Raw genomic sequence first — 288358 nt, 5'->3', positions numbered from 1 at the left:
TTCAAAAGAAAAACAAATAAGTGTGTATTGCTACATCATGTTATCACCGACAAAATCAAATAAAAGTTGGATGACATTTTCATGTGCTGAATGTTTTGGACTACATTTATTTGGTTTCTTTTGAAATGGAAGCCAAGTTATTCGTGAAATAAACTATAACTTTATAAGCCTTAATATTGGCCCCCTACGAAAAACAGCATGTGCTGATAGGGTGTTCCATCCCACAAGTGATAAATAAATAAATAAATAAATGAATAAATAGATAAATACAAAAATAGATAAAAATTGGCAATCATCACGACACTAACCAGAACTCGTCCAGTCCACTCCCCTCCCCCTTAAAAAACACACACACAAGGGGGGGGGGGGCGAACAGATTAGTATATTTCACCCTTGCACAAAAAAATCATTTGTTTGTCATCACAATCATCTCGAAGGAAACATAATTCTCATTCGGACTTCTTTATGGCCAGCTCCGATGACAGTTACATGTAGCTCACAAAACCAAGAAGATTAATGTCAACATGACAATCGGGGCCCTCGATCAAGCAAGTGCTTGAAACCATTCCTGACCAGGTGATTAATCACATGATTCCATATACACACATTCAACATGCACTGGGCACTACTAGTATATTATGGACACACAATACACACACATTTTACAGTGCAGCCGCACAGCCACACATGTACACAGAATAGACGCAGGGCGGGCAGTGCAGGGGCACGTGGCTCGCAAAGATTGATTTTCGCTGGATTATCTCGGGCTGAAGAAAACACAGCTACATAGAAGTACAAGGGCCAATCGTCATGCATGGACGGACCGGACGACCTATTTAAAGTTATGAATGAGCGGTAAGGCTTGGCTTGAGTCTGCCTCTAAATTTGAAAGGCGTTGAAGGTGAATAGATGGCTTTTTAGTTTAATCACGATGACGGAAACAAGTTGTATAGCATTCGGGTTAATTTTCCGGGTTGAGAGAGCTTGGCAATGAAGCCCGGTTCGTATTTTCCGAACCGAACCAGCTCAACCCGGCGGGATTAAGTTCGGAAGGTGATCCGAGCTACAGCACTATCCTGATGCCTGTTGAAAGTTGTTTGAATGTAATATGTCAACATCCAACACAAGCCCTTAATCCATGTGCATGTATCTGATTAAGTTGCTTTCCATTTTCATGAGTTTGCGTTCACACACGGATTTGTATGAAAACATGCCCCAGGTGTAGTGTGAACAGATGTAAAACAAGCCGTAGTGATGTCACTTGGTTTATGGGTTTGTCTAATGTTTTGGGGGTTGCTGTGTGAAGGGGAAGGGGTATATCCAGGAGGAAACTCTGAAAAGGAAACAAAGTTTGATTGATGATGCATTGTGCTTCATATATCTCCTGTTGAAAGAGATCATACCTGGGCTCCATCTTACAAAGTTACGATTGAGTTAGGATTGATTGGATGATGATTGATCCAATCAATCGCAACCATGGAAAGCCAGCAAAGTAAAAAAAACATGTTTGAAAAAAAAAATCTAGATGTCTATCCATAAAGTCCATTGATTTTTTGACAATTTGGTGTAGAAAAAATAATGATGACATGGATGGATTTCCATAGAGTTACAATTGATTGGATCAATCATAACTCTTTGTAAGACGGGGCCCAGATAAAAAAGGTGCTTCATAATAATGCAATCTGAATTTCTGATTTGACACTCAAGATGCATCCAGACTGACTGAACCCGACTACCAGAATACCTGTAAATTTACAAGAAAGTGTCAAGGGGAGCCTTTCGAAAGGTCTTTTGTCGCCGTCGTTGGACTTTTTATCCAACAAAATCTGTTTTATCTGACAGTTATCATAGTGACAATGCTTCTTAGCTAATCAAAGTCACGAAAAGTTTTCAAATTTGATAAGTTTGTCCAACTAAAATGTTGTTGAAACCCTCCCCTGGACTCAGAATACCTAATGATTATTTTCTGCATTCATACCAACCTGAAGGAAACTCTTTCGGGCAACGTTCTCGAAGTTAAGAGCATATGCAAAATGGTCTGATTAGTGGGTGAGGCACATGATTTCGAAATCATTAGCTCAGCAACCCATCTTGCACATTCCAAGAATCCAAACTACCCACTGGGTTGAGAAAATTCTTGTTTGCTTTCACATTGCAAGGATAGGTCTGCGACCTTGGAAATTCCCTTTGAAAGTTCTCTAAATCTTGCCAAGTACCTACAGTGGGTATTTTCTTTGGGGGATGTTTCAAGTAATTTCCTTTCACATTGGCAAAAATATGTGGTATTTTATGTTCAGGGGGTTTATTTCCAATTTGTCTAATGCCAATTTGTCCAATTGCCAACTTGAATACTACCAATCGGTCTATCATCAGTTTGTCTACTCACCACATGGTCTACTTTCATTTAGTCGAATGCCATACCATCTAGTTGGTCCAATAGCCATTTAGTCCATATACCATTTGGTCTAATTAAGATAAATGAAAAGAAAATGTGTATTAGACCAAATGAAGTGGTAATAGACGAAATGGCGATTAGATGAAGTGATGATTAGACCTAATGGTTATTGGACCGAATGGTTGTTAGACGAAATGTTGATGGACGGAATGGCATTAGACTGTGGTGAGTGGACGAGTTGACAGTGAACGAATTGACAATTTACCGATCAGGATAGATTTGCAATCAGAGAATACATGGAATTCTCAATACTCCATGAGAATAGTACAGGGGCCGTATTCTGAAAATTGTCTTAAGAGAAATATTCTTGTATATTTTAGAGTTACAATAAAATCCGTATTCCGAAAATTGTCTTAACTTTTCTTGTAACTTTCACTGAGCGCGTATGATGTATAATTGGTGCATATAATGTCTGTGCGCAAGATAAAATATCGAGTTACAAGCTATTCCAAAAATTCTCTTATCTTTACGTTTTCTTAACTTCCTTGGAAAATACAATAAAATTTACAAGAGGTGGGGGGCTATTGTAACTTATTGTTGCATGCGATATTTGCCCGTCTGCAATAATTATTTCTTGCTGCATCCCGCAAGAACATCATGTTTTACAAAAGGAGACATTCAAAAGACATTATAATGACGGATTGGTAGACTTTTCAGCAATTACAAATTGGTATTCGAGATGATGAATCTTTTCAGAGAAAATATATCTTTGAGAAGTGCCACGTGTATTTTTAGCACAGAAAATTTAGCGGGGACGCAAGGAAATTACGCCTCATATCAACAATGCGCTTCATTATTTTTAAGAAGAGATGCTTCTATTGGTTGGCCTAAGCATATAACAAGCTTAATAATTGGTTGATGACAGAATATTGGGCGTGTCAGAGATAAAATAGGGGACGTCCTTACAGAGATAAGACAATTTTCAGAATACCAATTTAAGAGAATTTTAGCGCGCTGTTATCTTGCTGACTTACAAGAAAAGTTAAGAGAAAAATTAAGACGATTTTCAGAATACCACCCCAGGTGTATATTTCTGAAAAATGTAGGGTAATCATTTATTACTCATGAATTGCCTAGTTGCTTCAAAGGCCTTCTTTCCAGCGAAGGGAGAATCAATGGCCGGAGGGCAGTGTCCAGTATAAAGGCTGTTATTAATTAGGATAACCCCAATTGCTCATTATTGCTAATAGCTCGGAAGGTTTCCTGACCATTCAACAAGTATTAGGATCAAATATGAAACAAAGACTGCCAGGATCGTTCACACTGCTCCATGGAAAGACGTTCTGCTTCTACCTTTGATGACATTGTTGGGTTCAACTGGATGAGGGGCTTATACTTCTTCCATTGTAGAGGGCAAGAGGAAACTGCAGCCTGCCGTCATTGCCAGAGAGTTCCAAAATTCAATTCCGAAGTCAGAAAAATGTGTGTTTTATTTGACAAGGATGAAATAGGTCTTCATTATTCAGTTCATGAATATGCATGTAATTCAAACAGATTTAAGACACCCAATAAAGAGACTTGATGTTGCAGTCTTCATAGGTAGTGAAAGTGTTTGTGATTATATATTTTCTTTTTTTTTCAATGGAGCCTCCGTTGTTACAACCTCACCCCTTGTATGAAATTGAGATCTATGCACGAATCAAGGTATCATACATGTATGAATTCAACCAGCTCTCCTTTTAACTGCTCTCAAAATCCTCAAACCACATTTTCATTGTCTAGATTCTTTCAAAAGTAAACCAAAGAATTTCAACAGTATGCATTTACATGAGACCCCTTTTTATAACACCTTTTTTTTATTCTACCTGTGATGGCCCCAACATGGTCAAAAACTTACAAGCGTGACGATAAGCACTCATCATTGGACTGCAATATATATGATTTTCCATGGAAATCTTTTCAGTGATAATTTCAGTCACATTTCTATCCCGCAAAGATATATGACGTCCATGAAAACAATGTACACTGCCATGGTGAGACACCGGATTGAGTGTTCATTCGTAGTCCCTTGGGATCCTATAGTGCAGGTGACTAAAGGAATTGACATTAACCTAGTTTCTTCTTTGTTCATCATCACTGCCGTCATCAGAATGAATTTGGTGATCTAGCCTGCTATTGGTGATCAGGGCCCAGTCTCACAAAAAGTTATGATTGATCCAATCAATCTCAACTGAAAAGAAATCCATGGATACCATAATTTTTTTTTACAGGAAATTAGCTCAATTTCCTTATGTAAACAAAGGGAATCACGCTGAATCTTCAAGAGAATGATGAATGTATGAATAAACATATCTAGTAACATTTTGACCAAATTTGCATTTTAGATGTTGACGCTGCTGGCCATCCATGGTTGATCAGATCGATCGCAACTCTTTGTAACACGGGGCCCTGGTGAACTAGCCCAATCAAAGAATATCTGGACTTTACTTTCTGCTTTAGCCCGCCATTTTGCTAAATATTTCAGCCGGAATGTACTATCTTGGACAGAATAGCCCGTTAACCTGCGGATTAGCCTGCAATTTGCTGGGTGTCTTCACCAGAAAAAAGTTATGCCTGATCCCGTGATGTCCTGTGGAGAATGCCTCGCATGGAATTACATGGATATGAAGCCTCCACGCAAGGGAGCCAACTTCCGGCTTGAGCTAGAAGTTCAGACTCAAGTCTGACTTTGATCTGGCTTCATACTGATGAAGAGCTGATGCAAACTGAAGAGTTCATGAGCTGATCCACCTTGAACTCAGGCAAGACCAACCACTATGTTCAGATGAAGATTTGATGTAAACTGGAGCTTGCTTCAGCTGTTCTACCTTGAATGCTCGAGAAGGCAAAGAGCAACCACTATGTTCAAATGAAGGTGTGATGCAAACTGAGGCTTGCTTCAGCCGATTCACCTTAAAGCAGTCAAGAATAGCAAATTCTTTGTCCTGACGAAGATCCACATACTAAATAGGTTCATTATTGCGGATTGAAATAATCGCTAGAGGGTATTCATTTTTCTCGCAATCTACTATGGTCAACAAGGAAATTTGTGATCCACATAGTAAGACAAAAATTTGCTCCTAGTGAGTTTGTTGAGCTAATTGAATGTCAGGCAATGGTTTTCGTTGACCTTCCTTGATGCTCTAGAGGCGACCCAAGGGCTCCTCTACATGTACAGTACATGCAGGACCTTTGAGTAGTATTCTAAGACTTGCTTCCATTGACATTGGCAGAGTGACTCCACTGACTCAACGCGACTTGACACCTGGGGCCCATTGCATAAAAGTTGGTATTATGGTAACTTTCCATCCAATGGTAACTTCCATGGAATCCTTGACTCTGATCGGCTTTTGACCATTGTTTCCGTGGTTTGGATGATAAAGTTACCATGATAGAGAGATTTCGATTGTCTGCGACTGCAACGTATTCCTAGTTCACCGGAAGTGGTGACACCGCTCGTTGAGTATCACATTCGTACATTGATGAAAACAGTTTCGACTTAATCGACATACCCGTACCAGACCACAGCATATACCAGCGTGATAGCGAGCGGGCCGTGGGCTGATGCTCGGCCGGAGAGTCAGGCGCAGCATCACCCTACGAACCAGTGGGGCGACTGAGGGTGCAACACTTGCACTCTTGCGCAAAAACACAGTTGTTTGGAAATAGAACATCAATTACCTATCGGATATGTAGTGTCTAAAAACAGGAGATATTAAATGTAATGGAAAAGCCGGTAACAAGCAGTAATTTGCAGTTTACTAGCACTGCTGAATCAACGAAACTCAAGTGTTGATGCGGCTTCATTCATTTTTGCTAAGCTTAGATGACGTCATCATGCACGAACAAGCGCTCGTTCGAGCACTGTGACAGCGAACGTCAAAACCTTCAAATACGAGTCACAGATTTGGGCAGTGAACGAGAAGACTCGTCACAGAATACTTCGCGCCTGCGCAGTGCTCCCAAAATCCCTTAATCTCGTACGCCCACTTGGCTCGTCTCAGAAAACGAAAAGTCTGAAATAGTAACTTTTATGCAACAGGCCCCCGAAGTGATTCCTCGACCCAAAATTTAGTGAGCTGTCACACCCCTTCTACATATTGACCACTGGTTTTCTGCAGTGGTTGGTGACTCTAGTGTTTAAGTCAGTAGTTCATCAGTGGATCTTAATGTACACGTCTTTATATTCCTAACCTTTATGATTGAATTGTGTAGATCATGAGAGAAATCTTTGAAGGACATAGGCCAGCTTTTTTATTTGTTTCAAATTGTCCCCGCTTACTTATACTTCACATGTAGTTTCATTAGTAAATAGTAATACATGATAACTATTTATGTCAAAATTTTGTTATTAAAGAACAGTGGAGCTTTTCATGAAAGGACTTGTCAGACGATTAATCCGACAACTCCAATGTTTTCCAACAGTAACCATGCATCTCAACCAATCATAATCAAGAAAAGATGTCAGATCTGACAACTTGTCGGACAAAAAAGTTGATGAAACGCTTCCCAGGTTCACCAAGCCGAAGTTGCGTTCATACCTCTAGAACATGTCACTTAATACCAGATGACATTCTCTTGCCAGAATTTGGTGGTTAACCGCTATTGGCATGGGAACATTGTGTAAAGAAAGTCGTATGCTCTCAACTCAGCGCCAGAAAGTCCTAATGCCTCTGTCACACCTCCTACCTTTATGCACCAACAAAACAAACATCATTTAAAGACAAATACCGATTCTGGTAACGATCTCAAAATGAGTTTGAACAGATTCCAATGAAATGACCACCCAAGTGTTTGTATGTACATGTATGGATGAAAAATATGTGCCAAATTGCTCTGGAAAAAAAAATGTGTAATTGCTGAGAAATGAGCAAAATATGCACGGGATTCCATCAAATGTCGGGTAATTTTCTAAACGATATCAATACACTGTCCCACACATGCCTCTTTGTGGTAGTGATCAGCAGAATTATCGGGTTATCAGCAACAATTTCATGATTTCACAAAGATAAGTTTATTTCAATGTACCGGATCTAGATCTATCAATATATGGTGGCATTTACACGTAACCTTGATTTTAAAGACTTTGTCATGAAATCATTTTTTGCTGTAACTGCTTTCCTTTACCTTTAAAATGGCATGACATTGGTTGGTTCCTGGGTTAGGTGTAGGTTTCGTTGGTGTGACCGCATTATTGCAGTGACTTTAAAAAGTATTCAACGCCCTTCTTGCTTTGATAGCATGCCACGGTATACTTGATGCATCATTCATAGCCTAGCTCTCCCACTCAGTATCAATTACAATTAGAATGAAAATGGTGGTTCGAACTCTCTAATAATAAGAGCTAAGTAACTGCATTCTATCTGCACCTCATCTCAAGGATGAAAAATGGAGCAGATTCGGATGAAAGTGATTCCACACTACTGCCACATTTCAGGCACTCTGAATGTGATCTTTACCACTAATAAATGGCACTGAAGATGTCATTGATGAAGCTTGTCACGATGTAGGTAGGCCTACCTGCTTGAGGACTTTGTACATTCAGAGGATTTTAATTTTGAGTCTTCTTATACCTCCAGTATATTAAGCTTAAGATGAACTCCATTTATATTTTGTATTAAATTTAGAGGTAGGCCTATATTTAACATACATGTAATGTATAGAAAATTTGATCCTTTTTGATCAAAAAACAAGTGATAACCCCCCCCCCCCTCCCTTTCCTCCGAAAATGAAGCTGTCCAACATAATACAGTACAATTAAAGAGCAATTCCTCACTAAGATGCTGAGACTGTAAAATGGAGTGCAGTTCTGGACCAAGTCCAGTGGATCAGTCCACCCTGGATTTGTCCCTGGGAGGGCAAGTGCGAATCGGGTCTTAGTTCCAAGCTCAATGCTGTATCCACCAACTTGAAATTTGAGAAATGATCATTACCTTGACATTTAGTTCATTCCAAGGTTTCCAGTTCCACTGGTTTAATCTCAGAAATGCAATATTCCAGCTATTTTTTCAATAAAGTTTTTAAATCCGACAAACTATGATTCTTTGAGCAAGTGAGAACGTGGCCTTGTATTTACCTCAACATCGGCCTCCCCTGTTAGGCGCTCAGGGCCAGGACTCTATTCTGCCAACAACCTGGTTCTTTGCCCGCTTTTACGTTGTCAAAACCAATGCAATCAGAGCAGATCGGGGTTGAGAGGTAAAATGTCTCTTGAGGCTGTGTTGGGAAGAAATGATTGATTGCAAGTTGGGCCTTAAAGTGAAAGCCATCTTGTACAGCACCTGTAAACTTGCTTTTGAATCCTTAATAATAATGATAATATGCCACATTTATATAGCGCTTAATACGAATGTTTTAAAGCGCTGCATACTATTACCCCAGCTTTAGCACGGCTATCGGGATCAGACTCTTGAGCATTCAAGGAATTCCTTCCTACCGGGTACCCATTTACTACACCTGTGTGGAGAGTGGCAAATGTAGATAAAATCCTTGCCAAAGGACACGAGTGCTGCGGGGGATTAGAACCTCAGACCTTGTGGTTCAAAGTCCGGATCCTTACCCAGAATGCGCACTGAAATGATTAATCTTTTCTGTTACTCCTTATGCAGCACTCATAACACAATATTTGCCAAGAAAGCTAAATTTTCACAATACAGTATGATACGAGTGATATGCTACATGTTATTACTTCAATGTTTCTAAGCACCCCATCCCATGAAGCGAGCGCCCTACTAGTCGCATGCTAGTTACTAGAAAGCGGCACGCTTAAATTTCTGTAGGGGTGACCTGGCTTTGTAATAGCATGAACCCATTTACTACACCTGGGGGCTGTTTCATAAAGCTGTTCGTAAGGTAAGAACAACTTTAAGAGTGACTGGTGATCCTTTCTTACGTGCTAAACCATCGCCAATGACTTGTACCATTTACCACAAGAAAGGATCACCAGTCGTTCTTATAGTCACTCTTAACATTCTTAAAGTCGCTCTTAACTTAACAAACAGCTTTATGAAACACCCACCTGGTGGGTGTTTCATAAAGTTGTTCGTAAGTTAAGAGCGACTATAAGAACGACTGGTGATCCTTTCTGGCGGCAAATGCTATATTCATTGGTGATGTTTTAGCGCATAAGAAAGGTTCTGTTCACCAGTCGTTTTTAAAGTCGCTCTTAACTTACGAACAGCTTTATGAAACAGTCCCCTGGTGGGTGGTTCATAAAGCTGTTGTCTTCGGACTTTTATATGTGGGTTCAAATCCCAGCCATGGCGTAAATTCCTTCGGCAAGAAGTTCATCCACATTGTGCTGCACTTGACCCAGGTGAGGTAAATGGGTACCTGGCAGGAATTTATTCCTTGAAATGCCATCGCGCTGTAAAAGGCTGCGAGGCTAAAGCCAGGGTAATAATATCCAATTAAGCGCATAGGGCCGCATTTGGCAGTGATATGCGCTATATAAGCATGTTGGTATTATTATTCAGAGCAACTTTAAGAACGACTGGTGAACCTTTCTTACGTGCTTAATAACCACCAGTGAATATTTCAATGGTGAGTATCATTTACCACAAGAAAGGATCATCATTAGTCATTCTTAAAGTCATGATCAGCTCTATGAAACGGTCCCCTGGGTGGAGAGTGGAAAATAAAGGGCCTTGCCAAGGGACAAGAGTATTGCGGTGGGATTTGAACCCCAATCCTTGGGGTTCAAGTTTTCCTATTAATCAATCGCTATAAAGCTTTGTGTTACAGGCCTCTAGTGTCTGTTTAAATTAATAAAGGATTAATAATCACTTTTGGGGATATTAAGTGGGTAAATCCTATTGGAAAGCAATAAAGAGATTATAGCCCTGCTTCAGGCACTGTTGTTTTAATTTAGGCCTACATGTATGTGTCAAAATTTCATTGGGAATATGATGAGTGCCTTTGACTCTGAGTATATTTAGATTTGTGCTGAGAAGGGAAGAACAATTAGGGCATTTGAGTGAAGGTCATTTGGGGGAAATAGATGTATGATTATGAAAATAACTAGGAAGTTGAAATTAGTAGATAATCGTAGGAAAAGACAAAAGAACAATGGATTTTTCATTTAGCTTTTTGGAAAAAAGGGGGGAATTTTTTTTTTTTAATCAGAACAGTACAAAAAGGTGAATGACCTTTACAATGTTGAGGTTTAATGCATATGTGACTCGTCATACCGAAATGAGAGACAAGTCGGAATTTTTCAAATCCAACTTTTTTAGTGATTATTATTCCCCGTTTCTTTACCTTTAATTTGATATATCACTCGACCCTTAGGAGTAAATATTAGTGGAGATATTAGCTTTAGAATGGAGGAAGAATTGGGCTCTTGAAAATAAAAATCAAGAGAAAAACGCCTTCGAAGTTTGACTTCCGTTTTGACCCTGCTCCATGAAAAAATATTTTTTGCCACCGCCGAGCTAACCGAAAGGCCCTAGTAACCGCGTGCCAAAAAAGGCGAAACGATTAACCAATGAGGAGGCTGCATTGAGAACAATAGTCAACTTGCTTTCACGCGCGACTGCAAGACGAAACAACGTTCCACGTCAATCAATTATCGTCTACGTACACATCATTGGTTAAACCGGGGTTTTATAATAATCTTCGTGAAAGAAAAAAAGAATGCCATGATCTCCCTTATTAATGAAATAAAAGGCGGGGTTAAAAAGTTGGACCTAAAACCATGGAGGAGGGATTGTGTCATCGGCTTGTTTGAATGTCGATGGCGTTTACTCTTACCCGGACTCGTGGCATGTAGTCTATCATGCGTGTCATTATGACCTGAACTTTAACCGCATGTTCTAAAAAAATATCCCTTGTAAAATGGTAAGATGGGCCTTCAAAATAATTCGTACCTCATGTTTTATTAATATTTAAGTTAGATTGAGACAGTGTGAGTAAAAATGCGAATAATTTGTTCAATAAATGGGTTCTATCGTACCGATCATGGGGGGTATACAGCATTGAAATGATTCAAAATTAGAACAAAATACAGAAAGGTATAATGAAAAAAAGGTTAAAGTGATTCTAAAAGTGATGCAGAGAAAAAAACCTTGACATAAACGTCTTAATTCTACAACAAAAAGAGCCAGGAGGTACCATGAGTAATTAAGTCCCATCATAATTTCCAACAGAGGATGGATTAGGGAAGATACGCTTTTACTTTTTGAACAAACAAGTGCACACCAAGTTACAAATAATGCGTAAAGGATTTCCATGTATCTGAATGCAGGATATAAGAGCAAAATTGTCGTAGCCGCGGGGATCGGCGCCTGACCGCGCTTTCCATGTATAGCCAGACACAGCTCGGCCATGGCACCTCCAACATGAATGCCGATTCGTATCAAATCAAGCACAACCAATATTTTATTCTAACACAGTAACAGATAAAGAATGAGACCATGCAAAAGCCTTTGTAAGATTGAATGATTTATTTTGGAGGAGAGAGACCCCCTAAAAGAGAGAGAGAAAAACGTAATAATAATAATAATAATAAATAGATTTAAAATAAATAATAAAATCACCAAGTTCCATTTTAAACCTTAAAACTAGCCGCCATTTTAAATCTAATTGCAAGTATGATTCAAACATTTAAACAAGACAACCCGGTTGTGTTTATAGTTCTCTGTTTTCTTTGTTCGTTTTGTTAATTTTCCAATCGAACTTTTGACTCATTCCATTCTACCTTGATTTCCCGCCGTTAATTGTTTGCTATTTTGTACATCTTTGTCATTTATTTCCCTTTCTGACTAATCACGCTTGCATAATGGAATGATTTGTTCTTTCTCACATGTTCTTTCCTTCCTTTCCCGCTTTGTATGTTTTTCTTACTTTTTCATAGGCGGATCCAGCTTTTGGCGAAGGGGGAGGGGCGTAATGCCGAGCGGCATACATATTTTTGTACTTCACCGGCGCCATAAAAGTACAAATTGAAAAAGGGGTAAAGACTGACCCTGTCAAAATGTTCTTTTCTTTCCTTCATTTTTTTAAGCGGTGCCTTTTCGTTCATTCATTTTTTCAAATATTAGGCCCCCCTCCCTCTATCCTCCATTGTTTTTTTTTCACTTTTCGGTTTCCATTTCTCCTTTCCCCTATCCTCGCTTTCTTTCCCTTTCCTCTTTTTGCTCCCTTTCTCAATTCCGCCCCCCACCGTTTTTAAATATATTATGGCGATGAAATCAGCAAGGGCAGCTTGCCCCCTGCCTGTTACACCACTGATATTATTTTACAAGAAGAAAATTGAAATTTTAGAGAAAGGACAACAGAATCAATAAAAGCTGTGTCATATTTTTTTTCTCATGTTATCACTGTATAATACCGATCCCCTTGCTCTTGTCTTTGTTTTCGCTAATTCCTTCCTATCCCCCTCTCCATTGTTTTCGCTAATTCCTTCCCATCCCCCTCTCCCTTGTTTGGGTTAATTCCTTCCCACCCCCCCCCCCCCCCCCCCGTTTTCGCTAATTCCCTCCCATGCCTCTCTCTTTCTGCCCTGTTTTTACTTATTCCTTCCCACCCCCCCCCCCTTTTCGCTAATTCCTTTCCCATGCCTCTCTCTTTCTGCCCTGTTTTTGCTTATTCCTTCCCACCCCCCCCCCCTTTTTTCGCTTATTCCTTCCCATCCCTCTCTTCCTCCCCTGTTTTCGCTAATTCCTATCACCCCTCTCTCTTTCTGCCCTGTTTTTGCTTATTCCTTCCCACCCCCCCCCCCCCTGTTTTTGCTTATTCTTCCCATCACTCTCTTCCTCCCCTGTTTTCGCTGATTCCTTCCCATCCCCCTCTCCCTTGTTTGCGTTAATTCCTTCCCACCCCCCCCCACGTTTTCGCTAATTCCTTCCCATGCCTCTCTCTTTCTGCCCTCTTTTTGTTTATTCCTTCCCACCCCCCCCCCCTGTTTTCGCTTATTCCTTCCCATCCCTCTCTTCCCTGTTTTCGCTAATTCCTATCATCCCTCTCTCTTTCTGCACTGTTTTTGCTTATTTCTTCCCATCCCCCCCCCCCCCCCCCCCCCGTTTTCGCTTATTCGAAAACAGAAATAATATTATAAATTATTAAGGAGGAACGAAGATAAAAGGAAGAGGAATGAGGCGGTGGGTGAGGGAGGGAGAAAAGACGACAGGAAAGAAGAAAGAAAAACCGGCAAAAAGAGAGAACGAAAAAAAAAAATTGTGAATAGAAACGAAAAAGAAGAAAAGGTGAAAATAGGGGGGAAAGGTGGAGGGTGAAGAAAGGGCAGAGAGAAGAAAAAAAAGAGGAGAAAATAATCGACATAGAAAAAAAGAGAAGATCGAAAGGGGAAAAGAACGGAAAACAGAAGAGGAATTAACGAATTAGATTAAAGAAGAGAAAGGGGTTGAGGAAGAATAAGGGGGGAGATTTAGAAAGAAGAGACCGAATGATCTGAATGAGAAGTGTGAACGAAAAGGGGGAGGAGTAGAAAGGAAAAAATAAAACACAAGAAAGACGAAAGAAGAAGAATAGATCTGGGCAAAGTCGAATGGGACAACATGACAATGACTTTTAGGAAATGATAATTTCAATAGGTGTATTTTAAATGACTAATATTTTCAATCAATATCGTAAGACCCGTATACCATTATCCAAAAATTAAAAATGCAGGCCTACTGCATGTTCCCATATTTCATTGGTCAAAGTCAGGGGCGGATCCAGGATTTTCCAAAAAAGGATTTCAACCATTAATTTTAGATACTTCGTACCCGCCAAAAAACTGACAAGCAAAAAAAAAAAAGAATAGAAGTCTTCGATTTCAAAAAGGGGTACATCCCGGGGTACATCTCGGCTTCAATGGCATTTTTACATTACAAATTTTGTTTTTTTCTTCTCGGGGGGGGGGGGGGGGGGGGGGGGGGGGGGGCGTGCCATCCCCTGGATCCGTGCCTCAGTTGTCGAAGTTAATATTCCACTGTCTCTGACTTCCTGTCATTTCTGACAATTATTTCTTTCTCTATCGTTCATTCAAACATGATAAAAAAAATTGAAGGCAAAAATAGTTGGAAATAATAAAGCCCACAAAGCTTTCATGATGAACTTTTTTTTCTTTTGTTAATGATATACTGCAGATCAATTAACCCACATTCGCGAACATACAACACTTTTATGTATTTTAAACCCTTTATTTTGAAATTAAAGTTTTCTCTTCGAAACATCCCGATCACTTGCAAATAATAAAGAGAATCTTCAACATGTCCATGTTATGTTTTATGAAATTAATCCTCGCCAACAAACCGTGTTATATAAACACTTTGCGTTTACGCATGACCTTTTTCGCGAGACAAGCTAGCTATACACTCTAAATCAGGTAGGCCTATCAATCTATCGCTAACGCCCCCGCCTAGTACTAACTACCATTATTACAAAAAAATAGCCCTTTAGAAGTTGAATCCCGTTTGTTAACTTTCAGAAGCCCCCTTTTCATTTCAGAATACCTATTGAAAGCGATGCTTTTGATCTTTCTTTTGAGGCTCATTGAACCGATCGATCGAGCGGACGGTCGGCGGACGCCGCCAGCTGTACTTGAGTTTAAATGAATAGCCAATCAACAATGGCGTTACGTTGCTAGGGGCGGAGCTTAGTATGAAGCGAAATTCGATGAAATCGAGCGTGCCAAGTATCAAAAAATTTCGAACTGACCGAAAAAAAACACTCGCAGAAAAACTGTTTTTTTATCACTTTCCCGTCATCAAATTCACTCATTTTTTTCACACAGTAATTATGAAACATGGGAAAATCTAAAAATGAAAAAAAAAAAATCTTCAAAATTTTGACTTTTTTATTAGTTTGTCGAATTTCTAGGAATTTTCATTTGCGACTTCTCTCTCATTTCGGTATGCCGAGTCACATATTTCCTTTGAGATCTGTTCCCTCTGTTTGATTTTTTTATAAATTGTAATGACTGTGTAAATATCCCCAATTATTTTGAATAGAGTCCATTTATTGTGAGATTTAGAGGCCCTTAGTCTGAACTTGGGTTAAATCTATGTAAACTCTGATGTGAAGTTGTGGTTTAACTATGGATAGCCAATGGTGACGTAAATCTCTTTAACAGTAGAAGTTCAATGTACATGTATTGGCTCGTTTAATTCTCAAATCATTCTTAAATGGCTGGGAAGAATAAATAAGATGTTTGTTTTCACCATTTAAGAATCGTGAAATCTGAGCACAATAAACATAAGCATACATTGTAAACAAAACTGATATTGTCTGCCTCCTATAGTTCTAGCATATAGTTTTTTTTAATATCTAAAAATAGAAATACGCAAAAAATCTGTTATGTCCATTTGATCGTGGCCCTGCACTGCAGCCACTGTGCAGCGCCAGATCAATGTTGCTCTATTCCTAAATCGTTGAACGCCAAACGGGGTTGCAGCAACTCTCATCTTGACTTTATTGTTGATTTTGGTCTGATGGGGCGGGGGTTTGAACTCCTGACCTCCCGGTTGTGAGACAGATGATCTATCAGCTGAGCCAGCACATCAGTCAGTTAGAACATTGTCTAAAGGCGACCGCACACCTTGCAATTGGTCTGCAACCCGATATCAGAATAAAATGTAGTAGAATTTGATGATAATACTGAGACTAGGAATATCTTACTGTGTAATTGTCCAAATCATTGGTTCAAATCTGTGACGATGCTATCATCCTTGATTCCTTCTAAGAATAAAAGCGAATTTAATATCTATTCGTGATGACGTCAAAGCAGTCGTACCATTGGCTACGATTTGAAACTTATTTGGCCTCCACAATAAAGGCTTGCGATCTTTCAAAATGGTTATATTAGTATTTTTTAATTAATTTCAACCTTTAATAAAACGTTATGTTCCATTCACATTTTCTGAAAATGAGCAAAATGCGATTTGTTCCAGAAATCGGATAGCGAACAGTCATAAGGTGTGCGGTGGCCTTAAGATTAAGTCAATTTCTGAATACGGGCCAGAGTGGAGAACGCATAACTTGTTCCACTGACTGGTCAAGACGATGAGGCTGCAATCCTGTCAGAGCTCAGAAAGTGGATGTTATCTTTCTTGATCCAGACGGTTATTGATGTAGAAGCGAGGCCTGGGAGTCGTTCTGCTCTGACTCATACCATAACATGTGTCTACTAAAAAGAGTCTTGCGATCAAGTCCACTAGCGTTAATGTACGGGGAAGTGAGGTCTGATAATCATCTTATTGAAGACCAGTCATTCAACACCCTAACTTAACAGTGATGTATTTTTTTATTCTTGAGTATAAATCTAAGCATTCAGATTGCATTGTGAAAAATACATTGAAATTTCAATATGCTATCAATTCTATGATGATATTGATGGTGATGATGATGATGATGATGATGATGATAATGATGATGATTATATTGAAGGTCATGAAAATGATAATGTAAATTTTCCAGCATCTTGTTTCATAATACTTTGTTATATTGACAAAAAATGAATAACTGTTAAAAGCTACTGAAATCCATCAATCTGATTGGCTGATAGTAAATGTGCTTTAGAAATTGTGCATTTCTTAATATAACAAGTCTTTCTGAAACAGAACCCTGTTTAAGAGGTTTTGAGTAACATGAAGGGGAGACCCATGTCTGCGCACCCAATTTGTTTTCATTTCACACCAAAATCAGTTCATATTTATAATGTTCCTTATTATTCTTATGAGTAAGGGTGCCAAAAATCTCATAAAAATTTGAAAGCAATATATGATTTTCTTGGAAAAAACCTCGGCTAGTCATTTTCCGATTGAACAAAAAAAAGGTGTCCCATGTCTGCGCGCCCATTCATTTTACATACGATACAGGGATTTTGATGGAAAAGGCTGATTTTCAAAGACGTCACATGAAGTGCCCAAAATTCATTATTTTTCCATCATTTTGAGTCAGATTTTTAATGAATATCTTTCTTGGTATTGCAGGTGTAAAGTTGGCGGTCCTTTGCATATATCTTATTTTATTAGAATCGCGCAGATAGGCGTGTGCGCAGACAAGGCGGAACTTATAGGAAAGAGGGTAAAATTGTAATTGGCTTGGGTTTAATATTATCCAAATGAAAGAAAAGCCCCAGAAAATCCACATACAATGCAATGTGTAAAAGCTTCTTCTACATGTACGTTGCAGATGTAGGGGGTAAATTGTGAAAAGTAGCCCTCGTAAAATTGCAAAAAAAAAATTTTTTTGCCTGATATGAAACCTTGAAAATTTGTGTGGATAAAGAGATTATTTTGTGATATAGGCCCCATTGATGGTGAGGAGATAAACTAATCAGATGAGTTTCACTTCGAAGATTTACTGATAGAGCTTTCTATGAAACCTTTCTTGATACTTTAGCTGGTGCAGATAATCATCTTTTCAACTCCCATTGAGACTTGATGTGTAACTCGGGGGTTTTCAAGCCCACACAAATCTCTATGTCTGGGACTGATGTATGTGAATTTGTCCAAGGGACTCCCGTGTAGGTGTCTCCCTTAATAACTGATTTCATTTAAGCGAAGTGTGCATCTTGATTACTAAGTCTAAAGAATTAAGAGGTTCAAGTTAATTTATGATAATGCCATCTATCTTTAGAAGCAGCAAGTCAGCTTCAAGTTTTAATCTAGTTTAATAGTCCAACTTTTCTCAGCTGGAATGTTTTTAATAACAGATCCTGACTTGAAAGTGTCATTCATATTAAGTAGGTGTAAAAACTGTTCAGTGGAACAAAATATTTTACTACTAGAGTTCATGTACATGAATGCGTGAAGAAGATGAAAATGAATGCCATTGTTCATATCAATGAATAAAAGAAAGGAAGAAACAAATGAATAAACAAACAAGCAAACAAACTAAAAAGAAGAAAAGATAAGCAAAATAAAATAAATAGGAAGGGGAAAAAGGACAGATAATGAAAGAAACAAAAAGAAAAGGGTTAACAGGAAAAGTATAACAAAAGAAAAAGAGCGGCTGGGGGACATCAAATACAATGAATGGGATGAACCCCCCCCTCCCGGGGAAAATAGAAAATCATAATTGAGATGGGTATAATCATTAACTAACATATTTGATTGAAAATAAAGTGACAATGCAATGTGAATCAAAACCTCAATTTGTTTGAGATGCAAGGTGGCCCTGTTGCATAAGAGTTACCATTATGGTAACTTTGTCATCCAGTGGTAACTACCATGGTAACGGTGCCCATCAGCCAATCAAAATCAAGGATTCCATGCAAGTGACCATTGAATGGCAAAGTTACCATAATCAGTAACTTATATGCAACAGGGCCAAGTGTGTAGTACATCACAGTGAATGACTGTACTCGACTCGGGCACGTTCCACTTGTAATTAAAGGATTAAGTATTAAGTCGGAATGATGTAGTGATGAATGCTGAATGGATGATTTTGATTTACTCATATTTTCATTGACTGGTGAAGGGTGATACGAGGGCCCCATCTTACAAAGAGGTGCGATTGATCTGATCAACCACAACTATGGACGGCCAGCAACGTCAAACTCTAAAAATGCTAATTTATTCAAAATATTTTCTAGATCTGTATGATGCATATTCATATTACATTCATTGTTCTCTTGAAGATTCAGTGTGATTCTCTTTGTTTACTAAGGAGATTTCTATAGAAAAAAAGTATGGTATGGATGGATTTCCATACAGTTGAGATTGATTGGATCAATCGTAATGCTTTGTAAAATGGGGCCCTGGAAGTATGTCACTCTACATGGTTCACCACTTACAAGTATGAAGAAATGCAGGTGTAAGTTTGAGATTTAGAATATGGTGGCCGAAACAACAACCAGGGGCCTGTAACACAAAGGTTAGCAATTGATCGTACACTTGATTTATACGATTGATTGTACATTGTAGTCAAAAGAATCAATCGTAGAAAAATGTTCTACGATCATTGCTAAGTTTTGTGTTACGGGCCCCAGAACATTGGGAGAGGTGTCAGGACAAATGCCCTGACACTAGCACCTCTTTATCAGGCCGCTGTACACTGCAAATACACAAGTGTTGATTTAACACCAGCCCAGTATCTATATCGGAAAACACCATAGAAGTGTTAACACATACACACATACAAATGGTATCAAATTAAGTGGGAGAAGAAACTCTTTTGGGCCATAACAAGCAGGTACATACATGTATTTTCTTTCAGAAAGTAAATTGCTTTCACACCGGCAAAACTACCAGGTATTTTTGTTTTTCAAATTAGTGTGAATATGCATAGTGATGCAGCATGTTTCATTTACAGTTAAGAGAAAAGGTCTTTGGGGGCAATATACTGGTATGACTTTGGTCAAGAAATGGGGGAAGTGCCCATGTTAAAAAAAAAAGTTGACATTTTGGAATCGTTGTCTAGACCCCTCGCTCCACAAGTCTTATTAATGGAAAAATCTCAATGAAGCTGTTGGATGACATCAAAACATTTCCTCTTGTAATGAGCTCGGTGATGTATGAATCAAAGTTTAATTGAATAGATGGGAATTGGTGGGGTCCCTGGCCACGCAGACACAGCTAGCCCAGTCTAGACAAGACCATGGAGAATTATTGCCAAGTCACGTTGGTTGGGGGTGACTTTTGTCCTACGTTATCCACTTTTGGAGAAAGAAATGGTCAGAGATGTAATTTTGTTCCCGAGCTGGCAGAAGGATGTTAGGTTTCATGCTTACATGTCAATTCCCGTTCCTGTTGTCAGGCAGAAGGGTGTTACCTCTCTTACGGGCTGTATGTTTCCCATAGCTTACACCAGAGCTAATCTGCCAGTTGCGCAGGAATTTGACAATCGCCGGCACGAAAACCCTATCAAATTTTGAAGAAAAAACAAGCTTCTGAGACAAAATCTTCTTCAGCTTTCTACATCTCAATTCATTTGGAAGCTGCAAAATGACAACATCTTTTTGGACACGTCCTGTGAATTCTGAAAGTTCCCTGTTGCTGCGGTTGGCACCCAAGGAAATATGAGAATGACTATTGTCTGTAGATATTAATTTGTTTCTGTTCCTCTCGACTTTCTGGGGAAGTTTGAAATCAAAGGAAGTAGGTCGGAAGTTAGGAATGCTATTCGTCCCAGGATGACAATTGTCTGACTGATAATTGACATGTTACTGGGGCTATGTGTTTTTGGAATGTTGAAGATTCTGAGTATGTTACACATTCCCAGTTGTTGAGGTGGGACTGTGTTTATTTTAAGGGTTTTTCTATTGCATATATATATTCTATTCTCAACCAAACTAAAGTTGAAGATGATGGTAGTTTTGGTGGTGGTTGTGGTGATGATGATGGTAATGAAGGTGATGATGATGAATGATGATGATGATGAAGAAGAAGATGATGGTGATGATGACGATGATGACGATGATTCCGATGATGATGATGGTGATGATAATGATTATGATGATGATTTTGATCATGATAATGTTTATGATGATCACAAACATCGTCACAATGTGCATAATGACCATAATATTGAAGGGAAAAAAGATAAAGGAAAATGGTGGGGTGGCAGGAATATATGGAGAGAGGATGAAGAAGGATGAACAACCTCAAGGAATGGAACAAGAGGAAAAGAAGAAGAAGGAATAAGGAGAGAGAAAAGAGACTTTGGATAGGAAGCAGACATGAATGAATTGAAAATATCACATTTGAATGGAATAGGAGTTAATCATGATGACTGGGCTAATTCATTTTCTATTCATTATTCATTTGCTTTTAAATGTAGGTCAATTGCATGTATTCCCTTGTAAGTGACTCTTTTCTGCACTGTCAGGATTGACCCTAATATTCATTGGCAATTGTTATTCAAAATTGCACACTTGGTAAAGACGAATAATCCTTGATGATTTGAGATGAATAACCCATCCGCAAGTGTAAAATTTCTTCTATTGCTAATTTATGAAAAAATGAATTTGTGGCTGATATGATAATTTTCCGGGAGCCTAATACAAAATTAGTTTAGTGATCACATCCAGACGAAGACCAGACAGAAATGAAAATTATATTATTTCAGCAGAAATAGGTTTCACCTGCCCTTTAGGTGACAAGTCACTGGTAATCTGACAGATGGCTTGGCAGCTTTCTACTGTTTATCTTCAGTTGTTCTAAGACTCTAATGCCAATTCATCAAATTGCCAACTTGTCTACTATCATCTGGTCTACCATCAGTTCGTCGACTCTCCGCTTGGCTCAATTGCCATTTTGTCAGCTCACCATTTCGTCCTGTAATCAGTTGGTCCAATAGCTATTTATAGTCCATGTACCATTTGGTCTAATTGAACTAAATAATTGGGCAAAATGAATGAAAATAAAATGGATATCGGACCAACTGATTATGAGATGAAATGGTCATAGATGAACTGGTGATTAGACAAAGTGATGATTGGACCAAATGGTTATTGGACCAAATGATTGTTAGACGAAGTGTTGATGGACGGAATGGCATTAGACTAAATGAAGGTAGACCATGTGGAGAGGGGACGAATTAGCAGTATACAATTTAGTAATTTACCCTTTCTACTTACCTTGATAAGATGAAATTTATTTTATTCATGCTTTGCTATTTTCACAGCATTTTTTTTTCTTTTCACAAAGTACTTAAATTCTCAGTTGTAGTTGTGTTGACATTAATGGGAAATGAAAGAAACAAGATCCCGTAAAGCATATAATCTGTTGCTTCTTTATATTAAGAACACTAGGGTACCTGACGAGTCACAACCCATGCAAGGGACCTATCCCTGCCCCCCCCCCCCCCCGATGAGAAGTTGACTTTTTTTTCTTTTTTTTCTGCTGCAAAATGTCCTTTATCTTTTTTGTTTTGAGGGACGATTTTGCCCCCCCCCCCCGTGGAAAATCCAAGGTACCCTACTGATTTAGAACAATCATAATTGGTGGAAAGAAGAGAGAGAGAGAGTAACTGCTCAAATTTCTGCTTCTATCATTGTGTCTAACTCTATACCTTTTAAATGTGCACCATCAAATTTTCCTTGTTGTAAGAATAAAATCGATTATTTCTTATGTTGATTTCTGTATCTGGCAGGTATGGAAATGAAAAAGTTGGAATGAAGTAGCTTGACCTCTCAAAGTACTTTTCTAATCATATTCCTGTTCTCTTAAGCACTCATTCATTGTCTATCATTAGAATATTTTTTTTTTGTAATGTCAGCATGAACGACATATATTCATAGACAATATAATCATTCAAAATTGCAACAAAACATGTGGAATACACAGTTATTGTATACATACAATAGATGCTTACGATATACATGTAAGATAGCAAGCCATCAGTAGTGCATGAATTCTCACATTGTTATGTATATTGCTTTTGTGCTTCTGACCACTTCATATGTAGCTGGTAGAATGAATTTTTATTCACATCCTTCCTTTCTGTTTTCTTTTTTCTCTATCCAGGGAGGGGGCGCTCGTTTTATCCGTTATAACTGCAGCGTGATCGGTCTACCCGTTGGTCACTCCATCATGCATCCAGGCCGTCTAACCCATTATCACGAAGGTCTACCTACTACCAATGGAACTAGATACATCATGGTGTCGTTCATTGATCCGTAATCCTGCCAAACTATTAACCTAAGTTATTACAAACAATTCTCGCTATCGACAATAACTAGGTGTTCCCGGATGTTGGGTAGTGTGCAGTGATATGTGACCAAACTCGATCTACTCGAACCGTAGCACACTGCAAAAATTACCTTGTTGATTTAACACCAGCCTGGAATCTATATATACATGTATATCCACATCAGAGAAGTATTGAAACAACACCAGTTTGGAATCAAACCGATGCTGTTTTAATACTAATTGGAGTTCTATAAAAACAAATCTGGTGTTGTTTAACACTTCTATGGTGTGGACATTCCGGGCTGGTGTTAAATCAACACCAAAGTTTTTGCAGTTTGCAGTTTTTGCAGTGCAAGGGCTAGTCCAGTCACATCATAAAAAAAAACCTTGGTACTCATGTTCTTGCTATACTACTATTCTTGCCTTCAAGCTACTGGGAGTTACTGGGTGACACAATAAAATGGCCTGAGCTACATATGGGAGTTTTTGTTATTGTCGATAGCAAAAATTGTTTAATGCCATTTACCCAAGGAGCCATTTGTCTTGCATTGCCCTCATGAGAGTTTATGTTTTTCATTTTCCCGGTTCACATACAGGGTCGTTCCTACGCAGAGAGGTATCTAAGATTTGTTATTCATGCACTGCAAAAACTCCGGTGTTGATTTAACACCAGCCCCGAATTTATATCTGTCCACACCAGAGAATTGTTCAACAACACCAGTTTGGTTTTGGTCTAACACCAGATATGTGTTTATACAACACCAATTAGTATTAAAACAGCATCGGTTTGATTGCAAACTTATGTTATTTCAATACTTCTCTGGTGTGGACAGATATAGATTCCGGGCTGGTGTTAAATAAGCACCGGAGATTTTGCAGTGTGGCATGCCGTGCTTTGAATTTTGCCTTTGTTACTAGATTCTCAACTAATCCAAACCAAGTATTTCAATCAAAGTTGTCATTGATTAGCCCATGATCTGCCACAAACAATATTCTTCAAGAATATGAAAAAAATTGACATTCTGCTTAACAGCATTTGTATTAAGTGCAAAATTGCTTTTTTGTGCAAAATGTAGCCAATGACACAAATAAAATCGCCTCCAAATTTCACTAATCATCCCAATTTGAAAGAAAAAAATAGCCCCTATAAATACAATTTATATCCTTTCCTGAAAAAGACCTATATGTTGATCGTATGTTCACATTCTTCTCTTTCCACCAATTTTGGTTAAAATAATAGATTAATAAAAATAATTATAGAATTTGCATAGCGCACGTATCCACCTTCCTAGCTGCTCAAGGCACTCCTATATTACCCCATATTTCACTCCTATATTGGACAGAGTGAGATTAACTGAAGCGATATGAATTTCAAATTCAGCAGGCTTGATTGTAATATGTAATTAAAATATCTTGAATGTACATGTAGTAGAGAGAATGAACAGATCAGACTCAAAAGAATAAGACAAATTGGATTCTTACCTAATAATGGCATTAGACGAAATGAAAAGTCACCCAAAGATAAGACCATTGACGTATTTATGAAATAGTAAATCTAGAGCTGCTGTAGATGTGGTAGTATTATGGGATAGTATGTGAAAGTATTATCATGGTAGTGCCAAGAACATGTGAGTAATGGCCGTTGAAGGAGGATAAGGAATGATCTTGTTTGGAGAAATTAAAGCGAAGTTTAGTTTCCTCCAGCATGAAGTGGCCCTTGATAGACAGGTTTGGCTTCGAATGTTTGATTCACGATCAGAATCAACTACCCTTTTTGTTACGGATCTAATTTTTATATCGTAGTATGCCCAACACAGTATTATAGATGAGCACTTGCTAACTTGCCACAGAAATTATTCTTTAAATGCAACGAGTGTAACAAAAAACAATTGTAAGAATTTCACCGATACCACTTTTTATATATACGCAGGAATTTCTACTTTTTATTAAAAAACATTTCAGGAAAAAAATATTCTTATTATGATAGTCTCTATACAACTCATAATGATCTTGTATTAAAATCTAAACATATTATCAGCAGGAATTTATTACAAAGGATCAAATGTGACAAATCATGAAAATATCATTGCCAAAATTTTCTATCATAAATAATATGTGGTAACTTAATATAAAAAAATCATATGTTGTATAGCTGTGTGTTGTAAAAAAAGAAGTAAATTATGCCATTTTTATACAAAGAGATTATACAAATTCTCTCCTATCTATGCAAATTTGATTGTATGCATGCTAAGTATTTTTAAGTAAAATGAAAAAGGTTGAAATGATAGAGTTCTGCTTTCCATGTTAATTTGCATGCCTAGAATATTATGTTTAGATTTGAGTTGAGTAGTTATTATTAAGTAATCAGTTATATGAATTGCCGTATCACACAGATTCAACTCATCGATTAACGACTTTGATAAAAAGATGAATGGAGAAATATTTGTGACAATCCATCATATGCTTTGATCTCAAAATAAACATTGTCAGGTATTATTAGTTTATTAATTATTCATCAATGAGTAACAATTTCCTTCTTTTTGTCCTAATCGGATTTCTTCCCCACTTTTAGATATTTTGTTCCAAATTAAAGCATTTTGTGAAATGATTGTGGTGACAAATGAATATATTTTGTTAGTAAATGATTCAAACTGCCAATTATGGGTATATTTTTGAAGTACTGACATTTTCTACTCCAGTAGCAACCCTATGTAGTAATGTATTTTGTTTTTTTGTTTTTCAGAGGCTCCAAATCTAGCAATTATCAACTCCAGCAATCGCTAACTCTAATATACCTTCTGTATGTCTTGCCCTTTTGTTATTTATTGATTTTAACATGTTGTTTTTGCATTACATTATGTTTATATTCAGTTTCTCGTTTTACATAGAAAGGTTCGTGTCTGAAGTAGGTGCTCTCGTCATCATCATCAATATCATTACCGTCATCATCATTGTCATCATCATCAACATAGTCATTGCCATCATCACCGTCATCATCACCACCATCCTCCTCATCATCATGATCATCATGATTACCATCACCGTCATCATCACCATCATCACCATCATCGTCATCACCGTCATCCTCATCGCAATCTTTACTGGCATTGTCCTCATCATCATCATGAATGCCATCACTACACGGTCATAATAATATCATCAATTCCCTTTCACGATTTGCAAGTTACATTTATATAAAGAGAGATCGATTTATTTCTCAATTTTATGCTACCATCAGTGTGCTTCACATTATTTAAATTCATTGTTTTTCATTTTCTTTCTATCTCTTCTTAGTTGTTTTTATTTTCATCATGCTTTGAAATATTTTTATGACAGCGAAGTTGATATAAAAAAGGTGCTATCCCCCCTTCCCTTTACATTTAGTGTACTTGTATATTGATTATGCATAGATTTTGTTGGCTGTTACCCATTTCTACGTCCAAATGAAGTAAGATATTGATAACGAAGTACAAAGTCCAGTCTTTAGAACTATATAACATTTTCTGAGTATTACCAAATTGTTATCACGTGTCTATTTGGTATTACTATCTTGTTCTATTTTTCTATTTTCTTAAGCAGTTCATTGATATTATTAGTACATCAAATAAAATCATGCAGTTTTGATTAGTTTTGTACATTTATATTTTGCCCTCTTTTATGATGAATAAATTGGATGCAGTACTTTATTATTGATGTGGAGATCTGTTTTGTACTGTGCTTTGTTGTTGATGTTGATTGTGATGATGATAATGATGATGATGACGATGATGACGATGATGGTGATGATGGTACTGGTAGTGTGATGGTGGTGGTGGTGGCGGTGGCGGTGATGATGATGGTGATGATGATGATGATGATGATGATGATGACGATGATGATGACGATGGTACTGGTAGTGTGATGGTGGTGGTGGTGGTGGCGGTGATGATGATGATGATGACGATGATGATGATGACGATGATGGTACTGGTGTGATGGTGGTGGTTGTGGTGATGATGAGGAGGAGGAGGATGAAGGTAATGATGATGATGATGATTAAGGTGGTGAGGATGGAGAGGATGATGGTAATGATGATGATGATGATTAAGGTGGTGAGGATGGCGAAGATGATGGTTATGATGAAGCCAACTAAAGATGTGAAACTATACAGAGGTTCATATTGGTGATAATGATGACATAGATCCCTTACGTCCAATCCATCATCTCAACACACATACTACAAACACACCCTTCCACTTCCCAATAATAATGCTAATGAATAATAGCGGCGGTAGTAGACCTCCTTGCTGTACAAACTTAATACGCGTGCTTAATGCTCACATGCGATGTGTTAACATTTTCCTATCCATATCAATCGTGCATATAGCATACATCCATGCAGAAATCGCTAATAGCATCGAATTCTCATAGATGGCATGGAAAATCAGAACATCCCAATGTCTTCATAAATTGTCATTTGCATTGAGATAAACTAAAACATGACCAATATCGCACAACACGCCTGGACAAAATCTTGAAGAAAAAAATGCACCGTCACCCAAATTTACCTGTCCGCGGTGTATGTCATCGATATCATGTTATGTTAAACCTCTATTTAGGATTTTCGGGTGACCCAATTAGGATTAAATTTCCAGAAATGTCACTTCGCGGCTGACCCAATTTATTCCCTTGCTAAAGACTACGGGGTAGCAGAAGGCTTATATTGTCACTTAAAGTTAATATAAAATGACTCGATGAGAATCAATTACTTGATTTAGCAACTCTGATGGATTTACCGTAATGATAAAGAACTTCTAGATATTCCGGGCATGTCTGTATATCATTAATAAGTGCCGAGTATTTGTATCTGACCTTTTAGATATTTATTTTTCCTTTATATTAAAAGCAAGTCGATAGTTATTATATTGAACATAACTTTTTGGGCGAATGAAAAAAAAATCAACGCTTGTGAGATCGAAAGTAAGCATATGTGCTCTGTTTATTTCAAATATTCATTGAACTTGCAATGAAATGTGATATTCAAGAATATTTTTCTAAATTTTATCAAATCAATATATTTTTAATAATTGATTCATTTCAAATGCTATTTCGTGTTTACCATTGTTGTATTTGCTATCCGACATCCTTTCTTAAACTATTATTCTGATTTACACGTGTAGGCCTATCAACTATTTTTTATTGGCTCTCAAGAGATATATCATATGGGACGACTACAAGAACTAGAAAATTTTAAAGGGGCTCTAAATGACAGTACTACTCTTTAGAAATAAACATCTTATGATTCTTACTTTGGATCCCTCCAAAACGAAAATAAAATATGGAATTCCTGTGATAACCCCCCCCCAAAAAAAAAAAAGACGATTGATTTATAATTATATCAATACCATGCTCAATGGAAGTGGCGTAATGAGCTATAAAATATTGAGGGGGCACAAGTCTTCGTGCGGAGACAAAATCTATTAACAGTCCCGAGCGAGCGAAGCGAGCAAGGAAAAATTACCTCTTAAAGTATATTCTAAGTTTAGGATAAATATTGATAGTATTCAGCAAATAGTACATCTTACCTCTCTTCTTTCATATATTTTTTCTCTTTTTATGTTTACTTATCCCTCTGTTCTCATTTTCCACTTTATTTATTGGTCTTGGAACTTTATTTATTTGTCTTTCTTTTTTTTGGGGGGGGAGGGTGGGGCTCTACTAGCATGCCTAGAAACTCGCTCTCCCATGCAAAATGGATCAGAGCCAAGTTATCCTTTAAATTACCCAAGATCCAGTTCCTTGACACACTTTCCCCACTTCTTCTTCTTCTCTCGCCTGGGGCGAGATAATCTTCAAACAGCGTGCTATCCACCCCAGACAGAGCACAGACGCCACGACAAACACACCAAGTAGTCCCATGTTATTTGACATTGTTATTCGATAAAAACCTTTCTATTGCTGTCCAACTTTGTCGCTCCAGTATTCAATCTTTAAAGGGATGCCCGGGTTGAAGATATTTATATCTAAATAAATAGAGTAGAAGTTCACAGAGCAAAATGCTGAAAATTTGACCAAAGTCGGATAACAAGTAGCGAAGTTATTGAAATTCAAATATTTATTTAGTAATTCTGGTGTCACGGTTCTGGGCATGTCTCATGAATATTCAATAGATGGGCTGATGATATCACATCCCCACTTCCCTTTGTTCTTATGTTTTATATGAAATCATATTGTTTCATTAACTTATAAATGGTGTGTCTCCATTATGATGAAATGAGTTGCGGCAAGAAACAACTGATGCATTCAATCACTTGTCAATCCAATTGTTAGTTTTGGCATTTAAAAATGAATAAACCTAATTTCGTATAATAAAATACATAAGAACAAGTGGGGATATGACATCATAAGCCCACCTAATAAATATTCATAAAGACATGCCTAGAACTGTTTCACCGAAATAATACAAACCTTTAAATTCAATAATTTCGATATTTGCTAACCGATTTTGATCAAATTTGCAGCATTTTGCTCTGTAAATTTTACTCTTTTTATATCATCAGCCCGGAGCATCCCTTATTTCTTTATATTTTCAGTTGCTTCGTGTATGTCGAAAGAAACATTGGACAAACTAGACAAAATACAGCGCGTATCAATCAAAAAAAGTTTACACTTAGAGAAAATCCTGTAAAATTATATTTTTGTAATATCCTGACGATTTTTCCACATTTTAGCATTGTTACAGATCCATTTAAGCAAATGACGATATAACTGTCGACAAATATTTCCGCTTGAGTGAGCACCACTTACTTTTGAAAAGTTGGTGAAAAATGATTTGCGCAGAACTTTGAAATAGTTATGCGAATAAAAGTAGACCTTAATCATGAAGTCAAAGTAAAATTTATATGAAGATATCTTTTACCTTTTTAAAATTGTTTCCTTGCCCAAAACACTTCGAAGAGTGCATTGCGCCCCATTAGGCTTGATTTTCGTTTTGTTAATCATTGCCAAGCTTGGGAAAAGTGTGGAGAAACAAGTATTAAATGAAAATGAAATGTAAACCAACTTTAAATGATAAAAACTTAGAGAAAATGCTGGAGATGTCTGATATAAACTTTTGTTCAGATTCAGTTATGTCCTCAGATCCAGCTGGCACAAAAAGGGTAAAGGTTGTGCTTACTAAGTGTTGAAATTTCAAATTTGGGCGGAAAAATTGTTACAAAATGCTTGAATGTATCCGTTTTATTTCAATTGGCTAAAAGTGCTAGGGAAATTTATGAGAAATGCTTCGCAGGGTAAGTTTGATTTCGCCCTTTCCCCTTGACACAGCATGAAAACAAGCATTTCTGCGCAAACAGATTTCTGCGAGCTTTACAAAAATGGGCAGTGCTCACTCAAGTGTAACATTCTGTCAAAACTTTTACCTTCATTGGATAGATGAGACCCAAACCCATAATTATATGTGAAAAATTACCCACATGTTGTATATTTTTTTATTCCCAGGGCTTTTTCAAAGTGTAAACTTTTTTTTGATACGCACTGTATATACAATATTTCATTGTCTTTCCTTTTTTTTATACTTCCCCTCTTTCCTTTCATTCACGCAATTAAAAAATATTTTTATTCAGAATGAATTGCAATCTAATTTCTGCTTTGTAACATTTCACAGGGGCCGTGGAACGGTTTTAAAAGGGGGGGGGGGGCTGACCATGCATGCAAAAAAATATCACAATGAGATGGTATTTTTTACATTTTTGTACATGCTTTTTGAAAAAAATTGGGGAAGAAGCCCACCGAGGCCCCCCCCCCCTTTCCGCGGCCCCTGTTTCATTACAATGTAGTTACAAATTTATTGTTATACAAACATATATTCAATTTGTTAGAATAGGAGAAACACATCTGAAGTGAAAGTGATACACAGACAAGTCTTGCATAACTTCACGCACAAAAATGAAACTCGGACATTTCCATTATACATGTGTACAGAAATCATGGAAATGTTTTCTTGTTCTCTCTGTACAGTTTATTTTTGCTCACTTTCGTCAAACTCATGATAACGGAAGACCCTGTTTAATTGGAGGTCTGTTCTTTATCGAAAACTTTAACATCTCCAAAAAATGGGCTCTCCCGGAAACATACAGCAGTATATAGATATAAATGATAGAGCGTTTGTGTGGGGTATATACCGTTACGAGCTATTTATGGATCAGAATATTTGATATTGCTTTGGGCTCATCATGCTCAGGTTTTTTTTTTTATTTATTCATTTATTTTTTTTGATTTCACATGTGAGTCGTCAAATGTACTTTTTAAAAATTTATTCATTAGGTGTAAATTTTGAGTACCAATGGCTTTGCAATGGTAAGGGGATGTGTACCCCCCCTATAAAAGGAAAACAAATAAATGACATTAATAAATGAAATATAAGATTGATAATAAATAAATGAATTCAAAAATAAAAGGAAAACTAAAACAGGTAATGAATGAATAAGTGACTGATGAAAATAAATCACAAAAATTACCAAAAGTAATGACATGAAAAAATAATATCAACTGAAATTTGATGCTAGCACTGCAATACATAATTCTCTTTCAATTAAATTTCACCCCCTTACATAACTGCCATATTTGTATAGGTCAATAATGTTAAACGTGCGTTTGGTATTATTCAATAAAAACATTTCTCTCAAAACCGTAATTTTTTTTAGATTGTGAGTCTGCTCAAATGGATAAAAAAATGAGCTAAATAGAAAAACACTGGGCTTGAATGTGTGGGTGAAAACTCGAGCAAACATCTTTTCCGCAAACTAACAGAATCACTCAATTTCCAACTCAAATTCGTGTTTCGGGGCAAAATTACCACCACAAGTGCGAAATCTCTCTCCTAACCCCGAAACTGTACACCTCTGGAATACAACAAAAAAAAATTGTTAAAAGGTAGTTTTTGATCTCTACAATTTTAAATTAGTTGGTGTGAATCATATCCACAGCAGCCAAGTGAGAGTGAACTAGCCCAAAGGTTTCCGTGCAGTGACATTATCACCTTTCGCTCTCACTTTTTTTTTTAAGTGGAAGAATAATGACAAGATAATTAAGTTACCTAATAAACCACGAGCAAAGCTTTGTAATATCGTGTTGGAGCAAGGTTTCCGCTTGGAGATATAAATAATCTCCAAGGTTTCGGGAAACTTCACGTGCATGCCTGAAAAATATCATTCATGTATTCCGTTTATGATTATGTAAGAATGAATACTTTTAATTGGATGTGGATGTGGATCATTTGTGCGTGTGCAGTTATTAGTAAAATAGTGATTCCTATAATGTCATGGTTCATGGTTGGTTCATTTATTCCTTCTTTCACAACATTTGTACATAACATTAGTTAACAACATCATACAAAATACTTGTTACATCTTAAAGGTCAAGTCCACCTCAGAAAAATGTTGATTTGAATCAGTAGAGAAAAATCAGACAAGCACAATGCTGAAAATTTCATCAAAATCGGATGTAAAATAAGAAAGTTATGACATTTCAAAGTTTCGCTTATTTTCAACAAAATAGTTATATGAACGAGCCAGTTACATCCAAATGAGAGAGATGATGATGTCACTCACTCACTATTTCTTTTGTTTTTTATTGTTTGAATTATACAATATTTCAATTTTTACGAATTTGACGATTAGGACCTCCTTGCCTGAAGCACAAAATGTTAAAATAATGGAATTCCCCCAGGGGAATTCCACGTGTTTAGGGAGGAATGAAACTTCATTTTACATGACAATGACAAGAAAATCAAAATATTTCATATTTCAAACAATAAAAAACAAAAGAAATAGTGAGTGAGTGACATCACCAACTCTCTCATTTGGATGTAACTGGCTCGTTCATATAACTATTTTGTTGAAAATAAGCGAAACTTTAAAATGCCATAACTTTCTTATTTTACAACCGATTTTGATGAAATTTTCAGTGTTATGCTTGTTGAATTTTTCTCCTTTTATTCAAATCAAGTTTTTGTTGGGGTGGACTTGTCCTTTAAGTACTTTGATTGTCACGCACACTAAAAATCTACAAAGATCATATTAAAAATAAAAAGCACATGTATGTCATGAAAGAGGAGGAGACCTTCAAGAAGCTGAGCTTGTCAAAGCAAGGTCCCCCAAAAGAGAATACATGGCATGACATTTTAACTAGTTTAAAAGAGATTAGAGGTAAAATTTACGCAGAAAAAACAAAACAAAACTGCATAAAATCATGTGAGGTGAGGGAGTATTCATGGGCGGAAATCCCAGGGGGGGACAGGGGGGGTCGTGTCCCCCCTACTCAAAATAGTAGGGGGGATACAATATCAAATGTCCCCCCTACTATTTTGGGTCTTTGGTGATGCTAAGAAATATATCACTGAAAATGGGAATAAAACGTGCGTTTTGGGACGAGATGACCTTCTTTTTTTTTTTTTGCTTGTCAAATATATTTTCGTGGTTTGCTTGTCAAATTTTCCAGACCCATGTCCCCCCTACCTTTTGGGAGAGATTTCCGCCCCTGGGAGTATTTACAAAGGAGATTTTGATGTCCACAAAGGGAAAAGGTAAACAGGGGGGGGGGGTGAAGGATGGAGAGGGAGAGAAAAGTGGACGCAAAACAAAACAAAGGAACAAGAAAAGTCGCAGTTACCATGGTCACCAACTCAAACCGACCGAACTTTCATTGAAAATAACGTACGAGTTTTGATAGGGACTATAATGTGACAAGTGGCGTAAGGAGCCAAATATTTTGAGGGGGCTAGATATGGCGTATTGCGTAAAATTTATGAAAAGTTGCGAGCGAGCAAATAATCGACATTCTTATTACAAAAATTAAATTTTGTGATAGATTTTGACATAACATAAACAAAAATCATGTGATATTTTACCATTCTCTCTTTCCTTTTTATTCCTTTTTCTTACTTTCTTATTTTTGCTTTGTCGTGTGATTTTTTTTGGGGGGAGGGGAGGGATAAGAGCTCCTAAGGACCTCATCTTTACGCCAGTGGATATGAAAAAGGCATGATAGATGTGCAAGTTGGTAAATCTTTGAGGCACGAAAAGCAAAAGAGAGATTTTTCCAATTTAATGTTTGTTTTTACATCAGTACTATTTCACAGTTTAATCTTAAAACGCTCGCCTGTCTTCAACAGATTTTCGTATCTCATCCGTAGATCTTCCCAGGTACCTTTACAGTTACAATTATTCGTCAATCACTCACATGCCACAAAAACCTCAATATATATATTTTTTTCTCTCAAAAGTCGATCTTATTCATGAACATTGTATCCCAGATTTGAATCATGGTCTATTTAAGTTTTATTACCTTCCTAATTTGGTTTCATTCCATGTCTACCATGGAGAGCGTTAATGATAGCTGACATGTACGTGTATCATCATGGGCCTACGACACAGCTCCATGGAATATCACCAAGCGGAAGTTGTGGAAATCTTTGATTGTCTGAAAACAAAAAAAAATCCCTGTAACGCGTGTACTATCAATTTTAGGATGTTTCTGGGGTGCGTTTATTCGACACTTTTTTACCCTAGAATCATGATTAGAATCATGATTCAAATCACGATTCTGCAGAATCACGAACTCGGGTCTCCGTCTTTTGACAGCTGTACATGGTCCAAAAGAACACAAAAACAGAATAAAAGACCAGTAAGGTCCTGGAAGCAAAATCGACATCCCAAACATGTTAAGGGTACAGGCGGAGGGGCAGGGGGGGGGCTCTGCCTCCAAAAACGTTTCGCAATCACGAACCAAAAAAAGTTAAAGAAAGACATTAAAAAAGGAAAAGGAAAAAGGGTGACATAAGACATTTTGGGGTGAATATTATGTAAAAGTCTATCATAAAATTAGATTTTCATTTAAAGCCAACATTTTCCCGTATACGCCCTTTATTACCCCCCTCCCCTCAATTTTAGGGACATTACGCCACTGACAATCAGCCTATTATATGTTTGCGTCATGCTTTCCTTTCTCTCAATGTCGCATAGTAGGGCATTTTAGCACCCACCTTGCAGACACTTAAAAAAACCGCAGAGAATCTTTTGTCAAAAGCCATTCATAATACAGCTAAAACTGTGGTGTTAACCGGTGTACATAGAGGACCATACCATTTATTTTACACCGGTGTTAAATTGGTGGTGTTAGTTTTACACCTATAGGTGTTATTACAACACCTACAGGGGCGGATCCAGCCTTCGCCAATAGGGGGGGGGGCCGGAATTTTTTTTTCAGCCATATTTTCCCCGATCGGCCACTCGAATACGATATTTGCCGGGATTTTTGGTTTCTTTAAAGGGGTATAGTCCTATAAGTCACTACTTGGCTTTATTCTCATGAATAAACATAAATATGTAATACCATAATCATTATTAATGCGAGCGCGAAGCGCGAGCTATTTTTTGGGGGGGAATCTTATGTACTTTTTTTCTAAAAGTTTTGAACATTCTGGGCAATCCTGAAAAAAGATGTGTATGCAAGTGAATAATTATTACGAACGTGAAGCGCGAGCAGAAATGAACTGATGGAAAATGTACTGTTAAGGACTTGCTCGCAGTTAGCCATGAAGACGTTACATATTTTAAAAAATCAAATAATGCGAGCGCGAAGCGCGAGCTGAAATTTTTTGACATTTTTACTTAAGGAATGGAAATTCTAAGCTCTTTTTGTTACTTAACAGAATAGGTATATAACTAAACGATTGGTGAGAGCGCGAAGCAAAAAATTTCGTGATTTAGACCTACTGAACGAGACACTTTATTCAAGTTTTGTAAATCATGAAAAGGATGAGGAAGTGGGGATCTTCCTTACATTAATAATGCGAGCGCAGAGCGCGAGCGGAAAATTTTTATATACGTTTTGAGCTGATAGAAAATGTATTTGTTATGGACTGCTTGAACTTAGCCATGAAGACGTTACATATTTCAACATTCAAATATTGCGAGCGCGAAGCGTGAGCTGAAAATTTTTGACATTTCTACCTGAATAATGGAAAATTTAAGCACTTTTGTAATCGTGGAAAGGATAAGACAAAAACTGAACATTATTGATGCGAGCGCGAAGCGCGAGCGGAAAAATTCTGGACACTCTATTCATGTTTTGTAAATCATGAAAAGGTTAAGCTATTGGAAATTTTCATACATTAATAATGCGAGCACAAAGCGCGAGCAGACAAATTTTGTATATTGTTATCTGAAACTGGATAATTATTTAAATGGAGAACAAGCTGCGTATCTGAATAAACGTGTGTTAAGGCCCTAAACCGCAAATTGCACCTAAACCGCAAATCGCCGCCTAAGCTTGTAGAAAAAAAGTATTTTTGAAACGAAGGACCTTGGATGAGTGGTTTCACTCCCCTGGTAACATTTAGTATTAAAGTTTGAAAATTTTTGAAAATAAGCTACTATTACTACTACTACTACTCCTACTCCTATACTACTACTACTACTACTACTACTACTACTACTACTACTACTACTACTACTCCTACTACTACTTCTACTCCTACTATAAAACTACTACTACTACTACTATTACTTCTACTACTACTACCCTTACTGCTACTACTACTTCTACTATACTGCTACTCCTACTACTACTACTACTACTACTACTACTACTCCTACTCCTACTACTACTCCTACTATACTACTACTAAAACTACTACTACTACTACTACTACTACTACTACTACTCCTACTCCTACTCCTACTACTACTACTACTACTACTACTACTACTACTACTACTACTAAAACTACTACTACTCTTACTACTACTACTACTACTACTACTACTACTACTACTACTCTTACTGCTGCTACTACTACTACTACTACTACTACTAAAACTACTACTACTACTCTTACTGCTACTACTACTTCTACTATACTGCTACTCCTACTACTACTACTACTACTACTACTACTACTACTCCTACTCCTACTACTACTCCTACTATACTACTACTAAAACTACTACTACTACTACTACTACTACTTCTACTCCTACTCCTACTCCTACTACTACTACTACTACTACTACTACTACTACTACTACTAAAACTACTACTACTCTTACTGCTACTACTACTTCTACTACTGCTACTCCTACTACTACTACTACTACTACTACTCCTACTCCTACTACTACTCCTACTACTACTAAAACTACTACTACTACTACTCTTACTGCTACTACTACTTCTACTACTGCTACTCCTACTACTACTACTACTATTTCGTACTGATTATGACTATAATAATATGAGTACATGGCTTCATTACCCTCGTAACATTTTGTATTAAAGTTTTAAAAAGATTATAATAAATATTTAAAAAATTATAGCGATTCTTTCTTTATTTTCCGCCTTTCATTTCTTCCCTTTTCCTTTGCTTAAACCTACAGGCGTTAGATTATACTAGGGGAGAATTAGGGATACACAAAAAAAACACCATCCCTTTGTTGATACACGTATTTATTTATTTGTTTATTTATTTAAATATTTTACCAGGGTGCTCATTCAACATAAAGTTGGTCTCCCATGGGGCCCTAAAAGGCTATCATTATTGTTCTTCTTGTTTGTTGGTTTTGGACTCGTGGTTATGGTGGGAGTTGGGCAACTTGGGCTGTACATAGTGCCGTTTTTTTGTTTTTTTTTGTGTTTTTTTTTGTGTATCCCTAATTCTCCCCTAGTATAATCTAACGCCTGTAGGTTTAAGCAAAGGAAAAGGGAAGAAATGAAAGGCGGAAAATAAAGAAAGAATCGCTATAAATAATTTTTTAAATATTTATTATAATCTTTTTAAAACTTTAATACAAAATGTTACGAGGGTAATGAAGCCATGTACTCATATTATTATAGTCATAATCAGTACGAAATGGTAGTAGTAGTAGTAGTAGGAGTAGCAGTAGTAGAAGTAGTAGTAGCAGTAAGAGTAGTAGTAGTAGTAGTAGTAGTAGTAGTTTTAGTAGTAGTAGTAGTAGGAGTAGTAGTAGGAGTAGTAGTAGTAGTAGTAGTAGTAGTAGTTTGAGTAGTAGTAGTAGTAGGAGTAGGAGTAGGAGTAGGAGTAGTAGTAGTAGTAGTAGTAGTAGTAGTAGTAGTTGTAGTAGTAGCATAGTAGGAGTAGTAGTAGGAGTAGTAGTAGTAGTAGGAGTAGCAGTATAGTAGAAGTAGTAGTAGCAGTAAGAGTAGTAGTAGTAGTTTTAGTAGTAGTAGCAGTAAGAGTAGTAGTAGTAGTAGTTTTAGTAGTAGTAGTAGTAGTAGTAGTAGTAGTAGTAGTAGTAGTAGTAGTAGTAGTAGTAGTAGTAGGGTAGTAGTAGTAGTAGTAGTAGTAGTAGTAGTAGTAGTAGGAGTAGCAGTAGTAGAAGTAGTAGTAGCAGTAAGAGTAGTAGTAGTAGTAGTAGTAGTAGTAGTAGTAGTAGTAGTAGTAGTAGTAGTAGTAGTAGTAGTAGTAGTAGTAGTAGTAATAGTAGTAGTAGTAGTAGTAGTAGTTACTACTACTACTACTACTACTACTACTACTACTACTCTTACTGCTACTACTACTTCTACTACTGCTACTCCTACTACTACTACTACTACTACTACTACTCCTACTCCTACTACTACTCCTACTGTAGGAGTAGTAGTAGGAGTAGGAGTAGTAGTAGTAGTAGTAGTAGTAGTAGTAGGAGTAGCAGTAGTAGAAGTAGTAGTAGCAGTAAGAGTAGTAGTAGTAGTAGTTTTAGTAGTAGTAGTAGTAGTAGTAGTAGTAGTAGTAGTAGTAGTAGTAGTAGTAGTAGTAGTAGTAGTAGGAGTAGTAGTAGGAGTAGGAGTAGTAGTAGTAGTAGTAGTAGTAGTAGTAGTAGTAGTAGTAGTAGTAGTAGTAGTAGTAGTAGGAGTAGCAGTAGTAGTAGTAGTAGCTGTAAGAGTAGTAGTAGTAGCAGTAAGATTAGTAGTAGTAGTAGTTTTAGTAGTAGTAGTAGGAGTAGGAGTAGTAGTAGTAGTAGTAGTAGTAGTAGTAGTAGTAGTAGTAGTAGTAGTAGTAGTAGTAGTAGTAGTAGTAGTAGTGGTAGTAGTAGTAGTAATAGTAACTTATTTTCAAAAATTTTCAAACTTTAATACTAAATGTTACCAGGGGAGTAAAACCACTCATCGAAGGTCCTTCGTTTCAAAAATACTTTTTTCTACAAGCTTAGGCGGCGATTTGCGGTTTAGGTGCAATTTGCGGTTTAGGGCCTTAACAGCCGTGTGTTTGAGATATCGACCTAGAATTTGGGTATTCTAAATACCTTTTTTTACCATGAAAATCAATAAAGCGAGCGCAAAGCGCGAGCTAAAAATATATGATATTCAGATCTGAAAAGGGGTCACTTTAAGCTCTGTATTGCAAGCACTTTGTGGAAAAATTGTGAGGTGAAAAAGGATCACAGTTAAAACAGAGCTGATATTTTCAATTATTGTTACTTTGAGTTTTGACGTAGGACCGGGAAGGACATTATGTCATCATAAGAAAATGATGAATATCTTCCTATTTCTCTTCCTAAGCATGAGAGCGTAAAATCTATTAATATTATGGCCTGAAAACTGGACATTTAAAGCACTTTTGTAATTATGCATAAGATGCATGACTTTAAAATCTATCAATGCGAGCGCAAATCGCGAGCAGAAATTTATGATTAATTGTCATCAAATGGTGATTTTAAGTAGTTTGTTTTAGAATTAATATTGAGATATACATAACTCACTAATCAAAATGCAAGCGTGCAGCGCTAGCTGATACGTTTTGACAATCTGACCTAAATAGGGATATTTTGAGAACTTCATGGAATACAAGAAAATAATAGGTACCTGACAAATCAAATTTTGCGAGCGCGCAGCGCAAGCAGAAATTGTTAATATTCAGACCATAAAACAGAATTTTTTACACTTTTCAAAAATCAATTTGTAAATAAAACAAAATAATGAAAGTTCAATTTCCCAGCTGAAATATGTTTTGTATATTGACTTCAGAATTTGATATTTTAAGGTCCATATTGAGCAAGATATCACCTAAAAGGCAATGCGAGCGCAAAGTGCGAGCGAAAATTTTATATCCCGACATGAAAGATTTAAAAAAAAATCAATTTCAAAGTCTTCCCCTTATCTTATTTTATTCACTCATCTTCCTCCTCTTATGCTTGCCTTCCTTCTTTTCTCCTCTCTTTTCCCTTTTTCTTTTTCCCCCCTTTCTTTCTTTTTTTTACTCCGCCAATAGGGGGGGCCCGGGCCCCTCGGGCCCCCCCTGGATCCGCCTATGACCTATGGTTGTTACATTAACACTCGTTGGTGTTATGTTCAATCTCTAGGGTGTTATTTTAACACCTCAGGGTGTGGTCCTCTATTAACACCATATGATGTCAGTTTTAACACCACAGTTTTTGTTTTTACAGTGAAAAATTAAGTAGCCTTTGTCGAAAATCGGTGAAACAAAACAGTAGTGTCGTAAGTAACTGGACTCTAGCCAAACGATTATGTAGTCCGGTCTGAATCTTAAGACGATGTGCTGTCCACCCAGTCCACCAACTTTCGACAATGACCTCTACTAGTAATCTATCCATCGTGATTTGACGGACATTTTCAATAGATTCTCAATGTTCCCAAAAGCGTCTGTGAAGTGGATGCTGCACTGTAAAAACTGCGATGTTAAAATTGACACCATTTGGTGTTAATAGAGGACCACATCCTGAGGTGTTAAAACTACACCATAGACATTAAACATAACACCACAGAGTGTAAATGTAACAACAAAAGGTGTTGTAATAACACCTATAGGTGTGAAACTAACACCACCAATTTAACACCGGTGTAAAATAACTGGTGTGGTCCTCTATGTACACCGGTTAACACCACATTTATCATGAATAGTCCACAGTTATTAGTTCGTTGTAAATATCATTATGAATATGGTTATATTGTTTAGTGTCAATTGCAAATATTGATGTCATATTGTCATACTGTATATACTTTTTATTCATTTATATATTTGTAATTGCTTTTACTGTTAAAATGAAAATAAACCAAACTGAAACATCTATTTTAGTATAATTTCTTTGGTATTGCTCATGAAAAGACATCTACATGGAGGCTATTTAAGTTGAAATTTTATTTTTGTATTATAACACCCATTTTTTTTTTACATTGTTTAATAAAGATAGATGAATAACAGAGGTGATACGCATTAAAAAATTTGTTCTAACAATTTGTTTCATTATATTTTTGTAATTGTTTAAAAAGTTTAAACAATAGTTGTTTAGAGTGATGGGCTTAAAATTGATTATAATTTCAAACAGCAATTTTACAGTGTATCACAATCGTTATACCTCCAGCTTCTTAATGAAAATATTCCAGTGTATGGTTCAATTAAATGTATAAAAAGATGAGTAGACCTGCCTCACACCCGATCCAGCTATTGATTAGACCAAAATGTAACATTCGTTACCATGGTTACTGTTTATTGGAAACAAAATATTCACGTACATACCATCAAGGTTACCATCGGGTCAAACAACAATGTTTAAATACAGCCCATGATCAATCTGATAATTATCTTTATCAGCGCGTGTATATGGTTTTATATTGTAAAGAAAGTTGAGTCATTTTCTCACTTCCCGTCAATCCTAACACAATCCTGAATGAACTGATATACAGTGCGTCCCAGAAAAAACGAAACCGAGATTTAGCGATGATTTATCATAACTTAATCATAAATAAAATAGACAAATGACCTACCAATGGAAAGCTTAGAATCTCCTCTCTCATCTGGTATTACTTAGATTATTCGTCATTCACGCATGAGTGAGTAAAAACAATTCGAAGAAAGGATACCAAAAACTCATTTGGCGGGGGGTATCTGAATGTCAAAAAGAAAATCACATGACTAAAAAGTTCAATATCTGCTCTTTTCTTTGATACCTTAATCACAGAAAATGGTCAAGAAATTAAAAAGTTATGATCCCTCGAAACAATGCTTGTATTTCCATAATTCCATTAAATAAACGTGTTTTCACCGGTTTCCCACAGAAGCTATCGCACGGTAACAAAAGACTTAATGCATGGCTGATCGTCAACAAAACGGAGTGTCGAGTGAGTTTGAACGCTAGCCTGTAAAACCTCTTCATTTTATGAAATTATTGAAATTCAAGCCTTATTTCAAATAACCAGAACTTTCTTATTTCTTGACCATTTTCTGTAATTGAGGTATCAAATTAAAGAGCAGATATTGAACTTTTTAAAAATAAGGTTTTCTGTTTAAAACCCAGATACGGCCCGCCAAGTGACTTTTTGGTATCCCCTTTTCAAATTGTTTTTGCTCACTCATGCGTGAATGATAAATGATTTTAGTAATTGCAGATGAAAGAGGAGATTCTAAGCTTTCCATTGGTAGGTCATTTGTCTATTTCATTTATGACTAAGTTATGATAAATCATCGCTAAATCTCGGTTTCGTTTTTTCTGGGACGCACTGTATATACGCGGCGCTGGCATATAGATGAGGGGGTGGGGGTATTTGGCCCCGTATTTGGCACCATAGCATCCCCTTTTTTTCTTCTGTCTTGCGCAACATATCCTTTACAACGAAGACCTCTTTGTGTGAAAAGCTTTGCATTTGTTCAGTAATTATGTTTCCGTCAATATGATTTCCTTTTCTCTTTTTCTTTCCTGTAATACATGCATGTACGCATATAGTAAGTCGACTATAATTTCTTCTTTTCCAAGGGGGATCCACAATTTTACAAGCTTTGCTTTTTAGTGGATCCCCCTCATTTCCATTTCCATTTATGCTCTATATTATACTGTTGTTGTTTTTTACGAAGTAAGAATGCCCTTCTGTAAAATTGTATTTGATTTGTGTTGTTTTATATTACTTTGTATTATGTTTTGAATGGAAATGAAATAAAAGAATTGAATATTAAAAAAACTTTCAGGACCAAGAAAAACAAGGCGAAAGAAAACAATAGAAAAAGGGATGAAACATGTAATATTTTCTAAATCTTATTACAAATAATTATATCAGAAAATTCGATTTTTGCATTGAAAGGTCATTTTTTTCTCGCTCGCTTTGCTTCTCACGGCCCTTGTTCCAAAGAGCTACGATTGATCCAAACAATCGTACCTCTATTGAAATCCATCAGTGCCATAATTGTTTCTACAGGAAATTTGCAAAATGTCTTTTGTAAACAAAGGTGAGCACACAAATTTGCCCCCCCCCCCCAAAAAAAAAAAATATGAATGTACATCATATCCAGAAAACATTTTGCACTATAACATGCATTTTAGATGTTGATGTTGCTTGCCGTATGTTGCCGTACATGGTTTGGTTGATCGCATCAATCGCAACTCTTTGTAAGACGGGGCGCACGAGTTCTTTAAAAGCAATCACATAAAAACAAATGTTATCGAATAGCACGTGCACGCATTGAGATAGCTTTTGTTAATATGACTTTTCAAAGGTCTGTTTATTTGGAATTATTACCAGGATTTACCAAAAACAGACATGTTTTGAGGGAGCAAAAAAAAACCAAAAACAGATAACATCGTAAATGCCAACCCCCCCCCCTCCTCCATTCTAGTTGACCTGCCCTAGACAGATTTTTTTATTTGATATCCCGTCATCATTATTTCAAGAAAGAAGGAAAATGTGGCAATCCTTGAGAAAACTCAGCTTAGGAAGACGAAGCGGATAACGCGACCTTGTGCCCGATTATGAGTCGACGTGACGTGATCATACGTTATTGTGACGTCATTTTACAATTTCAACAGACCTGGAGAAATAAAAACAACATTATAGGTTGTTGTGAGTCGCAGCTGATATTGGTCGTTTGTTTGTTCCCGAGAACAACCCGGGTATAATTAATTGATTAATAATTAATAACTTATTGAATTGAATTTATTGACAAGTGTATATATAAAAACATGTCTCGGGGAGACAACAAAGGTTAGATAACCCGTACAAGGTTGCTCCCCGGAAAACCATACAACTGAAATGAATATAACATAGATATTTACATAAGCAAAATACGTAATATAATAAAACATGAAAAGCATTGAATGAATGAATGAATGAATGAATGAATAAATGAATGAAAAAAAAAGTCCCACACCAATCATTGTTCATGTCTTAACCCTTAACAGAGACGAGAGAAATAAAGAGGAAGAGAGAAAACGCTTGGTTCGTCACCCCAATTAAGTTTGGTTGATGAGGTGTTTCATTAGGGCATTTTTAAAAGATTCGAGACTTTTTATGTTACTATGGCACTGGGGAGTTTAATTTAATTAATCAATAATTTAAATGATCAATAGCTAATTAATTAATTTAATAATCAATTATCAGAATGTTACTCTCCTAATGCTGCCCTGAATCGAACATTTATTTTTTAATGTAGTCATGTATGAATGATCATCAACATTTTGACATAGTAAATCATTAAAGTTGAATAGATATGCATTCCAAAATATTTCAACTCACCTATCATTCAATTTTCTCCTTTTTCTCAGTCATGAAAAAAAGTCGTTAAAGGCAAAAAAAAGAAAGAAAAACTCTCAGGAGGGCATATTTTGACTCTGAAAATGCGAAGAGGCCTCTACCTCTAAAGAACCCCTCAAAAAAAGTTCTGCAACTCAAGTTTGAGTGCTAATAAATTTCTTAGTGAGCCATCATTATATGTAAAAGTTATACCATTGGAAAGTATGATTATTCCTCTTTACAATCATGTGTCATTTGTAATGCTAGTGTAATCATGGAATACACAGACATGATAATACGCAGCAATGTTAGAAATGAAATGTTGCAAAATGCGTCGCTTCCAATAGCGAATTTCCAATTGTTTTGAGGATGGACCGAGTGCATTCACTGTCGCCGGCCGGCCAGCATGGTGGAAATTCTATAGAAATGGAGACTCTTGTTCTTGTTAGAAATCAATGCACTTTGCAACATTTCACTTCTGACTTTTCTCAATGTTCATGGTGACTGCATATTCCATGATTACATAATCACAGCAAATGGCATGTCATTGTAAAGAGGAATAATTCAGCTTTCCAATGAAACCAGTTTCATCTTTTATACTTCATTAGCCAAAGAGATATCATCCCCCAAAACTGAGTTGCAAAACTTTTTCTGAGGGGTTTATAAGAACAAGATATGTGATGGCTGATAATCCATTCCGCCAACTTACAAAATCGTCTTTATTCAACAATCTTAAAAACAAATCTGACTTTTAGGATCTGCCCTCTTTTAACACTCACACAGATGAACGACAGAAGGAGATTTTATCAGAAGGTAAAGTCTGGTCTCTAATGTACCATCGAACCCCATAATAATTCGAGCAATGTGAGATATACAGATAATATGCCCGTCAGGCGTTTGGATGAGAAATGCGATAATGATAAATAGAGACGTCTGAAGGTATTACTCATTCGGACTCGAAGTTATGTTTGTATTCATTCCAACAGGCTGACACAGAAAATAAAAATACGAAAAAATAAGCATACTAGTATTGCAATGATTACTTTAAACTCTTTGATTCAGAAATGGCACATATATTGAATCTCATTATGCATGTAATGTGGACTTGAGCGCCTAGGCTTGAGCTTGAGCACCTAGGCAGCCCAGCTAAAGCCGGGGTAATAATAATAGCAGGGCCCGCTGGGAGAACAATATTTTCAGAACTGAAGTGGTTTCCCTTGGTAAATATACCTATATTTATTATTATTATTATTATTATAATTGTTGTTATTATTATTGTTATTATCATTATTATTATTATCATTATTATTATTATCATTATTATTATCATTATTATTATTGAATGATACTTTGATAATCGGGATTCTTATAAATACATTGTTAGTTTATACAATTTTTCACACAATAAATAAATAAAATAAATCATTATCTTATCGATCTATGAATTTATTATTACGTCATTCATGTTTTCTTTGGGGAGAACATGATTCTTTTCGATATGACATAAATCCTATCGTACGTGCGTTCAGCCACAGAAAGGAAATAAGAGAAATTGGATTAAAATTAAACACCTGACAAGTCATGAGCAGTTTTAATGTTAAACAAAGGAGGTGATGGGGGGGGGGCAAAAGAGAGAAGAAGAAAATATAAATATTAAGGTGTAGCCCGGTACAATAATAATCTAAAGAAATCACGAATACAATTGATAATCCTTATCTCCATAATTTTTATATGAACTTTTGTCGAACTCTAATGATGACAGTGAAGCTTTGAACGGTAAATATTTGCTCCACGGAGGGGGGGGGGGGGGGTTCAACAAGTCATTATTATGGTGTGTTTTTGATGATGATCCTTATATGTCAAGATTTTATATCAATAGACTTTTGAATTTGATTTTGTGTGTGAGTGGGGGGGGGAGAAAGGAGACGTCACCTTTTTCTCACTTGGAATGTAGTTACATGACACAGACCTCTGTTTTTGGTATATACAGTAGAAAGAAATTATCCTTCATGTTTTCCCATTATTTCTCTCTTATTTGTACCTTTTTTTCACTACTTGAAAAGTAATCAAAGGGGCGACCCCCGCTCTCTGTACTGCTGCCCCTACTTTGCAACAATTCACCCCCCGCCCCCTCTCTGTTTTCTCTTTCATTTATTTACTTAATCCACCTCCAATTATCCCCCTCCCTCCCCTTCACTTCCCTCTCACATTCTTTATTATTATTGTGGGTGGGGGTGTATAGTTCATATTCATATCTGACAATAAACCCAATTTAAAGGTTAATTTGAACAGGGTATATTCTAACCCCCCCCCCCCTCCTTAGAAGGGGACATGGTTTGAAAAGTAATGGTTTTGCGCAACGAAAAAGTAGTGTGTTGACATATCTAAAAGTAATTACCTAATGAGTTATGTATTACAATTATTCTCGCAAATTTCCCAATATTTGTCACATTTTTTTTATAGACAAACACAAATTTCTTACACGACTCAAATTGCTGTGAGCGTATACATTGCTGCTTGCCCCTCTACCCCCCCCCCCCTCTCCTTCGTCTATTTCGCTAATCCCTATGGGTGTGGTCGTTTAGAGCACCCTCCTCATTGGGTCTGGTGTTATTTCTGATGACAGTTTCCCCCCATGACTCAATGGATAGGGCTTTAAACCTGTCTAATTGGACCGTGTTGGGCTAACCGTTACCCTTAATAAGCTTTAGTCATCTGCCTAGGACCAACTGTTTTAATGGAGGTTTAATCCCAGGTGAGTCGATCAACTCATTTAAATCTGTACATTGCATGCGTATTGGTATAGTCCATCATAAACTCCATATCTTGGCACTGTCCTTAAAACCATTAATGACCTAAAAAGTAGATAATAGTCGATGTTAACGTTTTTTCTGCACGACTGTTGAACTTCAGATCGACTAGATGATTCATTTTAGTTATCATTATTATTATTTAATTTTTTATTTATTTATTCATTTATTTAATTTATCTATTTTTTTTTGGGGGGGGGGGTGTAGGGTTAATTTGAAGGTTGTTTGTTTTGGCATGTTTTTTAATCACTTACTTGCAAATCCTATAGTCATAACAATATGATATTTCTGATTTTTTATCGGTCACTGTAAATCTAAATTTGTGTATAGCATGTTGAAAAAATATCATATATAGTTCTTCTAAATCAAGAGGCATTATGCAAGCAATGATTGATTTAATGATAAATTATTAATAAGAAAGATAATAAAACAATAACTATTGATTTTAATTGCTGTGTTTTTATGTGAGTTGTACAAATGGACAATACTAAGGTAATTTACGTTTATACCCAGCATCTACTGAAGGTTGAACATGTGAGTGCAGTGTCCAGTGAACATATTGTAGGAAATTAAAGGTCAAGTCCACATCAGAAAAATGTTGATTTGAATCAATAGAGAAAAATCAGACAAGCAAAATGCTGAAAATTTCATCAAAATCGGATGTAAAATAAGAAAGTTATGACATTTCAAAGTTTCGCTTATCTTTAATAAAATAGTTATATGAACGAGCCAGTTACATCCAAATGAGGGAGTTGATGACGTCATTCACTCACTATTTCTTTTGTTTTTTTGTTTGAATTATACAATATTTCAATTTGTACGAATTTGACGATTAGGACCTCCTTGCCTGAAGCACAAAATGTTAAAATAATGGAATTCCATGAATGCGTTCAACAGTTCAGGGAGGAATGAATCTTCATTTTAGATTACAATGACGAGAAAATGAAAATATTTCATATTTCATATAATAAAATACACAAAAAAAATGAGTGAGTGATGTCATCAGTTCCTCATTTGCATACCGACCGAGATGTGCATATAACTGTTTTGTGAAATGAAGTAAAACTTTAAAATGCCATAACTTTCTTATTTTACATCCGATTTTGATGAAATTTTCAGTGTTATGCTTGTTGAATTTTTCTCTTTTTATTCAAATCAAGTTTTTGTTGGGGTGGACTTGTCCTTTAAAACTGAAGGGTAATTTTGAATTAATTTGGTGATCCTGATAAAAACAAAGCAACCAATGGAATCACGACAAAGGAGGCTAATTCGTCCTGTCGCCGGCCATCCTGCTTTCCTATTTTCCATCACCTATTTTCGTTCGTGGCACGGATCGGATTCGGTTTAATCCAAGACCACAATACCGGTCCTTAATTTCCTTTTCTCGGGATGTAATAGCTTAAGTCTTAAACCGCCATCTCTCTCTCTCGGCATGCTAGAGAGAGGAGTAGATGGGGGAAGTGATTAAAAGAGATAAGTCGGAGTTTCCTCTAACGGTGAGTATAGCCGAATACATCTTCCTGAATTAACCAGGTATGTCAACCAGGGGCAGATCCAGGATTTTCCAAAGGGGGGGGGGGCACATTTTCCAGAGAAATATTTGACAGCAAAAAAAGGTTTTCGTGCTCGTAAAATTTGAAAAGCAAAAGAAAAAAAGGGTCATTACTTGTGTTTTAGTGACATATTCCACTTAAAAATATATGCTGTGACTTTCAAAGGGCAGGGCACACTTGTGTAAAAAGCGGTATATTTACATTAAAAAAATGATTATGGTTCTCAAAAGGGGGTAGGGGGCACGGGCTGGATGTCCCCCCTCCCCTGTATCCGCCATCTGATGCTGACCGAACTTGAATCGAATTCCGACACTTTTATCATGAATTATCATCATGAATTCCGTTTCATAATAAGTTACATCTTTGGCAGTAATAATAAAAAAATATAATTGTAGTCCAGGGAAATAACCGATTTTGGGGGTCAACCGCAAAAAATTTGCAATATAACTTTTTTTGAAACTACAATGCGTTTCCCCGAAGTCCCAATAATGACATACTAAAAGTCCAGAAAATTTTCAGTAGTGGAAAGACGTCTAGTTTGCATAAATCTAAAATGGCTGCCATCATAAGAATTTTATATGTTTGCTGGCAGTAATACAAAGACTGATCTGACCATAGTATTTTAAAAAATGATGAATTTCACCACTGTCATATCTTACCATAGGTTCATTTTAAATTTAGGACGTAAGTCTGATTTTGTTTAACAAGTGCACACCTAGTTACCAATGATGCGTAAAGCATTTCCATTTATTGAATGCAAGAGCATAGGTGCCGTGGCCTGGGAACAAACCCCTGACTTTCTATGTATAGCCAGACACCTTAGACCACTCGGCCACGGCACCTCTACCTAGAACTACTATAAGTCTGATTTGACCTCCAGAAATTAATGACCTAAAGATCAACGACCTCGAAATATCAGAAAATTGATGTTTTGCATCAATAGTTCATGATAAATATGGGGATAATGCAAACAAAATTGTTTGATTATGACTCTCAAGGTATTCTGATATTCTAGAAAGAAATTTGTGTGTTATAAGTTTTGACCCTTGACCCTGGATAACTGGCAAATTTAGTAACCTTTTATGATATTGCCAATTAAACTATAACTAAAAAGTCTCTAAGCCACCGCTTTACAATAATGAGGTATATACACTGGTTTCAGCGGAGCAGCTGTTACGCTCACTAAACGTCTGCCTACAATCAATTCCTGCCCGATACCATTCAACTCACCTGGGTTGAGTGCAGCAACATGTGGATCGCTAAGGATATTACGCCATGGCTGGAGTTTGAACCAACGATCCTTTATTTCAAAGTCAGGAGACTAATTGCGGTAATGGAAAACTTGTGCCAAATACCTTAAATCTTTGTGAAACATACCCCGACTGATAAAATATAATACGTTATTTTGAATTATTTATTTATTTATGTTTATTTATTTATATCTATTTATTTATATTTATTTATTTATATTTATTTACGTTTATCTATATTTCTTCATATTCATTTATATTTTTATTTAAATTCACTTACATTTATTCCATTTATGTTTATTTACATTGATTAATATAGTTACATTTATATATATTCATTTATATTTATTTATATTTATTCATATCTATTTATATCTATTTATATTTATTTAAATCTATTTATATTAATTTATATCCATTTATGTTTATTCATATCCATTTATATTTATTCATATTTATCTATATTTATTCATATTCATTCATATTTACTCATACTTATTCATATTTAATTAATTTATTTAATATCTTTTTTTACATCATGTTTAATCTCATCAGCCAAGTTAGTAACGACCTATGAAGATCGATTTCTCTGTCTTTAAAAAAAACCACATTAATGCTAAGTTTATACATTCGTTTATACATTATTCGTCGAAATTTGGAAATTCACTGCCACTTTGATGGAACTTTATGAAAACTCGTCTTAATCCTTAGCCACGAGAGAATGGTGCAGTGTACAAATGGCAGAGGCAAAATGGCAGAAGCAAGGCAGAGGTGAAAACGGAGTACCTCTGTCGCTAGTTTTTTTATTATTATTATTTAAACCGAACCATTCATTACTTTACAAACCACTATAAGACACAATCCTTGGCCCCGTCTTACAAAGAGTTGCGATTGATCCGATTAACCACAACTATTGAAAGCCATCAACGTCAACCTCCAAACTGCAAGTTTGTTCAAAATATTTTCTTGATGTAATATGATGTACTTTCATACATTTGGGCGATTCCACACTAGAACTTCAAAAATATCATAAATTTCAACATGCTTTCAATAAGTCATAAGTAGTGTAATATTTTACTGTGATACCTAAATTTTATGAAAATTATGAGTTTTAACCAAAAGTGAAGACAGATATAGTTTTTTGGGGGGAGAACAATGGAATTTTCAATTTTCAATAATTTTGCTCATTGAATAGTCAAGTACAAATTCCACCTGAAACAATTATTTGCAAAGCAAGAGAAGATTGAAAATATTGCAGGTCAGTAGAATAATATATCATTGATGGTTCCAAATAATATCTACAACATTTTCATGATCCATAATAGGGGCAGCCCTGATTTTTCCGAACCTATTTTTGGCAATGTCCCGTACGACACATGACAATGCAAAAGTTTTTCCTACAATTTTATTTTTGATGATGCAATTTCATAAAATGAGTTTCTCTTTGTTTGACCCATGGGTGATCGATTTATCCCATAAGGATCTAATTACTGCCCTTCATTTTTCAATTATTGTCCTATTAAAAAATGTCCCGTACGACACACGCTGTGTCTTACGGGACATGTCCCGTACGACACACAATATAATAATACATTTAATTGCAGGATTTGGATTCAGAAACCATAAATAGTAGGCATATTTGAATTCATTTAATTGATTTAACATAAAGTGAACTGAAAAAGTACTTTGTTTATCTCCACAGAACATGAAATAGGTGATTCTAAACATTTTAATTGATTTCATGTAGGCTTATACTTTTGTGAATCCCTTCAGCTAAACTGGTGATTTTCACTGATCAGAGCAGGTTAATTTCTTTTCATTGAGCATGAAAAGAAAACTTTTATAATTATTTCAACCTAGCCTGGAAGATGACTCCCTTTGCATGCTAATGTGGAATTATTATAAGATGTAAAAAAAAAATACATATCAATCATCATGATCATCTATTTGGACCTCCCTTGATGATCACTATTTTTATTATTGCTTTCTTGAAAATTTAGTGTGCTTCTCTTTGTTTTCAAAGGACAGTGAGCAAATTTCCAAAAGAAAAAAAAGTACGACATCGATGGATTTCTATTTTCTTGAGATTGTTCGGATCAATCTTAACTATTTGCAAGACGGGGCCCTGGGCTCTCAGGAGTGACACAGGGTGAAATGTACTCCCCAATTTTATTCTTATGTTTGTCGTGTCACAGTAGTGCCGAATAACAATATAGACCTTCCGATTTGCGCGTTCAGTAGTGGACTACTGCCGAAGTACGTTATAGTCACTAGCGTTCCTACGGGGGGGGGCAGAGGGGGCAGTCTGCCCCCCTGACGAGTCACAACCCATACAAAAGACATATCCCTGCCTCCTGACAACTTGAATACCTATTTTGCCCCCCTTGACGAGCTTGAAGACCTTCTTTTTTTTTTTTTGTCAATTTTTTTCGGATACGATTAAAGAGCATTTTGATTGAAGACCTTTTTTTATTTATTATTTTTTTGCTTGTCAAACTTTTCGACCGGTTTTGCCCCCCCCCCCTGTGGAAAATCCCAGGTACGCCACTGGTTATAGTCTATTGCTTTGCGTTGAAAATTTGGTGGAGTGATGGAACCGGAGACACCGAACTCGCTCAAACTCGAATAACGTTACCTCACATAGCAACTGGTCGTGACGATGGAGTTGATGTTGCCCAAATACCCCCCCTCCCTCCGGAAAGTGCGATAGTGTTCTTTCGGGGGCTTGCGTAAAACATCTGTGTTATGCGACGCATCACTTTGTATGCTGTAAAGACAAATAAGACTGCTATTACGTAATTACGTCGCAGTCCACTAGTGAACGTGAAATTCGAAAAGTCCATGATGTCACCCTGATTGTTTTAAAATAATTGTATTCTTATTTATACAAAAATGGAAAAACCATAGGGAACGGTCGCACTACACCCCCCGGCCTCTTCCGATGGTGCCGCCCCTGATAAATGTAGATTGTTGATACACACCAAAATATTTACGTGTAGGCCTATTCGCTCTCCATCTACTTCCCGCTCGGTCTCTCCCTCTCACCACTACCCCCCTCTCTCTCTTTAACTCTATCGTTCGCCCCCTCTCTTCCTCTGTCTCTCCCATCCCTCCATATCTCTATGTCATTCTCCCTCCCTACCACTGTCTCTCCCTCTCTTCCTCCATTTCCCTCCCCTCTCTGTTTTCCTATGCCCCCCTCTTTCCTCCTTTCTCTCTTCCAAAAAAGGCTCCACGACCACATTTAATTGCAAAAAAATCTAGACAGCAATTTCGTAATAAAAATCATTCTCGTTTATTGCTCATAGAGTTTTATTTTACATATTATCATGACGTAAAAATAGTATTTACATAGTCAACAATTTATAATACATTATATAAGCATATTTCACCAATGAAAACAATTCACAAACAAAACACTTTTATCATCCGCGACATTCCATCCTAAATTGGTCGCTAAGAGTATTTAATGAAAATACATACATCGATTGGTTAAAAGCATGAGTAATTGCTTTCCTCAATATCAATGAAAAAATGGAATATAGCTGAATCATTATATTATTCTGCTAAATATCCAAATAATATTTTGCACATCAAAAATATCAGCAAAGAAACGTAACCTTTTAAATGAACGAATGTCAAATGAAAAAAAATATCACAGATGAAATGAATATTGATATCCAATTTCACCTTTCACTGTAAAAACTGCGGTGTTAAAACTGACACCAATTGGTGTTAAAATGAGGTGTTAAAATTACACCCTAGAGATTAAACATAACACTATAGAGTGTAAATGTAACAACAAAAGGTGTTGTAATAACATCTATAGGTGTAAAACTAACACCACCAATTTAACACCGGTGTAAAATAACTGGTGTGGTCCTCTATGTACACCGGTTAACACCACAGTTTTTGCTGTGTTCAGTAACAACATCCACCCCGCTGAATCGTGCCATTATCGTGCACGAATTTCGAAGGACGCTGATATACAATTAAGATATATCTCACACACAATTTCTGTACAAGTTTTGGTTATATAGGTTGACATAAAGCTTGTATAACCAACCGACTTGCGACTCGGCAAATGACAAAACAATATTAACTGTTTCAGGGCTTGCATTGATTTGTCAAATTCATTTTATAAAAGAAAATTAGAAATTGATTCTTTTTCAAATTCATAAGAAGAAACGCATATTTGGTAAATACCGATTACAAACTATATTCATAGCCATAAATTGCAACTGAAACTCATCACTGCCACTCACAGTGAATTGCAGTTCCCCAAAATCTTGGATAATATTTCAAACTTCCCTACCCACTCTCCATCTTACGATTCGATTGATCAAGAGTTTTTTTTTCAGCCATAATCAAGCTACACCACAACAAAGTGTTTTGACGATGATTTGTATGGAAAAGGATACTTTAACTATGACCTTGAACAGCGATCATCGGATCTATCGGGACATCTTGATCAAGGCCCAACAGAATGTCTTGAGCAGTTTATAACAAGAGCACTTGGGAACATAAATTATTTTAATCCCCGGGGGGCCACTTACATTGACGAGTGGATACCATGCGCGACCAAAAAAACACGTAAAAAGGATGTCCTTTTCACGATAGGGCACGTTACGTACGTAACGTGAAAAGGGTGTCAAAAACACAAAAATAATGAAAAAAGGGTATCTATTTCGCTAGTAAAATTACGTGTTTAGGGTCGAATTAGCGTGGATGATTAAAATTAAAATGTTTTATAAAGGATGTCCTTTTTGCCCCAATACTACGTGTTTAGAGTCCGATTTGCGCGAGGTCTAGAAGTGGGGTCGTACTAAACCAAATAAGGTAAAGCCGACAACCAAAGGACCCGTAACAATAAAACATTCCTGTACTTGTTTAGGGGTTCATTTCAGGGAATATTTGCCAAGAGTATCGTTTTGTTTCCAATACTTGTTAAGGGTAGGGTTTCACACGCCAATACTTGTTAAGGGGTGCATTTTCAGAATATGGAAATTACGTGTTTAGGGTGCTTTTCGAGACCCCATGGTCGCGCATGGTATCCACTCGTGAATGGAACTGGCCCCCCGGGCTTTAATCAATATAAAAGTGGTCGGGATTGTTCTACATTCGTATGTGATATTCATTCTCGGACCTATCAAGACTAACTCATATCTACTGCTATGTATTTGCTGGTGTACATCAAACCGCTCTCAAGCATGGACATAAATAGAGGGTCCGGATGCTTTTAACCGAGGTATTACGTCCCTACCAAGAGAGCATGCTACTCCCTCCATTCACCCAGGCATGTTTGGTTACGGCTGGATGAGGACCAACCCAAGAGCGGATATAGAGGACCGGAATTCATTCATTTGCCAGCTTTGCATGAGGCTCATGATTCTAAAAGCATGGTCTGAAGCCATAGAGGGGTTGTTAACCTTAAAATAAAAATCTGGTGATTAAAGAAAGAAGAGGAAGAGGATGAAGAAATGAAGAAGGAGAGACGGGGTGAGGACACTTTACCATGCGATATTTTGCAGAGTGACCAGGAACCTTTGACAAAAAGCTAAGTGATTGATTGTAGGGCTGTGTTTTACAATCAATCATACACAATGAACAATGCAATCAATCTTAGAAGTTAACCCCATGGTCAATCACTAAGCTTTAGGTTATAGGTCCAGGTGGTTCATGCTGGAACTCATTAGAGAAATGAAGGTGATAATAAAAGTTTTACACCTGTCGTGATTGGGTTCTTAGGAAGAGATGATATCCTCCCTGGGGCCCATAACACGAAGCCTGGCAATCATTGTAGAAGAATATCTTTATGATATGATTGCATCGACCACAATGCACACTCAATCATGAAAAGCAAGCCTACGATCAATCGCTATCCTTTGTTATGGATCCCGGACGTTTTAGCAGGGATCGAAGTGTGAGGTACCTGGATTAAATAGCGTATGTTGCTTCACTGTTGCAAACCGTTTTCCCTTAATTCCATTTCATAATTTCAAGGATTCCATTCTTTACATCAATGGGTGCATTTTGTTAACAACACATAACATCAAAGAGAATCGTTTGAATTGTTAATATAAACCGATGCTTGATAGCTTGATATCAAGAAATGGGGTTAAGAAAAACGACTCGCCATAGCCTCAGTATGTCGGCATTTGCTTCATAAGACGCCCTGGTGAACGAGGCAACCTCTATATGAAGGTACCCTTCCCTAAACACCAAATTCATAAAGCCATTAACATCCCAATGTCCCGTGCAAATACAAGCTTGTTTTTATATATCATGCACCATCCATGCTGTTAAGAGCCTTTAGTTGATCCAACCATGGACCTACAGATCCATGATCCAACGAACCCTCAGAAGACCTGGGGAGCGTTTCATGAAAGGACTTGTCAGACGTTTTATCCGAAAAGTCCCATTTTATCCGACATTTGCCATAGTAACAGTGCTTCTCAGCCAATCAACTTCAAGGAAAGTTATCATATCTGACAACTTTTCGGACAAAAATGTTGATGGAAAACTCCCCAGGTTCGCCTCTCATCTCTGTCCTTGTTTTTACCCAAGGAGCTCATCGTGTTTAGACATTTGTATTACATGCTTTTGTATACACTCGCTTATATTCTGTATTGTGGTAAACAATTTATTTGTTGGAAAACAATGTCTCTCCCTTCCACTGTCACAGAGTAGCTTCCTCACATTCAAGTTACAAATCTCTGATCAGTTCTCCGAGTCATATTCCGTAATTGCTCGCGACGAACGATTCAAACTCTGTCGCTGTTGTCACAACGTCTCTTTCTCAAAAACTAGTTTTTAGACCTCAAAATATCTGGGCACATGCCATTTTTCGTCAGTTGTCAAAATGACTTAGTTTTGTTCTATTTTCTTTAAATCGTGACAGTTTAAGACGCGGCCTTTCGCGATCTTAATAACCAGTTACTTTGTTCTTCATAAATAAAAGTTTTTCATACTTCTTTTTTTTACTTATCTAGGACACATATGTGTCGTTGATTATACATCTTGTCATGGGATCAAGCGCTGTGTAATTCGGATCGTCATTTAAAGCGGTTGCGTTCTCGTATAGGTGTGAAGATCGAGATATCGTGGCGCTGTTTCGGAGCAGTTCTCTCGGGACACTTAACCTCTTCTGATCGGTTTGCTTCGGGTGTGACCGGTTCATTCCGGTCATAGGCGGTGGCGTGGGCGCATCCATTTCGGGCATGCCTTGACTGAGGATGGATGGCTTTTCTGTCAGCGGAGCTATAATGTGTCTGCTCGCGTCGTCCACTTTGTTACTGGCTTTGTGAAAGCTGAATCCGCCCGGGCGCTGGTTTTTGGCTGGCTTGGGCTTGGCGTACAGGTGCGCGGGGTTGGAGATGGCGTTGATAAAACGTTGAAGTGTCGGTTTCATCGATGACTGATTCCTCGGAGCTTTCTGCGTGTTCGGGAGTGGCGCCGAAGCAAAGTGGATTTTGGCTGTTTGCTTTCGATACCAGAGGTAAAAGACTACCACGCACGTGATCAGGGTCGTGAGAAATGTCACGATGGCCGTTACGACAACACCTGTTGCAGAATCGCACGCGCGGGATCTTTCAGGTATACACGCGATAGGTGGACGCTCCTGGTTTGGCCAACCTCCTTCCGGTTCATTGCCGCCTGTCGGTTTCCTCGGCCACATGTCAGGGGTCGTCTTCCCTGGCGCACTAACAGTTGGCTTCGGGATTTCATTGACGACGGTCACCCGGATCTCGGCCATGGCTTGACCGCCGGGGTTCTGCGCCAAGCAGGTGTAGTTTCCAGCGTCCTTGTGTTGGGCGTGTCGGATGTTGAGGGATCCGTCGCTGCGGACACTGATGCGGGGTGCGTGGGCGTAGTTCATGTTGGCTGTACCCACTGTGATCGAGGGGATGGGTTCACCCCTAGGGCTTACCCACGACAAGGCTGGGGAAGGGATGCCCGAGGCGTCGCATGTCATCGAGACATCCTGTCCTCTCGCAATAAGATACTCGAACTTTTCCTGGAGAAGAGGAGAAAGATGGGACAAAAAGGGGGTATGAGTCAAGAAACCACAACAAACTCCCTGTATCGTCAGATATACACAGTTTTAATTGCTCCTCAACGAATATATAAGGTAGGGATTATCAACTCTAAAAACAAATCAGTAAAAAATGACTAGTTAATAGGGTCAGCTGGGTGCAAATGTTATTCTAGTCATATTTGACTATTTTCTAGTCATATTCTACTAGAACTGAGATATTTCTGACTATAGTATATGTCAGAACTGTGAATATCAGTGATTGCCATATCAGTTCAATTTTTCGATTTCAATTTCAATTTCAATTTTATTTATTTCACTTCCATCAAACAAAAACAAATTGTATACCATATATATAAAAATAAGTACTTCTATCCATTGCAAAGAAACAAAAATAATAATACATATGTTGTGAAAAAAAAACTTACACGATTTGGGCAACACTTTTGAGGTTTGGTAAAAGATGTTTGGACATGTATCTGTGTGAACATGACGAAATTCACTTAATGCTCTGCTCTTTGAAAAAAATAATGTCATTTGGAAACATGATCACTAAACATAAGCATGGATAAAGCAGACGGATTCAGTGAAAATAAACCTTCATCAAAATACGAGTAGAGGTAAATTCATCAAAGATAGGCAAACGAACAGCGTGACTTCCTCTTAACGTCCCAGATGCTCTTCTTATGTCGATCACGTCCCAACTTTGTCTTCATTAGCGCGCTTTATTTAGCTCGTCCTCACCGTGAGAATGTTAATTATAACTCTGGCGTCCTGCCCCCCATTTTATTGGTTGCCATGGAAATAGACTGTTTAAGGTTTTCCAAGGCAATACGTGTCAGATTTGTTATTAATTACTGGAGATATGTGAAAGACACGTGTGTTGATTTTTAGTCGAATACTCTGGGAAATGTTAGACATTGGAATACGGGTTACTGTATATGTATTTTGCCATCGGTTTTCACGGTTTTACAAAACACACTCTAATTAAAGAAAAAAAATCACCAACTTAGCACCCGTAGCAATTCAACACTGTGTAGGAGCCGTTGTGTGAAAAGTGCAAAGTTGCACTTATGTATTATGTTAAGGGTTCACTAAGATGAAAGTCATGCTAAGTAGACGCACAGAGACAAAGTTGCAAAGTTGCACCCTTAAAAGTACACTGAGACAATAATGGTGCACTTAGGTTAAGTAGTAGATGAGATAAGATTTATTATCACATTATCTCAATATGTTCATAACTGTAATGCTTTTATTAATTTCTTGCAACGAAAGACATATATTTTCTTCAAGTTAATTTTTTTCTTTATCAAAACTAATGATATAATCTATCAAGTTTAACGCATGTCAATTTGGTAAAATATTAAAATATATATTGTTCATCTATAAACGAGCATTTTTTTCATTATCACTTCGTTATTTTGTATCCATTGTCAGCCCAAGTAAGGCCTATTTTTCATCTCCTTTACTTACACATGGACTATCTCAATATTATGTTGATTATCGGGTATTAAGTTCACCAAGATTTGCCCCTTTAATGGGGCTAAGTGCTAGCTGTTCTGGAGTGATTAGCAGGTTTAGAGGGGTGTAGCCCAAGAAGCCCTGTATTTTAATCGCGCCCCTCTCTGGAAATTCGAGCTGATGCCTGTCAGGTCGCGTGCTTAAAGAAGATCAACGAAAAGCTGGGATGGAAATCATTCTTTAAGCGCGATGAAAAAAAGGAGGATATACCGTCCACTGGAATTTTCCCGCCCAAATCTGAGGGACTTATCGCATGTCTGTTTACAAACTTTCAGATCCATAACTTGTCGGATAAGCCGAAAGTGGCTTTCACTATTGAACTTGTTATTGTTGCATGAATATTTGATATCATAAACCGCATCATGCTAATTGTTATTAATAACAATAAAACCCGTTCAAGTGCACCCCATAACGCAACAGTGGCGGGAATCCTCAAGATGTCATCTTGCACCTTAAATGAGGTGCAAAATACCCTTTGTTCGAGTTTGTACACTGAAGTGCCCGTTTCCAACCATAAAAATACAACTTTTCACATTTTAGGATTCATCGATTCTTGCGTTCGAAAGGTACACATTTCTACCATTCTTATAAAAGGTACATTCCCCCAAATGGGTACAATATGCAGCTAATTGCTGCATAAAGGGCAGCATCCCTTTTATAAAGTTAAATAAGGTTTGACAGAGGGCCTATAATCATGAAAATGAATATTGCATTGGATTTTTAAATTTCAAGTTTTCAGTTTATGTAGTTTGTTTATCTATTTATATTTTTTTAATTTCGAGCGTACTTCTCACAACCGGTAGGTCGGGGGTTCAAACCTCGGCTGCGTCAGACCAAAAGACATTAAAAGATGGAAGTCCTACCCCGTTTGGCGTTCAACGATTATAGGGATAGAGCCTCGTCGGTCTGGCGCTGCACAGCGGTGCTGGGCCCACGAACAAATGGGTAATTAAAAGCAAATTTTAGGAGTATTTAATTTCATATCTATTTCGAACAATAAAAATATGGATTGTTTTTATTTCAACCGCGGTAACCACATCAGTAATTGACTTTTATGTTTTACACCTTTACATTACAGCTGGAATATTTAAACATCTCAATGCATGGTCATCTGCAGTGATCTCATTATATTCTTGATTCCATCATGGACCTATTTGATTCCATGAGAACATTAATTCGAGTAATTAAGTAGTTAGTTTGGTATTTTATCATTTGCTATATCACTTTGGCATGAATTAGATTATTTTCAAATGCTTATCGAATTTGGCTACGATACTAGTCTTCCGGTTCCTGATGTGATATAAAGGTTAGATGAAGAGATATTCAAATATCAAATTAATAAACTTTAAATTTAAACATTCAGACTTTTTTTAATGAAAAGTCTCTATATTCAGATATACATGTATCACTGCGAGAGTCTTAAAATTCGAGTAAGAAAATATTGTGATTACCAAAATGAAATAGAGAGAAATTTGTTTCGGAAAGGGGCAATTAACTGTGAAATTGACCACGCAGCGGTGCCCAAGTCAAACGAGCAAAATAAACATCCTGTGTTTCAATATCCTGCAAGTTCAGGTGCGCAAATTTAGGTCAGATATCTTACAGATCCTAAGATATGGGGCAAAGTTCTTGGAAATTTGTTTGGAAATACTTTGGTCAGTTAGGAATCCATTTCATTCATTCATTCGTCAAAGTATTTGGAAATATTATCATCCCGTCTTGTTGAATGAAATGGACGATCCCCAGGCTCTAACCGGAAACAGTACCTGACCCCGGAAGTACTGATAACCCCGTTCGGCGGCCATGTCTGTTTACAAATCTCCCGCGCATACGATCTCAGCTAGCTAGCTCGCGGAGAGGGAAGATTGATAACTCAATTTTGAATTCATCAACTTGAATTTTGGGTTTTCCCGACAAGATCACTGCCACCGGGCAATAGCCGTTAGCCAACAACGAGCAGTAGGTGTTAATTGTCAGAGAAGTTGGTAATTGGCTGAGGCGTTGTGGTTAATTGGTGATGATGTCGGATTTAAATTTTGCTCTTGCCCTCCAATCATTTTAAGGAGACACATATGTCAATTCATCAAGGATTAATTAGATCATAAACTTTCCCTCAAAAAGTAGGCCGCAATGCGGTATAATCAAAATTAGAACGAAACATCCCACAAATAAACCGTAAAGTGAATATCTTTACTTGTTTTGATATGTTCAAGTTCTATTTAGAAATTCCATGCACATGGATTTCATTTCAAAGCTAGTTCGTTGCCTGAGGCATATACGATGTACATGTATGAGAATCTCTGAAGTCATGTAGTAACAAAAGGGCGTGCAGTGTTCAGGGAGGAATTAGTTGTTGTTATTATTTACATCCGATTTTGATGAAATTTTCAGTGATATGCTTGTTGATTTTTTTATTATTTAAATCAACTTTTTGTTGGGGTGAACTCGTACTTTAATTTCCCCTCCACATTTATCAGACCAAAACACAGTTGTGCACATGCGCAAGACGGGGAGTAGCTTCTTGATCGTCGCAAGCAATAATTATATTCTTTACCGAATATAACCTTGTCACAAAAGCTGCGTTGCAAATCTAAAGCTCTTTTCAATCTTGAAAATTTGGCTAACTGCCTTTGGTAATCGACGTTCGACCCCGGAGGGCAAGTAGCTACACTCAGCATTAAGTTGGCTCATGGGTGTGAATGTTTAATCGTCGCTACATTAATCCAGAGTAATCATCAAGTACTTTTTTGTTTAGAATATATATATACAGGCATATCATTTTCATTTATATCATCTCATATTGGATGAATTAGAAATGAGTTGCGTTAAATTTCCCCAACGCGCAATGAATAACGAAGTGAAAATGACACACAGCTCCTAAGAATAATGTAATAGACTTACCCTTTTGAAAATTGGTCTGGTACATTGAAGAGGGTCGTTGACGTATCTCATATCAAGTCCCCTCATGAGACTAGGACCTGTGCAGATCACAGGGTGTCGTACATCCAGGACACCAGCAGCACCGGCGTGCCTGGGCACCAACAGCCTCCTGAGGAACTCCATTCGACAGTCACACTCCCATGGGTTTTCACCAATCCACAGCGTTGACAGTGATGGCAAGGAGTTGAAGACATTGTCCATCGTGGCGATGTTATTGTTGTTTAGTTGAAGAGCACGAAGGTGCGTAAGTCCTCGGAAGGCAGCTGCATCAATTGTACGCATACCATTGCTGTGGAAGGATAGAAGGGCAAGTCTAGGAAGACCTTGGAGCATACCAGGTCTTAGCCAATCTAACTGGTTCTCGTTCAAATAGAGCGTCCTGAGTTGGCTCAGGCCGTTAAAAGCTCCAACAGTGATCGTGGATATGTTATTCCTGGACAGATCAAGGGTCTCCAACTTGGTTGCACCCGAGAAAGTACTGGCGCTGAGGCTCTGGATCCTGTTCCCTTTCAGGATCAAGCTAGTGAGGTTGTGCAGTCCGGAGAATGCCCCAGGAGTGATGGAGGCAATCTCGTTGGAGCTCAGGTCGAGTCTCTCAAGGTTGTAGAACTGTCGGAAGGCATCTTGAAGCAGGTTGGTTAACCTATTGCCATGCATGTCCAGGAAGCGTGCATGGTGCTGTTCCTGAGGAATACAGTTCAGACGTCTTTGACCGCAGAGCATACTGGCAAAGCCTGCTTCCTCGTCTGTATCGCAGGACGGTGGTCGGATACAACCGATGGCAGCGGTGGGATCAAGTACTTGGCATAGGATAAGAAAGACACTCAGGAGCACAGGGCTCATTGATGACGTCATGTACTGCATGATGATAGAGGATCTGCAATGAAATAAATTCACAAAAAAGAATAATGATTGAGTATTAACTAATAATAATTAGAAATAATCGTAGGAGTTAGGGGATAAGAAGGAGTAGGGTGAGTAGGGGAACAAGGAGAGGAGGAGGTTGGAGGAGAAGGTGGAGGGGGAAGATTACAGTAGTATAGAGCAGCAGCAGTAAAGTAGTAGATGTAGTAATAGCAGTTGTAGGAGTATTTGGTAGTAGAATTTGGAATCATCAATCTCTTAATGTTTATACTTTTGATAGAAATTAAGAACAAGAGTGATAACACTAATTATTTTTTTAATTTATAATAACTGATGACATGAATCAGGAAATATCTCAAAAGACATTGCAATTCCTTATACACTGTTATCATGGTTATAGGTTTTCATAAGAAAACATTAAGCAAACTTCATTGTACACTGTGCAGTATGACTTCTTTAGATTCGTATCCAGTATATACCCCTTTCTATGTTAATGTATTTGAGTCATCCGTTAATCGGACCTTCCAAAGTCAAGCACCGTTCTTAAGCAGAGACACGGGAGACTACGCCACTTCCGAACCCAACCATGATATAGTGGTTTTTCAACCTGACATTCGAACATACTGCTTAGAGACGATAATTCCTCTTTCTGACATCACTGATAATCAGATCTAAGAGCAATGACTGGCAAAATAGAAAGAAATTAATGACTTTCGAAGAAAGGGGGTTGGAAATTTTGGGAAGGGATAATGTTCCATTTGTTCATTTAGTGATTGATTGGATGGCTTTGTGGCTACATTCACACCGACGAAACCGATTCCTAACCGATCGGAGGTGTCTCATAGGAAATAACGTGATACATTTGGTGGGTCTTGAATCGGTTTAGTCAATGTGACTGCGGCTCGAGTATTGGGTTCGACGTCCTGTGCCTCGACTTACATTCAAGTTCGACAGTCTGGGAAGAGTTTCATGAAGTGATTGTCTATGACAGATGAACTATCAGCCAATCAGAATGAAGGATTTCAGTAGCTTTTATCTGTTATTGTACATATGTTTTCAGAACAAGTTTTATGAAACGGACCAAGGGTATTGCAATCTTTGCATCTGAATGGCTAAGAGTATTCTGGAGGTGGAAATCACTGACACAACACTTGGTGAAACGCTCCGAGGACACGTAGATGAGATTTTGAAACATGGTGATGACTTGGTTACATTTAAATGATTTACATGTTTAGATGAATGAGAGTTCAAAAATAAAGAGAGGGTTGACTGAAATCAATAGAAATATAGAAAGACAAATGCATAGCAATATTTACCACCTGGGAAGGATTGGGAAGAATTTTTCAAATGGTTTAAGTGATTGATTTTTATATAATATAATGCATTAACAAAATATTTTAAAGTATTCACAAAATAAAAACTTTCATTATAATGTGGCTTGTGGATATCAATCAAACACATTTCGACTTTGTGCAATGTTTAAGCCTATTCATGCTAGTGCAAGACATCTAAAACTTTTTTTCTCGGGATCAGCGAGACAATCAATGCATTTATCAAAACAAACACACCAGTAACATACATCATAGAAATGAATAAATTACGTCAAACGCTAGGCGCATGTTTTACTCAAAATAACATAAACGGGAGTAAATGACGACTCCTTTTTTTCAGAACGGTTAGATGCCGATGTATGGCCATTCCCCCCTGACAGTCGAGGAAACCTTAGGGACAAAAACCGGTGGAAATGGTTCTCGTATGTCGGATATCTTTCCTTGACATTTTCCTCAGTCTTTCGACACATTTTCCTCAGAGAATTCCTTTCAAAAGAACCTCTACCAGCAACTGCGCACTCTTCATGGATTAGCCTACCGTGCAAACTGCCCCATACATAATGTTCTGGGCAATGTTCTGTTTCATTTTTGCCACAGATATAGGTTTGAAATTACGAGGTATAATTAAGAATGCCGACAGAAAAGTTGTGGAAAGAGATTGTTGAAGTATATATATGAATCACCCTAATACATTTATAAAATTACTTAAACTGCATCGATTCTGTTCGGATTAACCACATTAGCTGAAAAATACGTACCTTGTAATTGTCAGAAGAAATGCATTTATCCTAAATAAAACAATAGAGTAGAAATGCATTTTCCTCAAAATCTTTTAGAATGTCAAAGTTTCACATAAACGAATAAATGCTTCAATTCATTTTTCGTTTTACTATTACCTTCCCCTTTACTTTTTTAATTTTGATTTAATTTATTTATTTATTTATTTTAATGTATTATAATTATCTTTTTTTTTTTCATTTTTATTTTATTATTATCATTGTTTTTTTTTTTTTTTGGGGGGGTAATCGGCAGAAACTAGCTATGTTGTGACATCAATGATCATTTTCGATTACCTCTTAAAAGTTTAACCAATATTGGGTAAAGGGAACATGCATGTTTGCTGAGTAAATTATACCACATATTGTGTAAACGTTACCCAATGCTCATGTCTACCTATTAAACATACATTTGGCCTCATATGGGACAGATTATATGCGCACGTTCCCTTCTTACCCCTTTTGGGCAAACTTTAAAAAAATCTTTTTTTTTAAGATGCTAACTTGTGTATAGAATGTATCGTTGCATTAGCCTCGCACACATTATATCACGTATCAAGAGAACAAGAAAAAAAGGTGAGATTTGACTCTAGAAATGCCCGAGGCTGAAATGTTCATGTTTGTCGGAAATTATGAAAAGTCAAGCGGTAACGTCACCCTCATTATCGCCATATTGAATAGCGATTAGGAACGCGTTCACATTGCTCACTGTTAGCCAGAGTTTACACGGGTCTTTTGTGGGTGATGCTAGGACAGGCAATCCAAGAGTGATCTCACAAAACGGCTGGTATCTTTACAAAAAAGCAATAAAATTTATATCATACCTTATATAGGATTGACCCCCCCCCCCCTGTAAAGCCCGTTCTTTGAGAGAGTGGTAATTCATTCATCAAGTATTTGAACATCGCGGGTTGGCGGAATAGGTCCTCGCGTTCAACAAACATTCATGCATATGGAGTAGAGAGAACGATTAGTAGATATTTCAGGTTCTATTTATGAAAAAAAATAATAGATCATAAACCGGAATAAATATCTACTTGCATGTTCTAACAAAGACATTTCTTGAGGGAAATAGTCAAATAGACTTTAGACAATAAACTTACAAAAAGGGTTTGATCCGGGACTATCTACAACGCGTGTACTCCATGAAAAATACAAGGGGGGGGGTGCCTATCAAATAAGGGAATTATAGTTTTATATACATATTGTTAACAAGACAGACCACTGTCCGACATAAATCATCGTTTTAAATTCATTATTGGTGTATTATTGTGCAACGATAACAAAATATTTGCCCTACGTGGACTTGGGTTGTATTTTCAAATGAGCGAAACCGCCCCCAGCACTCGACAAGCAATGCGAACAATCTATCATATGCATCATGTTTCGGGATATAGTTACATGTTAGGCAGGTTCAACGAGAGGCTGTGTTTTACCTAGCTACTTGGCTTACTTACTTCAGTTTTTACATCCATCATTTTTAATTTTTTAATCCCTATTCAAACATAATTAAGGTATAGGGTTAGGGTTAGTTTGAATTCATTTGATTTGACATGATTTGATTAATTGTTTTCTTCTGCACTCATAACATTACGTTTATCACTACATAACAAACATAATGTATTGGAATTTGGGGGCTCTGTTTGCATGAATCATAAAGAAAAAGATTTAATGAAATAAATGTAATTCTTAACAAATATCTACTACCAACTAATTTCAACATTTACAATTCGCAGGAAAAGGATTTTCGTTATAAGCAGATTACTAGAAGAAAAATGACAGCCCTGGATTAAAAACTCATTAAATTCATTAATACATTATTAATACAAGCAGAATGGTAATATTAATTTTGTTAATATGTTTAAAGATGAAGATGTAGATGATAAGGACGGTAGTGACAATGGTGAAGATGAAGGCTATGGCCATGAATTTCACGTTGACCAATGATTTTCATATTGATATTCAATTTCATTCTGTTTAATTTCATTAGTTGCAGAGTTTGTGTTATACATCTTTTGTATTTAGCAAATAAGAAAAGTGCGTATTACGTTAGGCGCCGTATATATATTCACGTCAATCTATGGATCAATAGAAATATGAATACTGGCTTACAATCATAAGAGCATGTCGAATTTAGCTATCACCACACTCGAAATCATATGAAAATGAACCTACAATTAAAAAGAGGCATGTTTAAATCAATAGATAATACCACAATGCATATATGGTTCGTGCACTTTTTAAAATTTAAGTTCAATTTCAATTCAGTTTATTTTATTTCCAAATAATAAACACAACAGCAAACATATAGATATATAATATACAAAGCAGAATAAACGTCATAATATATAATTCAGTTACAAATAATATACAAAAGTGATTGGTAAATAATTCAGTTGCAGTTTTGTAAACACATTTTGATAACTAAATAATTGAGATTTAGAGGTCATAGTTAACGTATGAAAATGAAAATGATGGACTTATCTAAAAGCAAATTAAGCTAGTATTGGTAAGCCCCTCTGGAAATAAGTTGTGATTTTAACCATGGGTAATTAACTGTACAGTAGGGTAAAAAATTATAAAATATAACGAAGAACATTATGGGGTTTTTTTAAAAAAAAAGAGAAGAATAAACTAGGTCAAGATGAAAACAGTGACATCACAAATTAAAAAGAAAGGAAGGAAGCAGTAAAACAAAGAAATAAGGGAAACGAGTATCGTGTTCATTTGATTAATTTATCTGCTTTTAAATAAATGGAAATGCTACTTGCATTATTGGTAACTAGGTGTGCACTTGTTTTTTTTTATTATTTACCAACAATAATCACATGTTTACAGGTGATGAAACAAATTGCATAACACTATTATAAAAATACGATGGTAAATGGGACAAGAAAATAGCACAAGTGCTAATCGAAAGGGAAATAGAAAAATGATCAAGAGTCAAATGATCGTGCCAAATGGAGAATTCCGCATGTATATTATGAAAGGTATTCTTGAATAAATGAAAGTTTTATGTTTTCTAATCATAATTGTGATGTGGTAGCAAATTTCTATGTACCAATATTAATAAATAGTTATATACAACGAAACAATTCGATGTGTAAACAAGAATCGAAATTACCAATGCAACGGAGAGGGTTTTATGAATAGGTATTTAATCGTGAAATAAAGCATTTCTATCGATTTTGACAAATCACATTTTACATTTAATATATACCTGCGTGATTTTCCAAAAAAAGAGAGTTTATAAAGACAATTTGAAACGGTGGTTATACAATTTAGAGCACAGCACACAAAAACAAAATATTTACTTAACCATTATTTATATGACGACATGTTTTATATTGAATTAAGCAACACATGATACATGCACTATAGCGCTATCACTGCGTAATTTATGAAAGTGAGACGTTTCCATTAATAATAACTATTTATAAACCGAATCATTAATTTCGATAAATCAACACGAGGGTTAATGGCACGAGGTCTTGCCCTATCAAACATACTTTATGGGCAAGTAATAAGGTTTCACCCACTCCAAGACCGTGAAGACAGGAAATGTACGAATATCAAAAATATAAATAACGTTTTAATGCGTTTTATTCGTAGGGCTAAAAAAGAGGAAGGAAAAGTGCGGGGCTAAAAAGAAAGGTTTACATTTTGCCTTACAAATGACGAGGGAGTGAATATTGTACCTTTCTTTTAAAAATGAATGTTATAATGATAATTAATTATAATCCTTTAGATTGATGCAGGGAAGGCAAACAGAGCTGAAAACATTCCAAGATGTCCTCGCTCGAAAAGATTATGGCTCGTCTAATCAGCATCAAAGCATTGCGAACTCGGTTACTTTTAGAAACCACATTAAACTTTTCTGCCCTTCTCTGTCACTTTCTCTCTTTCTATAGTATATTTACACTGCAAAAACTCCGGTGTTGATTCAACACCAGCTCGGAATATATATATAATTATGTCCACACCAGAGAAGTATTGAAACAACGCCAGTTAGGAATCAAACCAATGCTGTTTTGATACTTGTTGGTGTTGTTTAATCTGGTGTTAGACCAAAACAAAACTGGTGTTGTTTAACACTTCTCTGGAGTGGACATACATAGATTCCAGGCTGGTGTTAAATCCACACCAGAGTTACTGAAGTGTAGGGAAACGCCTTCAGAGTGACCAGGATCACTCATTAATTCAGCAAAAGAAAATCAAATCATTATTTTTTTTTCTTATTTGACCGCAATACGATTCCAGGACCTTCAAGTTAAGAGAAATTCCAGTAGTTGCAGTTAACACTGATTTCATGAGAAAGTCTGTAAAACAAGGCTTAATTGCCAGTATATCATCGAGGATCTAGATCTGGTACAGTTACATTAACTGGACTTTGTGAAATCTTGAAATCTACGCTGAAAAATGTTCACACCGAAAATCCCCAACACAGATAAGCGCACGTGGGACAACGTATAATTATTGCTTAGGGCGTCGGGCCCGACGCCCTACCCGAATCCCGTGCTTATTTGCTGATTTCTCAGCAATTACACAATTTCTTCCAGAATCCTTTGGCACATGCGTTTTATTTATACAAACAGACACTTTAGTGGTCATTTCATTGGATTCTGTACGAACTCATTTTGATATCGTTACCAAAACTAGCATTTACCTTTAAGAAACGCATGACGGTGCTTTGCATCTGCTGTTCTTACACTGTAAAAAAATATTGGGTAACTTGTTTACCACCACAGGGTTATTACGTGTCCAATCATTTTGGGGCAGTATTTTACCCAATGCGGGAAGTATATTGTCCAGTAAGGTTAGAAAATAAGCAGCAATTTCTTTAAAATGAGCAAAGAATTTAATCACAATGGATGAATACAAATGCCCGGCTGAAAAGCACAATGTTGATTGGACACATAATTACCCTCATGGAGCACTTTTACCCAATATTTTTTAGAGTGTATACATACAGTCTAGACCATATTCCTATTTAAGATGGCTTTATTCGAATAATAATGAAATACACGTCTCGCGGTCGTTCTTTGCACACGAGTCAAATGGTCAGATAAGTGCCCACTGGGTCCTGCATATTACATGATATGATATTGTCACATTATCCATTCCATTACCTTTATATGGAGCGCCTGACAAGAAGGCAGAAGTTCCGGTTTGTAATAATTCAGCTCCCAAAATGATCGATCCCAATAGATCTCCCATTCATGAGGCGAAAGCTTTACCATGGAGCCACTATGCACATGATGCATGGTCATATTTGTTCTGGTAATGCGCTCATATCATTGCCTACATTTTAAATACATATAATAATATGTGGGTTGGTCTCAACTATATGTCATTAACACTTTTCATTTTTCATTTTCATTTAATGGTTTCTGCAACACCTTTTTCATAAAAACATTAACAAAGAAAATACAATGATAATATACGTATAACTGACAAGCAAAACATTGAACAAAATTGCATTTTCGATTGTTAGAAGGTTGCAGGGGTTGCCACTATAAGCTAAGCATGACTGCGTGGTAACCCCAACAATAACAATATATATACAAACTTTCATCCATGGTCTGCTGTTACATTAACAATTGGAAATCGCATTGCCCCATCGTAAATTGCAGATTTTATCTTCCAGACAAGGCGAAACAGTTGACGTAGATCTCTGACAGCCCCCCCCCCCCCCCCCCGACAATCATCATCCCGGTTGAACAAAAATGCGCACCTCTTTAGAAAATGAATATTTGGTTATCCAATCCAAACCAATAATACTGATTTGTTCCAAGATGTTGAGTCACTTGCCTCTCAAACCGGAGTTGAGAGGGGACAAAGTTTTGGGGTCGGGTAAGATCTTACTTGTGATAAGAAACAACGATCCATATCATCTCACATCGATGAGAAGCTTTGCCTGATATCTGAGATGCTGCGCATGAATCTTCGGGGTTTCCCCCATGAAAAAAAATGTGGTTTTGATAACGCTTGGTGAACTTCTTCACTTTCGCTGCAATATAGGTCCATAGCCTGAAGGACAAGACACAGCAAGAACTGTGGTGCTAGCCGGTGTCATCAGTCATTTTACTCCGGTGTAAAATTGGCAGTGTAAGTTCAACACGATGAGTGTTATTATTGTAACACCTTTCGTTGTTACTTTAATATGGTTTGGTGTTGTTATGTTTACTGTAGAGGGTGTAATTGTAACACCACGGCGTATTTTACGCATTAGAGCATGCTCTAGGGACACCATCTGGTCACGGTGTCGGTTTTAACACCTCATTTTTGTTCAGTGTAGACGCTTGATTACTTGCTTTCAAATGGAATACCGCATTCACATCAGAGAAACTACTTCCAAACCGATAGAAACGATTGCGATATTTTCCTTTATATGCAGTATCGATAGGTGTGGGATGTTGGTGTGACATCTACCATGTCTACACAAATGATACCGATTGCAATTAAGGTTTCATGACATTTGCTCTGGCAACAATTACTACACGTAAAGCCAAAAATAAAGTCTAGCCTGAAATACAAATTAAAATCTTTTCATTATTCTGAACCAGAAACTCTATTACAATCCTGCTATAACTCAACGGAGCAAATGCCATTTCATCGGTTGGGAAACTTGGAAAGAATGTGTTTCGTTGTAGAATCGGGAATTCTTTATGAGATTCTTTGGTAGAAACATGGAGGTACTATGGTAGAATTATCGTCTATACGGCATACACGTGGTAAAATAAAGTCTGCGTTTCAAGAAAATCGGTTTGACCTAGAAAGCAGTCTGCTCTTCTTTCTTTCTTTCTCTATTTTTTAATATTATTGATTGATTTCAAGAATTTGTTATCTTTAATATGAAAATAATTCAAAAGATTTAAGACGAGAAAAACATTTTGACTGGCATATGCAAATAGACAACCATGACCATATAAGCCTTAGTAACCTTAAAAAATGAACGAAATACAGTTCGCATACATTAGCTGTTACTGTTTTGGCAATTGAAGGTTATATCATAAATAGCACAGCACTTCTAAAATAAAACTCATCCAAAGCAAAGGTGAAAACACATCATCTGATTTCAGTTAAGAGAAGAAGGGAGAGTTATCTCCTAAATTTATCATTGAAATTGAATGTCTATTTCTGCTCCGTAGTCTCCCCCGCAATCATCCCTGATATTCAATGTCGATTCTATACGTGAACTGATAATACCGGACAGGTGTTCCATCGATATAGGTTGGGTTTAAGGAGATGTGTCGTGTGAATTGACAAAATAAATTTGCATATTAGGAGTTAGTGGATGAATAAGAATAGTCTTGGGACTTGGCAAAAGGACAAAATAATGTAATATTATTTTTGTCATTTGGCTATTTAGTCACTTTAAACAATGAATATTTTATTCATTTATTTATTCAGAATACGAAAGAAGCACTCGAATCAGCAAAGCTGTTTTTCAACATCTCCTGCAAACATGTATATACAAACAAAAATTAATTGTAACACTATAGATCTCCAAAATAAAAGTATAATAATAAAATTATATATATATATATACCCACTTTTGTATCCTCTATCTAGTGTTATAAAAGTGCTTTTAAAAAGAGGCACAAGTGCTTCCATTTATATTTTCATCAATTTACTAAAAACGCTTTGAAAATAAAATCACAAGGAGTTAACTGTTCGGTTACAGCTTTTATACGAGTAATAACGACAGAGATTATAAAATAAATTGTTGATACTTACATGACAGTGTAATCTAGTTTGTTTCAAAGGATAAGGGTAATGTATTAGCTCCAAGAAATAAGTTCCAAGCGGAAGGCTGCAATCATTATTTCCACAATCCTGGATTTGCTATTTTCCTTTAAAAAAATCACAGTTAACTACAGCCGGACACTATCGACTGTTCCATGCAAGCTTCGAATCACGACTGCGTTCTTTCTCCCTCGTTCACTCTTGAGCACTCGCCCGATGGATGAACTCGTATAACAAACCCGAGTAATGAACGGAGCAAACACACAGACAACTTCGCGCATGCGCGTTGGGTTACGCTTTCAGGTGCAAAAGTGGTGCAGACGATATCTCGCCTTCTCCGGTGTGTGTGTCTGTTAGCAGATTGGTGGAAAGTTAAAAGCGTAAGCTTTGCATTGGTCTCTGCCAAAGACCGATCTGTGCAGCTGTGTCCGCTTTTGTTGACTGTCAGGCGCGCTCTCCCGTTGTACTGCAATAAAATGATGGCATATCGAAGTGGTAGCAGTCGCGCGCCTAGGGAAAATCGCAAAACGTAGGAGGGGGAGAGAGAGCTAAGAGTTAGCGGATATTAATATTATTACCGAAAGCTGTCACAGCTTTATTTTTAAACCCTCTTCCATGTCCTAATGATCACATTCTGACACTTGGTTTTGCCTGGCTGCTGCGAAGCGGACGAGCAGCGCCTCGGTTATTAGAGTGTAATGAAAAACGACTGAGCGGTGCAGGAGGAATAAAAGATCTTAGATGGGTGATTGATAAAACACAATGATAAGGGCGGGAATAGGGTTAGAAAGGGAAAAAGGTGTGAGGAGAATCTAAAGTTCAAATAAAAGTGATCGCAAGTTGGTAACTATAAGATAGAGAAAGAGAGACAGGGAGTAAGCAGGTGGACCCTAAACCATTGTGAAAAATAAATCATGTTGATAATATCATTATCAGTCAAGCTGTCCACCTGATAAAATGAGATCTACGATTCTCATTGATGTTGCGATCTATATACACCCTAAATACGACATCGATTAAATAAATATTCTTTTCTTTCTTCCCAAGCATAAATGAATATTTTACCTGGAAATTAAAATCTTCTATAAAAATACTTTAATATAAAAAGATGATAAAGATGCTAATAATTTACACCTGTTCTCAGAAAAAATAAGGAATAAAAAGAAGTTTTATATTCTTCCAGATCCTTCATGTCTTAAATCTGCCTTGTGTGGATTAAGGTTGATCCCAAGGGGCGTGTCAAAGGGAACAGATAGTGCCTTTTGCAACCACCTGACTGGAAGTATAAGTCGTTGTTAAGTAGCCGTATCCTATGTAGAAAAAAATTAAGTAGCTCATCAATATCACGTTCCATCTAAAAATGATACATATTCAAATAAAAAGGAAAGTAGATCATATATTATTGGGCAGTAAGTTAAGTTATTTAAGATCAAAATAATTTTCAAGAGTAATATTTTGTTTGATTAAGACATACAAATTGTGATCGCAAAATGCATTTCAGAAGTACTAGTCTTCTTAAATGACATTGACGCGGCCCTTGGAATCGGGGGGGGGGGATGCTGGGGGTTTTCCAAGATTTTCTGCGGGGCTGTTTGTGTTATTCTCCGTATGCAGCACCCCCGGAATCTCTGGTAGATGTGGCAAAATGGAGAAATGTAATGAAAATAACCTACACTTTATGGTGAAACCCTTTCTAGTTGTTTTTGGTGTTGTTGTTTGTCGAATTAGTGGAACCCTTTTTTTTCTCGTCAAATATTTAAATGACTTACAGTTTGTAGTAAAACCCTTTTTATTTTTGCTTGTCAAATCTACATCAGCACCCCCTGCACACTTAAAATGTTGGGCAACATACAGTCCACTGTTGTATACTAGTAAAAATATATATATTCTTGGCAATTATATTACCCAAGTGAGCAAAGTTTGTACCCAATTGATAGTTGTTGCTACCTAATTTGGGCAGATTTTAGCAAAGAGCTGTGTGGACAGTACGTTTCCCAGGGTTGGTTAAAAGTTGGGCATATTTTGCCCAACTATTTTATAAGTGTGTAAAAATCGTTCCCATGGCCATGGACTTTGAGTGTCCTTCCCCTCTTAAAACATGTAAAAGTACTTCAGTAGCAAAACATCGTTTTTTAGATTGGAAAAAGGACAAATTTTCGTAGGAAATTGAATGGGTTTATCATGGATTAGCTGTTATGCAAATAGATTGCAATATAAATCAACAATAACAGAACAGTAAAAGGTAAGCGACGTCAGGCCTTATAACCCTTACATCACATGACCCATGTCATGCTAATTAATCTCCAAAGCCAATATCATTTAACACCCTCATTGAAAGACGGTTAGGTGAAAATGTAATTACCCTCAATGTAGACTTTGTATTTAGCAGTGGATTTTATAAAATGACAACATGAACAAGAATGAGTCAATGACTTGATTTTTTCATGATTCATCATTTCTTGTAATCAAAGGAGAAGTAGAAGCAGACAGAAGTAGAAGGAGGAGAATAATGATAATAACAAGAAGAAGAAGGAGAAGAAAAAGAAGAAGAAGAAGAAGAAGAAGAAGAAGGAGGAGGAGGAGGAGGTGGAAGAATAAGAACACTTCACCATTGCGGAATTTTATGAATACCTCATGCCAAAGACACACCGGCGAATCCGAATCCAGACCGTTCAAAGCTACTACCTTATTACCAAGGACATATCATCGGTCGGTTTGGAGTCGGGCTAGCCGGTTATACTTAACCATGACCGAGTTTTCAGGCCACGTACGACGCAAAACGAATTCAAGAACACAGTAAATGTATTGAAAATACCTGTCAAATGACAATGAACAGCTGGGAGGTCTTTGTCGAAAATTGGTGAACCGGAAGAGCAGTTAGTCCTAAGTTTCGGAGCTGGCGAAATATTGAATATATGTTTTTTTTTCCAGAGTCCACGACGAAACTGCTGATTTTGATTCACCAATTTTGGGAAAAAAAGTCTTCTTGAGCATTATGAGTAGTCATTGTCTTGATGGGAACTTGACAATGCATTTTCTATGTTCTTGAAAGCGTCCTGCATCGTGGTGCATAACTCCCTAATGGCGCAGTCACATCTACGAAATCGATTCCAAACCGATCAAAGCTATTGTGTTATTACCAATTACATACGATCGGTCGGTTTGGAGCCGGGTTCGTTGGTAGGACTGTCGCATGTCTTTACCTTCATCGACAAGAAGAAAATGACAATTATGTGTCTTCTACGAGACAAATGCTGTTGTCGATGACAAGAAGGTAAATTTATTATAAGGAAATTAACTGTACTAAACAAGACTCCTAACTGTCACATCAAACCAGTGTCTCGTCGGTGGTCACATATGCAGTATAATAATTACCAAGAGGTCCCAAGATGACACAAAATGCTCTCTACTAGACAAAGACGAACACGACAATGACGTAAGATGTGACGTAGTTGTGGTCATCAGGTCATATTCATGAATTAGCTTATTTGCTCATTTTCAACCCACTTAAGTCGACTCATGATCTCACGTGTAATATATAAGGATTGCACACCTATGTTAACAATATAGTTGTGCCAAAGAGATTTAACTTGAATTGAATTAAACGAACCTGGATTTATTTGAAGCTTTTTGCTTGAAAGAAACAAAGTAGGAGCCGTGGAGGAGAAGGGGTGGGGCGTTCCCAAAAGTAAAATGCATATGGAGATCACCAGTGTTTGATTACCCGCTTAGCCTTGTTTCCACATTAGTACCACAGTGGCAAAAATATACAATGAAATAGGCCTAAATGAAAATTAAATGAAATGACAATGAAATAATTATGAGTCTTTATGAAAATTGGCGCAGTACTTTATAATCGCAATTGCTTTTTTAATGGTCAAGATACTTGATACTTCTAAGTGACTCAACTTGTAACGGGCATCGGTGTTCTTCCAGCGTCATTAATAAGGTTAATTAATCCGACAGCCTTCTTGTCTTCAACAGCAAAACATTAGTACGATCTTGCTCTTTACAGGTTTCGGGACAGACGACATCCTTAAATTTTGCTGACATGTTGTCTCCCAGACTAGCGCGCTTGTTTGATGCGTCAGTGGTGTTCGAGTTTGTTTAGGTGAATCAGAAATAAAACATTGCTTACCATGATCTAATAAACACTTGGGCTAATTATCGTTCTTGCCTTGTTTTTAAGCACCAACAGAATTGACATGACACATAACATAACGGGCATCGCCGATCTTGACGCCTTCATTAAAATGAGGTTAACAACATGACAGCCTACCCGTCTTTGACAGATACAAGCAAATATTTGGGTATGTGTTCGTCAACAATTTCGGCGCAGACGACATCCTGAAATTTAACTTCCGATAATAAGATTATCATCTAGGAGCTATCGTTTAGATCTTCAAAAACTTGTGAGACCTAAGTCCTGCCAACATAGACCACGTCTTTGTGTGGATCTTGAATCAGAGAAACTCGACAGTCACAGCCATGAAACCGACCCTCATGCAGGCGATCAATAGTATATATCATTGGACATAACGTGATAGATTTGGTCGGGCTGGGGCAGGTTTCACCATTATGACTGTACCATAAAGAATGATGTTCTCGTTAATAAAGCTGTCCCCATTGACAGGATACTGCGAAGGAAAGAAAGGAAATGATGAATAAATTAAAATTTCCTGCTAGGAATTCTGAAGTATTTAACATTGGCGTGAAAACGAAACTGGCCTAAGGATTTTCTCAAAACTTATGATGTGAAAGACTGCTTTACATTTTTGAAAATATTGCAGGTGGATGCAATAGAAAATCGATGCATTAAGATATATAATTTCTTAATGTTATAAATAGTTAAGATTATACAATATGACAAGAAAATTAACATGAATGATACACAATATAGTGATTTCGAAGATGATTCGTATAGACTTTCGTATAAATAACTGTCCCCATGGCCTATCTAAATCGAATACCTGTCATGATAATTCATGCGGTGTTCATTTTTTCTTTCTACGGTTTTATTACGTATTTCGTTTGTTTGTCTTTGTTCATTTGTAATTATTGTAAGGGATCCCTAATCTCATCTGCCATTATGTATGTCTTCATGTATCATGCACTTATGATACAAACAAAGGCATTTGCCTCAAAGTGGATAACGGAATCAAATTCACAACATTTAGATCCTAAATTGTCACTTCGGTAGAAACAGACACCCTTATCGCGCCTCCCCCATTTTCGTATACATCTCTACACAGTGTGGGCGGGAGACGTCATTGCCCCACTCAAATTGATAATGGATTATAAGGAAAACCCACCTCAATGATCTGTTTTATTTCAGCTATGACGAACTTCGATCACACAAAGAAGGGGGCAGAATTGACAGCCTTCAAGCTGATATTTTATGCTGAGAAAAACAATGAATGCGTACAGCAAATATGATCCGTGAAACTTACTGTGGCGACGCAACGCGACACGACTCGCATAATTCAGGACTTTCTTAATACTCCGAACTGCGGAAGTGGTTTTGTTTTATCAATTCACTTCTCTTGTTCTGTAAGAGCTCTATGAGGCCATATATGTCCTTGTATCTATTATTCATATGTATCTATTATAGAATGTTAATCTGATTGTCTCATAATTTGGGTTTCGTCGTTCATTCAGAGCAATTTTATGTTCATAAATTATTATCATAGTATTTGTATTCGCATCAAAAGAATTAGTGATCCTCGTTGACTGACGCACTTCTGCTTCTAGATTGAGTAATAGGCCTACTCATCAAAGCATATCAAATGAAATGATTTTTCTTTACCAGATTGAATATAAATGACAGTAAATTATACATCTCGGTGAGGTCGATTGGTTTCAGCCTCCTGTCTGCTGTTTATTTAAATATATGTATATACAATCATACAAAAAATGATTACTATACCAAATAATGACGATTTTTTTAAAGGATTGTCGCTTTTAATTAACCATATAACTATTCACAAAGCGGCATTGAATACTATGAAGATTTAAAAAAAATACTGTAGACAGAATAACTTTATAAACATGATAAATGAATTAACAAACCTCCCAAACGACATCGTTAAAATCTGTTGTTTGAAAGTCGTTATACAAAACAGAACAGTGGCCCACTGAACACATTTAAGTTTGTGCAAGTTAAATAATTTGCAATCAATTTTTAAATGCAAAACACTTCAGCCATCAAACTCCAACCTACCAACTTGCCGTTTCCATTATAATTCGTCAAATCATGAGGTCGCTAAATTTGTAAGTGTTTGAAATGACTCGGCCGGGATTCGTACCCATGACCTACCGTTCACTAAGCGGCATTCTACCACTGTGCCATCATGCACTGCATTATCACAATTACGAGGGGATGAATGATGTCCGAAAGGGGATCTACATACAGAATGGAATGAATAACAATGCAGGGTCATGTTATACACAGCAAAAACTGTGGTGTTAACCGGTGTACATAGAGGACCACACCAGTTCTTTTACACCAGTGTTAAATTGATGTGTTAGTTTTACACCTATAAGTGTTATTACAACACCTTTAGTTGTTACATTTACACTCTTTGGTGTTATGTTTAATCTCGAGGGTGTAATTTTAACACCTCAGGGTGTGGTCCTCTATTAACACCAATCGGTGTCAGTTTTAACATCACAGTTTTTACAGTGTAAGTAGCTACACCTATTTGGTGACCTATACGGACCGGTCTCGTTCAATCTATATCACAATACAGGAAGGACGAAATGGCCTTATTATATTGTGATCTTATTTCATTTTATATCGCCTTATCTCACACCTGTTAAAGATCTACCTACCAAAGGTGTAATACTCACCCCTACGACCATCAAGATTTCCTATATTTAATACCTCATATTGCCCCCCCCCCCCCTCCTCCCTTTCTCGGCGAATCCACCTACCAATACACATGAAACACGTGAGAGATTAAACGCGGTAAATATTTTAAAGCCACCTTAATGTAACGCATCCGATTGTTGTTGCCTATTTTCTGGCTACTTTGATCCACCCAGTTGAACATTTGACCCTGGCTAAGCATACGTTAGCCAGTGGTAATCGGAAGCAAGTAGAAAAAAATATATCATTTCCCAGAATCCCAAAATGTAGGCCTAAATGAGTACATTTATTATGAATATTTTAAAGTACTTAAATAAATTAAGTAAAAAATATTCAAATTGATAGATAGTGAATGCCTAATAAATTAATGAATATACTTACAAATGAATATATTAACGATAAATATGAATAAATTTATACATAATACATAACAAAATTGTTCAATAAATCATTCAATCAATAAAAACGAAAATAGATAATAGGCAAAAAGGCTTTTAAAAAAATTGTGACCAATAAACCTAAAAATAATTAATTAAATAATTCAATAGGTAAATATTGAGGTAAATGTAAAGTAAATAAATAGATAAAATGAACTAATGAATAAATACAAGGGCATAGGCTGGTTTGATCATGAGGAGATGAACATCCTTGGGAGGTTGAACTAAAGTTTATGGTGGTGCACATCTTGGGGAGCTGGAACTAAAGTTTGGACAATCAGCTGTTGAAAGCAAAAAAAGCGGGAAAATTTTCGTTTGCTTGCCAGTGTCGGAACTCCTTTGCCTCAGGGGGAGGGTGCATGCACCCGCTGAAACCCCCAGTTTACGCCCTTGACATGTAAAATAATAGATGCGAACTAACGCTGTTGGTCGGAAGAGTACGCACGTCAAGTATCCTTGTGTAAATGGAGCGACTTGCTCGGAGGTATTACCAACAACAGTCTGTAAATGCGGCTTTCAAATATTAATTTATGATCATGAAATAAAAATCATTAATGTTTTAACATCGCTGCTGTTTACTTACGCAATTCCAGGTTACAATGTAAGAAAATATTCAGGCATATTGAGTAAAGTGGCCATAAAATGTAAAAATTGAGTTATCCTGTGGAGCGTTGTGGCCCAGTGGATTAGTCTTCTGAATTTAAAACAGAGGGTCGTGGATTCGAATCCCAGCCATGGCGTAATTTCCTTCATCAAAAAAATCATCCACATTGTGTCGCACACAACCCAGGTGAGATGAATGGGTACCTGACAGGGATTTATTCCTTGAAATGCCACCGCGCTGTAAAAGGCTGCGGGGCTAAAGCCAGGATATCCTAGTCCTTTGGAGGCGCATTAGGACATTATGACATAGTATAATATACATGATATACGCTATACAAGAATTGTGTCATTATTACTATCCTACATGTGCAAAATTAAGAATTAATGCAAATGCAGAAATAAAAGAATTTATGAATGAATGAATTAATTAATCAATCAAAATGAAGTACAAAATGAATAAACAAATATGAGAATGAATTGTTTTAATTTGTTTTTTTCTTTCATATCTCAATTTGTATTTATTTCGTCCCATTATTTGCATTGATTTTTTTATACGAGTTAATAATTATGTTCGTTTCTCAACGCTATAATGAATAAATCCACAAACGTTTGCTAAAAATATTCTAAAATGACATGAAAAATTTCGTTATAACATAGCAGAATATGAATCATTATTTAAAGTTGATCCTCTATTAGAATGCAGGTTAAATTGCTTAGTCCCATTTCAAGCTATTGATGTTGGTTTCCCGCTGGTCACCTTAATTTAAACAACAAAGTACAATGAAAGATCAATTACACCACCCTATAATAGCAGTATCCTGTTCGCGATATCCAAAATTAGATTCAACTATTTACATTGCTCATCTTGACATTCAGTTGATGTACAAAGTACATTAGTATTTATGTTGTGACAATAATAGCCTATAAATTTAGTCCCTTGTAATTTAATTTATATTTCATAGAGTTCAAGTTCAAGTTTATTTTTCCATTTCCATTATCAACATTATAAACAAATACAAATCAAACATTCATCATAAATATAAACAAATACAATTGAAATTTGATAACAGTAATTACAAATCAATTACGAGTTTCAAAACGTTCGTTAAATAGATTTAACAAAATCTTATATGGAAATGAGGGGATCCACTAAAAAGCATTGCTTGTAGAGCGTGGATCCCCTAAGATAATATATCAAACATTTGAAAATTTGAAAATCGCAAGTGTAGGCGTACGACATAGAGCATTGATTTCGTTATAGACACGTTGCTATGATTGATTAATAGAATAAATAATATTTCATAAAGCGTTTACATTATCGATAAATTACAATAAATGCTGGACATGATACAGGTATCCTGTGATTTTACTTCAGCTGAGACCCCCGGCAAGTTTTGGAACTGCACCGGTTTGGTTTTGGGCTAACACCAGATAGGAGCTTAAACAACGTTTATCGGTGTTAAAACAACACTGATTATAAACTGGTGCTGTTTTAACAAATATCTGGAGATATAGATATCAGGGTTTTGTTAAATTCAGTTTCCTTAATGTTGAGCAATGAATTTTCTGCATAACTATTAAAGCATGATTTTGTGAATTTATACTGGTTTATTAATGGCTCATATGTAATTTTTTTGTTACTAAAATTAATCGCCTGTATGAATAAGTTAAAAACTATTTTGTGCAATTTTCTGAATTATGGATAATTATTTGTCTTTTGTGAACAGTGTTTTGTTGACATTGTAACATTTTGCAATGTACCATTACTTTGATTCTGAAATGAATGATTCTTAATAAATACTTTCACAAAAGAAAAAAAATAACGCCTATTTTTTTCCAATGAACACTTCAAAAGACGCGAGGCCCTCCTCCATCTCATGCAATTCCTTTATCCCGTCCTTAGCTAAACTTCTTCATCTTCTTTGACAACATATCACTTTGGTGATACTCTAACATTTCCTTTTGCAATCCCCCACTGATTCAAATATGACTTTTCATATTTATGAGCCTGGAGGCCTCCCCCCAGAGATTGTCAAAGACAAAAAGATAAAAGAAAAAACAGGAAACAAGTCCCGACCTTGGCAAACAGCGGGCAAAGACAACTAAACGGATGAGAGATCTTTTGTTTTCAAATCAATTCATTTTTGACGAAGGCCTCTACATTGTTTTTATATTGTTTCTTGATAGAGCCAATCGTGAAAGGGAAATGACTTGTACTCTTTGAAATTGATAGAATCTGATTGAAAACTTGGTCTGAATTCGACTGTTTACAAGGATTAAAAACACAGAGAAATTCATGGTACTTGTGTTTCCTCAGGTACATGTACTTGACGTAATAAAAGAGGCTCGTATACGTATCCTGGCAATATACAATTATTTGCATACAAACATTGTATAATTATAAGCATTTATTTTCGCACCATCTATTTAGATAATCTATTCGGAGGTGCATATTACAATGGCTATAGCTCAATTTGCCGTTTCCAGCGCTGTGCATTCAAAAAATATAATCTTGCTGGCTATCTATTTATTTCACCTTATTTTCAGCACAATATGAATGAATTTATTGTTTCGATTCCAGCCTACAACTTTCTGATTAAAAGAAAAGTCAGAACCACTAGACCACCATGCCCCTCACTCAGTGAGGTTTGTGCTGATGATGTTGTCTTAAAGTTCCCGTTTCACTGCTTGTATTCTTCTGAGTGACGTCAATGAGGCAACGCAATATAGCTTTTTATTCTTCCGGCCCCCTCTAAAAATTACATGTTTACTTCAGTTACAACCTCTTTCAAAATATATGCATTTTAAATGAAAAGTAATAGGATGTACTTATACCCTCAAATAAATTGACCCTATTAGGTGACAAGGCAAGCGTATTCCAAGAAATATTGCAATAAAATGTCAAACGAAACAAAGCTTAGATGCTATACACGTATATTTGTAAAGAGATGGTAAACCAACCTTTTCTCATAATCTTTTTTTAATTATTGCTCCGAGCTAGAGATATCCTCTTAAAATGAGAGGCATATTTTGCAAATCTTTCAGGAAGAGAGAATATAGGCTTGCCTTCTTCGGTATAGCGATGATTCATACCTTTCACAAAAGTTTGTGAAGGAAATGTCATCGTATAGCCCTAGCCTATCACAATGCCGTCTCGAGTGATAGGTCATTTTTGTTGGATTTCTTTTGTTTTTACCAAGGTAGAAAGAAAGCCTTGACTGTCAAAAGAAATTTAGTAATTGTCTTTTCTGATGAGGCTATATGATATTGACAGAACTAAACTCATTCAGAGACATCCTTCTTGCTCCCTCCTCTTGTCGTATTAGATGATTTAAGCGTATGCACGTTTAATATACACATTGGTCACAATGTGAAATTATCTTTGATCTTTATACAACTCACGTTAAATGATCGCCATTGTCTTTTGATCAAACCATATTAATTATTCAATGCTAATCCAACTAAAGAACGGAAAGGTAGTCATGATGATTTTAGCCTTAATTATTTTTTTCTTATTTCAAGTTCTCGATCAGAAGTGGTGGTATTACATTTCGTTTGTTATTTAACACAATAAGCACATTTTTCTTTTACTAAGTAATTCAGAAAAGATAAATTGCGCTTCATCATTTATCAGAAGAGGCGCTTCTATTGGTTGACTTAAGCATATAACAAGCTTAATGATTGGTTGATGATTAAATATTGGGCGTGTCAGAGATAAAATAAGGGACGTCCTAAGAGAGATAAGACAATTTTCAGAATACCGATTTAAGAGAATTTTGGCGAGCTGTTATCTTGCTGACTTTAAAAAAAAGTTACAAGTAAATTATAGACGATTTTCAGAATACTACCCCAGATTTGTAAAAAAACTAGACGACCATTGATTGAAAGGTATCAATGTTCTTGGTGACGTTTGCTACAGGCTTCAGAGATTAAAAAAAGTAGTATGCATTGTTTATTTTTGCGTGACAATGCTTGCAATTTTGTTCGCATGAATTAGCTGCAAGAAATGATAAATCGGCAATTCGTCCACTCACCACATGGTCTACCTTCTTTTAGTCTAATGCCATTCCGTCCATCAACATTTCATCTAACAACACTTTGGTCCAATAACCACTTGGTCCAATCATTACTTCGTCTAATCCCCAGTCCATCTATAACCATTTCATCTCATAACCAGTTGGTCTAATATTTGTTTTTGTTCATTAATTTTGTCCATTTAACACTTAGTCTAATTAGACCAAATTAGACTAAATGGCTATTGGATCAACTGGTTATTAGAAGAAATAGTGAGTGGATGAAATGGCAATTATATCATTATTAATATTATTATTTTATTTAGCATTTCAAAAAAAAACAAAGAATACAAACAGATCAGAGACAAGATCAATCAAACTTGTACATGATAGAGAAAATAAGACCTGGATGAGAGTTGGAGAGGCTGCCTGCGTATGGAAAAAGCTAACTTAATAGCCACAACCCACAGGTCTTCCTCCCCAAACCTCCCAACCCCATACAGGTCAGAACACTAATGGTAAAAAATAAATGAAGATATTTAGAATCGCAAAATACGATGGTCATACGCGTGACTTGGTCACTTTAAGCCAACCCCACAATACCTCCCCCAATCACATCATTATTTATCTACAACCATTAAAATGATAAGCATCAAACATTAGAGCAATCTTAAATATAAAAATATAAATACATAATACTGCGTCTATCATAAGTAATGGGATATAAGACAATAAGAATATAAAAAACATATAAGAGTGATCAAATGACATAATATTGAGGTTGAAATAGGCCGGATTAGATTTAGTGTATAGACCATTGTGGATATTTGACGAACTGATGCTAAACCAAATGATAGTAGACGAATTGGCATTGGACCAAATGAAAATAAACCCAAGAATTTACCCCCCCCCCATGAAATAAATCCTGATGATTTTAACAATAGACAGATATCACACCCTAAACCAAGGATAAGAGTACGAATGGCATTGCATCGGGCATTGTTTACAGGGTATGGTCATCCGAAGATTTGGGCGGGAACCAAACTAGTTAATCTTTAAACTGAAGGTGGTAAGCCTATCAAATAAGTCCTCTTGGCATTGCAATTGCAATGACCCTTACTTACTTGGGAAACTCCCAACGAATTATATACATATGTATCTGTAGGTCATTGTAGGTCTTTAGGGGGTAATACTTTAGAAGATCGGAACAACTTCTTTAACAGAGTTGCGACGTCTGTTAGAAAGTTCATGTCCATTGACATTGTTCTCTAATAACCAGCAATCGCGCATGCCCATTATTAATGCTGATTACTGATGATTACTTTTCACTTCTTTCTCTCTCTCTCTTTCTCTTTGCTATCTATTATGCTTTTAGTCTTTTTCTAAGATATTTTTAGATTTTTTTTAATTCTGAGACATATAAATACATCACTTAAATTCTTGAAAGCATGAATCAAACTTCCAGTTATTAGTCGATTATATTCTACCATGCAGTGTTAAGATAAAGAGTTCCCGTGATAGCGCTTGATCGAGACAACGTGGGATGCATCCCCTCAATACGCGTGCGCATAACATCATGACGAAAGAGCACCGGACATTCATGTGATGTGAGTCGAATTATGCCGAAAGGGGTAACGCCATTCCGAATAGCCCACGAGCGGTTAAAGACCGCAGAAGCTACCATTGGTTCGCCAATCGAGCATTCACTCAAGCTCGGAGAGTTATTTTTTTATGACAGTTGACGCTGCATGGCAACAGGTAAATTGTCAAAGAAATACATTTGACAGTTGCCTATCAGCAGTCACTAACGATATTATTCATTTACTTAATATTAACGAGCTAGTGAGCATATGATTGATGCTCTCCCCATCCTCTTGGAAGAGTCTGCCATGGGATCCGCTCCTTTGTGTATCTTTCTCTTAGCCACTTCTACCGTCAATGACACATCCAATCCATTCGACCTGCCAAAGCTATGGCAACAGTTCAAAACATTCTTGAAATGGAGACGTCAACTTTTATGTGGTTAAAGAGATGTAATAAAGTCATCAAAATTTGCAGAATGGAAAGGGCATTCTGGTCGTCGTTTACCTTCAGTAACATATCCCAACCAGTCGGTAATATATCGGTTCAAGGGAGTCTGCTCAACGTAGTTTGGTTAACCAGAACGTGTTAATGAAGGTTTTTGCGGGTTCGATTACATCAGTATGTTTAGCTATTAGACGAGGTTTAGTCTCACGGATAGATGTCTTGATCAGATAGGTGACTGGGATCGTCTTCACACATCTTATCTCGCGTCAGTCACTCATACAGAGACAGTAAACAAAATACAGGACTGATTGTCAAGACAATCGAAATAATGCCAATCATAAAATGGCAGTAAATTTCTGGTGATTTAATTCGCCTTCAATGAAATTTCACATTGCATGTCATGTGATTATTGTTATTATTATTTAGCCATCATGTTTGGTTAATGGATTAATTTTGATACCAACTCTCACAAGTGATGTCACGGGGCGAAAGAACAAATCATATGATTAAATCATAATAACTGCGTTAGTTTATTGAATGACGAAAGAGCACAATGAACATTAGAAACATTCAATATCAACATATTTTTGACATTTTCGGCCTCCCTTAATTTCAGCACAGAGTTAGACCATGGCCTAAGCTAAATAAAACCGGACAACAGAATAAGGGTCTATGTGTACTACTATTGTGTCAATGATACTTGCAGAATTTTGTATTTGGGAAGGGGAATTGCGTAAATAATCATCTGAGATGATGAATTATCAAGGCTTTTGATTACTTGCCCAGAAAGTTGGTATTTAAGGGCAACGTTTATACATTTGTGTCGGTATACCTCCGCGCAGGTTACTTCATTTGCGCAAGGGTACTTGCATGGCATGCGTACTCTTGCCATCAAGCATCATTCGGATCTGCAAACACACGAATACTTTTCGTGTTAATGGGTCATGCCCTCTCCGCAAACCACACATTAATTAGGTATAATGACGCATGAATCATCGATCCACAAAAGTGAAATTCAATTCCGACGATTAAGAAAAAGTGGGGCAACTGGAAACCTTTCCAAGTCCGTCTACCCAGTAATAATTGGTTTTTGTCTATTTTCGGTGCATAGAGTTGATTTTAAATCTGTGGTTTCTTTTGATCAGCAATTTTTCATCTGAGAGTTTTAAGAAGGTTATAATCACAGCCTCGTATATTCTAGTGTATCGTTGAACTTGGTACTTGGGGCGGAAGGAGGAGGAGGACAAAATAAGAAGAGATGAGAGATAGAAAACCCTGGGTACACTTAACATTATCGCACCTATTTCATCAAATCATGCAGTTTGAATCAAGAGATAAAGAGACACGGGGCCTATGGAAACGTTTGGGGACTATTGGGGAAAAAATAGGAAGAATTTCAAGAATCTGACGAAGACGATGGAAGGAAGAGTACAAAAGATAAAAAAGAGAATTTAAAATTATTAGGGTCTGAAGTTGATTATCTGGAGAATGAAGGGAAACTGTGTACTATAAAGAGAGAGTATGCCTATATAGAAGAGTGGAGGGGTGGGGGTTAAGAAAGGGAAAAAGTGAAATGGGAGTTGTATGAGAGAGGGAAGGGGAGACAAACTGAAACCCCATCACATACACGCCCATACCCACACGAAACCACACACACAGACACACACACAGAAAACGCGCACCCACACTGTAGAAAATGAAGTGCTAATTTAGCACTTACAGTGCTTATATAGTGACTGCACTACGAGTGCTGATTTTCTAGTTTAAATTCAAACTAGAAAATCAGCTGTCGTAGTGCAGTCACTATACAAGCACTGTAAGTGCTAAATTAGCACTTCATTTTTTACAGTGTAGGAAATCACGAGAGAGGTGTTGAAACTGCACCACTTCCGATTTAGGCTAACACTAGATAGGTAATTAAACAACACTAAACAGTGTTAAAACAACATCAGTTTGATTTAAAACTGGTGTTGTTTCAATACTTCCCTAATGTTTTTCGATATCGGGCTGGTGTTAGATCAACACCTTTTATTTTTTGCAGTGCAACCAGTACTGCACCCAACCACCTTAACATGCCAAGGGGTTTTGAAGGGAGGAAAGGAAAAAACTAAAAAATGCTTCAGCCGGCCTCCACTCCTCAAATCATTTATAACCGGATTAGTCATGTTAGTAGTCCCCTGTAAAAAAAATCAAAAGAAACGGAGTTTTATCTGTTCAATTAAACATTATCTCATCAACTTTCATATTGAATTCATTCGTCCTATTATAAGCAATCAGTGATTCTGTTACATATCTTGTCTGATCGAGGATTGCATTGGTCATCACGAGGTTAGGAGCTAATCGACAGATTTTTCTGACACTCTCCGGATATTCCTATATCATATTAATATAGTACCATGACTTATTGAAGTGGAAATTAATCCTGGCACCAAGCTACTTCTAATATAAGCAGAACAAAGTAGATAAAAGTAAATGATAATGAAGTTCTGGAAAAATCAATTACAGAATAAATAGCAACTGTTTTCTGATAGGTATAATAATTGATCTACTACTGTGGTAGGTCATGTCACGTGCAATCGGCTCCTTCATTTGTCGTGCATAAAAATTCCATAAATTATCCATTATTACTAAATGAAATAACGTGTCTGACTTTGCATGGAACGTACAAGCTGAATATTTGTCAAATTTCATTAAAAAATGTCAATTCATGGAATTGATTGAGGTGGTTCGCTCGTATAGAGATAACCCAATATCAAAATTGGCAAAACTTCATAACTTCTTTATTCGATTTCTGCAAATTATTCACTAATATGTTTCTCATATAATTTCACTTTATTTTCTTTTTTTTTTATAGCAAATGCATCTTTATGTCGGGATAACATTTTCTGTCTAACAGGTTATTTTGTGTAAAAAGGGTAGATTAAACGATATGTAATCAATCTGAATAATTATACGTCAGGCAAGTTTAGATTAGTAGTGCTTGCTGTAATGTTCCGCGTGGTCGTGGGGATTGCAAAAACAAGGCAAGCGAGAAACAGATGACCTGCATGGTTAAAAAAATAAAGGAAAAAAAGTACTTCTAAACTCGGATAGAATTACGAATTATTTCTCATGATGTGTTTGCCAACTTTCCCTCTCTTATTTTTTTCTCATCTCCTCCAATTACTCTGTTTATCCTTTCCATTTACTTTTGATCCCCACAGTCGAGGAACAGCGGAATGTCAGTATAGCTGAATATTGAGATTCAACTTCCACTTACTCATTTCCATGTAAATTATGCGCAGGCTATTCACAGGCTACAAATTAATTTACAGTTTGAAACATATAAAAGTATATTAATTTAAGTAATGATACAATGACCACACACCTATATATGCTACAGAAAACCACGTGATAAAAATGAGTGATCTTTCCATTATCTGGCCGACTCCCTTGAGCTATAGCCTTTGAAACATATCTATTGCCCCCTATTGGGACCAACAGTCTAATTACAGGACGGAATTAACGATATTCACACAATATCCAGTGACTATGGCCCTTGTCCAATATCTATAAATATTGAAAATATTATGAGGGAAAATTGGCTCTGATTCGCCAGGTGAGATGAAACAATCCCCTTCATAAGGACAAATAGTCCTTAATAGAAAAATGACTCAGCCATGGTCATTTTTTATTTTATAAGGAGGCACTCTTTTGTAAATTGGAAACTTTAACTAATAAAAAAATCAAAATATCAATAAAACAATAAAACATCCATAAGATTTTGATTCAATATATGAGTGATTTAACTGTGAAAATTTTAGTGTTGCTTGAGACTTTTCTTACATCAATAACATTTCAATGGAATAAATGGGTGGATTAACTGTGGAAATTTAATTATTGCGTGTAATTTTTCTTAAATTCATGAGATTTCGACTCAAGAGAGTAGTTATATGAACTTTAGCTAAAATATTATGTGTTTGTGTTGCTTCAACAGATATTTTCGTTTCTGTAGTGTTTGCTTAATGATTTATTTTATGTTGGATATTGTATCTGCCAAATGATAATGATGATGATTAGAATAATAATAATAATACTATCAATAATTGGCTCAGAGCTTGATATCTTTATATGTTAAAGATTTTTTTTTAATAATAGCAATTTTGTTGCACCTTTCACGGATTTCGAATTTATCAGATATGTATTTTTATAAATCTTGAAGGAAATCTATAATTATCAATTGAATTAAATATGTTTATGAATTTATAAAAAGAAACCATTTACTTTATTACAAAATATTCATCGAAAATAAAAGTAAGCTAACTATGTCAAATACATCAGATTCATCCAAGAAATTGAAAGTACATTTGGATCATTCTGCAGTGTTCATGAAGTACAAGGACATTAGTATCATCATCCTTACATTAGTTTCCGCTCAGGAATCTGAATCAGTAAGAAAGTGATGAAAACTTTATATTGTGGAATTCATTTCTGATAACCACCCCACCCCCTCCCAAAATATGCCTCCATTTAGTCAATGTGCAGTCCATTGGTATGTTTCATGGTAACAATGCTTAAAGGGATACTCCGGGCTAAACTATATAGCTAAATAAATAGAGTAAAATTCACAGAGAAAAATGCTGTAAATTTCATTTAAATCGGATGACAAATAAAGAAGTTATTGTATTTTTAAAGATTTGCATTATTCCGGTGAAACAGTTCTAGGCATGTCTTCATGAATATTTATTAGTCGTGCTGATGATGAATGTCACATTCCCACTTTTCTCATGTTATTATATGAAATCATAATTGTTTCATTTTTTCCATAAATGTGTAAATGACGTGTCTCCATTATAATGAAATAAGTTGCAACAAGTGCATTAAATCAGTTGTCAATCCAATAGTTTTCGTTCTTGGTAGAAAAAATTTGAATAAACCTAATTTCATATAATAAAATACAAAAGAACTAGTGGGCATATGATATCATCAGCCCATCTAATGAATATTCGTGAAGACATGCCTAGAACTGTTTCACCGGAATAATGCAAATCTTCGAAATTCAATAATTTCGTTATTTGTTATCCGATTTTGGTGAAATGTTCAGCATTCTGCTTTGTGAAGTTTACTATATTTATTAAGATATAGATATATTCAGCCCGGAGCATCCCTTTAACAACCAATCAAAATTAAGAATATCTTGGAAGTCGTCATTTTGTGGCGAAGTTACAATAAAAAAAATATCTTGTAATCATCCGACTGGGGGCTGTAGTCGGGATTTCTGTCCAAGCATGGGAGGGGGGGTAATAATATGTTTAAATGTTCAAACAACGTATGCTTTACAGGCATCGAAGTGATCGACTTTATCGAAAGGTCGATATTTCCGAGGCAAACGTGAAAATTTAGGCTCTTTGGACGACAGTGTTCCAATGATGGTGCTGGTGATGGTTAATAAAGTTATGATATTCAGTATACAATAACAATATAATGATAAATTTGTCCAGCGCAGCCATAGTGTAAATATACTCTACTGCGCTTTGGTTACTCCAATTGCTTATACTACTTACTAAAAACGACGCTTGCCTAAACAGATGTGTAGCAGTTACTAATTAAAAAATATTCATTCAATTACAATAGTAATCCGCTTCTTGCAAAAAAGGAGAGTTAACTGATTTGCTACCGATAAAATTGATCTATCAATTTTATTGTAAAATTGCCACAATGATTCATCTCAAATCTTGCAACTCCCTAAAGTTGGTTTAAAGGGATTCACGGAATGCCACCTATATCGATGCACATCAACTTGATATCAATAAATTTAAAGGGTAATGCCCTCAACTCATCAGAAGAATCTCTAAATTTGGCTTAGAGTCGTCACCCAGGCCTCTTGAGTCGCCATCAGCTAACATTCGCCGCCCCTTGAACTTTACCATGCGAATTGGATGATGATAATGTGATTTAGCGACCAACTATTTCCGTATCTTCCTCAGATCGTCCAGGGATATCTGTCTTGTCAAGCGTCCCCATCTGATGCAACCCTATAGCCTTCTGACATAGATCTACGAACATGAATTAGATATCAGGGCCCTTGAAACAATTTTTTATGAGGGTGCTAAAGTAAATTTTAAGTAAATTAAGTTAAATTTAAAGTAAACTTTATGTGAGTAGCTTTGCATTTGGTCGGTATAATAATATGATTCCGACCTTGACGTCCATTCTCTTTTCCCCCTATGTACGCATATATGAATAATTTGACAATATTTTCTTCATTTCCAAGAGAGATCCATACTTTACAAGCTTTGCTTTTAGTGGGGGGGTATGTTAGTGGACCCCCTCATTTCCATTCATGCTCATCATTATACAGTTTGTTTTTTGTTTTACGAAGTAAGAATGCCCTATAAAATTGTACTTGATTTATATTACTTTGCATTATGTTTTGAATGGAAATGGAATAAAGAATTGAAAAAATAAAGTAAATCTATATGAGCTAAGGTATAAGCCAAATGCAAGGAAGACCTGTGCAATTTCTTGTTTCGATGTACACGTCGGTGCGCCATCGGCAGGGAAGTTGACATGTACTGATAGTACTCTCGATGGGTAGATAACTCACTAGCTAAAGCTTGGTAGTTAGCTAGATAAGATAGATAGACGTAAGATTTGGCAGATAGATAGGTTAGATGGATAGATTGATAAATATCAGGATTTATAGACAGACAGATAGATAGATAGATAGATAAATAGATAGACAGACAGACAGACAGACAGACAGATAGATAGATAGATAGATAGATGGAAAGAAAGAAAGAAGGAAAGAGAAAGAAAGAAAAACAAATAAGGAAGATAAATAGAAAGAAAGAAAAAAGGGAATGATAGATAGAAAGATAGATTTACAGGTGCATACTTTTCAAGATAGAAGTAACCATGCAAAGGAAAGGAAAAGAAAAAATAAAGAAAAGGAGGAAATGGACTTAGCAAAGAGAAGGACTTTCCTAAAAAATAAAGAAGAAAAAATAAGTGTTCAAGGGAATGGGTGGGTTAAGCAAAGAGAAGGACTGTCCTAGCTACAACCGAAGGAAGAACAAAGTTTGTGTTTTAATGGAAAGGGGGAATGGGTTTGGTAAGGAGAAGGGTTGTCCTAAAACTTAACGAAAGTGTTTTAAGGGGTCACTGCGCCAGAGGCGAGGAAGGTTGACACATACTGACACATTTCTAAATCAAAGGTTACAATTGCCACTATTTCTGGCTCCTTGATTTGGCAAAATAACCCAGCGGAGCCCTTGCCACAAACCATGAAATTGGAAAATTGGTCGGAGGGAAACTGGGAAGGGGGTTGACTATGCCCCCCTGGGTGTTAACATGTTACGCACGTAGGCAAAGCAAACAGGTAAATGCACGGCTGGTGAAGCAGGTTGCGGCTGATATAGGTCGGGATGTTAGATTCAAATGGCATGAAGCAGAAAGAAATGAAACAGAAGGTGTTCAACTGATAACAAAATAAACTTAATGGTATAGCCTCCACTTGCCATAATTTCCCAGTTATAACGAATAATAGATTTTTGGTAAATCAACTTTTCTGTTGTGGCCTTTAACATGGAGGAAGAAACTGTCTACTTTTTCAAATCATGTACCGTAAATTCGATAAAACGCACTTTTTCATAATTATGTCCTAAAATGTGTTTGGGACAATTCAAATTGCAAGGGACGATATATATATGGGAGATATGAAGAAAGTATACAGAATATTACAATAATATCATAAGAAATACCTTAACTACATAGCTCCTTATTAATTGCATTTAGAGTAGGATTGATATTTCATTTTTATCATTTGTTGTTCCAGGGTATATAGCAACAAATATTTGTCCCCCCAAATAATCGCTAATCATCATCAATCGATATATTTAAGTCGCGGGGGGGGGGGCAAATTCATTGTCTGCCCCGGGTACCAACCCCTACATAATACGTCACTGGACGCAATGCAGCACCCCGAAACTCATTTCATGCCGTGTGATAATAATTTGATTATTTTACTATGATTAATAGTTCCCAGAATGGTTGACATAATACGGTACTTGAGTCTTACTACAATGCATTTTTATCTACCCAAAACTTACCAAAATCAAAGCTATTAGACTATACTTAAACAACCCCAAACAAATTTTAAAAGATCTTTTTGGATAAAAAAGGAGAATACTAATAATATTAAAATGCATTTTGGTATATTGGAATATATTCTTGACATGAAATAAACAAATATCTAAAAAAACACCAAAGAGTCTGTTTTAAAAAATGGAGTGGAAAACACAAAATGATGTCATTCAAGAAAATACCATTCTCCTTTATCCCCTTGCCTTTTTTCTTATTAATCAAAACCATTTACAGCTGTGTAATGAAAGTTGTTTTGATCATAACATTCTCGACTTCTATCATCACCTTCTTAAAAAGGGGGCTTTAAATGTGCCTGGACAAGATGAGATAATTAATCTGTAACCTCAAATTCACCTCACTTAAAATGGCCTCCAGGGCCGAAATGAAAGGCCCGATTGACATTGTCTAGACGTTAAAATGCTTCACACGAGCATGTACTTAATGAACACATGTGACATCATGTGACCCCTAATTACCGCCCCCCCCGCTCCTCAACCCACCCTCCACACACACACACTACACACACACATCAAGGGTCGTGTGGTCCAGTGGTTAGAGCATTGGACTCAAAATCGCAAGGTTGTGAGTTCGAATCCCAACTCTGCCATTGTCTCCACTTTGATAAAAAGGCCCAAGAGTGATATCTGTCGTCTATTACGTCAGCCACTATGACTGATTAACCTAGACGGAAAATGTTTCCAAGGTAATTGGTTATATACCAGCTTGGTGTTTACCAGCAAAAAAAATGCTGTCCTGCCGAGTTCCTACGGGAGTTACCACAAACAGAAACAGAAAAACAGAAAGTACGTACAAATTTGATTTATATGGTTTCCACTTTTTTCAAAAATTATTTCTCGTTAACATTTTCTTCCCAAAAATCTGACAAGTTAACCTAAAAAAAAATGGTTGCCACCCCTACCCCCCAAGAGAAGAAAATGGGTCATCTATCGCAAGGGGGTGATCACCCCCCCATACACAGAAAAACTTTTATTTTGGCGTCATTCCCTTCCCTTTCCACTGCAAAAACTTTGGTGTTGATTTAACACCCTTCTAGAATCTACATATGTCCACACCAGAGAAGTATTGTAACAACAACAGTTTGGAATCAAACCGACGCTGTTTTCAAACTAATTGGTCTTGTATAACCACCTATCTGGTGTTAGACCAAAACCAAACTGGTGTTGTTTAACACTTCTCTGGTGTGGACATAATGGATTCCGGGCTGGTGTTAAATCAACACCAGAGTTTTCGCAGTGTGTGCTTGTGTAGCTTTTTGGGCTGATATTTTCAATGAGCAAGGGGTCATCAAAAGAGCGTATTTATATCATAAATACAACAAGAACAAACCTGTTATCATACAATAACAACACCCAAATTATCCCGTAACCGTTCATTTCCAAGAGAAAGTGAGAATTAATGGATATATTGGTTTATTCTGCTGAAAATGCTTTCATCGATTATGGTAACTTCAATGAAATCATTGTGAATGGCTATAGAGCATTTGTTACCGTGGCAGTTAGCATTGCGAGAATAAGGATTTTTATGCAACGGGGCCCATAAATCGAGCTGAGCTGGTTGAAAATGAACAGGATTTGTGTTTTTGGATGAAAAAACAAATACAAAAACAAATGGATCTAATAACATTATAACAACTTTATGTTATAAATACATGTTTATATTCTTTTAAAACTTCCATAGAGCTTCAGGATGTTCATGATCTATGGGGATCGAGACAAACTACTCCATATAAATCTAATCGACAATTTTCCCATTTAGGGGGCAGACATCTTTTGGTTTATACTCATACAATACAATTTCAAACGCTGACAATGTTTTTAGTACACATTAAAAGTCAGGTCCACCCAGGAAAATGCTGACTTAAATTAATAGAGAAAAATCAAACTGGCATAGTGCTGAATTTTCACCAAAATCTGATGTAAAATAAGAAAGTTATGACATTTTCAAATTTTGCTTAATTTTCACAAAACAGTGATATGCACAACTAGGTGAGTCAGCCGATGATGTCCATCACTCACTATTTCTTTTATTTTTATTGTTTGAATTATACAATATTTCATATTTCATAGATTTGAAAATAAGGACCAACTTGACAGGACAATATAGTATTAAAGAATGCTCATTCCACATGTTCAGGGAGGAATTAATCGTTGCATCACTTGATAATTAGGAGAAAATTTGAATATTTCATATTTCCTATAATAAAATACAAAAGAAATAGTGAGTGGATGACGTCATAGTCTCCTCATTTGCATCCCAGCCAGGATGTGCATAACTGTTTTGTGAACTTAAGCGAAAGTTAAAAATGTCATAACTTTCTTATTTTACATCCAATTTTGATGAAATTTTCAGTGTTATGCTTGTTGGATTTTTCTCCTTTTATTCACATCAACCTTTTCTGGGGTAGACTTGTCCTTTAAGTTGCATTGATTACTGATAGGAGTGTGAAATAACGGCTTGACGCATACATCGGTAATTCTGAAGCTTTGTTATTCCGAAGGTTCAGATATTCCGAAGGTTTGTTATTCCGAAGGTTCGTTAGTTCGAAGGTTCGTATTTCCGAAGGTTCGTTAGTCCGAAAACAAAATGATTAACGCATCTTATTTTGTTTTCGGACTAACGAACCTTCGGAACATCGAACCTTATTTCGTTTTCGGATTATCGAGCCTTCGGAATAACGAACCTTCGGAATAACGCCACAAATGTTCGGATTAACGAACCCTTTTACGTTTTCGGATTAACTAACATCGAGGTAAAGGCAATTTACGTGTTTCGGAATTACGAACCTTCGGAATTCGAAGTGTAACCTGGCTTGAAGGATATTCCTGCGGCTTAGCGCCAATTACTAATAATGTATTTCGAGATAACATTATATTGGAGTCTACCCACCTGTTCCTATTAAAACGCAATGTCACGATAAGTGTCTGGGTGTCCCCTTGTTTTTGTAGACATCCCTTTCAATAATAGACATGCTTGATGATAGATTAACTTGATAAATCAATGTTTTCATTACAATTAATCAACGTCGAATCGTCTTCATTAAACGCTAAGTGAAAGACATGAAGTAATGATGCGATTTATATTAAGTGTCAACTCATAGTTGAGTAATCATTTTCAAGGTATTGGTTAACATTCATTTGACTATTAAAAATCGGAGGTGCAAGGTCCCATTTGTAACCTGTGTCTGCCTTTCGTTGTGAAAAGAGGACATGAAAAATGCATCCGAAAATCATTATTACACTGCAAAAACTCCGGTGTTGCTTAAACACCAGCCTAGAATCTTTGTCCACACCAGAGAAGTGTTAAACAACACCAGTTTCGTTTTGGTCAAACACCAGATAGGTGTTTATACAACACAAATTAGTATTAAAACAGCATCGGTTTGATTCCAAACTGGTATTGTTTCAATACTTCTCTGGTGTGGACATAGATTCCGGACTGGTGTTAAATCAACACCGGAGTTTTTGCAGTCAGTACACAGCATGCTGTGTACTGACCAGATGGGTGTCTATAAAACGGAGAACTAAGACCGACCAGAGGATGATTGCGAGATCGAAGAATGACAAGACATTTTGCTTAGACGTTTCCAATCTTTATGAGTGTCCAATTATTTCCTGTTGAGATTATATAGGACTAATTTGACAGACATGACTGTATTGAATTTATCAGAAGACAAAGTAGAATGAAATTAAATATTGCTGAATTGAATATAATAACAAGTAATACCCGCGATCCCAACTCTAGGATTCCGTTTTATAGAGACTTGGATATAAAATAACAAAATCAAAATTTCTATAACAAGTTAATTATCAGCCAAGTGGCGTTTGCCCCTCAAAAGTTTCACGACCGAGAAAAAATGAGAAAAGGAAAGAGAGAAGGATTAAATATGATTTCTGAATATCATGTCAAAATTTATCGCAGAATTGACTTTTCGTGTAAAAATTTGAAAATTTTGGCCCGCTCTCTCCGCTCGTTCGCAATTTTAGAACATATTTCGCCCGATACGCTCTATCTCGACCCCTCAATTTTTTTTGGCTCATTATTAGCCAATCAAATTGAAAGATTTCAGTAGCTTTAAACTGTTCTGGCATATTTGTTATTATAACGAGTCTTGTGAAAACGGGGCCCCAGACAGACCAACGCTACTATGTTGTTTCCAATGACATATCATCGGTCGGTTTAGAGTTGGTTTCTTTTGTGTGACTATAGCGCAACTCTCAAACTCAATAAAAATGCCCACCCCCCCTCTCTAAAAAAAAAAGAAACGAAAAGAAACTGACATTTCTAAAATATATTCCAATTATTGTTATGAAGCACTTGCTATATATCGGTTTTTTTGTTCAATAATTCTCTGGTGTGGACATAATCATAGATCCTGGGCTTGTTGTTAATCAACACCGGGGTTTTTGCAGTACATGGCCCTGTGAACCATTTTTAAAGGGATGCTGGTTTAAATTTGACGAGCAAAAAAATTAATAAAAATAAAAATTCGCTACGAAATGGTGATTTTGGTCGAAGAAAATTTTTACAAGCCCCCCTCCCCCCCCCAAAAAAAAAGATTTCGCTACAAAATGAAAGTGATATTGGTGCTGGAAACAAGCCCCCCCCAAAAAAAAAAAAAATTAAATTAAAAAATAAAATAATAATAATAATGATAATAAATGAATATAAAAAGTTTCACTACAAAATGAAGGTAATTTTGGTTAAACCCATGTTATTTAACATACCTGTAAGGTTTTCAAGGGGTGCTGCCTATACACGCAGCACTTCCAGGTAGATCGGGGGGGGGTGATAGAGCACCCCCAGCATCCCGTCTTCCGGGGCCATGTGTTCAGTCAACACCGGAGTTTTTGCAGTACAGCGACATGAGAAAGATTATTTTTAAATGGGTGCTGGTTTGAATTTGACAAACACACACAAAAAAATGATTCGCTACAAAATGAAGGTGATTTTGGTCAAGGAATTTTTTAAAAGCCCCCTCCCCCTAGAAAAAGGCCATGTGTTCATCGCCACCCCCCCCCCCCCGATGCAATTTTCAAAATTTATTGATCAAAATCCACACATATTGGGTCATTCTCATTTTACAAACACTTTTATGGACAATTACTGTGAAGCACAAAGTTACAAATTAATAAGATAAACAAATAAAAAATATAGTGGGCCCTTTACAGATAATACTAGTAGTTAAGAAACATTGAAAATACTTAGGTCAGATACTTGACAAATTATGGTTAACAATTTTCCATATTCAACAACCCTAAAGCATATTCAGTACATATTCAAATCAACTGGCCTCTTATAACATAGTTAAAATGAGATGTTTTCTTTTTTTCTTTTGAACGTTTCTTTGTGCATAATACACACACTTTAAAAACCGTTCTGCGGCCCCTGCCAAATCGCTTTCTGGCGCCTGCGGTGGTGGCTTGTTAAATTCGGATAATTTGAAGGTACAAAACAATTAAAATGAACAATTTGGCAGCTCATTGATTTTTTCCTATAACAAAGTGGACAGTTATTATTTCCCTCACCGCATACTAATGAATCAATTAGCTAAGACACGGTAAACTGGATGGAATCTGCTTATGGGTCGGGTCAAATTGGCCCGGATACCCGGTGGTTGGATATCTGCGGTTTGGAAATGGAAAATTTGACATTTAAATCTTCCATTTGTGGTTTAGCTATCCAGGGATTTGGGGGATCACGCAAAGAAGCTATTTCAGGTTAAATGGATGATCCGGGCTGAAAGTATTTATAGTTCAATAAATAGGGTAGAATTCACTGAGCAAAATGCCGAAAATTTCATCAAAATCGGATAACAGATATAAAGTTATTGAATTTGAAATTTAGCAATATTTTGTGAAAACATTCGTCATGAATATTCATTAGGTGGGCTGATGATGTCACATCCCCACTTGTTGTTTTCTATTTTATTTTATAAAAGTAGGTTTATTCAAAATTTTTCCTCCAAGAACTAGAAAAATTGTATTGACAACTGATTTAGTGCATTAGATATTTATTGCTGCAACTTATTTCAATATAAGGGAAACATATCATTCACACAAGTATGAAATAATGAAAAAAATATAATTTTTTTGTAATAACATAAGAAAACGGAAAGTGGAGATATGACATCATCTGCTCACCTAATAAATATTCATGACGACTGTTTTCACAAAATATTGTAGCATATCTTTAATATATTGTGGCGACATCCCATGAATGGCTCGATGGACAAGTAACATGAGCTTAAAATGAACTCTTTTGTTAACAGGCAACCAGTGAAAAGAACGTAAAATTGGTGTGATTGAAGACATTCTAGGTGTGTAGGTAAGATATTTTGTATTGTGGCGTATTTTATTAGAAAATAATCACTTTCGTCTTTTGCTGGAGGAACAAGATTAACCATTAGATTTTCCCCTTAGCACCCCCCCCCCACCTTTATGTCATCATTCGGTTTTATGGTCCAGCCGTTTGAGTAATCTATTTAAATCTTTATAAATTAAGTATAAGGTATCGCAGTCAATTGCGTATCTTGCAATTGATTGCAATTACACCCCCCCGCCCGAGATGTAAAACAACAATCGTATTCATTTGGTTCGATCTAAAAGGCCATCTATCATGTCTATAGTATGAATAGAGAGAGAGACGTGTTTTTTTACCTGCAAGTGCGAACGTGGAATAATATTCAATCCTCACCTTCATTCAGTCTCTCTCATGTTGACTTTAAAAGTGTAAAACGCGCTGGTATATTTAGAACATGATTATTATATCCATGTTTAGAACAGGGACCTATTATCTCCATGTTTAGAACATTATTTTCAGAAATAAATCAGGTGTTTCATAAAGCTGTTCGTAAAGTAATGCACAAATTTACGCTCGACTGGAACATGATCTTGATTTGATTTCAATTTTTTTCAATTCAATTCTTTTATTTCATTTCCATTCAAAACATGATACAAAGTATTTATATATATATATATATATATATATATATATATATATATATATATATATATATAAAGCAATACAAATCAAGTACAACTTTAAAGAAGGGCATTCTTACTTCGTAAAACAGACAAACAGTATAATATAGAGCATAAATGGAAATGAGGGGATCCACTAAAAAGCAAAGCTTGTAAAGTGTGGATCCCCCTTGGAAATGAAGAAATTATAGTTGACTTATTCTTATATGCGTACATGCATGTATTACAGGAAAGAAAAAGAGAACAAAAGAAATCATATTGATGCAAACATAATTACTGAACAGATGCAAAGCTTTTCACACAAAGAGGTCTTCGTTGTAAAGGATTTGATTTGATTTATTCATTTCCACATTTCAAAACAAGAACAAAGTATATACAGGTAAAATATTTTTTTTTCAATATTACATAATAGGCAAATGTTTTTTTTAACATATTGGATAATGTACATAAATCACTATAAAATATCAACTGTACTGTGAAAATTATATCTATATATACATTTTTCTTTAATTACTGAACATATAAAGAATCTTCGGAATTACGAAGCGTAACCGAGCTACGTAGGGATAGCGTGGTACAAGAAAAGGTCACCAGTCGTGCGTAAAGTCTTGCGTAACTTACGAACAGCTTTATGAAACACCAACCAGGTGGGTGTTTCATAAAACTGTTCGTAAGTTAAGAGCGACTTTAAGAACGACTGGTGATAATTTCTTGTGGAAATCGTATATTCATTGACAATGGTTAAGTGCATGATAAAGGTTCACCACTCGTTCTCAAAGTCGCTCTTAATAACTTACGAACAGCTTTATGAAACGGCCCCCAGGTATATGTCTTCGGTGTGTCATATATAGTTCCTAGAAATGAAGCGAAACCTCAGAGCCAGAGAAAATTGTCAGCTGTCAAGAGTTAACCATTATCTCGCCATTGATTCTAAATATTGATCGCATTTATCACTCTTTAAATTGTCACATGAACATGTTCAAGTCACCTGTACGTTGGTATCTGATCTTTGTCATAAAAAAACATCTCCTGTTGAAATACGGCCAAAAGATGATTCCCAAACAGGATGATTTTAATCTTATAATAAATGTTCATATCATGCGTCATTATCAACGTCATCAGTGATGATTATTTGTCAGTTTTCGTACTGCCACGCAGAACAATTCTATAACACTGTACATGTATTGAAAATACACTGTAAAAACCGTGGTGTTAAAACTGACACCAATTGGTGTTAATAGAGGACCACACCCTGAGGTGTTAAAATAACACCCTAGACAGTAGCGGACCGTGACCCGGCGGAGACAAAGCATTTTTGGGGGGGGGGCACTGCATTGTTTGTGAACAATGCTCCCCCATGCTTTGTCTCCACCGGGTCACGGTCCGCTACTGACCCTAGAGATTGAACATAACACCAAAGAGTGTAAATGTAACAACCATAGATGTTGTAATAACACCTATAGGTGTAAAACTAACACCACCAATTTAACACCGTTGTAAAATAACTGGTGTGGTCCTCTATGTACACCGGTTAACACCACAGTTTTTTTTGTGTACCCGTCAAATGACAATGGACAGCGGGTAGGTCTTTGTCGAAAATTGTTCGTCTTAAGTTCGTAGTTACTTCATGGACAATTTTGGTCAAATAACCTTTCATTTCTTTCATTGAGATAGGCAGATTTCAAAGCAAGATATTACCTGAGCTTGCCTTACATAGCAGGATGAAGAAATTGAATAGACCAGGTGACTAGAATAGCACACCAATGAACACTTTATGAAGGTATTTGTTGCATTCCTACTTTGAATGCATTATCATAGCATGTTGCACAATGTACTTGGCAAACTATGAAATACCAGTCGTTCTTGGACACATTGTTGTTTTTTGTGGATGTAAATGAAGACCTCAATTCAGAAGAATATATGGATAATCAAGACATCAAAGACGGTGCTTATCTCATTAGATTTTAAACCACCATGTCACTTTAGTACAAATGACCTACCTCTGTTCATGCGTAGAATCTTTTGATCATGCGCAGGAAGAGCTGACGAAAACTTGCAAAACTTGTTGTTTGTCCAGAATCCAGGACGAAACTGCTTTTTTTGATTCACCAACTTTCGACAAAGACTGTTGGGTTGCTCATTGTCATAAAGGGCATTTGACGATAGGTTTTCTATGTCCTTGAATGCGTTCTGCGTCGTTTTGCGAAGCCCCCTCATGTCTTGAAATATCACCCCGCTATCACAGAAATCCATTATCACTATAATTTCAAGATAAGTTATAAGATAAAACTGCGTTTGTTAAAGGTCAAGTCCACCTCGGAAAAATGTTGATTTGAATAAATAGAGGAAAATCAGGCAAGCACAATGCTGAAAATTTCATCAAAATCGGATGTAAAATAAGAAAGTTATGACATTTCAGACTTTCGCTTATTTTCAACAAAATGGTTATATGAACGAGCCAGTTATATCCAAATGAGAGAGTCGATGATGTCACTCACTCACTATTTCTTTTGTGTTTTATTGTTTGAATTATACAATATTTCAATTTTTACGAATTTGACGATTAGGACCTCCTTGCCTGAAGCACAGAATGTTAAAATAATGGAATTCCACGTGTTCAGGGAGGAATGAAACTTCATTTTACATGACAATGACGAGAAAATAAAAATATTTCATATAATAAAATACAAAAGAAATAGTGAGTGATGTCATCAGCTCTCTCATTTGGATGTAACTGGCTCGCTCATATAACTATTTTGTTGAAAATAAGCGAAAATTTAAAATGCCATAACTTTCTTATTTTACATCCGATTTTAATGAAATTTTCAGTGTTATGCTTGTTGAATTTTTCTCTTTTTATTCAAATCAAGTTTTTGTTGGGGTGGACTTGTCCTTTAAAATTATAGTGACAACAGGTCGTGGCATTGTTTAATGGCAGGATACCAGGGTCCCATTTTACAAAGAATTACGATTGATCTGATCAATCACAACTATGGAAAGCCAGCCATGTCAACGTAAAATGTACGTTTGTTTAAAATATTTTCTAGATATGCTATGTTATGTTCACACAATCACTTTTTTTTTTTCAATCATTGTTTTCTTGAACTGTCAATGTGCTTCTCTTTGTTTAGAAAGGACATCGCGCAAACTTCCTTTTTTTTAATTATGACATTGACGGATTTCCATAGAGTTGAGGTTGATCGGATCATGGACCTATTACAAATGATCGGATCAATCGTAACTCTTTGTAAGACGGGGCCTGCTCGTTAGGTGTTTCTATTGTATGTCGGAGACGAGGCATACAATGCTATACGCATATTTAAAGGACAAGTCCACCCCAAAAAAGTTGATTTGAATAAAAAGATAAAAATACTGATCGGATGATTCGCAACTCTTTGTAAGACAGGGCCCAGGTGGGTGTTTCATCAAGCTGTTCGTATGTTAAGAGCGACTTTAAGAACGACTGGTGATCCTTTCTTGTGGTAAATGGCGTAATTATTAGCGATTTCTTTGCGAGTAAGAAAGGATCACCAGTCGTTCTTAAAGTCACACTTAACTTACGAACAGCTTTATGAAACGGCCCCAGGTTTGCAAACTGATGAAGAAGGTGCAGGATAACTTTTTTGAGTGAGTCTCGAGGCGGTAAAAAAAAAACGAACTCTTGACAAATAACCTCTTTTTGAAATGTATTACGAGAGAACAAAAATCAACTGCGTCTCGGAAGTCAAATTCTTTCTCTTTTTTGCAGCTACCATTAATGCTATGAATATGTTCTGCTACAATGGATGCAGATGAAAATAGGTTACCATTCGTGATTGTACATTTCTATATTTTTATGTACTTGTTACTTTCGTGGATCTGTATTTTTCTATGATTTTTAATTTGATGAAAAAAATGTAAATAAAAAGGAGATCTGTATCGAAATCACGCAAGACAAGAATAACTTAATGATTAAATCTATATTAAAAGCAGAAACAGTGGGGATGATGCTTTAGTAGCATACTTCTCATCTGAATGATTTTGGCTCATCTCAGAAAATGAGCACATAATGATAGAAATAGCCTTTATTTTCGTTTTTCGTGAAGATACCCCCCCCCCCCCCCGACACACACACCTAAAAATATCTTTATGGCAACAATATTGAATCTCGTGACAATGTTTTTGATCGATGTTACCAAAATAGAATTATTGACATGTTTGTTGCAGACAGGAGTACCAAGTATCAAAGTACTATTTTATGAGTAATCACAACTGAGATAAAGAACAAAAAGATAAAAAGAAAGAAATTATGACATTTTAGGCAGGGCAACGATAGTGCAACAATAGTTCAAATGTCTTTATTGCTCCACAACGATATCAAAATCGGCACCTGATATTTAGCCGAAGTGAAAATATAGAAAATCCGTGAAGGCATGGCGAATAATCAGAGGATGTCTTTTGTTAAGCGGTATAATTAAAATCCTTGTAAATTTTGGAGATAACAAAGAAAAAGGTGCAAAGATAGAAGAATAAAAGGGCGTGTTTAAAAAAATGGCAGCTGCGAGGCATTTTCTTGTCCGGTATACGATGGCCGAATTTCCAAAAATGTGCCCACCTTTTGCTGCGAGTCGTCATGCGCAAGCACGTCAGACGCTTAGCCGATGCTTAGGTGGGTTTAGGTGACGGGGATTTGGGTAATACTTTTGAGCTGCTGTGTTAATATCACGTTAATATTTTATCATATTTGAGAGGATCTAATCATAATTCCAGTTACAATTAGAGCGATCAAGTGGGATAAGAAAGTGCGCTTTGACTTTATCTGAAACAGTGGTGGTGTATTTTGGTCCATCATTATTTTGGGACGGTCGTGATACTATAAGATTGATTATATGAATTTACAACACATGAAAGTTATCAAGCTATGATATGAAATTGGTACAGTTAAACACCCCTTGATTAGAAAGAGATAAAAATAATCTGTTTGTAAACACAGTGTATTAACCATTGTGTCATTTATTTATTTATTTTTTCAACATCTTCTATGGGCTGCTATCGAATATACAGGAAATCTAGGTCACTGTGTGATTTTTAGCAAAAATATGATAAATAAAATATTGAAGTAAAGTTATTTATTTGTTGGTTGAATTGAATATGTATTTGCACTGTTACGTCGATTATATCATTTTTAATGGAAATAAATAAATCTAAATCTAAATATTCTTAAAACGTCTGTTAGTATATAATTTTCCCATCTTGTACCCTCCATTTTGAAGGGGATAATAAACGATGACAATTAGGCCCCCCCCCCTTATGGCCATTCAAAATCCACTGTTGGAACCCCCTCCCCCACCCGGTCACACACACACACGCACGCACTCGTACTCGGGGCCGGGCACGCTCTAACTAAATTAGAAAATAAGAGAAAAAAATAGGAATTATATCATCTTCAAGTAATACCTACAGGCTCCCTCAATTTGTTTTCTTTGTTTTGTTCACCCTCATCCATTTTGTCTTCACCTGTGCGTTTAAATCCAGCCAACGCCCTTCTACGAGACACTTTCATGGCAGTTTTAACCTCAATATAGATAGAGTCTTCGACACAAGGTAGCTTCTGAAGACCGCGTGGCGCCGTCGACTCGGCAGACGTTTCTTAACCCACGCGCTGCCGGGGGCGTGTTTCCTCCAATGCGTTTTGACAGTCGCAGACCGATGCGTAAAAAGCAGCTTGGGGTTTTCTGTTTACGGAAGTCTTAACAGCTGGTCTTATTACGTTCTAATCACGCTGTATCTATCCAACTTGATCTTAAAGTGTCTTATTATTAGCTAAGGTCTAAATTTAAGTGTAGGATAATTTCATTCTTCACCACTACATCTTCGGTGACCTCCATCGCGTTCCCGTTTTGGTTTGAAAAACCGGAAGGTGTATGATTAAACCACATTCCTTCATGGTTTCTCTGTTGCACTGCGCATGAACAGTGGCAGTTAATCCAAAGGAACAACAGTTAAAAACACGTAATCAATTGGTCACGTGATTCGTAGTCATGGTTTGAAGCTTGAAGCAGATGCTATAGGTCCCATGCATGTCCTTATCTCCATACCCCCCCCCCCCCCACTCTCCATTCTCTTGATAATTATGCAGATATTTACTGAAATCATGTATATGAATTCTCGGTAGAAATGATTTATATATTTACATGTCATAATAGATTCTCATCGATCGCCCTTCGTATCGCACACAAACAATCACAACACAGAATAGAAAATCCTTTCGAATTAAGCATTCTGATAGTCTTATACCCCGGAAAATATATTCTCTTTTAGAAAAGTTTGGAAGGATAAGGACAATTTTAGATTTTAGATAAAGACAATTTTAGAGTGGAAACTGCATTATACGGACATATTGGCACGAAATGTTCGGTTTTCATTCGCTCTATTTACTATCCAAGATGTGTTTACAGCGTGACATTTGCATTCCACTCTGTCTCTAAATTTCACTCACAAAAATAACTCCTCGGAATGGTAACATTTCCTATGATCATCCTAAGAGTGAGCAAACGCAATAGAACCCCTGTCCCTGTCAAAATAGACGTGACATTATTCAATGACGTCCTAAAAATGACGAGCTTGACGTCACGAAAGCTTGCAACTCACGAGAGAAAGGGGATCGGGTGGTGGTACGATGAAGAAGTAGGAGGAGGAGAAGAAGAAGAAGAAGAAGAAGAAAAAGAAGAAGGAAGAAGAACAAGAAGAAGAACAAGAAGAAGGAAGAAGAAGAAGAAGAAGAAAGAAGAAGGAGTAGGAGCAGGAGGAGGATATTGAGAGAAATGGAGACCTTTCTTTGCTTTAAATTATTAGATCTCCATGGAGATCTGGAAAAATTGCTACAGCCGACGGTATTTCACGTCGTCAGAGCGGGGTATTGGGATAAGTTTTCAACTAGCAATAATCGCGCCTCGGATAAACCTCATTGGCTACGATACTGCCTCTGCGCAAAGATAATCTCAATCAGTTTCCTGACGAATACAATGATTCCAAACAAAGTATGTTGTTACAGTGAGATCGATGTTGAAAATAAAAGCAATTTGATCTAGAAGTTTTCCGAGTCCCAACATTCAAATCAAAATATTTGTTTCTTCAGTAGAATGACATTGTATCACCAACTACATAGTATAAAAAAAAACATTACTTCGATAATTTACAACAAATATTCAGATCAAAATGGTTCAATGGTGTGCACGTTTCCTACCGTATTAAAAAAAGTTTACCCGTTCAGGATTTGCATATTCAGTAGGTCCTAATTTGAATCACAATTATGAATCAACTTTACAGCTCAGTGGCTTGGAGTAGAATGGAACAGAGTAGAATGGAACAGAATAGAATGGATTCACGAGCTTTTCGTTGGTCGTAGTCCTTCCGTAACCATAGTCAACGGCTATATGCTGGAGACGCCCCAGCGACCTCTCCACAACATTTCCTAAAAAACAGCATGTCTCCGAGGAGTCCCAAGAACATTAAACTTGTTCGATTTTTTTAAAAGACTGTTTGCAGTCTTTTTGTTGTCTTTGCGATGTCTCCACGACGTCTCCGAGACATTGATCTCCATCAGTTGAAAGAGACTAATTATTTCCACAACTGCTGAGACGTCTCTACGATGTCTCCGCGAGTTCCAAGAGACCTCTCAGGGATATCACGGAGACATGCGGGAGAACAGAAAAAAAAACGATGATACCTACATAAAAGGTCCAATCTCACCAGTCACGGAGATGTCTCCATCATAGAAGTATATTAAAATATAAGGAAAAGTCTATTCGACGTCTTTAGACAAGCTGTCAAACACTTTGTATGATAGTCGCGAGGATGTTGCTGCGAAGTCTCACCTAGTCGCTGCGATTAAGAAGTGTAGGCCTACTTTCCTTGAAGAAAAAGAGGAAGAGGAGGAAGAAGAAGAGGAATAAGAAGAAGGGCTATTCTTTCTTTGATTTTGATTATTAGATCTCCTTAGAGATCTGGAAAAATTGCTACAGCCGACCGTATTTCACGTCGTCAGAGCGGGGTATTGGGATAAGTTTTCAACTAGCAATAATCGCGCCTCGGATAAACCTCATTGGCTACGATACTGCCTCTGCGCAAAGATAATCTCAATCAGCTTTCTAACGAATACAATGATTCCAAACATAGTATTTTGTTACAGTGAGAGCAAACTTGAAAATAAATGCAATTTGTTCTAGAGGTTTTCCAAATGAAAATAATCAAATAGCAATTTAAATGTTTTATTGAATAGATTAGTGAATTTGTGTATTGGCAACCTCGTATTTAAATACTGCAATTATAATAATGAGACCAAAATGTCTAAATATTATGCATCTTCCCCAACGTACCAAAGTTATTCCGTTTGCGATTTGCATATTCATTTTGTCCTTATTTGAATCACAATAGATATGAATCGGCTTTACAGCTCAGTGACTTGTAAAAGAATGTATGCATTCACTGGATTTTCGATTCTTTTCCTTTCCGTGAACAAAGCTAGAGGGGGGCTAGAGGCTATTTGCCTAAAGAGGGTATCTCACTTGTTTGTGACTCTAGATGTCTCTAGTTGCAGAGATGCCTCCGCGACGTCTCCGAAATATTTCCTAGGAATTAAGGAGTCTTCGAGGACGGAGCCGCAAGAAAATCGAACATGCTCGATGTTTCAGAGACTCTTTCCAGAATTTGCGATGTCTCCTCGATGTCTCTGCGTAGTTCGCCGGAGAGGTGCCCATGTGTACCTTTCATACTGGACACTTTTCCCTTCGCTGACGAACTTCCCCGGCGAAGGTCACCGGGGAAAAGCGCACTATGGACGGGGTATCACAGATGTCGCGGAGACCAGGGGCCCGTTTCATAAAAGACTTGCAACTGTTGTAAATTTGGCATAATGACAACTACCATGGTAACAGAACTCAGTAACCAATCAGAATCAAGGTTTCCATGGTTGTTGCCATAATGGCAAAGTTACAACAGTTGCAAGTCCTTTATGAAACGGGGTCCTGGACCCCGTCTCACAAAGAGTTGCCATTGATCTGATCATCCACGACCTTCGAAAGCAAGAAATTTAAACATTGCAAAATGCATGTTCCTTCTAAATATTTTGTACATATGTTATAATTCATACATTCAATAATTTCTAAAATATTCTATCAGCTCTCTTTGTTACAAGGGACATTGTGTCAATTTACTGTATTTTTTGTTTGACATGGATAGATTTCCATATACAGTTGCGATTGATCTTATCATCCACAACATTGAAAGCCAGCAATGTCAACATTACAGAATGCATGTTCCTTCAAAATATTTTGTACATACGTCATAATTCATACATTCATCAATTTCCAAAATATTATTAGCTTCTCTTTGTTTGCAAGGGACATTGTGCCAATTTCCTGTAGAAAGATTTTTGACATGGATGGATTTCCATACAGTTGAGGTTGATCGGATCAAACGTAACTCTTTGTAAGAAGGGGTCCTGCAGTACACCAGCAAGATCAATGTGACGTACCTTAAGGCCCTATAAAGGAGACGTCTTTGCGACGTTGCAGAGACTACAGTCGCGGAGACGTTTCCAGCAAAGCGTCATTCGGTCTGACCATGCAGCTATCTGCGTTAATAGCTCCATGGTCTAACTATGCAGATGTCTCTGCAACGTCTCCAGACAAGTTGACAATTACTTTGCCCTACACAGTCCTTGGGATATTGCTGCAAAGTCTCAAACCAGTTATCACGTCGCGACGTTCACGTCTCTGGGACGTCGATGCAACTAAGAAAAGTAATGTCAAAGAAGAAGAAGAAGAAGAAGGAGAAGAAAAGGAAGAAGAAGAAAAAGGCGAAGAAGAAGATAGAGAATGAAGAAGAAAAGGAAGCAGAAGAAGAATGAAGAAGAAGAAAAAAGAAGGAGAAAGAGAAAAGAAAATGAAGCAGAAGAAGAAAGAGGAGGAGAAGAAATGGGGGATCTTTCTTTGCTTTATATTATTAGATCTCCATGGAGATCTGGAAAAATTGCTACAGCCGACGGTATTTCACGTCGTCAGAGCGGGGTATTGGGATAAGTTTTCAACTAGCAATAATCGCGCCTCGGATAAACCTCATTGGCTACGATACTGCCTCTGCGCAAAGATAATCTCAATCAGCTTTCTAACGAATACAATGATTTCAAACATAGTATTTTGTTACAGTGAGAGAAAACATGCAAATAAATGCAATTTGTTCTAGAGGTTTTCCAATGAAAATAGTCAGATAGCAATTTAAATGTTTTATTAAATAGGTTAATGAATTTCTTAATTGGCTACCATGTATTTAAAATATTATTACACCAATTATACACTGTAATTCAGACCAAATTTCTAATAGCTGTGCACCTTCCCGAACGTAACAAAATTATTCCGTTCTGGATTTGCATATTCATTTTCCTTATTTGAATCACAAAAAATATTCATGAATCGGCTTTACAGCTCCGTGACTAATTGTAAAAGAATGTATGCATTCACTGAATTTTCGATTCTTTTCCTTTCCGTGGACAAAGCTATAGGCTGTTTGCCTGAAGAGGTTATCTCACTTGCTTGCGACTCTAGATGTGTCTAAAATTGCAGAAGTGCCTCCGCGACGTCTCCGAGATATCTCCTAGGAATTAAGGGAACTTCGATGAGCCGCAAGAAAATCGAACATGCTCGATGTTTCAGAGACTCTTTCCAGAATTTGCGATGTCTCCTCGACGTCTCTGCGAAGATCGCCGGAGAGGTGCCCATGTGTACCTTTCATACTGGACACGTTCCCCTTCGCTGACGAACTTCCCGGGCGAAGGTCACCGGGGACAAGCGCAGTCAGGGTATCACAGATATCGCGGAGACCTGGGGAGCGTTTCATGAAAGGACTTGTCTTACGTTTCATCCGACAAGTTCCATTTTTTCCGACAGTTACTATAACAGTGCCTCTCAGCCAATCAGAATCAAGCAAAGATGTCAAATCTTGTCAGACAAAAATGTTGATGAAACGGTCCCCTGGACCCCGTCTCACAAAGGGTTGCCATTGATCTGATCATCCACGACCTTCGAAAGCAAGAAATTTAAACATTGCAAAATGCATGTTCCTTCTAAATATTTTGTACATATGTTATAATTCATACATTCAATAATTTCTAAAATATTCTATCAGCTCTCTTTGTTACAAGGGACATTGTGTCAATTTACTGTATTTTTTGTTTGACATGGATAGATTTCCATATACAGTTGCGATTGATCTTATCATCCACAACATTGAAAGCCAGCAATGTCAACATTACAGAATGCATGTTCCTTCTAAATATTTTGTACATAGGTCATAATTCATACATTCATTGATTTCTAAAATATGCTATTGGCTTCTCTTTGTTACAAGAGCCATTGTGTCAATTTGCTGTAGATATTTTGTTTGACATGGATGGATTTCCATACAGTTGAGGTTGATCGGATCAAACGTAACTCTTTGTAAGAAGGGGTCCTGCAGTACACCAGCAAGATCAATGTGACGTACCTTAAGGCCCTATAAAGGAGACGTCTTTGCGACGTTGCAGAGACTACAGTCGCGGAGACGTTTCCAGCAAAGCGTCATTCGGTCTGACCATGCAGCTATCTGCGTTAATAGCTCCATGGTCTAACTATGCAGATGTCTCTGCAACGTCTCCAGACAAGTTGACAATTACTTTGCCCTACACAGTCCTTGGGATATTGCTGCAAAGTCTCAAACCAGTTATCACGTCGCGACGTTCACGTCTCTGGGACGTCGATGCAACTAAGAAAAGTAATTTCAAAGAAGAAAATGGAGAAGAAAAACAATGGAGAAGAAAAAGAATGAAGAAGAAGAAGAATGAAGAAGAAGAAGAAGAATGAAGAAGAATGAAGAAGAATGAAGAAAGAATAAAAATTTAGAAAATGAAGCAGAAGAAGAAAGAGGAGGAGAAGAAATGGGGCATTTCCTTTGTTTTGAATTATTAGATCTCCATGGAGATCTGGAAAAATTGCTACAGCCGACGGTATTTCACGTCGTCAGAGCGGGGTATTGGGATAAGTTTTCAACTAGCAATAATCGCGCCTCGGATAAACCTCATTGGCTACGATACTGCCTCTGCGCAAAGATAATCTCTATTAGTTTTCTAACGAATACAATGATTCCAAACATAGTATGTTGTTACAGTGAGAGAAAACATGCAAATAAATGCAATTTGTTCTAGAGGTTTTTCAATGAAAATAGTCAGATAGCAATTTAAATGTTTTATTAAATAGGTTAATGAATTTCTGCACTTGGCTATCATGTATTTAAAATATTATTGCACTAATTATGATGCAGACCAAATGTCTAAAAGCTGTGCACCTTCCTCAACGTAACAAAATTATTCCGTTCGGGATTTGCATATTCATTTTCCTTATTTGAATCACAAAAAATATTCATGAATCGGCTTTACAGCTCCGTGACTAATTGTAAAAGAATGTATGCATTCACTGAATTTTCGATTCTTTTCCTTTCCGTGGACAAAGCTATAGGCTGTTTGCCTGAAGAGGTTATCTCAATAAGCCAGTTCGTAGTTCCTTTCTGCGCATGATCAAAAGATTCTACGCATGATCAGAAGAAGGTCATTTGTGCTATGTGACATGGTGCTTTAAAATCTAATGAGATAAGCACCAACTTTGATGTCTTGATTATTCATATATTCTTTTGAATTGTCGTTTTCATTTATATCCACAAAAAACAACAATGCTTCCACGAACGACTCGTATTTCACAGTTTGTCAAGTACATTGTGCAACATGCTAAGATATGCATTCAAAGTAGGAATGCAACAAATACCTTCATTAAGTGTTCATTGGTGTGCTATTCTAGTCACCTGGTCTATTCAATTTCTTCATCCTGCTATGTAAGGCAAGCTTACGTAATATCTTGCTTTGAAATCTGCCTATCATGATGAAAGAAATGAAAGGTCATTTGACCAAAATTGCCCATGCAGTAACTACGAACTGGTCTATTGCTTGCTACTCCAGATGTATCTAAAGTTGCCTCCGCCTCCGCGGCGTCTCCGAGATACATCCTAGGAATAAAGGAGACTTCGATGAGCCGCAAGAAAATCGAACATGCTCGATGGTTCAGAGACTCTTTCCAGAATTTGCGATGTCTCCTCGATGTCTCTGCGAAGTTCACCGGAGAGGTGCCCATGTGTACCTTTCATAATGGACACTTTCCCCATCGCTGACGAACTTCCCCGGTGAAGGTCACCGGGGAAAAGCACAGTATGAACGGGGTATCACAGATATCTCGGACTCCCTGTACCCCGTCTCATAAAGGGATACGATTGATCTGATCATCCACAACCTTCAAAAGCAAGAAATTTATACGTTGCAAAATGCATGCTCCTTCTAAATATTTTGTACATATGTCATAATTCATACATTCGTTGATTTCTAAAATATGCTATTAGCTTCTCTCCTTAACAAGGGACATTGTGTCAATTTACTATAGATATTTTGTTTGACATGGATGGATTTCCATATACAGTTGCGATTGATCTTATCATCCACAACATTTGAAAGCCAGCAATGTCAACATTACAGAATGTATGTTCCTTCTAAATATTTTGTACATATGTCATAATTCATACATTCGTTGATTTCTAAAATATGCATTAGCTTCTCTTCGTTACAAGGGACATTGTGTCAATTTATTATAGATATTTTGTTTGACATGGATTGATTTCCATATACAGTTGCGATTGATCTGATCATCCACAACTATTTGGTAGCCAGTAATGTCAACATTACAAAATGCACGTTCCATCAAAATATTTTGTACATATGTTTTAATTCATACATTCATTAATTTCTAAAATATTCTATCAGCTTCTCTTTGTTTGCAAGGGACATTGTGCCAATTCCTTGTAGAAAGATTTTTGACATGGATGGATTTCCATACAGTTGAGGTTGATCGGATCAAACGTAACTCTTTGTAAGAAGGGGTCCTGCAGTACACCAGTAAGACCAATGTGACGTACTTTAAGCCTCTACCTCACCAAAGGAGACGTCTCTGCGACGTTGCTGAGAATATACAGTCGCGGAGACGTCTCCAACATAAAGCTCTATTCGGTCTGACCATGCAGCTATCTGCGTTAATAGCTCCATGGTCTAACTATGCAGATGTCTCTGCAACGTCTCCAGACAAGTTGACAATTACTTTGCCCTACACAGTCCTTGGGATATTGCTGCAAAGTCTCAAACCAGTTATCACGTCGCGACGTTCACGTCTCTGGGACGTCGATGCAACTAAGAAAAGTAATTTCAAAGAAGAAGAAGAAGAAGAAGAAGAAGGAGAAGAAAAGGAAGAAGAAGAAAAAGGCGAAGAAGAAGATAGAGAATGAAGAAGAAAAGGAAGCAGAAGAAGAATGAAGAAGAAGAAAAAAGAAGGAGAAAGAGAAAAGAAAATGAGCAGAAGAAGAAGAGAAGAAATGGGGGATCTTTCTTTGCTTTATATTATTAGATCTCCATGGAGATCTGGAAAAATTGCTACAGCCGACGGTATTTCACGTCGTCAGAGCGGGGTATTGGGATAAGTTTTCAACTAGCAATAATCGCGCCTCGGATAAACCTCATTGGCTACGATACTGCCTCTGCGCAAAGATAATCTCAATCAGCTTTCTAACGAATACGATGATTAAAACATAGTATTTTGTTACAGTGAGAGAAAACATGCTAATAAATGCAATTTGTTCTAGAGGTTTTCCAATGAAAATAGTCAGATAGCAATTTAAATGTTTTATTAAATAGGTTAATGAATTTCTGCATTGGCTACCATGTATTTAAAATATTATTACACCAATTATACACTGTAATTCAGACCAAATTTCTAATAGCTGTGCACCTTCCCGAACGTAACAAAATTATTCCGTTCTGGATTTGCATATTCATTTTCCTTATTTGAATCACAAAAAATATTCATGAATCGGCTTTACAGCTCCGTGACTAATTGTAAAAGAATGTATGCATTCACTGAATTTTCGATTCTTTTCCTTTCCGTGGACAAAGCTATAGGCTGTTTGCCTGAAGAGGTTATCTCACTTGCTTGCGACTCTAGATGTGTCTAAAATTGCAGAAGTGCCTCCGCGACGTCTCCGAGATATCTCCTAGGAATTAAGGGAACTTCGATGAGCCGCAAGAAAATCGAACATGCTCGATGTTTCAGAGACTCTTTCCAGAATTTGCGATGTCTCCTCGACGTCTCTGCGAAGATCGCCGGAGAGGTGCCCATGTGTACCTTTCATACTGGACACGTTCCCCTTCACTGACGAACTTCCCCGGCGAGGGTCACCGGGGACAAGCGCAGTATGAACGGGGTATCACAAATATCGCGGAGAACTGTACCCCGTCTCACACAGGGATACGATTGATCTGATCATCCACAACCTTCGAAAGCAAGAAATTTATGCATTGCAAAATGCATGCTCCTTCTAAATATTTTGTACATATGTCATAATTCATACATTCGTTGATTTCTAAAATATGCATTAGCTTCTCTTCGTTACAAGGGACATTGTGTCAATTTATTATAGATTTTTTGTTTGACATGGATTGATTTCCATATACAGTTGTGATTGATCTGATCATCCACAACTTTTTGGAAGCCAGTAATGTCAACATTACAAAATGCACGTTCCATCAAAATATTTTGTACATATGTTATAATTCATACATTCATTAATTTCTAAAATATTCTATCAGCTTCTCTTTGTTTGCAAGGGACATTGTACCAATTCCTTGTAGAAAGATTTTTGACATGGATGGATTTCCATACAGTTGAGGTTGATCGGATCAAACGTAACTCTTTGTAAGAAGGGGACCTGCAGTATACCAGTAAAGGGGGTATCTCACTGGGCTTGAAACTAGTTCGCGACAAGTTCGCGACTACAAATTTCGCTAGTTGCAGAGACGTCTCATGAAAATTACAGAGTCTCCGAGGAGTCGCAAGAAGATTAAACATGTTTAATATTTTTGGAGACTGTTTTTAGTCTCCGCGACGTCTCCGAGAAGTCTCCATCAGTTGCTGCGACGTCTCGGAGACTAATGATATCCGCGACTGCTGAGACGTCGCCGCGATGTCTCCGGGATGTCTCAGCGACGTCTCAGAGACATCGCGAAGACCTGCTGGAGATCAAAAAAAAATTATAATACATTGCGGAGACGTCTCCGCGACACTTCTTCACATTGTTTGACCCACGTCAGAAACCACGTGACTGAACGCGTGCTGATATCCCTCCTCCTGCTCCATGTCAGGTGTATGATCTTTCAAACGTTCCATCGATCCTATTTTGTAATTGTTGCTGCCACCACTCCTTCCAGCATGCCACCCAAGGCAAGTGGAAGTCGCAAGAAAAAGGAACAAGTTTTTGAAGCAGCTGTTGCTGTCGAGGAAACTCTCGATGCCAACATCGCATCGTCACCCACCAAAAAGTACGGGACATCTTGATCTCCACCAGGAAAGGGTTCTGCAGGTGGCAGGTTGGCTTGATCTTCATCGAGTGCCTTGAACAAATTGCAGTCCCTGAAGATGCCAGAGTCTGAGTCAGCTGCAGGAGTCTCCACGTTGAGATACATGAACTTATAGTCAGCATCTACCAACGCAAGCATGATTATGGAAAAGAAGCCTTTGTAATTGTAATACACACTGCCTGAGCCAGGAGGAGCGAGAATTCTGACATGTTTTCCGTCCAGCGCACCACACACGTGATGAAAGTTCCACTTCTCTGAAAAACCCTTCGCCACTTCCTTCCACTCTTCAGGTGAAGATGGACACTTGATGGCTTCCTCGTGAAACTCGGCATAGATTGCTTGGCACACCTCTGGTACGATGCTAACAATTGTGTTTGGAGCCACGCGGAAGCCATACGAAAGGCTCTTGTAGGAGTTTCCTGTAGCAAGGAACCTCAGAGTGATGGCAACTTTCAAACCAGGGGGCAGGGCCAACCTGAAGTTAGTGTCTTGTCTTTTGATCTTGGGCGTAAGTCGAGCCACCAACTTCCTGAACATATCTGGATCCACTCGCAGGAAATTCCTAAAGGACCTCAAATCCCCTTCTTCCAGATGTGTCATCAGCTTCTCATACCAGCCATGGTGTTGCCGTTGTAGGAGCCACTCACGTACCCACTCTGTCTTTGCCTTCCTCTTTCTGGCACGATACCTACCCTTGGCTTTAGCCTTATTCACGGCCAGAGCTATCAGCACGAGGGCCAATGCTTCCTTCTTCTCATCATCCAGGTAGGGATCCTGTTCTAACAGCTTATCAACATCATTGCAGATGTCCATGGTGAGAGTTCTTGACTGTCTGGTGTCAGAAATACGAATGATATATATAGCTGTAGACCTAAGTGTATATAGGCAGGAGGAAGTCTCGGATACGTCTCAGCGACGTCTCAGCAACCTTTCGGAGACCCTGGCAAACTACCAGCCAAGTCACCGCGACTGCCCGGAAACATCTCGGAGACGTCGCCGAGACTGCCTGAAACGTCTCGGAGATTCGCTTGCAATTAAGAAATGTCTCAAGGACGTCGCAGCGACTACTTGGAGACTTTCCCGCAACATCGCCGCGACTGTCGGGCTAGTGCTTGTCACCTGCTCTGGAGACGTCTCTGAGACATCGCGGAGACGTCTCTGTGACAACGCAGAGACGTCTCCTTGGTGAGAGCGCAAGCCATTTTTGTCTCCGAGACGTCTCCGCGACTGCAGCGACTGATAAGTTGGAGACTGTCGCGGCGACGTCTCCGTTGGTGAGATAAGGCCTTAAGACCAATATGACGTACTTTAAGCCTCTACCTCACTCACCAACGGAGACGTCGCAGCGACAGTCTCCAACTTATCATTCGCTGCAGTCGCGGAGACGTCTCGGAGACAAAAATGGCTTGCGCTCTCACCAAGGAGACGTATCGATGGAACATTTGAAAGATCATACACCTGACTTGGAGCAGGAGGAGGGATATCAGCACGCGTTCAGTCACGTGGTTTCTGAAGTGGGTCAAACAGTGTGAAGAAGTGTCGCGGAGACGTCTCCGCAATGTATTATAATTTTTTTTTGGTCTCCAGCAGGTCTTCGCGATGTCTTTGAGACGTCTCTGAGACATCGCGGAGACATCGCGGCGACGTCTCAGCAGTCGCGGATATCATTAGTCTCCGAGACGTCGCAGCAACTGATGGAGACTTCTCGGAGACGTCGCGGAGACTTCGCGGAGACTAGAAACAGTCTCCAAAAATATTAAACATGTTTAATCTTCTTGCGACTCCTCGGAGACTCTGTAATTTTCATGAGACGTCTCAGAGATGTCGCGGAGACGTCTCTGCAACTAGCAAAATTTGTAGTCGCGAACTAGTTTCAAGCCATGTGAGATAGGGCCTTTAAAGGAGACGGCTCTGCGACGTTGCTGAGAATATACAGTCGCGGAGACGTCTCCAACATAAAGCTTCATTCGGTCTGACCATGAAGCTATTAACGCAGATAGCTTCATGGTCAGACCGAATGAAGCTATCTGCGTTGTTCTAACTATGCAGGTGTCTCTGCAACGTCTCCAGGGTGACAATCACTTTGCCCTTCATAATTACAGTCCTTGGGATATTGCTGCAAAGTCTCAAACCAGTTATCGCGTCGCGACTTTCACGTCTATGGGACGTCGATGCAACTAAGAAAAGTAATTTCAAAGAAGAAAATGGAGAAGAAAAAGAAGAAAAAGAATGAAGAAGAAGAATGAAGAAGAAGAATGAATGAAGAAGAAGAAGAATGAAGAATAATGAAGAAAGAATAAAAATATAGAAAATGAAGCAGAAGAAGCAAGAGGAGGAGAAGAAATGGGGCATCTTTCTTTGCTTTGAATTATTAGATCTCCATGGAGATCTGGAAAAATTGCTACAGCCGACGGTATTTCACGTCGTCAGAGCGGGGTATTGGGATAAGTTTTCAACTAGCAATAATCGCGCCTCGGATAAACCTCATTGGCTACGATACTGCCTCTGCGCAAAGATAATCTCAATCAGTTTTCTGACGAATACAATGATTCCAAACATAGTATTTTGTTACAGTGAGAGAAAACTTGAAAATAAATGCAATTTGATCTAGATGTTTTCCGAATCCTAACATTTGAATAAAAATGTTTTTGTTTTGCTTGAGTAGAATGAGTTTGTTTATCAGCAACGTAGTATTTAATGAATCAATTTACTTCGATAATTACAATCATGACAATATTCAGAGCAAATGTTTCAATGGTGTGCACGTTCCTAACGTAACGAAAATAATTATGTCCATTAAGGTTTTGCATATTCAGAATGTCCTGATTTGAATTACAATAGATATGGATCGGCTTTACAGTTCGGTGTCTTGACAAAGAATTTCTGCATTCACTCGGCCCTCCTTCGACCAGACTCGCTTTCGGAGGGTTCATCATGTTCATGTAGGTAGCAATGATCAGTTTGATGAGTCCCGGACCGCTGCACCTACGCGTTTTTTGTTAGTTTGTTTGTTTGCTTTATTTGTTTGCGACATCGAACCCCTGGTGCAAGTTTAAAACTGTTGGCATTTTCAAACAATTATTACATTGTGTGTGCCTGTTTACGCAGCCTAGCTCTTCATTAATTATATTAATTTTGTACGTTTCCGTAAAATCTGTTCATTCATTTATTCACTCAGTATCCAAGGGATGCTCCGGGCTGAAGATATTTCTATATCAATAATAAAAAAAAATAACAGATCAAAAATGCTGACAATTCGATCAAAATCGGGAATAAATAACGAAGTTATTGAATTTTAAAGATTGAAACAGTTCTAGGCATGTCTTCATGAATAGTCATTAGGTGGGCTGATGCCATATCCCCACTTGTTCGTTTGTATTTTATTATATGAAATTAGGATATTCAAAATTGTATACCAAGAATTTAAAAAAATGGATTGACAAGTGATTAAGTGCATTAGTTGTGTCTTGCTTCAACTTATTTCATCATAATGGAGACACCTCATTTACACATTTCTGAAACAATTATGTTTTGATGTAATAACATAAGAAAAAGGAAAGTGTGAATGTGACATCATCAGCCCACTTAATGAATATTCATGAAGACATGCCTAGAATGATTTCACCAGAACAATGAAAATATTTAAAATTCAATAACTTCGTTATTTGTTATCCGAATTTGATCAAATTTTCAGCATTCTGCTCAGTGAATTTTACTCTATTTATTAAGATATAAATATCTTTAGCCCAGAGCATCCCTTTAATAAAAAAAAGAAGAAGAAAAGTTAAGAATTACGAATCAATGTAGGGCATTGGCGGTCAATGACCTGAAACAATGTGAATCAGAATAGCATCATCACTAGTCAGACCAGACCATTCATCTCGTCCAGTGCGCATCCGGCTGAACGATCGGAAGTGTCTCGACTCATCTCGTTTCATCCCCAATCATCATCACAATATATCATTATAAACTATTAACAAGTGAGTAATCTTGACCCTTCGTCATCTTCACCATAGCATACGATGGAGGGTCAATGCCGATTGGTCATCGAGTACCTTGGAATATAGCTGTCCGCTAGGGAGTCGTAAATCGTGACTGCGACAAGACCGCGAGACACGGATCGACAAAGGTGACGAAGTTTGTCGGACAAGACGTTCGTGTACCAAGGACAATCGATGAGTATATAAGTGATAAAACAACCATAAGAGAGATAAACTGAATTAAATTTTCGTACTTACATGACTTAGGGCTTCATTGGGAAATGATAGATTTATTAAATCAACAGCATCATAGTAATTATGCAGTGTGCAAAGCGTAAAATGCAACGCGATAAAAGTTAAAGCGCGAAGCGCAGTACTACGTGCAAAGAAGAAAAAAGAGGCTAGAAGACTCACCGGTCGGAGAGAGACGAGATAGTGGATGAGGTGTTCCTACTTCTCCTTCTTGGTCACATCTAAGCGAAAGAAAATCAGAAGGACACTAGTTCTTTCTCTTATAAGAAATCCTTTTTAAAGGAAAGGGGAAGACATAAGCAAGCATTGGGTACTTTTTACTGTATTCAAGACTTTCCTTTGTTTCAAGTCTGACGTATATTGTGGTTGAAACATTCGTTTTTTTATTGTGAACTGAGGTACAGTGATCTACCACAATAAAAGCAAAATAAAGTGCACTTAGTAGGTGAAATTCTTAATGCAGCATCTTAATCTTCTCTTTTTCCTCCTCCTCTTCCTCACCCTTCTTCTTCTTAAGTTCTGCTTTTTCTTCTTCTTCTCTTCAGGTCATCACTATACAAGTCCTGTCCAGTGGAGCATACAAGACTTGGCTTTCGGATTAAAAGACTACAGATCTTTGGCAGTGCACGGCTATAGCAATGCAGGGTTATTGGCACCATTCTCATTATTTTACTCATACAAGCCATACGGCCAGTACTCTGAACTCAGTTTGAGCTTAAAAAGAAAAAAAATGCTTAGTCGAAGTGGTAACAAAAAGGGTTCTGATGTAATGAGAAGTATAATGCACTACATCTTTTTTATGAACTTTACAGATTTAAACGAAATATGGAAGTTAAAAAAGGAGAAAAATCTCACAAGAACTCAAAGGCAGGCAGTGACTTTGTCACCATTGGAAACCTTCGATAACAAGCTTTGCTTTCCAGAAGGTTCCTATTTCATTTCAAAATATATTATATTTTGCTTTACTTTGTAATTTTGTCAAAATTTTGGAATGAATAAATTCGTTATCAATCAATAAAATCAAACCAAGAATTCAAAATCAGATCACCAATTCCGATGTAAACTCAACCAGGTGGGTGTTTCATAAAGCTGTTCGTAAGTTAAGAGCGACTTTAAGAACGACTGGTGATCCTTCCTTGTGGAAAATGGCATATTCATTGGCGATGGATATGCGCACAAGAAAGGCTCACCAGTAGCTCTTAAAGTCGCTCTTAACTTACGAACAGCTTTATGAAACGGTCCCTGAACTCAGAATATGGGCCTATGTAAATGACAGGAATAAATTATCACGTCCAAAATGAAAGAGTGCATGATAAACGTCAAGCGATTGCATTTTAAAGACAACCGTTGGACTATCGAAACTGTTCGGCACATCTTATCGTATTCTTTTAGAAAACGCGGGAAAATCATAATGTTATCGCGAAAGACATGCACATGATCTGTTTAGTTGTATGTTCCGGGATTTCGAAGACATTGCTCGCTCGTGGTTTCTGTCTGTTGTAGATTTCTGTCTAGATAAAGTCAATTTTATGACGTGAGTTTGAACATTTGCCAGTGAGAATGTAGTCATTGATATATATATATGTTTCACTGCGATATGATCGCGCGGGGTCCTGGAGAGGGGAAAGAATGAATACATACATTATAGACGACATAGGTCCATGAAAACAGACTTATAAGGAATGTTTTACCAATAACTTTTGATACTGGGAATAATATAAACCTATAGGACATTGAAAGTAATTCACGTTCAATTGCAAATCAAGCGTATGGGGTCCCAAATTAGGCGTAATAGGTGCTGCAAAACAATTGAGTTGCAAATCAAAGCAGATGGACTACAAATCTGTGTTTGATGAAAAATGACTCGCACTTGATTTTGGGGACTTATGATTGATTTAGTTTCTTGCAAGTTTAGTTTCCATTAGAAAAATCAAATTGGCGGAGGGCTCCGTCGTAAAGCAGTTTTTTTATAACTGACCCGGACTACTCTCCACCTTAATAAGACTTGAATAGTTAACGTGAGTATATAATGTAGATCGTTATTAGCACGTCATTATAAAAGGTACAGAGGAAAAAAATAAAGGCCCATTACTCGTTAAGCAAGTAGTGGTAACGCAAGAGAAATTCAATCTGCGTCAATCAATCAATATTTTCGACCATGAAGGATTATATATATATCACACTCTTAAAACAAATCAGTCAAATTAGTCAGCAGGGTGCAACTCACCAGTCACGCGGATACTCACATTTCTGACATATTCTAGTCAGAAATAACTCTGTTCTGGTAAAATACGACTAGAAGATAGTCAAATATGATTTTAAAGTGCATGCCCTGTCAATTTTCACACAAGTCAATCCCACATTATTACAGTTAATTTATGAAAATTCGAATTGAAATTTGTTTGAAATTAAGAAGGGCGATTCCTTCAGTTTGTTATTCAGTTTAATTTTTAAACAGGGTAGTCGTTCCAGCGTCAAAACGCCCGCTTTGAAAAAAAAACAAAAGAAGAAGAAGAAGAAGGAGAAGAAGAAAAAGAAGAAAAAGAAAAAGAAGGGGAAAAAAGGAGAAGAAGAAGAAAAAGAAGAAGAATAAGAATAAGAAGAGAATGAAACTTAAAATATTCGCATGATTAGTCTTACTTCTTTTTAACAAATTGTATTTCTGGATCTCTGCACAAAATTTAAACCAATATTGATCATTCGCGTTCATTATTATGACGTCACAATCAGGCAACGATTGGCGTGTGACAAGAGTCCTTCCAAACGTGGATGCGATCGCCAGTCTTTGATAAGACGAAGGATGAAAATATTATGGGTCACCTGGCCATGGGGTCATGCTGGTCAAAGGAAGAAGGACTTCCCCCGGTCCTGCCAGCAGGCCAATCCTCCTGGACATGCTGGAAGAGCTCCAGTTTTCTGTCCACAAATCTGATCTTGAAACTTCGCCATATCCATCGGAAATAAAATTACTCAGTGTAAATATAGCAGGGTATAGGGATAGCCTCCCCCTCCTGTCCCCTCTTCACTCCTCATCAAACACTGGAGGAAAAAAAAAGCGAATTCATTTCAGGAAAATGTTTGAAAATAGTGCTATACAGACGCTGGAATATTTAGTGCAAAGAAAAATGAGCCTATTGCATTCTTACTTAGTCGTCTTACATTTCGCTTCTTTTTTTAATTTGTCTGTTCAAGGAGTTATCACTTAATCTTGGTCTGTAATTTTTGTTACTGTTGTGCGTGTGTGTGGGGGGTGGGTGGGTCGGTGGCATTGGCGGCAGAAGCCAAAAATTTTAGGAGGGACCACCAAAATTTTTTTGACAAGCAAAAAAAAAGGTCATCAGCAACAAATTTAGGGGGACCGTCCCCCTTCAAATTTAGGGGGTCATGGGACACGTCCCACCCCCCCCCCGCTTCCACCGCCTATGGTCGGTGGCGGGGGGGGGGGGTATCGCAGGCCGCCTCTCATTCTGATGCGCGCTTTAAGACCTCGCTTTCCTTCTTCTTGCTCCTACTCCTCCTTATCCACCTCCTCCTCCTTCTTTTTCTTCTTCTACTACTTCTTCTACTACTTCTTCTTCCTTCTTCGTCTTCTTCTTCTACTACTTCTTCTTCATTCTTCTTTCTTCTTCTTGTTGTTATTTATATGTTTCTTTTTGTTTAATATTATTATAAGTATCAATATGATTAGGATTATGATTATTATTGTCATTACTATGAGGCCGCCATCAATTCAAGCCTCACTGCTCACGATGGCGGTCTCCTGCGTTCATTCATTACATTATATATATATATATATATATATATATATATATATATATATATATATATATATATATATATATATATATATATATATGTTTACATTTATAAAAGATTTATACTCACGTCCTTATTTGTATTTATTATGTAATATGACCACATTGTTTATATTGTGAATTATTTTGTATATTGTAATTATAAATAATTTTGTATTGTGTTTTTTGAACGTAGAAATAAATGCAAACAAACTATAATTGCCACTATATTTCTAATTATTATTGTTTTATTGTAATTATTATTTTCAGTATAATTGTTATGATGATCATCATCATTATCGTTTTGTTATTGTTAACCTTTCCCCTGTCATTTGTTAATTGCCCAAAATAACCTTCCCGTCGTATATCATTCCTGTATGAGATATCATCGCTGGCGCGCGACCAAACCACAATTGACTGGTCAATTCAACATCCGGGACACATCTCATCATTCATTCGATGTCATGTCGTCTCCGACCGTAATAATAATACCTAATATTTATAATGCGCATTCCCGCTGATGGCCCAAGTGGCTTAGAATATCAGTTTACCTAATTCATATAAAAACAAATACGGAAAGACATACATAAAGCAAAGGCAGTTGTCTTGAACAAAAATGATTCAACAGTTGGGGATTATCTTCATGTGAGAGGGAGTTTGTTCCATTCCATTGAGGATGCAACAGTATCTATCTCCGGTCTGCTTTCGTTTAGTTGGATTACTTGGATATGTTAATTTAAGTGGGTATTCAGCTAGGATCTAGTTCTCCTATCTGAGACATAAATTTCTAAACAATCAGACAAATATTTTGGGGCTAGGTTATTGAGTGATTTGTATACCAAAAAGAAATAGCTTGAAAATGATCCGTTGTCTAATAAGTGTAAATTATGTAAGAGGGGTTCAGGAGGTGCGCCACGGCGGACTTCAAAAACAAGACGGGCAGACGAATGATGTGAGCCACTGATAGTGAAGAAAGAAGACCATTACAGAAATCAGTTGAAGACGAGAAAGTATAAGCATGGACCTATCACAAATAGGTCCATGGTATAAGAGAGCGTATGGCATGGTTAGCAATAGCCTCTTGTCGAGACCCTGTCGGCTGCTTACCGAGCGAAGCGAGGGACATCCTAATTCATGAATAAGGATATCCCTCGCTTCGCTCGGAAAGCAGCCGCCAGGGCCTCGACAAAAGGTAGGTTAGCAGTTAGTTGACCGATCAATAAACCTACGATTTCTAATAATGTTCCGAAAATGATATGTGAAAGTTAACAGTAGAAATATGATCTTTCATACTCATAATGTTTATAAAAAAAAATACACCATTCACCATTATCATTACACATGAGACCATGTAAATTAATTTGTCTGCAGCTGTTTTGCCACATACCACATTTGCCTTTATAAACAAAGGATTGAAGATATGACCAACCATGATATGACCAACGAGCAATTGGAAATATCGTGACGTCACAAAAATATAAAGTCAGTATTTACCCATCGTGCTATTTTACGCAGGCTTTGAATTTGTTTTGGACAGACGCTCCGCCCACAATTTCCGTTTTGAATTACTCTCCGCCAGCCCTCAATAATAATTCGGATGCTATGACAATTTTATTTTTACGCTGTTAGATTAGGCTGCCTTCCTTATATCAGGCGTTAAAAAAAGGAATCCTACATTTTGTTATGATCTTTTTGGTTCCTCTATGTTCCATTGTTTCTCATAACATTGAAAAAGAAAGCTCTGACTCATAGTTCTTCTCGCGTAAATATTGCATATTGTTTTGTTATTCTTTTCCTCCATGCACGATTTGAAACTGGCTGATTTGTAATTATATTCGATTTGTATTTGTGTTTGTTTATGTATATGATGAAAATGAAGATAAAAACAACAACTTGAGCTTGATAATTCCGAATCACAATCTCCTTGTAAAACAAACGATCAAATGAATGATTAATTAATTAATTTACTTTATTTGTTGTTGCTGCGCATTTTTCTGAATAATTCAAATATGGCCATAGTTTTGGTAAAATAAGGAGTCGGATACTGTCCATGATACTACCCACCATCACGCACCATAAAGTCAATAAAAAAGTCACTTCTTCAGTAAATGGGATAATGTGGCGAGTTGGTGTGTATAATACATATACAAAAATCGTTGACCTAAATCACAATATTGTTATTGTTAATTTGATATGTATGCTTTTGAATTTCACTTCTTTTATATTACATGAAGTTTTTCTTTTTAATTATTTCTGTAATTGTTCACAATTGTATTACGATTGTTATATGTATTTGTATGTGTACAGGGCTCTCTCGAAAAGCAGTTTTTATGTACTGAACAGACTCCCCTGTATAAATAAAACAGAAATAAATAGATAAAAAATAAATAAATGAATGAATGAATAAATAAATAAAAATGAAATTTGTATTGCACGTGTGGAGGCTGTGGTCCAAGAAAGCACGATACTTGTATTAATAATTGGTCCCTAAATAATTATCTAATATTCGATGAACATTATGTTGAAGTTATTATAAAGAGTCTAATCCTTTGTGCTCGAGGGGCTTAGACACTTTTCATGTCATCGATAGGCATTATTAATTAACTCATCCATTAGTACATCCTTCCTGATAGCTTTTTTGTTTTAACTGGGGACAATAATGACCTTTGGAAAAGCATGACGAAAGTACATCCCTATTTGCGGTGTAGGAAGGGCGCATCCGGTCCTATTTCTTCCACTCCCTACCCCCTGAAATATTACGCAATAGTTTGTTGATGCACATGGCAGTACGCAGCGGGGGCGAAAGGGCAGTTGCCCCCCCCCCCCTCCCGAAATTTTGGAAGTTTCCCCGAAATTTTGGAAACTTACATTTTTTCCTGATAACTTTCACAAATTCCCCCAAAGGGTGAGAACGAAACTTTTCAATTTTACTGTAGAAAATACAAGGTGGCCCCATGACAAGTTTGGTTGCTTCGCTCCCTCGCTTTCGAAAACAGGTATGCTTCTTCCGAGGGGGGGGGGGGGGGGGGTCTGCGTATATACGCTATGTTGTTGTATGTAACCTCCTCGCCAATTCCGTTCTATCTCTGCACAAGAAATAAAGGTTCAAAATGGAACCCCGAAAGTTTGATGCAAAATCAGCACCCTAATGGTTCAAAAATTGAACCCCTGATTTGGGGTTCAAAAATTGAACCTTGCGGTTGGGGTTCATTTTTGCACCCTGCGGGTTCAAAACTGCACCCCTAAATTTTAAAATGAACCCCTAGGGGTGCAAAAATGAACCCCAACCTCAGGGTTCGGGGTTCAATGTTTGAACCCATAGGGTGCTGATTTTGCATCAACCTTTCGGGGTTCAATTTTGAACCTTTATTTCTTAATGTGTGTGTAATTTCTATCTCAAAGGATTATATCAACTACAAATCAAAACAATGCAAGAAAAATATTGTTAAAACATCTTAGATACAGTAAACAAGACGACAAGAAACAAATTTATTCTTTAATGTTTTCTGAATACGTTTCTAATAAGCTGATTTTGATGACAGAAGCTAATCTAAATATTATCATAATTATTATTGATTTAGACAGGTGCCTGTCATGATATTATCACTACTTTTGCAGCATATCATTTGACCTTGTCGGATGGCCATGGTGCGTAAATCTAATCGGGGAAAGTGATTTTTATCCAATCTTGATTGATACATTTCCCACGCTAAATATCTCCCTATTACGTCATTTTTCAAGACCAGTTTTAAATGTCAAAACATCAATTACACTCTAAAAAATGTTTTTACCCAATAGAGGGTACAATGGGAACATGCATGTTGGTTGGTTAAAAATATTTAGTTTGCACAATGTTGCGGTGAAATGTGACGTCATCTTTATCTAGATATAATCCAGGGGCGGATCCGGGTTTTTCCAGGGGGGGGGGGGGATTTTTTACGAGGATAAATTTGATAAGCAAAAAAAAAATTAAAAAAAAATTAATGATATTTCGTCACTGAAAAAATGTAACAAGCAAAAAAGGGGGCACAATTCTGCTGTTTTAGTGGCATTTTTACATTACAAATTTTAATTTTGCTTCTCAAGGGGGGCACGAGACGACTGTGCCCCCCCCCCCCCCCGATCCGAGAGTGAAATCATTTATTCCGAGACGCACTGTTGTTGTTACACAAGAGCATTGAAGTGCCTCGCTCAAGGGCCGAGAATCGAACCCCGGACCTGCATGTTATCAGTCAGGTGCCTTGTGGTTCTGCCACGGCACCTCCATTCATTGTTTTGACAGTGATAATCATTTAAGATTTAGTCACATAACAATAATTCATTATGAGGTGCTACACTTATTTTTTGCATTATTTTGGGTGGAAAATATAACATCAGAATTGATATAAAGATTTTTAGACATAGTATTCTATGGAAGCTTAAAAGTGCCACCGAGATGTTGAGATAATTATCTCATCATGTTGACATCTTGTAGAAGAGATGATGAGATGACAAGATCCCGGATCTCATCATGTTGACATCTTGTAGAAGAGATGATGAGATGACAAGATCCCGGATCTCATCATGTTGACATCTTGTAGAAGAGATGATGAGATGACAAGATCCCGGATCTCATCATGTTGACATCTTGTAGAAGAGATGATGAGATGACAAGATCCCGGATCTCATCATGTCAACATCTTTTAGAAGAGATGATGAGATGACAAGATCCCGGATCTCATCATGTCAACATCTTTTAGAAGAGATGATGAGATGACAAGATCCCGGATCTCATCATGTCAACATCTTTTAGAAGAGATGATGAGATGACAAGATCCCGGAACTCATCATGTCAACATCTTTTAGAAGAGATGATGAGATGACAAGATCTTGGATCTCGTCATGTCTACATCTTTAAGAAGAGATGTTGAGATGACAAGATCCCGGGATCTCGTCATGTCGTCATCTTTTAGTAGAGATGATGAGATGACAAGATCTCGGATCTCGTCATGTCGACATCTTGTAGAAGAGATGATTAGATGACATGATCATGGATCGAAGATCTTGTCATCTGACCATTTCTTCTAAAAGATGTCGACATGACGAGATCCGAGATCTTGTCATCTCATCATCTCTACTAAAAGATGACGACATGACGAGATCCCGGGATCTTGTCATCTCAACATCTCTTCTAAAAGATGTCAACATGATGAGATCCGAGATCTTGTCATCTCAACATCTCTTCTAAAAGATGTCAACATGATGAGATCCGGGATCTTGTCATCTCAACATCTCTTCTAAAAGATGTCAACATGATGAGATCCGGGATCTTGTCATCTCAACATCTCTTCCAAAAGATGTCAACATGATGAGATCCGGGATCCCGGTCCGGGATCTTGTCATCTCATCATCTCTTCTTAAAGATGTTGACATGATGAGATCCAGGATCTTGTCATCTCATCATCTCTTCTTAAAGATGTCGACATGATGAGATCTGGGATCTCGTCATCTTATCCTTTGCTATCAAGATGTCGACTTCCCGAGATAATTATCTCAACATCTCGGTGGCACTTTTAAGCTTCCATAGTATTCCGGTACTTTCCCATGCACAACCGTATTTTATTTACAAATTAACTTAAAAGATTTTTCTGGTATAAAAGACCACCTTCGGTTCCTCCGGTCGTCGACCTTCTATCAATTTCCGAACGGAATATCCCGTTTATATTTCTAAAGCAACCGAGGTAGTATGTTTTAAACTAAGCGCGATTATATCAGCCCCTAACATGGGACACCCCCAGGAAATGGGGGCGGCCTTGATCTAAATTTTAGCTGGAAAATCCAGGGATAGCTGTACTACCCCTGTTGGCCAAAGTTTTGACGAAGCTTTTCGGTGATTGAAATTCTTATTCTCCTGAACTAGTTGTGGGAGTGTAACATCTGCTAGGATTCACACAATTCGAACAGAATACTGCAATACGAAAATAAAAAAATAGCATATTTAGCCACATGCTATACTGGTGGCTTCTTTTATACATTAGCAATTTTTGCACAGTGGTGCCCAAAAATGGTCATGAAAACTTGCACTTTTAATGGTGTTCCAATATCAATTTGGAAAAAAATGAATTGTTTATATTTGAGATACTGATGTCAATTTTTGTAATTTCTTAATCTAATGTAATTTTGTCATTGTTTTTGATATCGATATCATTTCCAGTTAACCATGCGACTCTATCATAATCATCCTCAATTGACGTCATAATCACGATACTGGAGAAATAATAATAATAATCAATAAAAGTGTCCCCCTGCCCTGGACACAACTTGGAACTCGTTAATGTCACTCTTCGCAATCATGGTCATGTAGTATCCCGTGATCTACTCGTTTCCCGTTACCCCCCCCCCCATATTAGCTGAAAGGCTCCCCCATCACGGTGTCCACCCCACCCCCTTCATTCACCCTTCGAACCAGGCATGCACCCATCCCATGGAGGCGAAGGGCGTGACGCCCCCCCCCCCCTATCGTCCATCTAATCATGATTTTTCCCCAACATGCATCTTTTTTTTTTAGATAAAGCTTTCCATCTACAAGCAAATGAGGGATGATGATAGTCAGAGAATAACCAAATATGTTGATTTAATTCCGAGGAATGTGTACTGGGTAAAAACGAGGGGCAATATCCTTGGCGGTATTATGTCACATTCAATTTATTTGCTTATTATTTTAATAATCAACTGTTTTTCTGTCATCAACTCATGATTTATTCTATTTGCTTTATGTATCTTTATCGTATAGCTTCACTTGGGCCTATTTGTTCAGCAGCATGTAATAGGTTTGGAAGACATAAATTTTTCATCATTTGTAATTTACCCTTTCTTTTACTTTTCTAAGTTCTCTTTTATTTTCATATTTTGCTCTCTTCTAAGCGCCTAGAGCATTTAATCGAAATTGAAAACACGCTATATAAATCGTATGTATTATTGTTATTATTATTTAACAAAATAAGAGAACAGCAGACTCAGCTAATACATTATTTTATATGCTCAAAGCAGGACATATTTTTATCCCCCTCCCCCAGCCGCCCCTAAAATACTTACAACATTCTCAGGCAAATCCGCTGGCTTTGATACTTTACTTCATGTGATGTCCTCTTGAAGGTCTGATAGAAGGTGATTATACTGTGTGGAAGGATTTGATTAATGAATGCCATTGGAATGTCATTATTTTGATTGGCATTTTACCGAGTATGTTGTCTGCATAGAATATTTGCCATGTCGGAAATCATGAAGAGAAAACGGGGATTGATCTCCGAAAATGAAAATTCCTTTTTTTTGCACTTATACATTTTTTACATGTAAAATATATCGTCCTTTTAAAATCCAAACACTAAGGGGTGTTGTTAGAAAATATTTGCAAAAATATAAAGATCCCATTGGCGGCGGAAGCCAGAAAATTTAGGGGGTGTCCACCTGAAATTTTGGGATGGACACAGGTAAAAAGTTTGACAAGCGCCACCCAAAAAAGGTTTTGAACCTAAATTTCATGAGTTGCTAACGAAAATTTTTTTTGACAAGCAAAAAAAAAAAAAAAGGTTATCGAAACAAAATTTAGGAGGGGGGGACCGTCCCCCCAACTTCCGCCGCCTATGAAGATCCCTCCCCTTCCTCGATCCGTCCCCCCCCCCCTCTCCCCCTCTCTTTCTGTCCACTCCATCTTCCTCCACATTTTCCTTCTTCATCTCGTATGAGCTATCTTCAGTTTTAGAAATAGGTATCGAGTACATGAAGAAGATATATGAGATCATAACTTGTGTATCTGCTTCATGTACAAGGGCGCCGGAAGCGGGGGGGCAGGGGGGGCACTTGCCCCCCCAAATAAAATTTTGGGGGGGCAAAACGAGATTTTGCCCCCCCCCCCAATGTTCCCCCCTGAAAGTAGAAAAATGATAAATTATCTAAGGACAAAAGTAAACGATGAAGGCACTCTTTTCTGCCTAAAAATTGTCATTTCCATTGTCAAAAATGAAAAATTTTTGCCCCTGACGGGGCAATTACATTATCATAGTAAGCCTCGCGTCTTTTGACGAACAGTTCCTCTGTGAAACATACCTTTGATAAGCCCCTTTTCCATCTTATTACAGTGTGATAACGTTTAACCTTTTAATAAATACATTTCAGACTAAAACCGAATGGCAAGCTATTTTTTTAATATCTGAACCTACAAATAATGAAAAAGATGGGTATCTTCTTAAATAAATGATGTGATTTTATATATTTCGATCTAAAAAGTGAAAAAAAAATCAAGCACGTTTTGAAATAAAGAGATGGTTGTGAATTTATGCAAAAGCGCGAGCGATTTTTTTATTTTTATACTATGACCTGAAAGTTTTTTTTCCAATTATTCCCCTCCCTTCCATCATTCATCTTTCTTCCCGGTCCTATCCTTCTTATCTTTCTCCTCACCTTCCGCCGCTTCGCCCCCTTGATCTACCTATGATGACCCCTCCAACGGCAGGAATTTGGTGTAAAAATGGAATATAAAAGTCTCGTTAATAGAGTGTTTAAAAACAATTTTTTGGGGATTAAACATAGTTAAAGTTCACTGTGAAGGATTAATCATAACTCATGAAAACTATTCTTTATACTGAGTACGCGAACAATGAAAATATTCTAATATTCCAAGTAAATTTGGAATAAAGGGAAAGTGAATTGGCTTAACAAAGGTATGATTTTACTGGGTATGGAACATTCTCGTCTAATCTATGATAAGTATCCAGAGGCGATTTTTTTTTCGTCATTTTTATTAGATATGAAATTGACAATGGCCATCGATGTCATCAATGTCATCTCTCATTGGCTGGCATATAGGGCTAGATGTGAGTTCGAGAATAGTTGGGCCGGTATGTCTTTTCTTTTCCAAACCAAGTTCTTAACAAAAACTATCTGTTAATATATTTCGAAATTCGAGGATACACGTGTATAATTTCGATTTTGAATTATGTATTTTTCCATAACAAAAGAGCACAAATAGTAGGGGGACATTTGATATTATGTCCCCCCCCCCTTTCCAAAATGGTAGGGGGACGCTTCCCCCTGTCCCCCTGGGATTTCCGCCCATGGTGATGGGGGAGCTTCTGCATTTTTTAGAATAAAATTGACGGATTTCGTGCACACTTTTGGTGAATTTTGTGAATTCTGCCCTCTCGATCGGCGGCCCCCGGCTGCGTACGGTCATGTTTGTCATCTAAGAGTCTTTAAAAGGCCTATAATTACATTACATTGGTTTGAAACAATTTCGTTTGCAATAAGGCTCGTAATTTGCTGGAACTGCGACCCTGATCACGAAGAAACACCAGTCTGGGTCAGAAGGGGGAAATAGAAGGAGCAAAAAGAACTCCAAGACTGTTTAATTCTCAAGAAATTTATTTTTGAATGCTCTTAGAAACGCAACTTTTATACTCCATTTTTACACAAAGTCCTTACCGTGGGGGGTCCCACACCCTCTCCCGCTCGATCGCTTCGGTATCTCACGCTTTCAAAAATATTGTGCCCCCTTCGGGATTTTGCCCCCCCCAAAACTGAAAGTGTTCCGGCGCGCCTGTTCATGTATTCGATACCTATTTCTAAAATTGAAGATAGCTAATACGTGAAGAAGATAAATGAGATCATAACTTGTGTATCTGCTAACGTAAAAGTATGTCATCGCATAGCGCCCTAGGATGATTCTGGAAGTGGGTTATTACAGTCACCAGAACTGTCATTTTCGACACAATTTAGACAAGGCAGGTTCCTAATCGGAGTAATGTTCCCACAATGCCTTGGGCGCCGGAAAGGCAATGAGAGGACGAACTCGGATTTATAGCTCCAATTTCTGTTCGCTATGTGTGTTGTTTACCATAGGTATCACCCCCTTGAAATTATGTAGTTATGCTAAAAAAAATGAAATTTAATCCAGAGTACCCTCATTTCGTAGTGACCCCCTTTTTTGCTTGACATTTTTTTTTTGCTTGTCAATTTTTTCCTGACCAAAATCACCATCATTTTGAAGTGGAAACTTTTCTTTTAAATAGCACCCCCTTCAAAAAATTGGTTCCCATTGGCCCTGGCTCATTGTAAATACAGCAGACCCGTTGCACAAAATTGCCGGTGTTAATTTTAAACCGGGTATATCGGTCCACACCAGAGAAGCGTTAAAACAACATCAGTTAAGAATAAAATCGATATCAATCGGTGTTGCTTGAATGCCAAATCGGTGTTAGCCTATCGCCAAACCGGTGTTGTTTCGACACCTCTCTGGTGTAGACCGATATAGATACCAGGCTGGTGCTAAATTAACACCCTATAGTCCGACGTTTTGCAGTGTGTCTGATCGTCACACAAAGGAGCTGAAAATCGGGTGCTTAACTCCCAACTATTGTGATTTAAATTAGGGCATAGATAATGGCGGACTCTGGTTGTGAGGTAGGGTGCTACAAACTGATATTTTTTTTTCTTAATTCGGGGATTGTAGTTATGTCATTTAGTTATGATAGTTGGTTTTTTATGATATTTTATCAAAATAACCGAAGAAATTTGAAAATTGATTTGACTGTTGCCCGTTTAAAAGCTTCTCGGAAAAATTATAGATCAAATTGCATTTATTTCTAAGTTTGCTCTCACTGTAACAACATACTGTGTTTGGAATCATTGTATTCGTTAGAAAGCTGATTGAGATTATCTTTGCGCAGAGGCAGTATCGTAGCCAATGAGGTTTATCCGAGGCGCGATTATTGCTAGTTGAAAACTTATCCCAATACCCCGCTCTGACGACGTGAAATACCGTCGGCTGTAGCAATTTTTCCAGATCTCCATGGAGATCTAATAATTCAAAACAAAGAAAATGCCCCATTTATCCAGTTTTTCTTTCTTTCTTTCTTTCTTTCTTTCTTTCTTTTCTTTGTTTCTTTCTTTCTTTCCTTCTTTTTTCATTTCCTTCTTTATTTCTTTCTTTCCTTTCCTTTCTTTCTTTCTTTCTTTCGTTCTTTCGTTCTTTCTTTCTTTCGTTCGTTCTTTTACTTCCTCCCGACCTCTTTTTTCCTCTCCTCCTCCTTCTTTTTCTTCTTCTTCACCCTTCTGCTTCACCTCCTTCTTTTTCCTTTCTCTATTGATTTAAATATTTTTGCCACGAGAGGAGAAATGTTTCGACTTCATTACGTCGTCGTCTCTTATCAAGGTGGCGCTGTTTTATATTCGTGATCGAGCCTTGTTTGGTCACAGCTACCAATAAACTATCGAAACTACAAGCCGCAAACTGATCGTCTTCTCTATTTTTGAGCTATTCTTACCGACTTCAAGAAATTCGGGAAATTTCTTTCTTATAGGTTCAATGCCATCCATTGCGTCTTTCATTTTATTTTTGGGCTTTTATTCCCGACTTCAGGAATTTTATCTCTGATAGGTTCCACGCCTTTCATTTCATCAAGCTGGCATAAAAGCGTCACTATTTAAAAATGAACTCGTCAGACTGCAGACTTAAGGCCCACTCCTCAAATTATGAAAAGTAATTCTCTCCTGGATTATGAATAATGATCCTCTTCTTCTTTATCATCATCATGACCACCAACATCACCATCATCATCCCCATCATCATCATCATCATCATCATCATCCTCACCATCACCGTAAAGATATAATCATCATCATCACCATCACAAGCATCATCACTCTCGTTCATCATCACCATTATCATCTCCGTCATCATCATCGACATCATCTTCATCACATCAGAATCATTATCATCAGCATTTTCATCATATAGGTGACCAGTACAGGCTGGTGTTAAATTAACACCGGTGTTTTGCGGTGTGTCTGACTCATCGTCACACAAAAGAGCTGAGAAGCGGACGCTTAACTCCCAACTATTGTGATTTAAATCATAGCATAGCTATACACAAATCTAGAATGGACGGACTCTAGTTGTGAGAAAGGGTGCTCAAAACTGATATATTTTTTCTAAATTTGGGGATTGTAGCAATCTCATTTTCTTATGATAGTTTATATAATATTTTATCAGCTAACAGAAGAAATTTGAATTTTGATTTGACCGTACCGCGTAAAGGCTTATTATAGATCAAATTGCATTCATTTTCAAGTTTTCTCTCACTGTAACAACATGCTATGTTTAAAATCATTGTATTCGTTGGAAAGCTGATTGAAATTATCTTTGCGCAGAGGCAGTATCGTAGCCAATGAGGTTTATCCGAGGCGCGATTATTGCTAGTTGAAAACTTATCCCAATACCCCGCTCTGACGACGTGAAATACCGTCGGCTGTAGCAATTTTTCCAGATCTCTAAGGAGTTCTACTAATTCAAATCAAGAAAGATGCCCCATTTCTTCTTCTCCTCCTTCTTTTTCTGCTTCATTTTCTTCTTTCCTTCTTCTTCTTCGAAATGACTTTTCTTAGTTGCATCGACGTCTCAGAGACGTGAACGTCGCGACGTAGTGACTGGTTTGAGACTTTTCCTCCTTTCTGTCTTTCTTTCCTTTATTCTTTCCTTCCTTTCTTTCTTTTTTTCTTTCTTTCTCCCTCTCTTTCTACCCACTCCCCCTCCACATTTTCCTTCATCTTGTCTTAGCTATTTATCTTCAGTTTTAAAACTGGTATCGAATACACGAATCAGATCATGACTTGTGTGTCTGCTAACGTAAACGCATCTCATCGCCTAGCGCCCTGGGATGAATCTGGAAGTGGGTTATTACAGTCACCAGAACTGTCATTTTCGACACGATTTAGACAAGGCAGGTTCCTAATCGGAATAATGTCCCCCCAAATGCCTTGGGCGCCGGAAAGGCCAATGAGACGACGAGGTCGGATTTAGCTCCACCTTCTGTTTGGTATGTGTGTTATTTACCACAGGTAGCACCCCCTGGAAATCACTCTCATCATCACCGTTATCACCTCCATCATCATCATCGACATCATCTTCATCACATCAGAATCATTATCATCAGCATTTTCATCATCATCATCATCATCATCACCATCATAATCATCACTTTCATCGTTCTCATCATTATCACCATTATCATCATCATCATATACATAATTTTCATCATTATCATTATCATCATCATCATCATCTATGAACCTAAAGAATCACTCCCGCTAGGTTCAAGTGAGGAACGCCCATAGATTTTGTCTGCCCCCTCCTATCAGAGCCATGTACTACCAAAGATCCGGGGCTCATCTGACAAAGAGTTGCGATTGATCCAATCAATCGCAACTATGGACGTCCAGCAACGTCAACGTCTATTATGCACGTTTGTTCATAATATTTGCTAGCTTTGATGTATATTCATATACATTGTTTTCTTGAAAATTCACTGCGCTTCTCTTTGATTACAAAGGACATTGTGGAAATTTCCTGTAGAAAAAATTGTGACACTGTTGGATTTCCATAAGTTACGATTGATTGTATCAATCGTAACTCTTTGTAAGACGGGACCCTGGAGTCCTTTGACCCCAAAGCCAGATCAGGGGCCCATTTCATAAACTGTTGTAACTTTGTCATTATGGCAACTACCATGGTACCCTTGATTTTGATTGGATGCTGAGCCATGTTGCCATGGTAGTAGCCATAATGGCAAAGTTATAATAATGATAATCCGCTTTTATATAGCGCTTAATCCATCAGAACGACGTGTCCAAGCGCTTTACAGATATATTATTACCCCGGTCATCGGATTCAATCAGTCATTCCCGCACACAATGTGTGCACATCCTCCACTCCCTGGGGAGTATTCCAGTCAGTCGCCTGTGAGATGCACAAATCTGTAACTCTTTATGAAATGAGCCCCTGGTACCCTCCACTGGACAGGACTCGTGTAGTGTTCCGAGAAAAAGAATAAGACCATCATCAATAACATCACTATGATCTTCACCATCCACATCACAAACATTGCTTTCATCACCATCAGCATCGTCATATCATCATCGCCATCACCATCTTCATTGCTATTACCCTCTACCAAGTAACATTCACACATTTAATTAGAAAAAAACATAAAGAATGATAGATTGATGTCATCTTATATTTACTATACAACAATATGAAATTTCAAAATTGCGAATAAACAAATTATATGTGTTTATCATCCAAATGAGGAATAATTGCACCACTATGTACCAGCAAACCCCTGCCACATATGGACTACGAATCAATTTTAGAATGATTTATATCAGCTTCTTTTGAAAATAAGAATAATTAAAAATGTTCAAAATTCATATACTCAATGTGCAAAATTAATATTTATACTGTTTAAAAGTGAAGGCGAGTACATTGGATTTTAGTCATCGTGTCTCTTCTATTGCATCTAATTGATACACTGTAAGTCTGTTAAGAAGCCCAATTATTCCCCCAGTCACATTTATGCTACAGTGTCCGAATGGTGAGTCGAAAACAGCCGTTTTATTCATTCTTATTCAAACCACCTATATGTAACTATTTTTTAAAATGTTAAAACAGCCGTTTTCAACTCGCCGTAGAGCAAATGTGACTGGCATATTACACACACAGTTCGGGCATATTAAATCAGTATCAAGAGAATAAATTTAACAAAATAGGACTGCGCTGGTACAGGATATGTACACAAAAATGATAAATTATCAATAATTGAATTCTTGATCAAAATTCACAATTCATCACCATAGGGTATCTACACTATACAATAAATAACATCATAATCAATTTTTGATGCATAGAATACACAAAGTTCAGGAAAAAGAATGAAATCAAGGAGTATTGAATTAAAAAAAACTCATTTTCATAGATTTAATCCAAATAAAGGTACCCTGTTTTTATATTTTTCTTTCTTCTGAAAATATTTGCATTATAAAACTTACATCCTTATTCCTAAGTTTATTTTGATATTTTTCTTTAAAAAATTGAAGTATAAAACATTGTAGTTACAGAGGTAAAACACAAAATGTATCTTGATACTATATAGATTACAAGAAGTAGTGTAAATCTAACAAATACATACATGTAAGTCCAATCTACATGCTCCAACACTGATCTAGAAGAAAGTAACGATATTGATAAAACCTGGCCCCAAAATGTAAGAAATAACCTTAAAATTAAAAACAATGTGCTATGTATGAGTAGTTCCATAAATAATTAACATATTTATGGTGGAGAAAAAAGGTATTTTCATTGGAAGATGATAAAATGGGTTTGATATTTCATTTGCAACAACATGAGAATCCCAAATGCATTTTTGATGATTGCAAGGAAAATCTAGTCCACGAAATAAGATGAATTAAGTGAAAATAGGAAAACTAACTTAGCAAAATAATGAAAACTTCACTGAAAAGAATTAATTAATTAATTTTTTGTAACGTTTCCCCAAAACAAGAATGTGTCGTAACGGGTGGTGCGATTTCACAAGCTAATTTTCTACTTCATATGCTATTACATAAATATGGCATTACCATCATTTCAATTTTCTACTTAAAAAATGTATGATTTCCTCAACGAATATATAAAATTTACATTATTTTGATACAGGCATATTCCTTAATGCAAACTAGGACAAAATATACACTATCCAAATATTCATAAAAATACAAATCAAAAGTTGGATAATGTCAATATCTATCTATCCATTTACATTCAAATTTACAGGTCCTAGGCCTTTTGTGTTGTTGTTGATATTAAATTTATGATTATGCCAATGTTTCATTTTATTCTGTTTAAATTAACTCAAACTCACAGTATTAATATTATACCGAGTTTGTAAATGTTTTGAAATATACATACAGAATATACATATTTCAGTAAAGACTACAGCCAGAAAATGCAACCTTGAGAACACTAGCCAAGCTTCGAAAATGAAATGTATTTCATAGTAGAATAACACTTGCCCTGGGGTATTTTCCAAAGCCAACATGTGAACATATCAGTATTTCGTCTTGTGACTTATATACATGTATATGAAAGGTCCACCGTGCCCAGATTCATTTGAACAGTTCCAGTTGCCCCCATTTTCATTATGAAAATTGACGTACTTTTCATGCAGCTGTCCATCATCAGCCAGTTGCGCAGCACATGCACACATATGCTACGCTACGCTGCTTTTGGCGACATCAGCATTGGCCTAAACATCTTCTGACGTCACTTCACACGGCAAAAGGAGGCGGAGCCAACTTGTCAAGATCTTCGAAGAGCGGCCGAAGCACAGGCGAACTGAGAATCGCCAGAGCTCGGGCATTCGGAACATGGCATTTGCATACACAACGTACATACAACCGTTTTAACATTGGCGTCAATGGGCAGCTGGGGACGTCCGCAGTGCGTACGTATGTTAAGCAGCACCCTCTGAAAACGGGGATGGTGGACCTTTAACATGAACATTACCCCTTGTTGTCTAAGTCACTTTAAGTAGATATTTATTAAGTTTACAGATATTCAATTTATACAATACATGCAGTAGATGTATTGAAATGCAGTGGGAACTTTTCATAGAAAATGAAAGGGGAATGAATCAAAGAAAACAAAATGTGGTTAATAAAGATACAATAGGAAATGAAAGTGACATATGAAGGAAAAAACAAGAGAATGGGGAAAACACATGAAAATAAAATGTTGGAAAAGGTAAAAAAAATTCTTGCACTGATGCAATAAAATAAAAAATTAATATAATGCTAATACAAGCAGTTTTCATCTTGCATCAACAAGTGAGTATCAATTATATATACTAACATCAGTGATCTCATTTATAATATGCTAACAACAAATTCTTTATCCAAGAGGCTAAGTGAATAAATAACAAAACTTAAATTCCAGTTTTGGTAATGATCTCAAAAGGACTTTTTACAGAATCTGATATAATGACCACCCAAGTGTCTGTTTGTATGAATAAAAAATATGTGCCAAAGGATTCTGGGAGAAATTGTGTAATTGCTGAGAAATAAGCAAAATAAGTGCGATTCGATCAATTCCGTCGGGTCCTTATTCCAGCAATACATGTAATAATACACTGTCCCACGTGTGCCTATCTGTGCTGGTGATCTTCAGTGCGAACGTTTTTTAGCGTAGATTTCAAGATTTCACAAAGTTCAGTTTATAAAATACTGTACAAGATCTAGATCCTCGATGATATAGTGACAATTAAAGCCTGGTTTTACAGATTTCCTCATGAAATCAGTGTTTACTGCAACTTCTGGCATTTCTTTTTAAGCAGGATTTATAAAGTGCCTTTCACAGAGGCTATTCTATATTCCCCATAGCATTTTATATGATGAATTTGAGGATAAAAGAAAGACAATTACAGGATTGTGAAAAGTGCAGCTTTGACTTTTAGTATGAAGGTGACAAGGGGCCTATAACACAAACTACATTAAGCAGTGGTCGCAGAACATTTTTCTATGATTGATTGCATTAATTACACTGTACAATCAATCGTGAAAATCAAGCGTATGATTGATCGCTAACCTTTGTGTTATACGGGACCCAGGATTTTCCAAAGGGGGGTGGGGGGCCACCTATTTTCCCGATGAAAATTTGACAAGTCAAAAAACAACTAGCACATCAATGATATGGAGCTCATCCGGCATCTCGCAACGAAATTTAACACAAAAATTAAAAATAGGTCAACAAATAAAAAGAAGCATTTTTTTGTGAATTTTGAAAAATGCACATAAATTAGCATATTTAATGAATTTTAAAAGTCTGTGTAGAAGTTTTGAATCCCCCCCCCTAGTGCTATCATATAAAGCAAACAGAATTAAAATCGGACTTGAAATGGTGAAGTAGTAGCATTTTGAAATTGTGGACAGACGATGGACGCCACACAATGGCATAAGCTCATCTTGCCCTTCGGGCCGGATGAGCTAAATACAAAAACAAACCTTACTTTCAAGGGGGGGGGGGACACTTAGGTAAAAATGGCATATTTACATTACAGATTATTGATTATGGCTCTCAAAGAGAGGGGGGGGGCATGGGCCAGATGTGCCCCCCCCCCCTTGATCCACCACTGAAGGTGACTTATGGGGATGCATAATGCATTTACTATGAATGCTATAACTATTTCAGAATGGTGATACTATTGTGAATTTCCTGATTTTATAACTGGGAAAACATTCACTTCCTACCAGAGAGACATTACAGTAAACATGTTGGAACTTCTTAATCTTGTAGTGTACCATGAATTTACATAGCCTACAGTTGTATTAATGAAAATACAAGTAAATATAACTAGTGTATGTGAGAAAAAATACAGAGTTGCAGATGTGAGGATTTTGAAAGAGTCAGAGTCATATGTGCAAAGATCAGCTTTTAAGGGGAGTAAATTTTTTTTTGCTGATCCCACCAAATCTGAAAATGAAAAGAAAAAATAGGCATTGGAAAGGCCTGCAATAGAGATTTTGGGGGGCAAAGCAAACTTGGTGAACCCGTGAGAAATTCTTTGGCCAAGCCTGCTAAGCCTGCATTAACTGCCAGGCCAGGGAAAGTGAGGTTTTGAATTTACCAAAAGGCAATTTCCAGTGGCATTACACAATATCTACTGGTTATAAATCTGCATGATTGATATCAGTTTTTACAGATTAAGCATCCAAAGGGGGCAAATTCCTGTGAAAACTAACGACAATGTGCTTTTAAGGATCTAAATAAAGACAAGAACAAGGGTGATTATGGTCCCATACAGGATAACTGCAGGCAGCCACGTCTTTAAAAATCCACCAAATCTGAAAATGAAAAGAAATAAAAGGGAGATATGATTTATTATGTCCACAGTGGTCAGTGGATATCATCATTATCTGAACAAGATATATGAGCAGGAAAATTCTAGATAATATTGAATCAATTAAGGAAGAAGTCAAGATCAATTCGTAATACCCAAGTCCTATAACTTCAAAGGTCAAGTCCACCCCAACAAAAATTTGATTTGAATAAAAAGAGAAAAATCCAACGAGCATAACACTGAAAATTTGATCAAAATCAGATGTAAAATAAGAAAGTTATGACAGCTTTGCTTAATTTCACAAAATAGTTATATGCATATGCTGGTTGGTAAGCAAATGAGGAGACTGATGACATCATCCACTCAGTGACTCACCATTTCTTTTGTATTTTATTATATGAAATATGAAATATTCTAATTTTCTCCTCATTTTCAAGTGAAACAACAATAATTCCTCCCTGAACATGTGGAAATAACATTGTTTAATGGCAGGTATTGTCAATTCTGTAAAAAATGAAATAATGTATAATTCAAACAATAAAAAAAACAAAAGAAATAGTGAGTGAGGGACATCATAGACTGTCTCATTTACATGTCACTGAGTTGTGCATATGACTGTTTTGAGAAAAATAAACGAAACTTTAAAATGTCATAATTTTCTTCCTTTACATCCGATTTTGTTTTTTCTATATTTATTTAAATCCTCATTTTTCTTGGGTGGACTTGACCTTTAAGGAAAAATATTGTGTTTCATGCAGAGAAACAAACCTGGAAAGAGAGTGTAGAGAGAGAAGGGGGGGGGTGACCTCTGTCATGACAGGGTGAAGACCATGCTTGAACACAGATTTAAAATGGGCCCTCAACAAGCAACCATCCTTTTGTTTTAGAAACAAGTTCATTTTGTCACATTTGGCTAGGACTCCTCTAAGCCCCACCTATTTCCCTGAATGAAGGAAGTTTGTTGTAAGACTGAAAGGCACAGAATTGTCATGCAAATTTATGCCCACTTCGTCTACTGGTTAATGTGCTCTCGGACAAATGACAATTTGTTTCATCCAACCACATGCACCAATTTGGTTAATAAATAGATTATCTAACCATACATTGTACAGACCATGTGGTTTTTAGATTGGTGTAGCCTAGCTTGCAATGAATCTAAATAGGAAATGGGCTAAAAAGTAAATGGTAATTAGATCAAATGTTTATTACACAACCTGGTTGTAGACGAACTTGGATTAGGCCACGTGGGATGACGACCAAATGGAAAGTAGACAAAGTGAAAGTAGACCCAGTGGCCCGTATTTTGAAGTCAGGTTTAACTTAGACCATGGTCTAACTCTGTGCTAAAGTTATGGGGAGCCAAAAATTCATAAATTCTGTTGTTGTATTTTTTTTACTGTTTTGTTTCACTTTGCTTTCATGAGGAAAAATGCTTCAATTTTCATTCCAAGACAATTATGAACAATATGGGTGACATATGAGTAAATAAACTGGATGTGTACTGTTAGGGATTCGTGCCCCAACTGGCTCTCCATAGTTAAAGCACAACTTCAAACCAGGGTTTTATTTAATTCCAAGTTCAAAATATGGGCCAGTGGAACTATACCCAAATAGAGAGTATCTACTTGAGACAAAAGACTACTTACCCAACATATTTTCCATAAATGAGCATCAAGAAGCAAAGTTTAATCATGTTCCATGATGTACTGCCTTTATACTTCATAAGATTCAGAGCCATCGCAACGTGTGAGTGACAGTTGTCGCAAAAGAGATTATGCTGCAGATAAAATGAAAAAACAGAAAGAAGAATGTTTGGAAACATATAGCTCATAAATAATACACGACGTTATAGATTAGCAGTGCTTTGTCCAATTTCTTGACTGGGGATCCTGAATGTTTCACTACAAAGTGAAGGCCATTTTGGTGCCAACAAATTTGACAAGCAAAAAAAAAAAAGGTTTCACTACAAAATGTTGGTCATTTTCCTGATAATTCCCCATTTGCCACACCTATAAGAATTCCTGAGGGTGCTGCCTATGGAGAATAATACACGTAGCACCCCCTGGAAAAATCTTGGGGGTGCTTACCCAGCAACCCCAATTCCCAGGGCCATGGCTGTGTCCAAGACTGGGTGTTAACACACAAGTCCGAGTTATACAAAATACCAGTCCTTGTCTGAGACTGTGATTAGACAAAGAAACCGGAGACCTACATGTACATTGTAGAGCAATTTAAAGCATAACAACTAGGATCAAAGATAGCCTTATCGTCCCCATTCTTCTTTCTCTTATCTTTCATCCGTTCTATTTCTAGTTCTCCATCTCGACTTTATTGCTTTTGATCTTTTTCAATTTCCTTTATTCTCCTCTCCCACCCATCCTCATTTTTCTCTTTCTTCTCCTCCTCCATCTCCATTTCCTCTTCTTTCCTTTTGCTTTTCTCTTCCATCTCCTCCTCTTCTTCCATCTTTTCCTCCTCTTCTTCTTCTTCTCCCATCTTTTCCTCCTCTTCTTCCACCTCCTCCTTCAGCTTTTTCTTTCTTCTTCTTTGTATTCTTCATCTCCTTCCTCAACATACATCTCCATTTCCTCTTCTTTTCTTTTGCTTTTCTCTTCCAACTCCTCCTCTTCTTCTTCCATCTTTTCCTCCTCTTCTTCCACCTCCTCCTTCAGCTTTTTCTTTCTTCTTCTTTGTATTCTTCATCTTCTTCCTCAACCTACATCTCCCTTTCCTCTTCTTTTCTTTTGTTTTTCTCTTCCATCTCCCCTTTCTCCTCTTCTTCCACCTCCTCCTTCAGCTTCTTCTCTCTTCTTCTTTGTATTCTTCATCTTCTTCCTCAACCTACATCTCCCTTTCCTCTTCTTTTCTTTTGTTTTTCTCTTCCATCTCCTCTTTCTCCTCTTCTTCCACCTCCTCCTTCAGCTTCTTCTCTCTTCTTCCTTGTATTCTTCATCTTCTTCCTCAACCTACATCTCCCTTTCCTCTTCTTTTCCTTTGTTTTTCTCTTCAATCTCATCTTCTTCCACCTCCTCCTTCAGCTTCTTCTTCTTTGTATTCTTCATCTTCTTCCACCTCCTCCTTCAGCTTCTTCTTCTTTGTATTCTTCATCTTCTTCCACCTCCTCCCTCAGCTTCTTCTCTCTTCTTCCTTGTATTCTTTATCTTGTTCTTCTTCTGCTCAACCTACATCTCCCTTTCCTCTTCTTTTCCTTTGTTTTTCTCTTCCATCTCATCTTCTTCCACCTCCTCCTTCAGATTCTTCTTCTTTGTATTCTTCATCTTCTTCCACCTCCTCCTTCAGCTTCTTCTCCTTCAGCTTCTTCTTTGTATTCTTTGGCCTGTATTCTGAAGTCGGGTTTAACTTAGACCATGGTCTAACTCTGTGCTAAAATTATGGGAAGCCAAACGTTTCAAAATTTTGTTTTCAGTGAATGCTTCTCATGTTAACTGTGCTCTTCACCAATCATTTAATGGTGAAGACAACTGTCATACTTATCCTTCCCAGGCAGATAATAATGTTTTGGGAGTCGATTGAGCTGGTACATTGAACCTCTACTGTTTGAGATACTGGTAGTTAAACCACAACTTAAAACCAGAATTTAAATTAAACCAGACTTCAGAATACAGGCCTCTATCTTCTTCTCCTCAACCTACTCCCCCCCCCCCCCCCCCCGTCTTCTTATTCTTTTATGATTCAGCCTACCATTGATGAGACTTACCATTCTATTTTTATATTCCTCTGAGGCTTCATGTACAGACGTATCCCATGTTCCTGGTTTAGCTTGTGACGATTCCAGAATCCAGTATTTGGTAGGTCTGCCAAAAGCCATGTCATTCTCCTAAAATGACGAAAATATAGTGAAATTGAGTAAATTCTAGAAAACAAACGTCATTTAGCATGACACATCTTGTAGAAATATCTACAATTCCATTTTACTGCAAAAAATACAGAATAGAACTTCATTTGGCTGGATTTTTTTTATGTTGCAAATTTAAATGCTAGATTAAAATTTACAAATAATTTTGTTGTAAAATTTGCTTTGACCCAATTAACAACTATGCATCCTTCACAACATTAAACCATTTTAGGGCACAAAATTTCATATAATCTTAATGATTTGTAATAATGGCATGTGATTCAAACAGTGAATGAAAAAATGTTATCAAGATAATTCTTAAATTCACCACAATATAAAGCAGGCTTCAGGCAACACTTTATTCCTTTATAGAAAACTATAATGAAATATCCAATCAAATTTTTGCAGTACATGTATGTGTGACAAATGGAAGCAGCGAAATGTCTATAGCTGTATGGATGGTTATGATTTGCTTCACTTACCGATACATAATATGGAGCAGCAAAATCCCTGATGATTCCCTGTGACGTTGCAATACCCATGTGACCAATAAATGGGAATAACCACCTATAGATTGAAATGAAGTACAAATCAGTCTCTTTTATAAACACTACACTTACATGTATTTGGTCTCTTTTTACACCATGAAGAGATTTCAGGCAAACTTTCATGTACATGTAGATGATAGATTAAGAAAGATATGACGAATAAAATAATGACAATTATCTATATAGAGCGATTTAGCAATTCATTATAAATGCGTATTTTGGTCTGAATCAATGTGCCTGTGCAGTATCAGAGCCTTTTCCGAAAAAGGCCCGAAATCGGACAAATATCCAATAGCCATCTAGGATCTTGTACAAAATTTGCTGTTGAGTATGAGAGCATATTTGACAGCAGAGCTACCAAGTCTCATGCATAATGCGTGAGACTCAAGCATTTTGGACTCTTGTTCATCCCCTCAAATCTCATCCCCTCAAACTATCACAGCCTATCCCCATATACATTGTACACAATGTCTGTGATCTCAGATTCACGAAAATCTCACGCATAGCTGGTCTTTGAACTTGGCATCTCTGTGACAGTATACATTGTAGTGCGCATGCGCAAATGCGGGAAATATACATGTAAACATGTACAATGGAAGCACTCATCCTACGAACGAGGTTATAATATAACCTTGTTCTCGTCTGTATGCCTTCCAATTGTAAAAATTTTCATCACTTATTTTACCTAAATCCATTGCCCAAATCATCGCGAATCAGTTGCATCAAAATGTTATTCCGACGAAATGACATTAAAGTCATCAATACAATATAAAAAATGAATAAAAACTCACCGATTTCTCTACGTGAACCTCATCCAGATGCCTCCATTACGTCTATGGTGTTCGACAGTGACAAATCGAAAAAGAAAAAAGATCTCACAAACCATCGAGACTCATTAACCCGTTTGGACCGCTGACCAATTGAGGTTTCGACAAAACTTTGCTCGTAATGCAAATTGGTAAGGAAGTCTTGATAGCCTCAATCAAGACAAATTTGCAATTTTGTTTCGTATCGATACAAATTGATTTAAAAGCCACACCTATAGGATTTTCATTAAAAAATAAACGGAATAAAAGATATCTTACAATAAATAAAAGAAACTCAATAAAAAAGACATGAAACGTAATTATGTTCTGTTTTATCACTTGAGCTCTTTGCCCCTTCATTCTTTTCATATTTCATATAAACCCTTCACCCATATTAATTCCAGGGCGGTAAACTGGGGGCTAGTACATTGATGAAAACTAATATTCAACAACACCAACAACAATGTGAAATATAATAGAACAAGTGGAATGCCTCTGGCCGTCTCACCTGCATCACGCGGTTCAATATAGCAACAGTGCTGACTTTGAATACTACTCTAACTCGCACAAGATGTTCAGCGATACATGGTTACTCTTATGTCCACTTTTTATGAACTAGACCAATAAACTTACAGAGATATGATGGTTATTCAACAAAAAACCCCGACATGGCCAAAGTTCATTGACCTTACATGACCTGTGACCTTGATCATGTGACCTGAAACTCAAACAGGATGTTCAGTGATACTTGATTACTCTTCTGTACAAGTTTCATGAATCAGATCCATAAACTTTCAAAGTTATGATGGTAATTCAACAGATACACCCAGTTCGGTCAAAGTTCATTGACCTTTGACCTTGGTCATGTGACCTGAAACGCGCACAGGATGTTCAGAGATACTTGATCACTATAATGTCCAAGTTTAATGAACTAGACCAATAAACTTTCAAAGTTATGATGGTAATTCAACAGATACCCCCAATTCGGCCAAAGTTCATTGACCCTAAATGACCTTTGACCTTAATCATGAGACCTGAAACTTGCACAAAATGTTCAGTGATGCTTGATTACTATTATGTCCAAGTTTCATGAATCAGATCCATAAACTTTCAAAGTTATGATGGGAATTCAACAGATATCCGCAATTCGGCCAAAGTTCATTGACCCTAAATGACCTTTGACCTTGGTCATGTGACGTGAAACTCGTGCAGGATGTTCAGTGATACTTGATTAACCTTATGTCCAAGTTTCATGAACTAGGTCCATATATTTTCTAAGTTATGACATTTCAAAAACTTAACCTCAGGTTAAGATTTCGATGTTGATCCCTCCAACATGGTCTAAGTTCATTGACCCTAAATGACCTTTGACCTTGGTCATGTGACATGAAACTCAAATAGGATGTTCAGTAATACTTGATTAACCTTATGGCCAAGTTTTATTAACTAGGTCCATATACTTTCTAAGTTATGATGTCATTTCAAAAACTTAACCTCAGGTTAAGATTTGATGTTGACGCCGCCGCCGCTGCCGTCGGAAAAGCGGCGCCTATAATAGTCTCACTCTGCTTCGCAGGTGAGACAAAAACCCAAATAACCGTTACAATGATAGTACTCAACAAAAAGAGAGGGATCAAGAGAAGAAGCAATAACCCCCCCCCCAAAAAAAGGCATCATATTTCCTTTCACCATACGACAAGATACAGTTCATTATAGAATAAACTAAGCTGATGGCGCTACAACAACTATAATTAAAAAAATATTGTGTGTCAGGGGAGAAAGAGACTACTATCGCTGAATCCCGAAGATCCGAAATAGAAGCATCACCGGCATGACCGGAAACAGGTATCTGTGGAGAGAAGCAGTTTTATACAGCTCTGTAGATGTCCGTGGTGTGGTCGCTTCCGTTAGCTTTCTTTAATTGAGCACAAGAGGGCGTGTTACATCCTTTACGTAGAAGTCTATGCGCTGCTGAAGACCATGACAAATTTCCTCATACATTCCAACGATTTCTCGAAGAGCCTTCAAATAAATGACAATATAACATTGATTCCAAAATAAATCAAAGCAACAACGGAAGGAAGATCAACGTTTCGTTCGGGGGGAAAGACTGGTAAGTCGATCTCTCTTACTTTTAATTTTTCAAAGAGAATTGTTAGTAGATCTACGCCTCACGTACCACTAGCCCCATCCCCACTCACACATTGTACGAGGTTAGTATGTACTAACCTCGTACAATAGACCGTGTTTGACCCTGGATTTCGAAGTAGTCGGCAAACATCGCTTCATTGCTGAAGTAATATTTGACGAAACTCCTTCTCGCTACGCACCGGGGCTCTTGCCGGTAAGTAGCAATGGGGGCAACAAATAGGAAATTATTTTAAAATCATAATCATTAAAAAAAAGCAAATTTCGCTTACCTCGGCCTCGAAAGTGACTTCGCTTGTCTCTTCCACGGAAATACAAGGAAGCCCGTTGGTGGCGCTAATAATTTCACAACCTTGATTCAGCTCCTCAGTAATTTTATAACTGTACATGTATCTAAATTCTTTGAATGCGCAATCCTTATAATTAATTTACTAATTATGGGCATCAATGAATTAAATACCTTCAAAAACATAATTAAAGATTATTATTGGTGATGATATCACTTGTTGCAATGAATTTAAAAAGATGACTAATAAAAAAAAAATAAATAATATACGTGCCTGGAAAGAAACCAGCAGTACAAGCTTTAACGAACGTCAATAATACGTATACGGTATCCCAAAGTCTATACAATGAAAAGATTGGACACTTCACGGACTTCGCGTAATGCCTTGCGTCGATTTGCATGTAGAAATAGTGTAGGTGCCTAGTCTTTCCCTTGTCGTGTCTTTGATCTGAATATAAACCGCGCGCCCTCTTTAGGCGAAAATTGATATCCAAGCTGAGCAGATTTTATCTCCGTAAAATCTTCACTAAAGATCAAGAAAATATACATGTTTTTTAAAAGAATCTTCAAGGAGAAGTCACGGAAGGATCTAAATGATTCGGTGTCATAGCAGAATGTGATATATGAAATTTTAAGTCATATTTTATGTGGGCAAAAGCCCAGCAAACTTTAACTGTGTCGTGTGTGTCCCGTGCATACGACTGATATTCCTTCGCACGCGAGATGCTTTGAACCCATGGTCCCATCCCCTAGGCCCTACCTTTTGCTGTATGGCAAATGGTCGGGGATGACGAGTGAATGGAAGCAATGCTGAACGCAGCCAGTGCGCAGCATAAGAGCACAACACTCAATGATGTCATAATGAACTACATGCAAGTCGCATGTCAATGTCATTTGTCAACAACCAAATTTGATCTTACGAAGTGATGATGCCATTTAATGTGATATGACTTGTTTAATCAAATATCTCCATCTATCATAACTTTGTTCATTGAATGAGTGCTTCTAGGGGTGGGATAGATGATCATAATTATATTGGATGGCTTTCTTTCATGGAATACCAGAAATATTATACTCATCAGTGATATGACGTTAATCTCCACGAGCCTCCTGTCTAGGATTGCCATATGATTGCACTTTTTTTTGCAGTGTTTTTTTAAAAATTTATTCTGACTTGACTCTAAAAATATCTTCTTTTTCTTCTCCCCTTCCTCCTGTCACAGCCCCACCACACTTTCGCTCTCAGATTTTACTCCCTCAACCCCAAATCCCCACGTCTACCGGCAAATCAATTTCATTTGCTTCTTTATTATTATTTTACGAATAATTTAAAATATCCACGATCGCGATCGCTCGGCGACAGCGTACAATAACAAATATCTCAGCGTATGGGACTAAAATAAAGTGAAGTGTACTTACGTTAGAAAGGGGATTGGCGTCCAAACAACGCAAAATGGGTATCTCATTCTTTTGGGTTCGATTCCATTTCCATTCGTCATCTTGCAATGATTCTCTGTCGATTCGATGTCTCTCCGATTGACACTAAATGCAACCTCGGGGTCGTTTTCCATTCCGTTTGCTAAAGGAGTGTACGAGTGTTTCATCCTCCAAATTAATTGTTCATGTTTACAATTCTTGCGCGCATGCGCAATTAATAATCGTGAGATGCTCCAGTTGCCAATTATATCTTCCACCCCCTCTCTCACTCACGTTCTTTCTCTCGAATCCCAATCTATTCTCATTCCTCTTGTTGACTCCTGGGATCCCACCTGGCCCTTAAGGTAGGGTTCATCGAGTGTAACCCCCCCCTGGGAACCCTCCCACCTTCCCCCGCGCCCCCGGGCGGGCACCTTCCCTAGCCCCCCCCCCCCCGCCTCTCTCTCTTTAATTCGCACACATCACCCCTCTTTCTCGATCATTGACAATCCATATTATGCTCCACCACCCCCTCTCTCTAATCTATAGTGTATATTTCACTGTCCACCATTAACCAAAATGTTCTGTTTCATTGGCCTCGTCTGCTCCATTAATTGGCCTCTTTGATCGCTACCCCCCCCCCCCCATTATCTCACGCACACTCCACACCCTCGTGTTTGTCTCTCCACGATTTCTCTATTCGATTCTGTCTACCAATTCTCTCTCCCCCTCTCGCCCCATACATTCTTCCCTTCTTATTCAATGCCCGGTATGCTCTTGTCTCTCAATACACTTCTCAAAGTCCATCAATGCTCCAATTCTGTCTCCCTAGCTTCTCTCTCTCGCCCCATCCACCCCTCCCTTCTTATTCAATTAAAAAAAAAAAAAAAAAACTATCACCAACTTATGAATACACAGACACTGTCAACAATCAGCATGATTCCTTGCCCGTGATATGAGGGTACGCTGCAGTGGTTTAGTTTCAATTCCTCCAATTGCCAACTCGTCTACTATCATTTGGTCTAATGCTATTCTGTCTAATAACCAACTGGTCCAATAGCCATTTAGTCCATATACCATGTGGTCTAAACAAACCCAAGTATTAATTGTGCAAAATGAATGAAAAGAAAATAGGTTAGACCAACTGGTTACAAGACGAAATGGTTATATATGAACTGGTGATTAGACAAAGTGATGATTGGACCAAATGGTTGTTAGACAAAATGTTGGACGGAATGGCATTAGACTTAATGAAGATAGACCATGTGGTGAGTGGACGAGTTGGCAGTGGAAGAATAGGCAATTTACCGCTGCGGCTATATTGCTGTTACACTCAACGCTGTGTCTGATGCTGCAAGACTACAATGTGCCTCTAAAATCTCTTTGTGCATCAGTTGTTCCTTTTTAACAACTATGAATCAGAGCTGGTTTTTCATACGGAAAACTGCCACCAGATAATCATCAAAAATAAGAAAACTCCTAGTGAGAAGAGAGGGTACAGAGAGGGGGCATCACCTATTGTTTGTAGTCTTGCCATATCAGACACGTCGCTTGCATTTAGCAAGACAGCAAAGATGTCGCCTACACCAGTACAGGGATGGCAGTCAGTTTTATTCACTGCGCCTCAAAAGCCAGAACATCTTAAAGTCCTATCCAGAGATGAGAAGCTTTCAGATCCTCAAATCAGGCAAAAACCTGAAAATTGGTATCTCTGCTACTAGTACCAGTACATACTAGATAAAAGTATGTAAGTGATAAATAAGAACTGTGTTCAATCAAAAATTATGAATAATAACATACCAATTTTTCATCACAATCATGTTTATTAACATGTAACACAAATACAATATACATTTAATTTTTTTGTTACTTATACGAATGGTGACTTTTCTAGAACAAATAATTTTTCACTGCAAATGTGGAAGCTACCCATTAAACATCTGTTGTTTTTATAATAGTTATATCATCTTTTACTTTTATTGTACATCAAGATATAAAGATACAACAATACTAAATTGAATACCAGGGAAACAACTCAATACAAGCTTAATATTTCAATTAGATGTCACTTTCCAAGCATAGTATCTTTTACAAGGAAGATAAGATATCAAGGGCAGTTTCAGCATTCATCAGTGAAATATTAATTATATAATGGGAGGGGGATACAAATTTTTATTAGATTTTAGACTTTGGAACTTCCTACATGTACACTCATTGAAAAGAGCTATGTTTTCATCTTAAGCACAAAAGAAGATATTTTGTGTCACTTATTTTCGGTATTTTCAAGATTCATCAAATAATTTTTGTGAAATCTTTTCTATTTATTAGGCATAAAGCATACAATGAGAGTAAAAGTTGGATGTTCAATTTTTGAGAAAAAGCCCCAAAAATAGTATCTGAATGTACAAGGAATATGTGACATTGTTTTTATTTATGCTATCAATTAATTATTTCAATAACTTGGCCAGAATTCACAAAACATATGGTAACACTCATCATTTATGTGGATTTATAGAGTGCATGGACTTTATAATTAAGTTCCAATTAATGTACTGTATGCCATAGCAACTAAATTTCAAACAGTTATTTGTTAGTTTGCTGATATATTTAATGGGTAATCTTTAACCTTATGTAGGCTTTTATCTTTTAATAGTAAGCTGCATGTCTGCTACACACAAAACATTATAAAGCGAAACCATTACCTGACCTATAAATTGATGAAATTACAATATCCAAGGGTCACACGGAAAACAAAACAACCAAACCTCTTTGAAATATCAAATCAAAATTCCTAGCATCGAGCAACAAAATTAAACAATGAAAAACTCAAAATCAAACCAAGGACAGAACTTGACACAATTTCCACCAATTCAAACTTATATTTACCTCTAGAATATTATCATTCTTTTATGTTCAATATATATGTATACATGTTTATTACTTACCTTTATACATGAGTGAAAACAAAATAAAGCAATGCTAAATTTTCTATCACACAAAGCAACAGTTTGAGATGGAATGTTAGTATGAACTTTTTTACATCTACCGCTAATTAAATTTTACATAAATTTTATTTGGGTATTCTTTCAGTCAGTTATCACTTGTGTCTATAATGATTTGCTCATTACATGCATACCATATATTGAGATGTGATGAAGGCTAACTTTAATTCTGAAGGTTTTGCGAACCAGTGCCAATGACTACCTATCTCCACTACAATGAAAATAGTGGTTCATTCATACCAGATGGAAAGTACAACAGTACTGCCATTTTGTGAATGGGTGGCCCATGACAATATGACTCTGTATTCCACTAACTGCCATAATTATGGTTCATTCAGACCAGATGGACAATACGGCAAATTCCTGTATGAATGTTTATAATCAACAAAAATAGAGGGCAGCAACACCAGCAGTGTAGACTACAAGTTCTGACGCCCTCTACGCTCGTTACTTGTTATTTGAACAAAAATTAATAATGTGTTCTTTTATCATATTCCAGTCACATTCAGCTGGTTTTATTTTAGATGACATCACATCTCATTAAATACCTTAAATTTTCAACAGTACATCTCCCTACATACAGGCAGCAACGTGAGAAGTTGTTAATTAAATGTTCGATTATCCATACTTGACACATGTACTTTCTAATAAATACTTCCTCAGATATGATGTGGGAGTAATTAAATGAATGTGAATAAAAAAAATCATGACAAGTATTTTCTAATAAATACTCCCTCAGATTTGATGTGGTAGTAATTAAATTAATGAAATTCAAAATTTCACAACATTAACTCCATGGTTTCCTTTAAGGTGTGTTGTTCCCTAGATGTTTGTTGCATGCAATATTATCTTTATGGATTTTACAAGGAAATGGAATGTCGACTGAACCACTAGAGCGAACAACACTTGTTCCAAATGAATTTCTTCAAAACACAAAGTGCAGGTAAAATCGTATTTTGTAAACTTTGCATGGTCATTTTGGTGTAAAAATCAATTTACATAATCAAAACTCACCACTTATATATATATATATATATATATATATATATATGCACAGCCTAAAGCTTATCAGTGTGCTGACTGCATCGACAGATGTGAATACAAATTCCATTCTATATCAAAAATGATTGTGCAACAATGTAGTCTGAATTGACAGAAATTGTGTGAAAATAATTTGAGGGCAAAGAGAAGTCATTTTGCTTAGCAATGTTAGAACAAATATTCTAAGAAAAAAAAGGATATTGGGGCCATTTTCAATGCAATCAGATTTTATAAAAGTTTTAACAAATGGGAGGGGGGAATAAAGACCATATATTGTACATATTTGGTATCAAAGCTTATTTGCAAATTGTGCTCTTCTTACATTTACCAATAGAATATTGGCCAAAGCAGAAATGCACATGCCTTATTCATCCTAATGAGTGCCTTTAAAATACCTTGGTTTTTGTTTCAATATTCATTCATTCCATTCTGCATCTATTGCACTTACGCATTACATAAAGGAAAGAAACAGCCGGCGTACAAACCGTTTCTCATTGATCATAGAAAGTGAAAGAAAATCCATGAATGTATAATGATTTTGTGTAAGTGTGAAGTCTTTTAAACAAAACAATCCTTGAAAGAGTCAACTTATATGGTAATAATCTATCTACAATACACGATACTAAATAATTTGCATACTTGCTACATACAGCAACACATACTATATAATTATGCAATAAAAATTACTCAAACATATTTTTTTCACCAATATATAATAGGGGTGGCGTTGAGAATTCAACACTTATTATACAATATTCTTTTCCTTGAAGATACAAATCTAACATTGAATATACTAAAACAAAAGACACTTTACATATAGTTATTTGGATTGCAGATTTATAGGAGAATATATACATACATTTCACATACATGCTTAAATTTCTCTTCTCTTATTTAAATAACATGTACATGTATTTTCTAAATAACAAGTTGTAACCGCTATACACCGAATAACGTAGCTAAAAATTTTCTCTTTTTCGCTGTAATATAACCACAAATTTGTTTCATTTTCTTTTTTTATTGATTTATTTATTACAAATATATGCGCTACAATCTACAAATTACAATAAATTTCATTTAAAAAGGGCTCAGAAAATAAAGAATTGATGTAAATGCTTTGAATATGGAAGGGCAGAAGGTTATGTAAAATAAAAATAAAAACCTACCTTAAATGTCAACGTGTGAAAAATATGTACTTTCAGCTAGTTAAAAATGATACCCCAAAATTTCTTATATAAACTAGACTCATAGCAGAGGACATCACTTTGCTATCAATGCTACATGTATATAAAAAAATTCAGTAATATCATTGTTTAACTTATGGTGTGATATTGAGTTGTTCTCTGCATATTAATAGATGATTTGATCTTCATATTTTGTTATTTTAGGACACCATTCATTCCTCTTGTCCGAAAGAGTTGCCACATTTAACACCCATGAGGGTTCAAAATGTTGTTTGCTGATTTTTCATTGCAGTGTATGTGCGCATACAGTCAATGAATGGGATACTAATCATATGCATAAAATAGCCCAGGGAACTGTTTCATGGAGCTGTTTGGAAGTAAAGAGTGACTTTACCAATGACTGGCGATCATTTCTTGTGGTACATGTAAATGATATTCACCATTTAATGTTCTTTGGTGAATAATTAAGCGTGTAGCCGTGTAAGAAAGGATCACCAGTCCTTCTTAAAGTCGCTCTCAACTTACGAAAAGCTTTATGAAGCACCCACCAGGACTTCATTTTAGCCCAAATAACCGCAAGATCTTCGATTGAGAATCGAAAAGACGTTTAATACACCCATGTGATTTAATCCTTTCTGACACTCAGCAGAGGGCCTGAATGTGTACATGTATCTAGGAGTTGATTTCAGCTTTGATGGTTAACAGTATGCTAATGAATTCTACAATTCATACTCACTTTTGGCAACGTCCAGCACATCACTGGTTTATTACAAAAAGGTCCTTACTGTATTAAAGTCAGATGAGCTGAAAAAGTGTCCACGACCGAATATTTAGCGCTCAGAAGTTGATCGCAAGTCCAATTGCCAATATGTGGGACTTACATGTACTTGAAAGTCAAGATGTAATTTGTAATGTTGGCTTGGATTGCATGAGTAAAAATGTAAGTTTGTCCTAATTTGTCCCAGTTTGAATGAAATGGAAATAATTTTGTGATTTCAGTCCAAATGTGAACTGCTTCAAATAGGAAGCATAAATTTATGATTTAAGAGGTTTCAAAAGGAGACTGCTTTTTCTCTATTTTCTGAGCCCTTTTTTAAATGAATATGTACTGTTCTCAACAATAGTATTATCAATTATAATGAATAGTAATCACTTACAATAATTATATGAATGATTAATAACAACAATAATAATGACATTTAAAACCATATTCATTATGGTTGGCCTGATTTATTTTGATTTGTTAAGTTTGTCTCTTTGTGTACTGCACTGGAACATAACATGTTTCAGAAAAGTGATTTGAACAAAAGATAACTGAGAGGTAAACATTAGTTTTCCCTAAACATTTTGAGCTTTTTTTACATATAAATGTAATTCCTGTGGAAATACACTGGCTACCATTTCATAATAGATTACCCAAAAGAAGCTTAATGAAAAGTAGAGGCAGTCCTCTCACGGGACTCCTGTCTGCATTTGCCTTCCAGGGTTCAGTGAAAGATCTTTCACCTTTGACAAATGATCTGGATGACCTTTGACCCTGCAATGATGAGTCCAAGTTGGCCTGGGGAAGATGACTTGAGATTTTTCCTTAATTTTGTTTTCTTTGATGGTGCATTGCTGGCTCCCCACTGGTTGGTGTTTTACTTATTTTTTGGTGCTTTGCACGATAGCAACTGTAAAGAAGATTAAAATATAAATCAAAGTAGAGAAAGAGAGAATAATTAAAAACATGTACATGTATGCATGACTTGATTTTAAAAAGAGATAAAAGATCAGAGATGGAACAAAAGGGTATTTAAGAATGGTTCATGGTGGCATAAACCAAGGCCCGTATTCTGAAGTTGGGTTTAACTTAGACCATGGTCCAGCTCCGCGCTAATATTATGGGGAGCCAAAAGTTCAAAAATGATGTTTCTATTGTACATATTTCTTATGTTTACTATTTTATTTCCTTTTGCTTTCATAATGAGGAAAATTGATTCAACATACTCCAGTTATCATTGCCAGACAATTATGAACAATTTGGGTGTCATATGAGTTACTAGTAATCGATTGGATGAGTACTGTTAGGGATTTGTGCCCCAATTGGCTCTCCATAGTTAAATCCCAACTTTAAACCATGGTTTTAATTTAAACCCAAGTTTAGAATACGGGCCCAAGAATTTTCAAAAAAATATACGCATATACATGGAAGTACCATGAGGCAGAACTTTAATCCTTGCCAGTAATCTGGGATACTGGTTACAAGCGATAGTACTCCCCACTGCTCACAACTAGGTTTTTTGGAACCAGTTACCAGGCGGAGCATGGCACATAAACCACTTCTACATCCCACATTCTGCTCATGATTGACACCGTAGAAGCCATCTCACACCATTGAAATGTTGTGAAATTTTCCAACTTGTGTGAAGACAAATCAATAAAATCTTAATCTGAAATGAATAGATGACAAGTAGGAGCTCTTTTTTCAAAAAACATTTTTTATATTGTTTTCGCTTGTCAGAAAATTGTTCAGGAAATCTAGTGAACTTTTTTACCCCCCCCCTTCATTAATGACATCATGGGTTAGCCCAGCCAGTAATCATGATAACATGACTCTAAAACATCACACTTTGGTACGTAATAAGAGAACAAACAGAGAAAGTGTAAGTCTTCAATCTCATTTACGCCAATGTTTAGTGAAAAAGAAAAAAAAGAAAAACAGAAAGATTTAACACATACATACAACAACATGCAGATACTGTCAGTCATTCAATGTGCATTGGCAATACTACACTGCACAAAGTACAGTATACATGTTGAATCCATGACTATGAATTATTTAATTTATCAAATGTACAATAATGTCATGCAGAGTTGCATGTGTATAACAGATATTGTCTGTCATGGTGAAAACTACATAATATTGGGTCATGAGTATTTCTCAGATGAACATGGTTAGAGTTATTCAAACTTAAAACAACATCACCATGCATAATATTTACAAGATACATGTACATGTACATTTATACATAAAAAGATATACATTTATACATTTCAGAACAAAATCTACACAGAATATATTGGAAGCGCCGCGAATCGGTTCGACACGTTTCATACATGTAGTCATACGGTCATGCATTTGAAACCCACCGCGACCTTGCGATAATTCTAGGTTATATATTTCTTGGACAACTGTATATCACATAACATGGGGGAAGCTGCAGACATGCGACATCACAAAATTAAATTCTGAAAATGTGATGCATGTATTCCATCAGACCATATTTTAACAATTTTTTTTTTATATTGTATTCACCTTCAATTAGGGGTGAAGTTCCCCTTTAAAATTTGAAAATGACATTAGTGACAAATGAATCATTGCAATAATCTGCAATTAATTTTGGTGGGGAAGGCAGAGGGAAAAAGTGAGAGAGTGGGAGGGAGGGAGAGAAAGAAAGAAAGAGGGAGAGAAATAATTCTTATTTTAAGGGTGAGCTTTTGCTTAAAAGTTTGAAACTGTCATTAGTGACAAATGAATCATGGCAATAATTGGCAATTAATTTTGGAGAGGAAGTGGTAGAGGGAAATAAGAGTGAGTGGGGGAAAAAGGAGAGAGGGGAGAGAAAGGGAGGGAGAGGGATCGAGTCGAAAATCCTAAAATTCTTGTACCTTAACCGAGTGTTTCCTGTATGTGTATCCCTTACAGTGGAATGTCTCATGAATTTGATTTGACTGATTTCCTGAGATTCCCAAAATAGCATTGATTAATCCCAGAAATATATAATCTTTCTAATAATATAATGTTCACAGGATTAAACAAGCAAGTACCATACGAGAGAGAATTCTGCAAATAACTTCAACTGTCAGTTGAATCTTTGATGTGTGCTCAATCAATCGACTCTTGTGTTTTCTAAACACATTGGCCAGTATTCTGAAATCGGGTTTAACTTTAATTAATAAACTCAGGTTTAAAGTTGTGGTTTAAGTATGGGAAGCCAAAAGTTGTACGTTTCTTATGTTTACTTTGCTCTTTCCTGATTTATTGATGATGAAGACAATCATCTATTTATACTTTCTACATAATTATGAATCATTTAAGAGCCAAATGAGCTGAAATATGATATCTGTACTGTTAGTGATTTATGTAACAATTGGCTATCCATACTTAAACCACAACTTTAAACCCGAGTTTAACTTAAACCCGACTTCAGAATACGGGCCGTAGTTCTGAACTTTTTAAATGTTTTACTGCCAAAAAGTCTTCGGCCTGATACAAACACATTTTTTAAAGTATTCATGCCATGCAGCTCGAGCTAAATCTGGGTAATAATCAAAGCATGCCTCAGAAAAGATTATTTCAATAAATACGCGATGTATAAAAATGCCTATTTCTATCATTATTATTTCACTTTGCATGATTATTCAAAGGCAGAAATCACTTTGTGGGAGTTTTTAACTGTATCATTTTGGTTCTTATAAATGGTATCTACATGTAGCTCTAAGAGTTATTACAGCTCACAAATACTGAAATGAAAGTTCCATAATGAGAGGAGACACAGAAATATGCTTTCCTCTTCAAAACAAACCCATTTGTCTTTAAATAGAGTTTTCTGTGGAGTATAGGTATTTAAATAGCATACAGTATGATATGTATCAACTTGTGCTGGTAGTACATGTAGGTAAATGACAAGACATATTAAAATAAAACAATGAAAGCAAATAGCATAGAACCAGCAAGTAAACAAGATACAGTATCACTTTCGCGATTAATGACATACGGATACAAGATACATATTTGGAACATCACACAAATCTTTTACTTTTATACTGTGCATATAGAGTATGCAAATGTGCAATGTAAATTTTTTTTGGGGGGTGTATGTTAACATCTATGAAAAGCCTAAAGACACTAAATTCAACATGAATGGGTTTATGGTGTTCTATGTATGTTCACACAAGTACGTCATACAGTACGTTCCGCTGAAATCAGAATGAGCCTGATTCATGTTCAAAACCAAGTAAGGACTTATTTCAATGGAACTATTGTAGTACATGTAGGTAAAAGCAACAAGAGACCAAATTAGAAAAAATATATACCCCGTTTTTTTTTTATTTGGCACCAACATACATGTAATCAAAATAGATTTCAATGAAAATCACAAAATTTATCAAATAGAACGAATTCTTATTTCATATCCCTCTCATCATAACTGTTTCAGGGCTCACACATTCATATAATCTGAAATAACTGGAAAAAGATATTCACATACATTCACGTATGGGGGATTTACATGTATCATAACTTTAAATAATGTTTTTATAATACTGACACAAAAGATGCAAAAACATATCACATTCACATGCACTATTTTCCAAGACAACATCCCGTACAAACCTTCTAAGCCTGTGTGGCCCACACTGCAAATTTATTAGGAAACAAGTCACCAGAAAAAAAAGAAAATGATGGAAATATTAATGTGGTTACTGGTGAAATATGGTATGTTGAGAACACCAACAGTGCAGCTGGAAAAAATGCTGTTAGTACTCAAGCAAACAATGTCAATGATAAATATTTTGGATAAAAAAAAGAGGAACTTAAAACTCACTGGTATGAAATAGTTGTAATATTATTAGAAACTATTTCTTAAGAGTGAAGAATGGAAGACGTATTTGAAAAACAATGTGATTCAAGTGCGACTTCCAGTTCTTGGCACAGCCATTTAATTTTTGTTTGAGATTTTAATCATGTTAATCATATCTTTTTAGTACCACACTTTCTTTTTACATATTGGCGTGAGGGCCGACTTTTTGGTAATTGGTATTTGATTCACCAATGTAAAAAAAATGAAAGAACTATTGTCCATATGTATAACACAGATTCACAAATTGAATTTTTACATTTCAAGCAATGCACTGGAAAATTAGACATTTTGACTCATGTGTTGAAGCTTGATCAGGCTGCCATGACGAAAATATTAAAAATATTTGAAATGAGCACCCTTGACAAGAAAAGCCAAAATGAAGTACATGTTAGGTGAAATGGTATTGACTTGGGGCACATTTCATTAAAGGTAACAACTATTGCAACTTTGGCATGATTGTACCTTCCATGGAAACCTTGATTGTGATTGGCTGCTGAGTCCTGTTACCATGGTAGTTGTCACAATGGCAAATTTACCATAGTTGTAACTCTTCATTCAATGGGCTTGCAATGCACTGGCACCCCACCCCCCCCCCACCTCCTTTTGAGAGGCACAATTAAAATTTGTAATATAAAAATGCTGTTAAAACAGAAGTGTGCCCCCCCCCCCTTGAAAGTGAAAACCTTTTTTTTTTGCTTGTCAAATGTTTTTGTGGGCAAAATACCCTTAATATTCCAATAAAACCCCCTCTTTTTTGCTTGCCGAATTTTTCCTGGGGAAAATGTGCCCCCCCTTTGGAAAATCCTGGATCTGCCCCTGCAGCAGTGTAACCTCACACATGCATACATACATACATATACACACATGTTCCCATTTAATAGATGAAAATACAATAATCTTTGTTAATCTGCATTTTGTACAATGAATGAATGAAACTATAGGTTATGGTTATGAAATAAATGGTAAAAGCAACAGTGCTTTAAAAAAAAATTACAGGCATCATTTATTGGTTAATTTGATTTGATACAGTCATTCTACAGGTGACTTAAATTGGTTAGAAATCTCAACAGAATAATCCCTTGAGAAATATTCTCAACAAAAACATTCAAAATTAGTTAAAATGAAGAGAGAACACCAAAGCAATATTGCTCTCATTCCTATTGATGAAATAAATAAGAATGTTAACAAAGATGTGCAAGAATGAAACATTATTTCTTCTTCATGAAATATAAATTAAACAAGAAGAAAAATGTCTACTTTGCAATCAACTACTTACCGATAATAATTATTAAAATGACAATAATAATAACTGCTAGAATGATCATCATCTTGCAGTTTTTCCACCAGTACTTTCGTTTGAGTTTACCAGCATTCGTCTCAAACTGTGATGCTCCATGCTGGAGGGCATCTACAAGAAAAAAAAATAGCAAAAATACTTCAATTTCATATTTCTTTTTGCTAAAGGTAAAGGAAAGTAGTTGCAGCAAACAATTATTTCATGAGAAAGTCTTTAAAATCAAGGTTAATTGCCACAATCACAGCTCTAGATCTGGTACATTGAAATAAATTATCTTTGTGAAATCATAAATCATAAAAATTTCATCAAAATCGGATATAAAATAAGAAAGTTATGGCATTTTAAACTTTCGCCTATTTACAACAAAATAGTTATATGAACGAGCCAGTTACATCCAAATGAGAGAGTTGATGACATCACTCACCTACAATTTCTTTTGTACTTTATTATATGAAATATGAAATATTTTTATTTTCTCGTCACTGCCATGAACAAAGTCTTTAAAATCAAGGTTAATTGCCACAATCACAGCTCTAGATCTGGTACATTGAAATAAATTATCTTTGTGAAATCATAAAAATTTAGCTGAAAACCGATAATTCTGATGATCACTGACACAAAAAGGCATATGTGGGACAGTGTATATTACTTGGAAAAATACCCGACATTTTTCAGAATTCTGTGCTTATTTTGCTCATTTCTCAGCAATTACATATTTTTCATTCATACATACAAACACTTGGGTGGCCGTTTTATTGGATTCTGTTTGAATTCATTCTTAGATCGTAACCACAAATGGCATTCATCTTTAAATGTAATATCTAATAGCACTGCTCAAGTTTTCTCACTTTTTTTCTATCAAAGAGTTACCTCACGCAACGTTGACCTCATGATAGTCACTGCAAAGTACGTGTTAACCATAATCTCATAGACAAGATTTTCATCATCAATTGACCGGAAAGAAGGGAACGCCCTGGCGCCTAAATCCCTCCCTTCGAGGTCTACCCAAAAAAGTTCAGGCCCACTCACCTGCACGGTCATCCAAGACTGATAGTGCCTGATCTCTCTCAAGAACTTTGTCAACATTTACTCTCATAATATCCACCACCTGTAAAAGAATATGACAACATGAAATACATGAAAATAAAAATGATGAAAAAATTGAAAATCCATATTTCATTGTTCGAAATAGACATGAAATGAAATACTCCGGAAATTTGCCCAATTGATCGTGGGCCTTGCAGCCGCTATGCAGCGCCATATCGACGAGGCTCTATCCCTTTAATCGTTGAATGCCAAACAGGGTAGCAGCAACTCCGGCCGGGGTTTGAACCCCCGACCTCCCGGTTGTGAGACGGACGCTCCCTATGAATGAAGTACAACTTTTTGAGTGCCACGGTCTATAAAGCAGGGCTCAATATTTTCTGCACGGGATACAGAGGCACTCACATGCACCACCTGCAGACGTAGCAAAGCATCAAGCATACCACTACAGGATTATCATAGCTCAGTGTAAAGGCAGTAGCTGCTTCGCAGCCATGAAGTACAGTATCTCGCATCATAATGCTGATGTTTCGCATTAGACTCAAAAAGGCAGAGACAAATCAGCAGCCTCCATACAGATGAAAGGCTACATCACAAAGAGAGAGTCCTGAGCAATATGCTAAGAGCCTTGTGCACGGAATTCAATCAAGGGAGAATTTCCACCACCGTAACTTGTCAGCACCAGTCCATATCATCATCATCACCACCATCACCATCATCACCATCATCATCACCACCATCATCAGCGTATTCATCATCATCATCCTCCCCCTTCCACTCCTCCTCATCAAAATCATCAGCAATATCAACCTCACCAACAGCATCTAACATCATCATCACAACCATCATCATCACCACCAAGGCACCAACACCATAATCATCATCAACATCACCACCATCGTCATCATCATCATCACCACCATCACTATCACCACCACCATTGTTGTAGTCATCACGCTAAGGCTTTCAAAATCAATATCAATAAGACTATCATCATACATGTATGTATATATACTGTACACTACCTCATCAACTTGTGCTTGAGTCTGTTGTAACCTCTTGTTGGTTGGTGCTGGGGTGGGTTGTGTTGGTTGTGCAGCCCTGCATAAGAAAAACCAAACAAATAAAGAAATAAACATCAACACACTTTGGATAATACAAATCCCTTTAATTTGGATTTAGCATCTCTTCTCTCCCTTCTATCCATCTCGTACTCTGTCTCGTCTCGGTCTTCTTTCATCTTTTCTACACACTTCTTCATTTGTATACCGGTAGATTATTCAAAACATTTCCATTAAGCAAGATGTTCATGCTGTATTGACACAATGTCAAGCTATTTAATTTGCTCAACATAATTAAACCCACCCTTAATATTAAGGCTTTTTGATATCTGTGTCTATATGTAATATATGCACCATCTCCACTCCCTGCTGAGTATTCAGACCTGCAGTACCAATTTGCTATTAAGCCTACATCATCATTGCTTGCAAATCTTTCTGCATTGTACCTTATACAGTCTTACATGCATACTTGTACACGGTTTCACTGTATTAACATTTAAACTAGCACATCAATGATGTGGAGCTTATCCAGCATCTCGCAAAGAAATTTAACACAATTTTCATTTCAGCCCAGTTGACACTGTAGTGAATTATATTGGTGACATTAATTGAGGATATAGAATTGAAATTGATGAAGAAATGACATAGAAGCATTTTTTTGTAATCTAGAATAAATTTCATATAAATTAAGCAGAAATAACTTTCTAGTCAAAATTTCCTAACTCTGTGTAGAACATTGGTGAACCTCATGTAGCTCTCAGATGGAACAAAAATAATCAAAATCAATTAACAAACAAATAAGTAATTTTTTGGGAGTTTTGAAAATATATGAATAAATTAGCATATTTCATGAATTTCAAAATTCTGTGTTGAAATTTTCTATCAACACCTCAAGCTATCATATTAAGCAAACAAAATTGAAATTGATCAACAAATGAAGAAAAAACATTTTTTGTGATTTACGAATAAATTTTGCATAAATTAGCATAAATGATTTTCCAGACAAAATTTCAAAATTTTGTGTACAAGTTTGGTGAACCTCGTGCAGCTCTACCAGATAGAAGAAAAAAAATCAAGATCTGTCAACAAATAAAGAAGAGGCATTTTCTGTGATTTATGAATAAATTTTGCATAAATTAGCATGAATAATTTTCTACTGAAACTTTCAAAATTCTGTGTAGAATTTTGGTGAACCTCGTGAAGTTCTACCAGATGGAAGAAAAAAATCAAAATCGGTCAACAAATAAAGAAGAAGCATTTTATGTGAATTTTAGAAATTTGCATAAATTAATTTTGCATAAATTAGCAAAAATTCTGTGTAGAAATTTGGTGAACCTCATGAAACTCTACCAGATGGAAGCAAAAAAATTCGAAATTGGTCAACAAATAAAGAAGCATTTTTTGTGAATTTTGAAAAATGTGCATACATGTAAATTAGCATATTTAATAAATTTCAAAATTCTGAGTAAAAGTTTTGAATACCCCAGCTAGTGCTATCATATAAAGCAACAGAATTGAAATCGGACTTAAAATGGCAAAGAAGTACATGTATCATTTTGAAACTGTGGACGGACGACAGACGCATAAGCTCATCTTGCCCTTCGGGTCGGATGAGCTAAAAACTGTACATGCATGTACATACATGTACACTTCTTTTATTTAATTTTGGTCTAATGCCAATTCGTCCAATTGCCAACTCGTGTACTATCATTTGGACTACCATCAGTTCGTCCAGTGTCCACAGGGTCTTATTGCCATTTCGTTACTCACTATTTCGTCCAATAACCAGTTGGTCCAATATCCATTTTTGCTTTTGGTCTAATAAAACAGATATTAGACAACTTGTTATTAGACGAAATGGTCATAGACGAACTGGTAATTAGACAAAGTGATGATTGGAGCAAATGGCTGCTAGACAAGATGTTGGATGGAATGGTATTAGATTAAATTAGACCGCATGGTGAGTGAACGTATCACGTTCCCAGTATACAAATTGGCAATTTACTGTAAACTTGTACACATTGCAGTAATCAAGTCATTATTTTGGATTTAATATATCACATATTTCATTCAGCAGCTGTGGATGTTTTGTGGACAGATTTGGGGACATTGTGCATAATACATGTACATGTACTTGACATACATGTACATGTACATGAAAAACACCTCATACATTTACATTAAGATCTACATACATGTATGAAATAGTTCCCTTCCTTTAACCCCCTTTCACACGGTAAAAAAAATTGAATGATTCGAATGAAAAAATAAGAGCCCTATGAAGAATATTTAGCATAAAGAAACCAAACTAGAACATGGTTAGAATCATGAACGTTAAATTCTAATCAGTCACGATTACAATAGCAATCATTATTACGATGATGATTCAAGATTCACGTGTGAAAAGGCCCTAAACAGATATTACACAAAATCAACAGAGTATTTCAGAAGTGTGTGAATTTTAAGTGCTCTTTGTTCTCTCCATGATTAGCTTTAATGCTTTATACATGAAGAGGATGTCAGATCTGCTTTGTCACCTATTCAATAATACATGGGTTGTGGGCCCAAACAAAGACCAAATCTGGAGAAGAAATCAATAATGGCATTTTCTTTGCCATGAGCCTTGGCTATGAATCGTGTCACTTCTGTTAAAATAGAAAGGACCATATTTGAACATGTGCACTCCCAGACTAATGATAACACGTTTAACTTGTATCGTATTATGGGTGCGTTTATTCGACACTTTTTTACCCTAGAATCATGATTAGAATCATGATTCAAATCACGATTCTGCAGAATCACGATTGCGTTTAGTCGAAATTGAATATAATCATGATTAGAATCACAAACATGAAACACGAAAAAAGGGGCGTTTGGAAAGACGTTTCTGTAGAATCACGAACGAAAATGGTCGTATAAACGATATCGTGATTTGAATCATGATTCTATGACGTCATTGTGTCGTGCTTCTTCCGGGTTCGACTCAAAGGCGCGCGCTGTGTTTCGTGCAGGTTAATTTTCGTGTAGCAGTATTGCCAGCGTTTAGGAATTATCATCTGTGTATTGTACCCCTGGGGTTGTACTGTAGCGTCATTTCTATATTTCATTGTTTTCATCAATCATTTCTTCAAGTTCCAAAGGCACAAATTGGACTGACGATGAACTCAGGGCTCTGCTTGTGCTTTGGGCTCAGCCTGAAGCACAAGCATCCCTTACCGGGTTTCACAGAAATAAGACGATCCCTTTCAGCGGCGCTTGCGAGGGAGGGATTTCAACGGAGATGTGGCACCGCCTGTCGAGACAAAATTAACAGAATTCGTGCCCAGTACAGGACCATCATAGACAAGAAAAATCGATCGGAAGGTGGGAGGGAGGATGATGACCCCTTCTGGTTCCCGATCAAAAACAATACGAGGTACAATACACGGAATTCTGGAAGTAAAAGATTTATTTTTCGGAAGCCGACTTAGCGTTGCACTTGCACAAACGATCGCGCGTTAGCTCCGGCGGCAGCAAAAATCTAGCAGCCGACGTGAAGTTAGAAACACGTGCGAAAATGTTGACCTATACTTCCTGGGTCAAACTGCGCACTGTGATGCGCACTGGATCGGCCCGAATTCAGGGAGAAACAGCTTTAGAAAGATGGTCGTATAAACGCTGATTCTGTCGGATCGTGATTCATGCTGCTGTTTTGAATCATGATTCAAATCATGATTCAAATCATGATTCTGGGTCGAGGTCGCATAAACGCAGCCTATGTCAAGTTATGATTACAGTTTTAGATCATCACAATAACATGTACCTACAGGTTCAAATAATGTACCGGTATGTACATTTTTACACTTTCAGATGAATCATTCTGGGTGGGTACATGGTGTAACAACAGTTTACATTCAAAAATTTTCTAAAATGCATGAACAGGTACTGTAAAAATAGTAGCCATTTATTAGAAGTAGTATTGTCATCATCACCATATTTGCAATGTCACTGAAAATAAGATTATTGTATGCCATGGACAAAAGGTACATAATATAATCCCACCATAGATGCAATTTATAAAAGGATGCTTGAAACATCTGTCTGACAGTGCATACATTCGTAATTCCGACTACCGAGGCTTCGTTATTCCGAAGGCTTCGATATTCCGAAGGTTCGATAGTCCGAAAACAAAATGAGGTTCGTGATTCCGAAGGTTTGTTAGTCTGAAAACGAAGTGAGGTTCGTAATTCCAAATGTTCGTTAATCCGAAAAACAAAATGAGGTTCATAATTCCGAAGATTCGTTAGTCCGATAACAAAATGATTAACAAACCTTATTTCGTTTTCGGACCAACGAATCTTATTTCGTTTTCAGATAAACGTACCTTTGGAACTTCAAGCCTTATCTCGTTCTCGGATTATCGAACCTTCGGAATACGCCACAAATGTTCGGATTAACGAACCCTTTTACGTACATCAAGGTATAGGCAATTTACGTAATTACAAACCTTCGGAATTACAAAGTGTAACCGCCTGACAGTACATGTACGTCAATTTTAGTAAAGTCAATGTTCATTTTGAAATCTAGATAATAGAATTCTGCTTTGAGGAACAACCTGACATACATGTACATATGCCTACATGAATTTTTACTCGAAATCATAGAACGAGTATGCCTTCAATTCAAAATAAAAAATGCCCAGGATTTATAAAGCTTTTATTAATTTCATCAATTTCAATAAATACTTTTTTCTATTTATATTAATTCTCCAACCATCCAACGTCCATCCATCCATCCTTTCATCATTCATTCAATTTACTTACTTTTTAATTTGTTCATTCTTTAATTTAGTTTTATATATCTTCAGTCATTCATTTTTGTAGAAAGCTCTTCAGATATTTTCTTATATTTGTCCCAATTAGTAGTGTATAAAATGATATATTTTTACTTTTCATTTCAACAAATTTCCACGAACCCACGATGGATAATTTACCTGTGCAATTATAAAGTAGGGCAATCACCCCTTTCTTTAATGACCTCATTATGATAAGATACCCCCTAACCCCAACATCTGCAAAACTGCTACATGTACATTGTACAACGCACACTGCTCACACACAATGCAAAAGACCCTTTTGCAATCGTGCGCTTGTAACTGCTCATACACAATGCAAAAGACCCTTTTGCAATCATTCGCTTGTAAATGTATGTACAGTGTACATGTATGAGCATGCATGCATCGTACATGTAATTCACTTCATGCATATTGCTAATCACAGCTGTCGAATGCAATGTAAAATGTAGGACTGGGACGACTCATTCTGTGGTATAGTGCCACGAGCTGATATAATTAAGAACAGATATAAATGTAGACCCAACAAAAATTAAGGTTCATTACATGACATGATCATGCATACAGTACCGGTACGCAGTATGTCCATTGCACCTACATGTAGACCATGTTGCCTCGTGTCAGAGGTTTGTATACTGTATGCAGGCAAGTAGCATACTCGATGTAGCATATGTACAGGTATACTTGTATTCTACAACATGTACATGTAGTATTTACATGCAAAGGCTATTAAAATCAAAGTCTGTTCAGACCACTTAATTAATACATTTTTTTTAATAGAGGCTGAATATTATCTAATTAGATTCAGCAAATCAAGTTCAGATATAAATTTTGAAACATTATGACCCGAATTCACAAAGGCGGCTTTGAAAAGTAAAACCCACGGTTGAATCCATGGTTCATGAAGATTTCCTGTATACGGTAAAATCAAGCTTTCCGGTAATTTTGCACGTATCAGGCACATGTATAACAAATGTCCAATGCTGATGCGCGCTTTTGTCAGTCGGCCAAATTGACGCCTGTTACCACGATTAGGTACGCTAAATATATTCATGAGTCCACTGTTTGAAGAGTGGACTCAATGCAAAACAGTGGATTCATGTGGATAACCACTGCAACAGGCGTCAATTTGGAGCACTGTGACAAAAGCGCGCATTAGCATTGGACAATTTTTTATCTACAGGCTAAAATTAAGCGTAATTTATACAGGAAATCTGCATAAACCATGGACTCAACCGTGGGTTTTCAAAACCACCTTTGTGAATTTGGGCCTATGACAGCTCTCTTTCACTCCACTATGGGCATGTTCATTACATGTACATAAAATGTACATGAACAGAGCAGTAAATATTCATGCACCAGTATGAATTAAAACTGGGTCAAAATGTGTTCTGTTCAAACAAACAATACAAGCATAAAACCATTTTGCCATAATTTGTCAACCATTTGACCATATGCATAAATAAACAAATCCCCCAAAGTTGCTGAATTTTCACATCTTACATGTACATGCATGAAATGCCATTGTATTGCCAATATATGTATATCCTTGAATGTATTTTTATGTTATCTGGGAACTACAAAAGAAAATATGAAATGTGGAATATTCGTTCTTTATTGACTCAGAAATATCACAACAACTACATGTACCATCAATACTTATCATACTTCCTTCAAATTACATGTATATGATGAAAATAACTTGAAGAATATTTCCTGTCTTTCCTCACTTTGAAAGGGCGAAATTAATCAATGCCATATAGTCATTGGTATAGATCTACTAACATCAATGTCCACAAGTGGGACTTACTCTGGAGAAGCAAACATAAAATTCTTTAAAGGCTTCAAAAAAATTATGCCATTGCCAATGGGACAATCCAGGAAGAATATACAGAGTACAGAAGTGTGACGTCATAAATTTTTCAATATTTGCATATCAGTGTTCTTGATACTGTATTTTGGTAGAGCATGATAAAAAAAAACACCACAAAACCTGAATTTGGTGGGAATCAGTCCATGGGGCCCAAAGATATGACCTCATGAATACATAATTATCCCCACTTAGTATCCCTAAATTAGACCTCAAAATAGCCAATCTGGAATAAAATTATTGGAAATGGTTTTTCAACTGATTTGAGTAGGTATGGGTGTCAACATTTACCAAAAAAAAGTTAGGAGGAATACGGGTTGGGGAAAGTGTTTTTTTTCAAGGTCAAAGTTCAATGACCTTTTCATATATACCGTATAATGATATCTCTGAGATGGAAAGGCGCAGGTTGGTGATAATGGTGTCAAAATGCACAAATTTTTACCAGAATATCAAATAAAATAAAATTAAGTACCTAGCATGCACATTCACCGATGAAATTCAAGGTCAAAGCCTTTCAAAGGTCAATGACCTTTTTTACATTATATACCATACTGTATAATGGTATCTCTGAGATGATAAGGTACAGGCTAGTGATCATGGTGTCAAAATGTACAGATTCTTACAAGAAGGTAAAATAGAATGAATGTGAGTACCTAGAATGGATATTCACCAATAAAATTCAAGGTCAAAGCTTTCAAAAGGTCAATGACCTTTTTACATTATATATATCATACTGTATAATGGTATCTCTGAGATGAAAAGGCACAGGTTGGTGATCATGGTGTCAAAATGCACAGATTCTGATCAGAAGATCAAATAAAATAAAATTAAGGACATAGAATGCATATTCACCCATAAAATTTAAGGCCAAAGGTCAATGACCTTTTATACATTATATACCATATTATATACTGGTATCTCGAAGATAAAACGGCGCAGGTTGGTGTTCTTGGTGTCAGAATACACAGATTCTTACAGGAAGATCAAATAAAATGAAATTAAGTATCGACAATGCACATTCACCCTTAAAATTCAAAGACAAAGGTCAATGTCCTTTTTGACATTAGATAATAATAATAGTATCTCTGAGATAAAACACCGCAGGTTAGTGATCTTGGTGCCAAAATGCAAAGATTTGTACAAGAATCTTCTGAAAATGGGTAGGATAGGTCTAACTCTCATGTCATCGCTAGCATCATCTGAGAGCATTTCCAAACAGCAGAGGGATGATGATGAAGTGAAGGCCATCATTAGAGCTGCATGTATATCAACTTCAACAAAGATGAATTCCCGTATTATTATTAATTACCTCTCATTGCGAGCTGCCAGAATCTCTTGAGATGCTAATGTTGCAGGACAAAACTTCATATCTGCTCTCTGCCGAACATGATGCTATTTCTACTAGGTATCAGTTTGTACAAGGATCATTATTTGGTCCAGAATAACTGAGTGTCATCATGCACAAATTAGGCATATGATATGATAATGAAATTCAAAAGGAGATAATAGCTTAAAAGTACACATCCATTGACCTAACAAAACTCCTACAGCACCACGTCCAGTTCTTGAGAATCAAGCTATGCAACATATCAGCAATAATATAGACCCTGGTCTGATATCCCTTGACAGAACGTTATTAGGCTTTCATTGAATGGGCCAGATCAAAGTCCTGAAAATGTCAGAAGGTTTTCAAAAGTTTAATTACTCTTTGCTGAAGTTGAGACACTTAACTTCATTTACTATGACAAAAGCTGCAGCTCTAATGATTGCCTTATTTCAATTCTTCATCATTGCCCCTGGCTATATGAAAATGTTCTTAGATGATGCATGCCATGGCATTAGGGTTAGGCCTATCGCTATCCTTTCCATTTACAGATTAAGTTATAGTTTATAGTATTGATTGTAGCAATTGAGGTTAGTGACATATTGCTACAGAAAAATTAGTACCTTGATTTAGATTTATAAAATGCATATGTAAATGCTGCTACTTTAGACAACTTCACCATTTTAGATCATATCATACATTTATTTTTTTTTACACTTTTGCAATGCATTACTACAATATATATTAAAAAGTGCTATTTGATATTGATTTGACCTCAAACTTGCATTTTGACGTCATCATTGGTCAAGGAATCAACTATTAAATTTGTGTTCATTTTCCATGCAGGTCAGTCTTTTTCCCATCAGAATCACTATATACAATGAAGTTATCAAGTTATCGACCTATTTACTTAAATTCCCAGACGTTATTGATATAGTTGATTGACTTCTAACCCTTTTATTTTCCATGGCCGCCATTATTTATCCTTATTTCAGAGTGAAATTATTAAACATCCAAGTTTTCATTACAAATAGGTACCTTTCTTTCTATAATTCACAAATAAAATGTGAATATAATAATTATGAATTACTATCTTTTTTTGGGGGGGGGGATCATGCATGGATGTATGAATATTTATTAACTTTTGACCTTTGACTCTGGATATCAAAGGTGAAGGTTAATTCTTTATGATTATTTTGTGCCTTTTCATCTTCTTGCAAAAATTGCTTTTTGACACCAAATCACCAACCTGCGACTTTTCATCTCAGAGATACCATTATACCGTATATAATGTAAAAAGGTCATTGACATTTGAAAGGCTTTGACATTGAATTTCATTGGTAAATTAGCATTGTAGGTACCTAATTTGATTTTATTTGATCTTCTTGTAAGAATCTGTGAATTTTTGACACCAAGATCACCAATTTGCGCCTTTTTATCTCAGAGATACCATTGTACTGTATATGGTATATAATGTAAAAGGGTCATTGACCTTTGAAAGGCTTTGGTCTTGGATTTCATTGGTGAATAAGCATTGTGGGTACTTGATTTGATCTTCGTGTAAAAATCTGTGCATTTTGACACCAAGATCACCAACCTGTGCCTTTTCATCTCAGATATACCATTATACCGTATATGGTATATATTTTTAAAAAGGTTGATGACCTTTAAAAGGTTTTTTACCTTGAATGTTTTTGGTTAATGTGCATTCTGGGGACTTAATTTTATTTTATTTTATCTTCTGCATTTTGACACCAAGATCACCAACCTGTGCCTTTTCATCTCAGAGATACCACTATACCGTATATGGTATATAGTGTAAAAAAGGTCATTGACCTTTGAAAGGCTTTGACCTTGAATTTCATCGGTGAATGAGCATTGTAGGTACTTGATTTGATTTTATTTGATCTTCTTGTAAGAATCTGTGCATTTTGACACCATGATCACCAACTTGTAGTATTTTATCTGGGAGATACCATGATACAGTATATTTAAAAAGGTCATTGACCTTTGACCTTAAAAATAAGCACTTTACCCAACCCGTATTCTTCCTAACTTTTTTGGTAAATGTTGACACCCATACCTACTCAAATCAGTCAAAAAACCATTTCCAATCATTTTATTCCAGATGGTTACTAATTATGGGATACTAACTGAAGTCAATGTATTATTGGCCTGGTTTCTAACATTTAGAAACAGGCATATATATTGAGGTTATATCTAATGCCCCGATTCATATCAAATTTTGGTAGTGGAGGTTTTCCATCATGCTCTAGCAAAATAAGGTATCAACTATCAAAAGAACTTCATGCAAAAAAAAAAAATGTGACGGCATCATTTCGGTACTCTATAGAATCATAGATTTTGAACTTATCATGCCTTTGGGTTCTTTTACTCAACTTGGTACCTGCCAACAATTAGAAATGCAAAATCTAGTAGAACCAATGGCCAGGGGTCCAGGGGGCAGACTATGCCCCCAATAGCCCCATGATCGATTTTAGCAACTTTAACTCTCATCGGACTTCGCTATGTGAGATGGGTTTATTTCCAATTAGTCTACATGTATGTATTAATGCCAATTCATCCAATTGCCAACTCGTCTACTATCATTTGGTCTACCATCAGTTCGTCCACTCACCACATGGTCTATAGTCATTCCCTCTAATAACAATAGTCCAATAGCTATAATGTCTAATTGGACTAAGTGTTAAATTGTGCAAAATGAATGAAAATGAACTGGATATTAGACCAACTGGTAATGAGACAAAATGGTCATGGACAAAACGGTGATTAGACCAAATGGTTAATGGACCAAATGGTTGTTAGACGAAACGTTTGACGGAATGGCTTTAGACTATATGAAAGTAGACAGTAGATGACCCTTTATTCTGTAATTTCTGTAGACAATCTAGGTTCTGAGAGGTGACACCATTATACAGAGAATTGCAATAACCTAATCTACATGTACATGTAGGTATGGTAGAGCTTGCTCATTGAGACATTTGAATGTGATAGACACTCATGCTCAATTCGACTTTTACTTTCAGCTAGTGTAATTCTATTATCGGGGGGGGGGGGGGGGTTGCCTATGTAAATGAATATGATGGTTGACAGTAAATGACCCTTGCTGCTTTATTCTGCGATTTCTGTAGACGATCTACGTTCTATATTATAGAGGTGACACCATTATAAAGAGAATTCAAATAATCTACTGTAATCTAGATGTAACCAGGGACCCAACAGTAGTATAACATGTATCATTATCAATAAACTTCCTGATTTTATTAACATTTCGAAGGTGGTAGTTAACTCACTTAGGCCATGTTTATGCTTCCACTTTTCAGGCCAGAATCAGGGTTTCCAAACGTGATTAGTCCAAAACACGGTTGCGTCCATGCTTACATGTACTTTCATTTAAACGCTGTTTCAAAACGCCGATCGTAAACTCACAAAAAGGTGCGTTTGTAAACGTCGTTTGACCAGAATCAGGCTTTCTGGGGAAGCATAAACAGAACCACGATCGTAAACGTGTTTAAATGACGTCATTTGGTACATGCTTCCGGTGAGATGAAAGTCCGCGGGCATGTACAGTCGTATTGCTCCATGTTATCTCTACGTAATAACAACAATCGGAAAAAAACTTTCGAAAAAATGCGCGCCCAATTGACCTCGCTTTACGATGCGAAGCCAGCTGGAGATCATGATTTGCTCTGAAAAGTGAAGCATAAACAGCAATCCCAGAACCACGTTTACGATCGGCGTTTTGAATCGACGTTTGAAATCGCTGATTCTGTCCTCACAATGGAAGCATAAACACACCCTTAGTACACTAGTTTAATCTGACACACTGTTTGATCTGAACACAACCAAGAGTACGGAAAAGAGTCTGATGGAGATAAGGTACGTATGTTCATCAATACTCAAAGAGACGTTTTGAAGAGTACAATAATGTATTGTATTGGTGATGAAAAAATTATGAAGTCCGTTTTCTCAATATCAAGGCAAGGCTCGACATTAGCGGTGGCCCGGGCCCACAGAAATTCACCTCAGACAACCATTATTGAAAAAATGTTAAGTTTTGGTGGCCCGAATCGGGCATCCAATAATTTCAAAGGTAGCGCAATTTTTCTCCCGATTTTGCACGCATTTATCAACTTTCTACAGTTCAGATTACATCATGCGCCCTTTCTGTTAATCTACACACATACAAAGTTTGCATCTGTAGGGTATACAGGCCTACCGCTACAGCATACAGTAACTATCATCCAGACGGCTGCGCCGGCCATCTGGCATGAGCTTTGCATGAAACCAATGCAGCTAGCTAGTTGTGCGCTAGCAGACTATTCAGATTCATGGAGCTGCGATACAAGATGTTGCTGCTAAGAAATCTTCCACAGAACTTTGAAAATCTAAGTCAAAGTCACATTTTACACCAATGAAATGCCCTTCTACAGTCTACCAAAAGAGGAATAATGACCTCTTTTTTACTCAAAAAGACCGATTTCCTAATGAATTGATACACATTTAACAAGGGGAATGCCTCTGGCCGTCTCACCTGCATCACGCGGTTCAATATAGCAGCAGTACTGACTTTGAACACTACTCTAACTCGCACAAGATGTTCAGTGATACATGGTTACTCTTATGTCCACTTTTTATGAACTAGACCAATAAACTTACAGAGATATGATGGTTATTCAACAAAAAAACCCAACATGGCCAAAGTTCATTGACCTTACATGACCTTTGACCTTGATAATGTGACCTGAAACTCGAACAGGATGTTCAGTGATACTTGATTACTCTTATGTACAAGTTTCATGAATCAGATCCATAAACTTTCAAAGTTATGATGGTAATTCAACAGATATACCCTATTCGGCCAAAGTTCATTGACCTTTGACCTTGGTCATGTGACCTGAAACGCGCACAGGATGTTCGGTGATACTTGATTACTCTAATGTCCAAGTTTAATGAACTAGACCAATAAACTTTCAAAGTTATGATGGTAATTCAACAGAAACCCCCGATTCGGCCAAAGTTCATTGACCCTAAATGACCTTTGACCTTAATCATGAGACCTGAAACTTGCACAAAATTTTCAGTGATGCATGATTACTATTATGTCCAAGTTTCATGAATCAGATCCATAAACTTTCAAAGTTATAATGGGAATTCAACAGATATCCCAATTCGGCCAAAGTTCATTGACCCTAAATGACCTTTGACCTTGGTCATGTGACGTGAAACTCATGCAGGATGTTTAGTGATACTTGATTAAGCTTATGTCCAAGTTTCATGAACTAGGTCCATATATTTTCTAAGTTATGATGACATTTCAAAAACTTAACCTCAGGTTAAGATTTCGATGTTGATTCCTCCAACATGGTCTAAGTTCATTGACCCTAAATGACCTTTGACCTTGGTCATGTGACATGAAACTCTAATAGGATGTTCAGTAATACTTGATTAACCTTATGGCCAAGTTTTATTAACTAGGTCCATATACTTTCTAAGTTATGACGTCATTTCAAAAACTTAACCTCAGGTTAAGATTTGATGTTGAAGCCGCCGCCGCCGCCGTCGGAAAAGCGGCGCCTATAGTCTCACTTTGCTTCGCAGGTGAGACAAAAACACTTAGGTGAGCACATCAAAGTCCCACATGTGCATTTGTATGTATGTTGATACTTGTTTCTTTCGAAGCTGTGTCTTTTCTAGCCAAAAACAGTTTCTTTCTTTCTTTCTTGTTTATAAATGACTGCTTAAACCACTCTTGAGAAAGTAAATACTTTGGGAATGCATTTCATTGATATGAAATGTGAATTTGTCCAACACTTTGGCAAATATAGGGAAGGACTTTTCTCACACTTTTTGTCCAGATATACATATACATGTAACATTCGCCGTTTTCTTATTTTTTTTCCTTTCAATTCTTTTTTATAGTGGTTGAAGTACCCTTTATACCCCTTCCCATTGAATATGCTTGATTAAAGAATATGTTTCTACTGAAAAAAAATAACAATACAAACTAAAGGAAAAAAATAGAAATGTGCCATTCCCAAAAGGTAAGTGAAAATTATTTGCTTGGGCTTGGCTTTTAATCGTGTTCCAGTCAGAATAGACTGTTGCCACAGCTGTTACAAATATGGCTTCTTAATTTTTTCCCCTTTTCCCAATTTTTTTCATTAATTTTGTTTTATTCACTTTTCTTTCATTTTCTTGTTTCTTTTTTTTTCTAAATTTTTTTTCTGTTTTTTGTTTTTTCCTTTTGAACTTTATTTTCTTTCTTTTGTTTTAATATTTCACTTATTTTCTTATATTATTTTTGTGTTTTTTTTTAAATATACTATCCTAAAAATTATTTTTGTTTCCCCTTTTATGCTTTGTTCAAATTTGCAGCATATTTTTCTATGATTTTCTCCTGCTATAATATGCTGCAAACGATAAAATAACCTGGATTTGTGGACTGCATAATCTAGGTTTTAGGATTCAAAGAGGAAGAAAAGAAAAAAAGTCATTGTTTTGTACATGAGTTTGCTATGCACTATTTATTTACTTTACCATTGTGAGTGTGTGTCTATAAGGAGATTATAAAAAAAAGGTCCACACAACCTGGAAACAATACAATTCTTTTATTCTCTTTCAATCATTCCGTAGAACAATTTATATACAGTCAGACTGCAGGTCCCAAGAAAGTGGCTTCTTTCATCCAAGTGATATTCATGACTTGAGATGTTTTGCATATTAAATGAGCTTGATGCGGACCAAAACACCTCTTTTCATTCGGTCATTGCTGCTTTAATTGTGCATCGAATTTCATGAATTTGGTACCATTGTAAAGAAGAGTCATTCTTTCAGGTCATGTGTTTGGATTTATTCAAAGATTTTGTAATATCGGTTAAAATTTTGATCTAAAATATGCTACAAAATAAATATTTTCATCTGACAAAAGCTGCTATTTTCACACTTTATTTATGTTTGAGCCTATTTTTATATCATGATAAAGCTGAATATGTACATACTTTGAAATGATATAGGTTTCAAAATAAGAATTGGTTTAATCGGGTCAAGATCACACTTTTCATTTGCCAAGTACATAGCAGTTTGAAAACAAGAATACTGCACTCTGATTGGTTAAAGAGACCACCCACCGACAAATTCCAACGGTTCCAGTGCCTGGGTTCATGGGAAGGTCACACTTCCCATGTGGTAATCTCCTCAAATACACCACGCCTGTTGTTCTGTGAACCTTATCCAGCCAATCAGGACTCTGGATTTCATGCAAGTACAAAATTTCAGAAATCTCGTCTTGTACCTTGGTGGGAAAAGTGTGATCTAGTCACTAATCTTGACCCAATTAAAAGGTGCCGCATATCAAGAGAGGCATTGTGAGAAAGTACAGAAGTTCAGCGGTATGGTGATATAGATATCATTGAGGCTCAAAATAAAAAGTTTTGCACAATTTGCAAAAGAAAACAGAGGAAGAAAATTCAGTTTTGAGGCACATTTTCAGGCCAGAAATTTACTTATTTAACAAAATATTGTATACAGAATAAATGACCAATATGAAACAGTAACTTTTACTCTATCTGATGGTGCAAAAATATTTCATTTAACTTGAGGTTAAAACAGGTTAATTCTTAGAGAAAGAAAATCTCAAGAATCACAAGATTTTGCAAGGAGGAGGATTCAACCACGAGATGATTTTTTTGATGAATCTGGCCTTTTTGCTCATTAGCATAGGGACCTGCGGTCTGATTGTATATATTTATATACACATATACAATTTATATGGAGCGTTGTGGTCCAGTGGATTAGTCTCCGGACTTTGAAACAGAGGATCGTGGATTCAAATCCCAGCAATGGTGTAGTTTCCTTCAGCAAAAATCTATCCACATTGTGCTGCACTCAACCCTAGTGAGGTGAATGGGTACCTGGCAGGAATTTATTTTTATTTGAAATGCCGAGCGTGTAAAAGCTGCTTGAGCTACAGCCAGGGTAATAATATCCAAGTCCCTTGGAAGCGCATAGAGACGTTATTCATAATGTGTTATGCGCTATACAAAACCTGACTATTATTATTATTATTATATTACCACAAATCAATTAGCAAAGTAAAATAACAGCAAACAAGATTTACAGAGGTATGTACAAAGTGAAAGTAACTTAGTGGTAGTGGCTGCAGAATTAATATTTCACAAAGTTTGTTTTATTCATTTTTAATCAATATTTTTCTTTATATTTTTGGGGCCACCAAACTTTAATACTGGGCCACCCAAAAAAGTTAATGTGGAGCCTTGATTAAGATGTACTGATGTAGTTTATTGATTTCTGACCAATTCTGGATACCAAAGGTCACATGTACAGTGATCTTCAAAGGGATGCTCTGGGCTGAAGATATTTATATCTAAATACTGTTCAAGGCAACTCGAGGGCACCCCTTCAAACTCTTCCAGAAAGGAAGCAGATTGGATGTTAGAACAAATGCCTTCGGAGCTAGAGTATATGTAGTTCATGAATTTAACTCAACTGCAGACCTCTGCATTTTTCTAATACATCTATAAGGTAATAAGGTATAGAGTAAAATGCGACAGAGCAATATTGGATAACAAATTGAATTTTAAAGATTTGCATTATTTTGGTGAAACAGTTCTAGACATGTCTTCATGAATATTCATTAGGTGGGCTGATGTCACATCCCTACTTTCCTTTTTGTTAATGTTATTGTGACATCATCATTTTTTCATTTTTTCATATTAATTAATGTGTCTCCACTTTGATGAAATAAGTTGCAACAATAAATGACTAACGCACATAATCAGTTGTCAATCCAATTGTTTTTTTAGTTCTTGATAGAATTTTTTTTAATAAACTTAATTTCATATAATAAAATACAAAAAACGAGTGGGATATTGCATCATACATGCCTAGAACTGTTTCACTGGAATAATGCAAATCTTTACAATTCAATAACGTTGTGTCTCTTTTATTTGTTATCCTATTTTGATGAAATTTTCAGAATTTTGCTCTCTGTATTTTTCTCTTATTTATTGAGATATAAAAAATATCTTCAAACCTGGAGCATCCCTTGAAGTTAATTTATTCAAAACTTTCATCATCATCATTATCTGTACAGGAGTGTAGGAAGTCCCGAGTCTCCCAGTCGTAAACGCTTGTTACAATAAAATTTTACATTTCTACTTACAAGTGCGGACATGGGGTCAGACAAAAATCCTCAAGATACTGTATGGGTAAGATTTGGGTTTTAGAAGAAGATCCAAGTTCGATTTTGCAAAAGTAGCAGCCATCAGCCACCGATGATGACATAATGAGTATGCATTAATTTATAGATCATGGGTATTTCATGGGAATTTGGAGCATTTACATGTAGATAAATTTCCTTTTCCTTCATATGGTCACACTAACAGTTGATAAAATTACAACAGTTTAAATTCTTTTGATGGTCATTTAAAAGGCAGTTGAACAGTACGGTACTTAAACATGTATGCTATTGACTCTGCCCTAAAAACTTCAATAACTTTTCGTTTGCAACATAATTTTTGATGGTTTACAAGGTTGAACATGAAAGGATGATAGTATCATTGGCCAGCAGGAAAGTGATTTTCCAGGCACTGACTTAGATGACTTACTATATGCACATTTCGGTCTGTATGCTAATGACGGAACTGATGACAGCATTCACTCACTATTCCTTTTGTATTCAACTATATGAAATATTTTGATTTTCTTGTCATTGTCATGTGAAATGAAGTTTCATTCCTCCCTGAACATGTGGAATTCACTTATTTAAACATTTTGTGCTTCAGGCAAGGAGGTCCTAATCATCAAATTCGTAAAAATTGAAATATTGTATAATTCAAACAATAAAAAACAAAAGAAATAGTGAGTGACATCATCGACTCTCTCATTTCGATAAAACTGGCTTGTTCATATAACTATTTTGTTAAAAATAAGCGAAACTTTGAAATTTCATAACTTTCTTATTTTACATCCAATTTTGATGAAATTTTCAGCAATGTGCTTGTCTGATTTTTCTATATTGATTCAAATCAAAATTTTTCTGAGGTGGACTTGACCTTTAAGCAAAACCCCTCATGTTTCATGACAAGTGTTTGACTTGGAAGAGATCTGGAAAGGGTTTCATGAAAGCAAATATCAGATGCTTTATCCACAGTGAACAATTGTGTACAACGGATAGCGGAGCATGAACGTATCGGTCGTGTATATTTTTGCTTATTACATGACGTCATCCAGCCACTGCCGAGAACCAATTTATGAATGATAATATAGTAAGCATGCGCAGTGCAAGCCTTTTATTTCCCCACACAGAATTCCACCAAAACAAGTGTACAATTCCCTATCACCTCGTACCAAAATCGACTTAGAATTTCACTTTCCTATATTTTATATGAATTATGAAAGGTATTCTCGGAGGATCTATTTTCTCACCGATACCGCACAGGTAAGCGAATTTCGATTACTTCTTGCTTTTCCTTCAAAATCTTACGAATTAGCGTCTATGTCATCGTGTTCGTTGGAATTTGTAGAGTCTATCGCAACGTGCACAAAGTCAATTGGCTTCCGGGTTTCGGAGCGTAACGTGAATATGCATGAAATTGCAGAGTTTCGATAATTTTCGATCGATACCGGAGCGATCCGATCACGAACCAAGACCATTTACCGCGTACACAACGTGACCGGATATCGTTATCGCTATCGATACTTCCGCACGCAGTCCGAAGGAATTATTTTTGGGACAGAGGGGTCATGACGTGATCTGCGCGACTGACCAATCAGCGGTCTTCAAATCGCTGTGCGGAGACGATCTATCCGTTGTACACAGTCTATGGACAATTGTTCGTTGCACATGTTATCCAACAGTTACCAGTGGCTTATCAACCAATCAGAATCAAAGAAAGATTAACAGATCTGACAAATTAAAAAAAAACTGTTGATGAAATGGGGCGCTGATGTAGTTTTACACCGGCCAATAGCTGTATTTCGGCTTCGATGTGGACTGAAGTTAATGTAGCTCACCTACGGCAGTTCATCTACTGACCTAGGTTCGTTTGCAGCATATTCGCATGATTTTGGTTCTCAATCACGATATTAAAAGCAGTGAGCCTATTGACCTTGAAATGTGATTTAAGAGACTTGCTACATGAGTATAACATTTGCGAATAATTACTCTACTGCCTGGACGCTGTCTCTGGTGGTGAAATTCTTGCAAAGTCGGCGGGTGGAACACTGCATTACATTCGTTAGCGTCCTGAAATAGTCCCAGATACCTCACTGCCCCCATCCTCCCTCCAACTCTACCAACCAATCCTTCTTTTCCCCTTTTCGTGTGTAGTAGAGTTGGCTAAGTTATAGATCTAGGCCTAAATTGTCTCTCTGACTCTGTTTAAAATAAATCTCTCAATTTCTTTCTGTAAGTGTAATTCACTTGATTCTGTCTTTGTTATGTCTTTTTAATACAGATCAAATTCTGAAATGACTTTAGCAATGCAACTGCATAAGATTGCTGGCATTTGCTGCACTGACTACAGAGCTCTTCGTTATTCGCCTTGGCCTTGCTCTCATTTTGGCACAGTCACTCACAGATTTCACCAGTCCCATAGCCGTACACACAATCTCCCATTCCCCGTCTCTGCAGCTGCATCTCTTCGGCAGTTGAGTTAACACAATCTTTGAATGGGATGCACCGGAGACATCGCTATTCCACTTGATCGCACCCATAAAACGCCAAATTAAGGACATTCACAGTCACACAACATTCAAATAATTCATAAAATAAGAAAAAATATGTGTAAAACTTATCAAATACTTACATTTTGATGAATTTATTGGGGGTGTTTTCACACACCTTCGGATTATATACAGATGAAACTCAAAAGATGGCGAGTTATACGAATGACGTCACTCATCCGGGTTTGCCCTCGTAGTTTGACCTTTGACTGAATAAGCAAAGGGAGCGATCGGTACGGTGTGCAGTTAACACTCGTGATTAGATGGACCATAATAATAATGAGATCAGAGAAATGGAATTTCAAGAATATCTCTCCGAACTCCGATGATAATGAGATCATTAATATTACACAATAAATACACTCATTCTCAACACTGTGTGATTCATTCACGAGAAAATAATAATAAAAACAACAATGTCAATAAGATTATTAGTGGGGTGGGGGCCGGGGGAGGGGGTGGTCACAATTAAAGTGAATTCAAGGTGACTGAGACTTTTTTTTAAACATTTTTTTCAAAATTTCTTTCTCTCTCTCAAATAAGAGTAATTCGGGAAATACACAAATCATGAAACTTTGTTAAATAATCTACCTTTTCAAAGTTTTTCCACTTTTAATTATTTTCTCTTAATTGCATGGGGCCACTTTAATTGTCAAGCAGACCCCCCCCCCCCCTTTACCCCACACATCGCTCTGGATATGCGGGTGTGATCATAGGCGGTGGAAGCGGGTGGGGACGGAGGGACTAAATTTGAGGAGGGGGACAGTCCCTCCCCCCCCTAAATTTTTAGTTGATGACCTTTTTTTTTCTTGCTTGTCAATTTTTTTTACCTGTGTCCATCACTCAAATTCAGGTGCCCCCCCCCCTCGCGAGTTGCTGATGATGGCCGAACGGCCTAATAACCCAGAGCCTATACGGATGTTGTTGTTATTATTATCTTGGGTTAATCTGATGGGATACAGAAATTTTATTTGACATATAAAAATTAGTCGTACACATTATTGAAAAATAAGCAAAGCTAATCATGTTTTTGTTTTCCATTGCTCATAAGCTGGAGCGGATCCAGGGGGGCACACGGGGCACGTGGCACGCCCCCCCCCCCCCTTGAAAAGAAAAAAAATGTAATATAAAAGCCATTGAACCCGAGGTGTGCCCCCTCTTTTGAAATTGAAGACCTTTTTTTTTTGCTTGTCAATATTTTTTTGGGGTACGAAATATCCTTAATTTGTGGTTTAAAACCCTTTTGGGGGTTGTCTAAATTTTTCTCCGAAAAATTTGCCCCCGGACCCCCTTTAGAAAATCCTGGATCCGCCCGGCCCTGCTTATAAGAAAATTTTTAAAAAGAGAGAAAATATACGTAGCGCAAGAGGCCTTGGCCTATAGCTGAAATAGGTAATAAAAACCCATGGCCAATTGCATGAAACATATAATGTGGGCCTATCTTAGACCAAAGCCTTTCTTTCCCGTACATTATAACCTTATAGGTTATTTAAAGAAGTAGAAAATGGATCCGTTTTGGTTCTACAAGAAACTAACCTATATGACGTTCGATATTGATAATGTGAAGAAACTATCTCCAACCTATCCTGGAGTGAACATCTTTTGGGGGACGGCTATGGACATTAAGCCGCACCCCAGGCCGGACCCCAGGCCTACACAGAATCGTTCCCAGGCCCCCTGCAAAATATGATTACCAGAAAGCTATATTTGTATTGAAGACGATACGATTAATACAAAATGTACTTTTTGTCCCAAAATTGTCATTTTTTGTGGCCAGTTTTACATGGTTCTAAACGTCTCTCATGACTCTTCGTTCGTTTTTTTTTACCCGGGAAAAAAAATCAAGTACAAAATTTGTATCTCAGAGTAAAATATACAATTTAAATATTCTATTGGACTTTGTTTTATTATTCATTTCTTTCATCATGTTTATCATGATCTTTTGATAATTTTTTTGGGGGGGAGGTCTGAAATCCGAAGTTCTTTTTATTCCCCCCCCCCCTCTCGATCTCCCTCTCTCTTGTATTCCACGTTAATTAAGTTCGAAGATCGTTTATTTTTTCAGCTGAAGATACTGAAGACAAATATGTACTGACTTCATGATTAACTGATACAATATACTTTCACAAAATAATTCATTTTATTATTTCCATGCTTTTCAATCTAGCAAATTGTTCATGATATGGTTTTATATATTTGAGAGATTGAATTTTAATTCATTGATAAACTTCAGACATTGTACTTGACATGAACATTTTGTTTTATAATAAAAACAATGGTAACAGCATAGTGCAATTAATGAAACATAAAATATGTTTATAAGACCAGAAATTAACTGAGAATGATGTCGATTCTTAATATAAATACAAATCTAAGTGCACTGATTTTTTTTAGAAAGTGGGAGAAAATTTCAGTCACCGCGAAAAGACTTTTGTCAAGAAAGCTTAAGACCCTCTTGCTAACGAGAGCTTAATAATAGGTCATGCCTTATTTGTATTTGAAAATGCCCAATTTATTTTCGGTATATATATTTTTTATATGATGTGGAGTCCGCCCCATTCCCCATAAATACATAATTTCCGACATGAGCAAAAGAAGGTTTCTTTATATACCTCGATCGAAAAGGTTGTTTCCAGTGTTATGTTTGGGTGGGATCTAATGCTCTTTAACTTTCAACCAAGCGGACTTAAATGAGACTAATGGATGCAGGGTATACAGTTATACATTTATTGATTAACGATGATTACTTGATGATAATGACAACTACATGAGTAAGTCTGATGGTGACTATACTCTGGAGACGAAGATAATATAAACTCTGCAAACTGATGTAGCTCTATAAACTCCAATCTCTATTCTATAACTCTTTATTCTCTAAAACTGCAATCTGATTTGGGTTCAGAAGTGAACCCATTATATTGGTCTGTTACAGCCAAACAGGTTTTGGTCAACCTTGGACGTTTCACCAAAACTCTGTAATCATTACTTTACTCTGAAATTGGGAGAGTTGACCTGTTATGGAGAACATTAATGTAGTGAATAAGGTAAACCATGAAATGCTGTGCGTCGTCAGAAGTAAAGCTGGAAGAATGAGTATATACTTTCTTAAGAAAGTTGTAATTGGTAAACATATGATTTCCTATTACTTACTGTAGAAGTATTGATTGAATATTGGTTATGTACTGATATATTATTGAATATGTGAGATATGTCTTATCATCACATAACACAGGGAAAGGGGGAGGGGGGGGGGTATATATCCCAGCTATATATACTGCTTAATTTGTCTAAATATCCGATAGGAATATTTTTGAAAATATTGGTCAGATCATGTTCCTCGGTCACGACCAATAAAAATTAATATCATTTGCAGTTGTATCCCGAAGTCAAAGCCCAAGTCCACCTCAGAAAAATGTTTATTTGAATCAATAGAGAAAAATCAGACAAGCATAATGCTGCTGAAAATTTCATAAAAATCTCGGATGTAAAATAAGAAAGTTATGACATATCAAAGTTTCGCTTAATTTTTCGCAAAAATAGTTATATGCACAATTTAGTCACATGCAAATGAGAGAATGCACGATGCCGGGCACGATGTCCCTCACTCACTTTTTCTTTGTTTTTTATTGTTGAATTATACAACATACATGATGTTCAGGGAGAAATGAAACTTTGTTTCACAGGCCAATGAGGAGAAAATCAATATTTCATACAACAAAATACAAAATAAATTGTGAGTGATGTCATCTGTTCCCTCATTTGAATACCGACCGGGACAAGAACTGCTTTATGAAAAGCGAAACTTAAAAATGTCATAAATCTCTTATTTTATATCCGATTTTGATGAATTTCCAGTGTTGTGCTTGTTGAATTTTTCTCTTATTCAATTCAACTATGGGTGGAATGCATGTCGCCCTCTCTTGGTCACACACATAACAGTGTATGTCTGCAAAGTCGGAATGAAACTCATCTATACATCCCTTTTAGGGGTATGAATTATTGCAATGTTCATCTTCACCATTGCCTTCATTTGCAAAAGTTAAAGACCACCTTAAAATTGTTGTGTATACCACATGTATATAACTGTAATACATATAGGCCGAATCTCATTTTAAAAATATGCCTAACTTTTTTGTTGATTCCGTGCTCAAGTGAAGGGTTAAAGGGAAATTTGTTTAAATAAATTACCCACAATAGCTTTGAAGTAAAACATAGTTATGATAACAAATGGATTACAAGTAGTCAAGCTATTGCTGCCCAAATTTATTGCCTTTTAACCATTCAAATCAAACACAAATTCAACAGCAACTAATAATATAGGCCAGTTTTAATGAAATTTACTCTACTATACAAACTTTCAGGTGGTCTTATACCACCATGACCACCACCATCATCAGCATCATTCTTTACCATCATCACTTTCATTATCATTATACTACTAATCTTCATTATCATCACTACCATGTTCATTATTACCATCATTATCACTATCACCGTCATCATCATCCCTATCATCATCATCCTTATCATCATCATCCCTGTCATCATCATACTGCTCATGATCATCATCATACTTATCATAATCATCATCCCTATCATAATTATCGTCCCTATCATCATTCCTATAATCATCATCATCATCCTTATCATCATCCCTATCATCATCCCCCTCCTCATCATCATCCCTATCACTTACGTCACCATCATCATCATCATCCCTATCATCACCATCATCCTTATCATCCCTATCACCATCATCATCATCCCTTTCATCATCACCATCATCATCCTCCTCGTCATCATTATCCCCATCACTTTCGTCATCATTATCACCAACATCATCATCCCTATCATCATCATCATAATCCCTATCACCATTATCATCATCCCTATCATCATCATCATCATCATCATCCTTTTCATCATCACCATCATCGTCATCATTACCATCATCATCAAAGCATCATTACCAACACCACCATCATCATCGTCATCACCACCACAGTCACCATCATGAATGACAAATGAAACAAATGCAAACAGACCATGATAATTCAGTCTTCTTGAAATAAATTTTAATGAAGATAATTTGGTTAGAAAATCAGACTATACAATTTTCATCATCTAAAATGTACAACCAGCAGAACAAGACAAGGATGATTGAATACAGATTTACAATCTAATTCTTTCATTGAATTGCACATAAGACACAACCACACATAAGTTAAACAAATTATCATTTGTGAAATCCAAAGCACACAGTTAAAACAATTCATCCACAGCATAATGATGATACATAATTACATATAATAACGAAGCGGTTGGGTTCTGGAAATTGGTAGCCTGCCTGTCTGTATTTTTCTAATTGATGAGCTACAAAGGGTAAATTGCCAATTTGTCTTCTGCCAACTCATCCACTCCCCACATGGTCTACTTTCATTTAATCTAATTCACGAGTGGATACCATGAGCGACCATGGGGTCTCGAAAAGCACCATAAATACGTAATTTCCATATTCTGAAACTGCACCCCTGCAATATCCCCTGAAATGAACCCCTGAACCGCTCTGTGTTGGCGATCAGGGGCTCATGCACAGTGGCTGCAGAGCCCAGGGGCCACTTCCATTGACGAATGGATACCACGCGCGACCATGGGGTCTCAAAAAAGCACCCTAAACACGTATTTTCCACATTTAGAAAATGCACCCCTTAACAAGTATTGGCGTGTGAAACCCTACCCTTAACAAGTATTGGAAACAAAACGATACTCTTGGCAAATATCCCCTGAAATGAACCCCGGAACAAGTACAGGAATGTTTTATTGTTACGAGTCCTTCAGTTGTCGGCTTTACCTTATGGTTTAGTACGGCGACCCCACCTTCTACACCTCGCACAAATCGGACACTAAACACGAAGTGTTGGGGCAAAAAGGACATCCTTTATAAAACATTTTAATTTTGTGTTATCATCCCCGCAAATTAGACCCTAAACACGTAATTTTCCTAGCGAAATAGATACCTTTTTTTTCTTATTTTTGTGTTTTTGACACCCTTATCATGTTACGTACGTAACGTGCCCTATCGTTAAAAGGACATGCTTTTTACATGTTTTTTTGGTCGCGCATGGTATCCACTCGTCAATGTATGTGGCCCCCCCCGGGCTAATGCCATTCCATCCATCAACATTTCATCTAACAACCATTTGGTCCAATCATCACTTCGTCTAATCACCAGTTCGTACGTCTATTACCATTTTGTCTCATAACCAGTTAGTCTAATATCTGTTTCATTTCCATTCATTTTGCACAATGAACACTTGGTCCAATTAAACCAAGTGGTATATGGACTAAATAGCTATTGGACCAACTGGTTATTAGACGAAATGGTGAGTGAACATATTGGCAATTAGACCATGTGGATAGTGGATAGTGGTATGCCAAATGATAGTGGACGAGTTGGTATTTGGACGAATTGGCATTAGACGAATCGGAAATAAACCCTACAAAGGAATGTATATTCATATAAATGTAATATTATAATCATCATATCACCATGGCATATCAATTCGAGGTAAAAATCCAAACATTCAACATTTTCTCTCCAATTAATGTGCTATCCCAAAGCATGCATATTCATAGTATAAATATATTTATCATACCACTCTTGTATGAAAGATACCAAATAAATTGGCCAGAGGTAACCGGTCAGAGGTAATATTTTGGAAGTGACGTGTTAGACAAAAGAATATATATATTCAATATATCATGATCATTACAACATTCTTGCATATCAATGGCAATTGTGATACTCTCCAACATCAAAATGGATGTAATGTGCTATACAAAACATTGTACATTCATCACGATCATTTTTTATTATCATTATTATTATCAGAACTCAGTCAAACATTCCTAAAATATATTGAAGTGTACCAATTTTTATTTGATATTTTTACTCTTCACTTTTAGACACAAAATTTGATCAGTAAGAAGGTACCTTACATCTCAAATGTTAATAAAAAGAATTGGTGCTGGTCCTATTTCAGATAGAGTTGCTTTAATCTCCATCTTTTCTCCCAGCTATTTTTTTCCCTTTTAATCCAACCATACAATGATTTTTTTTGGGTGATTTGTTATTTTATTAGCTCCCCCTTCACTTGCGCACATTGAGCATCTCTTACAAGATGGATATGACACTTAATAAATTGCATTTATTCATTTTATTTTACAATAAGGTTCCATATTCCAAACGTTTGTAAGTACAAAGAGCAAAATAAGGTTTATTATTCCAAAGGTACGATAGCCCAAAATGACTTTTTACAGAATCCAATATAATGACCACCCAAGTGTCTGTTTATATGAATAAACAATATGCGCCGAAGGATTCTGGAAGAAATTGTGTAAATGCTGAGAAATAAGCAAAATAAGCGCGGATTCAGGCACTTCCGTGAGCTTTTTATTCCAGCAATATAATATACACTGTCCCATGTGTGCCTATCTGTGTTGGCTATCTTCAGTGTGATTGTTTTTCAGCGTAGATTTAATGATTTCACAAAGTTCAGTTTATGGACTGTACCATGACATAGTTATACTTAACCTTGGTTCTACATACTTTCTCACAAAATCAGTGTTTTACTTCAACTACTGTAATTTAGCTTTAATTTGCAAAATAAACTACTTGGAATATATAGACCTTCAGACCACTGAATCTTCAAAATAATGAAAATTCAATTTAATTTTTATTTAATATTCGAATTAAACAAACAAACTTGTGTTATGTCTCATTTGGTAGAGCATCTGTCTCACAACTAGGAGAGAACAGGAGTTCAAACCCCGGCCGTGTCAGACCAAAAGACATTAAAAGATGGGATTTGCCGCTACCCTGTTAGGCGTTCCACACTTAAAGGGATGGAGCCTCGCTGATCTTGTGCTGCACTGTGGCTGCCGGGCCCACGATCAATTGGGCAAAATGAATTTGCAAAATATTTCTATTCTCAGATTTCTATTTCGAACTATGAAATATGGATTTTCATTTTCAGAATTTCAGTTTGACCAACCTTTAGAATATCGAACCTTATGTCATTTTATAATAAAAAAACTTTTTACTCATGAACCATCAGAATACTGAACCTTCATAAAGGTGAATAATCGGAATTAAAAATCTTTACTCAAAGTAACTGGCAATCATAAACTTCTAACCTCTCCCCCCCTCCCACACCCCCTATTCTGTTTAACTAATCCACTACCTATCATGAACCATCATCAAAGAACACACAGCAGTTCCTGGAACAGTGCCTCTGCATAGATCCTGACGATTCTGTAGAGTGTATAGAAATCTTGGGTACTGAAGATGGTGTCGGATATGGCAAACGGGAGGGTGGAGGGTATAAAACCGCGCCCATATTCAACCATCCAGGTGCCAGCGGTCCATTGGACGGAAGTGGCCTCACCCCAAGCATGAAGTAAGGTAACTCCTATTATCAAGAAAAAAAAAACATGACATCGGTTCACTGATGTAAGACAAGTCTGAAAGGTTTGTACTTCTTCACAATGTCTGTGCATTAGCGCTCCACTCTAAGCATGCAGGATCACCAGGATGATAACAAATTGTTGAAATATTTTTGTTGAAAACATATTCCAAGAAAAATAGCCTTTTCAATCATAACTTAAGTTGATTATAATCCCCCACCCTATCCAAAGTAAATGAAATCATTAAGGCTGTGAGTACAATGCCTCTCAGAAAAAAAAAAAGAAAACAGGATTCATCATTAACTTCTCACCTTGTGGGTCGTGGAGCGGAGAGAAAAAAATCATCACCGCTCGCTACCATTTACCATTTTCGATTTCGAGTGTTGTTTTTTTGTTTTCGATTTTTTCCCCTATTTTGAGAGCAAAATTCAACCCTCTTTCCCTACCGCTCCACGACCACTCCAACAACGCTCGGGCAGTGTGACCAGGCCTTTAGGTTTATAATGATAAAATAATATTTCATTCCTAATTTGCAATTTTTCTTCTTTATTTTGATAGGGGCATACCATATAAGGTCATGATATGAAAGATGGACAAGAGTTTGACAATGTAATGTCAGGATTATAGGACAAGTCCACCCCAACAAAAAGTTAATTTGAATAAAAAAAGAAAAATCCAACAAGTATACCACTGAAAATTTCAACAAAATCAGATGTGAAATAAGAAAGTTATGACATTTTAAACTTTCGCTTAATTTCATGAAACAGTTATAGGCACATCCTGGCTGGTATGCTAATGAGGAGACAGTGACGTCATCCACTCAGTATTTCTTTTGTATTTTGTTATATAAAATATTCAAATTTTCTCCTCATTGTCAAGTTATTCAACAATTAATTCCTCCCTGAACATGTGGAATTAGTATTGTTTAGTACTATATGTTTCAGTCAAGTTGGTCCTTTGTTGTCAAATCTATAAAAAATGAAATATTGTAAAATTCAAACAATAAAAAACAAAAGAAATAGTGAGTGATGGACGTCGTTGACCGACTCTAGTTTTGCATATCACTGTTTTGTGAAAAGTAAGTGAAACTTTAAAATGTCATAACTTTCTTATTTTACATCTGATTTTGATGAAATTTTCAGCACAATGCTTGTTTGATTTTTCTCTATTTATCCAAGTCAGCATTTTTCTGGGGTGGACTTGATTTTTAAGTTGCACTTAGAAATAGTCTAGATGTTTTAATTAACAAGAAAAGGGTTTTAAGGAGAAATCGTCAATAGCATTTCTCACTGTCCTTTGTAATGCTTCTCTCACAAAATCGCTGCATCAGAGTGAAGACCAGTTTACAAATGAGTTTCTGCACAAATCGTTCTGACATGGCTCTGTTTTTACTGTTTACAATGTGGTATGCCTTATGCACAAAGGATTCCCTAAATTATAATTTCAAATTTGTAACCAAAACATATAATTTGATATTTATAATATCTTTGAAAACAAGTTTTTTTATGGGACACAAAGATTTTCCTGAACCTTCAACCAGTTTGGATAATCAACATTGTACTGTGATTTTAGAATGATGGAGGCAGTAAATGTACAAAAGAAATAGGGAAATACTAAGATTCAAGGAATGATAATTCTTACCTGGTCCATACTCTTCACTTTCCGTTGTTCCTTCTTTCCACTGCCGAAAATTCCCACTTATGATCGTGTCAGAAACATTTGCCCAATATCGACCTGTGCAAAACAATAATAGAGTGATAGAAATTAATATCTTTTCCATCGGATTCCTGTCCATTTTCTATCTATTGATTTTCCTTCCTTTCCAACTTATAATGAACAAAAAAATGCCTTTGTAATACTCTTGGTTGTTGATTACACATGTACTTGTAAGTTTACACATGTACTCATGCTTTCATAGAACAGGTAAAATATTCTCCCCCCCCCCTGCAACCAATTCTGCAAATCAAATGTTTTTGGATCCCCCACAAAAAAATAAATATCCATTAAAAAAGCACAATATGTTACTCGGGTTTGAAATAATTTTCCTTTTTAGAGGCTATTTTGGGCCAAATTGAGGCGATTGCTGAATTTGAAGACTTATTCTATTTCAAGGATTATTTTTTTTATAGCTCGACAAGCATTTGTGCCGTAAGAGTCTTTCTCATTTTTCTGTTGTATATAGAATCTTGATCTTCTAAATGCCCTTGAATAATGTTGTTTTGCAATAATATTGGCGCAACTTTGGAAAAGTTGGTAGCCCCAAAGCATTTCATTTGCAAACTTTAGGGGTGACCTGGCTGTTATAGGGCAAAATCACTGTCATCCTCATGTATTCCCAATGCTTCTCTTAATAATAATAGCTGGATTTGTAAAGCTCTGTTTGCCTTAGGATACAAGCGCTGCTATTATCATCACGGCTTTGGCTGCGCTGACCATATGTGTGTTCAAGCATTTGAGAAATTTCTTCCTACCGGGTACCCATTCACCTCACCTGGGTTGAGTGCAGTACAATGTGGGTAAACTTCTTGCTGAAGGAAAACATGCCATTGCTGGGATCGAACCCACGTCCCTCAGTTTGAAAGACGAGAGTCATAACCACTAGACATGACACCCCCACCTTACTACATCAGCAAGCTACCCTACCCAAGGGTATCAAACAAGCCTAATGATCAGCTTGAAGAACAATCTTTTATTCCTCACCAGAATGACCACCAGTATCAACCGCAGTGCCAAAGAATAGAATATACTCGGTGAGCGAGGCATGTACAAGACACATGGCCCCCATCCAGCCACCGGCATTCATGAAGATCCATTCCTCCCTCTCTTTAGGTAAGATATGACCAGGATATCTCTCCCGAAGAACCTCACCAACCTTGTCAAAGGCATCTTGGTGTGGGAGTCCTGTCAGAAAGAAATACAATTGTTATGTTATTTTTTTATATATAGTGAGGCAATCCAAATACCCTAGGATAACCCTGCCCCCAGGAAGATTCCGCCACAAATATTAAACAAAAACTTTCTAAAGTATCTTGAAGCCTTATAACAGAGGATCATGTCTTCGAATTACATTGCAACCTAGAGTTCTTTAGCAAGGCATCAATCAAACTCTTTGCCACTCTCCACCCAGGAGTTAATTTGGGTATTCGTGATATTATATATATGCAAAAGCCGAAATGCCCTTATTTGAAGTGCTCACTGATACAAAGATATGGCTGTACAAGCATGTAAAACATTTAATCAAACAGTGTCATATAAGTCTTATGGTAAGAAATCAGTGAATGAAAAGTGGTAAGGGTAATTTATACTTTGTAATTGGATAGTTGTAACTTAACAAATTCATAACTTAGATAATTATTTAGAACAAATGAGACGATATTCAACACCATGCTAGGTGACATGTTTGTCTTGATGAAGATGAAAATGATGAATGCGATGAAGATGATGGTGATTAAGATGGTGATAATTATGATGATGATGTTGTTGACAATGATAGTGATGACAATGAATGTGGTGATGATTTTATGATGAAAGTGATGAATTTATGATTTCAGGTACAAGTGGCAGCTTTGCCTGCATTACACAATTCGAAATAGCTCTGTTGAATATGAAAGTTCACAAAAAAAAATCATTTTGAGAATAAAAAACTATATCCATTGACCCAAAATGACTTTAGACCTCTATGTCAATGTTTAATGACCTCGATAAATAAACTTAATAAGATGCCAATTCGAAAAATACCCCCAACATGGTGAGAATTCATTGACCTTAAATGACCTTTAATCTTGGTTGTGTGACCCGAAACTTTCACAGGATGTATCGGAATACTTTATTGTCCTTTTGTCCAAGTTTCATGAAGTAGATCCATAAAATTTCAAAAAGTTAATATGACAATTCTGGACACAATTATATAACCCCCAACATGGCAAAAGTTTGTTGACCCTAAATGACCTTGGTCATGTGACCTGAAACTCAGGCAAAAACTTCAGGGATACTTGATTGCTCATATGTCCAAGTTTCATGAATTAGCTAGCTCCATAAAATTTCATTCATGATGACAATTTCACAAATACCACAAACATGGCCAAAGTTCATTGACCTTTACATCCTTAAGTGACCTTTGACCTTGGTCATGTGACCTGAAACTCAGGCAGGATCTTCAGTGATAAACTATTACCCTTATGTCTAAGTTTCATGAGCTGGGTCAATATCCTTTCTAAATATGACATTTCAAAAACTTAACCTTAGTTAAGATTTCTATAATGATTCCCCCGAAATGGTCTAAGTTTGTTGACCCTAAATAACTTTTGACCTTATTCATGTGACCTGAAACTCAGGCAGGTGTTGAGTAATACTTGATTACCCTTATGTCCAAGTTTCATGAGCGAGGTCCATAGAATTGTAAGTTATGATGACAATTCAAAAACTTAACCTGGGTAATAATAATAATTAACATCATAGCGCTTTATCACGAAGAAGTCTCTAAGTGAAATAGAAAGATAAGAAATTTCAGCTAAAATCAATTATACATTTTTACAGTTGAAAGTACAGTTAAAGCTGCATACCGTATGCTAAGAATGATGGGTTAACATTTCAATGTTGACAATGCATCATCTATATGCACCAATGCTCATGTAAAGGGCATTGATAAAATAGACTTTCATGTGTGTATATATATGAAAGATCTTCCAATGGAATCCAATATACAGTATGTATTTGATTAGTGGTGTACTATTATCTTATACTCTGTTTTAATTAGAATATACAACATTTATGAAGATGGTTTTTCACTGCTAAACATTTTAAACACTATGGTACTTGAAAAATGGCAAATAGATACATTGTAAATGAATTACATAGAACATATGTGCACACTGGCAGATAATATGCAAATTAACTGGTTTAAATTGGAACCAGTTGGGTAACTGGAAAATTGGCAATTGGAAGTAATTTCTAGTTACCCAACTGGATCCAGTTAGGATTTCCAGTTACCCAACTGGCTCTAGTTTTATTTCCAATTAGATTTAATTTCCAGTTACCCATCTTTCCAATTCCAGTTTAATAGAAGTCATCTCCAGTTACCCATGCAACTGGTTCCAGTTAGGATTTCCAGTTACCCAACTGGCTCTAGTTTTATTTCCAGTTACCCAACTGGTTCCAATTAGATTTAATTTCCAGTTACCCATCTTTCCAGTTACCCAATTAGTTCCAATTACCCCTCTGGTTCTAGTTAGGATTTCCAGTTGCCCAACGGTTATCCAGTTAGGATTTCCAGTTGCCCAACTGGCAGAGATGCCAAGTTCAAAGACTCGCTATGCGTGAGATTTTCTGTGAATCTAAGTGAGATCACAGACATTATGTACAATGTATATGGGGATAGGCTATGATAGTTGAGTGAGTGGGGGGGGGAGGGCACTCGACCAAAAAAGTGGTAAGGATGTGCCGCGGCGAGACAAAAAACGGGGGCCTTGGAGCGGGCTTATTTAAAAAGGAGGGTCCTTGGAACAGGCTTCGGAACGACAAATGTTTGTGAAAAGGGGGTCCATGGAACGGATCACCACATCAGAGCTACCAAGTCTCACGCATTATGTGTGAGACTCAAGCATTTTGGACTCTTGTTCATCCCCTCAAATCTCTGTCTCACGCAACTATCACAGACATGACAGAGATTTGAGGGAATGAACATGAATCCAAAATGCTTGAGTCTCACGCATAATGCACGAGACATGGTAGCTCTGAACTGGTTTAAATTGTTTTTAACTGGAAATTGTTAAAACCAGTTAAAACCAATTGAAACAAGTTGAAACCAGGCAGAAATCCATGGTTTCATTGGACTTTGCTTACCAACATATTTCTCTGCTATTCTTGCAATTGTCTGATCATCAGTTAGATACGATTTTGTCTTCAACCAGAGATGGATTCCGTAGATTAAGGCACCTAATAAAACCAGAATAAATAATTTTGACATTTTGCCTGTTTTCACCCTTCTCAATCTCACTTCAAAGTTCAAGTCACTTCCAAGTCCAACTATGTAAGTGTCCCATGAAATCACGTGACAGAGTGTTATTATCAGGTGATCGTCCAAGTGTATGCTGGTCGCCTAGCTGTACAAGTTTTTAACCTTTAAGTTTAGGAAAGATTTTTCTCATTACAAGATCTATATTAAGATATTAAGAGAAAATCCTGACGAACTTTTTAAAGCTTTAGTCTTTATAGATCTAAGTTGGATTAAAAATCTGAGAGACACAACGACCCACGTGGTGTTAATTTTGAAGATGGCGTCAGCTCAGTGTAGACTGTTGTCGAGTGTGATGAGATCGAGTCGAATCTGAGGGACGTTTTCATAATCAAACGAACAAAAGATTTAGTATATAAACATCTTCAACCGTTTAAAAATGACTGAAAAGGCTGGAGACGAAATGATGGTCAATGATGTTCCAGGCTTCACGAGTGTAAACGATTTTGCTCAGGTTTGTTAATGTTGACACACTAATTCAGTTCAGCGTGGCGTGGGGCTGAGTCCGGGTAGATGAGGGCAAAGACCTTATAATATATTACTAGACCGAAAGCTGCGCGCGCGTTCAGCACAAAACAAATGAGATTAGGCTCCGCCTACCGCGATCATTTGAAGACAAAAATAAGCCCCCATTGACATTCATGAGCGTAAATATATTCATATTCCGGCCTTGTCATTGGCTAAGAGCGTCATTAATACGCGATTTCCCCGATATTATCGGGTAAGCTTCCCGTTAACTCATTTGACCTTTCGAACGTCATTTCCGATTATGCAAATTGTATCAGTGTACTCGAACTGCATGCAAAGCAGATGCAAAGCCAGTAGCGCTCAATTTTACCGCGGGTAGAGTCTGCGAAAATGGAGAGATCTGAGCGGAGAGTACCCATTTGGCTAAGTTTTTACCTTGAAAATACGGAATATATGGACAGTCGTGAACTCATCCCGTCTTTATAATACAACGTACTGATTCGTCTATCCTTCTCAACCTAGCCGTACATTGTTTTGAGAATCTAATTTGAATTTTCCATCAACGATGTCGACCAAAACCAAGCCTCGATCATGCTGTGCACGTGCATCCCAAAACAAGACACGGGCATTCGAGCATCTATCGGCCCGGCCGGCCAGACTGGCGCCTAGCCCTGGCTTGGCGCAAGCTGTCTCCTGCCATGCCTGCATGTGGTCCTTGGTGGTACTGGTGACTATAAGAGCATCGGTGGTAGCATTTGTCTCATCCACAAGCGCTAACATCTAGCCACCTAACTCGCCAACAAAACAATTACCTAGCAGTTTTTTCTACCTTTGAGTTCCGTACACCAAGTGTCTACCGATACCGAGGAGACTACTGACTAGGGCGTGAAACAGGCCCTAAAAAAACGAACAACAACAACAAGTGGGTCTGGGACTGGGAGTCATTTCATCATTCTTATCGTTTTACGGGAGTTTCATCGATGACACTGCAGTCTGCACAAATGTCGATTTATAGTGAGTATAACTTGTCTTGAGTCTTGACATGCTTGACTTTTCTTTGACTTTATTTATTTTTTTAGAGTTAGGGGGCCTACCAATACCATGGCATCCATGCCTATCAATCATGACTAGATCTCGGCCTAGCCCTAGGCTAGGCCTATACCGTACTATGGCATAGCATAGGTCTAGATCTAGGCCTAGAATGCATATTCAATGATTTCAGAAGCATGTTTGGAGGCTCATAAATCCAAAACTAAATTAGCTTAGAACCAAATATTGTGCACATTTATGGACTTTCAGATACTCAACAGCATTACAAAAAATTGACCCAAGAGTACGGTATGTGTCGTTTTCCTGTAGGGTGCACTCAAAGTTGGATTTTTTTCAAAAGATGCCAAGTTCAAGGTCACGGATCACCTCCCGTCCCATCGAGGAGGGGGACCAATTTCTGTGTTTTGATACCTGAGAATTTTTGCTACCGGAATGTTTCGGGGCTGATTTGCGCATTCCAAAATGGTCGTAAACACCCTAAAATTGATGTTAATGACACATACATGCTTTTCAACACTTCAAATTGTGATAACTCAAAGATGAAGAGCCCAAAGACATTGATATCTTCTGTGATGATAGTCTGTAATTAGTATTAAAAGGATATATCTTCAGAAATAGTTTTTATTGTTGTTAATGACCTTGAAAACACACCTAAAATTCAATAAAAGCAGTAAATTGGCTAATTTTCCAGAATCATATGGCATTCAAATGGTATTTACATTGACTTTCAAATGGGTGTCATTTCAATACAAAGGGTGAGCTTAAGCCAAAACTTGAAAGACATGTTCAACTTTTGGTCTACTTTGAGCAACAAAATATTTGAACTCAAAACCATATAGGCCTAGCTACATGTATTTGTTTCTTCATAAGAAGCATATTAAAATTGCGCGTGTACTTTGCAGCACATTTCAAAATGGATTTTCTCACAGAGGGAATACCTGATATCTGCGGTATTAGTAGTCTGTAATGGGTTCTTGGAGGATCTACAGATTAAGTACCTATTCTCTCAGGACAATGACCTTGAAAATACAGCTGAAAATCATGAAAATCAATAAATCATACAATTTTCATAATAGTCAAGTGTTTTTATCCACTTTTAATTGTGTGGTATTCCATCTTAGATTGTGAGTTCAAAATGGATGTTCTCATAAAGAGATACATGATCAGGCTGATATTTGCAGTATTAGTCGTCTGTAAACTAAAGAGTACTTGGAAAATCTACAGTTTAGGTAACTATTCTATCAAGACAGTGGGTTAAAAACACTTGATTACTAATGAAAATTGAATGATTTATTGATTTTCATGATTATCAGCTGTATTTTCAAGGTTAAAGAGGGTGGATGTGTCATTGTTTTCCATCTTTGTCCAGTTCAATCTCACATCATTTATATTTTTTTTACCTGTCATCTCTTCAAAATTTCCAAGCCCGCTTTTCCGTTTCCCAGATCTAGCCTACATGTAGATACATTTACCTCTCTCTCGATATCTCAAAATGTAAAAACTACACCTGTATTACGTAAAGAAGTACACGAATAGACATCTCTCTGTAGGAACATTCACTGGTCAATACATTGACACATATATTTTAATAATTGACATTAAAAAAAAAACTTACATGGGGGAAGTTCCAGTGTTATGAACATATACATTTCAGATATTTGCAACTTAAAAGCATTCTGCATCCATACATATATAAAACCTCTCAAAAAAGTTTTAAAATCTGAGTGTGGCCATTATTTTTGCTTTACTCCAATTTTATGCAATGCATATTTCGATATCATTCAAAAGTTCATTTTCTTCTCTAGTTAAAACGATAACATACTTGGGCGGAATTCTGAGGTCATTTCTTGAATTGGTATTCTGAGATGACATTTTATCTTCCAGGTAAAAAAAAAAATTTGTCTGGCATATATATTTTATCTTGCGTATCTATTGATGATACGCAACAGAACAGTGCCTGCGTAGACATACCCATTGCGTATCTGGCCAAATTACCTGCGCCTGTTGTTTTGAAAACTTTATTCAGCCAATCAGAACTCTGGATTTTATGTTACTCAGAAATTTCAGAAATCTTGTCGTGCATCTTGATAAAAAAAGCTGGCTGCTGACTCATCTAAAAGATGCCACATATCAAGAGTGACATTGTAAGAAAGTATAAAGAGTTTGAGCTTTCTGATGATATAAATTATGTTTGTGCCTAAAACACAAAATGTTTCACAATTTGCAAGTGAAAGCAGAGGAAGAAAATTTTGTTTGGTGCATTTTTTTATGTAAAAAAAAATCAGTTATTTATCAAAATATTTTACTTGGACATAAGGGTAATCAAATATTACTGAACATTCTGCCAGATTTTCAGGTAACATGACAAAGGGTCAAGGTTATTTAGCGTAAACTTGGACCTGGTTGGGGCCTTGGGGGAATCAACATGGAACAGTTTAAGTTTTTGAATTGTCATCATAGACCTACATGTAGCTCATGAAACTTGGATCCAAGTCATCCAACCTACATGTATATCTCAACCTGTCCAACTTATAGTTGTACATGTAGATCATACATATCGCTATTTCTCAACATTTGTTTTTTACAATATCATACATATCGCTATTTACAGGATTTCTCCATATTGTTTTTTTACAAGATCATACATATCACTATTTCTCAATATTGTTTTTTACAACTGCTGCGTTGCGTAACAATAACAATGAACTGTACAGAACATAGATGAAAGCTTTTCTCTAACAACAAGAAATGCTAATCGAATTTGGGAGTAAAATTATCACTACTGGTATTTTTATTCGTTCATAGTATCTGGGAAAGTTAAAGCTATTGTTTTTTAGTCATACTTTTCTCTTTGATTATCTTTGATGGAAAACCACTTGTGCTGGGAAAGTTAGATTTGTGAAATCTTGTGATTTTGTAAAAAGTAGGAAATCATGTAATAAATTCATGAAGCCACTTTGTAAACTCAAATATTCTTCAAAATTCCCGGGAGGGGGGGGGGCACTCAGTGTATAATGCATAGTGGGTATGTGCCGCGGAGGGGACCCCCATTTTTACACCCAAATTTCCGTTCCAAGGCATAGCATTTTTGTCTTATTTAGAAAAAGAACAAAGAAAGCTGCTCCAAGGCATAGCACTTTTTTTCTTATCGAGAAAAGAAGAAAGAAATCCGCTCCAAAGCTTCGCATATTTTTCGTTACGCCGTTTTGGTCGCATTGATCTGCTGTAGTGAGCTGCATTTTTTGGTGAAAAGTGGCCGCAGAGGGCTATCCGACCATCGCCTCTGCGCCAGCGCACCCGGCGGAGGCCGCGCAAGCTGCACCATGCACGCATGCCTGTTCCATGGGGATGCATACGCACATGGCGATCCGTTCCAAGGACCCCCGTTTTCACAAAATTTGTAGTTCTGAAGCCCGTTCCGAGGACCCTCCTTTTTACAATAAGCCCGCTCCAAGGCCCCCGTTTTTTGTCTCGCCTGCGGCACACCCCTACCAGTTTTTGGGTCTTCCCCCCCCCCGGGTCAAAATTTAAGGAATTCAATTCATCAACATGCTGAAACTAGGTGTCATTGAGGAAGGGCACTATTCCAGATACATTGTACTATCAAACATTATCAACCAAGCTGAGTGCGAATTCAGCAATTTTGTGCCCTTCATGAAAAGGGTGAAATCAAACTTTCGTCAGAATCATCGCCCATCACAGTGTGATGACAGGCCCTCTGTTTCATCCTTTACCCATCACCTAGCATTCAATGGGTAAATCTACCATGTGCTGGAGAATTATTGCACATGTACAATACATGTAGGCATGATCATTCAGAAGCACTCCTTCTGTTAAGCTCAATTCTCAAAGTATGGCTTTGTCATCATCTAAGCCAGAAGTTGAAAGAATTTTAAAAATAAGACTTGGTATTTCTGTTGATTGAAAAACTATGCTTACAACTGTAATATATACATGCTATGTTTGTCCATTGTGTGAAAAAAATAATCAACTAGTATGAATTTTTAGCCTCATGACATTCATTGTCAAATATACAGTATACCCATCAGAGTACATGTACAATGTATGAAAATATAAGCTGCCAAGTACAGCAGATTTTCCATATTTAGTCCTGAAAATGAGAATATTTTTGGTTTCATGCAAATTACTGATTTTTAAATTCAAGTTTTATGTTTTGTTCTTTGATATTGCTTTTAAAATAATTTCCTCACCAAAATACTAATTTTCAGAAAGCTTTTATAATACTATAATGGTTTTGTTCAGGTTGGCAGCTCTGCATCAATATACGACTATTAAAATCTCAGAAATTTTGTTATTATTTTTCATGTGTTTTTAGAATTTTCCCATACGCAACACCCATTTTACCAATTATGCAAATTAGGTACCCCAAATTAGTATAAATATGCATATCCTGTTTTTCATTGAGATTTTAGAATTCAACATTTGGGCATTCTTACCCCACCAAAGATAACTTCTTAAATTAAAGAAGAAATTTTGCCTACTCGGGTGACCTTTTCTTGGACTTGCCAATACATGTATGTTAGTATCTGCACTAGCTGACCATTAATGTACAAAGCCTTACAAAACTTCACATTTCACTGATTCTGAAATGTTGCCATTCTGGACAGGTGATTTCTAATTTTTTGACCACGAATATCCATTGAGAATGATGAAGCAACATACTTCAACCTCGTAATCAGGTAATACTTAATCACATCAGTAATTAGCTCTAATACATGATTATTGTGGTCAGGGAAAAAAATTCTGATTCAAGAGATTGACCACTTTTGTACTTATTCTTTCTCTTATTTTTTTCCAGTTGAAGGTTTGCTTCCTCCTTTCCGAATGACCATCTCTGCTACAAGTGCTATGGCCAGCACTGACTCTGATGGACAAATCAGGCCTCCATTGTCCTTCATGCGGATTAGCTGAAGACGCTGGTCTTGGTACTGTTTGTCCTTATCGACTAATGCTGCTTTGCATTCTTCACAGTACTGGTGATACAATATAAAAAGAAATTTGTGAGTACTATCCACAATATTTCAAATTTATAAAATTAAATTTAAAAAAAATATGCATTCATGGTTTGGACTATCTGACTTATCAAGCTCCATAAGTATGTGTAAATTTTGTTCTAAGGAACTTATAGTTTAAATTCTATAATTTGAATTTTCAGAAAAAGTTGTATATGTTCCAAATTTGTAGTATTATATGGAATCGTGCTTAAATCTATCTTTTTCTGCCCCCAATTGTTTGATAGTAGGATGTAGGAATTTTAATTTGACAGATCTTATGGTTGGGACCGTTAATTTGTTGGCTTCGTCACAAAATTTGTCGTTATGGAAACTGTAATTGTAATCTCAAAGTTATGATGCTTTATATTTTCATCCACTTACATTACATTTACTTTGTATCTTCTTCACAGCAAACCCTGCAATATAAGCTGAAATGTTTTCCTGGAATGTACTAAGTCCAGCGTCGGTGTTGTCCGTGGTTTCGTTCTCATCTTCATCTGAAGAATCAACGTATGAGTTGTCACTGATGTTATCCTCTGTTGGGTCATGTTCATCTTCATGTAATTCTGCATCTACTTTTACTTGTGTCCCCATGGCCTCAAGAAAGGAAGTTGCATTTCCAGAATCACTGGTAGGTACATGCTCATTGATGAGAAGAGCCCTGTTGCATAGATCATATCAAATGTGCAAAGAATTTTGTTGACTGTTATTAGGAATGATGTCAACATAGATGGGCATAATCACCAATGCCCATTATTATTGCAAGGAATTAGAGGATATTGTTCATGCTATGAACCTTTGGTAATGTCTTGAATTGGGACCAAAGATCAAGACTTTTATAAAAAGTATCACATAAATTATGTACATGGATCTACTTAGCTTTAATATTTTTATTGGATTTATATTGATATTTATAATGGTAATTCTTCAAATCAGAAAGTATCATCTTCAGCAATTGATTAACAGGGCAGTACAATTCAGTTACCAGATTGATGGTGTATGTAATTTTGGCAGAGTATTACCTGTATGCTGCCTGGAATTGTGGAGTGGTTGGATTATTATTCCATCCACCTCTGCCACGAATCTTGGCGAAGTGCAGTTCTAGGTGGTCTTGACAAAGACGGTATGGAAGGAAGTACCTGAAATGGAACATCGTATCAGTAACATTCAGCAATAGGAGGAATGTGTGTCTTTTATTTCTTGTATAACATCCTATGTTTAATTTCTTGTTTCGGGGGGGGGGGGGGAGTTCATGCAAGTTTTGATTTTTCTGGTAAAAATATGAATTATAAAGTTTGGTTGAACCTAGAATATTTAAATTCTATCCATAATTGTCCTTTTGTTTCACACATAATCCACATCTCAAATATTGAAAAAATATATATTTCCACCGTTCAAGTTTAGAAATTTGATGGAAATTTTTACATTTTGTCGAACATTTTTCTGTGTTTATTGACTGATGGTATCAAAAACTTAGAGAAAATGGCTCATGTTATTAATTGTAAAAAAATTCCAATTAACAAATTTATTACATAAATTAATTCTTACGTCATTCCAGATTCAGGATCGTCAAAGAATCGCTCTGCCAGCGAGATGAATTCGTCCATCGCAAGACACAGTCCAATGATAGGCGTTCCACGGTTACTAGATGCGATGGAAGTGCCATCTATTAACTTCATTGTAAGTAGTAGTTCCTTGGTCTCACGGAAAAAAGCTACCCAAGTGTTACGTGTGGACTTGAACAAAGGGGCTTTATACCCTTTCTGAAATCTGTTCCGACCATTTAACATGTCAAATAATCTGTTGTATTAAAATGAAATGAAAATGTCCTTAAATGCGTTAATAAAGGTGTCCCTAGACAACAACAAAAAAATTTTCATTTCATTATATTTTCACATATGACTTGTAATTAAGCTTGAAAGTATAGATATCTTATAAAGTTGTGAATTTCAATAAAAAATTAGTCCAATTTTAACTGGTCTAGGCTGAAATTTCGATATGGAGATAAGCACCAACTTCGATGTCTTGCTTTATACTCTTGAATTTTGTTTGTTAGATCCACACAAAAAATAACAGTACATCCACCAGTAACCAATACTTCACGTTTGGCCAAATTAATGTATTCAAAACTAATGCAACAAATGCATTTACTAAATTTCTTCATCATGCTATGTAAAGGCATGCTTGCATATCTTGCTTTAAAATCTGTCTATCTAAATGACAGAAATGAAATATCATCTCACCAAAATTGCCCATGAAATAACTACGAACTGATCTGTACAGAAACCCTCACAAACCAAGTTTTGTATTATAGTCGGGACAAGAATTATCCATCAAGCTGTCCTCCACATGATTGATTATGCACAGATACTCATATAAAGTAGCATTTTTGTGGGACATGCTGTAATTACCTATCAATCCTTCGTAAGAAGTCTGCAGTGCTCTTTGAATTTCCAAAGCCGTTGTATTGGAGCTGTCTTAGAATGTCGATCGTTGCAGCAACTGAATAACTAAATACCTGCGCTGCTAACTTTACCTACATGTGCAGTAAATTTGAAAGATTTGAGATTGAAAAAAATATATTTAACCTGAATTTCAAACCATTGGGTGATTTAAGTAGGGTGTTGAAATATGGTGTAGGTGATGTGAGAACACCAGCCACAACACTGTACCGTACTTGAACCGTACTTGAAATGATGCTGGTGTTGGGATTGACCTCAGAAAATGTGACATATTTCCAGCATTTTGTGTTGCTGGTGTAGAATGTCCTCTACTGAACCGAGCATGACAGCTGGTGTTGGCAATCTTCGTGTAATTTGACCAAAACCAAACCCCAGGGATTGGGAAAATCGTGATTTGAAGTTTGGTGTTAATTAATTGAATCCCACAAACAGGATGAACATCCTTGTGAAATTAGATTTTTACAGATACAAATGAGCAGTAGCGGACCTTGACCCGGAGTAGACAAAGCATTGGGGGGGCACTGCATTGTTTGTGAACAATGTCGTGCCCCCCCCAATGCTTTGTCTCGTCGGGGTACGGTCCGCTACTGCAAATGAGTGAAAACAACTGTTTTATACATTTTAATGGACAATTATATTCTTTCGGATTTTTAAAGTTATGGTAGCCTTTACATTCTGTACAATGAGATACAATTTCCAATGAAAAAAAACACAAGATTTAGTCGAAAAACAGAAATTCATTAGAAATTTAGAAAGCAATGAAATACATTAGAAATGTGATTATGAAATTAGTTTTAGTATATTTGGTCAGATTCATATTCAGTGTTTGTGTACAAAAAATTAGCATTTTAGGGCATTTTAGGGGCATTATTTAGTTTGAGCAAATTTTTTATTTTATGCATAAATCACAGATTTGATCCTGTAGTTTTGTAGATTATGCCATGGGTAACGGGGGTGCCAATTTTCGTCGTGTTCGACGTCTGAGATCATGTTTGCATACCTTCCTCCCCCCCCCCCTTAGTCTAAATAGCCCGTCTATTTAGGATTAAGCACTTCCAGGTAAATCAAGTGGTACTGAAATGAATATGATTTTAATACCTTCATCTTTGACTTGGAGAAGTTGATGTGTTCTGCTGTCAGCTTGTTGGCTGCCCTCATTCCCTCTTTCTGTTGGATTTCATAAGCCTTCTTGATATGGTTCCAATGGACCTTAAATTGAGACAAAGCAATGTGGATGCCTTTATTTTGCTATTCATAGACCTATTTTTGCCCTTGCACATATTATTTGTATTTCCTTCACCAATGAGCACTCCCCTGGAAGGAGAATAGGTGGTAATGTTTTGAAAATATGTACATATTCATCCATTTGCTGTATTGAAAAACAAACTGTCAATCATGCTATTTATTTTTATCTTACAGATGAGGAATCTTGATTGGGAAGAAAAGAAGAGTAACAACGGCAAGGAGCGATCTGTGGTATCATCATCTAGACATCTACTATTGGTAAATCAATGTTAGCGATGCTCTGTAGGTTATATTGACAATATAAATGTCACAGTTTCATGGATAAGCATAAAATAGCAACCATTGAAAACAACACCAACCTTTTCTGTACCATTGAATATGAGCTCCTCTTTCTCACCAAGTAGATTCCTCAAAAGCTTCAAATTGTGGCAAACATCAGGAATGTATGTGACAGGATGACCATTGGCTGGATGCGGGAATTCACCTTTGAGGTTCTTCGGGTCTAAGCTTGTTCCCAGCATACTCATGGTTGATTTATTGACGGCAGCTCCATCACAAACGATGGCATCTACCTGAATGCCATTTTCATACAAACGGATCAGACATTCCTGTATAAGCGCTGCCTGTAGAGATGCAGAGAGCTTGTTGATAAAGAAATAACCAACTGTAAGTTTGATGTGGCAGTTCATTGCAACTATCATAAAAACAAGGGCTTGTGTTGCTGGTGTCGGGGTTTCTCCTTCACATTTGGCATTCCCAATCGACGTGAAGCCATTGTTGACATCATTGATCTTGTCGTATTGGATCTGTTTTTTTATAGACATGGCATCGACAATCAGCGACCAATGCAATTTTCTTGAGGAACTTTCATTAATGTATTTCAGTGTGTTAATTGATTCTTCAGTAAAGCCAGGTTTACCATCGACACTAGCCAGCATCTTTCTAAGAGTGACGTCCGAAGGGATACTGAATATCGTTCTAAGGTACTTATAACATTTAGGTGAAAGATAATGGAGTGTAAGGCAGAGGTTCAACAGTTCTGGAGAATACCTGCGGCCCGAATATCTCCCTCTGTTCTTCTCCTCATTATTCACCAATAGGTCATATGAATCCCCAGGAATCTCGTCAAGAGTTGTTTCTATTACACTCTTTTTCACTCCGTAGTTTTCCAATGTTGTCTTAAGGTCCTGATAATTCAATGAGAAAATAAAGCAGTTTTTTAATGCAGCTACCCATTTAAAAAATGAAAATGTGACTGCAATATATGACGCCTTCAGTTTAATGTGGGGAAACTGTTGCTTCTAATTGAAATCAATTTATATGTAATGTTCTAAATTTTAAGTACTTGACAATGCATTTTATATCTTTGTTATGTCAAAACAATGAATATCACTGATGATAATTAATATCACGCCCTATGCCATTACCATGCCCCCCCCCCCGGCCTAGATAGGGTTAAAAACTGAGGAAGTAATTAGAGAGTGATTTTCCATTTCAAAAAAGTTGTCTTTTCCGTTTCTGAAAATCTGCAATTCTGTTTCAACTTGATGTAAAATGGAAATTCCATATTGTCACTGAAAATGTACACAGCAAAAACCTGTATTCCGTTTTGCAAAGGTGAATTCCATTAATTTTTACAAGTATGTAAAGTAAGTAGTTGACCATCATGATTGGAGGGGGTATAAAAAGTGGGGACTTTGTGTCATAGACAGTATAAAAATGAATGCTCTGATTAAAAGCAGAGCTGCCAACCAGAAAAAGAACATTTCAGTATTTTTAAAGCTGAAAATCAGTATTTCAGTAAGGAAATCAGTATTTTCAAAGAATATCATAGAACCACATGTAAAGCTGAAACTTAAGAAATCAGTATTTTACATGAAACTAACAGTATTCTCCTCATTTTTCAGTACTAAATACTGAAAATCAGTACTTCTTGGCAGCTCTGTAAAAGTAACTTGTATCAAAGGGGAACTCCTGGCTGAAAAATACATTTAATCTAAGAAAAATTAACTGAATAATTTGAGTTTAGCCAATTTTGAAACACCAGTTACATGCACACAATTATGATTGATGAATATGCATGTAGGAGGGAAGATGAAATGGGGAAAGTGTAACAAAATATGTTCCAGCAGTGTTGCATACTAAATCATGAGTCAATTTTTTTTTTTTTCATTCTTGGAAGATTTTTACAATGAAATTTTTCAAGAGAATAAGTTGGGATATATGCTATAAGAACGTGCATAGAACTGTTTCATACATTTAACTTGAAAGTTTGTTATGCCTTATTATCCAAAGTGATTAGACTTATAGTGTTTTGTTTGTCAGATTTTACTAAATTGATCTGTTCAAACAATGAATTTTCAGCCTGGAGTACGCCTTTAAAGGACCTGTGTTAATTTTAACTTATAATTTTAACTTACTTTCAACGACCGAATCTTCATGGATTTATTAACACTTTCCATCTGCGCCTTCCGTTTCTTTGCTTTCTCTATGTGAAGTGCAAATTCAAGTTTTCTCTTTGTTGACCCAGGACTGTATGCATATGTGTGGTCTACTGCAGATATGCAAGGAGGAACTGGAGGTGTGTTGGGAAGTTGAATTTCATTTGTGGATGGTACCTGAATTAATGTAAAGTTTGAATTTGACAAAGGAAAGGGTGAAATTAGATTTCTCGGATTATTTTTCTTTTGTACAACTTATGTAAGTAATTCTAAATAGCGGCGGTCTTTCGCTATAGAAATAGACCACTTTATTGCTTTTGTAATTTCTTGATTGTAAATAGCGGTGGTCTTTCGCTATAGAAATAGACCACCTTAGACTATTTCTTTTTGTAATCTCTTGATTGTAAAAATACCAATTTACAAGCTCAGTCTAGATATAGATCTAGATTAGAACTAGAATCTAGTTCGATCACAATTTGATGTGTTGAATCTCCTTGGAATTATTAATAAAAATAACAGGATCCTGAGAAGAGGACTTTATACTTTGTAGTTCACTTTTGTTTTATTTCGTATTGGCTATTTTTTCTATCCTTATTTTTATAGACATCCCATTTTTTTTTAAATTCTAATTTTAATATTACAAAACAAAATTTTTTTCAGGGAGAGGGAGAGGCTGTGGGGCAATGAATGTAGTAAATACTTACATGCACATGTAATGAAGGTACTGCTGTAGGTAGAAAGGATCTTCTTTTCTCTGTAACGGAGTAATCTTCCTTCTTAAAGTGCTTTGAGCAAACACATAATCGTGTTACTGGGTCATCTGTGCGTCCTATGATGTTAAGCCATTGTTCACGGATGCTGGGCTTAGTAGGTAGGCTTTGGAAAAATATAGTTCTTTAACTAGTAATGTACTATTAAACATCAAGATGTATCTCTACACTACATGTAGAATACAACAAGTGCATCTGACTTTTTGTGTCTTCATTAACCATGATAACTATTTAGATTAAGTGAATATTTACATGAAAACCAAATAATATAGCACTACCCAGTAGTAGATTTTATCGTATTTAGAACATTATGAAGGGGAAGTTGACACAAGTAAATAAGAATTCACCTTCTAGATAAAGAAACTTGTAAAAATAATGATTTATGGTATATTTTTTCTTCAAAATTTGAATAAAGAAAAAATAAGAATTTATGCTTGAAAAATATTTTTAAAGAAAGGAATTTTTTTATGGCTAGCAACCCTGGTAATATTTGGTCGCAGATATTTTTTCTGGGAAAGATTTATGCATGTAATTGGAAGTTATTTTTTGGGGTAGGGGGGCGGTTCCGATCAGGGTCACCATTTTTTCTTTTTATTAAATAGAACCTTGAACAATTCTTTTTTTTGGGGGGGGGGCATGTGCAGCCCATCCCTCATGGGACGAACGAAAGTCTGATCTTTCATATTTTATTTTTTGTATTTTTATTTATTTATTTGGGGGGGGGTCATTCTATTCCTTTATCCACCCCCCAAAATAATTATCCCTCACTTCTCTGATTTCTCTCCTCCCCATCTCAATGTTCCTCTTTTCTCTTACCCCTACCCTTCCAAGTTTTCATCTTTATATACAAAATATCTAATTCTCTTCTCTTTCCATTCTTTCACCTCATGCTCCCCATTATTTTATATTCTCTCATTTCCCCGCTCTTCGTTTTCAGTCTTTTTGTCTTCTTAGTTATTTTTCTACTTCCCTTTTCACTGTTACCCCTCATCTCGTCTTCCCTCTACCTCATTCTCACTTTCCATTCCCCCCCCCCCCCCTATGAGAGTTCATTTTTTTCGACCACGCCCAATGAGCCAGCCACCCACCCAGCACCCACCCATGATCAATTTGTCCCGCAACTCCCCGAACGGTCAGCGAGAAAAACCAGTGAACCGTATCCAGTTGCGGACGGCTGTAATTTATTCACTTACCGATGGAGACTCAAGTAAGCCCGATTCTCAGATGTAACCCGAGACTGGCATCCCCGTATTACACAATTCATTGGCATGATTGCCTTTATTTTCCCCTGTATACAAGTAAATCTGGGACGGTGCCAATCAATAGCAACAATCAGCTGTCGACTCAAACAGCTGATCATGACGTAATCACAACAATTGGAATTTCCCAAACAGGTTTTTTTACCTGTTAATGTGAATGAGAACGGTTTGATTCATTAGTATTTACATCATTTTCATTTTGTTGTTTCAGATTTACAAGGCCAATGTAGTCTAATCTGACAATTTCAGTGTGGCCAATGTAAAGGCTTAGGCATGTGAAAATTTTTAGCAATAATTGTTAGTATTTTGGTTGTGCAAAATCTTTGGCGAAACAAGAGATCTCGATCTCGCAGCAGCGCAGCGCAGCTTGGGCATGTAATGATTGTTCATTGGTGTGACGGGTTTCCCAGTTATCAATGAAATGGATATTCGATCACGGAGATATCGATATTTTGTAGACACGGATATTTGATCAATTGAAATTGAGAAGCTGATTGGCCGAGTCGCCTTTTTCGTCATTGCGTATATAGATGAATACATTAACGCGCGTCCATATCATTACTAAAGTTGACCTTTGTCATTGCGCTGATGTGCGTATTGTCTAATACACGTACAAAACCACAGTTGACGAGGGAGCATCGTACGAAATTAATATTAATGGGGGCTTATTTTAGCTTCTAATGGATTAAACAAAATGGCGGTAGCTTCGGGGGCCTGGATGAGGGCCTCGCGGCGTTGCAGCTCACACGGCTTGATGATGCTTCCGTGGCTGCTGCGCTGCGCCTGTAGCTGTCGCCGTCAGTTAGCAGTGTAGCACGCTGGCCTGCCAGGGACGACATGCCGCTCTGGCAGCCTCTGCATTAGACAGCTGGCAGCCGTCTGTTTCGAGGAGTTTTATAACATTTAAAAAAAATTTCTCCTCATACACAGACGGCTAGCTATAGTGACTTGCAATGCAAAATCCCCCCGTCGGGGCTCTTTAATTTTTGTCTTTAATAAATGAAAATTTTGAAAATTAACGCGACCAAAATGCAAATTGATATTCCCTCTTGCCATTAATTGCCAAAAAACTGAGAAAAATCAAGTTAAAAGGGACAAAAACAGTGACTTACATCGGCTGACGCGCAAATTCACTTCCCCGTTTTATCCGAGACTTTATAAGTACATAAACATATGGCCATTGAACTTCGGTCTCTGTATTTGGTGAGTGAAGCCAACGAAGTTCAGCTGAACAACCAACAAAACAGAGACCGAAGCTTTTGGTCTACCTCTGCATCTGCCCACACAAATGGCCGTAGTCAGTCTACATGTAGGCTAATAGGTTTAGTAGTTTTAGTTTCTGCTTTGAAAGCTAAAAAGTAATGTGAAAATGAAATGCTCTAGTGTCAATTGTTATTCCACTGGGCATTCCCGTCCTCAGCTCAGGCCAGCTCTCTTCTCGAGACTCGAGCTTGCGTTTGTCGATCAAGCCCGGCCAGACATGCCAGAAATGAGAATGAGAAGTTATCTCATGAGATAAGTTAGATATAGCATTAGATCTATCATGATTTGAAATTGAAAATAGAAATGTTCATTGTTATTGATGTTTTTAGAAAGAGTATGAGTTAGACTAGACAGCTGGCAGCCGTCTGTTTCGAGGAGTTTTTTAACATTTTCTTTTTTTTATTTCCCGTATACAGACGGCTCGCTATCGTGCAGCCATTAGGGGACTTGCAATGCAAAACCCCCCGTCGGGACTCTTCAATTTTGGTCTTTAATGACTAAAAATTTTGAAAATTAATGCATCCAAAATGCAAATTTATATTCCCTCTTGGCATTAATTGCCAAAAACTGGAGAAAAATCAAGTTGAAAGGAACAAAAACAGTGACTTACCTCGGCTGTCGCGCAAATTCACTTCCCCGTTTTATCCAATCTTAAGTACATAAACATATGGCCATTGAGTCCCCTGTACAGATCGCGCTAGAAATTTGGTCTCTGTATTTGGTGAGTGAAGCCAAAATGATTCCCAAGTTACTAATGAAAATGAAATTGCAACTGTATGGAAATGAGTAATTTTGGTCACAAAAGTGATATTTTAATGATTTTTCAAAGTGTGTGCTCTGTACAGCTTTGGCATACCATAGTTCTACCTGTAGATTCCCCACAGGCAGCATGCAGAGCTGCCAAGTAGTAGGCCTACTGATTTTCAGTATTTAGTACTGAAAAGTGAGAAAGATACTGATATTTTAATGTAAAATACTGATTTCTAAAGTTTCAGCTTCATGTGTTGTCCTATGGTATTTTTTGAAAATACTGATTTCCTCACCAAAATGCTGATTTTCAACTTTAAAAATACTGAAATGTTCTTTTTCTGGTTGGCAGCTCTGACTGGATGGTTGCAATGAACAAGTGATTTTGTGGAAACATCTGTCATGAATGTTCATATGGTTGGCCGATTACGTCACATCCCCAGTTGTACGTTCTATGTATTTTATTGTATAAAATTAGGTTTATTCAAATTCATGCAAAGCGTGCTGCCTGAAAGGGCGAAGCGAGCCATTTCAGAATCTGCAGCCACATTGGGTGATTTCAAGTTCGGTGTAGGCATTGGTGTTGGTGTTAGTGTTGAAATTTTGGTTGCTTCCCCTAGCTCCAAAACTTATTCAGAGCTTGTAAAACTGATCCAGATCACATTATTAACATCTCAACAACTAGTGAGTGACAGTTCGGGACCCTCCTCATTTTATGTTTGGTGTTATAATCGTGTAAAAATTGACCCAACACCAACACCAAAAGGTCAACACTGAACTTGAAATCACCCAGTATACCTAGTCTGCTGTGGACATACAGACTCCTTGAATCAAGCTGTGATACACACACTGCAGATCTATGTGGGTCTACATGTACATTTGTAGACTAGGGGCGGTATTCTGAGGTCATTTTATCTTTAAAATATTTTATTTTATCTCTTAAAATGAAATTGGTATTCTGAGATGACATTTTATCTTTCAGATAAAATTTATAATTTTATCTTGCGTAACTTAGATGATACGCAACAAATACCCATCGTGTATCGCAACGCGGATGATGCGCTTGCACCAAGACAGTTTGAAGAAAAAATAAACTTAAAAGAGGGTAGGTCTAGTTCATAAAACTTGGACATAAGAGTAATCAAGTATCACTGAACATCCTGTGCGCATTTTGGGTCACATGACCAAGGTCAAAGGTCAATGAACTTTGGCCGAATTGGGGGTATCTGTTGAATTACCATCATAACTTTGAAAGTTTATGAATCTGATTCATGAAACTTGGACATAATAGTAATCAAGTATCTCTGAACATCATGTGCGAGTTTCAGGTCACATGATCAAGGTCAAAGATCATATGAGGTCAATGAACTTTGGCCACGTTGGGAGGTATTTGTTGAATTACCATCATGTCTCTGTAAGTGTATTGGTCTAGTTCATAAAACGTGGAAATAAGAGTGACCAAGTATCACTGAACATCTTTTGCGAGTTATAGTAGTTTTCAAAGTCAGCACTGCTACTATATTGAATCGCGTGATGCAGGTGAAACCGCCAGAGGCTAATGTTGTAAGTTAGAGCAATTAAGAGATCGGAGTTCGGTTCGGAAGTTTTGCTCCTAAAATCGAAATCGGTTCAGATATCGGATGGATCGGAAGATATTCAAAAACAGAAAAATACATTAAAATTTGTATGTGGCCGGCGCATGGACAAATGCTACAAGCTACACTGATGGCAGAATCTGTTTTGATCTCCGAAATAATCGGAGGAAGGAAAAGAAGATAATGACGTTCCAGCACGCGACACTACCGTCGATCAACGATAGGCCTCTTCTCTACAACATCGTGGTGATGGCGGAGTCCGTCGTGAACTTTTAGAGGTCGCATTACTTACCGAAAAGGACGCACTACTATCCAAAGTTGTTTCCGATGATATTCACCTTCTCTACAACATCGTAGTGATGGCGGAGGTAATCGTAAACTCTTAAAGGTCGCATGACCTCCCGAAAAAGACGCATTATTATCCAGAGTTGTTTACGATCATATTCACCTTCTCTACAACATCGTTGTGATTGCGGAAGTGATCGTAATCTCTTAAAGGTCGCATGACCTGTAGAAAAAGACGCATTATTATCCAGAGTTGTTTACGATCATATTCACCTTCTCTACAACATCGTTGTGATGGCGGAAGTGATAGTAATCTCTTAAAGGTCGCATGACCTCTAGAAAAAGACGCATTATTATCCAGAGTTGTTTACGATCATATTCACCTTCTCTACAACATCGTAGTGATGGCGGAGGTGATCGTAAACTCTTAAAGGTCGCATGACCTCCCGAAAAAGACGCATTATTATCCAGAGTTGTTTACGATCATATTCACCTTCTCTACAACATCGTTGTGATTGCGGAAGTGATCGTAAACTCTTAAAGGTCGCATGACCTCTAGAAAAAGACGCATTATTATCCAAAGTTGTTTACGATGATATTCACCTTCTCTACAACATCGTAGTGATGGCGGAGGTAATCGTGAATTCTTAAAGGTCGCATGACCTCTAGAAAAAGACGCGCTATTATCCAAAGTTGTTTACGATGATATTCACCTTCTCTACAACATCGTAGTGAAGACGGAGGTAATCGTAAACTCTTAAAGGTCGCATGACCTCCCGAAAAAGACACATTATTATCCAGAGTTGTTTACGATCATATTCACCTTCTCTACAACATCGTTGTGATGGCGGAGGTGATCGTAAACTCTTAAAGGTCGCATGACCTCTAGAAAAAGACACATTATTATACAGAGTTGTTTACGATCGTATTCACGTTCTCTACAACATCGTAGTGAAGACGGAGGTAATTGTGATCTCTTAAAGGTCGCATGACCTCCCGAAAAAGACGCATTATTATCCAAAGTTGTTTACGATGATATTCACCTTCTCTACAACATCGTTGTGATTGCGGAGGTAATCCTAAACTATTAGAGGATGCATAGTCAGATAGTCGTAAATATTACCACGCATGTCAGCGTGTTCAACTAAATCTTATTTGCCTCTGCTTAAGATCAAAACATATCGTCGTCTTCTTGTTGTTTTTCTTCTTCATTTGTGTCGGAGATTAAAACAAATTATCACCAATTATCATCATCTTTTTGTTCTTCCCCGATTATGTCGGAGATCAAACCAAATCATAATTTTCTTCTTTTCCTTCCACCGCTTTTTTCTGAGATCAAAACAAATTACCAGCGCATTTTGATGGCAAACATGTCGCTACGTGTTTTTTTTTTGTCTTGTTATGTTTTGGTTTTTCTGATCCGATTTTTTCCCCACTTGTCAAAAATCGGAGTTCGGAAAAATGTAGAAAGAAGGGGAAAATCGGATCGGATCAGGAATTGGGATAAAAATCGGTTACAACATTACCAGAGGCATTCCACTTGTTTTTTAAGGAATTGATCAACTTGTTGATATTGTGCTGCTTCTCTTTTTCGTGAATTCACAGAAAGCCCTTGGCAAGCTAAAGGTAGCCACCAGAACTGCGAATGAACTACCTTCTGCCGGTGATGACTACGACTTCTACTCCAGTTATGAAGGATTCAGGCAGTTCTGCAATTCGCATGGAGACAAACTCCTGGAAAGGTTAGTCTGTAATGCAAGTGTTGCTTCGCAAGTTGCAACACAATATGTACATGTAGGTTGGAAAATGATGACTGAAATGAATGATTACTAATGTTATTGTTATTTTGTATATTTTGTATTACCGGTATGCAAAAAATGTTATTTATATTTTCAGGTGCTACTTCTCTGTTTCTGTTTATGGTAACTCCCGTAGGAACTTTGCAAGACAGCATTTTGCTGGTAAATAATCAATTACCTAGGAAACATTTTATGTCTAGGTTAATCAGTCATAGTGGCTGACGTCAGAGACGACAGATATCAGTGTTGGGCCTTTTATCAAAGTGGAGACAATGGCAGGGTTGGGATTCGAACTCACAACCTTGCGATTATGAGTCCAATGCTCTAACCACTCGACCACACGACCACGTTCACAAATTACTGCCTAAATCTGCAATATTGGATAAGCTTCAAAATTGCTCTTGTGAGCATTTTAGGGGCTAAATCACCCCAGGCCCCTGTGTATTTTTTTTCCCTGTTTTGTATTTTATGTTTAGTATCCAGAGGTTAGCAGGACAGCAAGGAGCTGGTGGAAGTCAAGTTGGTCTCAGCAGAATCTTAGAGCTTGAGGATCGAGTAGACTCTCTTATTGAGACCAATGATACACTTCTTGAAAGTGCGGTAAGCCGATTGATAAACGTAATAATTCTTATAGTTTGTCGTGACGGATCAGGATCGCCCTTCGCACGAAACTTTCGTGCACCTTATTGGTGAAGAAACACCCTGACGCACTGCCCTTGTTCGTGCAACCAAGAGCATTTCTGCACACATGCAATGCGCGAAAGTATGGTGCAACGGGTGTTCCTGCAACAACACGACAAGATCATCTGTGAAGGCATAATAAATCAACACCTTTTGGAATGTCCCTCCTACAAGAGCCGTGCACTGCCAAAGATCTGAAGGCTTTTAACCCTAAAACCAGATCTCGTAGCCTTTACTGGACAGGACTTGTATAGTGACCCGAGAAAAATAAGAAAGCATGATAAATTGGTATTCTTAATTATTGTCAGGACAAGTAATAAAAGAAGACTCTGTCCCTATCATGTGCTTCATGAATGGTAATATAACTGACAAGATTCCTGTCACAAAGCAATACAGTATAGATGCCAACTGTTCCCTTATGTACTGCAATACTGTTTTAATGTAAATACTACAGGTTTTCTGAAAATTACCCCTTCTTTTGAAATTGCATTGTATGGATTTCATTTAAGAACAAATTTGATAATACTGTTTTACCTCCCAAAACCCCTTTTTAATCCCTCAAAAAAAAAACTACTGCAAGTCTTTCACAAGCTTAGCTTTCCAGAATGGCTTAATTACATACCATAAACATTTTAAAAGCATTTACCAGTATTCCTTGAGAATGCGGTATTACTTCTAGACTCAACTTACGTGAAGCATGTTTTCATGAATGGCATTAGCTGATGTTATTCTTCATGAAGGTGTTGTCTATGTTTTTAACTACTGCAATACCTCATGAACTAATATCCTGTACCTCAAATATTGTTTCAATTTATAACGGAATTAAGAGATAATTGGTGAGTTGCATCTTTCCATGCTGTCATCGCACATAATGTTTTGTGTTGATGCCATTAATCACGATGCAAATAGTAAACCTCCCTCTACTGTCCCCCTCTTGTGTCACGGCTATCCCATCATGCCATGTGCACAATCAAGGGTCAGTCACAATTACTAATTTATCGTCTTTTTTTTTCATAGTAAATGATTTTGTCCTTCCTACATAGTTTTTAATTTTGCATACTCAGGATCTGAAAATTGTATGCAACCAGCAGATTTGTAACCCTTCATGTACTGCTTGTTGCGGTTGCTGCCTTGCAAGTAATAGATGGTGACTCTAATTTCCAAATCCTGGTTGTTCAAAGAATCTTGAATTATTCTAACAGTATTTAAGTAGTGGTAGTGCAACAGCAAACTTATGGGGGGGCTTTTTCATAAAGCCGTTCGTTATTAAAGTAAAGAGAGACTTTAAGAATGACTGGTGAATGTTTCTTAAGTGCTAAACTACCGCCATTGAACATTTTGGTGTGTACCATTTACATGTACACAAGAAAGGATCACCAGTCGTTCTTTTAATCGCTCTTAACTTATGAACAGCTTTATGAAACACCTACTTGGTTTTGTTCCAATTGAACGGGAGGGAGGGGGGGGGGGGGCAGCAATCACCCTTGGCCCTCCCTTCACTTTGCATTTTCCAGTACATCCTCAATCCACCCTTCCTCCTCTCCTCTTCCATTTGTGGCCTTCCCCTTCCTCGAAACATCCATCTCAGACACAAAAGCCCTGCTTAAAACGTGCCCATCATCCGTCCTTGGTACATACCCATAACAACTGTAACATAATCCTATTTGCCAGAGCTAAATGGTCCACAGCTTCTTCCAGAGTGTTCATCAAGTTCCACGTCCTCTCCCTCTCCATCAGCTTCATACCATGATATTCATTCTATTTAATAATCGCAGGGTGCGTTGTTGGATGAAGCAGAAGGCATCAGCAAGCCGGCCCAGACTTTCTCACCTGGCGTGTCTAAGCCGCAACTCATTGTCACCAGCTGGAATAAAAAGGTAGGAAAATAATCAGTTTCGAAGCAAGGATCGATCCCTCTTATACTTTCCAAAATCTCTGGCGCAATACACTTAATCTCTTATTGGGTTTATTGAAGTTTTATCCCTTTGATACATGTAGAAATGTCTTTTTTATTATTTGTTTTTTCAGAATGGTCCACAATGTATGGGGTTTAAATTCATCACAATATCTTTTTATGACACTAGACATGCAAAATTGATCATATGAAACAACGGGGGGGGGGGATGTTTCATTAAATTGTGCATAACTTTATGCACGAGTTTTACATGTTCTCAGGTGCTAAGTATGCAACATAGGAATATATCATTTAGCACGAGAAAGGATCACCAGTCATGACTGGAACATGCTCTCAGGTGCTTAGTCAATTACACAACGATTATCATTTAACACAAGAAAGGGTCACCAGTCATGACTGGACAATGTTCTTAGGTGCTAAGTCAGCTACACAGGGATATATCAGCACAAAAGGTCACCAGCAAGCCTTGAAATAAGTACCTGTGAGCCGGGGCAATTTTTTTTTAAATTGCCCCCGGCTCACGGGCTTTTTACAGGAACCGGGGGCAATTTTCTGGAACCAGGGGCAATTTAAAAAAAATATATATATAACGGTGAACCACACCGCAAATTTGTTTATAGTATAAGCGCAGCTCCTGCAATTTTTTAATTAGTAAATGAATAGCATATGCTAAGTATTAGGCTTATTCAAACATTTAAGAAATCAGATTTAAATGTTTAAGTGTTTTGACACCCTCACTCCACATCCCCTTTACAACCACACACACATGGGCTTATTTATTTTTCGTCTTTAATGAATCATGATCAATGAACCCCCCCCAAAAAAAAAAAAAATCTAAATAAATGAATAAAATAAAAATTTAAAAAGAGAGAGAGAGATGGAGAAAGAGTATTCAGATCAAATAATAAATTTAGAAAAAAAAAATTTAAGGTTTTTTATGGTTTGAATCATGGGAGTGGGTGAGTGTTTCACTGTTTGTGTGTGATTGTGGCTGTGAGGTGCACTTGGATTGCATATAAATTATGTTAAAGAAATTAAGAAACGAAATCAATAAATAACTCAGTCTATTCAAATTCCAGCACATAGCCACAGGCTATGTACATGTATTGTAGGTTCACGTACCTTAAGTTTTTCACAAGTTATTTGAAAACGCAGATCTCCACAGAAAATGCCTTTCATTCTGGGAGAGTCTGAATTCGGTGAAAATGTATTCATTAATAACTAAAATATTCATCACAATGAAGAAATCATAAAGTTTTTTGACAGTTTTCAAAAATTAACATGAAATCTAAACTCTATCTCAAACGGAAAATCACCATCACTTAGGCCATTACTGATAGAATTCTCACCCAGAGCTCTGGCAGACATGAGCTCAAAACTGGCTTGCTAACACCACACTCAAGTGCACGCGGCGTCCTCCTATTTTGTTTTTAGATGGAGCCTTGTTAGATTATTTATTGTCTGATATTTACCCCTCTCCAGGAAAGAAATTAAAAAGCTACAATTCACAACTATAAGCTAAGTTATTTTGGATTATTAAGGCTCCGTTTTGACAAGCAAGGTCGGCGACTGTGAGGATAAAAGACTTGCACATCGTATGTGCTGTGAACAGGGATTTATCTCCTGTGCAATTCGAATTACTATATCACAGAATTGTGATATCCCGACTGGAAATGTGTGCATTAGAAATTGCACATGGTGAAGTATGGAAAAACCGCTACCGGAAGAACGCGCTTACATGTATTACAGGGAAAAAAAAAGACGGACGTAGCTCACTTTTTATGGTACAGAAAAAAAGACGCACTTGGCAATTTTAAACTGTGTTTATCGTAAATTGAAAGTTATTTGATTTTGGCTTTACAGATATTTAAATTACATGTATGATATGGCTTCATTGCTCACTCACGGCGGGCGCAATTACCTGGAAAATATTTGCGCCCGGTCGTCAAAATTTTGATGATTTGGGGGCTTCATGGGCGCAATTGATGGCGTTATGAGCGCGAATTTGCGCTCAGCGCCCACTTATTTCAAGGCTTGGTCACCAGTCATGAGTAAAGTCATTTATAAATAAACAGCTTTATGAAAGATCCACCTAGCAGAGCTGCCAAGTAGTACGGATTTTCAGTATTTAGTACTGAAAAATGAGAAGAATACTGATAGTTTCATGCAAAATACTGATTTCTCAAGTTTCAGTTTTATGTGTTGTCCTATGGTATTTTTTTGAAAATACTGATTTCCTCGCCAAAATACTGATTTTCAGCTTTAAAAATACTGAAATGTTCTTGTTCAGGTTGGCAGCTCTGAACTAGTAGCAGTTTTCCCTACAAATGCACGGATTATGGCCTTTCATAAGAGGGCAATTCTATAAAATAAACCTTTTTGTACGTCTGACCCCCATTTTTCTCAAGTTGAACTTCACTTTAGAAACTGACCAAGTCATGGTCGTTTGAGAGCATTGCAGACTGTCAAAAGAACAAAAATCAGAGACAGAAAATTTCATGAAGGGCCCACATATAGGGGGTCGGACGTACATAATTTATGGAACTGCCCAATAAAATTGTCCACTAAATATTACATTTCACTTGAGTGACATGGTTATAATTTGTACAGTGTAGATAAATTCCTTTGTGGGAAGAATGTCTGTGTCTATGCAGAGTTTAGAATTAAAAAAAAATCATCCCCATTGCATCCAATTAAGCCGGCTGTTTCACATTGCTACATTGTGTGATGGTGGTATAGTGATGCAGAGATTAAAACATGTCTGACTTCTTCCTCTTGTATCCTAGCTTCAACTCATAGCAGAGATGCAATGATATGTCAGATACAATGTCAGATTGTCCTTGTTATATAGATCTGGATTTAGAATGAGCAGTATTAAAACAAAACAAAGTATGACAAGGACTTAGTTCAAACAAAAGAATGATTGGTCGAATGTTAGCAACACTGACCAGAAGCTTTAGCTGAATTAAGGGATGGAGATTGATCCAAAGGTTCTTTGATTATATTGGAATGGGAAACTAGGATTTTCCCTCTTCACATTCATTGGGTCAATCTTTAACGATATAGTCACTAGCACCACAGGACTTTCATTAACCCATGGTCGTCTACGGCAATGGCTTTGGTCAACCTGTTGTTCCTGATGACCTGTCCATGGCCATCGAGATGTAAAAATTATCCCATATGTGCTCTATTATGGAAATGTGCCACCCCAGAAAAATGTTGAGTTGAATCAATAGAGAAAATTCAAACAAGAAAACATGAAAATTCATCAAAATCGTCATCAGTCCCCTCATTTGCATACCAAATAGGATGTGTGTATAACTGTTTTGTGAAATTGAGCGAAATTTTAAGATGTCATAACTTTCATATTTACACCTGATTTCGTTGAAGTTTTCAGTGTTATGCTTGTTAAATTTTTCTCTTTTTTTGAAACAACTTTTTGTTGGGGCGGATTTGACCTTTAAAGATATAGTCGCGAGCACCATAGGGCTTAAATTAACCCGCGGTCGTCCATGGCGATAGCTAAGGTCACCCTGTTGTCCTTGATGCCCTGTCAATGGCCGTCGAGATTTGCTGTGTCAGTTTATAAGCTATCCCATTGGTGCTATATTATAGAAATGTGCCCTGAAAAGGTCAAATCCACCCCAGAAAAATGCTGAGTTGAATCAATAGAGAAAAATCAAACAAGAATAACATTGAAAATTCATCAAAATTGTCATCAGTCCCTTCATTTGCATACCAAATAGGATATGCATGTAACTGTTTCTTAAAATTAAGCACTTTGAAATGTCATGACTTTCTTATTTTACACCCGATTCAGATGAAATTTTCAGTGTTATGCTTGTTGGATTTTTTTCTCTTGAGAAACTTAGAGACCTGGGAACGTAAGTTAATGACTTGATATCCAGTGGCATTACGTATCGTCTGCTAGTCGTAAATCTCATTCACACTGTGTTTGAATGGCATCCAACTGGTTTTAATTTCCTGAAGAAACCTGGCTTTAAGACCAGTCACCATCTTGACTTTACCCATTCTCTCCATACAGAAATCAGAAGCCAAGGACCAGAAGTCTAGGAACTTCCGTTTGATGCATGCAAGGAACATTGCCAGACCTCAGCTCAAGTTTAAAGACAAGGTTGATAACTCCAACAGACAATTTGTCCCTATCATCAAAAGCAAGCCCAATGCAATCAAACCACTTCAAGAAGGTAATAAGGGAGGGTGATTGGCTTCATGGTTTAATTCCACTTAATCTAATCTCACTTGATCTAATATCAGTATGTGTATCCCTCTGGGTCTAATTCCTTTTAGTCTAATCCCACTTGGTCTAATTCCCCTTAGTCTAATCCCTCTGGTTCCAATCCCACTTGGTCTAATCCCACTTGGCCTAATCAATCTTGGTCCAATCCCACTTGGTCTAATCACACCTGGTCCAATCCCTCTTGGTCTAATCACACTTGGTCTAATCCGTCGTGGTCCAATCCCACTTGGTCTAATCCCTCTTGGTCCAATCCCCATTGGTCTAATCACACCTGGTCTAATTCCCTTTAGTCTAATCCCTCTGGTTCCAATCCCACTTGGTCTAATCACACTTGGTCCAATCCCCATTGGTCTAATCACACCTGGTCTAATTCCCCTTAGTCTAATCCCTCTGGGTCCAATCCCACTTGGACTTATTCCCATCGGTCTACCTCTTGGTCCAATTTCACTTGGTCTAGTCCCACTTGGTCTAATTCTCCTTGGTCCAATCCCTCTTGGTATTATCCTTCTTAGTCTAATATTACTTCTGTGAAAGAGACCTAATTTCTTCGATAGTCCCAAATGTAAGCTTCAAATTCGCAACAGTAGTTTTGGTTCCATGGTCTTGAACCATCCTTAATGCATTTGAACTTCTCATGTTCATTTTTCAATATCTTTGAAGAGTGTATTTTATTGAGGAAATTACGTAATGAACTACATGTACTGTACTTATGATGCATGTTTCCATGCTGTCATCATACATGATGTGTTGTGTTGATGCTTTTAATCACAATGCAGATAGTAAACCTCCCTCTACTGTCCCCCTCTTGTGTCACGGCTATCCCATCATGCCATGCGCACAATCAAGGGTCAGTCACATGACATGTTATATAACATCTACTTTTATGTGGCACTTAGTTGCATTCACTGTACAGTACAGTGTAGTCAAAGTTTTTTATTTGTTCCAATGTAATCACGTCCCTTCCCAAGAAATGGCAAATTTTTATCAGTTGCACAGTTCTAGCTGAATTGCCACAAAATGGCCTGTTTCGTATAATTTTGTAAACAAGTTTCTTTACGTTCATAAAAAAAATAACGAAGCATCAAATTATTGAAAAATGACAAAAGTTACCACCTTGAGCATTCTATAGAATGGCTATGAGCACTTCATAAATTTACTTTGTTATTATTTATTTCAAAGATCATGATCTTTTTAAAAGTTATGTATAACCTACTTGAAAATATGCTGAATTGATTGGACATTCAATCTTTGTTTCTTTTCATTTTGTTCAGTGTTTGATACTTTGAAGAAGTCATCTTTGACAGAAACCGATTCATCGACTCCTCCCAAACGGGACAGTGAAACCCAGACTGACGAGTAAGTTTTGTCTTAAAAGAATCAAGTGTTGATATTGGACAGCCTTGATTGGAATAACGATTAAGATAATGATGATAATAATTGCAATAATAATATAGGATATTTATATTGCGCACATATCCACCTTGTTAGGTGCTCAAGGCGCTCCTATATTACCCGGCTAAGCTAGGCGTTCATAGCGCACACAGCTTTTTAAGGAATTACTTCCTATCGGTACCCATTTACCTCACCTGGGTTGAGTGCAGCACATTGTGAATCAGTTTCTTGCTGAAGGAAATTACGCCATGGCTGGGATTCGAACCCACGACCCTCTGATTCAAAGTCCTAAGACTAATCCACTGGGCCACAACGCTCAACAACAACAACAATATCATATTTACCCAAGGTAGCCACTTCAGTTCCAAATACTGTTCTCTCGGCCGGCCCTGATGATGAACATAGTAACGTTATTATTTATTACCTTGGCAGTAGGATGCTTTTCAATAAGGGGTACTGTTAGGGGTCATTTTTATTAAGCCATCATTTGTACTTTTTATGATCCCCCACTATACTTATGTGTATTGAACATTGTATTGATTTGTATATATTGTTGCTTTTTAAAGTGGAAATAAATTAAATTTAATTGAATAAATTAGAGCTTTGTAAGAGATACTGAGTCAAAAAGAACATTTCTTTGATTGCGCATACCAATATAATAATAATAGGCATTTATATAGCGCCATCTATCTAGAAATATTCTATTCCGAGGCGCACAAGAAAAGAAAGAATGAGAAAGTTTGGATGAGTGTCAAAGTGCCAATAACTAATACTGGAATATTAACATGTATTTCACCAAAAACTTTGCTCGCTTTCATGATATGTATCATTCTTTGATTTTAATGCCTTCCAGGAAAACATGTTAATGAATGACCATCTATTACTGTATTGCATTTGTCTACATAAACTTGTTAGTAAGACTGAATCAAAACGTTTAAATGTTGTTCAAACGCTAAAATCATAACAGTTTTGTCATTTATACAATGTATGTCACTTCGCTCAAATTTTATATTTTATATAATGTACTGTATGCGAAGAATGCCTGTCTATTATTCTCCTTTCACCCCTTCAGGTACCCCCATCCCTACCAGTATGAGCTGGATCACTTTGAACCCCACCCATCTCAGCTGGAACTGGTAGACAACCCAAGTTATGCCCCCATGGAGGCCACGCCCTTCACTCTAGTAGACAGTGTCAAGAAGCTAAAGGAGCTGAGTCAGAGTCTTAAAAATTCCAAAGAGATCGCTGTTGATTTAGAGGTAAGTATCGGTTTGAAACTGTTGACCGATAAAATAGTAGGTGATGATTTTATTAATCATTTGTTAAAGGCTAATCCATCCTTGCCAATAAAATGGTGTGTATGTGAGGTGAAAAAATAATAGAAATGTGGAACAGTAAAATTAATTAATGTGATCACTAAGACTGGAAAGTTCAAATTGGCAATCGGGTAAGTTAATTTTGACAAGTGTGAGACACATCTTTTCCATTGGCTCTGTGTTTAATTATTAGGAATTTGTGATTTTCTCAAAAGTACCTATTCCCTCACGGCAGTAGTAAAAATGTAACATGGATGTTTAAAGTCCCCCTAAAAGAAAAATAAAATTTGAAGTAGACTTACTGCCAAAATTGGTGAGTGGTCCTCTGGGAATGACAGATTTCAGTATCAGTAGTCAACAGGGTACTCAATCTTCGAGCTAAACTACTTGATGTAGACACTTTCAGCATTTATATCTGTTGCTTATTTGGTCACATGCCTTCAAAAATTTGTTATCAAGGAGGGTTTTGATATATTGCCTTTGCGCCTTTTTTTGTTATTGCATCCAATTAAGCCGGCTATTTCACATTGTTACATTGTGTGATGGTGGTATAGTGATGCAGAGATTAAAACATGTCTGACTTCTTCCTCTTGTATCCTAGCTTCAACTCAATAGCAGAGATGCAATGATATGTCAGATACACCTCACTCAACTTCACTTCAGAACAACCCCCTTATTTGAATACGTGATGATGAGCAAGAGTTATACCAAGAATTGTACAATATTGGAATGTATGTGTTTTGTGATAATATGAAGTTATTTTGTTTGTTATTTGTGCTTTGTATGTTGACAAATATGTAAAATACATGAATACGTAATTAGTATGCTTTATCTGAAGTATGACAAGGAGAATATCACTAAATGGCACATTAATTAACACCTCAATTTTGTTTCGAGTGTGAGGGAAATGAAACAGCAGTATGTTATGTCACCCTTTGTACATGTCCATACCGTTGACATTTTCCCAGTAAATGAAGACGGTTCAAGCGTTCAACTTGATGCTGGTCTCGTGTATGTAAGAGCGAAGATGATCCTAGTAGTTTTGAGAATATCAAGGTCATAAGTCCTATGTCAGATACATGTTGGTAAAGAAATTCCTGATTATAACTTCTGCCCCAAGTAATTCAAGCATGAATTCTTTTTGCATATCGGAGGCAGGGTTCAAATCCCAGTGACAGTATCGATTGTTTTCATTGAGGAACTGGTCCACATCGTTTATTATTTACTTTCATTACATTGTCTCTTCTCTGTAGCATCATTCTTACAGGTCTTATCTCGGCTTCACGTGTCTGATGCAAATATCTACAGCTGATCAAGACTATGTAGTGGACACTCTAGAGCTGCGGAGTGATCTCCAGATGCTGAATGATGCCTTTACTGATCCAAAGATTGTCAAGGTAAGTAATATGATTTCAGCAGTTCTAGGGAAAATAAGGAAATGGCAGGAATTAATTCCTTGACATGCTTGCATGCTGTAAACGGCAGCCAGGCTAAAGCCGGGGTAATAATATCAAGGCCTTTGGAAGTGCATGGAGATGTCATATTACAAGAAATATACAATATTAATGCTAGTAGTAGTAGTGGTGTTGGTGGTGTCAGCAGTGGCGGTAGTAGAGAATAGTGATTTTCAAATGCGAATAATGCATTTACTGATTCAATATTTGTCAAGGCTAGTATTGGTCTAAAGTCATTTGCTAGTTCCAATGTCAAGACCTTTGCAAGAACTTGTATTAATCTTCTGCTTTTCTGAGATGTTGTGAATGTCATATGTCAACACTCGTTGGTTTGGCTTTATGGTTATGTGGTATGGCCAGTTGCAGTCTCTATTACCACACTTCCAAACCACTGTCTAACTCTCTCATGTATCTTGAAATAACAATCCATGTTCATGTTCTATTCTTGACTCCAAAATCTTAGGTCTTCCATGGGGCTAACATGGACATTGACTGGTTACAGAGAGATCTAGGTCTGTACATCGTCAACATGTTTGACACTCATCAGGCTTCGAGATCACTAGGCTTCCCTCACCACAGTCTGGCTAGTCTACTCTCAAGGTACTGCCAGGTCGAGGCCGATAAACAGTACCAATTAGCAGACTGGAGAATAAGGTAAGATCATTGATATTGATATTTGATGGTTGATATTTCTTATTTTGTATTGTTTATACTGAAATGCATTTTTGTATTTGCCAAAAGTAATAATAATAATCATGTAAATATTTCATGTTGATTCTGATCGAAGACTACATTTGACCTTGTATGATATGAATCTTTATGAATAGTATGAACACTAATCAGTGAATGCATCTGGGTGTAGTGGTTTGACTCTATTTTTCAAACAGAGGGTTGTGGGTCTTCAAAACTGTGTTACGTTGTTGTATTGCATCCAATTAAGCCGGCTGTTTCACATTGCTACATTGTGTGATGGTGGTATAGTGATGCAGAGATTAAAACATGTCTGACTTCTTCCTCTTGTATCCTAGCTTCAGCTCATAGCAGCGGTACAATGATATGTCAGATACAAGTATACAAACAATTAAGAAGCACAATATTGTTGGATCCTAGATTTGTACATGTGTGAAAATAATTATTAAAATGTGATTATGATGATAATATTCTGTTTTTCTATTTTACATGTATTACCCTGGCTAGGCTAGTCTACCGATTCCGGTGCATACAGCTTTTTGAGGATTTACTACCTGTCAGTACCCATTTACTTCACCTGGGGGGGTGTTTCACAAAGATTTAAGTATGACTTAGAGTCGCACTTAAATGCTGAGTTGCGTACGGTATGAAAGGCTTGACCACATTGGTCAGATCGTGCCATGAGGACACGTACTACTGCGTATCTATCAATAAGATTGCGCATTGCATATCATGTACTCGTCAGCATTTAAGTGCGACTTAAGTCATACTTATCTTTATGAAACACCCCCTTGGGTTGCGTGCAGCATAATGTCGATAAATTTCTTGCCGAAGGAAAACATGCCATGGCTTGGAATCGATCCCACGTCCTTCAGATTGAAAGATGAGACTCTTATCCACTAGACCACATCACCCCCTCTATTTCCCACTGCTTTTCCTCCTTAAGGCCTATTCCAGAAGAGATGCTTCACTATGCACGAGAAGACACACATTACTTGCTGTACATCTACCACATGATGAAGAATGAACTGATAAAACGAGGCAATGATCAGAAGAATCTTCTCAGGGCTGTCATTGACCAGAGCAAGAGAATATGTATGCAGGTAAGTTATATGAAATTCTGAGAAAATGAATCGTGCGTTTTGGGGGCTCTTTTGAGCAATTTTGGGGGCAAAATCGCCGAGCCTCCGTGTAACTTTTTTTCCTTGCATCATGATATATATATCATTGAAATTTATATTTTGTATTAACCTCCTTGCGTGTGAAATAAAGTTGAAATACACATGGAATCGAAATTGAGTTGATTAAGAGTAACGGTATTGATGATGACGACGATGATGATGAAGACGGTGGTTGTGGTGGTGGTGATGATGAAGATGGATATGAATGATGATGACAATGGTGGTGGTAGTGGTTATGATGATGATCAGTGTTGTAGCAAGACCCATTTTAGTGATGGTCGCTATTTCGCACCATTGTCAAGTTTTTTTCAGCCCGAGTGGATGATCTGAAAGCCCAAAAGTGAAGGAACATCAATGTTATAACATCTGACAAAAATTAGCAAATCTTTGAAAAGGAACTAATGTTTATGAATAGAAGATTTAAATTTAAGATGTAAATTATACATATCAAACAAGATTAAAGATGGAATTGAATACAAATGCAATTCCTCTTTGCAAGGAGTTGTTTAAATACCTTTCTTTTGAAATTAGTGATGGGCGGAAGCAGTGTTTTTCATGAGTGGTTGTGGAAAGAAATCTGTGCCAGTCGGGCCCGACCACTGCCATCCATTGCAGCTATAACACTGATGATGATGATGGGATATGATTAAAAAAGAGGGCAATGAAATGAATATTCTTTCTATCAAAGCAATTGATAAGCTTTTCATTCCTCATTCCTATGCAGCGTTACATCAAGCCAATCTTCACAGACTCTTCACATGTAATAGCATTCAACAAGAATAGAAAGACCTTCAATAAAAAACAGGTAGGTGTACTCTTCAATAATTTACTTTAAAAACTACATTTGGACGTTAAGTCTTTGTCCCTTGGTTTATGGGAACCAATATTTTTAGATTCAGTGTGGAAGCAAATGCATATGTGAGACATCAGCTTTTTTTTGTTCGGTTTTGATTTTCAGCTTAACTTCAGCACATTTGAGCTTTTCCTCTACAAAAGTATGAAACTTTTTGTCAATGTTAGCTTGTTCAAGACATATGTTTGGTCATATTTATTCATAATCTTAAAATTGAAATTTTCCACCAGATGCATGCGTTCAAGAAATTGTTTGGATGGAGGGACAGCATAGCCAGGCAGGAGGATGAGAGCACAGGATACGTTCTTCCAACACACATGATGTTCCAGATAGCCGAGATACTTCCAAAGTAAGACCAGAAATATCTAAAGGTCAAGTCCATCCCAGAGAAAAAGTTGATTGGAATCAGTAGAGAAAAATCAAACAAGTATTCTACTGAAAATTTCATAAGCAATAAGAAAGTTGTGACATTTTGTGGAGGTGTTGTGTCTCAGTGGATGAGTCTGTGGACTTTGAACCATAAGGTCCGGGATTCGAATCCCACTGCAGCGCTTGTGTCCTTTGGCAAGGCCTTTATTCGCATTTGCCACTCTCCACCCAGGTGTAGTAACTGGGTACCCGATACGGAAAATATTCCTTGAAAGCTTGATTGCCCAGTAAGAGAAGCCTTGCTAAAGCCTGGGTAATAGTGTGCAGTGCTTCAAAACATTGTATTAAGCACCGTATAAATGTTGCATATTATTTGTATTATTTTGAATGTTTTCGTATTTGAACAAAACAGTTGTATGCACAAATCATTGATGCTCAAATGGAAGAATCAACAATGGGATTTTGCATTTTGGTAGATGAAATATAGAATATTCCTTTTTTTTGTGGATTTGACAATAAGACGGCATTTTCATTGAATCAGACTAGGTTGCAACAATGCCAATGTCAGATAATCAAGGAGGAATGAAGCCACGTTTTATATTATAGTGAGGAAGAAAAAAAGAAAATTCTTAGCAATTGAATTCAAAAGAAATAAAGGGTGACATAATATTTTTCCTCAGGATGCACATATAACTATTTTGTGAAATAAGTGAAACTTTCAAATGTCATACCTTATTCTACATCCAATGTTGATGAATTTTTCAGTATACTTGTTTGATTTTTCTCTTTTCATTCAAATCACATTTTCTGGGGTTGGACTAACCTTGTAAACAATAAGGCTTGGTTGTGACATAGCATTAGTGATTCTATTTGTTCCCTTTTCGTTCAAAACTAGTTATAAGTTGTGTATACCGGAGTGACGTACGTTGCATCCAATTAAGCCGGCTGTTTCACATTGCTACATTGTGTGATGGTGGTATAGTGATGCAGAGATTAAAACATGTCTGACTTCTTCCTCTTGTATCCTAGCTTCAACTCATAGCAGAGATGCAATGATATGTCAGATACATTTTTTCCCATTGCATGATCGAACTACTCAGTGACAATGTGGAGAAATCGCACATTCACTTGCATTCGCAATAGGTTTTGCATGCAAGTGGAGCTTGATGTGGGAGAGCCAATCACGTCTCTGGTACAATCATAGATGTCATCAAAGTTGAGTCAATTCAGAGACCAATGCGAGGCATATTTCGTAAAGGCATTTTAGTGCTTTTTAATTGGCGATTTTCCATCTTATTTATTTTTTTGTTCTTTTCAAATGGTCCTATGATAATCCCCAAATCATTACCTTTCCATTGATATATAATAAGGTCATATGTTCAAAATCAATATATTTCTCCTTTAAGATTACAAATATTTACACCATTTAATTAATTGTTAGCAATTTGGGCCAGATGGGAAAAGCGCATGATAATGATGAAAAAAAAAATGACATTAAGAAGGACAATAAGTAATGTGTATAAATATTTTAAAATGCACTTAACAGAGACCAAGGTGGAATCCTAGCTTGTTGTAACCCAGTTCCTCCGTTGGTGAAGCAGAACATCAATGAGATACATCACTTCATCTTAGAAGCTAGAGGTTTCCAGGCCAACAAGACAGGGAAGGTAACTCTTCAACTATTTCTTCCTATAAACCAGCCTTATACACATACATATTTCTGTGTAAGATATTAATTTACATTTGCCAAACTCCACTTGGATGAGATAAATGTTTAGCGTTGTGTCTCAGTGGATGAGTCTGTGGACTTTGAACCACAAGGTCCGGGATTCGAATCCCTGTGCAGCGCTTGTGTCCTTTGGCAAGGGATTTATTCGCATTTGTCACTCTCCACCCAGGTGTAGTAACTGGGTACCCGATCCGGAAAATATTCCTTGAAAGCTTGATTGCCCAGTAAGAGTAGCCTTGCTAAAGCCTGGATAATAGTGTGCAGTGCTTCAAAACATTGTATTAAGTAATAATTGTGAAGCGCTTTGAACAGTCGTAGATTGATAAAGCGGTATATAAATGCCAATTATTATTATAAGTCTCCGGACTTTTAAACAGAGAGTCGTGGGTTCGAGTCCCAGCCTCGATGTAAAAATTTCTTTAGCTAGAAATTGTTCCACATTATACTGCACTCGAACAAGTAAGGTGAAATAGGCAGGATTAAATCCTTGAAAATGCAATGCCGGAAACGGCACCTTTAGATAATGCCTGGGTGAATATTGTGATAATTCATGACAAATGCAATATGTTGATTTTTTTTAATGCCATAATTATTATCCTTATTTGTTTTCAGGTTAAAAAGGAGGAGGTGTTTGCTTCCAAAACCAATACCTTCTCCGCCCCTCTGATCGACCCCCTGGAGAGCCTGCTCTACTGCCCTCATGACCATAACATGCACCAAGAAGGTCAAAGGTCAACCAATGACCTCTCCGGTAAGAGTGTGAACTTTGAATATCTGAATTAAAGTGATTGGTTAACATTGGTTTGACTTTTAATAAATCTGAGCTAGAAGGTCACACTTGTCACCTGTGTCTGTGATATGTTACAAAAATGCTTTTCATTCTCAATAATGGTTGTTTTCAGGGTTTATTAGTTCTAATACATGCACTTGTACACATGTTTCATCGTGGTTTGAGAATTTTTTAAATTGGCTGCTCACAAAGTTAAACAATACCTTTAAACAGGAACATTAAAAGTATGCACACACATTCCTTTCCTTGTACATGTTTTCTAACTTTATTGAATCAATGGCAATATCTGCATACCAGCCAAGTGTTCCCATTTTTGGGAAAAGAAAATTGACTGTGGCCGCAGTGAAACATTTTTTTTTTTAGATATATGTAGGATTACAGACCGTGCAGATGTGGATCCAGGGGGGGGGGTGCCCCCCCCCCCTTTGAGAAGCAAAATTAAAAATTTGTAATGTAAAAGTGCCATTGAAACAGAGGTGAAGACAATTTTTTTCGGGTACAAAATATCCTTAATTTGTGGTTGAAAACCTTTTTTTTTGGCTTGTCAAAATTTTCCTCCGAAAAATTTGCCCCCCCCCCCCTTGAAAAATCACGGATCCGCCCCTGAGACCGTGTGTTCCTTTTTGGTAAAAAGATAATCTTCCATATGTTGAATTTATGTACTCAACATTTATCTGGTAGATTGAGGCGTGAATTACAAATTCAAGTGCTCAATTTCATTTATTTTCATATTTTATATACCAATGATTGATTTCATTAACAAAATGTTAGTGCTCAGCTGAAAATTGTTCAAAAGCTTTGTTTAAGATTCAGCATTATTAAGGATGGCATGGAGCAATATAGGCCTGTTTGCAGAGCACTTTAAGATGAGCAAGAAGGGAGATAAGGATGTGGGGGGGGGGGGGGGGACAGTTAAAATTTCTAGCTATTCTATCTACTAAAATAGTATAATATAGTATAGTATAGTAATGGTGTATTGGCAGTATATACACACTTGCCAGCCAGTGGCTGAAATATACATGTTTACAAAATGTGAGAACATAGAAAGACATTTTACAAGAGTACATAATTAAAGAAAAGCAATCATTCAATATATAATAGATTAAATTACATCAAGATTTTCATTATGATGGATCTAATTACATAAAGGAGTTCTGAGTGTAAGTGAAATTATAAATCGCATTGAGTCAAATATTGCAGAGATAGACAGAAGAATGCAAAATGGAATCAAATGGTAAAGCAAAAGAAAATCATATTCAGGAGGTCAGCAAAAATATGATTATAGATCGGGTATTGGGAGATTCATTACTGATTAATGAGTAAACAACATAAATTTGTAATCATCTCATTAATGTTGCATTGCATCAAATAAATAAAAGAAATTAATGGAATGATAGATTCAAAGGAAATGCATAAATGACCATTTAGTTATTACAAACGTAAATATGTATGTAGGTTTCTAATAGAACAAAGGAAAGCAGACTCTAAAAATTACAGGTAATTAGAAAGAAAGAGATCGGCAAGAAAGTGCATATTTGATTATTAAGAAATTTGCATAAAAAAGAGAAAAAGTGCTACAAAATATGAAGTCATATCATTCAAGGATTTCCTTTTCAAAGCACATGACTGTGACCTTTACCAACACTTTATTATAAGCCACAGTGTTTACATGGTGTGACTTAGTGACATGAAACGTTATCCGGGAAACAAAAACCTTTCATAATATGTTTGTTTTTATTCCCTGCTGGATTAATGCTCCATGAATGAGGCATCAGTTTTGGTTGGTATACATACTTCTTTTATTTCAGTAGGGATTAAGAGGTATTTTCCCTTTAGTAGACAGATATCTATCATTTCCTTGATTGAAACAATTATGAATCTGACTTGAAATTGTCAATCGAATGAACAAAGACGTTCAATGAGTTAAATAATCACTTAAGATTTCTTTTAAACTAATTTTCACACCCTTCATGCATTCCAATTTACTTCTAAGTTTATTTTAGCTCATGTACGGGGGAATGAGCACTTATTCAAACATTTTGTTGTATGCCGTTTTTCCAGATTTCAACCTTGTGGACAGTAGAATGCATTAAACATTTTGGGCCTGTTGATGTTTTGATGATTTCCATTGTTTTAATTTCCGTAATGACAATTTGTTGCACTGTGTATTGTCCATTGGCTGTTATTTGAGGACAGTGGAAAAAAACCCTGAATTGTACATGTATTAGAGTAATTGCATAGGTGGCAAAATCATTTTCTGAAAAAAGATTCTCCGAATTCATGTAGATCACTCTTTCTTGGCAAAATAAGATTTCACTTGTGTCTAACATAGAGCTTTTTCTGAGCTGTCATTAAAAAAAATGAGATTTAAAGTGCATTTCAGTACATTTATAGACAACCTTTAACACAGATCCAGATATATTATCATAATAAACCATTTAAATATATAAACAGGTCTTGTGTTTCCGAATCATTAGTTTGTGAAACAATTAGCTCTCGTCTGGTATCAAATAAAAGGTATAATATTTCTTAAATTGTCTAATCAGGGCTCTGTAACACAAAGATTAGCGATCAATCGCTAGATGAACTGACCAATCAAGATCAATGTTACAGGCGCATTTGGTTCAAAATACTGACCAGGGACCAATCAGTGATGTTCTTTCATATTTGCAATCCATCGTAAACATTTGTGTTACGGGGCCCTTGTCTTGCTTGTGTTTGCAAAACAATTAACTCTCGTCTGGTATCGAATAAATAATATTTCATATTAACTTGTCTAATCTGATAATTGTTCCTGAAAGAACCAGACAAAGAAATTAATAATGAAATAGGATCATGTTATCAATCAATATTTGGTAGTCTGCAGGGCTCAGACCTTTGGTTTTCACAATTCAGATAGTGCATAATGCAGAGTCTGAAGTAGTAAGACTAAATTCACTACATGCATGTACTGTGGCTGCCTCTACCACAGGCAGAGAATTAAGGGACTAGTCTTTACTCTAGACACGGTATAATCTGTTTAAGTGTCAAATTTGAGTCTGTGCTCGCAGACTACAATATTGAGATGCTGAAGGAAGGAAGTGGGTATACATATTTCTAGTGGTCTGGGATTTTCAGGGTCCAGTTTCACAAATACTTGTTTTAATGTGATATCTATTACAAATTTACCATCAGCCACTCGGATTGAAGGATTTCAGTAGCTTTTAACAGGTAATGCAAGTTTGTTATGATAACAACTTTTCATGAAACCGGCCACAGGATATCATTGAAGACTCATAACTGAAACTATTAATATCTATGATTTGAAGTAGATATAATTACTTTTATAAGTGGCATTTAATGTCACTTGCCAAGCAGTGCTCACAAAGTTTAGTGTACTTTTTATAGGGACTCGTGATGGGTTAGTGGGTCAACTTCAATGACTTCATTCAAAGAACATATAAAGCAAGAGAGAACTGATCTCACTACGTGTGGTCTGTCTTAAAAAAAGTACCTTTGGAGATAACTATTCATAATATAAATAATAATTTAGCCCATGTGCTTAATTTTACAGAAAATTATTTTCCTGATATTGCATTGCAATTTTTCCACATTTTTTAAAGACTTCTCCACAAAAAGTATTTTATGTGGCCTATTTTTATTTTATTACGATTTGAACAATTTACCTCTTATGACCAAAAATGCTAATCAAATTTGACAAAGCAATATTATTCATTGAAGGTGAGACCAAAAAAAATTTTGAGGGGAAAATGCATGTTTTGCTACTTGGTAATGTGAGTATTGTGGTATAAATAGATGTGAAGCAGTGACTAATGCCTAGGTCACATAGCCCGGCCGATGAGGTTCCGATGAGCCAGCGATGCGATTTTAGCCGGACACCGGCCGGACTCCCGTGGTCACCGGCCGGCGTTTGGGGCTAAAAACCGCATCGGTGGCAGCTCGGCGAAATTTAACTTCGGAGTTAAAAATTCGACGGGCTCTCACCGAGCTCCCTCATCGCAGCCCCATCCTTACCACATCGGAATACGCATCGGCCGGTGTACGACCGAGTATCGGCCGGTGTCCCGTGCCAGTTTATGTTTATTGCCATATTTATTGTGTATGTGGTAACATCCAAGGTATGAAAACTAAAGTTCTGTCGTTGTCTTTATATTGTTTTTATCTTTTTAACATCTTAGAGCAATAAACTGAGAACTCAAAAGGTAAAACAAAGTTAATTTAGAAGGAAAGAAAATGTCATTTAGAAGGTTTTATAGAACACACCATAAAAATTGGTTAATTTTAACAAAGTTGCATAGATCAAAAGTTAAACAGTACTCAAGTAAAAATTAATATTTCGTAAGACTTTATCTGATATGTAAACAATGGAGATCCTTCCTCATTATGAAAAAACACATACTTTTTAAAAGGTGAAAACATATTAATGGGCAATCATTTGAAGCCTATTACAAAATTACAAAGCTAATCATATTGGTTGATACAAGTGTTTTTCTTTATGAAAGGTTAGTTTTTAAAGGTGAAAGAAAAGATACAATGGCGATTATTCTTTGATTAAAAATAATTCAATCACAATGAATGTGTTGCTGTTGTATTATTTACACACATCTCATCTTATTCATACTGGTGTATTTTAATATTGATTTATTCTTTCAAACAGGTTTGATTTCTTTTGGCATTTATTACTAGTGTTCAAATTAAAAAGAGCAAAGGCAATGTTTTAAGATTACCCAATAACAGATTTATTTGCAAACAACATACTGAATAATGGAAAGTATAACACATCAAAAATGCGTTAAGTCCTGAGAAGAATAATGGAATGTCTGTGGCTGCATCCGGTATACTGTAACAATATTAGACACAAGTTACTGCTGGTTTATTGCCACATCTTGCCATGGCACACTCCCGGCAGGACTGCAAAAGTAATTCTTGAGGTATGCGCGCAGTTCTTTGCCTGGTCGGGTCAATCTTGGCCCGTGCCCTGCTGCTTGCACATCTTCGAGCACGGCTTGGTCTCGCCATGCACCCGCGATGATCTGACCCTGCTCATCTTCCCGGTCGAGGTCAGCATTCTGAAGGTTGGGGTAACGAGTCCTCATGAGGTTGTGAAGGGTCATGCAGGCCTTGACGATCTTGGTAACTTTCGACGGTCTCAATCCCAGGGTTGTTAGCAGACATCTGAAGCGATTGGCGAATATACCAAACGCGTTTTCAACCACACGGCGTGCCCTGGAACACCGGTAGTTGTAGATCCGCTCGTCCCGTTTCAGGTGCCGATGAGGGTAAGGCTTCATCATGTATGGCCGTAGGGGGAAGGCGTCGTCTCCGACCATGTAGTAGGGTGTGTCCTGGTCGTCATTTGGTAGGGGATCCGGCTGGGGTAGTCCGATCGTTCCCTCACGCAGACCTGGCTCCAGTCGCGACCGGTTAAAGATGCCGGCGTCGGAATACGACCCTGGTGACCCCACATCCGCCCAGATGAACTTGTAGTCAGAGTTTACCACTGCAAGCATGACGATGGAAAAGAAGCCTTTGTAGTTGTAGTAAAGTGAGCCGCTCTTGGGGGGCTTCTTGATGGCGACATGTTTCCCATCGATCGCGCCACAACAGTGGGGAAAGTTCCATCTGTCTCCGAATCCCTCGGCTACCGGGCGCCACTCATCTTCTGTCTGGGGAGTGGCCCACATCTCGTCCTCGTATTCGTCGTAGATGGCCTGACAGACCTCGGGGACGAACAGAGAGATGGTGTTGTGTGGGACACGAAACGCGAACGCCAGATCATGATAGCTGCTTCCGGTCGCCAAGAACCTCAAGGTGATCGCCAGCTTCAGCCCAGGATCCAAGGGGGTTCGATGCCTGCAACAGAAGAGGGTGAAATATGAATAAAATCAAACTAGAATAAATATGGATGGAAGACATTTCAGCACAATTTGACAGTAGGTTCATAAAGTGTAAACTTACGTTGTGGTCTTGGCAATGCGGGGGCCAACTCGGTCAAGCAACTCATAGAACATCTGTGGCACCATGCGGAGGTAGGATTTGAAGTCGGCAGCGTGCTCGGCCTCGAGTTCCCTCATGAGCGTCTCATACTGGCCGAAACGAGGTCTGCGTAGGATCCACTCGCGCACCCACCAACGTCTTATTCTTCTGCCGGCCCTCTTTCGCTCCCTCTCGGCTTCTTCGAGCAGTGCTGCCAGGACCAAGTTGTACTGGAACCTCGCCTGAGCTAGCTCGTGTTCTAACAACGCCATTCGTAGTCTTCTCGGTGCAGCCATAGTGATGAACTGACCATTCCAGGTAGGGTGGACATATATATACAGGTATGGAATAGCTGACCATCGGCCCCCAAGTCCGAGGTACACCGGCCGAACATCGGCCGGGCAGTGTTCGAAGCCCGTTAACAACCCGGCCGGTGATCGCACGGTGTCCTTTAACCTGCTCGGGTACCGGCCGTATACCGGCCGTATATGTCCGGCCGATGGTCGGCCGGACATCGGCCGGTAGTTGCTGCCACATCGGCCGAAAAAAATCTCCACTTTTGAGACAGACTCCGGACGGTCATCGGCCGGTGTTTGGTCGGTCGCCTGTAGATTTCCGGACGGAGCCCGGTCACGTCACCGAGCTATGCCACCGATGAGGGGAGCTCGGCGACACCTCAAAAATCCACCGAGCTCCACCGATGCCGGACACCGGCCGGGCTATGTGACCTAGGCTTACGTGTGTTAGTCAAGGGGGGGGCTTTATTACAAAACTACACTGCTTGCAAAGTTGCATTATGGGATGAGCACTGTGCCTGATTTGAGTAGTTTGGGAATTGAGGTAGTGCTATACAAGAATGCTAGTTCATGTTTGCTTTAATCTCTCAATATTCATTAAAAAGGAAACTGAATATCTAAAATTTCCCTTTTTAATAATATGGAGAGGGATTTTACCAATGCCTTTGACTGCACCCAGCTAAAGATTTTGAGGGTCACTGATGAAGGGTGTCCCCATTGCATCCAATTAAGCCGGCTATTTCACATTGCTACATTGTGTGATGGTGGTATAGTGATGCAGAGATTAAAACATGTCTGACTTCTTCCTCTTGTATCCTAGCTTCAACTCATAGCAGAGATGCAATGATATGTCAGATACATCATTAAGTCATTAACATCATTAAAGGACAAGTCCACCCCAACAAAAACTTGATTTGAATAAAAAGAGAAAAATTCAACAAGCATTGACACTGAAAATTTCATCAAAATCGGATGTAAAATAAGAAAGTTATGGCATTTTTAAGTTTTGCTTATTTTCAACAAAATAGTTATATGAACGAGCCAGTTACATCCAAATGAGAGAGTTGATGACATCACTCACTCACTATTTCTTTTGTATTTTATTATATGAAATATGAAATATTTTTATTTTCTCATCATTGTCATGTGAAATGAAGTTTCATTCCTCCCTGAGCACGTGGAATTCCATTATTTTAACATTTTGTGCTTCAGGCAAGGAGGTCCTAATCGTCAAATTCGTAAAAATTGAAATATTGTATAATTCAAACAATAAAAAACAAAAGAAATAGTGAGTGAGTGACATCATCGACTCTCTCATTTGGATGTAACTGGCTCGTTCATATAACTATTTTGTTGAAAATAAGCGAAACTTTGAAATGTCATAACTTTCTTATTTTACATCCGATTTTGATGAAACTTTCAGCATTGTGCTTGTCTGATTTTTCTCTATTGATTCAAATCAACATTTTTCTGAGGTGGACTTGACCTTTAAATAGCATAGTAACTGGCACCGATCTGACTTGCAAGAAGTTGAATGACATACTGTACCTTGAGGGCAACATTCAAACAAAGTTTTTACTTTGGTTTGTATGTGGGTATCATAGCCAGGGTCCAGTTGCAGAATGTGTTGCGATCGATTGTAACTGAAAAATCAATTGCAACTTGACGTAAACCAATGTAACATGCATATATATGAGGGACTTGTCTTAGATTTCTTCAGTTGGGTATTATAATAAACGTTACTCTTTTTGGAACAGGCCCCAGATGAATTTCCGATTGTCGCTCATGAAGTCATTTTTCATGCTGTTGCGTGCCTGGAAGGAAGCAATCATGATTTTTTTATCAGGTTTCATATTTTGAGATAGTCTTTATAGAACGATGGAGAAATGTTTGCATTTTCTTCTGTTACCTTTCCCGAAGCTCTTTTTGATGTTATGATGTTGAGCCAGCGACAGAACTGGCAGGCACTTGCAGTCCATACTTCTTCCTGGTAGAAGAACCCCTCCTCGTTCAACCTTCCTTTGTGCATAAACTTATTGGAGTTCACGCTCTTCTGGCATGAACTTGATGGACCCATTTTCGTTCCTGACAGAAAACATAAAAGATAAAATGCTATTAACTGGGAAGCCATTCCAGTTCTTGTAATAAAATGACAGATTACTGTAATTCAACCATAAATCTTGCTCAATGTGGAATTAGTCATTAAGGAGAATTTATGCTGTGGCTAGTTTGAAATGTATATGTTTTGTGATTGCGCATATATGCGTTGCTTTGCCAGGCAAATGACAACACTACTGTATGTGATTGATGAGATCTTTGTGATTTCTCAGTGAGTTCTTGCATGATTATTTCAATATCCGCATGGGTGCAGTGTTCTGTGTTTTCAAAGGGAAACACAATTTGTAAACTTGCATGTTTGATCTTGTGCCATGTCCTGATTCAGTATATCAAGTAAAAATATTAGGGAATTAGAAAAAAAGGGGAAAATACTCAATATAATGATGTCACCGATCTGTGGTCATTGACCTTTATTGGCATGAGAGTTTTTTCACAAAGTTTATTTCCCTGTTGTACTTTGATAAAGGTCTTTGACCATATCATAAGTGAAACTACTTGCCAGTGAAGTCTCTTTTCCTGTTTGTTTTATAAATAAAGTGGACACTTATTTTCCTCTTCCCTGTATATGAAAGGATGTCAATAGACGTCTACAAGTGTTTATATTGCCAGACATCATCTGTCAGCATCTATGTTGAAACATAAATGCAACGTGTGGCAACGCCGTAGAAATTAGTTCAGAGTTACAGTATCCAATAAAATGACCACTGAGGTGTTTATATGTATGAAAAAAAATTGTGCCAGTGATTATGGTAGAAAGTGTGTAATTTGTAATTTGCTGAGAAATTAACATAACAAGTGGGTTTAGGGTGGCATTTTTTTTAGCTTGGATTTCATGATTTCACAAAGTTAGGTTTCAAGTTTGGTTTATTTAATTTCTCAACTTAATATTACAACATAGGAAATGATTACACAGATATGAAATGATAACCATTTAAATAATGATACAAGTGAATATACATTGAAAGCAATATACCTACCTATACAAGAGAAATAAGTGTTTATGATAAACACACTAAAGAATGTGGTAATCACATTAATTGATGATAATATATACAAAATATATATGAAGATTAAAAAGTAGAATACGTTATTGATAGATTTCCATACAGTTGAGATTGATTGGATCAATCTCAACTCTTTGTAAGGCGGGACCTTGTCTTACAAAGACTTCCAATTGATCCAATCAACCACGACTATGGAAAGCCAGCATCTAAAATGCAGTTTGTTTGGAATATTTTCTAGATATGATGTATATTCATGCTTTTACAATTTTTCTTGAAAATGCAGTGTGCTCCCATTTGCTTACAGAGGACATGGTGCATATTTCATTGACGGATTTCCCCACCATTGGGGTTGATCATATCAATAGACAGGGGGCCCATTGCAGAAAGAGTTGCAATCAATCGCAACTCCAAAAATCATGCGCAACTTTATTTTCAACCAATCAACAGCACGCATTTGGGACTTGCGATTGATTTTTTGACTTGCGTTTGATTTTTTGACTTGCGTTTCAACGCAACTCTTTCTGCAACAGGTCCCAGTTCGTAGTTACTTCATGGGCAATTTTGGTCAAATGACTTTTTATTTCTTTCATTATGATAGGCAGATTTCAAAGCAAAATATTACGTAAGCTTGCCTTACATAGCAGGATGAAGAAATTGAATAGACCAGGTGACTAGAATAGCACACCAATGAACACTTTATGAAGGTATTTGTTGCATTCCTTCTTTGAATGCAGATCATAGCACGTTGCACAATGTACTTGGCAAACTGCGAAATACCAGTCGTTCGTGGACGCATTGTTGTTTTTTGTGGATGTAAATGAAAACCACAATTCAAAAGAATATATGAATAATCAAGACATGAAAGTTGGCGCTTATCTCATTAGATTTTAAACCACCATGTCACTTTAGTACAAATGACCTTCCTCTGATCATGCGCAGAAAGGAACTACGAACTGGCTTATTGTAGCTCCTTGTATTAGATGGAGCCCTGATCATCCGAGTCTCTCAACAGGAAAATGAAATATTGTGATATTTTGTCGTCAAGTGTAATCTGCCTCTAAATCGTAATTACTCTTGTGCTCAATTCTTCAGGATCATCAGCTACAAGTGCCTCATCATCCAGTCTTTTTGGTGGCGCCACGCCCACCCAGCCAAAGGTATCGGTTGCCACGCCCATCATCACAATCTTTGACACGCCCTCCAGTGACACTCAACAGCTGGATGCAAAGAGGAGCGAAGCACAGAAGAAGGTGCAGCGGTTAAAGGCCTTGTTTGCCAATCCATTTGAAATGGTAAGTTTTTTTTCAAGTTTTAACTTGAAGTTCATGCTGGCAAAATAATATGAAAAGAGCACAAAAAATATTTCTGTGAAGGTTTGAGAAAAAATCTATTGAAAGATTTTAAAAGTTATTTAAATTATTATTTTCTTTGATTTTGATGTCATATGCGCACAGCTCCCCATGCATTGTGAATTTGAAAAAAGATTAATAAAATTTCATTTTCTCAAAAAATTGAAAATGGGTTTTATTGAACCTTTAGTACATATCAACAGATAACTTTTTTCACATTCACTCTTGAAAGAAGAAAATGTGTAATAAACTATTTGAAAATTGAAATTTATGTATTTTTATTATGTAACATGGGGCAGCTGCTCGTATATGATGTACAAACAAATAAAAAAAGTTTTTATAATGGATTTTCCTCAAACCTTCACCATTATTTGTTTTTCTTTCTTTGTTTTTTCTGTTATTTTTACAGCAAACTTTTTGTCAGGGTGAACTTCCTGTTTAAGTAGAAATGTTGGAGTATCTGGCTCCCTCTTGAGGTGTTGTGGGATGATGATATGAATGTCAGAGCTTCTAATTTACTGGTTATTAATGTTTCATAATTTGTTCATTGATGATTACATGTATACCGATGGCAGTGATGATTTTGGTAATAATGTTGGTGATACTCTAGTGATGATGATGGTGATGATGATGATGGTGATGGTGATGGTGGTGATGGTGGTGGTGGTGATGATGATGATAGTGGTGGTGTTTGAGGTGATGGTGTTGATGACAATGATAATGATTCTGATAGTATTGGTGGTGGTGATGATGGTGATTGTGATGATGTTGATGATGACGATGGTGATGATGGTGGTGGTGGTGATGGTGGTGGTGGTGATGGTGATGGTGGTGGTGGTGGTGATGATGATGATGATGATAGTGGTGGTGTTTGAGGTGATGGTGATGATGACAATGATAATGATTCTGATAGTATTGTTGGTGGTGGTAATGATGGTGATTGTGATGATGTTGATGATGACGATGGTGATGATGGTGGTGGTGGTGATGGTGGTGGTGGTGGTGGTGATGATGATGATGATAGTGGTGGTGTTTGAGGTGATGGTGTTGATGACAATGATAATGATTCTGATAGTATTGTTGGTGGTGGTAATGATGGTGATTGTGATGATGATGATGACGATGGTGGTGGTGGTGGTGGTCATGGTGGTGGTTGTGAGATTCATTTTGAAAATCACATACAGCATTTGAAGTATGTTTTTTTTTCCCCTCCAGTTTAGTACAATTTCACAAATTTGCAAAATCATTAAATGCGTGAAATATTTTGAAGGTTGTTTATGTCATTGGTGATTTTTTTTCAAAGAAATCAAATGAAAATCCTACGAAAGACACAAAATGTGCTAGCCATGGGGTTAAATCAATAATGCCTACATGACAATTCTGTCAAGCAAAACAATCCAGTTATAAACCAAGACCGTTGCTTGATGTGATGAAACATACATTTGCGGTTGCATGGAGTGGAGACCTCCCGGAGAGTGGGAAAAAGAGGAACAAAGGCAAGGAATAGATAACTACACCTGCCAGCCAAAGGTGAAGCAACCTAAATTTCCCCTTCAGTGAAAGACACATGAAGGGATCGGACAACCATTAAATGCCAAATAGCAGGTCACTCTGTGACTCTATGCCCTCATTGTGAACGCTCGATCTGTTAAACGTGTCGCGAAAGATGAAGACCTTAGCCTGTCCATGTGAGCTTGATCTGCGATGAAATCTAATTTTCCTGTATCATGCTGAGAAGGGAGAGCACATTTTGACCCGTTTCCTGCTATGGCTATCCATACATGTTCATTACACCTTAGGATTGATATTGTCATTCTTGATCAATGTGGAAGGGGGATTTTGGGATTGTCTTGAATCATATGGATTTTGGTGCTTATTGGATCGGACGAAGAGAGAGGAAATGAGAGAGAGAGAGCAATGGGGGATGTAATACAATGAAATGTATAAAAGATTATCTTTTTTTTTCTTCAGATAAAACAAAAGATAAACTATCCATCCAGGTCCATAGAGCATGTTACATAGATTGAAAAGAGTTCTGATAACCAATATAAATTTTTTTTTAGTCAAGTTCACACCTAGTTACCAAGTTTTAACAATTTCAATATATTTGAATAAAAGAGCACTGTCAATTGAATAACAAGGCATTAATTGACAGTGCATTGGCACCATGGCCGGGATCAAACCCTTAGACATTCAAATGTCTTGTCCTGTGCCTTAGACCATTCGGAAACAGCGCCTCCACAACCACTTGGCCACGGCGCCTCGCCACCACCACTCGGCAGTGCCTCCACAACCACTCGGCCACGGCGCCCCCACAACCACTTGGCCACGGCGTCTCCCAACCACCACTCGGCCTTGGTGCCTCCCCACCACCACTCGGCCATGGTGCCTCGCCACCACCACTCGGCAATGGCACCTCCCCACCACCACTCGGCCATGGCGCCTCCCCACCACCACTTGGCAACAGCTCCTCCACAACCACTCGGCCGCGGCGCCTCCACAACCACTCGGCCACGGCGCCCCCACAACCACTTGGCCACGGTGTCTCCCCACCACCACTCGGCCTTGGTGCCTCCCCACCACCACTCAGCCACGGCGCCTCCCAACCACCACGCCTCCACACCACCACTCGGCCATGGCGCCTCCCCACCACCACTTTTGTCATTCTTGCAAATGTGTGCTATTGCTTTTTTGTGTGTCTTATTTGACTGAGAATGATGTTTTCAAGGTTGGCTCTAACAGTTCAATCATTGGCTGAAAGTCTTCTACATTCATTTAGTAGTAAGTGATGTCAAAACAGAGAATATGGAAATAACATGTACACACAATTTAATGTGTATGATGTGGTCTGTTTTCTAATTTTTTCTGCATTTATCATTTCATATCACATAAATCGCTCTACGTGAAATGGTTTAAGGTGAGCAGTTGTGAGTGATCACTCTCACTCCCTTTAAAACTGAGTCCCGAATTAGTGATTGCTAAATTCTGGGCTTTGAAAATGAATCCAGGAACAACAAAATTTATGTCAAATTGAGATTTTGTTGCTTTTCTTTATGTTTTGTTTTGTTTATTTATATATTTATTTGTTCATTTATATATATATATATATATTTTTTTTTGAGGGGGGGGGGTTAGTTGAATCAAACCTTATATACAATAGATTAACAATTTAATGATTTTAGTTTTAGAAATATGAGTATGAACATTACTTAGTGTGTTCTCTTCGATGGCAGAAGTTAATGCTGAAAGATAAATGTTAGACAAGGTACATGTACATGTATGCATACTTTCAAATTGGCATCTGTGTTGTCTTCCACGACAGAAGGAATTAAGCAACACTGGAATGATTTTTTTTTTCTGGCAAATGTGGAAAATATGTCATTGTTTTATGTGGAAATATATAGAGTTACTTGCTTTTAAAATGGTAATTTTTTTCAGAAATAAGGAGCTACATGTGACTCCACATAGCATCATGTATGTGTAGAGCACGTATAGAAAATATACCAAAGCAAGAAAAAATCAATTGTGAATAAAAGAAAAATCAGATTTGCTTCCTTTTGTCGAAGGAGAGTATAAGATATCATGCCCGTTTATTTATAGGAAATGCCTCTTTTGTCACTTGCTTTCTCCTTCCTTTGTGACGAGGTTTTATTAGAGGTTGATACATTATTGAGACACTGGCTAATAATGTTGCCAGGATCGTCTTAATATTGCACCAAGCTTGATTGTATCCCTAATTGCTCAGGCCGCCAGATGCTATCCGAAGGAAGTCTTACGTGTAAGAACATCTGCATTCAAGCCAGATAAATTGAGCTTTAACGCTGGATGATGATGGATATTAAAGAGACATCCATTGTCTCAGTATTTTGCTTTCTCCTTCATTCCAATCAGTCCCTTACCCCCCAGCCGCCCCCCACTGGGCGCACCAATATCAAGGGAGAGAGGCGCATGAGTAACACCCTACCAATGATCAATCCCCCAGCAGGGGTGCTTTGTGTTACCCTCTCCTCTCGTGTCTCGCTCCTGTCTTTGACAGAGCGTGGTACGGCGGATTAATATCGCCAAATTGGATGAAACGGGCTTGTTCCTTTCTTGTGAATTACATGTAGTAACAAGGAGTGGACAAATATTTCATCAATGAAGTCGGCTTCAATAGCCTCAGAACAGATTGTTGGAATTGTAAAAAGTGTTTGATGAGCATGTTCGGGGTTGGTAACATTAAGGTGATGTTGGTGTGGTTGATGAAGAGATCAAACCGTAGAATTTGCATGTTTTTTTGTGGGGAGAGTACCTGCTTTGTTAAAATAACCATTGTTGTAATTGATGAGAGTGATTGTGTGGTGTGTGTTAAAGCAAGCTACTAGCTAGCTGTTTATTTCATTTGAAATGTCTTACTCTCTTTGCATTTTACAACCATCCCCACCCCACCCCCACCATCAGAATTGCATGAGTGCCACCCTTAGTTTTCTACTTTTTATCCTTGTTTCTGAGGTAGCATTTCATGATTTCATCTAAGTGCTCATTCCTTTGAAAAACATATGAAAATTGAAATATTCAAAATATGTAATTACAGAGGAATATTTATACAATAGTCAAAAGAATTTATATTTTATAAAAATTTTTATAAAAATTATAATTTGTGTGCAGTTTTGCTGGCAATTTGGCTGCAATAGGGGCAAGATCACCTTGCACCGTTTTAATATGCTGGTCTGCACACATGTAATGCCCATGTTTTACTTTGTGTTCGCAACCTTGCCCTTCTCGGTATATTTCCTGTTTGGGTATGTGGGTCCATTCTCACATGGATTTTTATAAATGAAAACACTAAGGCCCATATTCTGAAGTCAGGCTTAGCTTAGACCATGGCCTAACGCCGTGCAAAAATTATGGGAAGCCAAAAGTGTCAAGTTGTATGTTTCCTAGGTTTACTGTTCTCTTTCCTGATTCGATGGTGAATCTACTCATCGTTTATACTTCATAGACAATTATGAACGATTTGAGAACCAAATGAGCTGAAATACGTTATCTCTACCATTCGTGATTTATGTAACAATTAGCTGTCCATATTTAAACAACAACTTTAAACCCGAGTTTAAGTTGAACCCGACTTCAGAATATAGGCCTAAGAGTCTATAGCTAATTTACATTTAATTTGGATATGAAAGGACATAAATTTCCATGCCATCGGATAAACCCATAAACGATTAACTCATAGATATGAGATAGTCACTCACAATTGTCTTCTGATTGATCCCCTTGTAATGTTTTGCGTGTACGCAAAAAGCGCAATACGTGGTCGGTTTTTGCTCACAGTGTGAATGACCCCCAAGGGGTGAATATGGGCCATTATGTTCCGTCTACATCTTTCGATTCACTGGAAAAACGGCAGGTGACTTTGCCTGCTCCCGTATTCACACCCTCGCCTAATTGCGTTTTTTTACAAAGCATCGCATTCAAGATATCCACCCTTATTATTCATCTCTTAATGTTTTATTTTTTACCAACCTGTGAGAGACGCACCATCGAATTGATCGAGAATGGAATGGGAGAGGGGACGTTCCTGTTTTTGACGTGTTGAGGTGATAACGCCAAAGAATGGGGACAACGTGTATGGTTATATTGGTGTCGTTAATCTATTTCTGAAGATATGAAGGTAGTACATGAATGCTGTGCGATGAGAAAACTAATGATTCTCTTGTCACGCTCTCATTGACCCAATTTTAATGATTTAACGTATCGGATTCTGATGTTGTGCTATTAGAAAGTTTTAAATATACAGGTATACAAAATATGTAGTGATTCTGAGTCAATGATTTCCATTCTAGATAATTTCATGTCTGATTGGGACTGGTACTTTGTGTTTTTATGAAGGTCTGAAAAAGATTTATACAAATTTATTTGCTTACAGGGAATTATGTATGTATGTGATGGAAATCAAATTAGAATCACAATATCCCAATATATTCATCCAAGTCTGAAGCAAAAGTTTGTCAGCGTGAATTTGTGATCTTTTCATTTTAAACGCAGTATCTACCCTCCGAAAAGGTGAGGCAGATTTCCAAAGAATTTTTGGATGCAGACAAGATCACCATGGATGGCAAGACGTCTCAACCGAAGGAGGTAAATTACTCATTTATATTCTGACCTGGCCCTTCTACCCCCCTCCCTCCCTCCCCTTCCTGTCAAGAAAAAAAATAAATTGCAGTGGGATATTGAAAAGTCACTCTACATGTATAGGTCTTTTATCCAAACATGTTGGGATAAAAGGGTTTAACTTAAAATAATGCATACCCTTCTTAAAAAAATATTGTTCACAAATCTTGTTTTCTCCCTTAATAATTTCATTATTAATCAAAAGAACAGATATGTTTTATTTTGTAATTCCCAATATGAACTAAGAGAAAATTTTACAATTTCACTGGTCTTACTATTTATTAAAGTCTACACAGCAACATCCATTCATATCTTATGAACAAATACTGAAATATAATTTTAACTTATTTATCTTCGCTTTAATATCCACTTTATATAATGTAAGCACTTGACGAGCAGAACTATTCTTTGCTATTCTTTATTATAAAGTGCTTGGGCATATTAATGTGGAAAAGTACTTTAAAAATGTTAAATATATGTACGCAGATTGTGCAAAATATGGTTTATTTCCAATTTGTCTAATGCCAGTTCATCCAATTGCCAACTCGTCTACTATCATTTGGTCTACCATCAGTTTGTTAACTATCCACATGGTCTAATTGCCAATTCGTCCACTCACCATTTTGTCTAATAACCAGTTGGTCCAATAGCCATTTAGTCCATATACCATTTGGTCTAATTGGACTAAGTGTTCATTGTGTAAAATAAATGATATTGAAATGGCTATCAGACCAACTGGTTATGAGACGAAATGGTCTTAGACGAGATGGTGATACCAAATGGTTGTTTAAATAGACAAAATGTTGGACGGAATGGCATTTAGACTAAATGAAAGTAGACCATATGGTGAGTGGATGAGTTGGCAGTAGACAAATTGGAAAATTTCCAAAAAATATCTCCCATCTCTCTCCCAGAGCACAACCTTCCAGCCTCTGTCTGTCTGGATAATGAAGAAGGCCACACCCAAACCCGTCCCAGAGAAAGAGCTTCCAACCGATCCCGGAACCTATGAAACTCCCATCGTCTTCAACCCAGATGCTGCCAAGAAGAAGTTGATGGAGGAGAAAAAGAAAGAGGAGGCAGAAGATGAAACAGTCCCTGTTAGACAAATGGTAATCTTTTGATTGATATAGGTATATAGGAATCAGGGGAGTGTTTCATGAAAGGGCTTGTCGGACGTTTTATCCGACAGTTACCATAGGAACAGTGCATCACAGCCAATCCAAATCAAGGAATGATGTCAGATTTGACAACTTGTCGGACAAAAATGTTGATGAAACGGTCCCCTGCTTATGGTTAGTTGGTCAGGCAAGTGTGTGGTTGGTCTGTTGCAATCCTTGCAGAGAACTACTTCTTCACTTTTTGCCCAATGCGTATGGGTAATCTTTTATGGCCCTGCGAAATTAAGTTTGGAGGGGGTATAGAATCACTGTACGGTTGGGTAGGAGGGTCAACAGGCTGTTTGTTGGTCCTTTGCACATCTCGTGGACAGAACTACTTCCTCACTTCTTGCTCAATCCCGATGAAATTAGTCACACACATTGGTATTGGAGTGGAGACATGTAGGCAAGATCAGTTTTTATTGTGCCAGGTTGTGTTGCCATGGTAATAAAGCATTGTTGCATTAAATCAAGTGAGATTATGTTAAAAAAAATTTAAGGCCAACTACATTACAAATGAAAATGATGATTTAAAAGTAATTAAACAACTCCTGGTGTGTAAGAACGCACATTGGATTAGAGCATGAATCAACACAAAGTTTTGTGTTGACCCATGTCGACAGAAGCGAGCCAACTTTGGTGACCGTCCTCTTTCTTTTGCTTAATCTGATCTGTTCAGGTTGATAAGTCTGCCAAGAAGCGGAAGCATTCATCCAATCCCAGCGGAGAGACCCCAAGACCAAAGAAAGATAGAAGGGGAGAGCACGCCGAGAGGAGAAGCATGGGAGATCATCGTCATGGTAACCAAGATGGAAACGAGACGGAGGAGAGGGTCATAGAGCCGTTTGATTACAGCAAAGTAGATTACAACATGTTTCAAGGTACCCAGATGTTATCCAGAATTTCTTCAACCACTTACATTCCACTCTTCGAACACCCCTTGCTATTGTTCTCTGCCCCTTCCTCTTCTTTATCCTGTCAGATGCCCCTTAGAAATTAAATCTTATTTCCAGACAAACATGTTGGGATAGCATGTCAGATGCCCCTTTGAAATTAAATCTGATATTATATTGTACACTTGAAAAGTCTCTGTGTTACCAAACACTGTGGATGATCATTTACTGTCATTTTTTGGTGAACCACTGGACTTTTGCAAATGGGAAAGCTCCGTTGCCTTTTCCAAGTAGACAGTGTCTGCATCATATTTCCTAGAAATGTTTGTTTGAGAAAAAGGATGATTGTTAAAAAGTCTAATCACTGTGTCTCCTTCGTGTCCTAATTTACTTAATTAAGAATCCCAGCATTCCAGAGGAAGAGGAAGAGGACACCGAGGTCATGATAGAGGTCAAAGAGGTCATAGAGGTCATTCAAAGGTAAGGTCATTCAACCATACCAGTGCCCCATCTTCCAAAGAGTTACATTTGATCTGATCAACCTCCACTATATGGAAATCCATGGATGCCAATTTCTACAACAGGAAATTTGCACAATGTCCTTTGTAAGCAATGCTCCCTGAATTTTCAAGAAAATGATAAATGTATGCCTTTACATCATGTCCAGGAAATATTTTGAATAAACATACATTTCAGATGTTGACGTTGCTGGCTGTCCATAGTTGTGGTTGATGAGATCAAATGCATCTCTTTGTAAGATGGGCCTGGATATTCCATTGTAATCCTCAGTTTTAAGTTTTGATGAAATGGTAATACTTAGCTGCAGCTGTGTATTCATCTTTTGGAATTGTTGCAAGCTTTCACTTTGTAAAAACTGACCTATTTTTACTAGGATTTTTAATTTTATTCTATCACCATGGCAATATAAATATTTTTTTTATTATGGTCAAGACTATTAGAGATTCATCATGATGGTAACATCATGTCCACTAAAAACAATAACAGAAATTAGAAATTAAGAAAGATCAAAATTGCAGGCGTAGAATAGAGCATAGGAGTAAATATTTTCAGCATTTTCGTAGATTTTCTTTGTGTTGGCACTCTCACACTCCTCTCTTCTTCTTTCAAAAGATTGTGACATTAAGCACAAAATTCTATGATTTCTATTCTGTAATTTTTCACATTTTGAATGGTGTATAAAGTGAAATATTTCAAAGGGAGGCCAAAAGCCTTGAATAACAATTATGGCAGGATCAAAATCAATGCTTTATCACCACCAGAAATTCTCTATTGAGATATATTACCATCAACACATTGCCATATTGTTTGGCTGTGTCATTTATTTGTCTATCACAAGCCACCATATAGCTAGTCATATGAGTGAAGATTCACAAGCTTTCAACAGAAATTAATTCACACGATTGCAGTGATTATATTTTTATACATGTTCAAAATTCAGGATTTTTTTCTTGATTCTTCTGTATAGACAATATCTTTTTCAGAGATAAATCATTCCTGCAAAAACAGAGTATATTAAAAAGGAAGAAAATAAAAAAATTGTCAAACAGCAATTATTTATCTACATGTAACACTCTTGAGAGAGAATATATTGTTTTCAATGGCGAATGAGGTGTCAAATTATTGTTCAGTGTTCAATGGGTTACATGGTGTTCAAAGATTGCTCAGTGTTCAATAGGATATGAGGTGTCAAGATAATGTTGTGTTTAATGGGATATGAGGTGTCAGAACCCCCTACCCCCAAATTGTTCAGTGTTCAATGTTATATGAGGTGTCAAGATATTGTTCTGTGTTCAGTGTGATATAAGGTGTCAAAAGATTTATTCTGTCTTCAATATATGAGGTGTCAAAATGTTCTGTCTTCAGTGTGATATTATGTGTCAAATGATTGTTCGGTCTTCAATGTGTTTTTAGGTGTCAAATGATTGTTCTGTCTTCAATGTGATGTAAGGTGTCAAATGATTGTTCTGTCTTCAATGTGATGTCAGGTGTCAACTGATTGTTCTATCTTCATGTAATATAAGGTGTCAAATGATTCTGTCTTCAATGTGATGTTAGGTGTCAAATGATTGTTCTGTCTTTAATGTGATGTTAGATGTCAAATGATTGTTCTGTCTTCACTGTGATATAAGGTGTGAAATGATTGTTCTGTCTTTAATGGGATATGAGGTGTCAAAAGATTGTTCTGTCTTCACTGTGATATAAGGTGTGAAATGATTGTTAAGTGTTCAATCGGATGTGAGATGTTAAAAGATTAACTGTTCATCGGGATATGAGGTGTCAAAAAATGGTTTAGTTTTCAATAGGATATGAAGTGTCCACATATTGTTTTGTGTTCGGTAGGATATGTTTTCAACAGTTAATGAGGTGTCAAAGATTGTTTGGTGTTCTAAGTGATATGAGGTTCAGTGGATATGAGATGTCAATAGATTAGTCAGTGTTCAATGATATGAGGTGTCAAAAGATTGTATGGTGTTCAAGAGGATAAAAGTGCGAAGAAATTGTTCAGTGCTCAATGCGATATGATGCTTCAAAAGATTTTCCATTGTTCAATGGGATTAAGGATATTTCTAGTCTCTAATCGAGTTCATAATCGGACTATTTTCAATTTATCTTCTTTTCATTATCAGGGTCATCCCCGCCCAAAGGTTCACCAGGATGGAGGTCGAAGCATGACTTACACTAAACACCATGGCAACCGAGGGTATGTGTTCTTTTTGAAAAAAAAATAGTAATGATTGTCTCTATTTTGATGATGGATACCTTAAGTAACGGTGTATTAACCACACCTTTTCCCCGGCAGGAGAGAAGCAAAAGTCGGGGGTGCGGTTTATCCACGGTGACGGGTCTGAGCCAGCCCGTCGTAACCCCTCCCGAACATGTAAGACGTGTGCCAGTTCACAACACATCAAGTGGTTAGGCATAGCCGCCCAAGGCAATGTCGTTTAGAGGAGTATGAGCCGCGGGTAATGGGAAGCGATTATTACGATCTTAATCAAATATTGTCCATAACAAACGCACCTACCTTTATCACACTAATTTCGACTTTATTCTTGATTCAAAGCAGCGAAGTTCGCTGGCTAATTTCAAGAGACGCCAAGCATACTCAGTAATATTTTGTCACAGCTGAGCGAGAGTTAAATGAGATGAGAGCTTGCGTTGTATTGTGGTGAAAGTGCGACTTAAGCTGGTGCTTTTCATTTTAACCCCTCCCCTCGAAAGTCCCGTTTTGCACGCACCTGCTTATTTTTTCTTTCCTGTTTGCTTTTCATAAGATACCATGTACACCACGCACGAGCTGAGAGACGGCACGAAGCCATACAAACTTTTGGATAAAATGCCAATTTCTTTGTTTCTTGAACCTTCCTGTAATCCAGTATCCAAAATTCATGCTAAGAAATCAAGTGCGAAACAAATTTTGAAAGTGATTGTGAGGTTGTGATGCAAGAAATGGGAATGATCCTTCCTCCTACCCTGGGGAAGATGTACTGGTACCGTATCGTAGTTAGCAATGTACAAGAACGACAGTGCTGTGTGTGTGTGTGTGTGTGTACACTGTGACTGTGAGGTGAGTGAGTGTGTAAGTGGCCAATATTGTCGGGACCTTTCTTTCTTGCTGACATTTGTAGATGAATTGATCAAGAACAGCAGATTTCCGCATACCGGAAATCTCTTTGGATACTTTGAAATCTTAAAATTTACTTCAATAACTCCATACATCTACTTGATTTGCTAGTTCAGCCCTCTGGACTGCCATACCCGAATAGAACTCCCAAGGATTTAAAAAGCGCGAGCGCGCCCTCTCCCGTTCAGGCTTACTACCCATGATCACCGCGCAATTAGCGTCCATCTTCCTCTTTTGCTTTCGGCAAGCCACCTGTCAAGACGTGCTCAGATAAGTCTCCTAAGAGCTCAAATCTTTTTGAGCTTTGGTATATTATTTTCGCTTATCTGTGGTGCATTCTCCCTTTTAATTTCAATCTTTCCATTTGTGTGTAAGATTGTGTTCAGAATTTACACTTGGCGTGACTTTTTAGACGTGTTTTTGGTGACACTTAAATTGTTTTTCTAACGTTTGAGTTCTCGTCGCGCCGCATCGCTAGCGCGTTCGCGAGGCACCGGGCTTGGCCTGCCTACGTGGCAGCAAGCCTTCACCACCTGTCATGGTTATTGTTCTTCACGTTCAAAGCGTGGTGGCTTTTGGTGCCGTTTTTGAATTAAATTCTAGACAGCCTCTACACTTTGTTGTCGAGGGTGTTATTGTTATTTCTTTTTGCAGGTTGGGATCTTCAACTCTGTTCCTTCCTTGCTTTCTGGAATTGATTTATTAAGATTTTCGATTGATTATTGATTGATTAATTCTTCAATTCTCTTTCCTTTCTGTTCTGAATAAATTTCTTAATTGATATTTTATTCACAGGCGGATCTTAAAGCTCAATTCGTTTTTCCTTCTGTTCTGAATAAATTTCTTGATTGATATTTTATTCACAGGCGGATCTTAAAGCTCAATTCCTTTTCCTTCTGTTCTGAATAAATTTCTTGATTGATATTTTATTCACAGGCGCATCCTAAAGCTCAATTCCTTTTCCTTTCTGTTCTGAATAAAATTCTTGATTAATATTTTATTCACAGACGCTTCGGGGATTGTTTAATTCGGCTTACGCAATTATACCTGATGATTGTTTGGTTATTCAATCCCCCCTCAAAAAAAAAAAAAAAAAATTTTTTGTTCTTTACAGGTGGGGTCTCCTTCCTGTTAGAAATTTTTTTGACCTGTCCCGGAATTGTTTTCTTCGTTCAATTCCCTCTTCCCTCCTAGTCTTATATATTTTTTATTTCGACAGGCGGGCTCTACGATTCCCTTTGAGGATTTACTGTGTCGTTCTTCCTCTTGGAATCGTTACTAGAGACGTTCCTCCTTCCTCCTGCTCTGAATTTCTTTACCTTTCCACAGGAGGTTACTTTTTTTTTCCTCTTGGAAATTATCGTAAAATTTCTCTTATCTGGAATTATTTGTCTCTCAATCCCTTTTCTTCCTGCTCTGAAATGCTTGTTTTTGTGTTTCTTCGCAGGTGGAAAGTTCGTTCTCTTCTGAACTTGCATTCATTTTTTAATTTTTGTTTCGAATTTTTCCTTCGGGCACAAAAAAGAGAATATAGTAGGGGAACCTTGTAGGAGTTTCTTTTTTCAAAGTCTCCGACCTCCTTTTTATTTTCTTACAGGCAGATACCTAAACTATTCTTAGTTTCTTCTTCCTCCCTACCCCTCCCCTCTTGTTTTGTTCTGTTTGCTCAAACAAACTCCTTTTAGGAGGAGGGAAAGACCACTCCGGTCTCCACCTTTAATCTAAGCGAGATCTTTGTAAAAAAAAAAAAAAAAGAAAAAGAAAAATTCTTGTTTTTCCTTTTTCAGGGTAGAGAGAGGTATCTTTGAATGGGACTAACACAGCCCCAGAGGACCTGGTGCCCTCCACGGGGACCGTCCCGATTGCAAGTTACAGAAGTCGGCCGCCTCCAGGCGAGCAGGAAGGACGCCGCGGTGAGCGCCCAGCGGCGGTGAGTATGAGGGTGCGTCGATCAGCATTCCGAATTTGCGGTCGGATGCTAAGAGAAGGAAGGCCGAGACTGTGGTGCCACGGTCTCGGACAAAGGAAAAAGTGGTAGCCAAGGCTTCCAAGCCTAAACTAGGTCCTGCCGCCGCAGCACCCATAGGGCTATGCGACCCACCGGCTACCGGGTCACCAGAAGTCCGGAGGGAGAGTGCGGTTCTCTCCCCCCGGCACAGGTCAGGATCTCTGCCGTATAAGTCGTCCTCCGTTGACAGCATCGGGAGAGATCGCCCAGCCCCTGACCGCGAGAGGCGTCACACAGACTGTAACCACAATCTGATCGTGACCACAATCTGACCCCGTCAGATTCGGGTGAAGTTTCGTTGTTGGCGGCCGCCCTGCCAGGGGCGGCAAATCGTAAGAGATCACCCGTGCCTCTTGTGCCTTCTTCTGCTCCGGCCACGCCGGCGGAGCCCGCAAAATAAGAAGAAGAAGAAGAGGTCGAAGGAGAGGTCGGCCAGCCCTGTTGCCATGGGCATTCCTCCTTCAGACCCTCTTATCGGTGGCCAGATGTTACAGTCATACATGTTATGCTGCTATATTCTGCTACCGCGAGAGGCGTCACACATCGGGCTGTGACCACAATCTGACCCCGTCAGATTCGGGTGAATTTTCATTGTCGGCGGCCGCCCTGCCAGGGGCGGCAAATCGTAAGAAATCACCCGTGCCTCTCATGCCTTCTTCTGCCCCGGCCACGCCGGCGGAGCCCGCAGAAAGAGAAGAAGAAGAGGTCGAAGGAGAGGTTGGCCAGCCCTGCTGCCATGGGCGTTCCTCCTTCAGACCCTTGTGTCGGTGGTCAGATGTTACAGCTATTCATGCTGCTACATTCTGCTACCGCGAGAGGCGTCACACATCAGACTGTGACCACAATCTGACCCCGTCAGATTCGGGTGAAGTTTCGTTGTTGACGGCCGCCCTGCCAGGGGCGGCAAATCGTAAGAAATCACCCGTGCCTCTTGTGCCTTCTTCTGCCCCGGCCACACCGGCGGAGGCCGCGAAGAAGAAGAGGTCGAAGGTGAGGTCGGCCAGCCCTGTTGCCATGGGCGTCCCTCCTTTAGACCCTTGTGTCGGTGGTCAGATGTTACAGCTATTCATGCTGCTACATTCTGCTTTCGAGTAGTGCGGGTTCACCCCACCCTCGACGTCTACTCACCCCGCTGATGCCCCTGAGCATCAAGCGAGACAAGTGGGCAATAACCACCAGACACCCGGGAAATCCTCGAGCGATTCTGTTAAATCGCCAGCCAGTGCACCGACTAACCGGGTGCCCCAAGATCGCGTGTGCTTTCCAGCATTTTCGTCGATCTCAGAGCACGTGTCCCAGCCGACACGCGGGGCCACCCCGGCGCTTACTGGACAACCCCCCGGTTCAGTCCATAGAGCGAGACTCCCTTTACGAGGACAACCCCTATCCCGCGGTCGACTTTTCAGTAAGCGCTCAGGCGCTGCTTGACAAGTATCTACCTCACATCTACCCTCCGGGTGGGGGTATTGATGAAGCAAGGGAGTCCATATTTTCTCGCCCCGCCTCTTCAGGCGCTCCGAGCTCAATCGGCCGAATTGGGGGTCTCGGAGAGTGACGGGGTCGCTCTAGACGAGGCGGCTCCTACGACGAGGAAGCCGCCAGCTCCGTGGGTGTAAACCCACCCCCGCTCTGCTGCTGCCCGGAAGCGCCAGGCTCCGGCGCCGCCGTCTCGAAATTTTCAAGCCTCTCAAGGCTAGCGAGAAGGCAGAGGCAGGGGGGGGGGGGCGATTATTATGCAGGTTCTCCCGAATTCGCCCTCTACGTCAAGCTCACATACGGCGACGACTCCTTCAGCGGTAACTCCATTCTTCCCCCTAAGCGGGCCCGTAGATTGGAGGTATGAATCTCTTACATACCGCATGCCGCACTTCTCTCGTGAGAATGTTTGGCTGCTTTGAGAGGACAACCTATCACGTCCGCGGACCGTCCGCCCAGGCGACGGGACCGTCGCTTTTCTGGCCTGAACCTCACTTTCTATTCGAAAGTAAGGGTGCCCTGTCTTACTTAGCTCCTACCCTTGCAACGCCAGAGTCAGGGCTAGTACAGACACCCGTTCTCCAGCGATCGCCGCTGAAGAGAGGGCGACTCTGATATGAGCACCATCACCGCTCAGCGGTATGTCTCACTATCTCATAGCTCTCCGAGCTTATGAGTATGTATATCGGATCTGAATGTCACGGCGATTAAAAGTTCTCCTGTGCTTAATAATCGCTATGCCTTCACCACCCGGTGCATTATGGTTATGTTAACCTATTTGTCTCGTATTCGGGCGGCTCGTACGAACCCTGCCCGAGCTGCCATCACCGGTCGTCCCCCCGGACACCGCCGGCAGCACCCGCACCGAATACGTGGAAGGAATCAGCTTTTCATATGCTAGATATCCCTCCTGTTGACATTCACAGCTGTTCCCCGAGTCTTTCCCGGTTGGGTAAACATCATCTCGGAGGAAAGTAACCGCCGTACATCTCATGAGATTGTTGGCTATGTACGCGCGTTCAAACTTGTTTAAAGCCCCAGGATTCTCTGTCGGCATTCTATGCCTACTTTCTGGGCACACCCACCGTACCGGGTCGGCGAGTTCACACCAAACTGTACACCGCCAGACCATCGGTCGAGCTCTAACTGTCTATCTTATAGACTGCCCTCTATGTGGGTCAATCTTGCGGGCGTCTCCGCCGCTCCCTCCTTGTGCGGAGTGGTCTACGGTGGATGTCTTTACCGTGCCCGTTAGTCGAATCGGCTTCTTTCTTAGAAATTTTTTCACGGCACACTCGAGTCGCCCCGCATGCTGCTTTCATCCTCCTTCCATGCAAGGCATGTGGCCAGGGTCACCGCACGACCGAGGATGATGTAACAGTGGATGGATGTATGCTTATGCCTTCCTAACCACGATCACTACGACCCGCCTTCTCTCGGGCCGACTGTGGATGAGCCTCTCCATGTAAGTGATTTACTTCACTGGAGTTCTTCTTTTAGAAATTTAGATTCTCATCCCCCGCTGCTTAGGGCGTCATTTTTGCCGCCCCCCCGCAGCTTTTTGGAGCTCCTTATCTTACCGATATCGGACTGTTCCACGCTGCCGCAACCGGCGCCGGCGGTGCTCGCTCTTACGATCACCTGAGAAACAGGCCTTGTGACTGTTTTCATAAACAACTGGTTCTCACCGCAGACTGATGGAAATTTTGTGATTACTTCCTCAAGTCTCCTTCGCTTGTTTCTTCAAGCGAGGACTTCGACACTCTTAGCCAGTTTCCGTCCCTAACTTGATAGGACAGGGCCGTTGCTACCTCATTCGATTCCGTTGGGAATGTAACGGTTGAGGTATCATATCTGGCGATGTCTGTTCGTTTAGAGCATCTCTTGATGGTCGTTTACACGTAATATCGTGACAGATTTTTTTTCGCCAGCTCCCTCTGGCGTACACTTGCTGCTGCTAGGGATTCCCCCGCCCAGCGGACAGCCATCGCAGCCTAGCCTCACGGGCTCTCTCGGCGATGGTGGCTTGAGCCAAGCCACCTCTTCCACCGCGGGCACTGCACCCTCAGATGGGTGCTTCAATCAGTATGGGAGAAAGGGGATCCTGAGTTCTCTCTCGATCACTCGGTCTAACACACTTTTGTCGTGATGTGTACCGCGCTGTATCCCTGACACGCCCGGTTGAGCTGTTTTGACCAGACTGCTCTTTTCTACATAGGCAACATGCCCGCGGCATTCCTTATTAACAGGATGGCACTCAGTCGCTTTCTCGACCCTTGTCTGCCTTACGAGTGGTTTTCTTCCTAAATCCCTACTCTCCGTCGTTCCTGGTCCCCTTCGGACCGCTAGTAACTTTTTACCACAGCTCTCTATCAGAATTCTGCAGATTTCTGCCCTCACGCATTTGAGACAGATATCGAATTCTGGGCGCTTTCTCCCACGCGGAGGCTTCCCCTACAGAAATTTCCAAGCTTGCGGGAAGCGTGCGACTAGCTTGCGCAAGCTTGCGGCATGCTAGTAACTAGCATGCGGTTAGCTTAATAAGCGTGTGATATGCGTGCAGAGTAATAGTTAAGCGATCTTTTAGCGAGCAGGGACTGTTCGCTAGCATGCACTCGCTTATTAAGCGAGTGCCCTGCTAGTCGCATGCTAGTTACTAGCAAGCGGCACGCTTAAATTTCGGTAGGGGTTCTGAGATATCTCGCCTTCTCAGATTGGTCGATTGATCACTTACTGAGCCTTAAAAGCTTCAGTTTTCCGATCACGATTCTTGTTGAAATTTTCAACAAATTTCGATTCTTACGCTCTAGTCAGCAGGTGATGTTGTTCTCCTGACACTAGGCCGAGGGCCCATGATACTTAGTATTCCTGAGTATACAGGGCATTCCTCTCGAGTACATTTTTGAGGGCCGCCTTTTGGCGCTCAACTAACTCCTTCACTTCTTTCTACTTGAAGGACATTCCGTCCAGCGAGGCGAGATTTGCTGCTTCGGCGCTTAAAGCAGCTGCGGCTTTTTCCCCCTCCCTAAATTTCGTTGTTTTTGTTTTTTTCTTTTAAATTTTCTTAGGCTTACAATTGAAAACATGCCTCCCTATGGTTTGAGTCCGTGCTGGTCTAGCAAATCAAGTAGATGTATGGAGTTATTGAAGTAAATTATGAAAATACTTACCTGATTTTCTTATTTACGAGATAACTCATACATCTACTTGATACCCTCCCACCGACCCTCCGCCTTGCGTAGCAACATGTTTCAACGTATGGGCTTGCGAAAGGTGAGGAAGATGGACGCTAATTGCGCGGTGATCATGGGTAGTAAGCCTGAACGGGAGAGGGCGCGCTCGCGCTTTTTAAATCCTTGGGAGTTCTATTCGGGTATGGCAGTCCAGAGGGCTGAACTAGCAAATCAAGTAGATGTATGAGTTATCTCGTAAATAAGAAAATCAGGTAAGTATTTTCATAACTTGGTTTTGTTTCTTCATACCTAAAATATGCATGTAAATGTAAGGATTTTTTTTTTTTACTTCAGTACTTCCACATGGGTAATGTGATTCCATTACCAACATTCTTAGTTTGTGTTTCTGATATCTTGCCTTACTTTCCACTTAATATTATAAAAAAGGTTGTTTATTTTTTCAATTGACAGTTTTTGTCTCGCCAGCATAACAGAGCGAGACCATAGGCGCCTTTGTCAACGTTGAAATCTTAACCAAAGGTTAAGTTTTTGAAATGTCATAACTTAGAAAGTATATGGACCTAGTTTTTGAAACTTGGACATAAGGGTAAACAAATATTGCTGAGCATCCTGTTTGAGTTTCAGCTCACATGACCAGGGTCAAAGGTCATTTAGGGTCGATGACCTTTGACCAAGTCGGGGGTATTTTTCGAATTGGCATCATAAAATTTGAAAGTTTATGGATCTACATGTAGATCATGAAATGTGGACATACATGTACATGTAAGAGTAACCAAGTATCGCGGATTGTCTTGCACAAGTCTTACGTCTCATGATCAATTTCAAATGTCATTTATGGTCAATGAACATGGCTTTTGTCTCACCTGCATAGCAGAGCAAGACTATAGGCACCACTTTTCCGATTTTCAGGTCACATGACCAAGGTCAAAGGTCATTTAGGGTCAATGAACTTAGTCTATGTTGAGGGAATCAATAATCAATTAACCAAGGTTAAGTTTTTGAAATGTTGTCATAGCTTCAAAAGTATGTGGACCTAGTTAAAAAAAATTAGACATAAGGGTAGTAGTGTATCACTTGATATCCTGCCTATGTTTTGAGTCACATGATTAAGGTCAAAGGTCACTTAGGGTCAACCAACTTTGGCCATGTTAGGGTTACATGAGGAATTGTCATAACTTTGAAATTTTATGGCTCTAGTTCATGAAACTTGGTCATAAGAGCAATCAAGTACCCTTGAACATTCTGTGCTAAATTCAGGTCACATGACCAAGGTCAAAGGTCATTTAGGGTCAACAAACTGGTAATGTTGGGGGTATTTGTGGAATTGTCATCATTACTTTAAAAGTCTATGGATTTAGTTCATCAAACTTGGATATAAGAGCAGCAGTGTATCCCTGAATACCCTGTGTGTGTTTCAGGAACATGGCCAAGGTCAAAGGTCATTTTAAAAGGTCAATGAACTCTGGCAGTGTTGGGAGTATGTGTTGAATTGGCATCATAACGTAGGAAGTTTATGGTACTTGCTCGTGAAACATCGACATCAGGGTAATCAAGTATGATCCTTAGGTCACATGATCATGGTCAAAGGTCATTTTGGGTCAATGGACATATTTTATTATCTTATTAATGTTTTCTTCTGTGAATAATTATTCATTAGCTGGTTTTCAAAGGAAGCACTACTGCTATATCGAATTGCGTAATGTAGGCGAGACTGCCAGAGGCGTTCCACTTGTTTATTATTCTATGAATTGTGTTTATTAAGAATAATTAGTCGTATTCAAATTCAGCACTGCTGTTATATTGATTGTGTAATATGCAAGCGAGACTGCTATAGATGTTCCACTTGTTGATGACAGCTTTGAAGTGTATTTGTATAATAAAAAAAAGAAATTATCATTCTCATATAGTTTGAATAATAAAGTTTAAAGAGAAATTCTTGTAGTTGCAGTGAACACTGATTTCATGAGAAAGTCTGTAAAACAAGGCTTAATTGTCAGTACATCATCGAGGATCTACATGTAGATCTGGTACAGTTACATAAACTGAACTTTGTGAAATCTTGAAATCTACACTGAAAAATGTTCACACTGAAGATCACCTACACAGATAGGCACACGTGGGACAGTGTATTAATATTGCTGGAATAAAGACCCGACGGAAGTGACCGAATCTGCGCTTATTTTGCTTATTTCTCAGCAATTACACAATTTCTTCCAGAATCCTTTGGTACATATTTTTTATTCATACAAACAAACAGACACTTCAGTGGTCATTGTATTAGATTCTGTAAAAAGTCATTTTGAGGTCGTTATCAAAACTGGAATTTATCTTTAAATGCTTGATATTTTGCATTATTTTTTTAGTGGGTAAAAGTATCCTTGTTATTACTATATTTTTCTGTTTTTTTATGAATTTAGTAAAACTTTGAAATATGACACTATACATCCACTTTTAATACTTTTTTTCAGTGTTGACATGTATGTTTGCTTGATTATTTGCTCTTTATCCAAATCAACTTTTGGTTGATTTTGCTTGTTTTAACCATACATTTTTTCCTTACATTTCTTTGAGTGTATTATACATGTTGTAGTATTAACATTGTGAGAATGATAAGAGCAACCATAACTTTGTACTCACTCAGCGTAAAGCTCCAGGCTTGAATTTAGCAGGCCATAAAATTCCTTAATTACCCTACTACTGTAGACTTCAAAATGTTGTTTTATGATTAATAAAAAGAAATATACTAGAGGGTAAAAGGTGATTATTGCTGTGGATCCCAGCAGTGACACCATAATTATGATATTTAATGGTAGAAGATAAAAGCATATGATAAAAAGAGTATTTTTAATGACGTGTTATGAAGCCATTTCAGGGTGATGTAAAATGGCGTAATACTGCTAATTATGTCTAGAGGTGGGATCGTAAAAAAAAACGAGGCTTCTGAAATCCGTTGTGAACTCAAGGGGTATTTCTTGTTTGAAAGTTCTACCAAATCTATAGAGATTGCTTTTAAAATGCCTTTAAATTTTTAGCTGTAATTTCTATACAGACATATTTGTTTACAATATTTGCAGGGAAGCTGTTACTCTTTCAAACGATACCAAATATTTCCAGACATGAGCTTCCCTATTTATCCTATCTTTTTTCATTTTGTTTAATTTGTTTCATACTGAAATGAGAGCAGATTTTTTCACTAAATCAACAGTATCTATTTAACAATACTAGCTAAAAGTGACTGAGTTATTTGTTGAATTATAGCAGTCAACTCTAGCTGTCATTGGCACTGAGAGAGAAAAGAGAGGTCCTCAAAATAAAGAAAAAAATAATGCAGAAAATATGATCGACATTTGATGAAATGGAATCAATCAGAATTAAATTTCATTTGACAAATTAGGGTGTAAATACAAGTCTGCAGGGCTGCCAGTCCATCAGGGAAATCAGGGAAAATTATTTAACTTTTCCATTCAGGGAAAAATCAGGGATTTTATTTTTGAAATACCTCAAATCAAGGGGCCAATGCCTCAAATGAGGGGGGAAATCAGGGAATTTTGATCAGCCTAAAAAGCAAAGTAGTCAGTCAGACTCTGTTATATTTTGACTTTTTGTTTTAATCAAAACAACATCCATTGAATGACTGGTTATGGTGGTACTAATTAGTTTTACATTTTTATTTTTATACTGAAAAAACATGTAAATCACTGCAACAACTTATGAAAACATGCAAACCTTGGAATGGGTGAAAATAATTATCAGGGAATAACTTCATCTGGGAAAAATTGGAGAATTTTGTTCTCTCAAATAGCTGGTACTCCTGGTCTGTGAATATAAAGTGGTGACAGCCTTCATAACAATGTGTATCAAGGATTGTTTGTGTGATGTCATATTTCGTTAAAAGCCTCTGAAATTTGGCAGCATCTGATTGGCTGAGCAAGAGCAAACTGCGTGATGAGGCAGACTGACTTGTCCGTGACTGTTTGGACTATCAAAATCTGAATATTATGGAAATGAACTTTTACAGGTGACATACATATAGTTTAGAACGCAATACAACCATGAAACACAGTACTACTCGGGTTTCCTGAGCATGAAAATAGATACGAAGGTTGACTTATCCGCCTGGTACGTACATCTAAACCCTCTCCTTGATTTCTAGGTCAATGAGAAGTCTTGAGAATTGTCCTGGTAACAATAAATGGTGTACGTGGGAAATAAAAGCCAAGTGTCAGAAAGTGCAAAGTTCTACTGACCCCATCTCGTAAAAAAAGTATTTTGTTAGTCAATGATCTCGATCCAAGGTTTCTCCTTAAATCGTAGCTATTTGATTGGCTGACACTATATCATGTTATCAGTCGTTACTGAAACCGTGTATTGTGAAATGCGATCTTGTTTGTCGCTCTTGAAAGGGTAGTCTGCCCGAAAATCAAATTGATTTGAATAAAGAGTGAAACTGATCAAGCAAATCGTAGTAGATTTATCGAAACTTGGATTAAAATTAATGGAGTACACCTTGTTAAAATTCTCATTGGTTTCACTTTCCAATCAAAGTAATGCTACAGCAGGAAAAAATAATAATATAGTGGCTGGGGGCGATTCAGCCCTTGAAACTCTCAAATGATCCCTGGAACTAAAAAAAAGAGCTCTGGTAAATCCCCATTTATCGCAATTTTAAAGGTAAATTTATACCAGTTGTGGTAACAATATGATTTCAAACAGAATCCAATGAAATTACTTCCAAAGTGTGTGGATGTATAAAAAAAAAATATGAGCCAAAAGCTCATGGAAAAAAATGCTTAATTACTGAGAAACAAGCAAAATATGCACGGAATTCCATCAAATGTTGGGTATTTTTCGAAGCAATATTAATACACTGTCCTACATATGCGTTTCTATGTTAGTGATCATCAGAAGTTTCATGATAATGTACCAGATCTAGATATATGATAATATTGAGGGGGAGGGATCAATTTTACCCCCCCCCCCCCCAGATCTCCGCCGCTGATTGCGCGATCACCGCAAAAATTTGCATGCGCGTAGAGCCGTATGTAAATTACAAGACTGAATAGTAAAATTTTTTAAAAATCAATTGTTTATACAGTATATTTTAATTTGATTATGCAAATAAGCGAATGAAATTTGCCCTAAATTTGTATTTTTTGTGTATGTTTTTGCCTTTAACTCAATTTGTATCGCTAGTAGAATGCCAATTTTTAATGAGAAGATAATTGTTACATTTCTAACAAACATCTACAAAAAATTGCAAAAATATGATTGATTTTGTGTGTATTTTATTGTTTTTTTATTCTTATGTATTTCTTTGTTTTTTAAAACCTTCATTTTTTCCGATGAGCTTTGTCAGGGACCTTTTTGCGATCATGAATAGCATAAAATAAATCCATTTAAACCAACAAAAGAAAAAATAATCATACATTTCTGATTTTTGGTTGAAAAGCACAATTTGCATTGACTTTGTACACAGAATCACATTTTTGAGCAATTTTGGGTGTCACAAATTTGGTCTCCAAAGATGCGGCGGCAGACTTGAAAGTAAAAAGTCAGCGAGCAGCGCAGTCAAAAAAATTTGCGCAATGGCGAAGTGGCAAAATTTGTCGAGGGGGGGTTCAGATTGACCCCCCGGTTTATTTTGGGTTAGTAGACAGGTTTTACTGAAATTACATATTTTTGTTATTGATGTATATTTTTTTTCTCATTTTATCTTCTGTACAGTGGTGGAAACAGAGGTCCGAGGGGTCACTGGCCAAGAAATCAAAGGAGATAGCTGCTTGACCAGTCAGTAGGGTCCCTCAATCCGACAAATAGAAACTGGACCATGGGACCAGTGCAGCCTATTATGATCAAGAAAATAAAGGAGGTAGCCGTTTGACTGGTCAGGTTCCTAAATCTGACCATTTGAAACTGGACATGAGACCATGCAACCAGTCTGACTTCTCTTGGTCAAGAAATCAGGGGTGTGAGAGTTACGATATTTAGCTGATTTCAGATTTTTTTGTTTTTAATTTTCAGCCTAATTTCAGCTTATTTTGGCTTCCCCCTGTACAAAATGTATGGGAGCTCTTTCTATTTCAGACTTTTTCAGCCCTCTTCATCTTTTTTTTCAGATCTTTTTATTTGTGACCACTCACAGCCCTGAGAAATGAAAGGAGATACACACCGCAGCTTGAAGGGTCAGTATTTGACCACTTGAATAAAAGACATAAGACCATTGACCAGTGGTGCCTCTTTTGGTCAAGAAATCTGTAGAGATAAGACTTGGTAATGTTTATAACTTAGGCATTTTGATTAAGCTCCAGAGTTTTAGCAGGCAGAGTGATAGTGAATGCCTCCACCCATTTAGGCGGTGCCAGAGACATTAATTTTTGTCAAATTTCTGTTTCGACATGTGTGCCATCCACAGGCAAATTCAATTGCGGTGATGTCAACATGAACTATATATGAAACAACCATGGATTCATATTCTTGATTACTGCATAATTTATATCTTTCTTTGTTAAAAATACTCCATTTTTCAAACGATTACTTACAGTCTGTACTCATCTTTTGCAGAAAGGGTAGAATACCTCTTCCCCTCACAAAACAAAGGTTTTATTTTCTACTCCTAAGTCGGGAAACGGGGTATTGCCTTGTGGTTGATAGAGGGAAAACCATGTATGTTCTCATAAAAAAGGATGTGATTTACTTTTCGAGTTACAGAGTTTCTAGCCCTTAGACTAAGAGTTATTGAATTAGTGTAACATGGATGATCAAAGATGACTGCCAAGATAATCTCAAAGTTTGGTTCACCAATGACAATATTTCTTTCCACCAATTGCATGAATGCTGGTCTATTCCTCCCTCTTCTCTCATTCATTACTCTATTTACACAACAATAGTTGAATGTTTTATGCGTACATAGATGTTATTGAATTTCATTTTTTTATCCCAAAGAATATACCCAAGTTTTATGTATGATATCTTGGGTCTATTGAAATGTGTTCCACTTATAAGTTTGTGAACAATGCATACATCAGTACTAGTTCTTTGCATGTTATGGTCTTAAAAGAACTTTGACTTGACACAAGAAGGTCTGCTGCATGTATGTAGACTTTAAATGTGGACCTTGCCATAAAATTTACAAGTGGTAGTGCCTTCAATAGCTTGACTCTGTTAATGCTTGAAATACATACTGTACATTGCCCTTTTTTCTCACTCTACTGCACATGTATATGACAGTGATATTTTCTTAGACAATGATTATTTTATTGGACTTTTTGAGTTGAAATATTAGACATCTCATGCTTTTACTTATTCAAGACCTGACCAAAATCAATATGTATGTATAACCTTTTCATTTAACCAGGTCTTAGTATCTTATACAAAAATTATGTTGCTCCCAGAAATTTTATTGGCACTGTCCTCCCCCCCCCCCCCCGCCCTAGCTCATCATGTTTTACTCTTTTGAGTTCATCATCATAATGTTTGTGAAGTGTGTTGATGCCTTTGGGCTTTTAACCATAGTAGAATATTTTGGGTTTTCAAATGACAAAGGTTTCATTGTCACCAATATATCACATTTTGATAGAAACTGAATGAGAATTGAAAGTTACCCACACTACAGTTATTGGACTGGGAGTTCAAAACACACAATATGTCCATGCTTGTTTGAACTGTAATCCTCCATTCATATAGGAAGTCTGAAACTTTGAATATCTGTAAAATAGTAATGAAACTAACAGATGACAGGTAAAAGCTACACGTCGTTGAGAATACTAGAAAACAATTCAGTTAATTTGACATTTAAAAAAAAACTCCAACAGAGCTTTAAAATTTGCTGAATTATTTTTTTTTTTTTTTTTAGTCTCCCTTTTTAATGATTCTCATGCATTTTCTCATAAAGTTTATGGATGAAGCAATTATACAAACACATGCTAATTTTACACAACTATTGTATTAAATTTGTGTACTTTTGTTGTGTGACGTTGATAGCTCCAGACAATATTCATGAGAATACCAAGAGAGAAAGAGGGGGGGGGGGTCTGATGAAAGTGTGGGGTACCCTACCCCCTCCTCTCCCGACCTATAAATGACTGTATTGGAAATATGACGATACTGTCTGTTCCATCCCAACAACTCATTTCTATAGCCTTTAAACAAATTACATTACTATAATGTAGGCGTTTCTTGGAAAGGGGGCTATAGAGGGAAAGAGAAAGAGGGGGGGGGGGGGGCGGAGCGAAGGAGGGGTAATGGGAGGGGGACACAGAAGAATGGTTAAAAGAGAGATGGATGCAGAGTTGGTGAGAGCATGGACAAACAGAAAATGTAAACAAACACACGAAAGCTGCAAACATGACCAAGAATTGGAAGAATTACCCTCCCATAACTTTTACAGAAGACATTCATTGAATTAGTGAACGGAAATCTTGTCAAAATCGTGGCTTGCCTGCCACCTCCCTCTCCTCTTCGATACAACCCCTCGTGAGTCAGAGTGAAGCATGCCAATAAATCAATATTTTAAAATCGTTTATTAAAAGAGAGGAAACCCAGTTGGTCTTGCGTTTATCCTGTCATTTAGTTTTAGAGGAGAGAACAGCACAATACATCGAGCGCCCGATTTCCTCGAACTTTGCAAAAATTGTGCGGGATTCGTTTCAGAGATGAAAGTGCCCCTTTTGAGTTTTCCACATTCCACAGAAAAGTCTATGAATTTGAAACGTAAATATGTTGATTTAAATGCACTTCAGGATTGAGGCGACAGGGTCGACTTACCCCACCTCCCATCCCCTTCGTTTTCGTCACCCAGACGAGTTACCCATAGGCCACTTTTAAATAACCCTTTGAGTGTAATATCGCGGAAGAAGCTGTCTGCTTTCCTAATATAATCATTTGAATGCCTTGACAAGAAATCCCACTGCTATCGAGTGATGATCAGAGGCCGAATGTGCCCAATACTCACGAAATTGTTTGTGGTTGTAAAGAACGATGATAGCCTAGCTCTGATAATGAGGACAATACTAAGTGATGATTATGGAGAGGATAGGATGATGATGATGATGATGACGATGATGATGGTGATGATTATAGGCCTACACTTATTATACCAATATTAATCGCTGGAACTATCAACTGGTAATCCCGATGGCCCCGAATAACGTTAGCTCAAGTCACTTCCCGCAACATGCACTCCAATGTATCAATCGCATGGCAAGTAGGCAAAGGGATGGTATGACCAGCATAACTCGATCGGACGGGATTGAACCCTTAACCTTCAGTTCAGGAGGAGGTCGCTCTCTCACGAAGCAGCCACTGCTCCACCTAGTGGAGTAAAAAAAAAAAGAGCGACAGAACTCATACGATTTTCGGGTGAGCAAAAGAAACTGACCCTTCTTAGAATATACCGTAGTCCAATTTTCTTATAGACTTCATCATTAAATCTATAAAACGATTTCATTTTTTATCATTACTCCTTTCATTTGCCTTCTTGTCTTCTTCTTTTGTTTTTAGTTCGACCGCCCCTCCTCTGCAGTCGTTTCCCCCAACCACTCAGTTGGCGTGTAATCTAGGTCACAAATTGGAGCATATGGCCAACACCACTGATCTCTCCCTTATCTGGATGGGAACAATAACGCTGATTGGCCTATTCCGTGTTGAAGCACCGGAAGTTGGTACCTCCGCACGCCGAGTTCCCCCAAAAGAGCCAAAATCGAAGTAGAGTCTGGTTCACGACAATAGTATCAATCTTAATTATACTTACCAGATCAACTCTTATAACAGCACTTTTCAATATGAATTTATACCTAATTCAAAGTTTAAGATGTCGTCCTGTGCCACGTATAATTGCACTTATCGTGACGACCGTGGAAACAGAGAAAAGGGGATTACTTTTCACAGATAAGACAAGCTGGTGAACTGCATAGTTGTAGACTTTTTGTAGTCCCATGTGCTCAAATACATGTGTGGTAATTCTAAATTACCAGAGCAAGTTTCAAAAACTTTAAAACTTCAGGGGGGGGGGGTAATCGATTGTTGTGATTTATCTGGAAGCGTGATAAATTTAAACCATGATTCTAATAAATATTCAGTTTATTAATATTCACAAATGTCACCAAGTTTTATGAGTTTATCAGTCATGTTTGGACAGAAGAATATCACGAGACACGAAAATACTGACCGTGTAGCCTGTATTCTGAAATTTGATTTAAGTTAAAACTGAAAATCTGCCGTTTCGGAGGAGTTAAAAAAAAAATTTGCGAAGCATAGATCCTGACCGAAATGGACAAGGACTGGATCTACAAGGTATTCTGAAAATTATTTTATCTTTTATTTGTGAAAGGACAATAAAATTTACAAGCTAGAGGTACATGTACGGTAGGACTAGGACTTTAGGTGGTTATGTAACTTGTGGCATGTGGATTTGTGATATTTCTCTGTCAACAATAGATCGAATTATTTTTTCCAAGAAATCATTTTCTAAACAGAACAAAAAAAGACATTAAGCTACAGAGACGGATTTACAGACTTCAGAAATTTCACAGAACTTATTTTGAGATGCCGAATGTCTTCAAAGAAAAAAATGTCTCGGTGGAGCAAAAAAGGGGGGTTATCAACCAGAAATTTAGGGGGTGACGCAAGGAAAATAACCTGACAAGCACAAAAAATGTTATCAACCCAAAATTTAGGATGCAAAACAAAAGAAATAATCTGACAAGCATCGAAAAAAGGATATCAACCAGAATTTTAGTGCGGACCACAATGATTTTAGGGGGGTCCACCCACCTGAATTTAGGGGGGATGCAGGAAAAAAATTGACAAGCAAAAAGAACAAAAAAAAGTTGTCAACATAAATTTTGGGGGTCTATCCCCCACCTAGGGGGACAGGACCCCCCCCCCCCCCGCTTCCGCTGCCTATATGAACAAACTGGGTAGAGGACAATTAAAGAGGGTCGATCGATGTGACAGAAGGAGAGAAAGAGAGAAGGTCAAGTCCAACTCAGAAAAATATTTGCCTGAAGCACAAAATGTTAAAATAATGAAATACCAACCGAGATGTGCATAAGTGAAATGAAGCGAAACTTTAAAATGCCATAAATTTCACATTACATCCGATTTTGAAGAAATTTTCAGCGTTATGCTTGTTGAATTTTTCTCTTTTTATTCAAATGAAGTTTTTGTTGGGGTGGACTTGTCCTTTAAGGGGCGAGTCCACCTCACAGAAACGATTATTTGAATAGAGAGAAAAACCACACAATAATGCTCAAAATTTAATCAAAATCAGAAGTAAAATATGAAAGTTATATTTTTAAAGTTTTACTTATGAGATTTTCGGTGTTACACTTGTTTGATTTTTTTTTGGGGGGTGGACTTAAATTAAAGGGGGTTTCAAGTCCAGTGTTATAAGCCTGCATAACCTAGAAAATCGTCGCCCTATCGATCCTAAGAGGTTATTTGGCAAACCTCCAAAATACCCATAGACAATTCAAAGATTTCATCCATTCTTCATTAAGTGAGAAAAACACCAACCCATTCAAAATTATGTTTCCGAAATGTACTGGGAAAGTACCATGGTTTCAAGAAAATTGCGAATTCTGGCACCTTATATATATGAAGTTTTGTTTAAATAGCAAGAGCTTCAGTGTGCAGACAGCTAGCGTATCGCTCACAATGCATATGCTAATGGAGCGATCGCGTTCTTTTTGGGGGAACTGGTATGGCGGACAATAGAACTCGCTGGCTTCAAACAAAGGACCCTCCCCGCATATCCAGTTAGGGGAGAGATCAGTGGCCAACACTGATTGGCACAGTCCACGGTGCAACCCAAGCCCCCAGTCGGCACCCCATATACCTATCGTTTTGCCTTGTTATAGAGCATCTTGTTAATAAATGCGTCATGTAAACAATCGGAGCCTCCAATCAATCTGTGACTCGTTTCCTGTTATTAATTAACTCAAAATAATTTATAAAACAGCGAGTCTGACTGTGGGGAAGAAATGGAAATGCCCTGTAGCCTATATCTTTGCACTGTACGTATATCCGGAAATTGTTCGTTGGACTTGTCTGTAATCTCTTTGATTTGATCCCGGTATGGCTGGAGTTAAAAATACATGTATCATTTTATAACTTTTCGGTTGCATCATGGAGCTGTTAATAGCTCTATGGCGGCATATAATCGACCAAGGTGAAATAATGCTATCAAAACAACAATTTGTGATCACCATTGTTATAATCAATTCGACCAGGACATTTCTTAACTAATTTTCGCCCATTTTCTAGATTGAAAGTAAGTTGGCAATAAATCTTGTTTAGGTCTACTCTTTCTATTAATTATAAGTCATTACGTATTGAAAAAAAAGACCTGGAAAATCTGGTCATCGCATGAACGTCAACATCGGCAATGGTGAAAGAGAGAGAGAGAGAGGTAAAAAAAATGCCAAAAAATATGTCAATCGATTCGGTCCCTCGCATCGGTTCGCCGCGGGATCTGGATCTGGGCCCCGGTACGGTGCATAAAAGTTGCCATAATGCACTCATTCAATGAACAAGGTTATGATATAACCTTGTTCTCAGCTACATCTCAATGTGCTGCAAAATAAGGGTAGCAATGTTTGGCTTATTTTCTCTTTCTTCGGGACAAATGCTTGATTTTCTTGCACTGTTAGTTTCCAATACCGCTATTCACCATATGAATCGGCTTTTAAGTGAATTTAATTCTTTAAATTATTTTTTCTTAATGAAAAAATAGAGATCAAAAAATGAAAATTTTCTTGCCATATTACTTTCCACCAATAGAGGGCGTACACAAAAATATGCCCAAAATTCAAGTTTTTGAGCTCTCTGGTGAATACAAAAATTATTCCAAAGTAACTAATGAAAAATGAATTGCAACTGTATGGAAATTAGTAATTTTGGTCACAAAAGTGATTTTTAAATGATTTTTTAAAGTGTGAGCTCTGTACAACATTGGCATACCATAGTCCTACCTGTAGATTCCCCACAGGCAGGGTGGTAGCATGCAGTGAACAAGTGCCATAATGGTAACTTTGCTATCCAATAGTAACTTGCATAGAATCCATTATTTTGATTGGCTGTTGATAAGCGTGACCATGGCAGTTACCATTGGATGACAAAGTTAATATAAAAGTTAAGTTTATGCAACGGGGCCCAGACAGCTGCGTACCTAGGATTTCCACAGGAGGTGGGGGGGGGGGGCAAAATCATCCGCCAAAAAATGAAAAAAAAGAGGTCTTCAACCACAAATAAAGGATTTCGTCCCAGACAAAATGACAAGCAAAAATAAAACTCCCCCAAAAACCTCAAAAAACCCCAAAGAATTCATAGAAAGAAAGAAAGCAAGAGAAAGAAAGAAGGGAGGAAAGAAAGAAAGAAACAAGGGAGGAAAGAAAGAAAGAAAGCGCATTGGTGACAAAGAAAGTTAAACGAAAATAGAAAACAAAGAAGGGGGAAAGAAACAGAAAGTAAAAAAAAATCAGAAAAAAATCCGGAGAGAGAGATTTAGAGAATCATAGAAAGAAAAGAAATAGATAAACTAAAAAAAATAATGGATGAAAAAAAAATGATAAAAGAAGAACTGAAAAGGTTTAGTTCCATTGCACTTTTCAGCCAAGAAATACGTCAGCTGCTCGCTCGTCACATTGTATGACCGTGATGAGTCGAGCTCACTGCGGTGTTCTAATTTGTCAAGTTCTTATCCAGGGACTTATATCTCCTCACATCAGCCGTTTTCTTCAATTTCCTTCATTATTACTGATTTATACAAACCGTGCACCAATGGAGAAACTTCAAAGAGGATGAAGATCTGTGCGGATCGGATCCGTGTTGAAAGAATTTCTACGACTTTCGTTTTCTTAAAGAAAACGCAAAGAAGTCACCGGAAAGCGAACGATGATTTAGAGAAAAAACTAGAAAGTATGAACGAAACAAAAAGGAGATAAGTCCCTGGCGCAAAAGCAATCAGCAGTTAATCAACATGATCAAGTGTTTATTTTATTGAAGAATATTCACCCCCTCTCTCACAAATACAGTTGCACACTGAAATGGAGTGTTTTTGTGTCTTGATGATGAAAAACTTACACATTAAAATTGATGGCATTGACCATTGAAATTCAAAGTTTTGAGATTGCCAGTGGCTGGACCGGGAGTAGAGGGGAGGGGTGGGGGCATTTACCGCCCTAGACTTCCCCTCCAAGAAATTATTTTGAAGAATAAAAAAAAAAACAAATGCAGAGTAATTCGTTGATAGATCGATGCTGTCACAAGAGACATACAAAGCTGTAAATTCATTAAAATTCTAAAACTTAATAGGATTTTTCGCCCTTTTCCTGTCCACCCTTGCCCCCTCCCATATTATTTAGTCCAGGCTGAAAATGCTTATATCTTAATAAATAAAGTAAAATTTACAAAGCAAAATGCTGAAAATTTCATCAAAATCGGATAACAAATAACAAAGTTATTTAATTTGAAATTTTATCAATATTTTGTTGAAACAGTTATATGCACATCGTCATGAATATTTATGAGGTGGGCTGATGATGTCACATCCCCACTTTCCTTTTTGTTATGTTATTACATGAAATCATAAATGTTTCATTTTTCATACATTATGTAAATGGTGTGTCTTCATTATGATGAAATAAGTAGCGGCATGAAATATATAATGTACTTAATCAGTTGTCAATGCAGTTCTTAGTACAAAATTTTTGAATAAACCTAATTTCACATGATAGAATACAAAAAAAAAAACAAGTGGGGATATGACATCATCAGCCCTCCTAATGTATATCAATAAAGACATGGCTAGAACTGTTTCACCGGATTAACGCAAATCTTGAAAATTTAATAACTTATTTGTGATCCAATTTTGATCAAATTTTCAGCATTTTGTTTTTGTGCATTTTACTCTATTTATTGAGATATCAATATTTCCAGCCTGGGCCATCACTTTAACTTTACAAATCCCGGTGCCGCCACTGGCGACAGCAAAATCAACACACACGAACAAGGGACGAATCCCGAGGGGGGGGGGGGTCACTTACATTGACGAGTGGATACCAATACCATGTGCGACCAAAAAACACGTAAAAATTATGTCTTTTTCAAGATAGGGCACGTTACGTACGTAACGTGATAAGGGTGTCAAAAGCACAAAAATAAATGAAATAATAGGGTCAAATTTGCGGGGATGATAAAACAAAATTAAAATGTTTTATAAAGGATGTCCTTTTTGCCCCAACGCACTTGTTTAGAGTCCGATTTTCGCGAGGTGTGGAAGCTGGGGCCGTAATAAACCAAATGGTAACTGAAAAGGTAAAACCGACGATCGACGGACCTGTGACATAACAATAGAATATCGCTGTATACTTGTTTAGGGGTTCATTTCAGGGAATACTTGCCAAGAGTATCGTTTTATTGTCTCACCTGCATAGCAGAGTGAGACTACAGGCGCCGCCTTTTCCGACGGCGGCGGCGACGGCGTCGTCAACATCAAATCTTAACCTGAGGTGAAGTTTTTGAAATGACATCATAACTTAAAACGTATGTGGACCTAGTTCATGAAACTTGGCCATAAGGTTAAAGGTTTTGTTTAACTTTGTGAGCAGCCGATTTAAAAAATTCTCAAACCAAGATGAAACATGTGTACAAGTGCATGTATTAGAACTAATAAACCCTGAAAACAACCATTATTGAGAATGAAAAGCTAAAACTACAAGGCAAACCCCAATTTTGTAAATAGGCGTCTTATAGACGCCTAAATAGTACACATAACTGTATGGGATGAAATTAAGATGGTGTTTCCGGTCACTTTATATTTCAATTTTTGAAGCACTAAATAATGATTTTCGACCGCAATTTTTTCAGGGCTTCATTTTTGTAACATATCAAAGACACAGGTGACAAGTGTGACCTTCTAGCTCAGATTTTTTAAAAGTCAAACCAATGTTAACCAATCACTTTAATCAAGTATTACTGAACATCCTATTAGAGTTTCATGTCACATGACCAAGGTCAAAGGTCATTTAGGGTCAATGAACTTAGACCATGTTGGAGGAATCAACATCGAAATCTTAACCTGAGGTTAAGTTTTTGAAATGTCATCGTAACTTAGAAAATATATGGACCTAGTTCATGAAACTTGGACATAAGGTTAATCAAGTATCACTGAACATCCTGCATGAGTTTTATGTCACATGACCAAGGTCAAAGGTCATTTAGGGTCAATGAACTTTGGCCGAATTGGGGGTATCTGTTGAATTACCATCATAACTTTGAAAGTTTATTGGTATAGTTCGTTAAACTTGGACATTAGAGTAATCAAGTATCACTGAACATCCTGTGCGCATTTCAGGTCACATGACCAAGGTCAAAGGTCAATGAACTTTGGCCGAATTGGGTGTATCTGTTGAATTACCATCATAACTTTGAAAGTTTATGGATCTGATTTATGAAACTTGTACATAAGAGTAATCAAGTATCACTGAACATCCTGTGCGAGTTTCAGGTCACATGATCAAGGTCAAAGGTCATGTAAGGTCAATGAACTTTGGCCATGTTGGGGTTTTTTGTTGAATAATCATCATATCTCTGTAAGTTTATTGGTCTAGTTCATAAAAAAGTGGACATAAGAGTAACCATGTATCACTGAACATCTTGTGCGAGTTAGAGTAGTTTTCAAAGTCAGCACTGCTGCTATATTGAACTGCGTGATGCAGGTGAGACGGCCAGAGGCATTCCACTTGTTTCCAATTCTTGTTAAGGGTAGGGTTTCAGACGCCAATACTTGTTAAGAGGTGCATTTTCGAAATGTGGAAAATACGTGTTTAGGGTGCTTTTCGAGACCCCATGGTCGCGCATGGTATCCATTCGTCAATGGAAGTGGCCCCCGGGCTCTGCAGCCACCGTGCATGAGCCCCTGATCGCCAAAACAGAGCGGTGCGGTCCAAGCAAAGCGCCGTCGATCGATTGCAAACTCTTCCCTTATTTATACCCGTGTACTCTTCAATACGGGAGACTAATATAGAAATACGATGGATCCAAAGAGTTATGCTTGAGCATAAGAATTGAAGAAAGTATCAAAAGCAAAAATAATTTTCAAAATCCAAGAGTAATTTCTTGTACCAAAATAACAATGCATGTATGTTATAAAACTAATTTTCGCTCTATTCATGAAATCATGTTCGCGGTATAAAGAGGATATACACATTTACTGAAAATTCCAAAATATTGAATTTGATTGTTTTAAAAGAGCTAATAAATTTCCTATAATCAATTTTCATGAGTGTTGAGAGGGTTCAAACGGACGATTGTAAACCGTTAATCATACACCAGAACTGAATTGTCAGAATTCCATATCATGAAAAGTCTCCAGATATAATACTTTTGCATGCATGCATGCATGAGTTTGCATGCCAATCACGCGTTCACACATAAATTATCGTCCCCTCCAACTTTTAAAACCGATTGCTTCATTGGCCGTTCAGATGGAATTTTAATCCTCAAAAAAAAAAAATATGTTCGGAAAGTGAACCATGGGGCTCCATCCCTCCTGCCCCATCTCCCCCCCCCCGTGATACGCCACATGGCCTTTGTCAACTTTGGTCAGTTTCCCCATGTTGAAGCGAAGAACCATTTCGTAGAAAACAGTCTGTATGTTGGCATTTGTGGCGTGGCGATGATGCCTGCTAGCCAGCTAAATTTGATTCGACGTGAAGGCAGATGGACAAAAAATGACAACTTATTTTATGTGAACGTCATGGGCACGGACAAAACAAAAGATAAATTCAATATTCACTTAATAGATGGGCAATGTCAGGTGTCCAGAAGTGACTAAGGTATATAGGACTATATTAGACGAAGGGCAATGACTTTTCACATTATCATGGTCAAACTATATCATCATAAATGAAGAGCTTACTTGCAAAAGGTCAATTTTTCGTCAAATTTGATTTTTTATTTTTTTTTGGGGGGGGGGTCTCACTGTAAAGATTTTTAGAAGCTCTATAAGATGATACCAAAGAAAAGTAGAAATTCCCATTAAAAACTATTAAAATGGCGAAGAAATTCCCTTTTTTCAAAAGGGGTTGGGTCCACACAGAATACTTTTGAAAATAATATTCTAAAAAAATATGAAGACATGTAGATTTCTTTACACCAAATGTTATGCTCTCATTGTAGGATATCATGAAAAAGTAGTTTCGCATAAGAATATTGCAATATGGGAGAATATGAAAAATGATTTTCTTTGAGTAACCCCTTTTGCAACCAAACTCTTCTGAAGAGCTTCTTTGTCAAAAGGGGGTTAGGTCCATTTTTCATAAATTTTATTGTTTTCTGTCTCAAAACCGATACATCTTTAGTTAGTCAGGTCCAGATTTGAGAAAAGTAGACTGCCTTAGGCAAATCGTGTTAATGCTGAATTGAGAAGTGCTTTATCATAATTTGAGGGCGCTGAGTCCAAATTTGCTGTTTGCCAATCTTGATTTTGATGTTAAAATCCTCAAATTGGCAAAAACAAAATGGCCGCCATTCTACACCCATTTTTACTCTATTCTGACCCCCAAAACTTGAAACAAAAATGTTTGTCAACGGTTTTTGGTACTATTTGATCTCAAAAATAACATACTAAAAATCCACCAAAATCCGTATCCGGGAAAGTGGTTATATTCAAGATGGCGTCTAAGATGGCCGCCATTAACTGAAAATTAAAATAACCGGCACTTTAACTACCCTAGACACCTTTCCGGTGCATACATGCATTCAATGGTGGAAGGTGAAAAAGGAAAGAGTGAACATAAGCACTCCAGGGTACCTGAAAA

General features: G+C 37.3%; 7 protein-coding genes and 8 non-coding genes across 18 annotated transcripts; 3 read left to right on the top strand and 12 right to left on the bottom strand.

Moving 5' to 3' along the window:
* Positions 1-57053: 57053 nt before the first annotated feature.
* LOC121427677 (leucine-rich repeat and immunoglobulin-like domain-containing nogo receptor-interacting protein 1) lies at positions 57054-73772 on the bottom strand. Its single transcript, XM_041624197.1, has 3 exons — positions 73329-73772; positions 62579-63494; positions 57054-58138 (listed from the first exon to the last, which is right to left on the bottom strand). The coding sequence occupies exons 2-3, from the start codon at positions 63479-63481 to the stop codon at positions 57110-57112; spliced, it is 1932 nt and encodes a 643-aa protein (XP_041480131.1). The 5' UTR covers positions 63482-63494; positions 73329-73772; the 3' UTR covers positions 57054-57109.
* A 35474-nt stretch (positions 73773-109246) lies between these two features.
* LOC121428236 lies at positions 109247-109387 on the bottom strand. The gene has a single exon (XR_005971758.1). It is a non-coding gene; the product is annotated as a U4 spliceosomal RNA (small nuclear RNA).
* A 996-nt stretch (positions 109388-110383) lies between these two features.
* Positions 110384-110524, bottom strand: LOC121428237. The gene has a single exon (XR_005971759.1). It is a non-coding gene; the product is annotated as a U4 spliceosomal RNA (small nuclear RNA).
* Positions 110525-112400: 1876 nt separating this feature from the next.
* On the bottom strand, positions 112401-112541 carry LOC121428235. The gene has a single exon (XR_005971757.1). It is a non-coding gene; the product is annotated as a U4 spliceosomal RNA (small nuclear RNA).
* A 1852-nt stretch (positions 112542-114393) lies between these two features.
* LOC121428234 lies at positions 114394-114534 on the bottom strand. Its single transcript, XR_005971756.1, has one exon. It is a non-coding gene; the product is annotated as a U4 spliceosomal RNA (small nuclear RNA).
* Positions 114535-116919: 2385 nt separating this feature from the next.
* Positions 116920-117060, bottom strand: LOC121428233. The gene has a single exon (XR_005971755.1). It is a non-coding gene; the product is annotated as a U4 spliceosomal RNA (small nuclear RNA).
* A 1678-nt stretch (positions 117061-118738) lies between these two features.
* LOC121427962 lies at positions 118739-119737 on the bottom strand. Its single transcript, XM_041624541.1, has one exon. It carries the CDS (start codon positions 119735-119737, stop codon positions 118739-118741), a length of 999 nt encoding a protein of 332 aa, XP_041480475.1.
* Positions 119738-121300: 1563 nt separating this feature from the next.
* LOC121428232 lies at positions 121301-121441 on the bottom strand. The gene has a single exon (XR_005971754.1). It is a non-coding gene; the product is annotated as a U4 spliceosomal RNA (small nuclear RNA).
* A 16200-nt stretch (positions 121442-137641) lies between these two features.
* LOC121428242 lies at positions 137642-137782 on the top strand. The gene has a single exon (XR_005971764.1). It is a non-coding gene; the product is annotated as a U4 spliceosomal RNA (small nuclear RNA).
* Positions 137783-139124: 1342 nt separating this feature from the next.
* LOC121428238 lies at positions 139125-139265 on the top strand. The gene has a single exon (XR_005971760.1). It is a non-coding gene; the product is annotated as a U4 spliceosomal RNA (small nuclear RNA).
* Positions 139266-144871: 5606 nt separating this feature from the next.
* On the bottom strand, positions 144872-154943 carry LOC121428077 (transmembrane protein 222-like). The gene is made up of 5 exons (XM_041624654.1): positions 154715-154943; positions 149990-150074; positions 149370-149489; positions 147298-147428; positions 144872-145655 (listed from the first exon to the last, which is right to left on the bottom strand). The coding sequence occupies exons 1-5, from the start codon at positions 154897-154899 to the stop codon at positions 145574-145576; spliced, it is 603 nt and encodes a 200-aa protein (XP_041480588.1). The 5' UTR covers positions 154900-154943; the 3' UTR covers positions 144872-145573.
* Positions 154944-156527: 1584 nt separating this feature from the next.
* LOC121428219 (vesicle-associated membrane protein 3-like) lies at positions 156528-188948 on the bottom strand. 2 transcript variants are annotated; one of them, XM_041624831.1, is made up of 6 exons: positions 188842-188948; positions 168929-169004; positions 167889-167967; positions 166839-166970; positions 165316-165338; positions 156528-161611 (listed from the first exon to the last, which is right to left on the bottom strand). In XM_041624831.1, coding segments are annotated over exons 1-5 (309 nt in total). In that variant the 5' UTR covers positions 188844-188948; the 3' UTR covers positions 156528-161611; positions 165316-165318. The 2 variants fall into 2 exon arrangements, with proteins under 2 accessions (XP_041480765.1, XP_041480764.1); XM_041624830.1 differs by lacking the exon at positions 165316-165338 and having other exon boundaries at positions 188842-188947.
* Positions 188949-196492: 7544 nt separating this feature from the next.
* On the bottom strand, positions 196493-203218 carry LOC121428082 (sigma non-opioid intracellular receptor 1-like). Its single transcript, XM_041624659.1, has 4 exons — positions 203066-203218; positions 199925-200125; positions 198866-198958; positions 196493-197229 (listed from the first exon to the last, which is right to left on the bottom strand). Exons 1-4 carry the CDS (start codon positions 203187-203189, stop codon positions 197018-197020), a joined length of 630 nt encoding a protein of 209 aa, XP_041480593.1. The 5' UTR covers positions 203190-203218; the 3' UTR covers positions 196493-197017.
* Positions 203219-203524: 306 nt separating this feature from the next.
* LOC121427632 (exosome component 10-like) lies at positions 203525-277473 on the top strand. Of its 3 annotated transcripts, none has more exons than XM_041624134.1 (21): positions 203525-203691; positions 223443-223579; positions 224113-224236; positions 226093-226194; positions 230278-230440; positions 231765-231849; positions 232958-233144; positions 234455-234598; positions 235119-235309; positions 236292-236448; positions 237251-237331; positions 237610-237728; positions 239295-239415; positions 240090-240228; positions 250754-250953; positions 257038-257130; positions 258078-258275; positions 259003-259204; positions 259617-259696; positions 261865-261938; positions 275262-277473. In XM_041624134.1, the coding sequence occupies exons 1-21, from the start codon at positions 203617-203619 to the stop codon at positions 275311-275313; spliced, it is 2724 nt and encodes a 907-aa protein (XP_041480068.1). In that variant the 5' UTR covers positions 203525-203616; the 3' UTR covers positions 275314-277473. The 3 variants fall into 3 exon arrangements, with proteins under 3 accessions (XP_041480068.1, XP_041480072.1, XP_041480071.1); XM_041624138.1 differs by lacking the exon at positions 203525-203691 and adding an exon at positions 219226-219244; XM_041624137.1 differs by lacking the exon at positions 203525-203691 and adding an exon at positions 220349-220402.
* On the bottom strand, positions 244080-246717 carry LOC121427633 (putative nuclease HARBI1). The gene is made up of 2 exons (XM_041624139.1): positions 246226-246717; positions 244080-246120 (listed from the first exon to the last, which is right to left on the bottom strand). The coding sequence occupies exons 1-2, from the start codon at positions 246537-246539 to the stop codon at positions 245130-245132; spliced, it is 1305 nt and encodes a 434-aa protein (XP_041480073.1). The 5' UTR covers positions 246540-246717; the 3' UTR covers positions 244080-245129.
* Positions 277474-288358: the final 10885 nt, after the last annotated feature.

The sequence above is a fragment of the Lytechinus variegatus genome, chromosome 14, assembly GCF_018143015.1.
Source record: "Lytechinus variegatus isolate NC3 chromosome 14, Lvar_3.0, whole genome shotgun sequence".
In the NCBI taxonomy this organism is placed as follows: domain Eukaryota; kingdom Metazoa; phylum Echinodermata; class Echinoidea; order Temnopleuroida; family Toxopneustidae; genus Lytechinus; species Lytechinus variegatus.
The sequence above is the reverse complement of the archived record's forward strand: the minus strand, read 5'-3'. Positions and strand labels throughout refer to the sequence as shown.

Bases quoted from the DNA above. Each gene is read 5' to 3' on its own strand.
- LOC121427633 (XM_041624139.1), bottom strand. From the start codon at position 246,539: ATGGCTGCACCGAGAAGACTACGAATGGCGTTGTTAGAACACGAGCTA. The intron at 246,121-246,225 runs GTAAGTTTACAC...CTTCTGTTGCAG, and splicing joins CGCATTGCCAAGACCACAAC to GCATCGAACCCCCTTGGATC.
- LOC121428082 (XM_041624659.1), bottom strand. From the start codon at position 203,189: ATGTCAAAATTATTTATTCTGGTTTTATTAGGTGCCTTAATCTACGGA. The intron at 200,126-203,065 runs GTAAGCAAAGTC...TCTTTCTGACAG, and splicing joins AATAGCAGAGAAATATGTTG to GACTCCCACACCAAGATGCC. The intron at 197,230-198,865 runs GTAAGAATTATC...TCTTGATAATAG, and splicing joins AAGTGAAGAGTATGGACCAG to GAGTTACCTTACTTCATGCT.
- LOC121428077 (XM_041624654.1), bottom strand. From the start codon at position 154,899: ATGAAACACTCGTACACTCCTTTAGCAAACGGAATGGAAAACGACCCC. The intron at 150,075-154,714 runs GTAAGTACACTT...TTCAATCTATAG, and splicing joins ACGCCAATCCCCTTTCTAAC to GTGGTTATTCCCATTTATTG. The intron at 149,490-149,989 runs GTAAGTGAAGCA...TCGTCATTTTAG, and splicing joins CTGCTCCATATTATGTATCG to GAGAATGACATGGCTTTTGG.
- LOC121427962 (XM_041624541.1), bottom strand. From the start codon at position 119,737: ATGGACATCTGCAATGATGTTGATAAGCTGTTAGAACAGGATCCCTAC.
- LOC121427632 (XM_041624134.1), top strand. From the start codon at position 203,617: ATGACTGAAAAGGCTGGAGACGAAATGATGGTCAATGATGTTCCAGGC. The intron at 224,237-226,092 runs GTAAGCCGATTG...TAATAATCGCAG, and splicing joins ATACACTTCTTGAAAGTGCG to GGTGCGTTGTTGGATGAAGC. The intron at 235,310-236,291 runs GTAAGATCATTG...TTCCTCCTTAAG, and splicing joins TTAGCAGACTGGAGAATAAG to GCCTATTCCAGAAGAGATGC.
- LOC121428219 (XM_041624830.1), bottom strand. The intron at 166,971-167,888 runs GTGAGTGGGCCT...TTTTTCTTGTAG, and splicing joins AGTCTTGGATGACCGTGCAG to ATGCCCTCCAGCATGGAGCA. The intron at 161,612-166,838 runs GTAAGTAGTTGA...TCTTCTTTACAG, and splicing joins CATTTTAATAATTATTATCG to TTGCTATCGTGCAAAGCACC.
- LOC121427677 (XM_041624197.1), bottom strand. From the start codon at position 63,481: ATGCAGTACATGACGTCATCAATGAGCCCTGTGCTCCTGAGTGTCTTT. The intron at 58,139-62,578 runs GTAAGTCTATTA...CCTCTTCTCCAG, and splicing joins CCAGACCAATTTTCAAAAGG to GAAAAGTTCGAGTATCTTAT.